Source organism: Ranitomeya imitator, chromosome 1 (assembly GCF_032444005.1).
Source record: "Ranitomeya imitator isolate aRanImi1 chromosome 1, aRanImi1.pri, whole genome shotgun sequence".
NCBI classification, from domain to species: Eukaryota; Metazoa; Chordata; class Amphibia; order Anura; family Dendrobatidae; genus Ranitomeya; species Ranitomeya imitator.
This window is the reverse complement of record NC_091282.1, coordinates 247,254,312-247,489,311: the sequence shown is the minus strand read 5'-3', so window position 1 is coordinate 247,489,311 and position 235,000 is coordinate 247,254,312. Positions and strand designations below refer to the sequence as shown.

The window sequence follows — 235,000 nt, the reverse complement described above, 5'->3', positions numbered from 1 at the left end:
AGGTCTGTGAGAGCCAGAAATCTTGATTGTTTGTTTCTGACCAAATACTTATTTTCCACCATAATATGCAAAAAAAATGATAAAAAAACAGACAATGTGATTTTCTGGATTTTTTTTTCTCAGTTTGTCTCCCATAGTTGAGGTCTACCTATGATGTAAATTACAGACGCCTCTCATCTTTTTAAGTGGTGGAACTTGCACTATTGCTGACTGACTAAATACTTTTTTGCCCCACTGTATATATATATATATATATATATATATATATATATATATATATATATATATATATATATATATATATATATATATTTTTCATTTGGGATGTATATAGGTTTTCATATGTATGATGATTTATTTATTTATTATTACTATTTATTTTATGGTATTATCCTCGTACATGGTAATATCACGTGATCCTGTGGTTAAGTGGTTTATGTACATGAGATTACGCTATTATGTATTTAATAAAGTTTTCTTTGCCTTTTAGACTTGATCCAGTGGTCCATCACCTTTTCGGTGCTTTAATCATCCATCTCAGGTTTGTGGTGCTTCTCCCATTTTCTTTTCTCCTATTCCCTTTGGCTAGATTCCTGTGGACTCTAACTATAACTATTTCATTCCTTGGTATTAGTTCTGGTACTTTGGGGTCCTCCCCGCTGGCTACTTCCCTGCCCCATTTCCGGGTGTTTTCCTCTCAGTGCGCATGCGGTTTCTTTCTTTTTTTATACTGCGCATGCGGCCTATTTCATTTATGTCGGGTTACCCATTAGCCGATCATCCTGCCCCACTTCCGTCAGCCGATTCCCATTGCGCATGCGCACGCCGTTGTTTTCAGAGCGTACGGCCGTATCAGGGGACTTTCCCGTTCCGGTTCCTAGGGTCAGTTCCCCTATAAAATAGCGCTCTTCCGCCTCCTGTTACACCCGATCCTTACAGCGGCGGTGTCCGCATTCTCCAGCTATTCCTGTCAGGTAATTTGCCAGTGTACCCTGCCACTTTTTTTCTTTTTGTCCATGGGTTATATGGTTCCGATACTCATTGTCCATTTGGATTTATCTTATCTGTATCTTATTTAGCTCCTTCATTACCAAAATACAAGTATTTATTTTTCCTACAGGCTATTACTGCAGTTACTATTGGTGATGGATTGGTTTTTTCTGCCTATGTCTTTGGACCTGGAACTGGGTGTTCTTTTTGTGTCTACTGCAAGATGTTATTGCACTGTGATTTTGTGCTTTTCCTTTTTTTCCCCTCTCTCTTTCTCCCTTGTTGTTCCATTCCCCCTTCCCCCCCTTCCTTTTCTTCCCCTTCACTTTTTTCTTTTTCCCCCCTTTTATTCTTCCCCTTCCTTTCCCTTTTCTTTCAGGACACGTTTCTACTGGATGTTCTATATATGAGATTGTTGTATTATATATTCTCTTCTGTTTTGTTTGTAACCAGTTTTATAGAGATATGTTTATTTACTGATTCATGTAATATTTTTTAGATAAGTGCCTTGATAAAGGCCTATGGCCGAAACGTTGGCATCGGCATCTTGTATGACTGGTTATCTTGAATAAATCAATCAAGTTTGATTTACATTTTTCTCTATGGTCTCAGATTAATCTATTTACTATTCTGCTATTTCTGGCTGACCCGGGTACGTCCTTGGAGGGAGCCATTGGGATAATTGAGCGTTTCGGATCGGTGTCGGGACTTAGGATAAACTGGAGTAAGTCTGTCTTGTTTAAGGTGGATGATGATGGTGGGGAGCCACTGGAGGATGGGCGACTGGAGGTGACTAGCCAATTTAAGTACCTTGGAATATGGGTATCTATGCCTGTTACTGACTATATACATAGAAATCTGACTCCAATCTTAGGTGTTCTTAAAGCGAAAGCGGATGCTTAGTTTAAACTGCATTTATCTGTGGTAGGTAGGGTGAATCTTATTAAAATGATTTTGATGCCAAAAATACTGTATATTCTTCATAATGCGCCAGTTTGGATACCACGCGGGAGATTTAGACAGATTAACGCTCTGTTCAGGAATTTGATATGGGGGAAACAGCATCCGCGTATCAAACTGGAGACACTTCAGCGACCCAAGGAAGATGGGGGATTGGCATTGCCTAACCCTGAAATATATTTTCTTGCAGCCCAGAGTCAGCATTTAAAAGGCTGGGCGCATGAAGGGTCATCTGGGGCGGTACAGCAGCTGATGGAAGTGGTGACAAAAAGAAGGCCAGTGGTACAATGTTTGGAGGATGGATCCCTGGGGGCTCTGGGGAAATTATACCCGACTGTGTTGTTGATACGCAGGCTGTGGGGTAGGCTGAGACATATACGGGGGGGTCACGGATTTGACTAGATTCTCACCGCTATGGCATAACAGCAACTTACAGGAGTTTGAGGCACTGGGGGTACTGACAGAATGGCAAGTCAAAGGGATTCAATACGTGTATCAAATAATTGAGCGAGGTGAATTGAAATCATTTTCCCAATTACAGGCGGAATTTGGTCTTGGGACTGTGGGGGAATTTCAGTATTTGCGGATGAGGCATGCTTTTGGAGCTCAGAGTAGAAACGGAGGTATTGGAATTCAGAGGGATATAGTACTGGAGTATGTGTGTAATGAAGGGACTACTGGGGGAGTCATATCTACTTTGTATAAAGATCTGTTGCACACTTTCCTATTGGGGTTTCCAATAATGGCGAGAGCTAAGTGGGAGAGGGATCTGGGTCCAATGGAGAATGAGACTTGGGAGTCGGTGCTAGAATGGGTCCCACGATTGTCACTGAGCGAACCGTATAGACTGTCACAGCTCTATGTGATACACAGGGTTTATAAGTCACCGATGGTGCTATATAAGGCAGGATTGCATGATGATTCTGAATGCCCGAGGTGTAAAACTGCAGATGCTGATATACTCCATATGATGTGGACGTGTCCGAGACTGGCTGCTTTTTGGGTGGTAGTTTTGAGTCGTATGGAAGGTGCGTATGGATGTAAGGTGCCAAGGGACCCTATAGTGTGCTTGTTGGGATGTGTGGATGAGATTGGAGTGGATAACAACTTAAAGATAGCTATAGCCAGATTGTTATACATGGCTAGGAAGGTAATAGCTCGAAATTGGATTAGGGAAGAACCGCCGTCAAGAGGAGAGTTCCTCCAGTATGTGAAGCAGGGCCTGACACTGGAAAAGGGGTTTTATAAAAAAAGAGGGAAAATCGAAATGTTCAATAAAATGTGGTCTCCGTGGATTGCTATGGGATAGGGGTATTATAGAGGGAGAGTTAATTAAGGTTCCTAATTAATGGTAATGTTAAATGTGGCTTATATTATTGGCCGAGGGATTAGATAGTATATTGGTCTAATGACGGAAGTGCTAACCAAGGTGAGCTGCTTTGTTGGGTGGGGTTGGGGGGTGGTGGGATTGAAGGGGAATGTTTGAAGGGGGGGAAAAAAGCTTTGTATTGAAAATAAGAATGTAACATGTCATTTATCTTGTTATTCTTAATAAAAATGTATTTGAACCAAAGGATATCGTTGCAACGTCACGCTTTGTGACGTAGCAACGATCCCGCTAACGATATCTTTATGTGTGACAGCGACCAACGATCAGGCCCCTGCTGGGAGATCGTTGGTCGTGGGGAATGATCAGGACCTCTTTTTGGTCGCTGGTCACCCCGCTGTCATCGCTAGATCGGCGTGTGTGACGCCGATCTAGCGATGTGTTCACCTGTAACCAGGGTAAACATCGGGTTACTAAGCGCAGGGCCTCGCTTAGTAACCCGATATTTACCCTGGTTACCATTGTAAAAGTAAGAAAAAAAAAAACCCACTACATACTCACATTCTGATGTCTGTCACGTCCCCCGGCGTCCACAGGGTTAAAACTGCTTTCGGCAGGAGCGCTGCTAATGCACGCGCTGCTGCCGAGAGCTTCCTGCACTGACTGTCAGCGCCGGCAGTAACGTCACCGCTGTGCTCTGCATTACGGCCGGCACTGACAGTCAGTGGAGGGAAGCGCTCGGCCGGAGCGCGTGCATTAGCAGCGCTCCTGCCGAAAGCAGTTAAAACCCTGTGGATGCCGGGGGACGTGACAGACATCAGAATGTGAGTATGTACTGTTTTTTGTTGTTTTTTTTTTACTTTTACAATGGTAACCAGGGTAAATATCAGGTTACTAAGCGCGGCCCTGCACTTAGTAACCCGATGTTTACCCTGGTTACCCGGGGACTTCGGCATCGTTGAAGACAGTTTCAACGATGCCGAAGTCTTTCCCCAGATCGTTGGTCGCTGGAGAGAGCTGTCTGTGTGACAGCTCCCCAGCGACCACACAACGACTTACCAACAATCACGGCCAGGTCGTATCGCTGGTCGTGATCGTTGGTAAATTGTTTAGTGTAACGGTACCCTAAACCTGGAATATTGACTTGTAAGCTGATATTTGATATAACATATTGTGCGCTTATCCTGGATGATTAGTGAGGTCTACTGTTATGCTAATTATACATAGTGTAGCCCAGATAGTTTGCATAGATTTTCCTCCTGTTTTAAAAATCAACAAACAGATTACGTAATCAAATAAGGCAACTTGGTCGTCACCATTCCTCCCCTTATCTGTGAGGGTGGACTGAATGACACGGCAAATTTAAAAATTGGTTACATGCCTCTGTATAAAGAGACAGACAGCCAGAGACAGGACAGCAGCCAATATCATGGCACCATCACGAGAGACACGGATCTATCATTCTACAGGAAACAACCTACGGGTTTTCGGCTCCAGTTGGAAGAATTCAGATCTGTTCTATTGAACATCGCTGAACCATGGATACGTTTGGAGAAAGCCAGGATTGGGACCCGCTGGTCGCCTGAGGTCCATACAGATGGTCGGATAAGCCATGTTGTGACTCTCGTGTCAACTGGCCTTGGACCTTGTAAGGACTCCGTGGACAGTCATCTTCCTACGCTTGTCGTTACCTCCTCTCTGTACGTGTGTACCACAGGTGGGGTAGCCGACCCTGGGAGCTCTGACGTAACATCTGCTATTATCCGGGTGGGTCAACTGAAGGGTGACACACTAATGTACACCATCTTGGGGAATTTTGCTGGTACTGTTCTATGTGTTATCTGTCTGTTTTGTGGTTCAATAAAGCATTGCTACACTGTTTTACCCTCACTCTGTGTTGTCTGAGTAGCATTATGCCCACGTAATGGGAGAGAGGGCGTTAGGAGGGACGATCCCTGGTCCATGCGGTTCCAGCTAGCGGACCTGGGTGCACGCCGACCTCTTGTGTCGCCACAACATCTAATTGACGGAAAGTTAACACCTTCGACAAGCAGGTTTTGGATCTAGGTGTGGCTCTACTCATTAGATTCACTTCTCTATTATCTCCAAGTCTTTAGTCAAAGACATTGCTAAGACCCCACTTATCTCAAACCATAAACTCCATTTTGGAAGCAAGGAGATGCGCGTACAAAAATAAAGGATAAATATAACTCCTGTCCTCACAGGGCTCACACTCATCTGCATTTAGAATGGACAATTTCAATCCAATATAATATACACACACAAATAAAATCGGATTGCACTCTGACTAGTGTTAGTGATTCTGTGTTCAGCTGTGATTTGTTGTTTTTTTTAGCTTGGATTGTATAAAAAAATATTGCAGCATGCTGCGATTGGCCGCGTATATTGGATGAGATTCGCCAATGCAAGTCAATGGGTGCGAGAGAAAAAAAAAAAGTTTCACAGCACATGACCGTGCTATTTTTACACTCCCATCTCAAAAAACCCGACATTTCATCACCCGAGTACTGTAAATTCACGGAGTGAACTGTCAGGATAGAACTGAGAAAGAAAAAAAATAAATAAATATAGTGTGGGGTTCCACTTCATTTTCTTAACCAGCTGAGGAAAAGCAACAGCTGTGGGCTGATGTTTTTAGTCTGGGAAAGGGGTAATAAATATGGAGCTTCCCAGGCTATTAACATCAGCTCATATCAGTCTGCATAGCCTTAACTGGTTATTGACAAGGGGGACCCCCCAAAATAACATGGGGTTCACCTATTGTCAATAATCAGCAAAGGCTAGATAGACTGCTGCAGGCTGATATTAAATAGCCTGACTATTTAACTATGGGGTTAGTAATGGGGGTGTCTTATAGCTGCCTCTTCACTAATAATCCTTGTGATTGATGCGGATATTAATAGCCTGGGAAACTCCATGTTCATTACCCCCTTCACAGACTGTAAACATGAGCCCCCAGATGTTGGCTTTCCCTCAGCTAGCTAACAAAATTAAGGGGGGGGAAGACCACGTCATTTTTTTATTTCATTTATTAGCTAAATACATGTGCTGTAAGCTACACACATAATGCACTAATTACATATCTTACTAACATTTCTATCTGTATCTGTATAAAAGATTGGTTTATTAGTTCCAAAACTAGCTTGAAATAACAGAAAACTAATGTATGTAAAAGCCGATGTTAAAACTGGATTGCATAGGTGAGAAATTAATTAATAAATAGTACTTGCATGACACTTGTCCTACTTTTCTGGATCAACATCAGACTGATTTTATTTACACTGATGAGTGTGAGCCCTTACATTCAAAATTTGCTGTGGATTTCACCCTTATTACATTGAAGGATTTAAATATGCGGTATAACTATCAAGCTGAATATGTCGAAATCCTGCATGCCGTGAAAGCCTCATCCACATGTATGGAATAGCACTATAATTTTAATTTGCTAGGGATTTGCAATTGTGAATCAAAGTAAAAAAAAAAAAAAAGGACCAATTTACCAATTCACAAATCGCCTTTGTCAGCTTCTTGAATTTCTTGCTTCTCAGTTTACTTGTTGAGTCTTCAATCATGGAATACATGTCTGGGTCTAAAAATCTTTTAGAGGGGAAACATAATTTACATGTGCAAAATTAACAGATTGCATAGTAAGAAGTAGGACAATTTGAACGGTAGTCTGTCAGACCAAACTTACAGTATAAACTAAGCATATGGCCTTCTAGAGGGTACAGCTCTCTGGCTTGGCTGAGCTTTCTCTACAGACATTGTTCGCTCCAGGAAAGCCAGTGCTGTCAATCACCAGTGATTGAGTGGGGGCATATAAAATTAGTGGATGGAACAGCACGATGAGTTTCTTGGTCACACACAAGTGCACCGAGTACCATAATTAATACGTTTAATTGAACTTTATTTCCTGCAGAACGGAGGCAGTAAGCAAAACAGTAGACGGTATGACTTTTAAGGCCTACATCCCATTTGGGACTGTGTGTTTAGTTTTTACTGTCAGTTTGGGTTGACAAACTCACTTTTAATCTTACTTTTCGATTTCCTTTTTGGCTTTCTTGCTCAATAAATCCATCTTGGTCATGATATTGCATTGTGGTATCTCCAAGGAGACCATTGCGCTGAGGGCAGCCATGACACCGGATATAAACTGATTAAAAAAAAAAAAAATAATAATAGATAACAGCTTTTAAAATGTCCTTCCAATTCTGTTCTGCTTCGGCTGCCGTCATATGACAACCAGGCACTATAGTGCATCTATCTTAATTAATAAAATATGTTCCTCAGCAGCTATACCACCCACAATGCACTAGCATCTTTCCATGCCTAATGTTAGATTTGGAAATGGAGGGACTAGTTAAGAAAAATTTTACTACATTTATGTAATAAGGATGCAAAAGATGAAGACGAGCAAAATTTTAGTGGGCAAAAATATTACAGTGGGTACGGAAAGTGTTCTGACCCCTTTAAATTTTTCACTCTGTTTCATTGCAGCCATTTGGTAAATTCAAAAGAGTTAGTTTTCTCATTAATGTACACCCAATCTTGACTGAAAAAAAACAGAAATGTAGAAATTTTTGCAAATTTAATAAAAAAGAAAAACTGATGGACTTGATTTGGAAAGGCACACACCTGTCTATACAAGACCTCACAGTGCATGTCAGACCAAATGAGAATCATGAGGTCAAAGGAACTGGCCAAAGAGTCCAGACAATTGTGGCAAGGCACAGATCTGGCCAAAGTTACAACAGACATTCTGCAGTACTCAAGATTCCTGAGAACACAGTGGCCTCCATAATCCTTAAATAGAAGAAGTTTGGGACAACCAGAAGTCTTTCTAGATCTGGCCGTCCAGCCAAACTGAGCAACCGTGGGAGAAGAGCCTTGGTGAGAGAGGTAAAGAAGAACTCCAAGATCACTGTAGCTGAGCTCCAGAGACACAGTATGGAGATCGGAGAAAGATCCACAAAGTCATCTATCACTGCAGCCCTCACCAGTCGAGCCTTTATGGCAGAGTGGCCCGACGGAAGCCTCTCCTCATTGCAAGATATATGAACGGCCCGCATAGAGTTTGCCAACAAACACATGAAGGACTCCCAGACTATGAGAAATAAGATTCTCTGGTCTGATGAGACGAAGAAAGACATTTTTGTTGATAATTCAATGTGGTATGTGTGGAGAAAACCAAGCACTACTGATCACCTGCCCAATACAATCCCAACAGTGAAACATGGTGGTGGCAGCATCATGCTATGAGGGTGTTTTTCAGCTGCAGGGACAGGATGACTGGATGCCATTGAAGGAAACATGAATGTGGTCAAATACAGAGATATCCTGGATGAAAACCTCTTCCAGAGTGCTCTGGACCTCAGACTTGGCCGAAGGTTCACCTTCCAACAATACAATGACCCTAAGCACACTGCTAAAATAACAAAGGAGTGGCTTCAGAACAACTCTGTGACCATTCTTGACTGGCCCAGCCAGAGCCCTGAACTAAACCCAATTGAGCATCTATGGAGAGACCTGAAAATGGCTGTCCACCAACGTCCACCATCCAACCTGACGGAACTGGAGAGGATCTGCAAGGAAGAATGGCAGAGAATCCCCAAATCCAGGTGTGAAAAACTTGTTGCATCATTCCCAAGAAGACTCATGGCTGTACTAGCTCAAAAGGTGCTTCTACTCAATACGGAGCAAAGGGTCTGAATACTTATGACCATGTGATTTTAGTTTTTCTTTAATAAATTTGCAAAAATTACTACATTTCTGTTTTTTTCAGTCAAGATGGGGTGCAGAGTGTACATTAAGAAGAAAAAAAAATAACTTTTCTTGAATTTACCAAATGGCTGCAATGAAACAAAGAGTGAAAAATTTAAAGAGGTCTGAATACTTTCAGTACCCACTGTAAGACACATGGAGAATGTCAGTCAAGACTTTGAAAATCAACCAGTGGAAAACAAAAAGAATATTTAAAAGGAGGACTAAAAAACAAACTCCCGTATATACTTGAGCATAAGCTGAGATTTTCAGCCCATTTTTAGGGGCTGAAAGTCCCCCTCTCGGCTTATACTTGAGTCATACGCAGGGGTCGGCAGGGGAGGGGGAGCGGGGGCTGTCTAATAATACTCACCTACTCCTGGCGTGGTCCACGCTTCTTCCAGCGCTGCAGATACTTCCTGTACTGAGCGGTCACATGGTACCGCTCATTACAGTAATGAATATGCGGCTCCACCTCCCATAGGGGTTGAGCCGCTTATTCATTAATGTAATGAGTGGTAACTGTGACCAATTAGTACAGGAAAAATATGCAGCGCCGGGAGAAGCAGGGACTGCACCACGCCAGGAGCAGGTAAGTAAACGGGGAGGGGGAGCGCAGCACTGCGCAATATTTACCTCTCCTCGTTCCGTTGCGGCTCCTTCATAAGCGTCCTCTGGCTGTGACGCTCAGGTCAGAGGGCGCGGTGACGTTGTCAGTGCGTGCCCTCTGCTGAACGTCAGTGCTAGACGGAGCCACACCCCAACGAGGAGCAGGTAAAAGTGCCGTGGTCCTGAGCGACGGAAAGGTGAGTATATGATTTTTTTTTTTTTTTTTTTTATCGCAGCCACAGCATATGGGGCAAGTGACTGTATGGAGCATCTTATGGGGCCATAACGATTGTGCAGCACTATAAGGGGCAGTGACTGTATGGAACATCTTATGGGGCCCTTATTACCCTTTATGCAGGATTATATACGGCATATTTTAATATGGAGCATTTAATGAGGCCCATCAAACTTTATGGAGCATTGTATGAGGCTCCTGAGTCAATATGGATATTCAAAAACACTTAACCTACTGATGTCTCAATTAATTTTACTTTTATTGGTATCTATTTTTACTTTTGACATTTACCGGTAGCTGCTGCATTTTCCACCCTAGGCTTATACTCAAGTCATTAAGTTTTCCCAGTTTTTTGTGGCAAAATTAGGGGGGGAAGGGGTCGGCTTAAACTCGAGTATAAACGGTAAAAAACAAAACAAAAAAAGAACAAATATAACACTGATTAACAACATCTCAGCTCAAAATAATGAATGAGAATAACCACGTCCACAGATCAAAACTATGGGCAAAGATATACAATTGGAACACAAAAAAAAAATAAAATAAATAATATATATCTCTTATATAATTGTCTACGGGTCACTTCTGTCTGTCTGTCTGTCCTTCCTTCTGTCACGGTTATTCATTCGCTGATTGGATCAGCGACGGGCACAGTCCGGAAGAAAATGGCCGCTCCTTACTCCCCGCAGTCAGTGCCTGTCGCCCGCATACTCCCCTCCGGTCACCGCTAACACAGGGTTAATGCCGGCAGTAACAAACCGCGTTATGCCGCGGGCAACTCACTCCGTTACCGCCGCTATTAACCCTGCGTCCCCCCAACTTTTTACTATTGATGCTGCCTATGCGGCATAAATAGTAAAAAATCTAATGTTAAAAATAATTAAAAAAAAAAACCTGCTATACTCACCCTCCTTTGCAGCTCGCGCCTTGTCGCCATCTTCCGTTGCAGGTTCCGGTGGCAGAAGGACCTGCCATGATGTCACGGTCATGTGACCGCGACGCCATCACAGGCCCTGCGCGCCAAGGACCTACCATGACGTCACGGTCATGTGACCGTGACGTCATCACAGGCCCTGCGCGCCTGCGCTACAAAGACCTGCCATGACGTCACGGTCATGTGACCGCGACGTCATCATAGGTCCTGCGCTAATACCAACCCTGGGACCGGAACCTGCTGTGGACTACAAGGGCTCCCTCGGAAAGGTGAGTATATGTTTATTTTTTAATTTTTTCACCTGTGACAAACCTGGCTGTGCAATATACTACGTGGGCTGTGCAATATACTACGTGGACATGCATATTCTAGAATACCCGATGCGTAGGAAAAGAAAAATTGACAAGAGATTTCAACGCAAGATTGTGCGGATGTTGGATAAAGAACCTCGACTAACATCCAAACAAGTTAAAGCTGCCCTGCAGTCCAAGGGTGCAACAGTGTCAACCCGTACTATCCGTCGGCGGCTGAATGAAAAGGGACCATATGGTAGGAGACCCAGGAAGACCCCAATTCTTTCCCCAAGACATAAAAAAAAGTCAGGCTGGAGTTTGCCAAAACTTACCTGAAAAAGCCCAAAACGTTTTGGAAGAATGTTCTCTGGTCAGATGAGACAAAAGTAGAGCTTTTTGGGCAAAGGCATCAACATAGAGTTTACGGGGAAAAAAAGAGGCATTCAAAGAAAAGAACACGGTCCCTACAGTCAAACATGGCGGAGGTTCCCTGATGTTTTGGGGTTGCTTTGCTGCCTCTGGCACTGGACTGCTTGACCGTGTGCATGGCATTATGAAGTCTGAAGACTACCAACAAATTTTGCAGCATAATGTAGGGCCCAGTGTAAGAAAGCTGGGTCTCCCTCAGAGATCATGGGTCTTCCAGCACGACAATGACCCAAAACACACTTCAAAAAGAACTAGAAAACGGTTTGAGAGCAAGCACTGGGGACTTCTAAGGTGGCCAGCAATGAGCCTAGACCTGAATCCCATAGAACACCTGTGGAGAGATCTAAAAAATGGCAGTTTGGAGAAGGCACCCTTCAAATAAGTTTGCCAAAGAAGAATGGTCTAAAATTCCAGCAGAGCATTGTAAGAAACTCAGTGATGGTTACCGGAAGCGGTTGGTCGCAGTTATTTTGGCTAAAGGTTGTGCAACCAAGTATTAGGCTGAGGGTGCCAATACTTTTGTCTGGCCCATTTTTGGAGTTTTGTGTGAAATGATCAATGTTTTGCTTCATTCTCTTTTGTGCTTTTTCATTTAAGACAAATTAAATGAAGATAATACCAAATAATGTGTTTGCAGTCATTTTCAGGAAGAAAATGAGTATTATCTGACAGAATTGCAGGGGTGTCAATACTTTTGGCCATGACTATATATGTGTGTGCATGTATGTGTGTATGTATGTGCGCATATGCAAAAATATTTATCTATATATATATATAATTGTCTAAGGGTTTTTCCGTCTGTCTGTCTGTCTTTCTGTCTGTCTGTCCTGGAAATCCCACGTCTCTGATTGGTCGAGGCCGCCAGGCCTCGACCAATCAGCAACGGGCACAGCGACGATGATGTCATAAAGGACGTAGACATCTCACGTTTCTGATTCAGCGACGGGCACAGTATCGACGTAGATGTCATAATGGTTGCCATGGCGACGATGATGTCATAAAGGTTGCCTCGACCAATCAGCGACGGGCACAGTGTGCCGCGAATTCTGGAATCATCATTGTCCATATACTACGGGGACATGCATATTCTAGAATACCTGATGCGTTAGAATCGGGCCGCCATCTAGTCTATATATATAATTGTCTAAGGGTTTTTCCGTCTGTCTGTCCTGGAAATCCCACGTCTCTGATTGGTCGAGGCCGCCAGGCCTCGACCAATCAGAGACCGGCACAGCATCGACGTAGAAATCCCGCGTCTCTGATTGGTCGAGGCCTCGACCAATCAGCAACGGGCACAGTATCGACGTAGATGTCATAATGGTTGCCATGGCGACGATAATGTCATAAAGGTTGCCTCGACCAATCAGCAACGGGCACAGTCTGCCGCGAATTCTGGAATCATCAGTGTCCATATGCTACGGGGACATGCATATTCTAGAATACCCGATGCGTTAGAATCGGGCCACAATCTAGTCTATATATATATATAATTGTCTAAGGGTTTTTCCGTCTGTCTGTCTGTCTGTCTTTCCTGGAAATCCCGCGTCTCTGATTGGTCGAAGCCGCCAGGCCTCGACCAATCAGCGACGGGCACAGTATCAACGTAGAAATCCCGCGTCTGATTGGTCGAGGCCGCCAAGCCTCGACCAATCAGCAACGGACACAGCGACGATGATGTCATAAAGGACGTAGAAATCCCATGTTTCTGATTCAGCGACGGGCACAGTATCGACGTAGATGTCATAATGGTTGCCATGGCGACGATGATGTCATAAAGGTTGCCACGACCAATCAGCGACGGGCACAATCTGCCGCGAATTCTGGAATCATCATTGTCCATATACTACGGGCACATGCATATTCTAGAATACCCGATGCGTTAGAATCGGGCCACAATCTAAAAATATATATATATATATATATATATATATACACACACACACACACATATATACGGTATATACACATACATACAATATATATATAGCTATATATTACGTGGGCTGTGTTACATACTGCGTGGGCTCTGTTATATACTACATCTCTGTGCTATATACCAGGGGTCCCCAACTCCAGTCCTCAAGGCCCACCAACATGTCATGTTTTCAGGATTTCCTTAGTCTTGCCCAGGTAATAATTGCATCACCTGTGCAATGCAAAGGAAATCCTGAAAACATGACCTGTTGGTGGGCCTTGAGGACTGGAGTTGGGGACCCCTGCTATATACTATGTAGCTGGGCAATATACTATGTGGCTGTGTCGGTTCTGTTATATACTACGTCGACTGTGCAATATACTAAGTGGCTCTGTTATATACTACGTGGCAGTGCAATATACTACGATATACGACGTGGCTATGTTATCTACTACGTGGCTGACCAATATACTACGTGCCTGTACAATACACTACGTAGCTGTGCAATACACTACGTGCCCATGTTATACACTACGTCGGTTGTGCTATATACTACGTCACTGTGCAATATAGTACGTAGCCTGTGGTATATACTACCTACATATTCTAGAATACCTGATACGTTAGAATCGGGCCACCATCTAGTGTGTATGTATATCTAATATATAAAGCTGTGTGTATGTCCGGGATTGGCATCTGCACCGTCACAATTACAGCCACAGAATTTTGCACAGTCACACGTCTGGACCCCGAGAGCGTCATAGGCTATGTTGTGAGGCGAAATTTTAACCCTGCACGTTCCAATTCACCAAACAATTTTGCCCCTATCTACATGATGGGGAAAACGTTAAATAAAAAAGTGTTGGAGGAAAATTGACAGCTGCCAGATGTGAACAAGGGGGCCTTAAAGAGTGGGAGCGATGGCGCCAAAGAGTATATACCGTACAGTTGCTAAGGTGGGGCCCCGACATAGGATACTCACCACACATGGGGATATGTACACACACACACAAAATGCGCCACACACTACCACGTGCTTGAACACATACCACCCCCAGCACACATTTCACCACACATACACCAACCTCGCCACATAAAAGTCGAAACACAAAAGTCGCCGCTCAAAACTCGCCATGCGCAAAACTCGCCACATGCAAAACTAGGCTCACGTAAAACTAGCCACACGTGCAAAACTCACCTCATGGAAAACTAGCCACACGCAAAACTTGCACACGCGGAAAAATTGCCACATGCACAAAAGTTCCAACACATGCAAAAGTTGCCTCACACAAAACTTGCAAATACTCAAAACGCACCACACACACACACACAACTCGCCACGCGCAAAACTTGCTGCACACAACTTGCCACACTAACCTGTCACATGCAACTCGACATACACAAAGCTGCTACACGCATGTCGCCACACTAAAATCATCTCACAAAAGTCGCTACATGCATGTAGCCACATGCAACTGAACACACACAACTTGACACATGAAACTCGCCCTAAAACACACCAAGTCTGGTATTGTCCATCAAAAATAAAAATCTGATTAAAAGCAGACAAACTACAAGAGTAACAAATGTACCATATAGGAAATACGGCAGCTGTCAGTCACATGACCTGTCTATTATGTGTATGTGTGAGCCAATATATACGGCCAGGGGGGAGGGCTTCCTGTTGGCTGGAGATTTATCAGGCTGCCAATTTAGCTTACAAATATGGAGGTTAAAATACTGACCACACAACGTGTGAACGAGGTCTAATACAGGGGGAGATGACACGGGTACATACTATATACAGGGGGAGATGACACGGGTACATACTATATACAGGAGGAGATGACACGGGTACATACTATATACAGGGGGAGATGACACGGGTACATACTATATACAGGGGGAGATGACACGGGTACATACTATATACAGGGGGAGATGACACGGGTACATACTATATACAGGAGATGACAGGTACATACTATACACTGTTCCAAATTATTATGCAAATTGGATTTAAGTGTCAAAGATTTAATTGTTTTGTTTTTTAAATAAATTCATGGATGGTATTGTGTCTCAGGGCTCAATGGATCACTGAAATCAATCTTAAACACATGTGATAATTAGTTTTCCAGGTGATTCTAATTAAAGGAAAACTACTTAAAAAATGATGTTCCACATTATTAAGCAGGCCACAGGTTTCAAGTAATATGGGAACTAAAAAGGATCTCTCTGCTGCTGAAAAGCATTAAACAGTGCAATGCCTTGGACAAGGTATGAAAACATTAGATATTCCACGAAAACGTAAGAGTGGTCATCATACTGTGAAGAGATTTGTGACTGAAACAGAGCACAGACAGAGTTCATGCAAATAAAGGCATAATGAGGAAGGTTTCTGCCAGACAAATTCATGGGATTAAGAGAGCAGCTGCCAAAACACCAATACAAAGCAGCAAACAGTTATTTGAAGCTGCTGGTGCCTCTGGAGTCCCTCGAACCTCAAGGTGTAGGATCCTTCAAAGGCTTGCTGTGGTGCATAAACCTAATATTCAGCCACCCTTAAACAGTGTTCACAAGCAGAAAAGGTTAAAGTGGGTCCAGACATACATGAACACTAATTTCCAAATAATCTTGTTTACTGATGAGTGTCAAGCAACCCATGTCCCAACAAGGCTGTGACGTCAGCAAGGTGGTGGAGGAGTCACATTTTGGGCAAGAATCACAGGGAAACAGCTGGTAGGATACACATATACACACACACATACATATATACATACATTTTCTGTTTCCCCGAAAATAAGACACCGTCTTATATTGATTTTTGCTCCGAAAGTTGCACTGTGTCTTATTTTCTCAAGAAAAAGAATTGACAAATTCTTTTGGAACAAAAAAAAATTAGCATTTATTAACATACCAGCGTATGTTGAAAAGTAGTCATCACAAAACAGTAGAATCAAATAAACTGTGAATCGTATCAAGAATTTCTTGTTACTACCGTATAATTACGGTATTTCCAAGTACAACATGTAAAACAACGAACAATGGTTCATTTACTGATCTCAATATTTAATAACACAAAACAAGACTTATTCAATGACAACCATGTCATCATCTTCTGGAACATCATCATAACAATCCAAACTCTGAAGTTCCTGTGGAATTTCTTGTGACTCCACTTCTTTCAGAATCACTGGCCCATATCATGTGTAGCAATAGCACTGTCCTTAAATGAGCCCTGGGCCAATCAGAGCGCAGGAGCCCTGGGCCAATCACAGCCCATGAACAATCAGAGGCTATGGATGATGTCAGCTGGCCCATGTCTCCTGCGCTGTGATTGGTGCAGGGCTCATGAGCAGAGATCGGCACACAGCTCCGAGGCTGTGATTAACTCCTGCGAACAGCTGCAGTGGCGGGCACCGGACAGCGGCAGCGAGACACAACTGAATGCCCCATGCACAGAACAAGGTATGCCTTATTTTCAGGGGGGGGTGATTATACTAGCAGGCACAGTGCTCCCCCTAGCATGCCTTACTTTCGGGGGGGGCACCCTATTTTCAGAGAAACAGGGTATATATATGTATGTATGTATGTATGTATGTATGTATGTATGTATGTATGTATGCATGCATGCATGTATGCATGTATGTATATATACACACACACACACACACACACACACACACACACACACACACATATATATATATATATACATATACACACACACACACACACACACACACACACACACACGTATACATACATATATATATATGTACACACTTTCACAAATATTTGAATGGATCCGTTCTATGTCCATTTTGCAAGCCGACGAAAAAAAATCTTGCTGTACGGATGCCATACGGAGGTTTACGTTCGCAACATACACAGCCACACCCTGCCTACGGATAGCTGTTTTGGGATCATTTCTGTGTATTACGCCTGTAAAATACAGACTATTTCCCTACGCCGACCTAATAATATATTGCAATAAAAATTTTTTAAAAAACCTATGAAGAATGGGTGTAAATATGAGGTTCCAAACCCTAATTATAAGTTACCGTATATACTCGAGTATAAGCCGACCCCCCTAATTTTGCCACAAAAAGAGGGATTTTTTGTACTTACCGTAAAATCTCTTTCTTGGATCCTTCATTGGGGAACACAGGACCACCGTGGGCGGCGGCGGCTGCTGCTGCTGCGCTGACACTATGCAAAAAGGAGAAAAAAAAAACAAAAAACACCTGGTTCCTCCCTTGCAATATACACCCACCGACAGGCACAAAGCACCTCAGTTGGTGTAAAAAGCAGTAGAAGAAGTACCAACTCAACTGGGTCACCTAGACCCCAAAACGGTACCAGAACATTAGGGAGGGTGCTGTGTCCCCCAATGAAGGCTCCAAGAAAGATTTTACGATAAGTACCAAAAATCCCTCTTTATCGCTTCATTGGGGGACACAGGAATACCGTGGGATGTCCAAAAGCAGTCCCAGAAAGTGGTGGGTAGAAAGAATACAAGGAATGGTTCAGGTCGACTGCCGCCTGCAGTACCTTTCTACCAAGACCTTCATCGGACGAGACTTGGGTATGAACCCTATTGAACCTCGTAAAAGTGTGCAAGGACGACCAGGTTGCAGCCTTGCAAACTTGCAAGGCAGAAGCCTGGTGGCGAACAGCCCAAGAAGCTCCGACAGCTCTGGTGGAGTGGGCTCGCACCCCCAAAGGAGGACGTGCCTCCTGAACACGGTACGATTCTGATATTGCAGAACGAATCCAACGCAAGATAGTGGATTTAGATGCTTGAAGGCCCTTCCGACGACCCTCGGAGACAACAAGGAGAGAATCGGATTGACGGAAGGGAGCGGTTCTAGAAAGATAGACCCGAATAGCCCTGACCATGTAGAGTTTGTGAAGGGACTTCTCCAAGGGAGGAGCCGGAGAAGGGCAAAATGATGGAAGGACTATGTCCTCATTGATGTGGAAAGCCGAGACCACCTTGGGAAGGAATTCGTGAACCGGTCTAAGAACGACCTTATCCTGATGAAGAATAAGGAAGGGGGAGCAGCAAGAAAGAGATGCCAACTCAGAAACCCTCCTGATGGATGTGATGGCGATGAGGAAAGCCACCTTCCAAGAGAGAAGGGAAAAAGGCACGTCCTGGAGAGGCTCAAAAGGAGCAGCCTGAAGAGCACCGAGGACCAGGTTGAGGTCCCAAGGTTCTAAAGGAGAACGGAAAGGGGGGAGCGATATGCGCAACTCCCTGTAGAAAAGTCCTAACCTGGTGAATGGAGGACAGGTCACTCTGGAAAAGGATCAATAGAGCAGAAACTTGTCCCTTGAGGGTGCTGAGAGATCAGCCTGCATCGAGACCAGACTGGAGGAAACCAAGAAAATCTGGAAGAGAAAAGGACATTGGAAAAACCTCATTTGTTTCACACCACCGGAAAAAAGCCTTCCAGTACCTATGGTAAATGCAAGAAGACGCCGGATTTCTGGCTCTGATCATGGTCTGTATGACCTGGGGAGAGAGACCAGAGTCCTTCAAGACTGCGGCCTCAACCGCCATGCCATTAAACTCAGCGACTGAGAACTCTGGTGGTAGAGAAGTCCCTGCGAGAGGAGGTCTGGCCGACCGGGGAGTCTCCAGGGAGTGTCCGCGAGCATGTTTACGAGCTCGGCGTACCACGGACACCTTGGCCAGTCCGGCGCTATCAGTATGACCGGAATCCCTTCTAACTTGATCTTTACCAGCCTTGGAATCAAGGGGAGAGGAGGGAAAAGGTAGGGAAACTGGAACTGGGCCCATGGAATTACCAGAGCGTCGTGGCCCACGGCAAGAGGGTCCCGGGATCTGGCGACAAACTGAGGGACTTTCTGATTCATCCGGGACGCCATAAGGTCGATGTCGGGGGTTCCCCAGCGAAGGCAAATTTGGTCGAAGACTGCGGGGTGGAGAGACCACTCGTCCGCTGCTAGACCCTGGCGACTGAGGAAGTCGGTTGCCCAGTTTTCGACCCCCGGAATATGAACGACTGATATGGCCGGAACGTGGCGTTCCGCCCACCGAAGGATCTTTGCCGCCTCTGCTATAACTTGGCCGCTGCATGTGCTGCCCTGGTGGTTTAAGTATGCCACGGCCGTGGCATTGTCCGACTGGATGCGGACGGGGAGACCCGTCAGAAGAGACTGCCAGTGGGAGTAGCGCAAGGAAGATTGCCCTGATCTCCAGGAGGTTGATGGGAAGGAGAGCTTCCTGGGTGGTCCAACGGCCCTGAGCCGTGTGATGTCGGAAGACTGCTCCCCACCTGAGTAGGCTGGCATCGGTGGTGATAACCTGCCACTGAAGGGGAAGGAATGATCTTCCTCTCAGGAGAGAGGTGGACAGCGTCCACCAGGTTAGGGACTGACGAACCTGGAGAGGAAGGTGGACGGGATGGCCCACGGAACCCAAAGACCTGTTACAGGTGGATAGGAGGAATAGCTGTAGAGGGTGGGTGTGGAACTGGGCGAAGGGTACGGCCTCCATGGATGCCACCATCTTCCCCAGGACTCTCTGCAGAACCAAAACGACCGGGGAGCTGGGGGTTTGAGAAGACGGACCGCTTTGAGGAGAACTGAGAACTTGTCCTTCGGGAGAAAGACCCAAGCCAAGTTCGTGTCGAACACCATGCCCAGGAAGGACAGTCGTTGGGACGGAATCAGGGAGGACTTGGCCCGGTTGATAATCCAGCCGAGACGGGTCAGGGTGTCCAGGGAGACCTGGAGACTGAGCACAGTCTGGGCGAGACTGTCCCTTGATCAACAGATCGTCCAGGTAAGGGATAATGAGAATCCCCCTGGAACGAAGGAGGGCCATGACCGCCGCCATGATTTTTGTGAAGACCCTGGGGGTCGGCGCTAAATCGAAGGGAAGGGCCGTGAATTGGTAGTGATTGTCTTCGATCACAAACCGGAGAAATCTCTGATGCCGTACACAGATGGGGACATGAAGGTACGCATCTTGAATGTCGACCGAACAGAGGAACTCCCCGGGTTCCATGGAAGCGATCACTGACCGTAGGGGTTCCATCCTGAAGAGGCGAGGTTGGACGTGGCGGTTCAGAAGCTTCAAATCCAGGATAGGGCGGAGAGACCCATTCTTCTTTGGGACTACAAAAAGATTCGAGCAGAACCCGGAAAAAAAGCCACAGCTTGAAGCAAAACGGGTAAATGAGATGGTTGCTTTGGCGGTCGAGAGAGGAAGAAGCGATTTTCCGGGAGGGTGGAAAATTCGATTTTGTAAATGATCTCTCTGACCCAGACGTCGATGATCAATGACAGCCAGGTGTCCTTGAAGAGAAGAAGCCTGCCTCCCACCCTGGAAAGACTCCCAGGTGGGGGCGACCTGTCACTTAGAACGGTATCTGTTAGAACGAGATCCGGAAGCCCTGGGAGGCTGAGCCCTGGACCTCCATGTGGGAGCTGGCTTGTAAGAGGGTTTTCTGCGTTCACCCGAGGTAGCGGGTGCTCTTGTTGAGATGAGGAGTCTGAGGCCGCAAACGGCCGAAAGGGACGAAATGTCCGAGGACCCTTTGTGAAACAAAGAAACGTCTTGGCTTGGACTGGGGGGAGAGACGTACTCTTGCCCCCAGTCGCGTCTGAGATAATTTGATCCAGACAAGTGCCAAAAAGCCTGGAACCTTGAAATGCTAAGTTGGTGAGAGACTTTTTGGACGTAGCATCTGCATTCCAAGCCTTCAGCCAAAGAATGCGACGGATAGCGACAATGTTGCTGCTTGCCCTGGCCGAACAGGCTGCTGCGTCTAGAGAGGCAGTGAGAAAGTATTGTCCTGCGTGGTTAATCTGGTCTGCGAGGTCAGCCAGCTCGGTAGGGGAGGGTGAAGCCAAGATGCCCCAACGAAGGATCTTGGCCCAGGCAGAGATGGCCTTAGCCACCCAGGTGGAAGCGAAGCTGGGACAGAGGGAGGCACCAGTTGCTCCAAAGGCTGACTTGGCCAGCGCCTCAATTTGTCTGTCCGATGCGTCCTTAAGCGACGCACCATCCGGTAAGGAAAGAACAGTCTTAGAAGAGAGACGAGAGATCGGCAGCTCCACCTTGGGAGACTCAGCCCACTTAGAAAGTAGATCGGCGCTAAAGGGATAGAGAACGTCTAGATGTTTTCTACCCGAGAAACGCTTTTCAGGATGTTCCCAGTCTTTAGACAGGGTAGACTCAAACTCATCATGGTTAGGAAAAAAGCAAGGAGGATGCTTCACTCGCTTAAAAGAGACGGAGGAATCCTGGGGGGGAAGCCTCGTCTTGTTTTAGTTTCAGGGTTTGCGAGATAGCCGAAATAAGACTATCTACTATAGCCTGCGTGCTAGAAGCCTGGTCTGAATCTGAGTCAGAACCGGCCTGGGAATCCAGATCAGAGCCAAGGTCCTCCTCCGAAGAGGGGAATTGGGAGGAGGAGAGCAGCTTGAGCGCTGCGGAGGGGCCCGGAGAACCAGACGAGGAGCCAGAGTCCTCTTTCTATAACGGCTAGCTGGCTTGTCTCCTTGTGGTTCAGGGTCAGGTGCGGCCGGCTCGCCATGAGAGATGGCCGGTGCACTGGTGGCTGTAGGTAGCTGTGGAAGACGTTCAAGCGCCTGGACCGAGACTGAGACACCTTAGTCAAATCAGAGACCGACTGCGAGATAGCAACGGCCCACTCGGGGGGAGGGGGAGCGCCCCCATCCCGAGAGTCAGAAGCTTCCTGCGGGGCAGACATGGCAGGAGGACTGCAGGACTGGCAGAGAGGCGGCGATTGGCCTACTGACCACTTTATCTTGCAACGAGCGCAAGCGTAATGAGTTATGGTAGGTTTGGGAGGGAAGGCTCCAGAAGAGTTGGACATAAGGAGATTCTGCAGCGCTATCCTACAGAATAGACCTAGATGACCTACAGAGGTATGGATAATACCGAGAGAGGGGCCGATATGGAAAGACTACCGCACCGCAGAGCAGAGTTGTCTGTGTCCCCCAATGCACAATGCCTCGTATGCACGGAGCTGCAAGACAGGAAGTCCCAGCGGTGAAGAAAGGGCGGAGCTGTGCTGTAGAATGAGCAAAGGCTCCTGATAGGGTCGCACAGAGAGAAGGGGGGGCGTTCCCGTTTGTAAGAGCGATCATTAGTGGAGGAAAATAAAGAGCGCCGGAAAAGAGCCTCTGGGAAGGGGCGTGGCCTACCGGGCCGTGGTCTACTGGGAGGGGCGTGGCCAGCTGTAGCGGTAAAGACGAAAGTAAAAAGGCCGGGAGTAGTTCTGCAGCTCTGGTACAGGGTAAAAGCGCTGGATCTTTTACCTTCTCATGTCCAGTTCCACAGGGGAATAGAGGATCGTCCAGGGGCCCGTAAAGTGAAGGGTCGCTGGATATGAAATCCTTCATCCAGAAGACGGTCTCAACCCCTAAGACAAGGGGGAAGGTCACCGCTGGTGACCAGTCTTCCTCTCAGCCCTCTCCGAGGAGAGGGGTGAGGGGGACTGTTTTGGCTAGGACCGCCACCGTATAGACCCTGGAGCACCTGGGAGGGCGACAGGGGATACTGTCCTGCCGGCAGACAGAGTTGCGATGTGGGCGACACCACACTGCTCGCTCAGTCGCCCTCCTTGGGAGGCAGGGTGAGATATTACACCCTGATTCCCTAAATGCTGTATCTGAAAGAGAAAACAAAATCGTTAATAAAAATAATAAAACCTGTAAGGCAAACCGGGTTAGCAGCGGATCTGAAGATCCAGGTCCGCCTCCTACAGACACTAAGCACAAACTGAGGTGCTTGGTGCCTGTCGGTGGGTGTATACTGCCAGGAAGGAGCCAGGTGTTTTCTTCCTTTTTGCATAGCGTCAGCCTCCTAGCAGCAGCAGCATACACCCACGGTTGTCCTGTGTCCCCCAATGAAGCGATAAAGAAAACAGGGAAAACTTAATGACTCGAGTATAAGCCTAGGGTGGAAAATGCAGCAGCTACTGGTAAATTTCAAAAATAAAAATAGATACCAATAAAAGTAAAATTAATTGAGACATCAGTAGGTTAAGTGTTTTTGAATATCAATATTGAATCATAAAATATAATGCTCCATACAGTTTATGATGGGCTCCTGTTATGATCTGGTGGTTTAGGAGCAACATGGGACGAGCTCTAAAGGAAGTGGTATCTGTACTGACCGCAGTCCCTAAGCTTAACACAACACTAGAAGTAGCCGTGGGATGCTCCTGACACTCCCTAGGCACCTCGTCACAGCCTGAGAACTAACTACCCCTAAAGATAGAAACAGGAAAACTATCTTGCCTCAGAGAAAATCCCCAAAGGATAGATAGCCCCCCACAAGTAATGACTGAGTGGAGAGGGAAAAGACATACACAGAATGAAACCAGGATGAGCACAGGAGGCCAGTCTAGCTTGATAGAAAGGACAGGATGGAATACTGTGTGGTCAGTATAAAACACTACAAAAATCCACACAGTTTACAAAAATCTCCACACCTGACTAAAGGTGTGGAGGGTAAATCTGCTTCCCAGAGCTTCCAGCTACACAGAATTAATTCATACTGACAAGCTGGACAAACATAGAAAGCACAGAACGGATAAGTCCACAACCTGTGGACAGAAAAAAGCAAGCAAGGACTTAGCTTTGCTGAACTGGTCAGGATAACAGGGAAATCCAAAGAGATGTGAATCCAACCAGGAACTATTGACAAGTGGTACAAGCTGAAGGAAAGAGCCAGGTTAAATAGCCGAGCAGAATAGACAATCAGTGGAAGCAGCTGCTGACTGCTAAATCCAAGGAGCAGCCATTCCACTTAAAACCACCGGAGGGAGCCCAAGAGCGGAATTCACAACAGGCTCCATAAGATGCTCCATATTAAAATATGCCCCATATAATGCTGCACAAATGCTGACTATGGCCCCATAAGATGCTCCATACAGATATTTGCCCCCATATAATGCTGCACATGGCCCCATACAGATATTTGCCCCCATATAATGCTGCACATGGCCACATAAGATGCTCCATACAGATATTTGCCCTGTCTAATGCTCCACAAATGTTGATTATGACCCCATAAGATGCTCCATACAGATATTTGCCCCCATATAATGCTGCACATGGCCACATAAGATGCTCCATACAGATATTTGCCCCATATGCTGTTGCTGCGATTAAAAAAAATAAAAAAAAAATTACATACTCAACTCTCCAGCCCCCAACACTTTCTATGGTCACCTGCTCCCCGTTCCACCGCTGACCGCCGCTGTGTCTTCCCCATCCTCTGCACCGACGTTCAGGAAGAGGGCGGCGCGCACTAATCGTGTCACCGCGCCCTCTGACCTGAGCATCACTGCGGAAGACACAGCGGCGCCGACGGTGGAACAAGGAGCAGGTGAATATCGCACACTGCCCCCGTCATACTCACCTGTTCCTGGCGCCGTCGCTGCAGGTCTGTTCCCCGGCGACGCATTTTCTTCCTGTAGTGAGCGGTCACCGTTACCGCTCATTACAGTAATGAATATGCGGCCCCACCCCTATGGGAGGTGGAGCCGCATATTCATTACTGTAATGAGCGGTACCATGTGACCGCTCACTACAGGAAGAAGCTGCAGCGCCGGGGAAGCAGGGACCTGCAGGGACCGTGCCAGGAGCAGGTGAGTATAATTAGACAGCCCCCGCCGACCCCTGGGTATGACTCTAGTATAAGCCGAGAGGGGGACTTTCAGCCCAAAAAAGTGGGCTGAAAATCTCGGCTTATACTCGAGTATATACGGTATTAGGCTTTGAAACATTTATTATGCACCCACTGTACAAATATTTTTTCAATTGTATTACATTATGTGTATTTTTTTATTTTTGCGTGTGTTCAACTACATCTCTGCACCCATTATATTCATTTGAGGACGGTTTATTCTTGCTCAATCTTGGGCGGATATATATTATACAAATCTTTGGTGTTTTTAATCGTCGTTTTATATTTTTTCTCTTTTTTTACATGATATATAGTGTCTTTTTTTGGAAATGAGGTCCTCTTTTTGCATATATTTTTTGTTTTCCATCACAGATGTCACCTCCAGGGTATGTTTTCCGATGGCTCATATTACTGCTTGGCTGTAAGACTTACCTTGAAAGATTCCACCATGAATTGAGAATCAACCAAGAAAACACCACAGACTCTGAACTCCCACTGCTGAAGCTGATCCACCAGGTACTTCATAACTGGCAGATGAGTGTACAGTTCAATTTGACCTAGATAAAATAATACAAGCTCAGTTATGCTGGAATTATCCACATGAACTCACCTTTATAAAGGCACTAAAAGTTTGCTAAACTCTTGGGAAAACCACAATTTTTTTGTTTTACTCGCTTATATAGCGCAATCTTATTCCGCAGTGCTATACAAACATTATCTTTACAATCCCCATTGAGGCTCCCCAAAAAAATTTCATATCAGTATGTCTTTGGAGTGTGGGAGGAAACCGGAGAACCCGTAGGAAACCCACCCAAACATGGGGAGAACATATTAACTCCTTGCAGATGTTGTCCTTGGTGGGATTTGAACCCTGGGCCACAGCACTGCAAGACTACAGTGCTAACCACTGAACCAGGGTGTAGTCATTTTGTAAAACCATGTTAAGAAAAAAAAAAGAAAGACAGAACACACAACATGTCAACCCACTTCAATACTATTCACAATTACAATGTGTGACCAGAAGTCTACAGAAGTAGATTATCTTTAGAACATCCCCACTATAAAAGGCCAGAGACAGATGAGTATGAAAAATTTACCAAGTTTCATCCAGGAAAATTAGAATTTTCATCTATATGGACATCTGTATGTGATCCATTTTCATATATTTAAAAATGTACATAATTTAAAAAAGTTTGAGGTTAATCATGGAAATATATCCATAAAAATCTAATGTCACACGGATGTTCTATGTGGAGATATTTAACAAGCATTGCAGTTAATCCATTTGTCTAGATGCTGCAGTAGCAAAATGTTGCCCTGAAGATACAAAGAATATCCAAGTACCTGGGCAGTCGAACAATATGTAATCATCTTCAGTATGGCCCAAGCAGCTCTCCAGCCAGTCAAAGTTATTAGCAAAATACTCCATACAGTACACTAGTCCTCCATTAGGACCAAATCGAAGGGCTCCATCTTCCATTACATCGTCTACTTCAATCAGCTCTCGGATATCTGAGATGAAATAAAAGAAAACGTCTACAACATGAAAAATTGTTCACAGTATCTTGCCATATGCAATGAGGAAGATTTCTCTTAATCGGATGCTAAGGATAGTCAAAGAAAGAGCTTAATGCTGAAACCTGTACCTTTAAAGATGCTGGGTCTAAGACCCTTGTTGAACCCTTCCTGAAGGAAGTTTAAGATACTAGGAATGTAAGGAGAGCCTGTCACAACGTCGGACTTGTCACCCTCCAGACAGAATCGTTTCCAAATTTTTAGGTAAATTGCTGATGTTACAGGTTTTCTACTAGCCTGGATAGTGGCTATGACCTGATCTGATAAGCCTTTAGCCTTCAAGATGTCCCTTTCAGGATCCAAGCTGAAATACGGGGCTTTCCTGGATTCGGATGGTAAATCGGACCCTGGTGAATGACATCCTCCTGAAGAGGCAGCTCGATTAGGTTCTCGATTGCTAAGGCCCCTAGTAGAGGGAACCAGCTTCTTCTTGGCCAGTACGGAACGATCAAAATGACCTTTGCTTGGTCCTCCTTGATCTTCCGTAGAACAGCTGTAATCAGCGCCGGGGGTGGAAATGCATATGAGAGAGGTTCCATCCACCTTTGGCTCAAGGCATCTATCCCATCTGGAAGATCCAAGGGGTTCAGAAAACGGTAATTAGTGCTTACCGATAATTGTATTTCCAGGAATCCACCTGACAGCACCATTGGAGGACGTCTTTCTTACCCTCAGTGGGACAGGAACCACAAGCAGTTAAAAGGACCCTCCCCACTCCACCCACCAGTGATTTTCTAGGTACCACATCTGGATGGATGCAAAAAGTTTATTTACAATTACACACCAATGTTACATCACATTAGTAAGTAGTATAAGCTTGCAGTGGGAGGGGACTAGTAGTGCTGTCGTCAAAGTTTTGAAGATATGGATTCTGGATAGAAAGAGCCTGTATCTCCCCCAGCCTTTTAGCCGATGTTATGGCAATTAGGAAAGCAGTCTTAAAAGGAGAGATTGGCTATGTCCATATCTTCCGACAGTAAGTAAGGGGTTTTACACAAAGTGTTAAGGACCAGGTTTAGGTCCCAAGGAGGAGTTGATTTCCTCACAAGTGGCCTCATTCTCTGCGTGGCCCTGGAAAATCTCGCTATCCAGGGATGGGAGGCTAGTGATGTATTAAAAAAGACACCAAGTGCTGCAATCTGTACTTTTAGAGTACTAGGCCGAAGGCCCTTGTCAAATCCGAGTTGCAGGAAATCGAGGATGCTGGGAATATCCGGTTTCGAAGTATCCACAGCACCTTCTCCCAGTAAAGAACAGTACCGCTTCCAGATCTTGCTGTAAATCGCCGAAGTCACCGACTTTCTGCTTGCCTGGAGTGTGGTAATGACATCCTCTGACAGGCCTCTGGATCTTAAGGTTTGCCGTTCAAGATCCAAGCAGATAGGTGAAGAGAATCTGGATTCTTGTGGAACACCGGACCTTGAAGTAGAAGGTCCTGCCTGTTCGGTAGTAAGACTGGTTCCTCTGTTGACATCCTGGATAGCAGAGAAAACCAGCTTCTTTTCGGCCAAAAAGGAACCACCAGGATTACGGTTGCTTTCTCGTCTCGTATCTTCCTGAGTGTCTTCGGTATTAGAGGAAGAGGTGGAAATGCGTACAGGAGACCTTCTCCCCAATACTGAGACAAGGCATCTACTCCTGTGGCTCCATCTAGAGGATTCAGAGAGAAAAATGCTCTGATCTTTGTGTTCGACCTGTTGGCAAAGAGGTCCACCTGAGGTGTTCCCCATTTCTGGCATAGACTGCTGACTGCTGAATATTTCCGGGTTCAGTTCCCATTCTCCGGGATGTACCGACTTTCGGCTCAAGAAATCTGCTACCTGATTCTTGGCACCTTCCAGGTGAACTGCCGAGATGGTTTTGACAGATCTTTCTGCCCACCTGAAAATCTGGTCTGCTAAGTGTTGCAGTGGTGGATGTCTCGGACCTCCCTGGTGTCTCAGAAATGCCACTGCTGTGACATTGTCAGACAGTATTCTCACGTGTCTGCCTCAGACCAGTGACTGGGCCCGGCGCAACACTTTCCAGATCGCATATAGCTCCCTGAAATTTGACGATTTTGCGGCAATCTGAGGAGTCCATTCTCCCTGGTAGTATGTTCTTCCCTTGGCTTCTTCCGTGAAGTCTGCGGTTCTGACTGAGTTGCCTGGGAAAGATTCAAGCTTGAGATAGAAGCCTGAACCTCCTGTCGAATCATGGTCCTCATACTGGATAGTAGCATCGTCTGCTCATCACCCACAATCTTGGATGTGCACGATTTGCACAATGGTTTCCGCCAATTTTCTGGAAACTTAGTGGCACACATCGGACATTTATTTTTCCCCAATTTTTTCCTTTCGGCTGTGGGGATGGGAGGGTCAGCCTAGGATAAATAGAGATATGTGTGGGGTATGTAAGTAGGGAAGCAGGGGGAGGGGTGAGCTTTGTGGTATGGCTTTAACATAGCCCACTCACGTGCCCCTGAAGCTGGTCAGTCCCCCCTCAGGTCTGACAGTCTCCTCCATAGCAGATAACAATCTGGACGTATAGCCGAGTGCTCCTTTTGTCAGGATGGCCGGCGGCATACAGACCCCCCTAGTGAGATTATATAGGTTTTACCTGGTTGATCCTGCCCTCCTTACCGCCGCTGCGGTGACCACGCTGTGCCCCTCACAGAGGCCGGTGCTGCTGCCGGCGCCATCCTCCACGCTGGTCGCGACCGGAAGTGACGCGGCCGTCTCGACCGGAAGTGACGCAGCAGCTGGACCCGGAAGTTGCGGTCGCATGCTGGAGCCGGCCGCTGCTGGAAGCGGCCGCCGCACTCACCCCCCGGCAGACAGGCACCCGGACCGAGAGCCCCCACGAGGAGGAAGCGGACCCGACCTCCAGGAGCAGCGCTACACTGGGGAGGCGGAGGGACCCCCCATAGCAGGTATCAGCCGCAGATATCTTGCGGCGGGGAAGGGAAAGGCTGAGCCCCCCGATCCCCACAGCACTGTCGGAGGACATGCTTGCCGTTCCTATCCGCAGTGGGACAGGAAAAACACTGGTGGGTGGAGTGGGGAGGGTCCTTTTAACTGCTTGTGGTTCCTGTCCCACTGAGGGTAAGAAGGACGTCCTCCAATGGTGCTCTCAGGTGGTGGACTGGAAAGAAGAATTTTGAGACCTTCAAGTTTCTTCTGTTTGCAAATAAGTGAATATTGTTTCTGCTAGGTCCTGCAGTGGTCAATGTCTCGGGCCTCCCTGATGTTTCAAGAATGAGACAGTTGTCAGAATATATTCTGACATGACAATTTGAGAGCGTGAGCCGATTTCGTCTTAAGGCCTCCCAAATGGCATATAGTTCTCTGAAGTTTGAGGATCTGTCTCTGATGTTTACTGGCCACCTGCCCTGGAGGATTCTGCCTTGTAGAGGAGCTCCCCAGCCCCATGCGCTGGCGTCCGTAGCGACCACTACGTAGGGGTAGGTGGACCATAATACACCCAACTTTAGGTTCTCTGTCTGTGTCCACCAGTGGAGAGACCTCCATACTGGTCCTGATAGCCTCAAGGGATCGTCTAGTGAAGATTGGCGGCGATCCCAAATGGACAGAATCTGTCTCTGCAGCGGTCTTGAGTGTGACTGTGCCCATCTGACACATGACAAAATTGTAACATGCATTTTACATACAGGGAAAAACTATGGTATATTGCACAAAATATGTATAAGAAACCGATAAACCACCCCATGTATGTATGCCAAGGACCATTTAGGGACAGCTGCAAAACGACAGATATCCTAATCACCACAAGAAGCAGATAGATCCCATAAAATATCACCTTTATTTATAATAGGCTAAAATCAGTACATGGAAACAGGTACAAAGGAACAGGGGTATGGACGGTGAAGCACTAAATGGCAGTACACTATAAAGCAAAGGGCCCAAGGCACCACCCACAGCCGAAGCATACCATAATAGAATACATCAGGATATCAATCCATAAATATGGGCAAATAGATATACATAACAAACACTGGTACTATGACCCGATATTCAGCAGATAAACAGATGTAAGTTATGGAAGAAAAACATTAGACTTGAACAAAGAAGATCCAGGAAAACATACTCAGAAGGGAGGTAAGAACATTTCTAAAACAATCCACAGCGAGGAGATTGGAACAAAACAAAATCCTCTAAACTGCATGCTTGCAAACGCCAGAAGCCTGACAAACAAGATGGAAGAACTAGAAGCAGAAATATCTACAGGTAACTTTGACATAGTGGGAATAACCGAGACATGGTTAGATGAAAGCTATGACTGGGCAGTTAACTTACAGGGTTACAGTCTGTTTAGAAAGGATCGTAAAAATCGGAGAGGAGGAGGGGTTTGTCTCTATGTAAAGTCTTGTCTAAAGTCCACTTTAAGGGAGGATATTAGCGAAGGGAATGAGGATGTCGAGTCCATATGGGTCGAAATTCATGGAGGGAAAAATGGTAACAAAATTCTCATTGGGGTCTGTTACAAACCCCCAAATATAACAGAAACCATGGAAAGTCTACTTCTAAAGCAGATAGATGAAGCTGCAACCCATAATGAGGTCCTGGTTATGGGGGACTTTAACTACCCGGATATTAACTGGGAAACAGAAACCTGTGAAACCCATAAAGGCAACAGGTTTCTGCTAATAACCAAGAAAAATTATCTTTCACAATTGGTGCAGAATCCAACCAGAGGAGCAGCACTTTTAGACCTAATACTATCTAATAGACCTGACAGAATAACAAATCTGCAGGTGGTCGGGCATCTAGGAAATAGCGACCACAATATTGTACAGTTTCACCTGTCTTTCACTAGGGGGACTTGTCAGGGAGTCACAAAAACACTGAACTTTAGGAAGGCAAAGTTTGACCAGCTTAGAGATGCCCTTAATCTGGTAGACTGGGACAATATCCTCAGAACTAATAATACAGATAATAAATGGGAAATGTTTAAGAACATCCTAAATAGGCAGTGTAAGCGGTTTATACCTTGTGGGAATAAAAGGACTAGAAATAGGAAAAACCCAATGTGGCTAAACAAAGAAGTAAGACAGGCAATTAACAGTAAAAAGAAAGCATTTGCACTACTAAAGCAGGATGGCACCATTGAAGCTCTAAAAAACTATAGGGAGAAAAATACTTTATCTAAAAAACTAATTAAAGCTGCCAAAAAGGAAACAGAGAAGCACATTGCTAAGGAGAGTAAAACTAATCCCAAACTGTTCTTCAACTATATCAATAGTAAAAGAATAAAAACTGAAAATGTAGGCCCCTTAAAAAATAGTGAGGAAAGAATGGTTGTAGATGACGAGGAAAAAGCTAACATATTAAACACCTTCTTCTCCACCTTATTCACGGTGGAAAATGAAATGCTAGGTGAAATCCCAAGAAACAATGAAAACCCTATATTAAGGGTCACCAATCTAACCCAAGAAGAGGTGCGAAACCGGCTAAATAAGATTAAAATAGATAAATCTCCGGGTCCGGATGGCATACACCCACGAGTACTAAGAGAACTAAGTAATGTAATAGATAAACCATTATTTCTTATTTTTAGGGACTCTATAGCGACAGGGTCTGTTCCGCAGGATTGGCGCATAGCAAATGTGGTGCCAATATTCAAAAAGGGCTCTAAAAGTGAACCTGGAAATTATAGGCCAGTAAGTCTAACCTCTATTGTTGGTAAAATATTTGAAGGGTTTCTGAGGGATGTTATTCTGGATTATCTCAATGAGAATAACTGTTTAACTCCATATCAGCATGGGTTTATGAGAAATCGCTCCTGTCAAACCAATCTAATCAGTTTTTATGAAGAGGTAAGCTATAGGCTGGACCACGGTGAGTCATTGGACGTGGTATATCTCCATTTTTCCAAAGCGTTTGATACCGTGCCGCACAAGAGGTTGGTACACAAAATGAGAATGCTTGGTCTGGGGGAAATTGTGTGTAAATGGGTTAGTAACTGGCTTAGTGATAGAAAGCAGAGGGTGGTTATAAATGGTATAGTCTCTAACTGGGTCGCTGTGACCAGTGGGGTACCGCAGGGGTCAGTATTGGGACCTGTTCTCTTCAACATATTCATTAATGATCTGGTAGAAGGTTTACACAGTAAAATATCGATATTTGCAGATGATACAAAACTATGTAAAGCAGTTAATACAAGAGAAGATAGTATTCTGCTACAGATGGATCTGGATAAGTTGGAAACTTGGGCTGAAAGGTGGCAGATGAGGTTTAACAATGATAAATGTAAGGTTATACACATGGGAAGAAGGAATCAATGTCACCATTACACACTGAATGGGAAACCACTGGGTAAATCTAACAGGGAGAAGGACTTGGGGATCCTAGTTAATGATAAACTTACCTGGAGCAGCCAGTGCCAGGCAGCAGCTGCCAAGGCAAACAGGATCATGGGGTGCATTAAAAGAGGTCTGGATACACATGATGAGAGCATTATACTGCCTCTGTACAAATCCCTAGTTAGACCGCACATGGAGTACTGTGTCCAGTTTTGGGCACCGGTGCTCAGGAAGGATATAATGGAACTAGAGAGAGTACAAAGGAGGGCAACAAAATTAATAAAGGGGATGGGAGAACTACAATACCCAGATAGATTAGCGAAATTAGGATTATTTAGTCTAGAAAAAAGACGACTGAGGGGCGATCTAATAACCATGTATAAGTATATAAGGGGACAATACAAATATCTCGCTGAGGATCTGTTTATACCAAGGAAGGTGACGGGCACAAGGGGGCATTCTTTGCGTCTGGAGGAGAGAAGGTTTTTCCACCAACATAGAAGAGGATTCTTTACTGTTAGGGCAGTGAGAATCTGGAATTGCTTGCCTGAGGAGGTGGTGATGGCGAACTCAGTCGAGGGGTTCAAGAGAGGCCTGGATGTCTTCCTGGAGCAGAACAATATTGTATCATACAATTAGGTTCTGTAGAAGGACGTAGATCTGGGGATTTATTATGATGGAATATAGGCTGAACTGGATGGACAAATGTCTTTTTTCGGCCTAACTATGTTACTATGTTACTAAGTAACATACAATACCTGGTATGTTCAGCGATGGGGGACCCAGAGCCCACCCCAACGCTCGTTTCGGAGCGACCGAACAGCTCCTTCCTCAGGGCGCGTCGAGGAAGGAGCTGTTCGGTCGCTCCGAAACGCGCTGTGTCCCCCAATGAAGGCTCCAAGAAAGATTTTACGGTAAGAACCAAAAATCCCTCTCTCGCCTCATTGGGGGACACAGGTAACCATGGGACGTCCAAAAGCAGTCCCTAGGGCGGGATATTCTGCAGAAAAAGAGGAGTTAGGACGGCTGGTCAGAAACAGACGCCTGCAGTATCCTCCTACCCAGGCTCGCATCCGCAGAAGCCTGAGCATGCACCTTGTAGAAATTGACAAAGGTGTCAATGGATGACCACGTTGCGGCCTTGCAAACCTGCGAGGCTGAAGCTTGGTGACGAACTGCCCAGGAAGCTCCCACAGCCCGGGTAGAGTAAGCCCTCACTCCCGATGGAGGCCGTTACTCTTGAACGCGGTTAGTCTTGAACGCGGTATGCCTCCAGAACCGCCGAACGGATCCAACGAGCAATTGTGGACTTGGAGGCGGGGAGCCCCTTTCGCCGCCCTTCCGAGACGATGAACAGAGAATCGGCCTGACGAAAAGAGGCAGTTCTGGCGAGAAATTCGGATAGCCCTGACCACATCCAACTTGTGAAGAGATTTCTCCAAGGGATGAACCGGAGAAGGGCACAAGGAAGGGAGGACAATGTCCTCATTGATGTGAAAAGCCGAAACCACCTTTGGTAGAAAGGAAGGAACCGGACAAAGAACCACTTTGTCCTGATGCAGGACTAGAAAGGGAGAACGACAGGATAAGGCCGCCAGCTCCGACACTCTTCTAATGGAGGTGATGGCGACCAAAAAGGCCACCTTCCAGGATAGAAACGAGAAGGAAATGTCCTAAATCGGTTCAAAGGGCGCACGCTGGAGGGCGTCCAAAACGAGGTTGAGGTCCCAAGGCTCGACAGGAGGACGATAAGGGGGAGCTATATGAGCGACCCGCTGGATGAAGGTCCGCACCTGAGGCAGGGAGGCCAGGTCTCTTTGAAAAAGAACGGACAGAGCGGAAATCTGACCCTTCAAGGGCTTCAGGAAAATGGCCGCCGCGATCTCCATCTGCGCACGCGCGGCATCCCGCGGCCATTTTCCTGAAGCCCCGGACAGCAGAGGACTCCATATGCGCACGCACGGCCTCAGGAAGATGGCCGCCCCCACCAATCACCAGGGAAATAGCGCCGATCGCGCGTTTTTTCTTCACCTGCGCAGTGGATTCAGAAGTTGGGCATGCGCAAACCACTACGCCACCAACGTAAATGTATGCAAGATCTGGGGGAAGAAACAGCGATGTCACCATGCCCATCTGACCAGACCAGCCTGATTGAAAGGCGAAAACGGCGACTTTGGTAAGTTATTTCGGCAGCATAGGTGGGGAATTGGGGTACACAAAATACACTATAGTAACGCACAGCTCAGGCCCTATTTAACAGTATTTTTATCTCATACTGAAAAAACGGGGTGACAGGTTCCCTTTAAATAAGGGGGGAAAGAATGCCGGCGTTATGTGAAGCCTTTCCCCGCGGTTTAGCGCGTCCCAGCGCCTGAAAATGCCACCCTCTCTCCTATCACAGGGGAAGCCTGGTAAGCTATATGGAGTTCGCTGCCAGGCAGGGTGAGGGAAGGAAGGGGGGCGGGGGGCTTTGTTGATTGAAGATTCCTTACCTGGAGATGAGGAACCATCAGGATCCCTTGTAGACTAGAGGGTCCTAGAAGAAGTCCTCCTTCCCGCGCCACGAACTCCGGCGCAGAAGACGGCGTCGACCCCTAACCAGGGGGAGAGGGTTACTGGAAGTGACCGCCGTCTTCCTCTCAGCCCACTCCGAGGAGAGGGATGAGGAGGGAAACGGGCAGGACCGGCCAACGAGGAAGAAGGTCACCCTGAACACCCGAAGGGTGACAGGGGACAAGGTCCTGCCCAGCGGGTCCGAGAGGGTGCAATGTGGGTGATACCACACTGCTCTCTCGGCCGCTCAAAGTGGGGAAAACAGGGTGAGAAAACTGCACCCTGTTACCCTGAAGAAAAGTATCTGAAAAAGAAAGGGGAAAAGGTCAATAAACAAAACAAATCCCTGTAAAAGAAGTGCGGATCTGGTGTTAGATCCAGGTCTGCCTCCTACAGACAACACTAAGCAAAAACTGAGTTGCCTGGTGCCTGTCGGAAGGTGTATACTGCCGGGGAGGAGTTACTTCTTCTTTATTTGCATAGTGTCAGCCTCCTAGTGACAGCAGCATACACCCATGGTTACCTGTGTCCCCCAATGAGGCGAGAAAGAAAGGTACTGTCTAGCCCGGTCCTGGTTTTCTGCTTGGAGCTCCCCCTCTTCTTCTGAAAGAGAGTCCCTTAGATTGGAACCTTCATCAGAAGTATACTCCGGCTCCCTTTGGTCTCTCTCCCGCCCGGCTCGCTTGCGGCCTCAGATGGGGCTGGACGGACGTGGCTGTGAGAGGCTGGACAGAGGCGTGAACCTCCTCCCGAATTAGGGATCTCATCTCTGAAAGCAGCGATGACTGCTCATCTTTCATGACCCTTGATGTACAAGGTGCACAGAGAGTCTTGCCATGGGAGTCTGGAAGTTTTACGTGGCATACAGGACATCTGTTAGACTTCACCAAGACCTTTCCGGGTTTTTTTTAGCTGTGGCTGGGGGAGGAGCGGGGGTTCCCTTATCCTAAACGACATAAGATAGGGAGTAATAGGCTAGAAGGCGTGCTGGGATCTTTATCTGAGGTGAGGGTGGACTGCGCCAGGCGCACTTACCCCTCCGTCCTCGATCATGTCTCCTTCCATAGATGCGATCCGAAGCTGGAGCCAGAAGCACCCCGGCACGACGCTGGACGCCATCGTAAGAAGTGACCACGCTGCTATGCGTTCCACCTCTGGAGCGCTCGCTCTACCCCGCTTTCAACACGTCACCGGAAGTGACGTCACCGGCACTGACGATACCGGAAGTGACGCGGCTCCACCGAAACTCCGGAAGCCACCCGCTCGGAAGCTCTGCGTGTCACGCTGGATGTAACGTCACAAGGACTACCCCCCCGCTGACTGCGAAACGCTCTTCACGCCAGGATCTCCATCCTTGTAGCACCGCGTCCTGAGCAGAGAGCCTCCCAGCGGGAGGAACGGCTCTATCCCAGAGCTTCATCCTGCTCCAGGCCTTTGGGGTAGAGGGACTCCCCCTCGGAAGCTTCGACCCTGAGCCTCTTGACAGGGCGAAGGATATTGGCAAGCCGCACGATCCCCCTGAGCTCGGTAAGCTTGTGCAGCTCCTCTCGTGTGTCCCTCCATGCAGGGACAGGAAAAACACAGGAATTGGGGGTGAAACCGGACCTTTAAACTCTCGTATGTTTCCTGTCCTGGCAAAGAGGAGGACGTCCTCCAGGGTGCTGTCAGGAGGGACGTCCTGGAAAGTTGATTTTTTTTTTACTGAACAAGGCATCATCCAGGAGGCATACAGGTATGACTAATGTCAGCTGTATACAACCTGTATGCCCATACTAACTCAAAAAGGGGGGAAAAAAATCAGCTGTGATCCCCTGCTGTCCTGTCTGTATCCTCCCTTTTCCTTCCTCTCCAGACCAGGAGCTGTGGTATGATCAGACCATGTTCCTACACTGTGAGACACAGACTTTACACAGTACACAGCAGGGGCACATTTAGAAGATTATCTCAGCACAGGAACATTTTATTTAACATATCCAGTTGTGGAACTTATTTTTATACCTCATCTCTTGGTTAAGGTGTACTTTGTTTGTGAAAAAAACCCTTTAATATAGGTATTTTTGGGACATCGCTTACCTGCCATGACTGGGTAGTCAAAGTATTCAGCTGCAGGATCCAAATTTACAACCTGAACCGACCTGTTCAGAGCCTCGCAGTGCTGGACCATGGTAGAACAGTAGGTGCTCTGCCGAAAAGACAAACACGTCACAAGGAAAGGTGATTAGTGTAAAGGGGGCTGATGGTTCAAATCTACATTTCTGCAGCTTATAGCCATCTAACTGTAGAACTATAATTCCCAGCATGCCGTGACATAATATACTGGGGCACATTTATAAATTGAATACAATCCATGGTTATACCAGTTAGGACAATCCTCTGAACAGAGTGGGCTGTATGTGCTGCACTTTGCCTGCACTGACACATTGTAGCAAACCTAGCAGATAGGAGATTTGTGCTGATGATACTAGGCCAGATGATGGTTGCTCATCATGGATACATTGGAGCAAACTCCCAGCTGAGGAAACTATTATGTCAGTTTCAGCCTCTCAATAGAAACAAGAAGGTTTCCTCTCACAAAGAGCCCGGATATAACACAGGGAAACTAGAAAAGCGAAGCTGTAATGTGCGGCGAGTATAACTGTCCTCCATTCCCATCAGTCTGTGCGCAGTGTACGGTCACTGTCGGTAGCACACGGGTAGCAGCCCTCACCTTCCCGCTGCCCGCCGGCCCCATCACGAGCTGCGCATAGCGAGGCATGGTCTCCGCACTTGACGCCGGGCCAGCATGAAGAGGAGCGTGGTTTTACTTCCGGGACAGTACGGAGGCCGCAACTGCTCAATCCGAGAATGCAGAACGGATAATAGCAGTACTCGGCTAGCAACTCGGCTAAAAGTTTGCGCATGCGCTGCAGTTATTGACTGCTCTGAGCTCTCTCTCCCAGAACATCCAAGGAAGGACAGATGTGAATCCCACAGTGCGCGTGTCACCATGGAGACCGGGTATATTCCTAGAAGGCTGGTACCTGGGAGAGGCAGCTAGAGAAGATGGAGGGACACGCAGTCTGCAACGCTAAGGAGAAGGAGATGCCACCAGATGTTAAGCAGGACCAAAAGAAGGTCACTGTAAGGTCAGTGTGTATGTATGATACTGAGAGCTATACTCTAGTGGTACATTCTATATTATACTGCATATTATGTACTATAGATTATTATTATACTAAATAAACTATATATTATACGGCTAGATTCTAAACTAGTATATACTATATATTATATTGCAATACTGTAAGCTTTATGATATATTATATTTCTATCATGTATGTTAGTATATAATATACTAGATGGTGGCCCGAGTCTAACGCATCGGCTATCTACTATATAATTGTCTAAGGGTCACTTCCGTCTGTCTGTCCTTCTGTCACGGTTATTCATTCGCTGATTGGTCTCGCCAGCTGCCTGTCATGGCTGCCGCGACCAATCAGCAACAGGCACAGTCCGGAAGAAAATGGCCGCTCCTTACTCCCCGCAGTCAGTGCCTGTCGCCCGCATACTCCCCTCCGGTTAATGCCGGCGGTAACGGACCGCGTTATGTTGCGGGTAACGCACTCCGTTACTGCCGCTATTAACCCTGTGTGTCCCCAACTTTTTACTATTGACGCTGCCTATGCGGCATCAATAGTAAAAAATGTAATGTTAAAAATAATTTAAAAAAAATAAACCTGCTATACTCACCCTCCGTAGTCCGCTGAGCCGCTCCCACCGGCCGCCATCTTCCGCTGCAGTTTCCAGTGGCAAATGGCAGAAGGACCTGCCATGACGTCACAGTCATGTGACCGCGACGTCATCACAGGCCCTGTGCTCTGATACCAACCCTGGGACCGCAAGCTGCCGTGGACTACAAGGGGCGGAAAGGTGAGTATATATTTATTTTTTATTTTTTCACCTGTGACAAACCTGGCTGGGCAATATACTACGTGACTGGGCAATATACTACTTGGCTCTGTGCTGTATATTACCTCGCTGTGCAATATACTACGTGGCTCTGTGCTGTATACTACGTCACTCGGCAATATACTATGTCACTGGGCAATATACTACGTTACTGGCCAATATACTACATGGCTCTGTGCTGTATACTACGTCGCTGTGCGATATACTACGTCACTGGGCAATATACTACGTGACTGGGCAATATACTACGTGACTAGGCAATATACTACGTGACTGGGCAATATACTACGTCACTGGGCAATATACGTAACTGGCCAATATACTACGTGGCTGCACAATATACTACGTCACTAGGCAATATACTACGTAACTGGGCAATATACTACGTGGCTGGGCAATATACTACGTGACTGGGCAATATACTACGTGACTGGGCAATATACTACGTCACTGGGCAATATACGTAACTGGCCAATATACTACGTGGCTGCGCAATATACTACGTCACTAGGCAATATACTACGTAACTGGGCAATATACTACGTGGCTGGGCAATACACTACGTGACTGGGCAATATACTACGTAACTGGGCAATATACTACGTGGCTGCGCAATATACTATGTCACTGGGCAATATACTACGTGTCTGGGCAATATACTATGTGGCTGGACAATATACTATGTGACTGGGCAATGTACTACGTGGCTGGGCAATATACTACGTGGCTGGGCAATATACTACGTGGTTGGGCAATATACTACGTGGGCTGTGCAATATACTACGTGGACATGCATATTCTAGAATACCCGACGCGTTAGAATCGGGCCACCATCTAGTTCTAGAATATGTATGTAGTTTATTTTTGAAGATTTCAGAATAATGCAATGAATACACAGGAGCCGGCCGGGCGCGACCAATTAGCGAAGCGTGGTTCAAATTCCGCGCCAATTCGCGGCCAGACTGCGCCTGTAGCTGATTGTTCACGGCCGGGCGTGACCAATCAGTGAAGCCAGGGCCGGCTCCAGGTTTTTGAGGGCCCCGGGCGAAAGAGTCTCAGTGGGCCCCCCTCTTTAACACATACCACGAGTCATGATGCACAGATATAGCAGAGAAATATACCACAGCTCACGTATCATATAACACAGCCCACGTAGCATATAGCACAGCCCACGTAGCATATAGCACAGCCACGTAGCAATATCACAGGCCACGTAGTATAGAGCACAGGCCACATAGTATATAACACAGCCCACGTAGCATATAGCACAGCCCACGTAGCATATAGCACAGCCACGTAGTATATAGCACAGCCCACCTAGTATATAGCACAGCCCACGTAGTATATAGCACAGGCCACGCAGTATATAGCACAGCCCACGCAGTGTATAACACAGCCCACGTAGTATATAACACAGCCACGTAATATATAGCACAGCCACGTAGTATATTGCGCAGCCATGTATATTGCCCAGCTACGTAGTATATAGCACAGCCCATGTAGTATATAACACAGCCACGTAGTATATAGCACAGCTCACGTAATATATAGCACAGCCCACCTAGTATATAGCACAGCCCACGTAGTATATAGCACAGGCCACGCAGTATATAGCACAGCCCACGCAGTGTATAACACAGCCCACATAGTATATAGCACAGCCCACGCAGTGTACAACACAGCCCACGTAGTATATAGCACAGCCCACGTAGTATATAACAGCCCATGCAGTTTATAACACAGCCGACGCAGTATATAGCACAGCCCACGTAGTATATAACACACAGCCCACGTAGTATATAACACAGCCACGTAATATATAGCACAGCCACGTAGTATATTGCGCAGCCATGTATATTGCCCAGCTACGTAGTATATAGCACAGCCCATGTAGTATATAACACAGCCACGTAGTATATAGCACAGCTCACGTAATATATAGCACAGCTCACGCAGTATATAACAGCCACGTAATATATTGCACAGCCCACGTAGTATATAGCACAGAGACGTAGTATATAACACAGCTCACGCAGTATATAACACAGCCCACGTATTATATAGCACAGCGATGTAGTATATAGCACAGCCCACGTAGTATATAGCACAGAGACGCAGTATATAACACAGCCCACGTAGTATATAACACACCCCACGTAGTATATAGCAATGTGGGCACCATATCCCTGTTAAAAAAAAAGAATTAAAATAAAAAATAGTTATATACTCAACTTCCGACGACCCCCGGATCCAGGCGAGGCGTTTACCGATGCTCCTCGCGACGCTCTGGTCCCAAGAATGCATTGCGGTCTCGCGAGATGATGACGTAGTGGTATCGCGAGACCGCTACGTCATCATCTCGCGAGACCGCAATGCATGTCCCGGAGCGTCGCGAGGAGTGGGAAAGGCGTCGGAAGGTGAGTATATAATGTTTTTTTATTTTTTTAATTATTTTTAACATTAGATCTTTTTACTATTGATGCTGCATAGGCAGCATCAATAGTAAAAAGTTGGTCACACAGGGTTAATAGCAGCATTAACGGACTGCGTTACACCGCGGCATAACGCGGTGTAACGCAGCCATTAATCCTGTGTGAGCGCTGACTGGAGGGGAGTATGGAGGGGGCACTGACGGAGAGTAGGAAGGGGTGAATTCGCGGCCGGACTGTGCCCGCAGGCCGCGACCAATCAGCGACGCGGGATTTCCGTGACAGACAGACAGACAAAAAGACGGATGTGCCCCTTAGACGATTATACTGTACTAGCTATTGAACCCGTTCTACGCCCGGGTGGCGAGCATTTATATTGGTATATGGTCTCCATCCTGTCATGTGCTGCTCCATCCTGCGCCCCCATCCTGTCATGTGCTGCTCCCATCCTGCGTCCCCATCCTGTCATGGGCTGCTCCCATCCTGCGCCCCCATCCTGTCATGTGCTGCTCCCATCCTGCGTCCCCATCCTGTCATGTGCTGCTCCCATCCTGCGCCCCCATCCTGTCATGGGCTGCTCCCATCCTGCGTCCCCATCCTGTCATGCGCTGCTCCCATCCTGCGTCCCCATCCTGTCATGCGCTGCTCCCATCCTGCGTCCCCATCCTGTCATGCGCTGCTCCCATCCTGCGTCCCCATCCTGTCATGCGCTGTTCCCATCCTGCGTCCCCATCCTGTCATGCGCTGCTCCCATCCTGCATCCCCATCCTGTCATGAGCTGCTCCCATCCTGCGTCCCCATCCTGTCATGCGCTGCTCCCATCCTGCGTCCCCATCCTGTCATGTGCTTCTCCCATCCTGCACCCCCATTCTGACATGAGCTGCTCCCATCCTGCCACACTGAGTTCTGCTACATCTGCCACACTCTGCTCTACTACATCTGCCACACTCTGCTCTGCTACATCTGCCACACTCTACTCTGCTCCGCTCGGCCCCACTGCCTCTGACCCGCTCGGCCCCACTGCCTCTGACCCGCTCGGCCCCGCTGCCTCTGACCCGCTCGGCCCCGCTGCCTCTGACCCGCTCGGCCCCGCTGCCTCTGACCCGCTCGGCCCCGCTGCCTCTGACCCGCTCGGCGCCGAGTGCTGGGGGGCCTGAGCAGGCGGGGACACCGGCGCGCTGTGGGGGTCAGATGCCGGTATCGCCGCCAGCTCAGGTCCCCCAGCACTTACTATATTCACCTGGCCCCGTTCCACCGCTGCGCGCCGCCATCTTTCCGGTCCTCTGGCTGTGACTGGTCAGTCAGAGAGCGGCGCCGGCGCGCATTAAGCGCGTCATCGCGCCCTCTGAACTGAAGGTCACAGGCCGAGGACCGGGATGATGGCGGCGCGCAGCGGTGGAACAGAGGACAGGTGAATATAGCTCATACTTACCCTCCTGGCGGTCCCTGCTTCTCTGTTGGAGATCGCGGTGTGCGTTCAGTGTTTACGCATACCGCGATCTCCTGGGAGCGTCACTCTGTGAGGCCCAGACTGCGCCGGCGCTTGCGCTTGCGCAGTCTATAAAGGCTTCGGACAGAGTGACGCTCCCAGCGTTATATTATAGATATATAGATATGATACACAATGTTATATTGTTATGCTGTATATAATTATATATCACTAGATGGCAGCCTGATTCTAAAGAATCGGGAGTCTAGAATCCATATATACTTTATTTATTCAAATGTAAGAATAATACAATTAATAAATAATAGTAAGAAAGAACAAAAATAATAGGCAGTATATGGAGAAAACACCAAACAAAAGTTCAAAATTGTTGTGAAAATGTCACTGAACCACTTCACAACTAAATATATATAGTTTTGGTAAATGGTATTATCATTTTTTTGACGAAATTCGGCAGGAGCTTGAAGAGCAACGTCACTGGGCCCGCCTCCACGCAGTAGAAACTTGCTGTGAGGTAAAAATTCAAAAATCACACCAAAATGGCGGGCGGAGTGTGTCACAGTACGGCACGTTTCTGATTGGTCGCTCGCAGCAGGCGGCAACCAATCAGACACTGGACACTGTTGACGTCACTTATCTCCGGACATTAGCTCCGGACATTAGCTCCGGACATTATCTCCGCACATTAGCTCCGGACATTAGCTCCGGACAAAGCCACGGAAGTTGGCACAAATTGCAGGAAGTAGTATTCTAGGCAATTAATCTCCGGACATTAGCTCCGGACACTAGCTCCGGACATTAGCTCCGGACAAAGCCACGGAAGTTGGCACAAATTGCAGGAAGTAGTATTCTAGGCAATTATATATTAGACTAGATGGCAGCCCGATTCTAAAGAATCGGGAGTCTAGAATCCATATATACTTTATTTATTCAAATGTAAGAATAATACAATTAATAAATAATAGTAAGAAAGAACAAAAATAATAGGCAGTATATGGAGAAAACACCAAACAAAAGTTCAAAATTGGTGTGAAAATGTCACTGAACCACTTCACAACTAAATATATATAGTTTTGGTAAATGGTATTATCATTTTTTTGACGAAATTCGGCAGGAGCTTGAAGAGCAACGTCACTGGGCCCGCCTCCACGCAGTAGAAACTTGCTGTGAGGTAAAAATTCAAAAATCACACCAAAATGGCGGGCGGAGTGTGTCACAGTACGGCACGTTTCTGATTGGTCGCTCGCAGCAGGCTGCAACCAATCAGACACTGGACACTGACGTCACTTATCTCCGGACATTATAAAGGCACAGATGATTGGCCTCGGGGAGACCAAAACATCCAACACCGCGGAGACACCATCACGTGTTTCTCAACGCAGTGATTCCAGAACACTGCCCCCATCCCTTATGGGAAATATGCAGATGCATGTAAAGAAGCTGCGGAGACACCATCACGTGTTTCTCGACGCAAGCAGTGAATAGCCAGGCCTTTCCCCGGGAAGGAACAACCACGGGAAGGGCAGCATCCTATGAAGGAAAGCCACCTATGCCAAGCATGGTATCCATCCACAGACAGCTGTTTCGGGGTTTTTGCCCCTCATCAGTGTGGAGTAGGAATCTGGCTATTAGGAGCAGTGCCTAGTAAAAAGGCTATAAAGGCACAGATGATTGGCCTCGGGGAGACCAAAACATCCAACACCGCGGAGACTTATCTTCGGACATTAGCTCCGGACATTAGCTCCGGACATTAGCTCCGGACATTAGCTCCGGACAAAGCCACGGAAGTTGGCACAAATTGCAGGAAGTAGTATTCTAGGCAATTATATATTAGATTCTGTTGTTATACTGTATATTATATGCTATATATTATTAATCTGTATGTTATACTATATATATTGCTATAATGTATGTTGATATATAATATGATATACAATATATTATATACTGTATATTATTTATTCTGTTATACTGTATATTATATATTGTGCATTCAATTGTTATACTGTTTATTACGTTATATACTATATATTGTTATAATGTATATTATTTACTATATATTATTGATATATATATATAGATATTATATTGTTTTAATGTATATTCTTATGTATTATATTATATCCTTTACACACAGCTACATCTTTTTTTTTCAGGACCATGGATTTTAGTCACAAGGATATTGAAGAAGGTGAGTGTGAGATCAGATTTCTGTCCTATTAATTACTTGTCCCAGATACAAGCCACTTTGGCAGTTACTTATTGGTGAAAGCTGTGACCAAGCCAGGCATCTTTTGCCTAACTGGTCCTTCTTGTAATACATGGATGGGTCAAGTACACAAAAGCTGAGGTCACTGATAAATGGAAATGGCAGCAACATTAGTGGTTGACAACCAGAGGTAGTGCGGGATGGGACTGTGTGCAACAATTACGACAAAATTCATATGCAAATATACTGCATTGGGAACGTATGTATGCACCTGCAGTCCATAGCGCCTCTTCACTTCTCCTTTCCTAGAGGTGCGCACTCTGCTGATTGAATGACAGTGTAGGCAGTCTCAGCTGTAAGACATCACCTCTCGCTTTGGACCAAATTGGCTGGGACATGCGCAGTACGAGATCAGGATTTGAGCATAGTAACATATTTTACATGCATCAGCCAAAAGAAAAGCTCTGCGTGGGTGAGATATTTCAGCCAGAGACAGAGGTGACGTAATATAGCAGAGACTATGGCCCAATTCATTACTGCACTTGTTGAGGTTTCAGCATATTTGTACCTTTTTTGTTTGCACAATATTCATCTTTTCATTTTTTACTTTTATGTAACCTTTTTTAAATGTGTTCGCCTATTTATTTTTTTTTTGTAATTTGCTACTTTGCATGAAGTTTAAGGTTTCCAGAATTTTTCTACAAATTATTTGCGACTTTTTGAAAAGTTGCAAAATTATTTTGCCAGTATCCTCCTGTCCCCATCCCAGAGGTATTTTATTTACACTTGAAAGTCCTGTGCAATTTTTGCTCCATTTTGCAAAATGTATAACTTTTTGCCCTAATAAAAAGCTGCAAAACACGGTAAAAACAAAGATAAAGAATGTTACACATTCTGAGCTAAATTCTGTAACTGCATGCGCCATTTTAACATAGTAACATAGTAACATAGTTAGTAAGGCCGAAAAAAGACATTTGTCCATCCAGTTCAGCCTATATTCCATCATAATAAATCCCCAGATCTACGTCCTTCTACAGAACCTAATAATTGTATGATACAATATTGTTCTGCTCCAGGAAGACATCCAGGCCTCTCTTGAACCCCTCGACTGAGTTCGCCATCACCACCTCCTCAGGCAAGCAATTCCAGATTCTCACTGCCCTAACAGTAAAGAATCCTCTTCTATGTTGGTGGAAAAACCTTCTCTCCTCCAGACGCAAAGAATGCCCCCTTGTGCCCGTCACCTTCCTTGGTATAAACAAATCCTCAGCGAGATATTTGTATTGTCCCCTTATATACTTATACATGGTTATTAGATCGCCCCTCAGTCGTCTTTTTTCTAGAGTAAATAATCCTAATTTCGCTAATCTATCTAGGTATTGTAGTTCTCCCATCCCCTTTATTAATTTTGTTGCCCTCCTTTGTACTCTCTCTAGTTCCATTATATCCTTCCTGAGCACCGGTGCCCAAAACTGGACACAGTACTCCATGTGCGGTCTAACTAGGGATTTGTACAGAGGTAGTATAATGCTCTCATCATGTGTATCCAGACCTCTTTTAATGCACCCCATGATCCTGTTTGCCTTGGCAGCTGCTGCCTGGCACTGGCTGCTCCAGTTAAGTTTATCATTAACTAGGATCCCCAAGTCCTTCTCCCTGTCAGATTTACCCAGTGGTTTCCCGTTCAGTGTGTAATGGTGATATTGATTCCTTCTTCCCATGTGTATAACCTTACATTTATCATTGTTAAACCTCATCTGCCACCTTTCAGCCCAAGTTTCCAACCTATCCAGATCCATCTGTAGCAGAATACTATCTTCTCTTGTATTAACTGCTTTACATAGTTTTGTATCATCTGCAAATATCGATATTTTACTGTGTAAACCTTCTACCAGATCATTAATGAATATGTTGAAGAGAACAGGTCCCAATACTGACCCCTGCGGTACCCCACTGGTCACAGCGACCCAGTTAGAGATTATACCATTTATAACCACCCTCTGCTTTCTATCACTAAGCCAGTTACTAACCCATTTACACACATTATCCCCCAGACCAAGCATTCTCATTTTGTGTACCAACCTCTTGTGCAGCACGGTATCAAACGCTTTGGAAAAATCGAGATATACCACGTCCAATGACTCACCGTTGTCCAGCCTATAGCTTACCTCTTCATAAAAACTGATTAGATTGGTTTGACAGGAACCCATGCTGATATGGAGTTAAACAGTTATTCTCATTGAGATAATCCAGAATAACATCCCTCAGAAACCCTTCAAATATTTTACCAACAATAGAGGTTAGACTTACTGGCCTATAATTTAGAGCCCTTTTTGAATATTGGCACCACATTTGCTATGCGCCAGTCCTGCAGAACAGACCCGTCGCTATAGAGTCCCTAAAAATAAGAAATAATGGTTTATCTATTACATTACTTAGTTCTCTTAGTACTTGTGGGTGTATGCCATCCGGACCCGGAGATTTATCTATTTTGATCTTATTTATCCGGTTTCGCACCTCTTCTTGGGTTAGATTGGTGACCCTTAATATAGGGTTTTCATTGTTTCTTGGGATTTCACCTAGCATTTCATTTTCCGCCGTGAATACCGTGGAGAGGAAGGTGTTTAATATGTTAGCTTTTTCCTCGTCATCTACAACCATTCTTTCCTCACTATTTTTTAAGGGGCCTACATTTTCAGTTTTTATTCTTTTACTATCGATATACCGTATTTTTCGGACTATAAGACGCACCGGACTATAAGGCGCACCCAGGTTTTAGAGGTGGAAAATAGGGAAAAAAATATTTGAAGCAACAAAATGTGGTAAAATATTTAATAACATACTATTATATATAATAACACCACATATAATAGTATGTTATTATGTTGGAAGCTGCGGGACCAGTGTGGTGTCTGTACAGTACTATATGAAGATGCTGGAGGGTGAGTATAAGAATGGGGGCACAGGGCTTATATTTAAAGCACCACTCCAGCACTGCAAAATAACACTGGAGTGCTGCTTTAAAATCCAATGGGAGAACTATAACTCCCAGCATGTCCTGCAGATCCTATGACATGCTGGGAGTTATAGTTCACTAAAGAAGTGGCAGAGTGCTTTATTGTGTTTTGGAAAGACTAACCTCTTAATTGGCAGCCAGCCACACTGTGGTGAGGTGAAAGCATCCCATGACTGCACACAGAGCCCTCCCTCTTGTTGCCTTTCCACAGCACAGGTAATGGAAGCCAGCAGATTCTAGTGTTGGAGTCTGAAGGACCTGTGATGTCAAGAAGAGGGAGGGCTCTGTGCTGCCATGTGATGCTCCAGCCCGCCCACTTCTGACATCATCACAGGTCCTCCTTGTGCACACTGCACAGCACTCAGCTCCAGCCCAGGAAGGTACAGGGATCTCCTCTCCCCCGGACCCTGCTGCTGCTGCCTCCTGCCCCGGACACACAGATCTCCCCAGCTGCTGCAGGAATCAGCGCTGGGGAAGCCATGTGTGTCCCTGCTTAAGTGCAGTATTCATTTGTTGCTCACTGCTCAGCTGATAGGTGGGCGGGGAGTAGCTAATGAATATTCACTGCACTTAATCATCGGGACCACAAGGTTTCCCCAGCACTGATTCCGGCAGTGGGGACATCCTGAAGTGGGATAACAGTGCGATCCCACTCACTGCTGCCTCCCTCCCCACATGCTACATCCCTACCATAAGACGCACCCACACTTTCCTCCCAAATTTGGAGGAAAAAAAGTGCGTCTTATGGTCAGAAAAATACGGTAGTTGAAGAACAGTTTGGGATTAGTTTTACTCTACTTAGCAATGTGCTTCTCTGTTTCCTTTTTGGCAGTTTTAATTAGTTTTTTAGATAAAGTATTTTTCTCCCTATAGTTTTTTAGAGCTTCAATGGTGCCATCCTGCTTTAGCAGCGCAAATGCTTTCTTTTTACTGTTAATTGCCTGTCTTACTTCTTTGTTTAGCCACATTGGGTTTTTCCTATTTCTAGTCCTTTTATTCCCACAAGGTATAAACCGCTTACAGTGCCTATTTAGGATGCTCTTAAACATTTTCCATTTAATATCTGTATTCTTATTTCTGAGGATATTGTCCCAGTCTACCAGATTAAGGGACTAAGCTGGTCAAAATTTGCCTTCCTAAAGTTCAGTGTTTTTGTGACTCCCTGACAAGTCCCCCTAGTGAAAGACAGGTGAAACTGTACAATATTGTGGTCGCTATTTCCTAGATGCCCGACCACCTGCAGATTTGTTATTCTGTCAGGTCTATTAGATAGTATTAGGTCTAAAAGTGCTGCTCCTCTGGTTGGATTCTGCACCAATTGTGAAAGATAATTTTTCTTGGTTATTAGCAGAAACCTGTTGCCTTTATGGGTTTCACAGGTTTCTGTTTCCCAGTTAATATCCGGGTAGTTAAAGTCCCCCATAACCAGGACCTCATTATGGGTTGCAGCTTCATCTATCTGCTTTAGAAGTAGACTTTCCATGGTTTCTGTTATATTTGGGGGTTTGTAACAGACCCCAATGAGAATTTTGTTACCATTTTTCCCTCCATGAATTTCGACCCATATGGACTCGACATCCTCATTCCCTTCGCTAATATCCTCCCTTAAAGTGGACTTTAGACAAGACTTTACATAGAGACAAACCCCTCCTCCTCTCCGATTTTTACGATTTTTTCTAAACAGACTGTAACCCTGTAAGTTAACTGCCCAGTCATAGCTTTCATCTAACCATGTCTCGGTTATTCCCACTATGTCAAAGTTACCTGTAGATATTTCTGCTTCTAGTTCTTCCATCTTGTTTGTCAGGCTTCTGGCGTTTGCGAGCATGCAGTTTAGAGGATTTTGTTTTGTTCCAATTTCCTCGCTGTGGATTGTTTTAGAAATGTTCTTACCTCCCTTCTGAGTATGTTTTCCTGGGTCTTCTTTGTTCGAGTCTAATGTTTTTCTTCCCGTCCCCTCTGCTTCTAGTTTAACGCCCTCCTGATGAGTGTAGCAAGTCTTCTGGTGAATGTGTGTTTCCCAGGTTTGTTGAGGTGTAGTCCGTCTCTGGCGAGGAGTCCATCGTACAAGTAATTCACAAGTCCATCGTACAAGTAATTCACATTTTGAAGAATTGGGTGTAAAAATGGCAACGAATATCACAAAACAAAAAAGAAAATTGACGAATCAGGAAACTAATGAATTAAACCCTATGTCTCCACTGTCAAGTAGCAAAGGACGACATTGGGTGGGAAGAAGTGAAAGGAGCTATGGACTGCAAGTGCATCATTACACCCCAAGTGCGCTTGAAGTCTAATTTGCATATGGCTGAAAAGACAAATTTTGCTGCTGTGGAGCAACAGATTTTAAACAAACCAACCACGTATCCATGCAACCAGAGTCACTTCTTAAAAGCGAACCTGTCAGCAGTTTTGGCCGCTATAAAATGCGGTTATTGCCTTTCAGGGCTTATCTACAGCATTATATAATGCTGTAGATAAGCCCCCGATGCGACCTGAAAGATAAGAAAAATAAGTTATATTATACTCACCCGGAGGTCGGTCTGGTCCAATGGGAGTCGCAGGTCCGTGTCCGGCGCCTCCCATCTTCTTATGATGCCGTCCTCCTGCTTGCTTCATCGCTCCCCGGCATCGTGCTCCTGCTCAGGTGTATAGAATGCTGTAGATAATCCCTGAAAGGCAGTGGCCGTATCTTATATCGGCCAAAACTGTTGACAGGTTCCCTTTAATTAATTTACTTGCCCTAAAGAGGTTTTATAGTATTTTAAAAGAAATTGTCCATGAGGAAGAAATAATATAATGCAAAGAATTAAGTTATACTTGCCCACTTGCTCTGGCTGCCACTCTTATGGTCCCTTGCCTGCTTAGTTCCTGCAGTGATGACATGCTATACATGTGCAAATGACTGCTGCAGCAATTAAGACTTTAGGACTGACCTCAATCATCTGTATGTTTGTAAATATTGTAGTGTTACTATCTTGCCTTATCTAGATCTCCACCAATACAATGGAGAACTAATGGAATTTTACAGTCTTTTTTAAAGGTTACACTAAACGACTTACCAACGATCACGACCAGCGATACGACCTGGCCGTGATCGTTGGTAAGTCGTTGTGTGGTCGCTGGGGAGCTGTCACACAGACAGCTCTCTCCAGCGACCAACGATCAGGGGAACGACTTCGGCATCGTTGAAACTGTCTTCAACAATGCCGAAGTCCCCCTGCAGCACCCGGGTAACCATGGTAAACATCGGGTTACTAAGTGCAGGGCCGCGCTTAGTAACCCGATATTTACCCTGGTTACCATTGTAAAAGTTAAAAAAAAAACAAAACACTACATTCTCACATTCTGATGTCTGTCACGTCCCCCGCCGTCAGCTTCCCTGCACTGACTGTCAGCGCCGGCCGTAAAGCAGAGCACAGCGGTGACGTCACTGCTGTGCTCTGCTTTACGGCTGGCGCTGACACAGTCAGTGCAGGGAAGCTGACGGCGGGGGACGTGACAGACATCGGAATGTCAGTGTGTACTGTTTTTTTTTTTTAACTTTTACAATGGTAACCAGGGTAAATATCAGGTTACTAAGCGCGGCCCTGCACTTAGTAACCCGATATTTACCCTGGTTACAAGTGAACACATCGCTGGATTGGCGTCACACACGCCGATCCAGCGATGACAGCGGGTGATCAGCGACCAAAAAAAGGTCCTGATCATTCCCCAACGATCTCTCAGCAGGGGCCTGATCGTTGGTCGCTGTCACACACAACGAGATTGCTACAAAAAGCGTGACGTTGCAACGATATCGTTAACGAAATCGTTATGTGTGAAGGTACCTTAAGGAACAGGAAGGGATGCTTATATAATAAACAAAGAAAGCATACTTGTCCCTGGAATCTGTCCTCCACGCCAGCACTGCTGCTTCCATCATTGCTCCTGGACCAGTAAAGATGACATCATAACCACCTGTCCACTGACTGGCTGCAGGGTCAGGTGAATGGTAGTCGCAACGTCATCTCTTCTGGTCTGGCAGAGACAGCTGTAGGGAATGGCAGATTTCTGGGGTAAGCATGCCTTTTTTATCTTCCCTTCATGGCTTACATAAATAAAAAAACACAGGAAACTCCCTTTTATGATAATAACAGGACAGTGTTCTTACTGCCCCAGTCTATATGGCAAAGCTGACATGAAAGCTACTCGAAATTGTCAACTTTTTCTGACTAGATTTTTTATGTTTCAGATTAATAAAAAATCATGTTAATAATAAAAGCCTTCATGATAATACCTTTATTTTAAGATAGAACAAATAAACGTCAGGGGATTCCTCTCGTTGCAGTGGGGCAGCTGGACTAAAGGTACCGTCACACTAGACGATATCGCTAGCGATCCGTGACGTTGCAGCGTCCTCGCTAGCGATATCGTCCAGTGTGACAGGCAGCAGCGATCAGGCCCCTGCTGTGCTGTCGCTGGTCGGGGAAGAAAGTCCAGAACTTTATTTCGTCGCTGGACTCCCCGCAGACATCGCTGAATCGGTGTGTGTGACACCGATTCAGCGATGTCTTCACTGGTAACCAGGGTAAACATCGGGTAACTAAGCGCAGGGCCGCGCTTAGTAACCCGATGTTTACCCTGGTTACCAGCGTAAAAAAACAAACAGTACATACTTACATTCAGCTGTCTGTCCCTTGCCGTCTGGTTCCTGCACTGACTGCTGGCCGTAAAGTGAAAGCAGAGCACAGCCACAGCGGTGAGTCACCGCTGTGTGACTCACCGCTGTGCTGTGCTTTCACTTTCACTTTCCGGCCAGCAGTCAGTGCAGGAACCAGACGGCAAGGGACAGACAGCTGAATGTAAGTATGTAGTGTTTGTTTTTTTACGCTGGTAACCAGGGTAAATATCGGGTTACTAAGCGCGGCCCTGCGCTTAGTTACCCGATGTTTACCCTGGTTACCGGGGACCTCGGGATCGTTGGTCGCTGTCTGTGTGACAGCTCTCCAGCGACCAAACAGCGACGCTGCAGCGATCCGGATCGTTGTCGGTATCGCTGCAGCGTCGCTAAGTGTGACGGTACCTTAACTCTTGACATTTGCAGTGAGGGTATTAGATTGGTTTTAAACAGCTTCAATCAATTTTCCTCTAGGACATCCAAAGTGAATCCCCTTCTTATGGCAATGAATATGCAAATAGGTGTTTCTGTGTACTCTGTGCAGGATCACTGCATGGAAGATTGTAGAGGAACAATTGTTTCCATTTTGTTTTAAAGGAACTCATGCTAATAGGAATTCAAAGGCACCACAGAAAGGATGCAAACTGCAGAGTGTTCCTTTAAGACAGCAGGTTAAAACTGTCAAAATTCCAAGGACTATGAAGAATGAAGCATATCTGAAGGTAGAGTCTTTTTTACTTACGGCTCTTTAGTGTACAAATAGCAGAAACCATAACATAAAATGTAGGGGTTATTTAATGTGGATTTTTTGTGGGATGGGGGTGGGAGGATTTGGGGATGGAAGGGGTCTTAGGGTCAAAGTTTTATTAGGCTGAAATATGAGATGTATAAAATCCTGTAGGTCCGTTTTGTACTTTCACATTCCTCTGGTTTCATATTGAGGCTTCTTGCATAAGATTTAGACACAATATGCCCTACAATTGCTTCTACAGAAGTATGCCTTGGCTGAGTGGTCTTGTGTTTTCAACGGGGAGAGTGGAGAACAGCGCTATCAGACTCCACTAGCTGTGGCTAATCTCCCCAGAAAACAAAGGATTAGCAGTTGAAATTCCGACTGATCTATAATTTTTCTGGGAAAGTCAGAAGACCCCCATATGCAGTAGATGGTTGGCCCATCCCACCAAAACCAGTGGGGCTTCTGGAGTGAGGCACTCAAATGGCAGCGTTGGGTTGTAGATAATATTCTAGATAAATAACAACTCTATGAAGTTAACTATTAATCTGTGCACATTTTGTTTTTTCATGTATATTTTATATTTTAGCATGCAGACCTTACTTTGGGCCAAAAACGATATTTATGCAGCATTGCCAAAATCTACAGCACCGGCAACATGAGAGCTCTGACTGAAAAACATCTGCGTTCACAGATACGATGTGGTACGACATGTTAAAACACAAAGAAATGTTTTTATCCAATCATACTTAACATATACAGTTAATATGGAATGTAAGGAAATTTCTATAAATTATTTACTTCTACTGTTATCAACAGCTTAGCTTCCTTTTTTAACTATATGTGTAATTACTATTTTACTGTTTGTTAGGTACTCCCCGCATGTGTTTGGGTTGTCTTACAGCCGCGAATCATGCAGCCATGGGGACTCGAACGTATTATTTGAGCACGCCCAAGATACTCGGATAACACCTTATCCGAGCACGTTCGCTCACCACTACTCCTTACACAAATCTTAGACGAGTAGACTAATTTCAGAAACCCAGTGTAGTTTCGACATTCTGCAGCTCAGAGTTGTTCATTGTGGGTAGGCAGACGGAGTTTGGTCTGATGATATATTCCTATAGCAATATTTCATATTCATGCTCGGATTCTTGAAATTTTTTAAGGTTTCCTATCAAGTTGAATGTACTATGTTGTTACTTCTGTATCCTGTCCATGATGATGAATGAAAATGTTTTACTTATATTTTATTTTTTTATATCTTCAGTTATATTTTTGTCAAAATGGAAAATTTTTCAATACAAAGAAAATAGAATTATAATTGCAGTATATTTCTGTGTTTAGTATCCAAAGCGGTTTTTGGGCTACATTCCTACAATGAGCTTTTGTTGAGTTTTTTTTACACTTTGTATATCTGAAAAATGCAAGTAACCTATTTTACTTAACTAGATGGTGGCCCGATTCTAACGCATCGGGTATTTTAGAATATGTATGTAGTTTATTTATGAAGATTTCAGAATAATGCAATGAATACACAGGATTCGGCCGGCCGGGCGCTACCAATTAGCGAAGCGAGATTCAAATCCCGTGGTAATTCGTGGCCGGACTGAGCCTGTTGCTGATTGTTTGCGGCCGGCCGCAAACAATCAGTGAAGCCAGGGCCAGCTGCAGGTTTTGTTTTTCTATTAAATTCGTTTATTAATTCAGAATAAATCAAACAATACACACATTTGCATTTGTTACAATCAATTATAACATAAAATACAAATAATTGCAATGCAACGTCATGTCCAAGTAATGCAAAAATAGCAAATTGTGTATGTCAACTCACCAGTGCTTTTAAACTACCTATTATATAACAGTAACTACTCTAACTACCAATAACAATACGTCGCCCAAGAAAATTCTATGTAATTCTCGCCCTGTGAGCGATGCCCCGGAGACCATAAATCCAGCTGCTTACAGAAGTGTTAAATTAATGTGGATAATAGAGTGTGATGTGAGGAATTCCACCTACACCAAATCTTCTCAAATTTACCCGGACATCCTCTGTTTTGGTACAGTGTTCTTTCATATGGAATAATCGAGTTTACTAATTTCACCCAGGCTCTGAGAGACGGGTGAGAACCCCCCATCCACCGTAACGCTAACACTTTCCGTGCCATAAAAAGTGTCTCTCGTAAAAATATCCCAGTATAATGATCCCAAGTTTCTACATCCCACACTCCAAATAAGCAAGTCAATGGCTCAAGCGGGACAGGAATCGACAATAAGGATGTAAGTAATGTCGTCACCTCTTTCCAATAATGAAAAACCACAGGGCACTTCCAAATCATGTGGATAAAATCTGCATCACGAGCATGACACCTTAGGCAATCTGACGAGTGGAGGCGACCCATTTTAAAGAGTCGCGTCGGTGTCAAATAAGACTGGTATATAATATATAATTGGGTCATCCTATTGTTAATCGAAGGAGAAACTTTAGTTGGAGATTCCAGAATATCATCCCATTCCTCTCCCAACACATCAGGAAGGAGAGCCTCCCACTTCCCTCTGATAGAATTGATGGCAGACCCAGTTCCCTGGGACAACAAATATGTACAGTTAGGGCCAGAAATATTTGGACAGTGACACAATTTTCGCGAGTTGGGCTCTGCATGCCACCACATTGGATTTGAAATGAAACCTCTACAACAGAATTCAAGTGCAGATTGTAACGTTTAATTTGAAGGGTTGAACAAAAATATCTGATAGAAAATGTAGGAATTGTACACATTTCTTTACAAACACTCCACATTTTAGGAGGTCAAAAGTAATTGGACAAATAAACATAACCCAAACAAAATATTTTTATTTTCAATATTTTGTTGCAAATCCTTTGGAGGCAATCACTGTCTTAAGTCTGGAACCCATGGACATCACCAAACGCTGGGTTTCCTCCTTCTTAATGCTTTGCCAGGCCTTTAGAGCCGCAGCCTTCAGGTCTTGCTTGTTTGTGGGTCTTTCCGTCTTAAGTCTGGATTTGAGCAAGTGAAATGCATGCTCAATTGGGTTTAGATCTGGAGATTGACTTGGCCATTGCAGAATGTGCCACTTTTTGGCACTCATGAACTCCTGGGTAGCTTTGGCTGTATGCTTGGGGTCATTGTCCATCTGTACTATGAAGCGCCGTCCAATCAACTTTGCAGCATTTGGCTGAATCTGGGCTGAAAGTATATCCTGGTACACTTCAGAATTCATCCAGCTACTCTTGTCTGCTCTTATGTCATCAATAAACACAAGTGACCCAGTGCCATTGAAAGCCATGCATGCCCATGCCATCACGTTGCCTCCACCATGTTTTACAGAGGATGTGGTGTGCCTTGGATCATGTGCCGTTCCCTTTCTTCTCCAAACTTTTTTCTTCCCATCATTCTGGTACAGGTTGATCTTTGTCTCATCTGTCCATAGAATACTTTTCCAGAACTGAGCTGGCTTCTTGAGGTGTTTTTCTGCAAATTTAACTCTGGCCTGTCTATTTTTGGTATTGATGAATGGTTTGCATCTAGATGTGAACCCTTTGTATTTACTGTCATGGAGTCTTCTCTTTACTGTTGACTTAGAGACAGATACACCTACTTCACTGAGAGTGTTCTGGACTTCAGTTGATGTTGTGAACGGGTTCTTCTTCACCAAATTAAGTATGCGGCGATCATCCACCACTGTTGTCATCCGTGGACGCCCAGGCCTTTTTGAGTTCCCAAGCTCACCAGTCAATTCCTTTTTTCTCAGAATGTACCCAACTGTTGATTTTGCTACTCCAAGCATGTCTGCTATCTCTCTGATGGATTTTTTCTTTTTTTTCAGCCTCAGGATGTTCTGCTTCACCTCAATTGAGAGTTCCTTTGACCGCATGTTGTCTGCTCACAGCAACAGCTTCCAAATGCAAAACCACACACCTGGAATCCACCCCTGACCTTTTAACTACTTCATTGATTACAGGTTAACGAGGGAGACGCCTTCAGAGTTAATTGCAGCCCTTAGAGTCCATTGTCCAATTACTTTTGGTCCCTTGAAAAAGAGGACACTATGCATTACAGAGCTATGATTCCTAAACCCTTTCTCCGATTTGGATGTGGAAACTATCATATTGCAGCTGGGAGTGTGCACTTTCAGCCCATATTATATATATAATTGTATTTCTGAACATGTTTTTGTAAACAGCTAAAATAACAAAACTCGTGTCACTGTCCAAATATTTCTGGCCCTAACTGTATATAGAGTGGATATAAGTCCCTGAGGTCCCTGTGATTTGAGAATGCCTATCAAAGGCAAAGATGAAATAGCCCGACTTGTACCCGCATTCCGCATGTGTAGGCAGTACGGTGGCGCAGTGGTTAGCACAGCAGCCTTGCAGCGCTGGAGTCATGGGTTCTAATCCCACCCAGGACAACATCTGCAAAGAGTTTGTATGTTCTCTCCGTGTTTGCGTGGGTTTCCTCCGGGTACTCCGGTTTCCTCCCACATTCCAAAGACATACTGATAGGGAATTTAGATTGTGAGCCCGATTGGGGACAGCGATGATAATGTGTTCAAACTGTAAAGCGCTGCGGAATATGTTAGCGCTATATAAAAATAAAAATAAAATAAAATAATGTGTGATTGAAAAGCCGACCTTAATTGTAAATAACGGAAAAATTGAGATCTCGGGATATTATAAGTATTCTGTAATTGTTCAAAGGATACAAAAAAAACCTGGTCGTATATGTTACCTATCAAGAGAACACCACATGAAACCCAAAAATCGGTAGACGGATGGTTCAGCAATTGCGGAAGATAACCATTATTCCACAATGGCATCTCAGCTACTATATCTACAAATCCGATGGCATTTTTAATTTGCCTCCATATTAATCTTGCCAACCGGAGTAAAGGTAGCAAACGAGGGCCACCAACCTTCTCCATCTCCAGAAATCCCAGTGGACAATCAATCCCGGCCGAGTGAAGCAGATGACTCTCAGAGTTAGGTAGAGAACTATCGGGCATCCATTTATTTATCGCCCTGGCCTGTCCCGCAAGATAGTACAAATAGAAATCTGGCAGAGCCGTCCCATATAAAGGACGTGATTAGGGAATTCAAATTTGCAAAGTAAGACTTAGGTATTGGCATAGCGCTGTGTTGAAAACAGTAGCTAAGCATGGGAAGCAATATCATTTTTAGTAAATTAATACGGCCAGCAACCGAAAGTGGGAGCCTCAGCTGCAAGTTTTTGAGGGCCCCGGGCGAAAGAGTCTCACAGCTCACGTAGCATATAACACAGCCCATGTAGTATATAGCACAGCCACGTAGTATATAGCACAGCCACGTAGTATATAGCACAGGCACGTAATATATGTCACATCCACGTAGTGTATAGCACAGCCACATAGTATATAGCAGCCACGTAGTATATAGCCGCCACTTAGTATATAACACAGCCACGTAGTATATAGCACAGGCACATAGTATATAGCACAGCCCACGCAGTATATAGCACAGCCTATGCAGTATATAACAGCCACGTAGTATATAGCACAGCTACATATATAACACAGCCACGTAGTATATAGCACAGCCATGTAGTATATTGCAGAGCCACGTAGTATATAGCACAGCTACATATATAGCACAGCCCACATAGTATATAGCACAGCCCATGCAGTATATAACACAGCCCATGTAGTATAGAGCACAGCCCATGTAGTATATAGCACAGCCCACGCAGTATATAGCACAGCCACGTAGTGTATAGCACAGCCACGTAGTATATTGCACAGCCACATAGTATATAGCACAGGCACATAGTATATAGCACAGCCCACGCAGTATATAACAGCCACGTAGTATATAGCACAGCCCATACAGTATAACACAGCCCACGCAGTATATAACAGCCACGTAGTATATAGCACAGCCACGTAGTATATAGCACAGCTACGTATATAACACAGCCACGTAGTATATAGCACAGCCATGTAGTATATAGCACAGCTACGTATATAACACAGCCCATGTAGTATATAGCACAGCCACGTTGTATATAGCACAGCCACGTAGTATATAGCACAGGCACGTAGTATATAACACATCCACGTAGTGTATAGCACAGCCATGTAGTATATAGCAGCCATGTAGTATATAGCACAGCCACGTAGTATATAGCACAGCCTATGCAGTATATAACAGCCAAGTAGTATATAGCACAGCCAAGTAGTATATAGCACAGCCACATAGTATATAGCACAGCCACGTAGTATATAGCACAGCTACGTATATAACACAGCCACGTAGTATATAGCACAGCCATGTATATTGCAGAGCCACGTAGTATATAGCACAGCTACGTATATAACACAGCCACATAGTATATAGCACAGCCCACGTAGTATATAGCACAGCCCACGTAGTATATAGCACAGCCCACGTAGTATATAGCACAGCCCATGCAGTATATAACACAGCCCACGCAGTATATAACACAGCCACGTAGCGTGTAGCACAGCCACGTAGTATATAGCACAGCCACGTAGTATATAGCACAGCCCATGCAGTATATAGCACAGCCCACGCAGTATATAACAGCCACGTAGTATATAGCACAGCCACGTAGTATATAGCACAGCTACATATATAACAGCCACGTAGTATATAGCACAGCCATGTAGTATATTGCAGAGCCACGTAGTATATAGCACAGCTACGTATATAACACTGCCACGCAGTATATAGCACAGCCATGTAGTATATTGCAGAGCCACCTAGTATATAGCACAGCCCATGTAGTATATAACACAGCCCACGTAGTATATAGTACAGCCCACGTAGTATAGAGCACAGTCCATGTAGTATATAACACAACCCACGTAGTATATAACACAGCCACATAGTATATAGTACAGCCACGTAGTATATAGCACAGCCCACGTAGTGTAGAGCACAGCAACGTAGTATACAACACAGCCCACGCAGTATATAACACAGCCCTACGTAGTATATAACACAGCTCACATAGTATATAACACAGCTCACATAGTATATAACACAACCCATGTAGTATATAGCAATGTGGGCACATATCGCTGTTAAAAAAAGAATTAAAATAAAAAATAGTTATATACTCACCTTCCGGCAGCCCCCGGATCAAGCCAAGGCCTTTAGCGATGTGCCTCGGGACACTCCATTCCCAGTAATGCCTTGCGGCAATAAACCGTGATGATGTAGCGGTCTCCAGAGACCGTTACGTCATCACAGGTTGTTGCCGCAATGCATTCTTGGGACCGGAGCGTCGCGAGGAGCGGAAAAGGCTGCCGCAGACGTCGGAAGGTGAGAATATAATGATTTTTTATTTATTATTTTTAACATAATAAGTTTTTACTATTGATGCTGCATAGTCAGCATCAATAGTAAAAAGTTGGTCACACTTACAGGGTTAATGGCAGCGTTAACGGACTGCGTTACACCGCGTTATGCTGCGGTGTAATGCAGTCCATTTAATGGACTGCTAAAACGCTATGTGGGTGCTGCCTGGAGGGGAGTATGGAGGGGGCACTGACTGGAAAGGAGTAGAGAGGGGCTAATTCGCGGCCGGACTGTGCCTGTCGCTGATTGGTCGCTCCCAGACAGCCGCGACCAATCAGCGACGCGGGATTTCCGTAACAGACAAACAGACGGAAGTGGACCTTAGACAAATAGCTAGATGGATGTAGAAATGGTGAAGAAAATCTGTAACATCAAAAACTCACCAAAAGCTCATTGTGGGAATGTAGCCTAAAGGGGCACTTTCACACATTCAGTATTTGGTCAGTATTTTACATCAGTATTTGTCAGCCAAAACCAGGAATGAGTGAAAAATGCAGAAGTGGTGACGTGTTTCTATTATACTTATACTCTCATTGTTCCACACGAGATTTGGGGTTACAAATACTAATGTAAAATACTGACCAAATACTGAACGTGCGAACTTAGCCTTAAAGTTGCTGCATACTACTGATCAAATAAACGTGAAGGAGGCATAGCGTACAGGCTATATTTAATTAGGAAGATTTCAGTTTGAAAATCTAGTTCAATTGTTTTAGCACAAATCTAATTTGTATAATGGCAAAGCTAAAGAAACCACAGAATTAGGCTGAAAACACATTAAATTAGGAATCAATAGTGGTGCTTATTAATCAAGCTAAGTGTGCCAGAATTTTGTCTTAATTTAAGTAAAAAAAATGTTTTTTTTACTCGATTGTGTCTATTTTTTACATCCTTGTATAAAAGACCAGTTCTCTGTCGCTTCATTGGGGGACACAGGAGGGTGTATGCTGCTGCCACTAGGAGGCTGATACCTGGCAAATAAAAGTTAGTTCCTCTTCAACAGAGTACACCCACCGTCTGGCATGAAGCTAATCAGTTTTAGCTTAGTGTTAATAGGAAGCAGACAACGGTTTGCTCTTAGAGCCTTTTCTACCTGAGGGCTTTGATGTGTTTTATTAAGCGTATCCTTTTTATTTTAGATTAAGCTTGTGACTACGGCCAACAGAGTTTAACTGCTCACCCTGTCTTTCCACTTTAGAGACCAAGAGAATAGTGTGTTCTGATCTACATCGTACCCTCTTGTGTCTATGAGACAGGATCCTACCCCCCTAACACATCAAGCGTGTCTCGGGGCAGCCAGGAGGATGGTCCTTGCCACATATCCCCAGCCCGATTGTCCACCATAGTGTGATGGTGCCAGGGAAAAGACAGACCAGTTCCCAGTGACTCCCCTACCCGGGGCTCCTGAAGACTATCTTCCATTCTGTGAAGAAGTCGGGTTTGCATCTGGACCAGGTACTCCCTTCTTCTCTAGGTCATCGCCAGGAGGGGGTTTCCTTGACATAATTAGTCACTGGGGCACATTATTATCTATTATGCAGGGTTCCTGGAACCTGACCGTCTAGTGATCCCTACCTCTCTCCCTAGTGCGGGGCTCACCGTCATTTTAGCCGATGCAGGGGTTTTCCCCACGGCTCCCTCGGATCACTTTGCTAGCCAGGTTGTCAAATTCAGGCCTCGGCTTCCCCGAGGCCTACTGCATTCTAGCCACTCCCACCGTTCTCTTTCAGCCAAGCTTCATTGCACTTCTTTCTCTTTGGCTCCCCCTGGCAGACATTCTGCTTGCTTGTTCATCGCTGGTGCAGTGCTTGGCATGTATTCCTTGCGCACACTCCCGGACTCTATCCTCTCCTTTCCTCTTTGACACCATTGCCCTGCTCAACGCTGACCTCAACATTTCCTCTTCTCTGCTGGCAGCTTCCTCACAGACTGCTTCTTCAGGACCAAGTAGGCGCTGTTCTTGTTGCACACAGGCTCACCATCACTCCTCAGCAGTCCTTCCCTGGTACTTTCCTCTCTGCCTAATACTAGGGAGACTCGCCTCCGCCCATCACCCTATTGTTCTTCACTTTTCCTGCTTCTCCTGCAAAAAAAAAATTGTCCTCAGGTCAACATATGGCCCTCTGTCTGACTGCAGTCCTTCCAGGATGCCCACCTCTCAGGAGCCTACCGCTGTCCGGGACGAGAGCTCACACCTTCCCCGAGTGGGCTGACAGTCTATCACAATCTGTTGCTGACCTAACCAAGGCTTCCTAAACCCTAGTTAGTCATTGAGCGTCTGCCTATCCCGTTAGCCACCCCCTGGTGCTCCGAATGTCCCCCGGGATAGATCAGATTCACCCTCCTATTTGCTCCATCATGGTAGATCGCGCTTGAGATCCAAGAAGCAGGCGCATTTCACCATCTCCGGGTCTCCCTCGCCCTCCACATGCTCCAGGATGGCCTCCGTCTCGCACTCCTTTTCTCCTGAGCCCTTTGACATCCCTTGGGTCCGCGTTTATTCTGAGTCGGACTCGGACCTCGATTCTGACCAAGCTTCCAAGATTCGAGACATGATGGATAGTCTGATATTAGCCATCAATCAGACTTTCAATGTCAAGGAACAGGACTCCCCTACCATGGAGCCTACAGTATCCTTGAAGGTCAAATGCCCTCCCCGGGCGTTTTCCAACCATAATGAGTTTGACAAGGTATTCTCCAAGGAGTGGAATCATCTGAAAACAATTTTAAAAAAGGAGACATATGGATATTTTGTATCCTCCCGACCTGCTCAAATCTTGCGCTGGGTCACCTGTTGTGGATCTTCCAGTATCCCGGCTGTTCTCCAACACAATTCTCCCTCTTTCTAATGGTGCCTCCCTCAAGGTCCCCACAGACAGATGTATTGAATCTCTGACGAAGTCTGCAATTGAAGCTGGGGGCACAACCCCGTGCCCTGCCTTTGACTCCACCTGGGCGGAGCTCCTTAGTCAGGGCATCCTCTAGGGTGTCTCACCCAATGAACTAGCTGATCTCACAGATCAAATTGCTTATGCGGGAAAATACCTTCTCTCCACGTCTCTAGACGCTGCTGGTGGCTCAGCGTTGGCTTCCAACAACATCGTGGCCATACGATTCCTATGGCTCAAAACTTGGAATGCAGACTCGATTTCTAAGGAATCTCTCACCAGCCTCCCTTTCGAGGACTAGAGATGGGCATACCCGAACAGTAAAGTTCGGCATCCGTACCAAACACCTACTGTTCGGGCACGAACACTGACTACAGACTTCACCAGGAAGTCCATGTTACTGCTTCTGATCGGTGGTAAAATCATTACTGCTGGTCAGACAGCCGCGGTTCCCATGCTGTCAAATGACAGTGTCACCCCGCAGCTATGATCGGAGGTAAAAAGTTTACCTCCGGTCACTGGTGTTGACTGATTGGACTACTGCTCCCATCAGCCTACACCTGCTGCCGCTAATAACAGTGAGAGCAGGCATCGGCTGATGGGAGTATTCATCAGCTGGCGCTTGCGCTCTAAATAAATAATTTTAAAAAAAAGCAGCGTGGGTTCCCCTGTATTTTTGATAACAGGCAGGCAAAACTGAAATCTGGTGGCTGCAACCCACAGCTGTCAGCATTAGCAAGGCTGGTTATCAAGAATAGAGGGGTTCCCATGCTGTTTTTTTAAATTATTTAAATAAATAATTTAAAAAAACGGTGTGGGGTTCCCCCCATTTTTGACAACCAGCCTTGCTAAAGCAGACCTCATCAGGAATCCTCACTTCCCATCAACATGTTGAAACTCACGGCCATCTATCTTATACTACTGAACTGGCAGGACCACCTAGCAAGTCGCCCACTCTGCTTCCAGTCCAATAGTCCCACAGCCGTTTCATACATCAACCACCAAGGAGAACCTGAAGATCAGTCATGGCAGAAGTCTCTCAAATTCTGCCATGGGCAACACAGAGAGAGCCAGCAATATCTGAAGTGCACATTCCCTGGGGGGGTACATAACTGGGTCACTGACTTCCTAAGTCCGAAGGGCCTCTCCGCGGGAGAATGGTCCCTGAACTCATTGGTTTTCAGGCAGATCTGTCAAAGATGGGGTACACTCGACTTGATGGCATTCAGAATGAGCATCAAAGTTCCGTGTTTCATGTCCAGGTCTCGCGACCCCCTCGCTTCGATGCTGTGATTCTCCCATGGTCTCAGTTCAACTATCCATCTTTTTGCATTCCTACCGCTGATTCCCAGACTCATTAAGAAAATCAAGGCAGAAGGAGTACCAGTCATACTCGTGGCTCCTGGCTGTACCAGAAGAGCTTGGTACACAGAAGTGGTCAACCTCTTTGCAGACGCCCTTGAAAGCTCATGGATTATCTAGACCTTTTTTTCCAGGGTCCTTTATTCAACCGGAATTCAGTCTCTCTATTTCACGGCATGGCTGTTGAAGCTGCAGACTTAAAGGATGTAGGCTTCTCTGACCAGGTTATCCAGACCATGATTAAGGCGAGGAAGACCTCTTCTCCCATATCATCGCACATGAAAAGCTTTTATTCACTGGTGCGATGCCAACTAGACAACTCCCATATTCTTCTCTCTTCCTTCCCTCCTGGCTTTCCTAGTCTGGTCTATCTCTCGGCATCCTTAAGGGTCAGGTTTCAGCCCTTTCAATACTGTTTCAGATGTATCTGGCTTCTCACTTCCAGGTCAGTACTTGACTGCAGGGAGTTGGCATTCAGTTCCTCCTTATCATCCTCCTGGGGATCCTTGGGACCTCAATCCGGTCCTGAATGTCCTTCAGGGTTCCCCATTTGAGCCCATTCAGGAAGTTTTTCTCTTCTTGCTTTCCTGGAAGGTTTCCTTCCTTGTTGCGATCATCTCCATCAGGCACGTCTCAGAACTGGCGGACCTATCCTGCCATTCTCCCTTCCTTGTCCTCCATCAGCACAAAGCTGTGTTGTGGAAGTTGTTTTTTTTTTAGCTTCTACTGCCTTCTCACTAACTGATCAGCTTCATGACAGTTGGTGGGTGTACCACCTAGCATACACCCATGGTCTCCTGTGTCCCCCCAAAGAAGGCTCCGAGAAAGAGATTTTATGGTAAGTATCTAAAATCCTTTTTTCCTCCCATATGGCATCTATATTGCCTCCGCGTTGTATTTTTTTCTCATCTGTTCTTAAAACCTAAAATAGTTAGACTGTCTACACTTTTTTTTCTATCCATTTACGTTTAGCAGTAAATCGGTGAAAACCAGATTTAACACTGAAATACAAAGAATGTCTTCAATGTTTTATTCGTTTATATGGTTTTCCATTGACTTTAATACCCAAGTCTGATTCACCAAGCAGATGAGAATATGGCATGCTCAGAGTCTCACAGGCCAGAGACACAGACCCGTTTTTAAAACTGATGTGCATAATGATCAATGAAACTGAGGGTCAATATGCTGTCCAGAAAAAAAAAATGGACAGCAAACGGATATATGAATATACAGTTAAGGCCAGAAATATTTGGACAGTGACACAATTTTCGCGAGTTGGGCTCTGCATGCCACCACATTGGATTTGAAATGAAACCTCTACAACAGAATTCAAGTGCAGATTGTAACGTTTAATTTGAAGGGTTGAACAAAAATATCTGATAGAAAATGTAGGAATTGTACACATTTCTTTACAAACACTCCACATTTTAGGAGGTCAAAAGTAATTGGACAAATAAACATAACCCAAACAAAATATTTTTATTTTCAATATTTTGTTGCAAATCCTTTGGAGGCAATCACTGCCTTAAGTCTGGAACCCATGGACATCACCAAACGCTGGGTTTCCTCCTTAATGCTTTGCCAGGCCTTTACAGCCGCAGCCTTCAGGTCTTGCTTGTTTGTGGGTCTTTCCGTCTTAAGTCTGGATTTGAGCAAGTGAAATGCATGCTCAATTGGGTTTAGATCTGGAGATTGACTTGGCCATTGCAGAATGTTCCACTTTTTGGCACTCATGAACTCCTGGGTAGCTTTGGCTGTATGCTTGGGGTCATTGTCCATCTGTACTATGAAGCGCCGTCCAATCAACTTTGCAGCATTTGGCTGAATCTGGGCTGAAAGAATATCCCGGTACACTTCAGAATTCATCCGGCTACTCTTGTCTGCTCTTATGTCATCAATAAACACAAGTGACCCAGTGCCATTGAAAGCCATGCATGCCCATGCCATCACGTTGCCTCCACCATGTTTTACAGAGGATGTGGTGTGCCTTGGATCATGTGCCGTTCCCTTTCTTCTCCAAACTTTTTTCTTCCCATCATTCTGGTACAGGTTGATCTTTGTCTCATCTGTCCATAGAATACTTTTCCAGAACTGAGCTGGCTTCTTGAGGTGTTTTTCTGCAAATTTAACTCTGGCCTGTCTATTTTTGGTATTGATGAATGGTTTGCATCTAGATGTGAACCCTTTGTATTTACTGTCATGGAGTCTTCTCTTTACTGTTGACTTAGAGACAGATACACCTACTTCACTGAGAGTGTTCTGGACTTCAGTTGATGTTGTGAACGGGTTCTTCTTCACCAAATTAAGTATGCGGCGATCATCCACCACTGCTGTCATCCGTGGATGCCCAGGCCTTTTTGAGTTCCCAAGCTCACCAGTCAATTCCTTTTTTCTCAGAATGTACCCAACTGTTGATTTTGCTACTCCAAGCATGTCTGCTATCTGTCTGATGGATTTTTTCTTTTTTTTCAGCCTCAGGATGTTCTGCTTCACCTCAATTGAGAGTTCCTTTGACCGCATGTTGTCTGCTCACAGCAACAGCTTCCAAATGCAAAACCACACACCTGGAATCCACCGCTGACCTTTTAACTACTTCATTGATTACAGGTTAATGAGGGAGATGCCTTCAGAGTTAATTGCAGCCCTTAGAGTCCATTGTCCAATTACTTTTGGTCCCTTGAAAAAGAGGACGCTATGCATTACAGAGCTATGATTCCTAAACCCTTTCTCCGATTTGGATGTGGAAACTATCATATTGCAGCTGGGAGTGTGCACTTTCAGCCCATATTACATATATAATTTTATTTCTGAACATGTTTTTGTAAACAGCTAAAATAACAAAACTTGTGTCACTGTCCAAATATTTCTGGCCCTAACTGTAGCTGTAAGATACACAAAAAAATGGTTTCATGATTTTAGGCTGGTTTGATGTGTTTCATGAATGCAAGTTTTTCTGCCATTATTGTGGAGAATATCACAGCTTCCAAGATCTCATTCACACGTCATTATTTTTGCATCAGTACATCAGTATTTGTATGCCAGGAGTGGAATTTACAGGAAAAAAGTATCCTTCAAAGATTGACACTTGTTCTGTGTTTTGAGGTGTGAATGAGGCCTAACAGCAACTTAGGGACTAAGATTTACAGTTGTAATACTGTTGTACAAAAGAGTTGATTTAAGCTTAGCGGGAGAAATTACTTTAGGCCGGTTTCACACGTCAGTGGCTCCGGTACGTGAGGTGACAGTTTCCTCACGTACTGGAGACACTGACTTACGTAGACACATTGAAATCAATGTGTCTCTGCACATGTCTGCGTGTTTTCACGGACCGTGTGTAGGTGTGCAAAGCACGGAGACATGTCAGTGTTCGTGGGAGCGCACGGATTACACAGACCCATTAAAGTCAATGGGTCCGTGTAAAACACGTACCGCACACGGACGTTGTCCGTGTGCAGTCCGTTTGCCGTGCAGGAGACAGCGCTACAGTAAGCGGTGTCCCCCCACATGGTGCTGAAGCCGCGATTCATATCTTCTCTGCACCCATAGGGGTGGAGCCGCATATTCATTTCTGTAATGGGCGGCCCCACGTGACCGCATACAGGAGAAGCTTCGGCCAGAACAGGACACTGCGAGGGATTCGGGTGAGTATTTTAATAACAGCGGGCGCACAGGGGGTGGGGACAGGGATCTTTATTTTAAACACGAGAAACAAAAAAAAAAAAGGATTTTTCATATCTTCTCTACAGCAAATGCTGCTGCAGAGAAGATATGAATCGCGGCTTCGGCACCAGATGCAGGGGACAGCGCTTATCTCTAGCGCTGTCTCCTGCACGGTGCGTGTGGTACCCAGTCGGCACACATGTGCCGCACGTGTGCCACACTGATGTGCCACAGAAACGCACGGGCACACGGACACGGATAATTCCGGTACCGATTTTTCCGGTACCGGAATTATCTGGACTTGTGGGACTGCCCTTAAAGAGTAAAAGAAATTGTAAGAACCGCATTAATCGCTGTTAGTGTTTTCAGCTGTTCAACTAACTCCTTAAATGCTGCAGTCAATATAGTGTTTGACAGATGGAGATCTCTCCCCCTGCCACATCATTTGTTTCTTGCACTTGATTGTAGGGAGTGGATGTTTGCTACCTAATAATGGCCTCTGAATCTGGTACAGATCAAAACCTAATAGATCGTGCAAAGTGCACAATCTATTAGGCAGCCTGTCAGACGTCAGTTTTTCTCATAGCTATAATGACTTATGGGGTAGTTCACACTTCCGATTTTTTGTTTGGACCAAGTGGTCCAGACAAAAGCACGAAGTCTTGTCTGATATTGATCCGAGTGTCAGATCAAACTCTCCAATGCAAGTGTATGGATCCGTGAAAAAAAATCAAACAGCAATTGGATGCCATGAGTGTGCTGTCCGTTTTTCATGGACTGTTTGACAGGAGAATCTTGACAAACCTCCACCAGTTTATTTTTCCCAACTGAGAAAAAAATGCTGAAGCACTGATCAAAATCACTGATAAAACAGATTTTTTTTCACATGGCATAAAAGGACTGCGTTTTATCAGCGAGTTTCATAATTTTTCTTGCATGAATGAAAAAAGGGAAAAACAAATCTCCACTGGGTAAATGGAGAATCCTGATGGCACCGCACATTTTCAGGATTCTGAAGTCTGCAGTCACTTAGAGTGACTGCATACTTTCATCACAAGCCTGGACAACTCTTTTAATGTAAATTATAAACATTACAAGGTAATATCTCCGCAACAGAGATGATAAAGAATAAAAACTATGTTTTATTCAGGTCTGCAGCCACTATTCTATGATGTGGCCACTTTAATATGCTGAAACTGGTGAAAGGTCTTTAAGGCCAAATGATATGTTATTTAAGAGGTTTTATACATAACATTGATTACTTATCTAAAGTAAAAAATTATAAATCCACGACCACCAGGGCCCCCTCCATCACAAGATCAGGGTTGGTCCCAAAGGCGCTTGAGAAACGGTAGCGATCATATGTGACCATAGCTTCAATCACTATCAAAAGGACGGATGATGAGAGACGAGTAATATTAGGGTATGTGCACACGTTGCGGATTTGGCTGCGGATCCCCAGCAGTTTTCCATGCAGTGTACAGTATCATGAAAACCTATGGAAAACAAAAACCACTGTGCACATGCTGCGTAAAATTCCGCGCAGAAACGCAGTGGTTTATTTTCCGCAGCATGTCAATTCTTTGTGCGGAAACACAGCGTTTCTGCACCCATTGACTATACATTGAGTAAGGCAAATCCGCACATAAAAAAAAAACGCAAAACAATCCGCAACCAATTTGGCCTGTGTTTTCTGCCAAGAGATGCGGATTCTGTGCGGGAAAAAATCCGCAAATCTGCAACATGTGCACATACCCTTAGCCATCTTCAGTAACCACTGAGTTTGAATGGAGCCGTGGACACAAATGCACACTACTACTGCATCCCAACAACAGGGGACCTTGGGAACCCCTTTTTTTTATTATATGTGAAGGTTCTTGCAGTCAGGTCCTCAGTGAACATAGGTGATACATGCTTATAGGAACATCTTTAAGCTTGGGAAACAATGAAAATGTGATTTGTATATTGTGGCCATACAGACCGAACCAGTATCGCACCATATGGTAGGAGTGGATTCATTGGTTTGTTGCTTTACACTGTCTTGGAACTGTATGTTATACTGTACATAGGATCAAAGAAAGCTCGACTGCATCTTCCCGCTTCCGGAAAAAGCAAGAAGGAAATAATGGGACATTGTAAAAGGTACAGTTTTATTAACTCCTGCCTTACTATTCTTTTTAAAATTGTATTTAGAAAGAAAGTGCTACTATGATGTAGCACAGTTTGATGAAGGAATTCTTCCATAGCGCGTTGCTTCTATTGGATAATACTGTCACCATACAGTGCCAATCAGAGGTACCAACAGCAGCACATGCAGCTCCTACGTCTCTGTAGTACTGATGTATAGGAATCCTGTCTGCCTCCATGCAGCTTATGAGCACAGGACCTTCATATTACCATACACATTTTGATGGGAGTCACTGACTGATGTTTTTATTGCCATTTAGAGTACATACAGCAGCTACAACTACTGAAGCGTCAAGGACCATAGAGGACGTGCGTGACCAAATCACCGCTCTCTCCATCGAGACCAACTGACAGCTGAGAACACTGCAAAAGCAATAAGGGATTTTTTAAATCTTACTCTTGTTAATTGTATAAACATCACAATCCTACCATCTATCACCAAGATAATGTATGTAATGTTCCAAAAAATAAAGGGAACACTAAAATATCACATCCTAGATGTCAGTGAATGAAATATTCCAGTTGCAAATCTTTATTCATTACATAGTGGAATGCATTGAGAATAATAAAACATAAATGATCAATGTAAATAAAAAAATTAATATCCCATGTAGGTGTGGATTTGGAATGATGCTCAAAATCAAAGTGGAAAATCAAATTACAGGCTGATCCAACTTCAGTGGAAATGCCTTAAGACAAGAAATGATGCTTATTAGTATGTATGCCGTCCACATGCCTGAATGACCTCCCTAGAACGACTGGGCATGGTCCTGATGAGGCGGCAGATGTTCTCCTGATGGATCACCTTCCAGACCTGGATTAAAGCATCAGTCAACTTCTGACTGGTGAATGGAACGAGACATGTCCCAGATGTGCTCGATTGGATTCAGGCAGGCCAGTCCATAGCACCAAAGCCTTCATCATGCAGGAACTGCTGACACACTTCAGCCACATGAGTTCTAGCATTGTCATGCATCAGAAGGAAGGCACTACCCTTGACGAAGGCACGCGGCCGAAACGCGTGTAGGGGAAGTGGCACCACCATGTGGGTTTAGGTAAGGCAAATTTTCACTATAATTTAAGGTTTTTCCAATCCTTTTTCTGGCAGCATTGGCGTCTTTTTGCACTATCTAATCCTGAAACCTTCATCCTCATGTCATATGACTGTAATTATGTATTGCCATTGATATGAATCATCAATTGTTTCAGGTTGCATTTATTTGTCTATGTCACAGACACTTAGTATAATATCGCCATTCCTTGCCATTTAGTTGTACTTGTACCTGCCTTGCTTGTTTTCCCAAGGTGGTGCCACTGAGATCTATTTTGGCTTTCAGGCACTCATGGCTCCTTTTTAAATAATTTTTGTTTTCCTTTGTTGCGATTATTAATAAATTTTCTACTTTGTTCGATATACATTTTTTGTCTATATGTTCCTATTTAAACTAATGTAGAACTTTATAAGTTTTGTCCAGTAGTTTAGATGCAATTATTCGGGTATTCTCTTTCTTTCTTTGGAAAAGATCTCTTACTATCTCTTTTTGCATCTAGTAAGGATACTTTTTTGATACTATCAGAAGGAAGGCAGTAGAATGTTCTTCACAGCGTCTCCAGACTCTATCACATGTGCTCAGGGCGCCAATGTCGAATCTGTCAATCTTGGTGTTCTCTGGCAAATGCAAATCACCCCGATTGGTGTCTCCTTGTGTACTGGCCTGTCTTCTGGTTTCTACTCCATGCTCGGCACACTGTGCTGACAGACACAGCTACCCTTCTTGCCATAGCTTGCACTGATGTGCCATGCTGGATAATCTGCACTACCTGAGAAACCTCTGTGGGTTGTAGAGAACGTCTCATGCTACTCTACAGTACCTCTATGGGTAAGAACAAAGACAAAATGCAAAGGTGAACACAACAACAGCCAAAAAGGATGAGAACAGAGAAATGGTCCGTGGTCACCCCCTGCAGAAGTACCACTCATTTATAGGGGTTGTCTTGCTAATTGCCTATCATTTCTACCTGTTGTCTGTTCCATTTGCACAAAAATAAGAGAAATTGATTCACTATCAGTGTTGCTTCATAACTGGACAGGTTGATTTCACAGAAATGTGATTGACTTGGAGTTACATTGTGTTGTTTAAGTATTCCCTTTATTTTTTTTTGAGCAGTGTGCATGTATTTTACCACACAAAACACCACCTTACCATTCCCTGTATACTGTATTATTTAATAAAAACCTAGACATGAGAATAGAACATTTCTGAGTGACTGTCAGTTACTCGCTTATGACCAACAGGATCATACTGTCAATGCCTTTGGGCATTTTTTTTTTTTTTGCTTAAAAAAGGAACTTGTCACCTTGGAAAGTGGTTTACCTGTGGCTATGGGGTTGTTTTGCAGATAAATGGCACTGCAAAGCTTCATGACTGCCCTACTGAATGTACGGCTATTGGGAAAAAAAAAGCATATTTCCTCTTGGGAACTGCCGGCTTTCAGTCAGCGGGGCGGTGCAGCAGCTGTAAACAATCCCCACCACTTTAACAGCTTGCTGTGTACAGTTGTGCTGCAGAGCGAGCTGCCAGAGTATTGGGGCATGCTTACAGTAGCCGCTCACAGTATAGTGTGCAGTGCTGTAACTAATCGCTCCCTGCACCGGCCACTGACTGAAAGCTGGCAGATAAGAGGAAATAAGTTACCGTCATTTTTCTCTATCGCTTCATTGGGGGACACAGGAAACTATGGGTGTAGGCTGCTGCCACTAGGAGTCTGACACTATGCAAATAAAGTTAGCTCCTCCGCAGTGTACACCCCACCAACAGGAAGTAGGATATTCAGTTTAGCTTAGTGTCAGTAGGAGGTGGACACGGGTCTTTCATTAGACCCATATCTACCTCAGTGTGCGTCGTTCCTTTTCAGGTACCACACAGAGGGATAGCGTGAACGGTTACAACTGTACTCCCACAAAGAGACTATGAGTACGGCGTGTACTGCCACCCCGTATCCTCATACGTCTAGTTGGCAGGAAGCCAGCCCCTAACACAGAAGCGTGTTGAGGTGATCCGAGTGTCAGTCCTGCCCCCGTCTCCCACCCACTCGCCCACCAGAGCCTGTCGGTTTGAGGAGACGCGGATGTCCCACAACGCTGGATTATCGGACAGCCGACCTTTCTTGGATGGGGAGGTATGTTCTCTCTCTCCCCCCAGGTGTGGCAAAGAAGGAAAGAAGATCAAAGAAGAAAGAAGACCAAATTTTTCCTTTATTTTAATAGTGACCACACCGCTCCCCCCATGCTCCGGCGATCATCAGTAGTAATCTAGGTCCTGGCTTCTCCCGGGCCTAGCTGCAGAGTTGGGCATTAGGGACCTTTCCCCACTTAAATTTTGGGGGTATTCGTGGCTCCAGGTCTTCTTTTGCAGCGTTTTTATATCCTCCGCACTGCTCCCCCATGTTCCGGCGGTCACCAGCGGTAATCTAGGTCCTGGCTTCACTCGGGCCTAGCTGCAGCGCTGGCTCCGCTCCTTCTGCTCTTCAGGCAGGCTTTTTTCCCCGTCCGTTGCTCAGTTCCTCCTGGCCTCTGTAGCTTGGCACACCCCGGCCTGTTATAGCCTCGCCCCCCTCGGCTTCATCTCTCTGCCTTGGAGCCGGCGCCATCTTTAGCCTCCTGAACTCTGTGCTTGGCTCTGCCCCTTTTCTAGGCCTGTCAATCTCCTTGTACAGAGTGGGGGCTTTTCAGCGTGCGTCCCTGTAACGCACGCTTTTGCCCTCCGGAGCCAGGGCGTCCTCTCACGGCCACCATTTTCTGCCTCTTGGGAACAAATAGTGCCTTTCCTGTGGGACCTTCCTTTTCCAGCTGTCCTACAGCCTGGACAGCTACTGTGAGTAGCTGCGCTGCAGAATTACCTCTGTATCTTTTCTTCAACCTTCTGGCACCTGCTAGTGTACAAGCCTGGCACAGCGAAATAAAGCTGAGAGACAGCACTATCTGCAGGCTCAAGGGTGAGAGTAGCCATCAACCCAACGGTGCTGGCGTAATATCTGCTCTAAAGAATGCAGTAACTGGGGTAATAAATGCTCTTCAGCAGTGCAGTGACGGGTGAATAAATGCTCTAGAGCAGTGCAGTCACTGGTGCATTAAGTGCTCTTCAGCCGTGCAGTCATTGGGGTATTATGTGCTCTTCAGCCGTGCACTCACTGGTGCATTAAGTGCTCATCAGCAGTGCAGTCACTGGTGTATTATGTGCTCTTCAGCCGTGCAGTGACGGGTGTAATAAATGATCTAGCACAGTGCGGTCACTGGTGCATTTAGTGCTCTTGAGCCGTGCAGTCAGGCGCACTGTGTATGGCGGTGCACCCGACGCTGCCATCATCTGCATCACTGCCCACTCTGCGTGCTCCACAGGGAGATGGGCATTATAAAGCATGCTGTACGCTGTTTGCTCTGAAGAATGTTTGACTTGCATGTTTTCCACTACATCACACTGCTGTTGTGTTTTTCCCCTTATACATTTCTGTGCCTTGGTTTCAGCAGAGCAAGGTTCAGCCATTACTCTAAACACAATGATACTAGAGCTCTGGCATATAGCAGAGAGGGGAGCTGCTCCTTCTCCTTCACTACTGTAGTGTTGGGACCAACCTCCAGCTGGGTAAAGTCTGTATTCTCCAGCATGGCCTGCTGTGGCTCAGTAGACAAAGAAGCCAAACACAAATCGCAGGCCCAAGGGTCTGAACCCAAGTGCACAACAGAGAGTAGAGTTTAGTCTCCTTCTGATTCCTCAGGAGAGAAGACAGGCTTCGTGGTGCGGCTTACTACACATGAGATTGTTATTCTGCCTAATGCCATCAGGTACCCATACCTAGACAGCAACACAGATTCTGCTCTCTCTGATACCCTTCTCCAGGGTTCTCCATGCTGATTCAGTCGCAGGATACTGAGAGCCAATCGTAGCAGCACTCTATCCGCCATCCAGGTTCCACAAGCACAGCCTTCCAGGTACAGTACGGTAGTTTGAAACGGTCGTATTTTCACCAAATCAGACGTGTCTTGAATTGACTGCTGCAGTGGTACTGGCGTTCTGTACTGTATTCAGGTAAGTCAGAAGCACTCTCCTCCTTCATGATCGATTGCAGCTGTACTCTATCCGCTATCCAGGTTTTAGATGCGTCCTCTTCCAGACTCATTTAGTCAATGCCTACGCGCCTATCCAGTGGTTTAGACGTGCCCGAGGTTGATTGCTGCATTGGTCCTGTTCTTCTGCTCCAGAGTCAGGTGAGTCAGAAACATCCTCTATCACGTACCTCAGGGTCTTTTGCAGCATCTGCCTAGGCTCCCCTCTAGTCACCGCTCAGAGAGAGGTGCCCGGTGTTCACTTCTGGTTGGCTGCCGCAGTGGTTACAGTCCACTTTCAGGCGAGTCAGAAGTGCACCTTCTGCCACGTGTTTCATGGCCAATAACATCTGTTGTCTATTAACAGCTAAAAAGAAATTCTACCACGTACTGCAGGATGGATCTCAGTACCACAGGGTGGATCTCAGCGACAGCATAAGTGGCCAGTCCACTTTCAGGTAGGAAAATAGGATGGTCGCAGTTTTTTCTTCAGCCATGCACTGGGCCTTAGTTACGTGTTGCTCCCTAGGGGCTTTTCCACACAGTCTGGTTATTCAGGCCTACCACTAACTATCCAGTAGGTCAGTTTACAGTGCTGTCCTCAGGCTATCTGCATTATCCAGTGCGTTACTCCTATCATAAATGATTTACAGGTTATGTGTTCTGGCTGTCTCTTACGGAGTCAGAGCCCATATAATATCTTGACTCTCATGATTGTTCACTGCACTATCTTAGGGATGTTTGAGCTACCGCAATACCAGAGCTCCCTATTCATTTGTCAGTACTTACCTCTTCTTTATTACAGACACTGGATAAAGCCTCGAGCAGCTCTGGGATTTTATTGCCGACTGTGGCAGGAATGAATTCTCCCTCCTTGGACAGGAATTGGATCTTACTCTGCGCAAGCATCGTTCAGTGTAGAAGGCTGCTCCATGCCTGGATCCAATGAAGAGTTTTGTGATACAAATCCTGCTGAAGGAACGTGTTAGCTTTTTCACTGTTATCCTTGTTTGTGTGGTGTCTTATACTTAAGTAGATCCACACACTACAGTCCTCTCCCCGTTCCAGAGGGTCCGGGATGGATAGGGTCTCCCATGTCGTCATAAGGAAGCATCTTCCATTCATCAGTCAAGTTTTCTTCGGGGGCCTATGTACTCCTTCCTAGGGCCAACTTTCCATGGAGTTGACATACTCCAGGTTTTCCATGGACTCTCCTCCTTCGACTGCTCATATTCTATTGTGCCTCCCAATGCCCATGTAGACAACTTTTTTCCATAGTCCCTTATAACCATCTTCATCCCTGTACGCTTTAGTTTATCTTCCTGACTGATCTGAGTCTGCAGAGTCGTCTGGTAGTCTACGTTCTATCTGCTTAGACGGGCGAGAGGTTGTCTCTTCAAACGGTTCTCCTTTTCTAAGCCGTTTTGTTGATGTAACAGGGCCTACATCGCTGGGTTGAGATCCAGGGTTCCACCCTAGGTCCCCTTCAGTACGTCTTCAGCGTTTTCCTTTCTAGCAGGTTCACAGTACCCTACTCTCAAGTGTTTCCTTGTCAATTCAATTTAATGGTCTTACCTTGTCATTTTCTCGGAATCCTTAGTCCAGCCGTTTCCAAAGAGGGAAGCTTCTCGGTTTCCTATATTCCCTCTCTCCTGAGCTCACTGCGAACTGGACCACTTCTCAGTCTATGGACCCTCCGGTTTCCAAATTTTCCACCAATACAGTCCTCCTCTCCCAGAGAGAGCATCCCTCAAGGATACCAACGGCGGACTAATAGTTCTTGGCAAGGTCAACCTTGAAGTGTCCACCGTTACATTGTGCCCTGCCTTTGTCTCCACCTGGGCAGCAAAGTTTATAGACGCATGCGCTAAGCGGCTCCCACTGGGCTTTCTTTCTGGAGTCCGATTGGAGGAAATGGCTGTCCTCGCGGACCAATTTACTCTTGCAGGGAAGTACATGGTACCCGCCTCCCCGGATGCCGCTGCAGGTGCTACTTGGATATCCAGCAATATTGTGGCCATCCGAAGGTCCATTTCACTTAAGGTGTGGCAGTCGACCTTATCCTCATAGAAGTTCCTCACCAACCTGCCTTTCCAGGGTTCCCGTCGGTTTGGCTCCAAGTTGAACCAAATTATTAAGGAGGTCTCCGGAGGGACAAGTTCTCTTCTTCCTCAGACTAAGCCTCGTTGTCGTCCTGGTGTTTTTTTCCTCAGCATGACTCGTCGGGATATAACGGAGGAGTCCATCCTGGTCTTTCAGGATGAAATCTCTTCGTTCAGTAATTGCTTCCTGGGAACCACATGTGTTTTCCTTTGTCCTATGGAAGCCTTTATCCAGGGTCTCATTTCTTCAGGACATCGGAGATTCCTGCTTTTTTGTGAGGGGCGGGTTCATTTTGCACATTCTGTGGATCACAGGTTCAGTGCTCTTACCTTGCCGACGTTCTCCATGGCTTTGTCCATCATTCTTGATCCCCTTCCTGTCGTCCGGCTCAGACTCATCCTTCGTAGCATTCTCTTATCAGGCTACCTGGCCCGGGCAACGTGCGTCTACCCAGCTAAGGCCGCCGCTCCTCCTTTTCAGTATACGGGCTCGGCGGAGAGAGACCCTCCGGCCTCCAGGTCAAAAAATGCTTGCTAAATCCGGTCAGCAATTTTTAGGTTTACCAGGTTAGAGCAGAGCTCCTTCTTCCAGGTTTAAGGCGCACTCTACCCGAGCAGTGGGCGCCTCCTGGCATTACACATAGGACCTCCTCCCTGCACTTCTACAGAGCGATGATCGGTCCTCCACTTGTTCGCCAAAAGAAAAAGAAAAAATTTCAGAGTCCATGCCTGGCTTCGGCGTATGCCAGCTTAGGTGGAAAGACCTTGCAGGCGACGGTGGTGATTTTCTCCGATCTGATTGGAGTTGACTGCTGTTCCCTCCCCAGGGACTGCTTTGGGAAGTCCCATGGTTTCCTGTGTACCCCAATAAAGCGATAGAGAAAACAGGATTTTTGGTTGCTTACTGTAAAATCTGTTTCTCGGAGCCTCCATTGGGGGACACAGCACCCTCCCATGTTGAACAGCTCTGTTTATTGTGTTATATTGTTTTCTTTCTCTTTTACATATCGCTTCTCCTACTGCTTTCTCACTCACTTAATATCCTACTTCCTGTCGGTGGGGTGTACACTGTGGAGGAGCTAACTTTTTTATTTGCATAGTGTCAGCCTCCTAGTAGCAGCAGCATACACCCATGGTTTCCTGTGTCCCCCAATGAAGGCTCCGAGAAACAGATTTTACAGTAAGCAACCAAAAATCCTGTTTTTTTTGGGCTGCATTGTAACACTGTATACCTGCAATAAATAGCATTTTCCGAGATGAAAGTTGCCCTTTAAATGCAGGCAGATTTTTGGCTAAAATCATTGACGGATTCAGTGTTAGGATGTAGAACCCAAAACGGTAAGACACTTTAATGAAACCACGCTGCCAAGAACGCGAGCATTTAAAAAAAAAAAAAAGCCTCCTGAGGTGTCCATATCCTTTTAACATGTTGCTAAATTTGCAATATGCTACTGATGAAATTCTTTCATATTTCAATAAACATGGTTGTCCAGAGCCTTTGTTGATATATGGAAGAATTTCATCAGTAGCATATTGCAAATTTATCAACATGTTAAAAGGATATGGACACCATATTCTAATTTTGTGAGAAGCACCTGTATTTGCATTGAGCGAGGCTGTGCCCAACTTGTCGGCACGTCACCACATGTATGCAAAAACAGGTATCAGGCAGTAAAGTCTCTGTTTAAAGGGGTTGTCCAACCTTAGGCTACAAGTCTGCACTGTGAGGATTCTCCAGTGTTGGGAGCATGACCACAAGTATTTGCATACATGCGGTCACGTGCCGACAAGTTGGGCACAGTCTCGCTCAATGCAAATACAGGTGCTTCTCACAAAATTATAATATCATCTATCATCAAAAAGTTATTTTATTTCAGTTCTTCGATACAAAAAGTGAATCTCATATTATATAGTCATTACAGAGTGATCTATTTCAAGTGTTTTTCTGTTAATGATGATGAAACTATGAGTTTCACTTTTTGTATTGCAGAACTGAAATAAATTAACTTTTTGATGATATTCTGATTTTGTGAGAAGCATCTGTATATTGAGTGAGGACAGACACACAAGTTGGAATGTGGCCAGAAATATGCAAAGCAAATACTTGCGATCACATGACCATCCACTCCTGGAGAATCCTCACAGCGTGCAGTGCACGCGAGTGACTACAGACTTGTAGCCCAAGGTTCACAAGTCGGCCAGACCTGCTTTTATTCTCTATATGGGAACCTCTTCTATTGGCATGCTTTATCTAGCAGGTCAAAAACATCACTCTTTATTCTTTCAGTATCCTTGACAAACTACTTGGTCATAAGACCTGCCATGGCAAAGGATCTCTGTAGCACTTAAAAAAAAAAAAAAAAAAAGTGGGCTCTGCCCATCCTTTAGGACAACTGGAAGACTATCTGACGTGGAATTCTGGGGTTTCAAGGCAGTCATGAAAGCAACACACAAGACAAAAAGGACATGAAAGTCAGATCATATAGGAAATGAAAATTTGTATTGTTTCTTTTGTATCATCAGTGAATGTCAACATTCCATGTTATATGTACAAGGCTCTCTCTTTATACAGGGTATTAATTCAATGTGGCACACTTGTTTATAACACATGTACACTAAGAAATCATCACTAGTTAGTTTACATCAAACATTAAAGCAGCAGAAAGTGAAAAATCACTTTACATTGCAAACAGGGGTACAAAGCTTACATAAACTGCCTAGAGATGTTCACCGATTAAATAATGCATGGATATGAAGGTTGAAGGCCATGGAAAGTTCAAAGGGTTCATCTTAGGACTTCTTGTACTCAATTCTTTCTACTTTGACATCATCTCCTATCAGTTGGTAGACATAGGTGACAACGGTTGAAGCTTGGATATCCATGAGAACAAAAGAAGGAATGATGTTGCTGAAAATAAAGAAGCAATTTCATAAGTATCCCTTACATGCCTTTAGAATGTAACCGTTTCTCCAGAATGACATATGTAAAGCCAAGGTTAAACCTATGCTTAGATTTTACTGGTAAGAGACAACTTATATGAGGACCATAATAAAATGTTTTTTTGTTTTCTAAAAAGGACATGGCGGCAAACTTTCAACAGAGGATGGCTGTCAATCAGGAGCTCTCCTCAATCATTGTTAGAGCTCATACAAATATATAACACATATAGCTGTAGTTAACTGTGCATCATTGTCAGAGGCAAGTTACCTGCAGAGCCAAGCAAAAAAAAAAAAAAAATAATGTTATATCTATCTATACATGCACAAACACACAATATTGTGGGACCGATTCATCAAAACCAGTATTATTCATGTCGGAAATGATGAGGAGATGTGCTACAGTACACTTGTAGGAGAGTCAGACGAAAAGTGTAGTGAACACCACCACTCGTCATTAATTTGATGAGAAGCGGTCACCTCTTCCAACGCCCACTTTGTCAGAACTGGGGGGGGGGGGGGGGGGGGAAATGGTGTGAGAAAGCCAAAAGTTGCAAAGATGTACCAAAGACTTGAGTTGCGCCAAAATTATGCAGCTTTTAAATGCCAGAATACTGATGGAAAAGCTTGGATTCATTGGGCCGTATATACCTCCAGATTTCCTTAAAGGGAACCTATTATGTTCAGAAAATGCTATTTACTTTCAGGTATAAAAAGGGGAAGAAAAAAAAAAAAAAAAAAAGTCAGGTAAAGCCGGCTTACTGAAACAGCAAGTTACATACACAGGGAAGGTGCTGTAAATTACAGCACTGAGCGGGGACTGTAACTGCCCCCTGCACTACCCTTGTGACTGGAAGAGAGTAGTTGCAGGGAAAATAAAGTCATTTTCTCCCTGTAGCCCCTGCTCTGGTAAGCCAGCCTAACAGGATTTAAATGCTTTTTAAAAGCTGAATGCCCCCACCACTGCAGGTAAATTTCTGAAAGTAATAGGTTCCCTGTAACTAAATTTGGAGATAAGGCCTGATTCAAAACTTTTATTAAGGACAATATTCCGGTATAAAAAGCTTTGAAACGTTGAATAAATTTGGCGCAACTAAGAGGCTATGCTAAAATTTTAAGACTTTAGGCGATTGTTAAACACCCATCTTTGATCCGATATGTGCCCACCTTTCCATTAAAATTCTGAATTATTTGAAATACTAGTTTACCAGGAAACAAATTATCGTACTTACTTTTCTAAAGCATTGTAGGCTCCTGTAGCAGACCCAGGATTAATATAAAACTTGTTTTCATGCTCAAACGCTTCAAATTTTTGTGTATGTCCCGAAATCATAATATCTACATCCAGTTGCCTCTGCAACAGAGCCAGGCTGGCCATATCACCCCAGGGAATCACTTGGTGACCATGGATTAACCCGATCTTAAACTGGCCAACAGTCACAACCTTTTGTTCTGGATAGTTTAAATTCTATAGAAGAAAAAGACATCACATTAAAGGATGAGCAAAAGTAACCAACCCTTTAGGGTTAAAATAGCCTGACATCTCAGATTGTAAACCTGATTGGGGTCAGAGCACAAATCAGCAGAAGGAAGGGAATGCTGGTCCATGCAAACATTATGTGCCGGTATCTTCAAACACATCCAAACATTTTGTTAACAGAGGTGAACGTTCATTTGAAACTACACTACTCTAAAGTGTATCGCCATTCTGAAGGCTGAAAAAAAAAAAAAAAATTTTAAGCGTGAGACTGTTTGTAACTATCCGTGTGGACTTCTGTTGGCTGTCCGTGTGTACTATACCGGAATACAAATAGGTGTTAAAGATATAGATCGATAACCCCGATATACAAGTATTGCCTTGTGTGGAGCTTACTGTACACTTATTAAAGGGAACCTGTCACCTGAATCTGGCGGGACTTGTTTTCGGTCATATGGGCGGAGTTTTCGGGTGTTTGATTCACCCTTTCCTTACCCGCTGGCTGCATGCTGGCCGCAATATTGGATTGAAGTTCATTCTCTGTCCTCCGTAGTACACGCCTGCGCAAGGCAATCTTGCTTTGCACACGCGCAGTATGCTTTGCCCAACTGCAGGCAAAGCCGAAAAGCATTAGTGTGCATGCGCTGGCGCACTAGGTCCCGGAACACAGCTAAATACTTCCGGAACATAGTGCGCCGGAAGGCTCCCAGGCTCAAGTTCATATGAGGACAACCAGCAGAGGTCGCATCACCGCGAATGAACTACGGGTCATTGACCTACATTACCTTCATTCCCCGGGGTTTTACAGGCATGAGCACAGCTGCATTATAGCAGAGCTCCTGCCTGTAAAATATTTTAACCCCTTCAGATGCATTTACATCGTGGGACGTTACAGATCATCGGAAGGTATGTATATTGTTGGTTTATTTTTTTTTCCTTTGTTACAGAGCGAGGGTCTTCAGGTGGATTGAGAGAACAATAAAATATTCAAACTGTGTGTTCATTTCATTAAAATAATTTTTAATAATGTGTTGTTTTTTTAACCATTTCATGCTATTGGATTAATAATGGATAGGTGTCAGAATTGACGCTTCTCCATTATTAATCTGGCTTAATGTCACCTAACAATAGCAAGGTGACATTAACCCTTCATTACCCCATATCCCACCGCTACACAGGAATTGGAAGAGAGTGGCCAAGTGCCAGAATAGGCGCATCTTCCAGATGTGCCTTTTCTGGGGTGGCTGGGGGCAGATGTTTTCAGCCGGGGGGGGGGGGGGGGGGGGCCAAAAACCGTGGACCCTCTCCAGGCTATTAATATCTGCCCTCAGTCACTGGCTTTACTACTCTGGCGGAGAAAATTGCGCGGGAGCCCACGCCAATTTTTTCCGCCATTTAACCCTTAAATTAAATAGCTAGAGCGCCCAAATTTTGCACATACACACTACTAACATTATGGAAACAGGAACACATGGGCTACTTGCACAGTGAACAAGTCTGTATGATCATGTTCACACACCACCAAGAAACCTGAAGACACAAAAGAGAATAGTAAAACCAAAAACACTCAGTTTGAAAAAATGTTGCAGTATTCCGCAAGTGCTAGTAAAAGATGTAAAAAACAGGGTATTTGGTTGATACGTTTTTTGCAAAAAATGTATACTAAGCTGCTCTACCAATCTTCACGGTATACCCTTATCAGAGCAGTCCTAACTAATGTATGCAATCCCTATCTGATGTATTTAAAAACCTGATCATCTGTATATAACCTGTGTGAACAGGGTTCAGAGAGGAAAAAATCCATGTGTGCATACAGGGTAGAACAGCTTTTGTGCAGATAGCCCAAGAGGAGTGGTGGAACTCCCCAGTCTTGTAGACACAAGAGAACAATTATGGAAACAGGAACACATGGGCTACTTGCACAGTGAACAAGTCTGTATGATCATGTTCACACACCACCAAGAAACCTGAAGACACAAAAGAGAATAGTAAAACCAAAAACACTCAGTTTGAAAAAATGTTGCAGTATTCCGCAAGTGCTAGTAAAAGATGTAAAAAACAAGGTATTTGGTTGATACGTTTTTTGCAAAAAATGTATACTAAGCTGCTCTACCAATCTTCACGGTATACCCTTATCAGAGCAGTCCTAACTAATGTATGCAATCCCTATCTGATGTATTTAAAAACCTGATCATCTGTATATAACCTGTGTGAACAGGGTTCAGAGAGGAAAAAATCCATGTGTGCATACAGGGTAGAACAGCTTTTGTGCAGATAGCCCAAGAGTAGTGGTGGAACTCCCCAGTCTTGTAGACAGTAGACAGTCTACAAGACTGGGGAGTTCCACCACTCCTCTTGGGCTATCTGCACAAAAGCTGTTCTACCCTGTATGCACACATGGATTTTTTCCTCTCTGAACCCTGTTCACACAGGTTATATACAGATGATCAGGTTTTTAAATACATCAGATAGGGATTGCATACATTAGTTAGGACTGCTCTGATAAGGGTATACCGTGAAGATTGGTAGAGCAGCTTAGTATACATTTTTTGCAAAAAACGTATCAACCAAATACCCTGTTTTTTACATCTTTTACTAGCACTTGCGGAATACTGCAACATTTTTTCAAACTGAGTGTTTTTGGTTTTACTATTCTCTTTTGTGTCTTCAGGTTTCTTGGTGGTGTGTGAACATGATCATACAGACTTGTTCACTGTGCAAGTAGCCCATGTGTTCCTGTTTCCATAATTGTTCTCTTGTGTCTACAAGACTGGGGAGTTCCACCACTCCTCTTGGGCTATCTGCACAAAAGCTGTTCTACCCTGTATGCACACATGGATTTTTTCCTCTCTGAACCCTGTTCACACAGGTTATATACAGATGATCAGGTTTTTAAATACATCAGATAGGGATTGCATACATTAGTTAGGACTGCTCTGATAAGGGTATACCGTGAAGATTGGTAGAGCAGCTTAGTATACATTTTTTGCAAAAAACGTATCAACCAAATACCCTGTTTTTTACATCTTTTACTAGCACTTGCGGAATACTGCAACATTTTTTCAAACTGAGTGTTTTTGGTTTTACTATTCTCTTTTGTGTCTTCACACTACTAACATTAGTAGTGTGGAATATGCAAAAAACATGGGGATATGAGATGGTTTACTGTATGTAAACCATGTCTCATATCATGTCGGGTTTAGGAAGGAGATAGCAAAAGCCGGCAATTGAATTACCGGCTTTCTGCTATATCGCGCTGAAGTATATATATATATATATATATATATATATATATATATATATATATATATATATATATATATATATATATATATATATATATATATATGATTTTTTGAGAACATGGATCCATTGTATGTCCGTATGTCAGTTTTGCAAGCCTGCGAGAAAATCTCGCAGTACGGATGCCATACGGATTACATACGGAGGATGCCATGCGCAAAATACGCTGATACACCCTGCCAACGGAGGAGATACGGACCACTATTTTGGGGACTTTTCTGTGTATTACAGCCGTAAATTACGGACCGTATTTTTATACGCCGAGTGTGACGCCGGCCTAATGCAGAGTCTCCACTTCTGGGGCTGCTGCCGGCTGGTATTTCTAGGCTGTAAAGGGCCCAATAACCAAGGACACTGCTTTACCTCTGCAGGTTACTAAAAATAAGAGTGGATTCCACTTCATTTTTCTTCATTAATTTATCAGGTTAATACATGTACAGTAAACCACACACATGGCACTAATTATACATATCACAGATATCTATAATCTATATCTTTGCACATCTTTAACACCTAAAGATCTGTAGTTTCTATTTCAGATTCATTCCATGTCAAGTGAACCAATGATTTTTACCACTATATTTTTAATTCTTTTGAGATTTTGTTATTTGGTAATTGTGTGTCAGAGAATGCAAAATGTGAAGAAAAAAATAAATTCTAGATTTTTTTAAATTTTTTTATTGATTTTCAAAGTTCGGAAAAAGTGCGAATTTCGGTGTTGCCTGCCTTTATATTTCTCCCCATAACTCAGGCTAGAAAAAAGATAGAGAAACAAAATAAACACTATTCTACTCAGAACTGTACAGGCTTTCACCAGATATGTCACAAGAGTATTTTTGATAATATTTTACCTATGCATATGCAAAACTTTAAAACGCATTTCAGAAAAAAACGTTTAATTTAAAAATTTCAAAAACTGCACATGTGCCTGCTATGCTCCTAGCCACATCTGTACCAAAATACAAGCTGGGATCATGATGGGATCATATTTTAAAAAATAAAACTATTACAGTGTCAATTCGAAAATCTCGCATTCAGATCTGTTCAGCCTGTTGTCTAACAGTGTGGGGTCTATATTTACCAAATAATCCATGATTTTTAGATATTACTGTATTATTTTATTATGTTACATCTTAGAAGCAGGAGAGGACAGAGGAGAAAGCTTTGTTAGGGCTGAGAATGACTAGTGGTAGACAGTAAAAATGCAGAGCAGATGACAAGTCGGCAGCTCGGGCCTTCAGAGGCCGTATTCACACCAAATCTTACCACCCAGGCAACTCCTCAAATGGAGGGAGAAAAATATTCTTAACATCCAGCTCATGTATTGTACAAACCAGGACTACGAAGAGGAGGAGAGTTTGTGAAAACCTCGGTTACAGGAAGCAGAAAGGGGACTCAGCAATATCACACTGTCATCCCATGTAGTGAAACAGAAATAAAAACAAGGGTTTCTTCATTCAGCAAAGAGAGTGACGTCCATGACGTGGTAGAAGGCGGCACAAGATCGGCAATGGATGACAGAACTGGTGATGTGACCTGTGAATATGATCGGCGCTGGTGGCGGCTACTGGACTCTCCAAAGATTGTGAAAATGAAGAAGTAGAAAGGACATTTCTGCAGCTTTGGCCCAGCGCCGTCCTTTGTGTATCCAAGAAAACCAGACATTGTAAAAGTGAACAAAAATCAGATATTGACTCAGGTGGAGCCGAGCACCATGACCGGCCGCACATACTCTGACACAAAAGGAAATGGCCATTGCTAGTAAGCGCTTATGGACAAGATGACATTTCACCCACTAGAAGGGACACATTGATGATAAAAGACCAGTGTAAAAACCTACCATTAATTGTTTGATTAGTTCATATTTTATAGAACGAGGATTTAACTACTGTACTATTCCTCTTAAACACTTCATAAATGATATGTTTAGTGATATAATAGAAAAAAAATTGTTACATGTATAAATGGGTGGTATAAATATTGGTTCTTTTAATCTTGTTTTTAACATATAATTAGGATGAGATTGTATTTGGAAAATCACCCTTGAGGATATGATCACCTTTTTTCTTTTGGCTTGTTCAATGAATTCAGGTTAAAAATGCTGAGCAAGTTGTGTTATGATGATTAAGATGTATTTATTGTGGCACTTCGGGATTTGTTTTTTGTGTTTCTTTATTGTTGCATATAAATGTTGAATTCAATAAGTTGTAATTTGAAAAGAAAAAGGGAAGAAACTCACACAAACAAAATCAGATGATGCAAGGCTTAAAAAAAAAAAAAAAAAAAAAAATACAAATTTGACAAGGTCCCAAGTTGAATCCCTGAACAAATATAAACAAGAACACAAGTAACACACATGCATGTTTTCACAATTTTAAAACATACGTTTTTTTCACAATTGCGCATCAAAATGTTGAATTTGATTTCACCAAAACAAAATATCAAGAACAGTCTTGTGACATATCAAATGAAAGCCGGTACCGTTCTGAGAAAAATGATGCCTCTCCCACCTCTATCTTAATTCTAGCCCGAGATATGATAAAAAATGTAAAGCCATACCAGGCCAAAATCTGCACTTTCAAAACTTTAAAAATCTGTAAAAAATTAACTGATGAAGAAAAAAATTCTAAGCTTTTAACTTGTAATTAACTAAAGTTGTACTTCATAAAAACAAAAAATAAAGAAAATCTAAAGACGTCAGGTAAAAAAAATATTCATATTTGGATCATTTGATATGGAATGACCCTCCAGTACGTGGCACACGGATGATACACTACGTCAACCGTTTGCGCTACATATCGTCATCCGTGCTGATTGGAAAGAAAACAAACATGTCTACGTGTGGGTCACATGAACATGCGGACTGTGCGAAAACACGGACAGGGGTGCAGCCCCAAAGATTATAATGGGTATGCAAGTTTGTGTGTCTTCGGTAACTGTGAGAACAGATGCCACATATCCTGGATGTGAGAAGGGGGCCTTATAGATACAGGTCTGATTTGTTTCAGGCACAACACCACACTTGTCCACAGGTTGTGTCTGGTATTGCTGCTCAGCTTCATAGAACTGATGGGTCTAAATTACAATAATGTAATCATTAAACATTAAAATTAATAATACATGGAACAAGCGAAAAGAGGATGACACTTCCATCCGGTAATATTAAAATATCAGTTTTCCTTTAAATGGATATACTGTCACTATGTACTGTATGGTAGATTCATGCACAGAAAGCGAAAGCTTGACTTCAGATGCGGTCTCTAACTTTGCAGCCAATTTGCCCAATGTTTTGTACGATAGCGGAAAAATGGCCTTGGCAAGAATTTTTTTGCCCACCCTCTAGAATTTTTTTTTTTGGGGGGGGTGGGGGGAGAGTACATACCAAACACCCAAGGTTTTCCAATATCCTTTACGTGTCTAAACCATAAAAGAGGCGTCACCATCATTAGTAGAGAAGTTAAAGTGTGTAGACGTGCGGTGCACGTACATTTATTTCAAACGGTAATTCACAAAAAATAAACAAGAGAAAATAAATGAGAACCTCATCAAAGTCTCCTCTGACGATGTGGACGTCCCCAGCCAGTGTCTTGAGGTAGTCATAGCTCTCCTTGGTGCAGAGATTCCCGGTGCACAGAATATGTTGTATCTTACCAGGGACGAGCAGTTTCTTGAATTTTGCTGGCAAGCTGTTACAGCGATGTGGGATGTGCAGATCTCCTAACACCAAGACCAACTACAGAGTTGTTGGGGTAGAACAAGAGTTTAGCTAGGAATCAGATCATCATTTCGAGCAGCAATCAAAATGTTAATTTAGTATGCACACAAAACTGGGATTCTAATAATAAACTAGATGACATGCAACAGATATAGGATCATCTCACATACAGGAGGATGAAATAGATGACTTGTGTATATTGTCACCACTTGCATGGAATCCGGTAAGGCAAGGCTGTGGAGTCGGAGTCGGGAGCCCATTTTGGTGGAGTCGGAGTCATGGAAATTGAGGAGTCGGAGGTTTGGCTTACCGACTCCACAGCACTGCAGTAAGGTTGTGTTCTCTGCTTCGGCCGCATGGTCATGCCCATGTGTAGGTGCGAATAAGCTCACGAGAATGGAGGTAACACCTTAGTATTCTACAGACGTATGTGCTAGTGTGTATCCGCAGGGCGAAGGGGGATTGACAGTCAGGGGGTGGCTACAGGAAGAATAAGACTTGTTTTTTTCCCTGTAGCCACTGTAATCCAGCTAAACTGGATTTAAATGCTATTTACCTGTAGAGAACCCCTGTACAGATTTAATATCATTTCTGGACGTGAAAAGTTTCCCTTAGAAAATAAATCACAAGGGGACTATCACAATAACAATAGTAAACATCGGTGAGCAAACCTTGATTAATGCTGGGTGGATTGAAGAGGGTTCTACAAAGATATGATATGACTTTCAGAAACACAAGTGCCCGTAATGCTAAGAGTATCTTCACACATGACAGATTTCCATTGCAGAAATTGCTGCAACTGAAATCCTAATTTTTAAATGGGATTGTTATAAATATATAAAAAAAATAAAGCATGTGGGAGAAGCAATGCCATTCATAACAGATTTTTAGTTGCTTGCTGAAATGTCTGCAATGTCAAGGTAGATCAAAATTTGCCATCAGGAATACATTCACTGTATACTTATGGCTTAAGGTTTTTTTCTTAAAGGGAACCTGTCACCCCGTTTTTTCAGATTGAGATAAAAATACTGTTAAATAGGGCCTGCGCTGTGCGTTACAATAGTGTACCCTGATTCCCCACCTATGCTGCGAAATACATTACCAAGTCGCCGTTTTCGCCTGTCAATCAGGCTGGTCAGGTCGGGTGGGCGTGGTCACAGCGCTGTTTCTTCCTCAGCTTTACGTTGGTGGCGTAGTGGTGTGCGCATGTTGAAGTGACTAATCCACTGTGGGCACGTGAAGAAGCAGCGCGCGATCACCCCTTGTCATCGGTGGGGGCGGCCATCTGCGCACGCGCGGCCCCAGGAAGATGGCCGCCCCCACCGATGACAGGGGGTGATAGCGCAGATCGCGCGCTGCTTCTTCACGTGCCCACAGTGGATTAGTCACTTCAACATGCGCACACCACTACGCCACCATCGTAAAGCTGAGGAAGAAACAGCGCTGTGACCACGCCCACCCGACCAGCCTGATTGACTGGCGAAAACGGCGACTTTGGTAATGTATTTCGCAGCATAGGTGGGGAATCAGGGTACACTACATACACTATTGTAATGCACAGCACAGGCCCTATAACAGTATTTTTATCTCAATCTGAAAAAACGGGGTGACAGGTTCCCTTTAAAGTGGAAAAATCCCATATGAATTCCAAGAGAAATCTATATCAGAAATCGGTATTTTTTTTTTTTTTTTTTTGCAAGATTTTCAGTTCTAAGGTTGTTAACACTGAGAATAAACTGCAATTTTTGGAGGAATTTTGCAATTTTGATGAGGATTTGGAGACTTTCTGCTCCAAAAACTCAGTGTTCACATACTCTAATGCTATGCTAAGTTCACATGCAACGGTTTTGTTGCCGGTTTTTTTTTTTCTACAGAAAAGATGTAATGTATTTTACAATGCTAGCAATAGCTGTGAGATTTTAGAAATCTCATGCATTTTTTTTTTGCCGATTGAATTTGAGCACCCAGTGTTTTTTTTTTTTTAATCTGGAGCACGTCAATTCTTTCAGAGTTTTTTCACCCAGAAAAAGCGATAAGAAGGCAAAAATGCTGCAAAAAAATTAAATATAAAACCACAGCAAACAAGTTTTGGTGAACAAAACTTTATCAGGTGCTGTAGACAAATCACAAGTAATCCGCAGCAACAAAAAAAAAAAAAAAGCAGCAAAATCGCAGCTGCTAAACCGCCAAGAGTTCAGGTTTTTGCTTCTGAAAGAAATGCTCCAAAAAAAATGCGGTGTGTGAACAAAGGTTGTTTTTGAAGCGTTCTTTTTTCCCATTGTGTTTTTTTTTTTTGTTTTTTTTTTTTTGCAGCCTTTTGATTTTTTTTTGCCAAGTTCGGTGGTCATGGAAGTGTCAAGTCAGACTCATTTCCTTTTCTTCCTCAGTGTAATTTTCAAAATCTTATTAGTACAAAAAAAAAAATTGCTATATGAAGAGTAATGTGGGTATCAATAGGAAGCGTGTTCAAGTGTATTTTAAGTGTTTTGTGTGGCTATTAAACCATGACCTAAAGATGGTGAGCAGTAATGCAGAGTTAGGCCACTTTCAGTATTGGCAAATATTTTACCTCAGTATTTGTAAGCCAAAAATCAGGAGAGAAACAGAGGGAAAGTAGAATAGAAACATCACCATTTCTGCATTTTTGACCCACTCCTGGTTTTGGGTTACAAATACTGAGGTAAAATACTGACCGAATACTGAACGTGTGACTGTGGCCTGACATAGACATCACTATTCCATCAACAATGCGTGTGTTCTCGGTGATAGTTAACCCTAGCACGTATATGGAGGCAAGATCACGTACTACAGAAAGCAATATCACAATACAGCATATCACCTTTACTGCACACAACAAGCACAAGACACAGCAATCAAGGCCTAAGCCAAACAAGACACGAGACATGTGTTCACATCTGTGACAGATCTTGGGAGTTATTAAAACGGATTGATAAAAGGAAAAGATGTACAAGCGACCTGTTGTCCCACAAATATTACTATGAAAAAAAAGGGGAAAACAAAACAATCTGAGACCCCATTCACACTGACTGTTACATCGGAATTTTGTGAAGTGCATTCCCTGTGGTAACTGGCATTGAGGGCAGTTTCCTTAAAGGAGTCATTTATTATTATGTAAATAAAGCTTAAAGGGGTTGTCCTATAATCACAGCTTATTGCTCATGCACACCGTCCCTTTTGTGAAAGCCTATGAGACTGACATACAGCCGCGCACCACACTCAGTGTCACTGAGCAACCCATTGGAATAAATGGTTTCTCCACCGATTTCAATGGATACACTGGCCGTGCCAGAGACGAGGTTACTTGTTTAGCAGCTCTCCATTTTGGCTTACAGTGTGGAACAGAGTCTTTTTTAGGGTTTAGAAGTTATAAAAAAAAAAAAAAAACACACAGGCAAAAAAAACCCTAGAGTGTGACCGACATCCCCTCCCCCAACCTCTGAAGTTTAAGTTGTGACAGAAAATTAATTCTATGGCTATGTGCACACGTTCAGGATTTCTTGCAGAAATTTCCTGAGCAAAACCGGACATTTTCTGCAAGAAATCCGCGTGCGTTTATGCGTTTTTGGTTCTTTTTTCCGGGGCTTTCCAATGCATTAAGTGGCGGAAAAAACGCGAAAAATCCGCAAAAATAATGAACATGCTGCATTTTTTACCGCGATGCGTTTCTTTCGCAGAAAAAAACGCATCATGTGCACAAAAATTGCAGAATGCATTTTAAATGATGGGATGCATAATGTATATGTTTTTTTATGCGTTTTTATGGCGAAAAAAAAACGCAAAAAAACGCAACGTGTGCACACAGCCTACAAGTGGTGAAGATTTCACAATAAAAAGCTCGGACTGAGGGAAAAGTTCTGGGACAACGGTGCGTTGTGTAATATTAAACCATCAAACTGCAGAGACACAGAAACCCAAATCATTGCGCCCTCACCAGTGTTAGTACACGATTAGAGGAAACTTACTCTGTGCCCGGGCTTATGGAGGAGTTGATTGCAGACAAGGGAGTATGAAAGGGTGAAACATGAGCGATGTTAAATAAAAGAAAGCAAAAGACATGGGTGACAAATTAGGAAAATGAATGTAAAAATAATAATCGACTTGGGATGTTAGGAAAGAAATATTTATAAATAAAGAAGAAGAAGCAATGTTTTACATAAGGGTGATTGACTTTAACAAATGTAAAAAATAAATAAAAATAATGAATATACTCAGTTGCCTTTTAATTAAAGAAACAGCATCTTGGTTGTGTCCTTCACTCCAGAACTAAATATTTTCTATTTTAACCACATAGGGTAAATGCTGAATTTTTCATTGCAGCGTTTAAAACAGTATAAGCAAAGAAAGCCGGATTACGTACCGGTAATGCTCTTTTAGTGAGTCCACGACAGCACCCCACATGAGAGAGAGGGATCCGCCCATAGGAACAGGAAACCTACAGAATAAAAGGAGGCGGTCCCCTCTCCTCCTCAGTTTAGTTACAGAGTATAAAAAGGGGAACCGCAAAAGTGTTAGTATTCATTCTTATTCAGTCACATAAATTTCTTAACTCTATACAACCATTATTTGTGACCTTAAAGGAAAGAGCTGTGCATAATTTAGGGAGGGTAATACATGGGTGCTGTCGTGGACTCACTAAAAGAGCATTACCGGTACGTAATCCGGCTTTTTACCCTTCGCCACGACAGCACCCCACATGAGAGATTTTCAGAGAGTCATTATTTGGGTGGGATTACTGTATTAAGAACAGCTCTACCAAAGGTCAGATCAGAAGACGTGGACAGATCAAGTCTATAATGGTTGTAGAAGGTAGAAGGTGTAGACCAAGTTGCAGCCTTACATATTAAATGGATCGGTACATCTGCTTGTTCCGCCCAGGAGGAAGCCATGGCTCGTGTTGAGTGCGCTTTTATACCCACTGGAGGAATCTCGCCTTTTGACGTATAGGCCAAGCAGATAGCCTCTCTGATCCACCGAGATATGGTAGCTCTCGTGACCCCATGTCCTTTCTTGTGGCCCTGAAAGGAGATAAACAGAGCCCTACTCTCCCTCCATGTCTGACACCTTTCTATATAAGTCAGGATGGCTCTTCTGACATCTAAGGTGTGGAACTTATGATGTTCTGGAGTTACAGGTGAATCAAAAAAGGAAGGGAGAAATATTTCTTGTGACCTGTGGTAGGTGGACGCTACCTTAGGGAGGTATGAGGGGTCTGGTTTCAGGACTATCCGATCATGAAATATCAGTAAGAAAGGTGGGTCTACTGATAGGGCCTGGATGTCACTAACCCGTCTAGCTGAGGTTAGGGCTACTAGTAAGGCTACTTTATATGTTAGGATTTTTAAAGGTATTGAATCTAATGGTTCAAATGGAGAGCTTGTTAAGGCCTCTAATACTAGATTTAAATCCCACGGAGGTAGACGGGGAATATGGACCGGTTTACTACGTTCACAAGATTTTATGAATCTGGAGATCCACCTATTAGCTGCTATATTGCATCCATATAGGGCTCCTAATGCCGAGACCTGAACTCTTAAGGTATTTACAGATAGTCCTAACTCTCGGCCTTTTTGCAAGAACTCTAGGATAGGTGTGAGTGGAACTTGCTTAGTGAACGGTACCGTGTAGAAGTCTAAAAATTTATTCCATACCCTACTATATATTAGGGTGGTAGATCTTTTCCTGCTCAATAAGAGGGTGTTTACTAGTTCTGTTGAGAACCCTCTGGAACTTAATAGTTGCCTCTCAAATTCCACGCCGTCAAGTGAAGACCTTTCACTTGCGGGTGGAAAAAGGGGCCTTGGTACAGCAGCTCCTTGTCTGATGGGAGGATCCAAGGATCGCATAGGCACATGGTCTGGAGACAAGAGAACCATGGTCTTTTCGGCCAGAATGGTGCAATGAGGATTACTCTTGCCTGTTCCCTCCTGATCTTTCTGATCACTAGAGGAATCAGAGACATTGGAGGAAAGGCATATGCCAGTCTGAACCGCCAAGGATGGTGGAGAGAGTCCAACATATCTGGGTGATCCCTGGTGTTCAGGGAAGCGAACCTTTGTACTTGCCGGTTGTCTCTTGTGGCAAATAGGTCGATTTGTGGTATCCCCCATGCTTCTGTTATCCTTCTGAATATGGATTTGTTTAAGGTCCATTCTCCTTGACGCAACTCGTTTCTGCTGAGGTAGTCTGCCCTGATGTTCTCTACACCTTTGATGTGCAGGGCTGTTAAGGATGTTAGATGAGCCTCTGCCAGCTGAAAGATGTTTGCAGCTATGGTCATCAGACTTCCTGACTTTGTACCACCCTGACGGTTCAAGTATGCCACTGCGGTGGAATTGTCTGAGTAAATTCTTACATTTGTTCCATGAATCTGCGGAAGAAAATGATATAAGGCACATTCTATTGCTTTTAACTCCTTCCAGTTGGAGGAACATATTAATTCTGTCTGATCCCAAGTATTTTGGGCCAGATTGTCTTCCATATGTGCTCCCCACCCAATAGGGCTGGCGTCGGTGGTAATTATTTTAGACGGGTCTATTATCCATGGCACACCTCGTGATAGGTGGTCCATGTCTAGCCACCAGGATAGCGATTCTAAGACATTACTGGAAAGAGTTATTCTACTTTCTAGATAACCGTCTTTCCCCTGAGCCGACAATACTTCGTACTGCAATTGACGGGTATGGAATTGTGCCCAAGGTACAGCAGGGATACATGATGATAATGACCCCAGTAAGGACCTGGCCTTCCTTAGTGTCATGTAGGGTTTGCGTATTGCGTCTGATACCTTTGATTGTATAGTCAACCTCTTTGACTGAGGAAGAAAGCATTTCTGACTTACGGAGTCTAGCTGGATTCCTAGAAATGTCTGAACGGTTTCTGGATTCAGCCGAGATTTTTCGAAGTTGACGATCCAACCTAACTCCTGTAGGGACGAGATCGTATTAGATAAACGAGTTTTACATTGAAGTGCAGAGCTTCCTACCACTAGAAAGTCATCTAGGTAGGGTATTATCAAGGTATCTCGTTGGCGTAGATGAGCCATCACTTCTAGTATCACCTTAGTGAAGACGCGGGGAGCCATAGAAAGCCCAAATGGCATTGCAACATATTGAAAGTGACGAACCTTTCCCTCCAGGGTGACTGCTACCCTTAGGTACTGCTGATGTTCGGCATGTATGGGAAGATGGTAATAGGCGTCCTTTAAGTCTATTCCGGCCATGACACACCTAGGGAATAAGAGTTTTATGGTAGAACTAATGGATTCCATTTTGAAGGTATGATTACGCAGGAAAGAATTTAATTTTTTAAGATTTATGATGGTTCTAAATGAACCATCTGGTTTATTAATCAGGAATAAAGGGGAGTAGAACCCTTTCCCTTTTTGATCCTGGGGAACTTCAATCAGGACTTTCTTAGATAGAAGAGATAGGATCTCTATTTCTAGAGCCCTCTGTTGGTCCTGACCTTTTGGAGATGTTATTATGAAGGAATCCCAAGGGATTCGATCAAATTCTAATTTAAGGCCGTATTGCACAATGTCCAGAATCCACTGGCTGGATGTTATCTGTTCCCATTGGGGAAGAAAAAATTTTAATCTGCCGCCTACTTCCTGGTTAGCGGTATTTACGTCTCGGATTATGGGACCCGCTAAAAAAGGCACCTTTTTGCTTTGGGTCCTTCGACTCCCATCGCTCTCTTTGTTCAAGCGGCTTGTTCCTAGTAAAGGGGCGTCTCCTGAAGGCTCTCCTGTAGGATGGAAGATACTGGTTAGGGAAGCCTTTCTTCCTTTCACCTGCTTTATTCAGGAGTTCATCCAGCGTCTTCCCAAAAAGGAACTCACCCTGACAGGGAATCGCACAAAGTTTTGCTTTAGCTTGTGCGTCCCCCTTCCAATTCTTTAGCCAGAGTGCACGCCGGGCTGTGTTGACTAGGCCGGCTGACCTGGCTGCAAGACGTAGCGAGTCCACTGAGGCATCAGCTAGGAATGCTACTGCTTCTTTAATTTGAGGCAATTTCAGCAGGATAGATTCCCTCGAAGTTTTGCCTCTAATCTGTTCCTCCAATTGCTCTGTCCATACTAGTAGAGATCTTGCAGTACAGGTACTAGATATGGCGGGCCTGAACGCCCCCGTATTGACTTCCCATGACCTCTTTAGTAAAGCTTCTGCTTTACGGTCCAGCGGGTCTGTCAGGACCCCTGAATCCTCCACTGGTAGGACCGACTGTTTGGTTGTGGAGGCTACCGCAGCATCAACTTTTGGCACCTTTGACCAGGTGTTTAGGTCTTCATCGCTGAAGGGATAGCGCCTTTTAGAGGATGATGGTAAAAACCCTCTATTCTGCTTGTCCCACTCCTTTTTGACAATATCTTTGATGGTTTGTATGACGGGGAAGGACCTACGTTTCTTCTGTCCTAACCCCGCAAACATTATGTCGTGTGCTGATTTCTTTTCTTTCCCATCTGGGCACCCCATCGTGCTCCTGACAGATTTTATTAAATTGTCCACATTACTGTTGGGAAGACAAAGTCCCCCTTCAGTCTCGGATGAGCTCGGCTGAGATCCCTCTTCGTCTGAAGAAATACATACACCCTCTGACTCCGAACTAACCGGAGACCGGGACCTGCTAGGCTGACGGGTACTGGCGCTACTTGTCTGCGCCAAACCCTGCATCTCTTCTCGGATAATAGCTCTGACATCTGAGGGAGTCATGATATTTTCCTGCCGTAGAGTTTGCATGATACACTCTGCACACAGTTTTTTGGCATAATCATCTGGGAGGGGCTGCGTACATAAAGCACACTCTTTATGCTTAGATTTGTGTGTCCTTTTCTTAGTCTAGAGGAAGGATACAGGAGGAACATATATCAGCATATAGGAAGAGACTCTTTCAAAAACTCACCCAGTGAAGCTGACAGGTACCGGTTCTGGAGGCGGAATTCGTTTGGTGGTAGAACTCTTCTCTGGAGGTCGGCCACCACTCTTTGTGCTGCTCCTCGTGCTTCTCTCCCTGCTGGGAGAGCGCTGTTGCACTGCGGGCAGGTGCGCTTCGTCGGCCGGTGAAGCCATTTCACACACACCGGCCCGACGCTAGCGCTGCATTTTTAAACTTGCCGCCCATTCTCCTGCCTCCCCGGACCAACCCGGAAGTGCTCCCGCGACTTCCGGGTTAGACGCGCCGCTCTCACTCACCATGCGGCCGCCAGAGGCTATTAAGCCGGCCGCTGCAGCGCGCGCGTCCTCACAGTGCCGGCCGGACCTACGGTGACCGGACCCGGACCGTGGATGTTTGGCCAGACGAGGGGGGAGGCTGCAAGCAGGGGCTCCCCCGCCGCTGCTTCTGGTACCGCAGCCCCTGCCGTTCCCACAGAAACCGGCGCAGGCGGGTGCATGGCCCAGGGATCCTCTTCATCTGTAGGTAAGCCGGGTCCCTGTAGGAACAGGAAACCTAAACTGAGGAGGAGAGGGGACCGCCTCCTTTTATTCTGTAGGTTTCCTGTTCCTATGGGCGGATCCCTCTCTCTCATGTGGGGTGCTGTCGTGGCGAAGGGTAAAAGATGTGATTTCATGACTACTGATGTCTTATGTGTGTCTAAACCAAAGGTCCCCTTAAGGCCTGTCCCACACGTCCAGATAATTCCGGTACCGGAAAAATCGGTACCGGAATTATCCGTGTCCGTGTGCTTACGTAGCACATCAGTGTGGCACACGTGCGGCAGCCGTGTGCCGACTGAGGACCACACGGACCGTGCAGGAGACAGCGCTACAGCTAAGCGCTGTTCCCTGCGTGCGGCGCTGAAGCCGGTTTTCATCCCTTCTTCCCAGCAGCGTTCGCTGGAAAGGAGGAATGAAAAATCATTTTTTATTTTTAAAATAAAGTTGACGGTAATCTGCCCCCTCCCACCCCCTGTGCGCCGGCCCGCTGGCATTAAAATACTTACCCAGCTCCCTCCGCGCTTCCATCCTCTCCGCTTATTACAGTAATGAATATGCGGCTCCACCCCTATGGGAGGTGGAGCCGCATATTCATCACTGTAATGTGCGGCACCACGTGACCGCTCATACAGGACAAGCAGCGACGCTGAGAGGATGGAAGCGCCGAGGAAGCTGGGTAAGTATTTTAATGCCAGCGGACGGGCGCACAGGGGGTGGGAGGGGGCAGATTACCGGCAACTTTATTTAAAAAAAAAAAAAAAATGATTTTTCATTCCTTCTTTCCAGCAAACGCTGCTTGAGAGAAGAAATGAATGGGGCTTCAGCACCACAAGCTGGGGGGACAGCGCTTACAGTAGCGCTGTCTCCTGCACGGCACACGGACAGCATCCGTGTGCGGTACGTGTTTTACACGGACCCATTGACTTTAATGGGTCCGTGTGATCCGTGCGCTCCCTCGAACACTGACATGTCTCAGTGTTTTCCAAACGGACACACGGTCCGTGAAAACACGCTGACATCTGCAGAGACACATTGATTTTAATGTGTCTACGTGAGTCAGGGTCTCCGGTACACGAGGAAACTGTCACCTCACGTACCAGAGCCACTGACATGTGTAACCGGCCTAATCGGCGCAATGATGTGGGTGAAGAAAGCTATGTGCATGCCGTGCAAATCATGTTATCTCACCCCAAGGAGCATGATAACATGCAGAGAGGGCGGACTAGTATGGGGAAACAAACGCTCGATGGACTAGTCAAAAGGCTAATTTGCATATGACAAACGGATTTTAGAATATTTTTGTAAAATTAGAATATTTTTTTTAAAACATTGATTTGGGTGTCAAACACTAGACAGGGCTGGTTAGGCAGGGAGTTAAGCAGGAAACATACAAATCCTGTTGGGTTGGAGGGACCTTTAAGTCTATACCAAATTATTCATTTGTGCCTTGCTCTTTTAAAACTTTCACCTTTTTTATATTTACTTTATGTGTTTGCCTGTTTGTTTCTTATGTTCATCATTGTGGGTTGTGGTTAATAGATATATCTGGCTAATTCACCAAATGTTACTTTTTTTATGCTAAATTTTTGCAGACATGTACTCCAGTCCATCTCTGAAGTGATTTTATGTACCTTATATCTGAATTTTTGGTGCAAATTTTGCAACACTGTTGCAGAATATGTGCTAAAACGTTGCAAAAATAATAAAAGATTAAAGATTTTAAAAAAAAACTATTTTTATCTTTCACAAAATCCATTATCAACATGCACCATTTTGAGGAATTTAGAGCCAAGAATGTCAAGGAATGAACAAGACTAAAAAAAAAAGTGACTTAAAAAAAAAATAAAATAAATGTAGATGAAAAATTTGGCCCCTTGACTTTTTTCATAGGTTTCTCTAGATAGGAGCTGCCGAACACCAGAAAAATGCACGTTTTGAAAGTCGCTATGGAGCCCCTGCCTAAGTGGTGCATCGGATAACGGCGGCTATTTGTCTGTTCCTAGCGTACATAGAGTCTGTGAATGAACACGTGAAGCGAGTCGTACAGGGAAGATCTGCTCCAGCATTTAAGCGACTTCACTGATGTGTTGCAGTTATGCTTCTAGAGGATTTCCTTTAAATACACAGTACATCAATTCTATGCAGATTTTCACTTTGCACTGCATTGGCTAAAATCGGCAATTTGCTGCAGATTTGTAACAAAATGTGCCAAATAAGCCGCACGGTCATATGCACACATACCCTAAAAGGGGTTTTCTGGGTTCAGAAAAGCTGATCCCCAGCAGCAAATTCCTTTTAAAACAACAAAAACATTATTTTCTCACCCTCCCCAGGTCCAGCACTGAATCTCCAGCACTGCTCCCGATGTCTGTTGCACTGATGTCACATCGATAGCGTTGCGACTCAGGCAGAGCTGATGAGCTCAGTGATTGTCTGCAGCGCTGTCGCCGTGTCATCAGGGCCGCAAACAATAACAGATACCGAGAGTAGCGCTCGACAATCAGCGCTGGACCTGGGCAGGGTGAGTAAAAGAATAAAAACGGTATTTGGGGACAGGGGTTACTCTGAAAACCCCTTGAATTTTCATAGGTTTCGGCAGCCAGATGTGTGGTGGTCTGCTGATCCCAAAACTTTATTCAGTTGAAATCAGATTGCAAGAGATGACGATCAATGACAGCTGGGTGTGATCAGTTATCACATGACCTGCAGTCCCAGCCAAGGGCCCTCCAAAGACCACCAAGTGCTGCAGGTGGCATATGTTGTGTGATGCCCATTATGTCTACAGGATAAAAGTCGCACAGCCTGGTCTATTAGGTGTGTGTACAGATAACTGCTGCCCGCGATCATATGACAGCACCAACACCCATCTGCAGTCACGGAGCACCACAGGCCCCGAGCCGACCTGCGCCCATAGTACGAGGCTCGCTGCACAGCTCCGCCCTGTAACCCGCAGGCGAGAAGCCGCCAAGGAAAGTAGGACGTGTACACCGCAAGACACCCAGCCCTGCCTCGCCGGTAACAAGGAGCTTACCATCCTGCGAACCGGGGCCGACAGCCAGAATGGAAGTAGCGAGAAAGCGTCTCGGCCAATAGGAGAGCAACAACCAGTGCCAATCACAAGATGGCGTCAACAGCCAATCAAGGAGGGAGCATGTGACCAGTTATCTACGGCACACGGGAAGTACCAAAACTAAGAGAATGCATTGCAGAAATAAACGAAGCCCCGCACTGTTTATGTCATGTGACACATTCCCGCCTTTTTTTTTTTTTTAATAAGTAAAGGTTACAGAGCGAGAAGGAAGCTAATAGACCAGGGCAGGAGTCATTGTAGTGAGTTGGTCACCTCAGCGATTGCCACTAAACATGAAGTGTGTCATTCCAGGAGGACACTTGAAAGGTATCGAGGATTATGGCTACTAGTCCTGCCGCCATCTCACCTTGCCCCAGCTGGTCACAATTAGTCCAATGGCTCAATAATATCCCATCTCTTTGTCTCTACAATGTGTGCGGTTTGAGCTGATGTTCGCTTCTTCCATATCCCACCGTCTAGGACGGTCATATGTGAGGGAACAGCAGCCTTAGTCTAGGGTTAGGCTGCAATACCTTCCACAACCTGTGGGCAGAAGTGGCGCTGTTTTTCTACCGCTCTATAAACCATTCAGATGGCCATACCCTAGAGCCGGATTCTGCCAGGATGAAATAATAAATGGCTGACAGTAAGACCCCCTGTGCTGCTAGAAATCGGGATGTCTCCTGTCAGATCATTTCCAATTATGGAAGTGACTTCACAAGATGGCGTCTGACAACAGTTTGGGCGACTGGATAACTGTTCGTAGTTGCTTTCAGTATTCCTCGTCACAAATGGTGTGGACACTGCAGAAAATGACCTGAGACATTTCTGGCATAGCCCACGGTACACCACACGTTCGATAGAAGCGGATCCCACTTCTAGCACTAATCTGCGAAACATGGGGCACCGATGGGCGCACTATTCCTTCCATCTTGTTCTCTGATATGCATAAATAAGGCTTCATTCAGACCTTCGTGATGTTTCTCTTATGCAGAAAAAACTCCGAGTTTGATCAGTGTCACTTGTTACCATTAGTGTGAGATAAATTGTAATTGTACCTTTACGGTACAATGTTAGATACAGACAGCTTGCTGATGGCCCCATGTGCTGAATGACATTTTCATACACTTGTTTGGGTAATTTTGACTTGGATTAAAAATGTCGCTGTGACATGATTCTGTGATTTAAAAAAAAAAAAAAAAAAAACACTTTTTATAGACACGCAAATTTATTAAAGGTTTCCTCACACTGGCGAGTAGCATCCGATGATTGTCTCTTCTGAAAGCATCGTAGGCTATATGTAAATGACCCTCAGCTGAAACTCTGCTGCGAGTGTGATCCGACTGTCATTTTACTGTGATCCAATTCTTTCACCTGTGAGAATCAGGTCGCAGGTGTGGAGAAGATGGAGAACCTAAAGGGAACCTGTCAGCCCCAAAATCGATGGTGAGGTAAGCCCACCGTCATCAGGGGCTTATTTACAGCATTCTGTAATGCTGTAGATAAGCCCCCGATGTATCCGAAAAGATGGAAAAAAAGAGGTTAGATTATACTCACCCAGGGGCGGTCCTGCTGCGGTCTGGTCAAATGGGTGTCTCGGGTCCATCTTCATTCCATGACGTCCTCTTCTGGTCTTCACGCCTCGGCTCCGGCACAGTCGTACTTTGTCCTCCCTGTTGAGGGCAGAGCAAAGTACTGCAGTGCACAGGCGCCGGGCCTCTCTGACCTTTCTGGCGCCTGCGCACTGCAGTACTTTGCTCTGCCCTCAACAGCGCAGACAAAGTCCGCCTGCGCCGGAGCCGCAGTGTGAATACAAGAAGAGGACGTCATGGAATGAAGATAGGAGGCCCCGGAGCGGACCTGAGTCACCCATTTGACCAGACCGCAGCGGGACCGCCCCTGGGTGAGTATAATCTAAAGCAGGGGTATCAAACTGCATTTCTCGAGGGCCACAAACCATGCGTGTTTTCAAGATTTCCTTAGCTTTGCACAAGGTGCTGTAATCATTATTGTGTAGGTGATTAAATTATCACCTGTGCAGTACACAGAAATCCTGAAAACATGACCTGTTTGCAGCCCTCGAGGAATGCAGTTTGACACCCCTGATCTAACGTCTTTTTCTCCTCTTTCAGGTTACATCAGGGGCTTATCTACAGCATTACAGAATGCTGTAGATAAGCCTCTGATGACGGTGAGCTTACCTCACCATCGATTTTGGGGGTGACAGGTTCCCTTTAATTTCTCCATCTCATTCATTCTGAGAGTCGGCGTGTATCGGATTGCACTCAGATGACATCCAAGTGCAGACTGATGTTTTGTGCACACCCTCAGACTTGTATGGGTGCGTACTGTCCGATATAAGCTACCAATCGCAGCATGCAGCAATTTTATTTTTGTCATGCTGACTCGGCATGACAAAATAAACGCTCGTCGGCAATGCTCCATAGTATAACATTGAAGCGAGTACTATCTGATGAAACTTCAGATAGCAGTCATCCGAGTTATACAGTTATACGCTGACTACTCGCCAGTGTGAATGAGCCCTTAAAGGGCACCTGTTACCTGAATTTGGCGGGACCAGTTTTGGGTCATATGGGCGGAGTTTTCGGGTGTTTGATTCACCCTTTCCTTACAATCTGGCTGCATGCTGGCCGCAATATTGGATTGAAGTTCATTCTCTGTCCTCCGTAGTACATGCCTGCGCAAGGCAAGATTGTCTTGTGCAAGCGTGTACTACGGAGGACAGAAAATGAACTTCAATCCAATATTTCGGCCAGCATGCAGCCAGTGGGTAAGGAAAGGGTGAATCAAACACCCGAAAACTCCGCCCTTATGACCCAAAACTGGTCCCGCCAAATTCAGGTGACAGGTGCCCTTTAACCCCTTCAAGACCTTGCCCTTTTCCATTTCTGCGTTCTCGTTTTTTGCTCCCCTCCTTCCCAGAGCCATAACTTTTTTATTTTTCTGTCAATATGGCCATGTGAGATCTTGTTTTGTGCGGGACAAGTTGTATTTTTGAACGACATCATTGGTTTTAGCATGTTGTATACTAGAAAACGGGAAAAAAATTCCAAGTGCAGTGAAATTGCAAAAAAAAGTGCAATCCCACACTTGTTTTCTGTTTGGCTTTTTTGTTAAGTTTTCTAAATGCTAAAACTGACCTGCCATTGTGATTCTCAAGGTCATTACGAGTTCATACACCTAACATGTCTAGGTTTTGTTTTATTTGAGTGGTAATAAAAAATGCCAAACTTTGCTGAAAAAAAAAAAAGCGCCATTTTCCGATACCTGTAGCGTCTCCATTTTTTGTGATCTGGGGTTGGGTGAGGGCTTATTTTTTGCATGCCAAGCTGATGTTTTTAGTGATACCATTTTGGTGCAGATACATTCTTTTGATCGCCCGTTATTGCATTTAAATGCAATGTCGCGGCAACCAAAAAAACGTATTTCTGGCGTTTTGAATTTTTTTCTCACTACACCGTTTAGCGATCAGGTTAATGCTCTTTTTTATTGATAGATCGAGCGATTCTGAACACGGAGATACCAAATATGTGTAGGTTTGATTTTTTTTTTTTTTTTAATTGTTTTATTTTGAATGGGGTGAAAGGGGGGTGATTTAAACTTTTCTATTTTTTTATTTTCTTGATATTTATTTAAACTTTTTTTTTTTTTTTTTTTTACTTTTGCATGCTTCAATAGCCTCCATGGGAAGCTAGAAGCTGGCATAGCCTGATCGCCTCTGCTACATAGGAGCGATCATCAGATCGCTGCTATGTAGCTGAATTCCAGGCTTGCTATGAGCGCCGACAACAGGGTGGCGCTCACAGCAAGCCGGCATCAGTAACCATAGAGGTCTCAAGGAGACCTCTGGTTACTATGCCGACACATCGCTGACCCCCGATCATATGACGGGGGTTGGCGATGCGAGCATTTCCAGCAGCGCAGCCGGAAGCTCCGGTTAAATGCCGTTGTCAGCGTTTGACAGCGGTATTTAACTAGTTAATAGCGGCGGGTGAATGGCGATTTCACCCGCCGCTATTGCGGGCACATGTCAGCTGTTCAAAACAGCTGACATGTCCCGGCTTTGATGTGGGCTCACCGCCGGAGCCCACATCAAAGCAGGGGATCCGACCTGCGCAGTAATAGTACGGCGGAGCTCGGTAAGGGATTAAAGAAGTTGTTCACTACGTGACAACTCCTTGTCATACTCCACGATTGGCCCCGATAAAATAAAAAAGCCTATACTCCCCTCCAGTGCTGGCGCTATTCCAGCTGTGTAGGCACTCGCTCTCCCCGGGGCTCCAGTGCGGTGATGTGACACATGAGCCCAGCGCCCAATCACCGCTGGCGTCACTGTCTCCACCTTCAGACAGATTGAACATGAAGAGGAAGTTCGGGTTGCAGCTGTAGCAATATGTTATATGTTCATGTGGCCTCTAGGGGTCTCACTACTTTTATGTGTGTTCTATATTCTTTGTTTGGAACTTGTTGGATGTTGTTGTACTCGGAATTCATGTAATGGAGGTTGAGACATGATGTGAATAAAGAGCCTGGAGATACTCACAGAGTGTGATTTATGACAGGATTCATCAAACAGAACATGGTGGCAGCCGGGCACAGAACCTGCAAATTCTTAGAGCTTATATGAGGCTGGAACTGCACAGATCACTGCAACTGTAAGTACAGATTCCCTGACAGTACAGAAAAATGGAGACTGGTCTGAAGCCCCCTCAGAGACTGGATGTCACTTCATGTAATCTGTCCCAGACTTGGAGACATTGGAAGGAAGAGTTTAGGCTACGTTCACATTAGCGTTGCGCGCCGGTGCGTCGGCGACGCAACGCTCGACGCACAAAAAACGCACACAAAAACGCTGCGTTTTGCGACGCGTGCGTCGTTTTTTGATGAAAATCGGACGCACGAAAAATGCAACTTGTTGCATTTTCTTGCGTCCGACGCTAGCGTCGGAAACGACGCACGTGTCGAAAAACGCAACCAAAAAAACGCACGCGTCACCTATGTTAAACATAGGGGCGCGTCGCCACTGCGTCGCCGACGCAACAGCGACACACATTAGCGGAACGCTAATGTGAACGTAGCCTTACACTGTATGTGGATCTGACTGTGGGCCCCACTGATGACAAACGGAAAGTAAAGCTGTTTTATTACCTAATTGGGGAAAATGGCAGAGAATTACCCCACACCTTGCTCCCAGACACAGACAACCTCCTCCTAGCAGACATTGTGCAGGCATTTGATAAACACTGTGACCCAAAGAAGAATGAGACAGTGGAAAGATATAAGTTTTTCACAAGACATCAGGAGGATGGTGAAAATGTGGACAGATATCTGACAGAGCTGAGGAGACTTGCAGAAACATGTGGCTTTGGAGAGATCAGGGACAGTCTAATCAAGGACAGAATGGTGTGTGGCATAAAGGACAGTCATCTCAAAGAAAGATTACTGAGAGAGGAAGGCATGACTTTAGAGAAATGTATGCAAATCTGCAGGGCTGCTGAGCTCACAAAGCACAGCCTGAAGATGATGGCAGGCACCAGTGAGAATGATGATGACAAGGTACATGCAGTATCTATGAAAGGAAAGACAGGACCAGACTACCCTATAAACACTGTCCACTGCAAGTATTGTGGGAAAAGACATGAGAGAGACAAAACCAAGTGTCCAGCATATGGGGAAACCTGCAGGTCATGTGGCAAGAAGAATCATTCCTCTGCTGTCTGCAGGCAAGGAAGAGGCAAACAGTACAGACAGCTCCACACTGTGACACCAGACACTGACAGTGCAGAGGACATTACATGGCTACAAATGCAGTCTACAACAGAGAAAGTCAATGTAGTCGAGCAGTCAGTAGTGAAGGATGCCAAGCAGCTTTATGCAACATTCTTGTTGGATGAGAAGCCCATTAGATTTCAGCTGGATTGTGGAGCAAGCTGCAATGTAATTTCATTTGATCTGCTAAACAAACAGGTTTCTATTGAGCCAACTGACAAGGTACTGGTGATGTACAACAAAAGTGTTCTGAAACCAATGGGGACATGTAAGCTAAAAATACGAAACCCATGTAACAGAAAGAGTTATAGAGTTGAATTTACCGTGTTACGGGGTGGTAACCATGTACCATTACTGGGAGTAAAAGCAGTTCAGGCAATGGACTTAATAAAAGTACAGTCTCAGAACATTATGTCTGTTGAAGTTGCCCAGGATATACAAAATCCAAAACTAAATGCAGAGCACAACTTGGACATGCAGAGTATGCTGATGTATTTGAAGGTGATGGATGTTTTGAAGGTAAATATAGGCTAGAAATTGACAACACAGTGCAGCCCACCAGATTACCTACAAGAAGAGTGCCTGTAGCGTCAATGCAACCGCTGAAAGTAGAACTGCAAGATCTACAGAGAAGAGGCATGATAGCACCAGTCCATAAGAGCACAGATTGGATCAGCAGTTTGGTCATAGTGCAGAAACCATCGGGCAAGTTAAGAATATGTATTGATCCTAAGCCACTCAACAAGGCGCTGAAACGAAATCATTACCCAATGCCAACATTAGATGATGTTCTACCAGATTTATCAAAGGCTAAAATATTTTCTGTATGTGATGTAAAAAATGGATTCTGGCATGTGGCCCTGACTGAAGATTCAAGTTTATTGACAACATTTTCTTCACCATTTGGACGCTTTAAATGGCTGAAAATGCCCATGGGACTAAAACCTGCTCCAGAGATATTCCAGCAGAAATTGATGCAGGCTTTGGAAGGACTTACTGGAGTGAAGACAATAGCGGATGATATCCTAGTAGTGGGAGAAGGTGAAAATATGGAATCGGCAATCAAGGATCACGATCAGAAGATGATACAATTTTTGTACAGATGCAGAGAAAAAAACATAAAGCTGAATTTGGACAAATTCAAATTGAAAATGACAGAAGTGGCCTATATTGGTCATCGACTGACTTCAACTGGGGTCAAAGTGGATCCTGAAAAGGTGAGAGCAATACAAGATTTGCCCACCCCTACTGATGTTTCTAGAGTACAACGATTTTTGGGCATGGTGAATTATCTCTCAAAATTTTGCAGACATCTGTCAGACATGTGTGAGCCACGGAGACAGCTAACCCACAAAGATGTGCGCTGGGAATGGACAGAAAGCCAGGAGACTGCTTTCCGAGCAGTAAAGAATGCCATTGCAGATACAGCAACCCTAAAGTATTTCGATCCAGATCGAGAACTGGTGGTACAATGTGATGCTTCGGAAAAAGGCCTTGGAGCCACATTAATGCAGAACAAACAGCCAATTACATTTGCAAGCAGAGCCCTTACAACAACAGAGCAGGGATATGCACAGATTGAGAAGGAACTACTGGCTGTGGTATTTGGGATGGAGAAGTTTCACCAGTACACCTACGGTCGACGGGTAACAGTGCAGTCGGATCACAAACCATTGGAGAGCATTACAAAGAAACCATTACTAAATGCCCCAAAGAGACTACAGCGCATGCTGTTGCAACTTCAGAAATATGATGTTGACATCGGGTACTGTCCAGGAAGAGACTTACTGATTGCAGATACGCTAAGCAGAGCTTACCTTCCTATCACAAATGATGAGGAGGAAGACATTGAAACCATCAATATGTGTAACTACCTTGCAGTGTCAAAAGAAAAGGTCAAGCAAATCCAGACTTGTACAGAGAAGGATAAAAGTCTCCAGAGTTTAAAGACTGTCATCTTGCAGGGCTGGCCAAAATACAAACAGCATGCTCGGAGGGAAGTCTCACCATTCTTCCACATAAGAGATGAATTGTCAGTGCAGCAAGGAATCATCTTTAAAGGAGACAGGGCAGTTATACCTGAAGTTCTCAGAAGAGGCATATTGAAGACATTGCACTCTTCTCACTTAGGCATGGAAGGATGCCTACGTCGTGCACGAGAATCAGTTTATTGGCCAGGAATGAATGACCACATAAAAAATTACATAGCACAATGTGAAATATGTGCATCCTGCAATGATAAGCAACCAAAGGAGACATTGCAACCTCATGAAATTCCACATAGGCCTTGGTCAAAAATAGGAACAGACTTGTTCACATGGAATGACAAAGAATACCTGATTACAGTGGACTATTTCTCTAACTTCTGGGAGGTTGATTTGGTGCAGGACACAAGGGCGAGAACAGTGATTAAAAAACTCAAGGCCCATTTTGCCAGGTATGGCATTCCAGATATCGTTTTCTCTAACAATGCGGCACAGTTTACGTTGGAAGAATTCAAAACTTTCAGTAAGAAATGGGAATTTGAACACCAGACGTCTTCTCCAAGATATCCTCAGAGTAATGGGAAAGCAGAGTCAGCAGTAAAAACGGCCAAAAGACTCATGCAGAAAGCAAACCAGGCGGGTGCTGATGTATATCTGTCTATACTGGATCATAGAAACACACCCACCCAAGGCCTAGACAGCAGTCCGGCACAGAGGCTCATGAGTAGGCGTACAAAGACACTAGTACCAACTGCGTGTCCTCTGTTAGAGCCAAAGCTGCTGGGAAACATCGAAGCTAAATTACAGAAGAATCAAGCTAGGCAAGCTTTCTATTACAATAAATCTGCAAAGGATCTGCCGGAGCTCCAGAGAAATGACAACATTCGGCTGCAGCCAAGCACCACATTTGACAAACACTGGCAAAGGTTGTCCAGAAACTGGGACCGCGGTCTTACGAAATTCTAACAGACGACGGAAGAAGACTAAGGAGGAATCGAAGATATTTGAGGAAAACGCAAGAAAGAGATGATTCATGGCCTTTTGAACAGTATCCAGACACCCAAGACAACGAGGCAGCAAGTACAAGTCAGGCACCAACAGTGACAGCTGACCATCAGGGTGAGGACTCTGGCCAGAGACAGACAATATCAGAAGAACTACCAGATGTACCAGATGTAGAAAGTGACACATCTTATATTACCAGAGCTGGCAGAATTAGCAAAAAGCCGGCGCACCTCAAAGATTATATCTAACTGGACGTACTAGGTTAATTTCTAACTTTGTCATAGTATACATTAGTTTAGTATCTTTTATTGTTCCTCTAGTTAAAAGAGAAAGGATGTAGCAATATGTTATATGTTCATGTGGCCTCTAGGGGTCTCACTACTTTTATGTGTGTTCTATATTCTTTGTTTGGAACTTGTTGGATGTTGTTGTACTCGGAATTCATGTAATGGAGGTTGAGACATGATGTGAATAAAGAGCCTGGAGATACTCACAGAGTGTGATTTATGACAGGATTCATCAAACAGAACAGCAGCTGATCCCCGACTTTCTCTTCATTTTCAATTTGTCCGAAGGCAGAGACAGTGATACTGTGTGAATGGCGCCGGCACGGGAGGCGAGTATAACTTTTTTATTTTATCGAGACCAAGCGTGGGGAGTGAGAAGGCGTTGTCCTAGTTGTGGATAATCCCTAAGGTTCAACTTTTTTTTTTTTTTTTGCAACATTCCAACACTATGTTATTGAGTTTCAACCACAATAAAGTAGTTCACATTTGTGCCTATAGAAGATGTGGTGTTGCTGTGTAACCACAATCATCCCATGTCACCATGACAGAAGCCCCCTTCTACAAAAAAAAAGGTAAGTATGTGATATACATTTTGATGTGGTCCCTTTTTGTACCAGGGCTGTGGAGTAGGTAAGCCAAACCTCCGACTCCTCAGTTTCCATGACTCCGACTCCACCAAAATGGGCTCCGACTTCTTGACTCCGACTCCACAGCCCTGCTTTGTACACCCTGTTCTGTATAGCTAGAGAAAATACCTTACATCTGCAACCTTTACAGAAAGTAATACAGGAAAAAGTGAAATATAAATGTTGCTCACCACAGAATCTCTGTTTAACCCCTTAGTGACAGAGCCAATTTGGTACTTAATGACCGAGCCAATTTTTACAATTCTGACCACTGTCACTTTATGAGGTTATAACTCTGGAACGCTTCAACGGATCCCGCTGATTCTGAGATTGTTTTTTCGTGACATATTGTACTTCATGTTAGTGGTAACATTTCTTCGATATTACTTGCGATTATTTATGAAAAAAACGGAAATATGGCGAAAATTTTTAAAATTTTGCAATTTTCAAACTTTGTATTTTTATGCCCTTAAATCAGAGAGATATGTCACAAAAAATAGTTAATAAATAACATTTCCCACATGGCTACTTTACATCAGCACAATTTTGGAAACAAAATTTAGTTGACCAGCTCATTTTTACAACACCTTTTTTTTTTAGGGACCACATCACATTTGAAGTCATTTTGAGGGGTCTATATGATAGAAAATAACGAAGTGTGACCATTCTAAAAAATACACCCCTCAAGGTTCTCAAAACCACATTCAAGAAGTTTATTAACCCTTTAGGTGCTTCACAGGAACTGAAACAATGTGGAAGGAAAAAATGAACATTTAACTTTCTTTTGCAAACATTTTAATTCAGAACCATTTTTTTTATTTTCACAAGTGTAAAAACAGAAATGTAACCATAAATTTTGTTATGCAATTTCTCCTGAATACGCCAATACTCCATATTTGGGGGTAAACCACTGTTTGGGCGCACCGCAGAACTTGGAAGTGAAGGAGCGCCATTTGACTTTTTCAATGCAGAATTAGCTGGAATTGAGATTCGACGCCATGTCGCGTTTGGAGAGCCCCTGATGTGCCTAAACAGTGGAAACCCCCCACAAGTGAGACCATTTTGGAAACTAGACCCCTTAAGGAACTTATCTAGATGTGTGGTGAGCACTTTGAACCCCCATGTGCTTCACAGAAGTTTATAACGTTGAGCCGTGAAAATAAAAAATCGCATTTTTTCTACAAAAAGGATCTTTTTGCCCCCAAATTTTTATTTTCACAAGGGTAACAGGAGAAATTAGACCACAAAAGTTGTAGTGCAATTTCTCCTGAGTACGTCGATACCCAATATGTGGGGGTAAACCACTGTTTGGGCGCACCGCAGAGCTTGGAAGAGAAGGAGTGCCGTTTTACTTTTTCAATGTAGAATTGTCTGGAATTGAGATTGGACGCCATGTCGCGTTTGGAGAGCCCCTGATGTGCCTAAACAGTGGAAACCCCCCCACAAGTGACCCCATTTTGGAAACTAGACCCCCCATGGAACTTATCTAGATGTGTGGTGAGAACTTTGAATGCCCAAGTACTTCACAGAAGTTTAGAATGCAGTCGTGAAAATAAAAAATATTTTTTTTTCCACAAAAAAGATATTGTAGCCCCCACGTTTTTATTTTCACAAGGGTAACAGGAGAAATTGGACCGCAATAGTTGTTGTCCAATTTATCCCGAGTACACTGATGTGCCATATGTGGGGGTAAACCACTGTTTGGGCGCACGGCAGAGCTCGGAAGGGAAGGAGCGCTGTTTTGGAATGCAGACTTTGATAGAATGGTCTGTGGGCGTTATGTTGCGATTGCAGAGCCCCTGATGTACCTAAACAGTAGTAACCCCCACAAGTGACCCCATTTTGGAAACTAGACCCCCCAAGGAACTTATCTAGATGTGTGGTGAGAACTTTGAATGCCCAAGTGCTTCACAGAAGTTTAGAATGCAGAGTCGTGAAAATAAAAAAATATTTTTTTTTCCACAAAAAAGATTTTGTAGCCCCCAAGTTTTTATTTTCACAAGGGTAACAGGAGAAATTGGACCCCAGAAGTTGTTGTCCAATTTATCCCGAGTATGCTGATGCCCCATATGTGGGGGTACACCACTGTTTGGGCGCACGGCAGAGCTCAGAAGGGAGGGAGCACCATTTGACTTTTTGAGCGCAAAATTGGCTGTCGTGTTTGGAGACCCCCTGATGCAACTAAACAGTGGAAACCCCCCAATTCTAGCTCCAACCCTAACCCCAACACACCCCTAACCCTAATCCCAACCCGATCCATAATCCTAATCACTAACCCTAACGATAATCACAACCCTTACCCCAAAACAACCCTAATGTCAACCCTAACCATAACCCTAATCAAAACCCTAAATCCAACACACCCCTAATCCTAATCTCAACCCTAACCTCAAACCTAACCCTAATCCCAATACATCCCTAATCACAACCCTAACTTTAACCCTAATCCCAAACCTAATCCCAAGCGTAACCCTAATGCCAACCCTCACCCTAATACCAACCCTAATCCTAACCCTAATCCCAACTCTAGCCCTAACTTTAACCCTAACCCTAGCCCTAAGGCTACTTTCACACTTGCGTCGTTTGGCATCCGTCGCAATCCGTCGTTTTGGACAAGAAACGGATCCTGCAAGTGTGCCCGCAGGATGCGTTTTTTGCCCATAGACTTGTATTGCCGATGGATCGTGACGGATGGCCACACGTCGCGTCCGTCGTGCCCTGGATCAGTTGTGTTTTGGCGGACCGTCAGCACAAAAAAAGTTCAATGTAATGTTTTTCTGTACGTCGCATCCGCCATTTCTGACCGCGCATGCGTGGCCGTAACTCCGCCCCCTCCTCCCCAGGACATAGATTGGGCAGCGGATGCGTTGAAAAACTACATCCGCTGCCCACGTTGTGCACAATTTTCACAACGTGCGTCGGTATGTCGGGCCGACGCATTGCGACGGCCCCCTACCGACGTAAGTGTGAAAGAACCCTAACCCTGAATTTAGCCCCAACCCTAACCCTAAATTTAGCCCCAACCCTAGCCCTAACCCTAACTCTACCCCTAGCCCTAACCCTAGCCCTAGTCCTAACCCTAGCCCTAATTTTAGCCCCAACTGCTCTTCTCCTGTCGGCCGGCAGATGGCGGGCGCACTGCGCATGCGCCCGCCATTTTCTTTTCCCCGGCAGCCAGGAGGAGCAGCAGGAGGATCCAGGGACACCGGTTAGTATAATAGGGTCCCCGAATCCCCCAATTTCTCTGTCCTCTGATGTGCGATCACATCAGAGGACAGAGAATTACACTTTGATTTTTTTTTTTTTTTTTTGCGGTCGCCGGTAAACTGTTAATTACCGGCGATCGCAAAACAGGGGTCGGTAAAACCGACCCCGATCATGTTCTTTGGGGTCTCGGCTACCCCCGGCAGCCGAGACCCCAAAGATTCCCCCGGTTCCGGCCGGCGGGCGCACTGCGCATGCGCCTGCCATTTTGAAGATGGCGGTGCCCACCGGGAGCCACGAGGAGCACCGGGGTAGATAGGTGAGTATCGGGGGGCTATCTGGGACCCCTTTTCTCTGTCCTCTGATGTGCGATCACATCGGAGGACAGAGAAATTAAAAAGAAATCGCGTTTTGTTTTTTTTTGCGATCGCCGGTAAACGGTTAATTACCGACGATCGCAAATGCGGGGTCGGTAAAAAAAAACCCCGAATCATGTTCTCTGGGGTCTCGGCTACCCCTGGCAGCCGAGACCCCAGAGAAAATCCGACTCTGGGGGGCGCTATTTACTTTTTCCACAGCGCCGTTAATTAACGGCGCTGTGGTTTAAGTACCCTTAGCGGCCGCCGTTAAAAGGCGTGTCGGCGGTCGCTAAGGGGTTAATCTCCGCCCTCAGGTACATGTTTAATTGTCAAAACTATAGCTCCATTATTGGAGTGCCCCATGAACACAGTGCTTCTACCAATCTTGTGTCTCACAAAACTATATAGGAAGTATCAGCTGGGCAGCCAAAAAGTAGTCACGTGCATGTAATTGTTCTGTCAGTGTTAAAGGAAACCTGTCAGCAAAATAAATGCTAATTATGTGCAGACATAGCTGTTTGGGGGGGGGGGGGGATACCATGACAGAGAGAGGTCAGAATATTGCATCATCTGGCTACACATGCACCTGCATTGGATGATCTGCTTTGCCTTCCAAATAGCTATGAAGATTTCCCTTGTTCTGGTTTTGCAAAGGTTAAGTGGTGTAGATTTCTCTTGCTCTGTTGTTGCAAGGGTTAAACAGTTGTTTGTCTCCTAGAGGTCTTGGTCCTGAGTTCTCAACTGTTCTGACTTTTCCACTCCCCTCTGGTATAAATGCTTACCTCTTAGGCTATGTGCACACGTTGCGTATTCTCTGCGGATCTGCAGCATTTTTTGCGGTGCAGAAACGCTGCAGATCCGCAATTGATTTACAGTACAATGTAAATCAATGAGAAGAAGTAGCATGTCACTTCTTTTTTGTGAATCTGCAGCGTTTTTGTACCCATTCCATTATAGAAAACCGCAGGGGTAAAAAACGCCGCAAATCTGCAAGAAAACCGCAGGAAAAACGCCCAAAAAACGCTGCGGAACCGCACAAAAAACTCGACAAATCCGCAGGTGCGTTTTCTGTCAGGAGAGGCAGAATCCGCACCAGAAATTCCTAAGCCTAATCCGCAACATGTGCACATAGCCTTAGGCTGCCGTCACACTAGCAGTATTTAGTCAGTATTTTACATCAGTATTTGTAAGCGAAAACCAGGAGTGGAACAAATAGAGGAAAAGTATAATAGAAACATATGCACCACTTCTGCATTTATCTCCCACTCCTGGTTTTGGCTTACAAATACTGATGTAAAATACTGACCAAATACTGCTAGTGTGACGGCAGCCTTAGTAGTTGCCAGTGATGGCTTGCTATACCTTGGAGTTGATGTCAGAGCTGCCAGACCAACGCTGGTCTTGATGAATCGGGACTACAGTTTCCTGGCTGCTAGTATGACTATTCTTGCTTGATTGACATCCTTCTGGACACAGCTAGTGATGGCATAAAATGTGCAGTTGGAAATCAAAGAAGTTGGTCAATGTGCTAAGAACCCTGACATTGTGACTCGTCACCACCCCAGCACTGTCCAGTTGTCTTTTTAAAAAATAAATAAAGTATTTTTATTTAAAATTTTCAACAGTTTTTAAACCAGCATAATGCATAATCAAAAACCATGTTGAATAAAGAAGATGCATAGAGGGGAACGAGAAGGGAAGGGGGGAGAGAGGAGGAAAGATGAGCACAAAACAATCGGCACCTACTGGTAAGACATAGAGTGAAAGCATTTCTCTTTGGATGTCATTTCAATCTATACATTTCTACTGCACCTAAAGTACATATGGGTCCAATACCTGGGAGTCCTCGTTATTAAATCAAGCCTAATCTATGTCTCATTAATTCCCCTAGACGTTAGCCCTGACTTGTGCCCGGTTGACTCTTGAGTGGCACACTCTGTAATGACTAGATGCCAGTAGTTTAGACGCCCAGATTCTAGTAATGGGCCTTTAGGATGATATAATGATATGCCTTACGAGTTCTCTGCCAGCTTTACCTAATTAAATTCACAATGCTTACTTGTAAAACATTAAAAAAATATATAACTGTGATGTTTTCTGCATGTTTTGTTTGGTTACTGCAATAACATCAAGCTGTGCTCTTGTCTTTTTTGTTAGTGTTTGGAAAAGCGCTTCACTCTCTTTCACGAATTGGCGATGAGCTGTGGTTTGACCCATTAGAAAAAGGTGTAAGTTATATTTATTCCGCATGAATTTTTCTTTTTGTTTGAAAGATAACTATTATTTCCAAAATTCCTGGTCGATCATAGAGACCCATCAGAAGCTTTTAGTAAATTGTCCTAAGATAATCAGAGCTAAAAGGGGCATAACGCTCTGATGTCTTCCTCTGCCTCTTTAATCCAACGATCAGTAGAGTAATAATAACCTGATAAGTTAATGTAATAGGTCTAAAAAATAAAATGCAAACAGAAAAAAAGCTTCAACATTAACCCTCTGGCCGAGTCATTAACGGTAACCTCACACAAGACCTTTCGTTAAGTGTGGCCTTGCTATGATATAAAAATGTAAAAGGGTTGACTCATGCAGATATGTCATCAAGGAAAGTCTCCATAAGAATTTCTGTCTATGAGCCAGAATGGAGAGGCTTTCTGTATAGGCAGCGCTGGACCTGCGATGCCCATCGGACCCGAACCGGGACCACCCCTGGGTGAGTATAATGTAACTTGTTTTTCTTATCTTTCAGGTTACATCAGGGGGCTTATCTACAGCATTACAAAATGCTGTAGATAAGCCCCTGATGGCGGTGGCCACAGTTTATAGGGCCAAAATGAGGTGACAGATTCCCTTTAAATCTGGATTAAATGGGTTGTCTGGTCTCAGAAGAAAAGTCTGCAGTCATTATATGTGACTGCAGACTGCTGAATCATGACAGTGTGAGGTGCATCGCTAGATTTGGCAGTCTGCAGTCACACAGAGTGACAGCAGACTTTTCTTCCTGGGCCAGACAACTCCTTTAACCGCTTAACAACCAGTGGTATTTCAGTTTTTGGAATTTCCATTTTTTGTTCCCCTTCTTCCCAAAACCATAACTTTTTTTATTTTTCCGTAAATATGGCCATGTGAGGGCTTGTGTTTTGTGAGACAATTTGTACTTTTGAACGACACCATTGGTTTTAACATATAGTGTACTGAAAAAAATTCCAAGTTCGGAGAAATTGCAAAAAAAAAGTGCAATTCCACAGTTGGTTGTTTTTTTTTTACCATGTTCACTAAATGCTAAAACTGACCTGTCATTTTGATTCTCCAAGTTATTACGAGTTCATAGACACCAAACATGTCTAGGTTCTTTTTTATTTAACTGGTGAAACAAAATCCAAAATTTGTAAAAAAAAAAAAAAAAATGGCGCCATTTCCTGAGACCTGCAGCATCTCCATTTTTCATGATGTGGGGCTGAGGGACCGCTTATTTTTGCTCGCCAAGCTGACATTTTTATTTATACCATTTTGTAGATCTATCTTTTGATCGGCCGTTTTTGCATTTTATTGCAATGTAGTGGCTACCAAAAAACGTAATTTTGTAGTTTTGAATTCTTTTCTTGTTATGCTTTTTAGTGATCAGGTTAATTCTATTTTATATTGATAGATCGGGCAATTCTGAACATGGCAATACCAAATATTTGTATATTTTATTTTTTGTTATTTTATTTAGAAGGGGGGATGAACTTTTATATATTTTATTTTTTTATATTTTGAAAACATTTTTTTTTACTTTTTGCATGCTTCAATAGTCTTCATGGAAGACCAGAAGCTGCAGTACTTTGATTGCCTCTGCTACACACAGGCGATGATCAGATCGCCTGTGTGTAGCCGAAATGCTCACTTGCTATGAGCGCCGTCCACGGGGCGGCCCTCATAGCAATCTGGAAATTACAACCATAAAGGTCTTCTGCAGATTTCTGGATGTCATGCTGACCAATCGGTGGCCTGCGATCATGTGACGGGGTCACTGATGGGCGGGATTAGCGACTTGCTTTCTGTAAGTGCGAGTTAAATGCCACTGCAGGCACATGTCAGCTTTATAGATCAGCTGTCATGTGACCAGAAAGGTGCGGACTCAGTGCCAGAGCCAGCACCAAACAGGGGGAGTCTGACATGGGCGTACTATTACACCACATGTCGGAAAGTGGTTAAAATTTCTTTGGATTGTTATGCATCTACAATTCAGTCTTTTGTTCAGAGCAATGACAAAATGCAAAAGTGACCAAAACAACAGCCAAAACGGATGAAAACAAAGAAATGGTCTGTGGTCACCCCTTGCAGAACGGCTCCTTTAGGCTCTGTGCCCACGTTGCGGATTCGTGTGCACATTTTTTGCACCGTTTTTGCAAAATCCGCAGGCAAAACGCACTGCGTTTTACCTGTGGATTTACTGCGGATTTCCCCCCGTATTTTGTGTGGATTTCACCTGCGGTTTTACACCTGCAGATTCCTATTGAGGAGCAGGTGTAAAACGCTGCGGAATCTGCACAAAGAATTGACATGCTGCGGAAAATACAACGCAGTGTTTCCGCGTGGTATTTTCCACACCATGGGCACTACGGATTTGGTTTTCCATAGGTTTACATGGTACTCTAAACCGCATGGAAAACAGCTGCGAATCCGCAGCGGCCAATCCACTGCGGATCCGCAGCCAAATCCGCAACGTGTGCACATACCCTTATAGGTAGTGTGGTGCAGTGACCCATGTTTACTGCCAGGGGGCGCTGTGTGTGCTTAAGGATGCGCTTGGAGGCATAATTATGATGGTGAATTAGGGACTGTCATTGTTGTAAATGGCCAGTATGTGTCGCAGAGGTGCTGTGCGCTGTAAACCCAAATGATATAGTTATGCCGGGACTTATAGTTCCACAAGTGTTTGTTGTGTTTACTTATAATCGAGGGCTTATAGGGCTAGTTTGAAGAGCTGGGCGGGTCGAACTAGCCAGACACCACACACATCCCACCTATGGGAGTGGTTACAGCTACATAATGTGACCAGGGTTTGGTCACATGGTTGAGAGTGTATGGACCTGGAAGGTTCAGAGTGCTGGAATAGCCTGTGTGTTGGAATGTCCTGGGATGGACTGGATTCCTGAAAGCACCTGCTGAGAGTGTGAGTCCTGGAATGGTAAGTGTATTGGATTGTCCTGGAGTGGACTGGAGTCCTGGAAGCACCTGGTGAGACCATGGACTGAAGGCTTGTGTGTTGGAAGTGCCTGTGACTGGACTTCCTGAAAAGCGCACAAAGAGGCTGTAGCTGCAGAGTCTGGGATGGCTACTGTGTTGGGGAAGCTACAGTTCCTACTGTGGGTCTGGACTGTCTGAGGTGCCCTGGTCACAAGGACGGTGACCCCAGTGAGGCAGCTTTCCCCTGGGAACCAGCACTGACAGGAGTCAGTGTGTGGAGCCGCAGCTCCCTGTAAGGTAACTCCAGATAACAGGGGGTTACGGGCAGAGACGTATCTGTCGTTGGAACAGACTGTCGGTGGTTAATGTGTTCCGTTGATGTATATAGTGAACTGTAATTAACTGTTTGTGATGCGGTTTATGACATTTAATAAACCGGAATAGACTGCTTATGTGGAGAAACAGTGCCTGAGTGCTTTAATTCCATGCCAAGCGAGTGTCCCCCCAACCCACTCAGGTAGCGCAATCACCACAGTAGTTTTCTTGCTAATTGCCTTTCATTTCTACCTGTTGTCTGTTCCATTTGCACAACAGCAGGAGAAATTGATTCACAATCAGTGTTGCTTCAAAACTGGACAGGCTGATTTCACAGACGTGTGATTGACTTGGAGTTAAATTGTGTTGTTCAGTGTTCCCTTTATTTTTTTCGGCAGTATATACACTGCTCAAATAAATAAAGGGAACACTAAAATCCCACATCCTAGATATCACTGAATGAAAAATTCCAGTTGTAAATCTTTATTCATTACATAGTGGAATGTGTTGAGAACAATAAAACCTAAAAATGATCAACGTAAATCACAACTAATATCGCACGGAAGTCTGGAGTTGGAATGATGGAAAATGAAGTTACAGGTTGATCCAACTTCAGTGGAAATGCCTCAAGACAAGGAAATTATGCTCAGTAGTGTGTGTGGCCTCCACGTGCCTGTATGCCCTCCCTACAATGCCTGTGCATGCTCCTGATGAGGCGGCGGATGGTCTCCTGAGGGATCTCCTCCCAGACCTGGAGTAAAGCATCCGCCAACTCCTGGACAGTCTGTGGTCTGTTGGTGGATGGTGCGAGACATGATGTCCCAGATGTGTTCAATCGTATTCAGGTCTGGAGAATGGGCGGGCCAGTCCATAGCTTCAATGCCTTCATCATGCAGGAACTGCTGACACACTCCAGCCACATGAGGTCTGGCATTGTCCTGCATTAGGAGGAACCCAGGGCCAACCGCACCAGCATATGGTCTCACAAGGGGTCTGAGGATCTCACCTCGGTACCTAATGGCAGTCAGGCTACATCTGGCGAACCCATGGAGGGCTGTGCGGCCCTCCAAAGAAATGTCACCCCACACCACTACTGACCCACTGCCAAACCGGTCATGCTGAAGGATGTTGCAGGCAGCAGATTGCGCCCCATGGTGTCTCCAGACTCTGTCACGTCTGTCACACGTGCTCAGTGTGAACCTGCATCTGTGAAGAGCACAGGGCACCAGTAGCGAATTGGCCAATCCTGGTGTTCTGTGGCAAGTGCCAATCGTCCTGTACGGTGTTGGGCTGTGAGCACAATCCCCATCTGTGGACGTCGGGCACTCAGACCATCCTCCTAGAGTTGGTTTCTAACCGTTTGTGCAGACACATGCACATTTGTAACCTGCTGGAGGTCATTTTGCAGGGCTCTGGCAGTGCTCCTCCTTTTTCTCCTTGCACAAAGGCTGAGGTAGCGGTCCTGCTGCTGGGTTGTTGCCCTCTTACGGCCCCCTCCACATCTCCTGGTGTACTGGCCTGTCTCCTGGTAGCGCCTCCAGCCTCTGGACACTACGCTGACAGACATAGCAAACCTTCTTGCCACAGCTCGCATTGATGTGCCATCCTGGATGAGCTGCACTACCTGAGCAACTTGTGTGGCTTGTAGAGTCCTTCTCATGCTACCACGAGTGTAAAAGCACAACCAACAGTCAAAAGTGACCAAAACATCAGCCAGAAAGCATTGGTACTGAGATGTGGTCTGTGGTCCCCACCTGCAGAACCACTCCTTTATTAAGTGTGTCTTGATAATTGCCAATAATTTCCATCTGTTGTCTATTCCATTTGCACAACAGCATGTGAAATTGATTGTCAAACAGTGTCGCTTCCTAAGTGGACAGTTTGATTTCACAGAAGTTTGACTTCCTTGAAGTTATATTCTGCTGTTTAAGTGTTCCCTTTATTTTTTTGAGCAGTGTATTTTGTGTTTTTACCTTGGGTTTTTAACCTAACATTTTCCTCTCTGGGCCCGACTGTATAATATCTATTGCTAGGACTGCTGCTTGTTATTATTATTATTATTATACGTTTTTTCTCAGCTTGCCTTACGAACAGTGGGTACTTCTAGATCAGCGTATGCCTGCATCTTCTTTTCATCCTTCTTCTTCCATAGCTATCATAAAGCTTTTATTTATGAGCAAGGCCATGGTAATGTTCCTTTGCAACTGAAATGCAAATTCTCAATAAAGGTATGTATTTTTTTTTTTTTCTAAGTATGGAAAAGTGTATTGTGTTAAAAAATTACCAGGCAAAAAAGACCTCTATTATGTGGAATATGTCTTGAATACTGAATACTCATTTGTATGCTTAGTGTAGATTTACCATGTGTATATGTTTTCTTTGCCAAATCTGTTGTACATTTTGTACTTACCATATGTATGGTATATTCTTGCGCCTAACTGGCAATATTTTTAGTGGAAAGTGATTTAACATTTACAGTACAGGTACTATAAAGTATAGTGAATATGTGTACGTGTCAGGATTTTCTCTGAATGGTCATACACTTTGTGCATTGCACTTTCTTATTTATTGCACTCTTTTATTACAGTCAGTTCTTCCTGTGTTTAGATGTTTAAGCACATTGGACAGGAATGTGGAAAAATGCCTTATATACTTGCATTTTGGCTCATGCCACATGGTTTTTCAGTTGTTCTACAAGAATGGTAAGTAAATGGTAATTAAATCATAGTTGTATGTTACATCTCTGGTGCCTCTACTACTCTTACAACATTTTTCATGCTGACTGTATATAGTGAGATACACTCCTTACACCAAGAAGGAAAAGCCGTAGAACCAAATTTTCAAAACATTTCAATTCACTCAGTATTAAGTATGAGCAACATGTGCAGAGATACAAACATTTTCACTCCTTGGCTGCTATCAGATTATTATTGGTTGTCTGAACAGCAGAGTTCTGAATTCACTTTGGTGCACAAATCATCAAGATGCAGTGCTGGCAGCTCCCTTTGCAATTGCAGATTAATAACATCCCAGATGTGCTTGATGGGAGGAGAGTCCGGAGATACTGGAAGTCATGGAAATGTGTGCAGGCCACGCAGATTCCTCACGGTAGCATGAGCAACATGAGGCCTGGCATTGTCATGCTGAAAAATTCTCCTTGAACACTTAGGAGAAATGGTGTACCACTTGTTACACGATTGATCCATTCTGCACCACAAGTGAAATTTGATGTCACATACCAAGTCAACAATATCAAACAGTGTCTACATAGACCATCAGAAGACGTTTGCATGACATTGGGCTATGAGACAGACATTCAGCTATAGATGTTCCATTGATCTAATGCCATCGCACTCAAAGGCTATCATTGTACAAACCAAGATGGCAATCGGGCTGAAATGGAGATCTATCCTCTTCAGTAATGAGTCCCGCTTTTGTTTTGGATGCAGTGATTGGGGACCACAACAACCCCATGAAGAGGTCTTAAAAATGGAACATCATACGTGCCATAGTCCCGGGAGTATGGTGTCAGGTGGCCTAATGTATGGTTGCCGGACCTCCATAGTCTTCATTCTAGGTAAACTAACCGCTCAGCATTACAATGTTTTAATGGTGGTGGAACCAGTGGTATCGCCATTTCTCCAAAGTGTTTCAATGTGCTACCATGGCTTGCAACATCTCTAGGCCTGTTTCCCATGAAGTACATCTGAAACATCATGCTGAACCCTAGTGCTGAGCCGTTTGTCAGTCAGTGCCGAGGGCATGGTTACAGCTAGCTTTCTCTATGCACTGAACAGTAACTGAAATTGTTCTGGCCACACCCCTATGACTGAAAGCCTGAGGCTGCTGGAGTGAATAAAGTTAACTTCCTCCCAGCAATGGAGCTCTCAGTGCTGTGGCCAGTGCATGATGTCAGAATGCTATATCCTGCAGATTAACAGCATTTTTTAAATAACAGGTTCCCTTTAATGTATCTAATATGATGATTTTAGGTTGAGGTTAACTCTACATGCAAATTTCACTTCAGAAAAATGACAGTAGCAGAAGGAAATTGACCAGAACTGTCACTCAGACACGTACAGTTAGGGCCAGAAATATTTGGACAGTGACACAAGTTTTGTTATTTTAGCTGTTTACAAAAACATGTTCAGAAATACAATTATATATATAATATGGGCTGAAAGTGCACACTCCCAGCTGCAATATGATAGTTTTCACATCCAAATCGGAGAAAGGGTTTAGGAATCATAGCTCTGTAATGCATAGCGTCCTCTTTTTCAAGGGACCAAAAGTAATTGGACAATGGACTCTAAGGGCTGCAATTAACTCTGAAGGCGTCTCCCTCGTTAACCTGTAATCAATGAAGTAGTTAAAAGGTCAGGGGTGGATTCCAGGTGTGTGGTTTTGCATTTGGAAGCTGTTGCTGTGAGCAGACAACATGCGGTCAAAGGAACTCTCAATTGAGGTGAAGCAGAACATCCTGAGGCTGAAAAAAAAAGAAAAAATCCATCAGAGAGATAGCAGACATGCTTGGAGTAGCAAAATCAACAGTTGGGTACATTCTGAGAAAAAAGGAATTGACTGGTGAGCTTGGGAACTCAAAAAGGCCTGGGCGTCCACGGATGACAACAGTGGTGGATGATCGCCGCATACTTAATTTGGTGAAGAAGAACCCGTTCACAACATCAACTGAAGTCCAGAACACTCTCAGTGAAGTAGGTGTATCTGTCTCTAAGTCAACAGTAAAGAGAAGACTCCATGACAGTAAATACAAAGGGTTCACATCTAGATGCAAACCATTCATCAATACCAAAAATAGACAGGCCAGAGTTAAATTTGCAGAAAAACACCTCAAGAAGCCAGCTCAGTTCTGGAAAAGTATTCTATGGACAGATGAGACAAAGATCAACCTGTACCAGAATGATGGGAAGAAAAAAGTTTGGAGAAGAAAGGGAACGGCACATGATCCAAGGCACACCACATCCTCTGTAAAACATGGTGGAGGCAACGTGATGGCATGGGCATGCATGGCTTTCAATGGCACTGGGTCACTTGTGTTTATTGATGACATAAGAGCAGACAAGAGTAGCCGGATGAATTCTGAAGTGTACCGGGATATACTTTCAGCCCAGATTCAGCCAAATGCTGCAAAGTTGATTGGACGGCGCTTCATAGTACAGATGGAGAATGACCCCAAGCATACAGCCAAAGCTACCCAGGAGTTCATGAGTGCCAAAAAGTGAAACATTCTGCAATGGCCAAGTCAATCTCCAGATCTAAACCCAATTGAGCATGCATTTCACTTGCTCAAATCCAGACTTAAGATGGAAAGACCCACAAACAAGCAAGACCTGAAGGCTGCGGCTGTAAAGGCCTGGCAAAGCATTAAGAAGGAGGAAACCCAGCGTTTGGTGATGTCCATGGGTTCCAGACTTAAGGCAGTGATTGCCTCCAAAGGATTTGCAACAAAATATTGAAAATAAAAATATTTTGTTTGGGTTATGTTTATTTGTCCAATTACTTTTGACCTCTTAAAATGTGGAGTGTTTGTAAAGAAATGTGTACAATTCCTACATTTTCTATCAGATATTTTTGTTCAACCCTTCAAATTAAACGTTACAATCTGCACTTGAATTCTGTTGTAGAGGTTTCATTTCAAATCCAATGTGGTGGCATGCAGAGCCCAACTCGCGAAAATTGTGTCACTGTCCAAATATTTCTGGCCCTAACTGTACCCTTCCCCCAGGAAGTAAGGAGACTGCAGAGCTGTGGTCTGCTCAAGAGACAACATGAGTATATTCTCTTGACATAGGAAATATTTTGGTCTTCTAAATTTTATTCCCTCATGATGTGAAAAATAAATGCCATATGGATGACATACAAATGGCAATACAGATAAAATCTACCTTTACAGTTAACAGTAGAATACAGTACACTGCATTATATAATATATTATTTTTTCAAGGTCTTACTAAAACTTACAACTTGACCTATGAGGACTGTGAACCAATACAAGCCATTTATTCCAAATCTTTATGTCCAAATGTACTAAAGATCCAATCCAGGTATGCTTACCTCACAAATATGCATACTCATTTTTTACTAAGTGTATTTATATCTTAAGTTTATATTTTAATATAATAATTATATAATTTGCTTTTAAAGCACTATTCCAGTGTTCTTTTTATATCAGTGCTGAATTGGTACAACTACCATATTTTTTGGACTATAAGATGCACTTTTCCCCAAAAAAATTTGGGGAGGAAAATGGGGGGGTGCATCTTATAGTCTAAATGCAGGCTTACTTGGGGTTTGCAGCTGTGGTGGATCAGGGTCCCTTCAACAGGGAGTCGTCGCCGGCAAAAGTGTGGTGATGCTGTGGGCCAGTTTCAGTCGTGAGCAGAGCAGAGTACATCATTGGTTTCCCGGCGGCCATTTTCCTGAAGTCGTGGGCCATCAGAGGCGACACGCGCACATATACACGTCGCCTCCAGTGGCCATTTTCCTGAGGCTGTGGGTTTCAGGGAAATGGCTGCCTCCGATGGAGTGTGCACAGATTGAGATATTTGCAACACACTGCTCTGCCTCACCCCTGACACCGTCCCTGCAACATCGCACCACTGGGATTCCCCTCCTCCCAGCCAGGGCCTGCAGCGTTGCCCTGAGGAAGGGACCATGCCTGCTGTGACACCCTCTCCAGCACCGCTGGCCCCCAGGTAAGATAAGTTAAATTCTATTTTCCACTGCCAAAATTTGGGGTGCGTTTTATGGTCCGGTGCATCTTATAATCAGAAAAATATGGTAATATAAGTTACCTAACCCTAGTCTTATGCTTACCAGCTGCCATCTTCAGCTGTTGCCAGCGCTGCTCTTGTCCTGATCCACCATCTCAATTTGTGACTGACTGGAAGTCAGAGATAACTGTAGCAAGTTCTCAGTTTAAAGGTACCTTCACACTGAGCGACTTAACAACGATATCGCTAGCAATCCGTGACATTGCAGCGTCCTGGATAGCGATATCGTTGTGTTTGACACGCAGCAGCGATCTGGATCCTGCTGTGACATCGTTGGTCAGAGCAGAAAGGCCAGAACTTTATTTCGTCACTGGATCTCCCGCAGACATTGCTGAATCGGCGTGTGTGACGCCGATTCAGCGATGTCTTCACTGGTAACCAGGGTAAACATCGGGTTACTAAGCGCAGGGCCGCGCTTAGTAACCCGATGTTTACCCTGGTTACCAGTGTAAATGTAAAAAAAACAAACACTACATACTTACATTCCGGTGTCTGTTGCGTCCCCCGGCGTTCTGCTTCCCTGCACTGACTGAGCGCCGGCTGGCCGTAAAGCACAGCGGTGACATCACCGCTCTGCTTTACGGCTGGCGCTTACACAGTGCAGGGAAGCAGAACGCCGGGGGACAGACACCGGAATGTAAGTATGTAGTGTTTTTATTTTTTTTACATTTACACTGGTAACCAGGGTAAACATCGCGTTACTAAGCGCGGCCCTGCGCTTAGTAACCCGATGTTTACCCTGGTTACCCGGGGACTTCGGTATCGTTGGTCGCTGGAGAGCTGTCTGTGTGACAGCTCTCCAGCGACCACACATCGACACTGCAGCGATCGGCATCGTTGTCTGAGAGCCTTGCTCTGGCCTCATTCTGGCTCTCATAGAATCATAGAATGTTAGAGTTTTATGGGACCTCTAAGGTCATCGTGTCCAATCCTCTGCTCAATGCAGGATTCACTAAACCATCTTAGACAGATGTCTGTACAGCCTCTATTTGAAGACTTATTGAAGGAGAACTCACCACTTCTCTTGACAGCCTGTTCCCCACTCATTGATCCACCCTCACTTGTCAAAAAGTTTTTTCTAATATCTAATCTGTATCTTCTCCCTTTCAGTTTTATGCCATTGCTTCTCATGTTTCCATGTGCAAATGAGAATAATGATGATCCCTCTATACTGTGACTTCCCTTCAGATATTTGTAGATAGCTATTAAGTCTCCTCTAAGCCTTCTTTTTTTAAGCTAAACATTCCCAGATCCTTTAATCGTTCCTCGTATGACATACTTTGCAGTCTGCTTACCATCCCAGTAGCTCTTCGCTGAACTTGCTCCAGTTTTTCAATGTCTTTTTGAAAATGTGATGTCCAGAAATGGACACAGTTTTCCAGATGAGGCCTGACCAAGGAGGACTAGAGGGGGATATTTCTTCACTTAATACATCCTAGAACTGTTTGCCTTTTTTTTCTGCTGCATCACAACATTGACTCATGTGTAGTCTGTGATCAATTAGTATACCCAAGTTTTTTTCACATGTGTTGTTGCTTAGTTCTATTCCTCCCATTCTATAGATGTAATTTTCATTTTTCTTGCCCAGATGTAGAATCTTGCATTTCTCCCTGTTAAATACCATTCTATTAGTCGCTGTCCATTGTTAAAACTTATCTAGGTCCTTCTGAATCCTTTCCCTGTCTTCTCTAGTGTTAGTTATCCCTCCTAGCTTTGCATTGTCTGCAAATTTGATTAGTTTACCTTCAGTTCCTTATCGAGATGATTTATAAAAATGTTGAACAACACTGGGGCCAGGACAGAGCCTTGTGGTACACCACTTGAAAAAATCTTCGAATTGGATGTGCAACCATTTATTACCACTCTTTGAGTACGATCACTGAGCCACTGATATATCCACCTAACCGTAGTCTTGTTACTCCCATACTTGGTCATTTTTTCAATAAGAAAAGTATGAGATACTTTATCAAATGCTTTGCTGAACTAGAGATATACTTTATCTACCGCATTTCCCTGATCCACCCAGTTAGTGATTCCATCATAGAAGGTAATTAGATTCGTCTGTAATGACTTGTTTGCTACAAACCCATGCTGGCTCTGGTTAATTACTGTATTCTTATCCAAGTACTTACAAACATGCTGTTTAATTATTTGTTCAGAGATATTTCCTGGTATAGAGTAAAGGTACCTTCACACATAACGATATTGTTAACGATATCGTTGCTATTTGTGACGTAGCAACGATATCGTTAATGAAATCGTTATGTGTGACAGCGACCAACGATCAGGCCCCTGCTGGGAGATCGTTGGTCGCTGAATAAAGTCCAGAACTTTATTTCGTCGCTGGACTCCCTGGAGACATCGCTGGATCGGCGTGTGTGACACCGATCCAGCGATGTCTTCACTGGTAACCAGGGTAAACATCGGGTAACTAAGCGCAGGGCCGTGCTTAGTAACCCGATGTTTACCCTGGTTACCATGCTAAAAGTAAAAAAAACCAAACACTACATACTTACCTACAGCCGTCTGTCCTCCAGCGCTGTGCTCTGCTCTCCTCCTGTACTGTCTGTGAGCCGGAAAGCAGAGCGGTGACGTCACCGCTCTGCTTTCCGGCTCACAGCCAGTACAGGAGGAGTGCAGAGAAGCAGAGCACAGCGCTGGAGGACAGACGGCTGTAGGTAAGTATGTAGTGTTTGGTTTTTTTTACTTTTAGCATGGTAACCAGGGTAAACATCGGGTTACTAAGCGCGGCCCTGCGCTTAGTTACCCGATGTTTACCCTGGTTACCGGCATCGTTGGTCGCTGGAGAGCGGTCTGTGTGACAGCTCTCCAGCGACCAAACAGCGACGCTGCAGCGATCCGGATCGTTGTCGGTATCGCTGCAGCGTCGCTTAATGTGAAGGGGCCTTAAGGCTCACTAGCCTGTAATTTCCTAGCTCTGTCTCCTTTCCTTTTTTGAAAATAGGGACAATATTTGCCTTTCTCCAGTCTTCTGAGACTTTGACTGGATTCCAGAATTTTTCAAAGATTCTTACTACTGGTTCTGCAATTATCTCTGCTAACTCTTTCAGTACCATAGGATCCAAAAAGTATTGTTTCTCCTTGCGGAGATCGACATGCTGAGCATGCTGAGATGAGGAGACTTAAAGCTGCAATGCTCCTCTGGGTAATATGTTAATTATGCAAATTGTCTCTTCAGAGAGGAAGAGAGCTAGAACTCTAGTACTATCTATTGGAAGGTATGAATCCTATAAGGCAATGTTGACCCTTTAATGAGCCTTGCTACATGACTTAGGATGTAATTCATCAGGACCAGGAGATTTAAATTCATTTAAATTAGCTAAATGTTATCTCACCATCTCTCTGTTTATGGATAGAGTCGATTCTTTTCCTTCGATGGCACCGTGAAGATCAGTTGATGTTACATTTGCTTTCTTAAATGGGTTAATCTGCTCTGTTGAGAGCCCTTGGAGCTAAGGCTCTCAGCTGTGAACTATTAGCTCTTTCCAGCCCCTATATAATCTGGGTTCTGACTAACACACATCGTCAGAGCTAGCTTATGCTGCATGGCTTGCAGGGTAGTTGGTGATTATTTGAGAAGGTGTTTGGTGGATTTATCTGTGACTGTTGCTTGGTTTTGTGTGTGATAATTCCCTTACTTTTCCTACTTTGGTTTTACCCTGTCCTCCACTTCCCGCTGCATACCTCTGTTATATGTGAGTGTATATTTGTATGTTTGGTGTATTCTGTTACCCATGTTCTTATTACCTTGTTGGTGTGATGGGTGTAATACGGTGCACCACTACTCTTCCCTTCTCTTGGTGAGGAAGGGGTACAGACTGAGGGCGGATTCAGGAGCTAAAACAAGTTACGTGACCCTGGCATCTTCACCTTCAAAAGTAACCCAGGGTACAAGGTGAGCTTGGATGCCACCTAGTATTAGGGACAGGGAAGGAACCCCTGGGCTCGGGTCACCCGACAACAGAGTCATGACATCAACCTTAAAGTTTGAGGTCTCTCTGGTCTTCCTCCTCTTGTAATCCAAAATTCGAGGCTAGCATGATCGTTGCCTCCTAAATTCCCTGTCACCTTTTCTTCCTGAACCATTTACTCCCTGTTGGTAAGAATTAGTCCAAGATTGCAGATCCTCTTGTTCTCTCTTCTACCTTTTGAAAGATTAAAGTTGTCAGCAAGAGAAGATAAGAACTTTTGGACCCAGTACTTTTGCCTGAGAGAGATTCTCAACAAATATCTGGATAGTTAAATCTCCCATGATCACTGCAATGGGTACGGAAAGTATTGATACTCCTTTACATTTTTCACTCTTTGTTTCATTGCAGCCATTTGGTAAATTTAAAAAAGTTCATTTATTTTCTCATTAATGTTCACTCTGCACCCCATCTTGACTGAAAAAAAAAAACAGAAATGTAGACATTTTTGCAAATTTATTAAAAAACTAAAACCGAAATATCACATGGTCATAAGTATTCAAACCCTTTGCACAGTATTGAGTAGGAGCACCCTTTTGAGCTAGTACAGCCATGAGTCTTCTTGGGAATGATGCAACAAGTTTTTCACACATGGTTTGGGGATCCTCTGCCATTCTTACTTGCAGATCCTCTCCAGTTCCGCCAGGTTGGATGGTGAACGTTGGTGGACAGCCATTTTCAGGTCTTTCCAGACATGCTCAATAGGGTTTAGGTCATGGCTCTGGCTGGGCCAATCAAGAGTCACAGAGTTGTTGTGAAGCAACTCCTTTGTTATTTTAGCTGTGTGCTTAGGGTCATTGTCTTGTTGGAAGGTGAACCTATTGCAAAGTCTGAGGTCCAGAGCACTCTGGAAGAGGTTTTCATCCATGATATCTTTGTACTTGGCCACATTCATATTTCCTTCAATGACAACCAGTTGTCCTGCCCCTGCAGCTGAAAAACACCGCCATAGCATGATGCTGCCACCACCATTTTTCATTGTTGGGATTGTATTGGGTAGGTGATGATCAGTGCCTGGTTTTCTCCACACATAGTGCTTAGAATTATCACCAAAAAGGTCTATCTTCATCTCATCAGACCAGAGAATCTTATTTCTCATAGTCTGGGAGTTTCAAAAATCTGGGAAATGTGAAACCGCACATAGGAGCACAGAAAGAGAAGACGGGAGTTTCCTTCTTAATCAAAATCACATGATTCAAGACATTGGATCATTTAAACATTTGGATTGAAAGATGCCAAACCAGTAAAGTCTCCATTGGAAACCAACTATCTGAAGGTAATAAATAGTGAACAGAATCTGTTACCGAATAATGAACAATACAGAAAGGCAATGGGAAAATTATTATATCTTGCGACTGTTACAAAGCCACACATTGCAACAGCAGGAATTTTGAGCAGGAAGGTGTCAAAGCCAAACAAAATGGATTGGAATGCAGTGAAGAGAGTAATCTGTTATTTGAAAGGGACTAGCAGTGTTAAACTGAAACTACCTGCAAGTGAGAAATGCATTTTAACCAGATACGTTGATGTAGACTGGGCTGGAGATCCAATAAAATCTACCAGTGGCTATCTTTTCTTGCTCTCAGGCGGACCAATTAGTTGGACTAGCACTGTCGTTGACAGAAGCAGAATATGTCGCCACAGCTCAGTGGCGCATCTGGGGGGGGCAGCCGGGGCATGTGCCCCGAGCGCAGCCGACAGGGGGTGCCAGCAGGCCGCCTGATGCGTTGGTCCAAGGAGGAGGCTCCCCGTCGGCGGAATTCTGCCGCCCCCACATTGAGATTCTTCCGTTCTCTGAGCCGACTGTCAAATTGACAGCCGGCTCAGAGAAAGTGCTGCGCGTCGGTTCCCAAGGATGTACTAGCGTCTTCAGACGCTAGTACCCTTGATCTATGCCCTGACCGCCGCCGGCACTTCCGCATCAGTGAAGCGCCAGCAGCGTGATTAGGTCACATGATCACGCTGCTGACATCACTCGCAGGCTCTTCACAGGCAGCCTTGCGGTTTGTGGTAAGTGCTCCAGCTCCAGACGGCTGGATAATGGAGGCTGGAGCTGAAGACACCGAACTGCCAGAAGGAGAGATGCGGGCTGTGCTGTATACTACTGTGTGGGCGGTGCTGTATACTACTATGCGGGCTGTGCTGTATACTACTATGCGGGTTGTGCTGTATACTACTATGCGGGCTGTGCTTTATACTACTATGTGGGCTGTGCTGTATACTACTATGCGAGCTGTGCTATATACTACTATTCAGGCTGTGCTATATGCTACTATGCGGGTTGTGCTGTATACTACTATATGGTGCTATATACTACTATGTGGGCTGTGCTGTATACTGCTACGTGGGCTGTGCTGTATACTGCTACGTGGGCTGTGCTGTATACTGCTACGCGGGCTGTGCTGTATACTGCTACATGGGCTGTGCTGTATACTGCTACGTGGGCTGTGCTGTATACTACTGTGTTCCTCAGATTTCTCCACCACATGCAACTGCACCCGGGAAGGGAGGGGATGGGGGCAGAAATCAGGACATTATGGGGGCAGAAGAAATCTGGGCACATTATGGGGGGCAGAAATCTGAGGACATTATAGGGGGCAGAAATCTGAGGGCGGGCGCCAAACTGATCCTTTGCCCTGGGTGCAGGAAGAGCTAGATACACCTGCCACAGCTCATGCCAGTCAAGACGTTCTATGGTTAAGACAGCTGCTAGCAAACTTAGGACAACAACAATTGGGACCAACAAAGATGTGTGAGGACAATCAAGGATGTCTTGTTCTTGCTCAGATGGAAAGAGTTAATCCAAGAACTAAACACACTGATGTAAACTTCACTTTTCGAGAGAGCTCCAGGAACATGGAATCCTAAATTTAGAGTACTGCCCAACTGAAGATATGACAGCAGATATTTTCACAAAGGTATTGAATGCTGAAAGACATCAGAGACTGATGAAGAAATTAGGCATAACTGAATAAGTCCTTACTGTTGAGAAAGGGTGTTGGTAGATATGCAGCAGATACAGACTTATTTGTGTGCAGGAGGAGTTTCCACTTTTCTGACAGTAGATGGCGATGTTGTTACTGTTATCTGCTTAGTTGAATGTAATGCATATACTTGTTGTACTTTGGTTTCATTTTCTCTCTGGTAAAAGGTCCTTTAGACTTCCTGTTATGCTGTATTAAGAAGCTGATGCATGTACCTCATGTTCTGTGTAGATAAAAGTTGAATTACCCCATATAATCTACTCTCACAAGTTTATTCTGCGCCCAAACTATGCAACACGTCCTACTGATCAGACTATGGGTCTGGTTAAAGCGAGAATCCACCAAACTGACTCCAGCTCCATTATACACAAGAACCGGAATAGTCTCAGTTTTTCCACCAACCGCTATTTCAGCCGAAATTGTAAACTGAGATGAAAAAGTGCAGGAAATGTTCACACCCTGGTCGTCTCTCTCCAAACAACCAGGGGAACACAACTTTTGTGATAGCGTACCACTTTTGGCACAAGATGGACAGACTTTAATATAATGATCAGTAAGACCACAGTAAAAACATGCTGTCCCACGTTGAACCGCAGGCCACATAGTTTGAGAGGAGACTCCCCCCAACTGCGTGGGTTCATCTGTCAGCACAAGTGTGTCCTCCTCCCTAGGAAGAACAGCAGGGGACAGAGTCAGTGTATATCTCTCCCTGACGTGTCTATCCACCCGGATAGCAAGGGCCATGGCAGCGTCCAGCGACCTAGGAGTAGCATATTTCACCAGAGAATCCTGAAGCCTAGCTGACAGACCGTGACAAAAATTACTCCTAAGGGCGGGGTCAATCTACTGAGTGTCAGTGGCCCATCTCCGGAACTTCGAGCAGTACTCTTCAGACAGGCTGGCACCTCAGTTCGATTTTACGGAGTTTAGATTCAGCCAGGGAGATGCCATCAGGATCCCCGTACACCGGTGCCAAAGCTGCAAAAAAAAAAGGGTCCACCGACCGCAAAGATGGTGAGTCGGTCAGCAGGGAGAAGGCCCAAGGACTGAGGCTCACCCTTCAGAGGAGAGACTACAATCCGCACTCGTTCCTCATTCCCTGAGGAATGTGGGCAGAGCCTGAAATACAATTTACAGGCTTCCTTGAAAGCCATAAATTCATCTCTCCCTCCAGAAAACCTGTCAGGGAGAAATAATTTGGGATCCAGCTGAGCCTAGGCCACTACTCCGTAACCTTATCCATGAGGATCTGGATCAGGAGTGAAAAAGTCTCCGCTTGAGCCATAGGGTCTCAAGAAAAATTGTGCGGTCGCTAATAATGTCTCTCTTGGACACGGGTAAGTCCAGTGAAAGACACAGCATACAGCTACAACAGGATGGAAATGGGGAAATAAAGGCCCTAAATGTAGTGAGCAAGGGATGTGACACCTCCTGACACCAAGCTGTGCTTGTTCCTATGCTCCCCTAACTCCGTATGCGGGTCATACCCCTTGCTGCCGTCACATGTCTAGTCCCTGACTGTCACCTCAATGTACCATGGCTAGTGCACTGGCCGACAAGGACCCTAGCCTCACCACTGCAGATGGTAAAAACACAGGAGAAGAGACAAACACGGGATAGACAAAGAAAAAGGGACAAATTACTCAGCTTCAGGCTCTGCTTCCAAGCTCCACAGCACAAACAGAAGAGACGAACGTAATGGCTTAGGTTACGTTCACATTTGCGTTGTGCGCCGCTGCGTCGGCGACGCAACACACAACGCAAATAAAAACGCACCAAAACGCATGCAAAAACGCTGCATTTTGCGACGCATGCATAGTTTTTTGCCGAAATTTGGACGCAAGAAAAATGCATGCGTCGCACAACGCAGAACACAAAAACGCATGCGTCCCCCATGTTAAATATAGGGGCGCATGACGCATGCGTCGCCGCTGCGTCGCCCGACGCAAACACGCAAAACGCTAATGTGAATGTAGCCTTAGATGAATGCACAATCCATATTTGACTACTTGACGTAAACAGCATACATGTCCTTGACAAAGAATGGCAGACCATTTGGCAATAGAGGGAACCGAAAAAAAAAATCTGAACATGGATAGCCAACAAGGAAAGGTCATGTGACACATATAGATGATATTAAATGCCTTTATTATAAAGTGAATGGCAAAAAATAGGCACTGTGTGCAAGAGTGAAATAGTGAAAGATAAAAATGACAATAAAAGAAAAAACATATACAACATTCAATGATTATGGACAACTGGGGACCACAGAAAAAGGAAGATGTTATTGACCAGTTTGAAAAAAGTGCTATATTGGGGTATGGGAAAATTTCGTAATAACGATAATATGATAAAAAATGTGAAGGTAAATCACAACAATACCAGAATTACAAATAATCATGGAAAAAATATCCAAAAGGGGACGTAGATTAGATGAGATACATTAAGAATTTTTTTTATATATATAAATATATATACCTTGACCCGCTCCCATCCCACCTCATCCCTAACCTCGCCACAGTCTTCATCCCAACCTTAACACACCTCTTCAACCTCTCACTTACAAATGGTGTCTTACCCTCATCCTTCAAGCATGACTCGATCACATACATCCTCAAAAAGCCCTCCCTCGACCCATCCTCTGTGTTTAGCTATCGCCCAATATCTCCTCTCATGCCTCAAAAATACTGGAACAGCATGTCCATCTTGAACTGTCCTCCTACCTCTCCTGCTCCCTCTTTGACCGGTTACAATCTGGTTTCCGACTGCATCACTCAACTGAAACTGCCTTAACTAAAGTCATCAAGTGACACTACTCTGTCCTGCTTCTCCTGGACCTGTCTTCTGCCTTCGACACTGTCGACCATTCCCTCCTGCTACAGATTCTCTCATCTCTTGGCATCACAGACTTGGTCAGGGATTCGTGACGCCACCTGTGGTGTTCGGTCAGGGTGACCGACGCTGCTGTGGGGTCCGCTGGGGTGATGGAATGGCAGCTGGATGGTATAACTTCCCACAGGTGAAGTATGTCCCCAGGGCTTCCCAGTAAGATGCATGGTGATGGTGTTAGGTGCAGGCAATAACGAGGACACAAGGTTGCAGTCTCTTTACTGAAGACTTCAGGATCCTCAATCCAGAGCACATTTAACAGGGCTATCAGAGACAGGCCGGCCTGATGGGCACTTCCAGAGTTTCCCTCGCAGATGGAAATCGTTGCCCACCACTAGCGCCTGTGTGTTGTAGTCCTACCCTGCTGAGCATTCGGAATAGTCCTCACAACTGCTGTTCTCGTTCGTCGTTCTCTACAGCTCTCTCTCTCTCTTTAGTACCAGATGTTGCTAGTTTCTCGTCCCCCAGTATGTTTTGGCTAGGATGCACCCGTATGACGGGAGGGCCCGGAGGTCTTCCGGGACCCTAGAGACGCCCCTCTCCCACTGTTGCCCCTTATGTCTTCTTAGGAAATTTAAGGTAGACAGCCAACCTATAATTAACTGTCCTGCGGAGTTTGAAGTAAGGCCTAAAGTCAGTTACTCCCGCGGTGTTCCGGCCACCGTCTACGCGCCTCAGTAGGATGTTGCCTCGGTCTCACACCACCACTCCCACTGGTACTCCTTTTTGCTTGATCTCGTTTACACTGTTCCACAATATCCTTCCCTTCTTGTCTCTTTCTTAGGATACCGCCGCAAGGAGGTGCAGGCGCGGCTCCGTTACGTTCTGCTCTGTTCGCTAGGCACCTGCCAGGTTCCCACGCCTGACAGGGACCCCCTGTGTCTTTTCCCTGCAACCCCCTCTGCCACGGGATGTTGCCTGAATCCAACCCAGTCAGCTTCTGACTAACTTCCTCCCCAACCCCTAGTTTTACCAGTGTGAGGAGTGGCCCAATAAATAAAGCCTTTTGCTCCCCCTAGTGGCCGGAGTGTGAAGTGTAAAGTGTTCTGGTGATACCTGGTCAGGAGAACTCCTTCAGTGCCATCAGACGTACCATCACTCCCCTTAGTGGCAGAGCATCATACTGCAACAACCAGATCTCTGGGGCGCTGCATTATACATTTTTATGGCACAATTTATTCCATGGCGCTTTACATGTGAAAAGGGGGGCAAATATAGAAAAGTACAATAAACATGAGAAAAAACAAGGCACCAACAGGTACAGAAGGTGAGAGTACCCTGCCCACGAGGGCTCACAGTCTACAGAGGATGCGTGAGGATACACTAGGAGAGGGTGGAGCTGGTTGTGCGGCGGTTCAGTGGATTGAGGATCGCTGTAGGCTTGTCGGAAGAGGTGGGTCTTCAGGTTCTTTTTGATGTGTTGGAGTAGAGAGTTCCAGAGTATGGGGGAAGCATGGGAGAAGTCTTGTATGCGGTTGTGGGAAGAAAAGACGAGGGGAGCAGAGAAGGAGATCTTGAGAGGATCTAAGGTTGCGTGTAGGTAAGTACCAGGAGACCATGTCACAGATGTATGAAGGAGACAGGTTGTGGATAGCTTTGTATGTCATAGTAAGGGTTTTGAACTGGAGTCTCTGAACAGTAGGAAGCCAGTGAAGGGCTTGGCATAGGGGAGAGGCTGGGGAATATCGGGGAAACAGGTAGATTAGTCGGGCAGCAAAGTGTAGGATGGATTGGAGTGGTGCCAGAGTGCTAGAGGGGAGGCCATAGAGTAGGAAGTTGCAGTGTCTCCCTCTTCCACACCACCTCCTCACCTCGCCCCCTGTCTGTCGGTGTTCCCCAAGGCTCAGTCCTAGGGCCCCTGCTCTTCTCCATCTACACCTTCGGCCTGGGACAGCTCATCGAATCCCACGGTTTGCAGTATCATCTCTATGCCGATAACACGCAGATCTACCTATCTGGACCCAACCTCACCTCCTTACTGACCAAAATCCCACAATGTCTGTCTGCTATTTCAGCTTTCTTTTCTGTTCGCTTTCTAAAACTGAACATGGATAAAACAGAATTCATCATCTTTCCCCCATCTCACTCTACCCCTCCACAAAACCTATCCATCAATGTTAATGGCTGATAACTTTCCCCAGTCTCACATGCTCGGTGCCTCGGGGTGATCCTCGACTCTGCCCTCTCTTTCAAGCCACATATCCAAGCCCTTGCCTCCTGCCGACTCAAACTCAAAAATATTTCCCGGATCTGTGCATTCTTTGACCATGAAACCATAAAAATGCTGGTGCACGCCCTTATCATCTCCCGCCTCAACTACTGCAACCTCCTAATCCACCTGTCTCTCCTCTATTCCCCAGCCTCTCCTCTCTGCCAAGCCCTTCACTGGCTTCCTATTGTCCAGAGGCTCCAGTTCAAAACCCTAACTATGACATACAAAGCCATCCACAACCTGTCTCCTCCATACATCTGTGACATGGTCTCCCGGTACTTACCCACACGCAATCTTCGATCGTCTCAAGATCTCCTTCTCCACTCCCCTCTTATCTCTTCTTCCCACAACCACATACAAGACTTCTCCCATGCTTCCACCATACTCTGGAACTCTCTACCCCAACACATCAGGCTCTCGCCTACCACGGAAACCTTCAAAGAGAACCTGAAGACCCACCTCTTCCGACAAGCCTACAACCTGCAGTGATCCTTAGTCTGCTGAACCGCCGCAAGACTAGCTTTACCCTCTCCTAGTGTATCCTCACCCATCCCCTGTAGACTGTGCGCCCTTGCGGGCAGAGTCCCCTCTCCTTCTGTACTTGTGTGTGCCTTGCTTTGCTCATGTTTATTGTACTTGTTTATATTTGCCCCTTTCACGTGTAAAGCGCCATGGAATAAATGGCGCTATAAAAATGTATAATAATAATATAATAATAATATACCTGACAAAGTACCCAACACAGTTTGCCCAAATGCAAGGCCATATATATTCAAAACCTATATGTAGAACTCCTGCCCTCAAATATGTCAAAATGTCAATGGCTATAGTAGAGCACAATATAATATAATTGGACAATCCCCTATTTGGATATGAAAATCCTCATATAGAAATTGTATAATAACTACATAGTACACATGGCAGTATAGATATAGAATAGGGCAGTAAACAACCAATAATCATTACCTGGTGGTGGTCTAGTGGAGGTCACTGGTTCAAGGTGCGGTGCACACCCTGACGCACGTTTCGGAACTTAGTCCTTTTTCAGTCCAATGCTAGAATAAGAAGATTTTATTGGTTCTAGTAAAGTCACTGATAATTTATCACATTATAGCTATAGTTTGCTAACTGATAACAGAATCTGGTTGCTAGAAGACATATGACCATTATGTTCCTATATATTAATTATTTTTGTTGTATACTATAAATGTAAATTTAGTTGTATTTCCGATACAAATTAATCCATTGTTCGTTTACAGGGCATTATCTGATATTCTAATTCACTTTCCATCATGTCAGGAGGAAATCACGCTCTCTTCTACTCCTAATAAAATTATATTGAAAAGTTATTGTGAGGACAATTCTGGTAAGATGAGATCAGATGCATGCATAAAAATCATTGTTATCAAAGACTTATAACCCCAATGTAAACATGAGATGTACTGCCGATAACTTGATCCGATTATACTAGCAACAAACACTGTTTCATGAGCCCTCATGCCACCCACAGCAAGGCGCGGGAGCGCCGCTGTATACAGCCATCCAGGACACTGCAGGCCCACCATGCAAGCTGAAGCCATCCCACCGGGCATATATCACTCAGCAGGGAGTTCTATACCCTCACTCCACGCCGCAATTAGGCCCACCACGCAAGCGGAGGCTATTCCTCCAAACTACTATTACGCATTGAGGATTTCCATACCCCTACCTCATACTTTATTAAGCTATTATACATTGAGGGAACTTTCCTACAGCCTAACTTCTGCCACCTTTATACATTTAATCAGGAATCAAGTAACCCCATGAGTAAGACCAAGGAGGGTCAAAACGTCGGGTTTCTATCTGCACGCAATTTCTTTTGGTGGCATCCTTGATTGTTAACATAATAAACTTATGAGATATTCTTTGCATCACATCAACTCTGAGTGTGCGGTAATTTTCTGACATATGACTGTTTGGACCTCATGGTCTGTTTTACCAGCACCTCCTCGTCCTTGACCTGAGTGCACACCATTATCCCTTTATTCATGAGTCCGTATAAACAGGGCTGCAAAGGAACACCAATAGACTTATAAATAGGGGTTGGTGATCATTTAATGAACTGGATTTTATGAATGGACCATAACTCTCCACCAAATAGAAGAAAACTGGCCTTGATACATGATATCACATGATCTCTTTTGGAGGAAAAGAACAGTGTATGGGCTTAGGCTACTTTCACACATCAGGTTTTCAGTGTCAGGCTAAATACGACTAATTTTCAATAAAACGGATCAGGCAAATGTTGCCGCCGGATCAGGTTTTTTTCCCATAGACTTGTATTAGTGCCGGATTGCACCGGATGACATTGCGTTTCGTCCGGTTTTCGCCGCTTCCGGTTTCTTGAAAAAACGTCCATTGCAAAGTTTTTTGTCTCCGGCGAAAAAGCCTGAAGCGCCTTCAGTTTTTCACAATCTGCGCCGGATCCAGTTTTTCCAACATTCGCCGGATTTAGCATGACACTGAAAACCTGATGTGTGAAGTAGCCTTAGAAGGGACAATCTGTGTCTTTTCAGGATTTCCTTGTATACAGATCACTGCAGCAGCTGATAGGTGTCATTAGTGACCAATCATCTTTTATCTGTATATAGGTCAAATCTGAAATTAAAAAAAGTACACACCTTTCCAACTTTCTTCTTCATAGACAGACAAAATACAGCCCAAGGGCAAACAAAATGTCAGTTTATTGCAGTCCAATTCTGATGTAACACTGAGAATAATTATTACAGACCCTTGCTTGCCAAACTGGTAGATAATAGAACAAATATTACATTAGTGAGCCCTCCTCATTATAAAGAAAAATACTTATATTGTCTAATTGTGGTCAATGCAAAAAAGGACTGCATTAAATTAAAGGGAATCTGTCACCCCATTTTTCACTTATAAGCTAAGGCCACCGGCATCAGGGGCTTCATTACAGCATTCTATAATGCTGTAGATAAGCCCCCGATGTAACCTGAAAGATAAGAGAAACAAGTTAGATTATATTTCAAAAACCTGACCAGCACATCCAAACATAGACTAAGTGTGAACAGGTGCTGAACCCAGAGTCGCCAACTCGTATATAGTTAAGTAAATAAGGCAGCACACTGCAGCGCTAAAACATGCAAACTTGAAAACACGAAATTTGAACTGCATTACTGCACTAGAAATATGAAAAATGAGAGCTTTTAGCACATAAAAATGGCCAATTTTATGTGTACCTGGTAGCCCCTTTACGGCATCTCTCTTAGACCAGGTCCTACGCTTGCCTTACCTCGCTGAGAATAAATGTCTCCATCTGAATGGGTACATGTGAAACCTCTTCTTAGACTAAAATTCTCTCTCTCTGTGGAGGGGTATTGGACCTGCTGTAATTAAAACACCTGAAGCTAGGAGGCGGAGTGCACGATCAGAAGGCTAAAGAATACATTTCAAAAACCTGACCAGCACATCCAAACATAGACTAAGTGTGAACAGGTGCTGAACCCAGAGTCGCCAACTCGTATATAGTTAAAGGGAAGGTGCCATCAAAAAAATTTTTTTTTCAGAAATTGTAAAAATGTAAAGAATTAATGATTACATTTTCTTAAAAAATATTATAATTTGTTTATAATTTAGTAAAATGTGAAAAATAATTTGAAAAGTTTTGGAATTTCCACTTTTCAACACTAGGGGGAGCAGCTGCTGAAATTTCAGATAAACCTAGTGTACAAATAAACCTACAAAGAGGGCAAACAATATAAATGCTCCACCATCATATAATATGAATAACCAAAGAAAAATGGACACAAGAGCTCAAAATAACAAATATAACAACTTTATTAGAGACCAATTATAAACAACAATAAATAAACATTAAAAACCATACATATAAGATGCAAAAGCTAAAAGCAGAGACGAGCCTAGTGCCACGCACAAAAACACAAGTATAAGTACAAATATGATGCCAAACACATCAGATGGTAGCTGTAAACTCATAGGGCCATATATCGATTAAATATATTTTCTATTTTATTATATTATAAATAGTAAATTTAATATGGTCACAATATTATAATATATGGCCTCCTCCTCCACGCATGATTACAGCAGGGCGGTAAGGTATTTACTTTCCTATGGCTTAGTCTTTCCTCCCCTTTTTTTGTTTGGGATTTCCCGGGTTCACATGCATTGCATGGTTTAGTGAGCCATTAGGAGGTATTGGACAGCTTTGTCATATTAGTATTTTTTGTAACAGCCGATATTTACCAGGTGGGGTTGACTTGTGTGCACTATGCCCTTAATGTGACACCCTTATAGCTGGCCATACATTCATGTTACGTCTCTGCCGCCTGCCCAGTACTTTGGAACTTTATTTTGTATGTAGCTGCCACTGTGTTTTTTTGAATCTAGAACTATAGCCTATATTGTGACCATATTAAATTTACTATTTATAATATAATAAAATAGAAAATATATTTAATCGATATATGGCCCTATGAGTTTACAGCTACCATCTGATGTGTTTGGCATCATATTTGTACTTATACTTGTGTTTTTGTGCGTGGCACTAGGCTCGTCTCTGCTTTTAGCTTTTGCATCTTATATGTATGGTTTTTAATGTTTATTTATTTATTGTTGTTTATAATTGGTCTCTAATAAAGTTGTTATATTTGTTATTTTGAGCTCTTGTGTCCATTTTTCTTTGGTTATTCATTTACTAGTGTACAAATAGCTCACATTACTGCACTGCAGTAATTATGGGCGGAGTCTGCTGACGTGTGTGATGTCTCCTCTCCTTCTGGGTGTTTGCTAAGGATGATGAGGATGATATTCAGTAACTCAGTGAGCAGCCATTTTGTTGGTGACTGCAGAGTATGGCTGCCGTCACACTATCAGTATGTGGTCAGTATTTTACCTCAGTATTTGTAAGCCAAAACCAGGAGTGGAACAATTAGAGGAAAAGTATAATAGAAACATGTCACCACTTCTGCATTTATCACCGACTCCTGGTTTTGGCTTACAAATACTGAGGTAAAATACTGACCAAATACTGATAGTGGACGGCAACCTTAGGCTACTTTCACACTAGCGTTGTTGGCTGTACGTTGCAATGAGTCATTCAGGAGAAAAAACGCATCCTGCAAAGTTGTCTGCAGGATGCGTTTTTTCCCCATAGACTAACATTACCGACGCATTGCGACGTATTGCCACACGTCGTAACTGTCGTGTGACGGTTGCGTCATGTTTTGGTGGACCGCCGCCACAAAAAAAGTTACATGTAACGTTTGTGCGTCGAGTCCACCATTTTCGACCGCACATGCACGGCAGAAACTCTGCCCCATCCTCCCCAGACCTTATAATGGGGCAGCGGAAGCGTCGTAAGACTGCTTCTGCTGCCCACGTCGGACATTTCTTTCACAGCATGCGTCGGTACGACGCACTGCGACGGGCCCGTACCGATGCTAGTGTGAAAGCAGCCTTATACTGACAAGTCTACGGTCACCGAGGATGGCAGGCAGCAAGGATTCTGGGAGATATGTGGTGGAGGGAGCAGGGTGACAGCAGCACAGAGTATTTCAGGAGAGCAGTGTGCTGGTCTATGGGGGCCCCCTGTTCGGTGTGGAGCAGCCAGGGATTGTACATAGAGCGCTGTCTTTTATACTCATGGATGGACCATCTGCTTGTTTGCTCCACAGAAATCCAGGAAACATTTCTGCGGATTGATGGCCTGTTCTGATCCAGACTTTGCATGCAGACCCCATTCCCCTCCTCAGATCCTGTCTTCCCCATCCTGTCCTGGCAATATGTGAAAGCGAGGCGACAGGCGCAGTCGGGGTGACGCTGGGAAGGAAATGTAGCCATATAGTAACGATAAAAATGAGACCCCTCTCTTCAGCTGCCTCACCAGCCCTGACTGCACCTAACTGGAGGTCATGCTGTCCCCTCTATTACCCCAGACCCGCGTGCAGGTGCTCAGCCAGAACCACCATAGAATGGGTCCGCTTTCTGAAGATAATACTGCCATAGTGTTCTCACATAATACCGCCATATAGATCACACACAATACTATCAAATAGATCACACAATACTGTCATACAGTTCTCACATAATACCACCATATAGATCACACATAATACCGCCAGTGTTCTCACATACCGCCATATAGATCACACATAATACCGCCAGTGTCCTCACATACCACCATATAGATCACACATAATACCGCCAGTGTTCTCACATACCGCCATATAGATCACACATAATACTGCCATAGTGTTCTCACATAATACCGCCATATAGATCACACATAATACCGCCAGTGTTCTCACATACCACCATATAGATCACACATAATACTGCCAGTGTTCTCACATAATACCGCCATATAGATCACACATAATACTGCCATAGTGTTCACATAATGCCGCCATGCGAGTGCTGTCCGATTTTTACGCACCCGTGTCCTTAGAAAAGCCGGCAATTCAGCGCAGAGTACAGTAAAATCACACTGACAGGTTAGATGAGAGTAGATATATACACATAGAATAGGTATATATACATATATATATATGTCAGGGAGACACCTATATATATATATTTATATTTAATGCAGCGCGAGATAGCTTTAAAGCTGGTAATTCAATTACCGGCTTTTGCTTTCTCCTTCACAAACCCGACATGATATGAGACCTGGTTTACATACAGTAAACCATCTCATATCACCATTTTTTTTGCATATTCCACACTACTAATGTTAGTAGTGTGTATATGCAAAATTTGGGCGTTCTAGCTATTATATTTAAGGGTTAAATGGCGGAAAAAATTGGCGTGGGCTCCCGCACAATTTTCTCCGCCAGAGTAGTAAAGCCAGTGACTGAGGGCAGATATTAATAGCCTGGAGAGGGTCCATGGTTATTGGCCCCCCCCCTGGCTAAAAACACGTGCCCCCAGCCACCCCAGAAAAGGCATATCTGGAAGATGCGCCTATTCTGGCACTTGGCCACTCTCTTCCCATTCCCGTGTAGCGGTGGGATATGGGGTAATGAAGGGTTAATGCCACCTTGCAATTGTAAGGTGACATTAAGCCTAATTAATAATGGAGAGGCGTCAATTATGACACCTATCCATTATTAATCCAATTGAAAGAAAGGGTTAAAAAAAAGCTCCCAGGCTTTCTAGGAAAGTTCCCACGATCTATGAACAGCCAGCAGAGGGCGCCTCACCGCAAATGAAGCTAAATATAGCTCATTGATCTATATTTAGACTCATTCCCCGGGGTTTTGCAGCGAGGAGTAGCATTGCATTAGCAAAGCTCCTGGCTGCAAAATGTTTTAACCCCTTCAGAAGGATTTACATCGTTGGACTTTACAGATCTGTGGAAGGTAAGTATATTGTTGGTTTATTATTTTTTTTTTGTCACAGAACGAGGGTCTTCACTGAGTGGATTGGGCGTTAAATAAAAAATTACAACAACCTTTGTTTTTATTTCATTAAAATAATTTTTAATAATGTGTGTGTGTTTTTTTAACCCTTTCTTTCAATTGGATTAATAATGGATAGGTGTCATAATTGACGCCTCTCCATTATTAATTAGGCTTAATGTCACCTTACAATTGCAAGGTGGCATTAACCCTTCATTACCCCATATCCCACCGCTACACGGGAATGGGAAGAGAGTGGCCAAGTGCCAGAATAGGCGCATCTTCCAGATGTGCCTTTTCTGGGGTGGCTGGGGGCAGGTGTTTTTAGCCAGGGGGGGGCCAATAACCATGGACCCTCTCCAGGCTATTAATATCTGCCCTCAGTCACTGGCTTTACTACTCTGGCGGAGAAAATTGTGCGGGAGCCCACGCCAATTTTTTCCGCCATTTAACCCTTAAATATAATAGCTAGAACGCCCAAATTTTGCATATACACACTACTAACAGTAGTAGTGTGGAATATGCAAAAAAAAAATGGTGATATGAGATGGTTTACAGTATGTAAACCAGGTCTCATATCATGTCGGGTTTGTGAAGGAGAAAGCAAAAGCCGGTAATTGAATTACCAGCTTTAAAGCTATCTAGCGCTGCATTAAATATAAATATATATATATAGGTGTCTCCCTGACATATATATATGTATATATACCTATTCTATGTGTATATATCTACTCTCATCTAACCTGTCAGTGTGATTTTACTGTACTCTGCGCTGAATTACCGGCTTTTCAAAGGAGACCCGTGCGTAAAAATCGGACAGCAATACGGATGTCATACGGATGTTGCGATAAAAAAATCGCATGGCACTCGCAGACGTTACATCAGTTTTTTCGGTCCGTAAATCGGACCGTTTTTTTCTCACACAAGTGGAAAGGGGCCCTAATCCTGAGAATTCTGCCAGAAATCCGCGTGCTTTTTTCGCGCGGATTTCTCGCGGAATTTGCGCGTTTTTTGCATGGATTTTTTGCGTTTTTTATTTTCCGGAATGTCCTTTTTGATAGGAAATCCGCAAAAAGATAGAGCATGTCCGGATTTTTTGCGGTATTTGTTTTTTTTTTTTTGCGGAAAAAAACGCTAACATCTGCACAAAAAATGCGGAATGCATTCTAAATGATAGGATGCATAATGTTAGCGGTTTTTAGCGGATTTATAGCACGTAGCCTTAGATACACAGGTCAGCACAGGATAGGATTAGATACACGGTTCACCAGACAGTATCACACAGGAGAGGATTAGATACACGGCTCAGCAGTCAGTATTCCACAGGAGGATTAGATACACAGGTCAGCACAGGATAGGATTAGATACACGGCTCAGCAGTCAGTATTCCACAGGATTAGATACACAGGTCAGCACAGGATAGGATTAGATACACGGCTCACCAGACAGTATCACACAGGAGAGGATTAGATACACGGCTCACCAGACAGTATCACACAGGAGAGGATTAGATATACGGCTCAGCAGTCAGTATTCCACAGGATTAGATACACAGGTCAGCACAGGATAGGATTAGATACACTGCTCAGCAGACACTATCACACAGGAGAGGATTAGATACATGGCTCAGCACAGTATAGTGATAGATGCAGGGTCTGATGTCCTGTGAGGAGCTGCAGTGAGAGGTCGAGCAGCACAGAGAGTCTCCCCCATCCTCCCTGTGTTACCTCTCTGCAGCTCCTGAAAGAGGACATCAGACTGCAGCATTCCTTAACCCTCTCTAGTGATTCTAGAGATTACAGCCACACACCAGGCAGCAGAGGACAGGGAATGGCCGCTGACAGTGTGAGGGGAGACAGATGTAGCTGCCCCTCCAACAGCGCAGCTCTCAGTCACAGTGGAGCTCACAGGTACACTCCACTGTAGGCTGAAGCAAGATGGCGCCGATCTCCTGCCTCTGCTGTGGAGACAGCCCAGGGGGCGTGGCCACATCAGAGCAGAGAGCAGCTGAGCTTATAATGGTAGTAGCTATGGGATCGCCTGCCGACTGCAGCTGTCTATGTCTAGGGCAGCCGTATGTGAAGACTGTAAGTGTCGTGCAGCTACACTTACAGTCCTACAAATGAAAATGGCGGCGCCCAGTGGCAGAATAAAAAAAAAAACAATAAATACTATGCACTTGAAAATAACTTATAAAAATAAGGAATTAGAGAGGTTTTTTTTTTTTTTTACAATATTAAAACGCGGCACCTTCCCTTTAAGTAAATAAGGCAGCACACTGCAGCGCTAAAACATGCAAACTTGAAAACACGTAATTTGAACTGCATTACTGCACTAGAAATATGAAAAATTAGAGCTCTTAGCGCATAAAATGGCCAATTTTATGTGTACCTGGTAGCCCCTTTACGGCATCTCTCTTATACCAGGTCCTACGCTTGCCTTACCTCGCTGAGAATAAACGTCTCCATCTGAATGGGTACATGTGAAACCTCTTCTTAGACTAAAATTCTCTCTCTCTGTGGAGGGGTATTGGACCTGCTGTAATTAAAACACCTGAAGCTAGGAGGCGGAGTGCACGATCAGAAGGCTAAAGAATACATTTCAAAAACCTGACCAGCACATCCAAACATAGACTAAGTGTGAACAGGTGCTGAACCCAGAGTCGCCAACTCGTATATAGTTAAGTAAATAAGGCAGCACACTGCAGCGCTAAAACATGCAAACTTGAAAACACAAAATTTGAACTGCATTACTGCACTAGAAATATGAAAAATGAGAGCTTTTAGCGTATGTGTACCTGGTAGCCCCTTTACGGCATCTCTCTTATACCAGGTCCTACGCTTAGATTATACTCACCCAGGGGCGGTCCCGATGCAGTCCGGTCCGATGGGTGTCGTGGTCCAGGTCCGGCGCCTCCCATCTTCATATGATGACGTCTTCTTCTTTGCTTCCTGTGCAGGCGTACTTTGTCTGCCCTGTTGAGGGCAGAGCAAAGTACTGCAGTGCGCAGGTGCTGGGCCTCTCTGACCTTTCCCGGCACCTGAGCACTGCAGTACTTTGCTCTGCCCTTAAAGGGGCAGACAAAGTGCGCAGGAGCTGCAACAGGAAGCAAAGAAGAGGACGACATCATATGAAGATGGGAAACCCGGACCGCGACGCCCACCGGACCGCATTGGGACCGCCCCTGGGTGATTATCTAACTTGTTTTTCTTATCTTTCAGGTTACATCGGGGGGCTAATCTGCAGCATTACAGAATGCTGTAGATAAGCTCCTGAAGGCGGTGGACTTAGCTTATAGGCGAAAAATAGGGTGACAGATTCCCTTTTAATGTAAAACAAGTTTTTACTTTTTTCCACTGTATGTGAACAGTGAGGTAATTTGTATGGTAGGTGGCGCTCTTGCTCCAGTAAACACTACAACTTACTGAGAATTTAAAAAAAAAAGTGCCATGAAATTGATAATTAAAGAGAATCTGTCTTGTCCAATTACGCTATTAATCTACAGATATGGGGTTAACCTGCAGGTTAATAATGTTATGAAGGTGCCTGCTTTGCTGAAATTGTTGCACCTGGGAGAAAATTAACTTTTTCTGCTGGGAGCCACCAGTCACACAGATGTGCTTTCAGTCACACAGATGTACCGACGCAGCTAATTACCACTCTGTCATGTGCAGTGTAGTGCACAAGCAATGCTAGTCAATGGGAAATTGACAATTGGTGTGCACATGCTGCGGGAATTTGCACCGTTTTATTTTCCACAGCATGTCAATTCTTTTTGCGGATCTGCAGCGTTTCTGTACCCATTGACTACCATTGAGTCAAGCAAATCCGCAGCAAAACAGCAGGTTTAAAAAGATCTGCAGTTTTGCTGTGGAGTTGTGTGCGAGACACGCTGCAGATCGGGAGGAGGAAGAGAGTGTGGGCGGAGACTGTGTGTGTGGTGAAGATGTGCATGTCTGTGTGCGGGTGTTTGTGTGTGTCTATGGGGGTCTGCGGGGCTGTGCATGTGTGTCTGTGTGTGTGGGTCTGTGTGTAGGCAGTCATTGTCCGATGGGACTACTAGTCCTATCTGGCTATGCCGGCCACAGTGACAGCTAGCCGATGATCGGACAGCAGTAGTCCCATCATCCGGCTACTGTGTACAAAAAAAAAACACATGCAGAATATACAGTACATGCTCACCAATCACCTAGTCTCCAACTCCCTCGATCACCTGTAACAAAAATAAAAATAGTAAACCAACAGTATGCTCTCTGTTTTGATGTAATCCATTTAATAATGAGTGTCCCACGATGATCTCCCGTGGAGAGCTGTTACATCGGCAGATGTGACCACTCTCCAGGGGCTCTGGTGATACAATGACAGGAGATAATCCTCCGCACTGTATCCCTCCGCCGCCGTGAGTTCAGCAGAGTTCATACTGTCACTTGCGGCACCGCTGTGTGGGAAAATTCTCACGCAGCAGTGCCATAAAGTGGGAACATGAACTCATTGAACCCTCAGTGATAACACTGCAGGAGCCATTGTCTCCTGTCAGTGTGTCACTGGAGGCCCTGTAGAGCGGTCACATCTCCTGATGTGACAGCTCTATAGGGAAGATCGTCGTGGGACACTCATTATTAAATGGACTGTGTCGGACCAGGGAGTATTTGTGTTGGTTTATTTATTTATTTGTTTTGCAGGAGATCGAGGGTGTCGCAGGAATTAGGCGTAACAAAGATAGCAAACTGTGTAGTGTTTTTTCATTAAAATGCTTTATTCTGGCTGTGTGTTTATTTAAGCCTTTCACATCTATAGGATTAGTAATGGATAGGTGTCTTAGTGACACCTCTCCATTACTAAGCCAGCTTGATGTCACCTTACAATGCAAAGCTGACATCAACCCCACAAATATTACCCCATATGCCACCACTACAGGGCAGTGGAAGAGAGAGGCTAAGTGCCAGAATTGGCACCGTTTCTGAAGTGGCTGTGAGCTGGTGTTTGTAGCCAGGGGGAAGAGCAATATCCATGGCCCCTTCCTAGGCTATGAATATCAGCTCACAGTTGTCTGCATAGCCTTTTCTGGCTATTAATTATAGGGAGACCCCACGTAGTTTTTTTTGGGGGGTCCCCCTATTTTAATAGCGAGTAAAGGCTAAATATACAGCTGCAGGCTGATATTCATAGCCTGGGAAGATCCATGGGTATTAACCCCTTCCCAGGCTATGAACATCGGCCCCCAATCATTGGCTTTCCCTCTCTGGCGCAGAAAATTGCACGGAAACAAACTCCATTTTTTTTTTTCAATTAAACAGATAACGTGTTTAATGCCGGGGTCACACTTGCGAGAAACTCGCACCTCAATATCCAGCACTGATGCTGGCACTTGGGACCAGAGTGTGTGACTGCATGGATTTCTATGCATCTGAACGCTCCTGTCCCAAGTGCCGGTGGCAGTACCAGATATTGAGGTGCGAGACTCGTGTGAGTTTCTCGCAAGTGTGACCCCAGCCTAACGCAGATTTTGTTTGTGTCTTTATTTAACCCCTTCAAGACCTTGCCCTTTTTCAGTTTTTGCGTTTCTGTTTTTTGTACCCCATCTCCCCAGAGCCATAACGTTTTTATTTTTCTGTCAATATGGCCATGTGGGGGCTTATTTTTTTGTGGGACAAGTTGTACTTTTGAATGATACCATTGGTATTGCCATGTCGTATATTCAAAACTGGGAAAAAAATTCCAAGTGCGATGAAATTGCAAAAAAAGTGCAATCTCACACTTGTTTTTTGTTTGGATTTTTTTGCTAGGTTCACTAAATGCTAAAACTAACCTGTCCTTTTGATTTGATTCTCCAGGTCATTGCGAGTTGATAGACACCAAACATGTCTAGGTCCTTTTTTATCTATGTGGTAAAAAAAGAATTCCAAACTTTCCTATAAAAAATAAAAAATAAAAATTGCGCAATTTTCCGATACCCGTAGCGTCTCCATTTTTGTGATGTGGAATCAGGTGAGGGCTTATTTTTTGCATGCCGAGCTGACATTTTTAATGATACTAATTTGGTACAGATACGTTCTTTTGATCGCCCGTTATTACGTTTTAATGCAATGTCATGGCGACCAAAAAAACGGAATTCTGACGTTGGGTTTTTTATTTCTCGCTATGCCGTTTAGCGATCAGGTTAATCCTTCTTTTTTTGATAGATCGGGCGATTCTGAACGCGGCGATGCCAAATATGTGTAGGTTTGATTTTATTGTTTTATTTTGAGTGGGGCGAAAGGGGGGTGATTTAAACTTTTATATTTTTTATTTTTTTTCATATTTTTTTTTAAACTTTTTTTTTAACTTTTGCCATGTTTCAATAGCTTCCATGGGAGGCTAGAAGCTGGCACAACTCGATCGGCTCTGCTACATAGGAGCGATCGTCAGATCGACCCTATGTAGTAGATTTTCTGCATTGCTATGAGCACTGACCACAGGGTGGCGCTCATAGCAATCCAGCATCAACAACCATAGAGGTCTCAAGGAGACCTCAGGTTGTCATTGCCGACGCATCGCTGACCCCCGATCATGTGACGGGGTCGGCGATGCGATCATTTCCGGCCCGATGGCGGCAGCGGTAGTTAAATGCCGCTGTCAGCGTTTGACGGCGGCATTTAACAAGTTAATAGTGGTGGGTGAATCGCGATTTCACCCGCCACTATTGAAGGCACATGTCAGCTGTTGAAAACAGCAGACATGTCCCGGTTTTGATGCGGGCTCACCTTCCGGAGCCTGCATCAAAGCAGAGGATCCGACCTCCGCAGTACTAGTACGGCGGAGGTCGTGAAGGGGTTACCTCTCTATGTACCATTTTATTATGTTTATTACTAAACATTGGGCTTGGTATCAGTCTATCTATAGATATACCTATCTATCTGTACATCTATCTGTGTGTGTGTGTGTGTGTGTGTGTATATATAAACATTATTCTATGGAGTATGTAAATGAAGAGGTTGGACAAGAAATTACATCACAATTCTTTTTTTTTGTTAAATAATAGATCTTTTAGCATACAAAACCGCATGAAAATCCGCATCAAATCCTCACGGATTTTTACCTGCGTTTTCTGCCAAGAGATACAGAATCTGCACAGAAAATTCCACAGGCAAATCTGCAACATGTGCACATACCCTAATTGCTTCAGTAAGCCTGCGACTCCCAGGAGGAATAAAGTTAATTTTCTCCAGGGTGCTGCACTTTTGTTACTATGGCCTGTTACTTTCATAATTCTATTAAACTGCAGATTATACCTACTGCACAATGTATCTGCTGTTTTAGACCTTGCCCATACAAGTGTATTGGGCAAGTGCAATGTGAGAAAACATCACATTGCACTCTGACCAATGGTAGTAAATAACTCAATGCTCATCTGCAAATTTGTCCTCCGCTCTAATCCAACTGAGAAAAAAATAGCAGTACGCTGTGAGTTGATGTGATCAGACGGCACTCAAACCATGCGTGTGTGTCCGATGTTTACACACACATCTCAAATGAAACCTGACATTTTATCAGCTGGATCGCCCCCCATCCCCTCCCCCCCTTTGGGGTAGTGGGGTACTCGGAGCCGGGCCCTTCGGTTCTCAAGGGGGATGTCACGGTGGCTGACCCGGTCCGTGGCCCTAGGGGACGTCCGTTAATAAATGGGGGAAAGGTCTTTAAAGGGGAAATGTTCGTGACGCCACCTGTGGTATTCGGTCAGGGTGACCGATGCTGCTTAGGGGTCCGCTGGGGTGATGTGATGGCAGCTAGTTGGTATACCTTGCCACAGGTGAAGTATGTCCCCAGGGCTTCCCAGAGTGTAGCTGGTGGATGGTGTGAGGCGCAGTGAAGAACGAGGACACAAGGTTGCAGTCTCTTTACCTTTACTGAAGGCTTCAGCATCCACAGTCCAGAGCACCGGATCGCAGGGCTGGCAGAGTCCGGCCGGTCTGAAGGCAAATCCAGAGTCCCCCTATCCAGGTGGAAATCAGTAGCCATCCTCTAGCGCCTGAGTGTTGTAGTACGTCCCTGCTGAGCTTCTCGGTGAGGTCCTCACAACTATTGTAGATGTTAAGTCTCTTTCCCTCTGTCCCCCTGATGGATAGGATAGGACAAACCTGTATGACTGATGGCCTGAGGCTTTTTTACAGGGACACTATCGCCCCAGCCCCCACAAGTTGCCACCGTGCCTCCTGGGTATAAGGTCGGATAGGTAATGTGGAATTATCTGTCATGCTGTCCTACCAGTCTCTGAAGTAAAGCGTAGAGATCCTTACTCCCTCGGTATTCTGACTACCGGATTCTGCGCCTCAGAAGGAAGCAGCCTGCTCTTGGCTGGTCTCCCTCTGATATTCCTCTCCTGTGCTCTGATTTCCTGCACACTCTCTGAAATATGTTCTGCTTTCTATGTCTCTTCCCAGGAGCTGTAGCACTTCATGCCACAGAGTTCCTCTTCCTGTGTCTTCCTGACAGGAACTGAACTCTGAACCCCCTTTCCCTCCAGATCAGGATGTTTTATAGGGAAGTTCACCTAAAAAAGGCTTAGAGCTCCCCCTTCTGGTCTGGAGTGTGAACATGTTGCATGCATAGTATTTACCTGGTAAGGAAATTTCCTTTATTGCCTTCAGACGTAACATCACTCCCCCTGGTGGAAGAATGACATTACTGCAACGACCAGGACCCTGGGGCGCTGCATCAGCCAAGTACAGTAAATTCACAGCCTCAACCTCTAGAATAGGTACTGTAAATAGAATAGATAGCTAGATACAATAGATAGTTTATTATACATAGGGGACTTGTTGCATCTAATGCCCTTTAGTGTCTTTCATGTGGTACTAAAATGATAAATAAGCCTAAAAAAATACCCATCAAATAAATAATTTAAAAAAATGACTTGAAGTCCCCCATATTTTTGATTACCAGCCAAGGTTAAGCAGACAGCTACGGGCTTATATTATCAGGCTGGGAAGGTCCATGGTTATTTTGCCCTTCCCAGCCTAAAAATGCTCTACAAAATACACACATTAGATGTGCCAATTCTGTAGCTTTGCCCTGGTGCGGTGGCATTCGGGGTAATGGTTTATGGGGTTGATGTCAACTGTGTAATGTCTGCTGGCATCAACCCCTGGGGTTAGTAATGGAAGGATGTCTATCAGACAGCACCATTACTAATCCCCTAAGTAGAAATGGAAAAAAAAACGCACGCACAAATATTTTACTTTAAAGGAACACCTCAGATTCTAGCCCAATTAATTTAAAAAAAAAACCAACACATGAAGATCCAAAGTAGTCCAGAAATGGGAACCTGAATGACATAAAAATAGAGAATTAAATAAACAAACACAAGAAGCACTCCCTCACTCGCCAATTTATTATTCAAAAATAATCCCTACAGCTCTGACGTAATCCATATTTATCCCACAACGTATACCGATTCTGTACAACAACCTATGGAGCGTCATTCTTGAGAATGACACTTCATATGTCACCCTCAGTCATGTCTCACGAGCAATGACGTCAGTAACTCAGTAGCATCATGGCTCGTGAGACATGACCTAGAGTGACCTATGGTTGCAGTACGGAATCACACCTGCAGGCTCCCATGAGACCTGGCTGCTCTTAACAACAGTGACGTCAGTACCTACACTGCTCATCAGACTCACATAGAGAGCAGCCTGGCTCGGCAACTCTGATGAGTGGTATACTGTTGTGAGTTCTGTTTTTGGGCTCCCTCTGGTGGTTACTGATGGTACTGGGTGATTTGTGTTCTGCTGTCTCTGGTGTCCACCTGTTCTATTAGGGTTTGGGAGTTTCCTATTTAACCGGGCTTTCTTGTCATTTCCCCGCCGGCTATCAAGGTTATCAGAGTGTTTTGTTACCTCAGCTTCTGGCTTCAGTAATCTTCAGGACAAGCTAAGTTTTTGATTTTCTTGTTCCACGTTTTGCTTTATTTTTGTCTTGTCCAGCTTGCATATAATTGTTTCTTTGCTGCTGGTTGCTCTAGCGGGCTGTAATTGCTCCTCATGTTCCATGAGTTGGAACATGAGTTCAAGTAATTACAGGATGGTTTTTTGAAGGGTTTTTTGCTGACCGCGCAGTTTACTTTTGTATCCTCTGCTATCTAGTTTTAGCGGGCCTCATTTTGCTGAATCTGTTTTCATACTGTGTATGTGCCTTCCTCTCATTTCACCGTCATTATATGTGGGGGGCTGCTATTTCTGTGGGGTATTTCTCTGGAGGCAAGAGAGGTCTGTGTTTCTTCTAATAGGGGAAGTTAGATCTTCGGCTGGTGCGAGACGTCTAGGATCAACGTAGGCACGTTCCCCGGCTATTGTTATTTGTGTGTTCAGGTTTAGGGTCGCGGTCAGCTCAGGTTCCATCACCCTAGAGCTCGTTGGTGCTTGTCCTTTTGTGATTCCCTGCCATTGGAATCATGACAGTATAGCCGGCCCAAGATGTTTGGGCTGAAGTAGAAGGAAAAGTAGTCTGAGGAAGTTTTTTTTTTTTTCTCCCCTGAGCTTGCTGCCTAGCCCTAATTGCAGCCTGGCTAATTTTTTTTTTTTTTCTTTTTTCCTCCTCTTAATCCTTGAATGGCTCTGACCTTAGCTGTTTATCATGGACGTCCAGAGTTTAGCTTCCAGCTTGAATAATCTTGCTGCTAAGGTTCAAAATATACAAGATTTTGTTGTACATGCTCCTATGTCTGAACCTAGAATTCCTATTCCAGAGTTCTTTGCTGGAGATAAATCTAGTTTTCTGAATTTTAGGAACAATTGCAAGCTGTTCCTTTCTTTGAAATCTCGCTCTTCTGGAGACCCTGCTCAGCAGGTTAAGATTATTATATCTTTCCTGCGGGGTGACCCTCAAAATTGGGCATTTGCATTGGCACCAGGGGATCCTGCGTTGCTTAATGTGGATGCGTTTTTTCTGGCATTGGGTTTGCTCTATGAGGAACCTAACCAAGAGATTCAGGCTGAAAAAGCTTTATTAGCTCTCTCTCAGGGGCAAGATGAAGCAGAAATATATTGTCAAAAATTTCGGAAATGGTCAGTGCTTACTCAGTGGAATGAGTGCCCCCTGGCTGCAAAGTTCAGAGATGGCCTTTCTGAGGCCATTAAAGATGTTATGGTGGGGTTCCCTGCGCCTACGGGTCTGAATGAGTCTATGACTATGGCTATTCAGATTGATCGGCGTTTACGGGAGCGCAAACCTGTGCACCATTTGGCGGTGTCTTCTGAACAGGCACTTGAGACAATGCAATGTGATAGAGTTCAGTCTAGAAGTGAACGGCAAAACTATAGGCGGAAAAATGGGTTGTGCTTTTATTGTGGTGATTCAGCTCATGTTATATCAGCATGCTCTAAACGCACAAAAAAGGTTGATAAGTCTGTTGCCATTAGTACGTTACAGTCTAAGTTCATTCTGTCTGTGACTCTGATTTGTTCATTATCATCCATTTCCGTCGATACCTATGTGGATTCAGGCGCTGCCCTGAGTCTTATGGATTGGTCATTTGCCAATCGCTGTGGGTTTAGTCTGGAGCCTCTGGAAGTCCCTATTCCTTTGAAGGGAATTGACTCTACACCTTTGGCTATGAATAAACCTCAGTACTGGACACAAGTGACCATGCGTATGACTCCCGTTCATCAGGAGGTGATTCGCTTCCTGGTATTGTATAATTTACATGATGTTCTAGTACTGCCATGGTTACAAACTCATAATCCAGTCCTTGACTGGAAAACAATGTCTGTGTTAAGCTGGGGATGTCAGGGGGTTCATGATGATGCACCTCCGATTTCTATCGCTTCATCTACTCCTTCTGAGGTTCCTGTATTTTTGTCGGATTATCGGGATGTTTTTGAGGAGCCTAAGCTCAGTTCGCTTCCTCCTCACAGGGATTGCGATTGTGCTATAGATTTAATTCCTGGTAGTAAATTTCCTAAAGGTCGTTTGTTCAATCTGTCAGTGCCAGAGCATACTGCTATGCGGGATTATGTTAAGGAGTCCTTGGAAAAGGGACATATCCGTCCATCTTCGTCCCCTTTGGGAGCAGGTTTTTTTTTCGTGGCCAAGAAAGATGGGTCCTTGAGACCTTGTATAGATTATCGTCTTTTGAATAAGATTACCGTAAAATATCAGTATCCTTTGCCTTTGTTGACTGATTTGTTTGCTCGCATTAAGGGGGCTAAATGGTTCACTAAGATTGATCTCCGGGGTGCGTATAATCTTATACGAATAAAGCAAGGTGATGAGTGGAAAACCGCATTTAATACGCCTGAGGGCCATTTTGAGTATTTGGTAATGCCTTTCGGACTTTCTAATGCTCCTTCAGTCTTCCAGTCCTTTATGCACGATATTTTCCGTGAATATCTGGATAAATTTATGATTGTGTATTTGGATGATATTTTGGTTTTTTCTGATGACTGGGAGTCTCATGTTCAGCAGGTCAGGAAGGTGTTTCAGGTCCTGCGGGCTAATTCCTTGTTTGTAAAGGGCTCAAAGTGTCTCTTTGGAGTCCAGAAGATTTCTTTCTTGGGGTATATTTTTTCCCCTTCTACTATTGAGATGGATCCCGTCAAGGTTCGGGCTATTTGTGACTGGACGCAGCCTGCATCTCTTAAGAGTTTGCAGAAGTTCTTGGGCTTTGCTAATTTCTATCGTCGTTTTATAACTAATTTTTCTAGTGTTGTTAAGCCTTTGACGGATTTGACTAAGAAGGGTGCTGATGTTGCTGATTGGTCTCCTGCGGCTGTGGAGGCCTTTCAGGAACTTAAACGCCGGTTTTCTTCTGCTCCTGTGTTGCGTCAGCCTGATGTTTCGCTTCCTTTCCAAGTTGAGGTTGATGCTTCTGAGATTGGAGCGGGGGCGGTTTTGTCACAGAGAAGCTCCGATTGCTCGGTGATGAAGCCATGTGCGTTCTTTTCTAGAAAATTTTCGCCCGCTGAGCGGAATTATGATGTGGGTAATCGGGAACTTTTGGCCATGAAGTGGGCATTTGAGGAGTGGCGTCATTGGCTGGAGGGTGCTAGACATCGTGTGGTGGTCTTGACTGATCACAAAAATCTGATTTACCTTGAGTCTGCCAGGCGTCTGAATCCTAGACAGGCTCGTTGGTCACTGTTTTTATCTCGTTTCAATTTTGTGGTTTCATACCTGCCAGGTTCAAAGAATGTGAAGGCGGATGCTCTTTCTAGGAGTTTTGTGCCTGACTCCCCTGGAAATTCTGAGCCCACTGGTATCCTTAGGGATGGGGTGATTTTGTCGGCCGTCTTCCCAGACTTGCGACGTGCTTTGCAGGAGTTTCAGGCGGGTAAACCTGATCGTTGTCCGCCTGAGAGACTGTTTGTTCCGGATAGTTGGACCAGTAGAGTCATCTCCGAGGTCCATTCTTCTGCGTTGGCAGGTCATCCTGGAATATTTGGTACTAGAGACTTGGTGGCCAGGTCTTTTTGGTGGCCTTCCTTGTCGAGGGATGTGCGTTCTTTTGTGCAGTCTTGTGAGGTTTGTGCTCGGGCTAAGCCTTGCTGTTCTCGAGCCAGTGGATTGTTGTCACCTTTGCCTATCCCGAAGAGGCCTTGGACGCACATTTCCATGGACTTTATTTCGGATCTCCCTGTCTCTCAAAAAATGTCCGTCATCTGGGTTGTGTGTGACCGCTTTTCTAAAATGGTTCATCTTGTACCCTTGCCTAAGTTGCCTTCCTCCTCTGAGTTGGTCCCTCTGTTTTTCCAGAACGTGGTTCGTTTGCATGGGTTTCCGGAGAACATCGTTTCTGACAGGGGATCCCAGTTTGTGTCTAGATTTTGGCGGACGTTCTAAGCTAAGATGGGCATTGATTTGTCCTTTTCGTCTGCATTCCACCCTCAGACGAATGGCCAGACGGAGCGAACTAATCAGACCTTGGAAACTTATTTGAGGTGTTTTGTTTCTGCTGATCAGGATGACTGGGTTACCTTTTTGCCGCTGGCCGAGTTTGCCCTTAATAATCGGGCTAGTTCTGCTACCTTGGTTTCTCCTTTCTTTTGTAATTCGGGGTTTCATCCTCGTTTTTCCTCTGGTCAGGTGGAGCCTTCTGATTGTCCTGGAGTGGACATGGTGGTGGATAGGTTGCATCAGATTTGGAGTCATGTGGTGGACAATTTGAAGTTGTCCCAGGAGAAGGCTCAGCAGTTTGCTAATCGCCGTCGCCGCGTGGGTCCTCGACTTCGTGTTGGGGACTTGATGTGGTTGTCTTCTCGTTTTGTTCCTATGAAGGTCTCTTCTCCTAAGTTCAAGCCTCGGTTCATCGGTCCTTATAGGATCTTGGAAATTCTTAACCCTATGTCGTTTCGTTTGGATCTCCCGGCATCGTTTGCTATTCATAATGTGTTCCATCGGTCGTTGTTGCGGAGGTATGAGGTACCTGTTGTTCCTTCGCCTGAGCCTCCTGCTCCGGTGCTGGTGGAGGGAGAATTGGAGTATGTTGTGGAGAAGATCTTGGATTCTCGTGTTTCCAGACGGAAACTCCAATATTTGGTCAAGTGGAAGGGTTATGGTCAGGAGGATAATTCTTGGGTGGTTGCCTCTGATGTTCATGCTGATGATTTGGTCCGCGCTTTTCATAGGGCTCATCCTGGTCGCCCTGGTGGTTCTCGTGAGGGTTCGGTGACCCCTCCTCAAGGGTACAGGTTTAGGGTCGCGGTCAGCTCAGGTTCCATCACCCTAGAGCTCGTTGGTGCTTGTCCTTTTGTGATTCCCTGCCATTGGAATCATGACAGTATACTTACTGAAGTTACTGTTGTTCAGAGCTGCCCGATCTTGCGGGCTTGCAGCTCGGATTCTTTACTGCAACCATAGGTCATTCCCAGTCATGTCTCAAAAGCGATGACGCTACTGAGTTACTGACGTCAGCGCTTGTGAGACATGACCGGAAGTGACCAAAGAAGTGTCGTTATCAAGAGCGACACTCCATAGATTGCAATACAGAATTGGTGGATGTCGTGGGAATGCGATGGATTATGTTAGACTGCGGAGATTATTTTTGAATATTAAATTATTTAATTCTCCTTATGTCTTTCGGTTCCCATTGGAGGACTACTTCTGATTCCCAGGAGTAAGGCTACTTTCACACTAGCGTTTTTGTGGAAATGTCAAAATGCGTCGTTTTGTGCAAAAAAACGGATGCGTCAAAAATAGTGAAAAACGGATGCAACGCATACACTATTTCGACGGATCCGTCGCGAATCCGACAAACGGTTCCGTCGAAATGCTGTATGCGTTGCATCCGTTTTTACCATCCGTTGCATCCGTTTTTATGATGGATCCGTTTTTTTAAAATGGGAGTCTCCCAAATGTGATTGGCTACTGGAAAATAAGGAAAACTATATATTGACTGTATTGACAGCCCATCTTTGAGGGTTTTAGTTTAGTGGCAAGGATGGATGGTGTACTTGGGAGGATTGCGAGTTTGGTAACTGATGTTATTTTCGAGACAAATCGCCTGGATATTATAGTGCGGGAGAAGGAGGAACAAGCGAGACAGAGGATTCTTCTTCAGCAACGCCAACGGAGAAGACTATGGATACATCCGATTAATGAACTTCGGATGACCCGGGGCGTTCAGTCAACCCTCTATCTGGAGTTGCGGCAGAACCCAGACAAATTCTACAACTACATTCGGATGAGGAAGGAGCATTTCGACTATTTGCTGGAATTACTTGGGGATGCCATCATGAAGCAGGACACAAGGATGAGGCTTGCCATCACACCGGCAGAGCGGCTCATGGTGACACTGCGGTAAGACTCTTTTTTTTTATGTTCTTGCTCATATGTAATGTAACATGCTGCAGAAAATACTGCGCAGAAACATTGCGTAGCATTTTCTGCAGCATGTTTTTTTTTTTTTTTTATTGTTTCTGGCCATTACACTGCCGCTTTTTTTTAAATGTTCTTGCTCATATGTAATGTAACATGCTGCAGAAAATACTGCGCAGAAACATTGCGTAGCATTTTCTGCAGCATGTTTTTTTTTTTTTTTATTGTTTCTGGCCATACAACGGTTTTCTGTTCAATGCATTTTGTATTGTGCGTCCCGGCAGAACAACACTTTCAACAGTGCCATTTATTATTGAAACTTAACCTGAAAAAATTAAAAAAAAAGTTGGTCTGTGCAATTCAATTTTAATGTTTTTTTTTTTTCACAGCTTCCTTGACGTCACTCCATTACCAATTCCGGCTTGGGATTTCTACTATTTCCGGAATTGTCAAAGAGACCTGTCGGGCGATCTGGGACACTTTGCAGCCGGAGTATATCCCCCAACCAACACAGAGCATCTGGGTGACAAGCGCCGACCTGTTTGAGAAAATTTGCCATTTCCCAAATTGTGTTGGTGCTGTTGATGGGAAAGATATACAGATTGCAAAACCGGCAGGATCTGGATCACAGTACTACAATTATAAGAAGTACTTCTCTATCGTCCTAATGGCTATTGCAGACGCCAACTGCAGATTGCTGGATGTCGACATAGGAGCCTATGGCCGGTCCAACGACTCCCAAGTGTTCAAAAACTCTCCAATGGGACGTTGCTTGTATGGAGATGCATACGATTTCCTGCCAGACAGACCACTCCCAGGAACAACAGAACCACCCATGCCATACCTGTGTGTTGGTGATGAGGCTTTCCAATTATCGCCACACCTCCTTAAACCATATGGTAGCAGAGACTTAACCAGAACAAAAGGGTATTTAATTACCGCCTTACTCGAGCCAGACGTGTGGTCGAGTGTGCCTTTGGATTATTGACTGCAAAGTGGAGAGTTCTGCTCACTGCCATCAAACTGCACACCCAAACCGTTGACGAGGTGGTGAAGGCCTGTGTGGTGCTCCATAACTTTATACTTTCAAAGGAACTAGTGTTGGTTGATGATGATGAAGAATTGGAGACAACCTTGTGGGATTACCGCAGCAGCTCCGTTCGCTCTGCTGGTTCTATTACAAGAATGAGAGACCAGTTTGCGGAATATTTCGTGTCGCCTGTTGGTCAGGTTCCATGGCAAGACCAAATTGTGTGACTTCTTTTGTTAATGTTTCATGGATGTTTCTGTAACAATTGTGTTGACATACCACCAAAGAAAACCAGTTTCTACAAAGTGTGGTTTTCTTGGTAATAAAACCAATATGTTTATACCGTGAGTTGTTTTTTTTTACCTTAGCTTATCGTAGCTTTACCTAAATGAATGCACAGACACAGCGTTGAGAAATCAAAATACAATTTATTTGTTGTTTTGTTTGTTTTCATAAGTGATTAAATTCACTTTTTTTTTATAGAAATAAACTTTGGTTTACAAAACTTTTATTAAACCTAACAAAAAAAAACCTAACAAAAAAAATAAATAAATAAAGCCCGAAAAACACACAAAAAAAAATTAAAAGTCTTGATAGTGGGGGGTGGAGATAGTAGCGAAGGTAGTAGTGGGGGTGTCAGAAGTTTGGACCACGTCGATAGGTGAGGAAATCCTGCTTGTTTGGGGTGCAGTGGAAGTGGGGGGGAAAGTAGTAAACTGACCAGACGGGGATGGTGTTGTTGGTATACTGACTGGGGAATAAAAGCTGGGCAAGGAAGAAAACAGTGGGGAATTCATTTGGTTTGTGGAACGTGATTGATATTGGGACTGGGGTGGATATTGTGACTGGGGTGGATATGGAGAATGGGGAGACTGGGGTTGATATTGCGAATGGGGTGGATAGGTTTGGTAATGGGGGAACTGGGGTGGAAATCGGGCCTGTGATGGAGCGTGGTGTGGAGATGGGGGTAGGGGGTGGCAATGTACTAGTGGCTGTGTGGGGAGGTGCGTGTGCAGTTTGTGGTTCATTAAGGGCCTTAAGAAGAGCATTGTGGCAGCTATTCATTACCTTCATCTGCTGATCAAAAGTTAGCTTCTCAAAAATAGATTGGCCGGAGATTGACTTACATCTAAATGCAGCCTATCCAAGCGACTGCTGGTTTCATGGTGGGTTTCACTGATGCGTGATTGCACCATGTTGAAACCAGCAGTCACTTGCTCTCCCAAAAGTTTGAAAGAACTTTGGAAGGATGCATTTAGATGTAAGAACTCAGGAGCATAGCTCCTTTCCAGACCCCTCTGTCGCTGCAGCCACGAACCTAATGGTGGTCTAGAGGTGGCAGGATCAGAGGGGTGGGGTAAAGGGAATGCTAACTGTTGAGCATCAGATGCAAGTAAGGAATGCTGCAACGATGCTCCATTGTTTGTGGTGGTGTAAGTGGATGGGACAGAGGGGTCAGAGGTGTGGGGCCTACCGACGTGGCCCTCGGTGGCGGAGTCAGAGATCGCTCCAGAGGGTGCAGAGGACAATGCAGGTGCCCGATGGCTGCTGAAGGTGCTGTGAAAGAAAAAACAAAAACAATTAATATATTGATAGGAAAAAGCCCTGGCTGAAACCAAACAAAGTTAGACAGGTGAACATGGTTATTTAATGGGCTGTTGAATACTTACACTCGTTCCAGCATGGTTTGCCTGAGGAAGAACAGGGCAGGGCCATATTTGTATCGAGACCTTTTCTTCCCTTTTGAGCCACTCGGGGCCTGCATATCCTCATTAAACTCCCTCTTGTAGCGATCTCTGAGTGACCGCCACCGCTTCCTAACCCTTTCACCTGTGAAGACAAGAATGAATAAAAAAAAATAATTTGTTAATTACAATACATTACATTCAGCTCAAAACATCACTGACAAGTGAATACTTACATTCTTTGCTCTGCTGCCTTGGAGAAAGGTCCTCCCACCTTGGAAACAGGTTCTGACACACTTCGTCCCAGAGCCGACGGGTGACATGGGTATCAGCATGCCTGCGGTCAGCCATGTTCCACAGCGGCTCCCGCTCGCGGACCTCCTCAATGAGGCTATCCACATTTATCCCCTCCTCCTCATCTGTTTCGGGAGCACGACGTGAAGACTGGGCGATTACGTCGACTCTGGGAGCGGCTGGGAGGACCTTCACGCTGTTCTGGTTCAGCAGCAGCAGACTAAAAAAAAAGGGAAAATAATATTTAATGTAGGCACATATTTATGTGTACAGTGATGTCTGAAGATCATTTTTGTGTTGGGTGCACTGTGATGTGTGAAGCAACTTTCACCACTACTTACACTCTGTTCCTCCGCTATCTGCATCTCTCCACCCGTCTCGTCCCCTTCTGACAGCTCCTCTGCCGCTTCAGTTTCCTGTTTAAACATAATGCATGTAGTGCTGTAACAGAAAATTAAAGTGTAAAAATACATTTTTGAATTTTTGGTAACTTACCGATACATGCTGTTGCTCTGGTGGGGAGCTGTCAGTAGAGGACATTGTGGCTGTGGTCCCTGGGCCTGTGCTTCTCTTGGCTCTGTAAGTAGAAATACACTTGTAATCTGCTATACACATTGATTTGGCAGATTTAGGGTCTTTAATACTTAAAGGAACAAGATGTGGGCGTGTGGGTGGTCCCGTATGGCCGAGGTGGCTGTGGTCCCTGGTCCCTGGGCCTGTGCTTCTCTTGGCTCTGTAAGTAGAAATACACTTGTAATCTGCTATACACATTGATTTGGCAGATTTAGGGTCTTTAATACCTAAAGGAACAAGATGTGGGCGTGTGGGTGGTCCCGTCAGGATGATTTGGGGTACCTGGTGGATCTGTAGGTATAAAGGAATTTTTAGTTAGATCCACCACACGAACTAGGTAATGTGAACGATAACCACCCTGATCAAATTTTGTGAGCTTTGTTCATACATGCCAACACCCAAAACAAATACCACATGCACCTAAACATTTACACCCACCACTAATAAAATATAAAAATTTAATTGAAATGTCACCACACCATATTAGAAAGGTATTATCCACAGATTTGATTTTTCAATGATACCTTTAAAAATTCCCCCTAACCAAAAAAAAAAACCTTTTCTAAAATATTTTTTTTTTAAAACAGCAACCAACTCTGTATTGTTTGGGTGGTCATTTGTACATACACCATTTTTAAATTTACCTTTACCTGAAATGATACAGCGGAAATTTTTTTAAAAACACATTTTATTAATTTTTTTTTTTTTTTTTTAAACCACAATTAGGAGCTCAAATGCTCTTTATTTTAAATACAAGTACATCAACAGTGAATGGTTTCAACAATAAAAAATCAATTTTAAACTTAAAAAAACACACACACAACACATGCTCACATGCAGCACAGACCACTACTATGCAACAAAACCCAACAATGTAAAAATGAAAAATAAAAAAATTCACACAATGAAAACACATGCTGCACAGACCACTAAAATACATCTGATTGACAATAAAAAAACTATTTTAAACTTTAAAAAAAACACAAACACACGCCACACATGGGAAACACATGCAGCAGCACAGAGCACTTTTAAATGCATCAGATTTAACATTTAAAAAACCAGCAATTGTAAATTTAAAAAAAATAAATAAATATACGCTCACACAATGAAATCACATGCTGCACGGACGCATGCACAAGCATTCAAACACACGCACACACACATGCATAACAGCACACAGGTTGCACATACACAAACGCACATTCATGCAAACACACAGGCACATAGGCAGACCCAAACTGAATACACACAGAGACACGCACACATACAAAAGGCACATCACACTGTTTGGGATGCTGGCAGCCCTACGGCTGGAGATGGATCTCTTCGCTGGCAGGCCTCAGGGTGGATCTGGACGCTGGCAAGACGCTGGCTGGTACAGGACGATGGCAGGCCTCTGGCTGTATTTTGGTTTTTAGCTCTTGCTGAAGTCAGTACATCATATGCACACGCACACATGGACATGCAGACACATGCACACAGACTCACACAAAAAGGGCAATACTCATACTGGCTCTATGGTGGCTGTAGACTCACTAGCAGGCCGGGGTCTCGCTGTCAGCCCAGGGTCTCGCTGTCAGGCTGGCTGGGTCTTGCAGGCAGGCTGGGTCTTGCTGGGCAGGCTGGAGTCTTCCTGGAGGCTTCTTCTATGTAGGCTTCTTGCTGGCATATGTGGGGTTGAAGGCCCAGGCCTGGTTTATATAGATTTGGGGGTCGTCTGGTGATTAGCTAAAAAATCCTGGTTCTGAGCATGCTCAGTGCAAAAAAACGTATTGCAGCGCTGCATTGCGTTGTACGACGTGTCTCGACGGATCCGTCGCTAATAGGCTTCCATTGTAGCCAACGACGCATGCCGCAGGATGCGTCGCGACACATTTTTTATGCAGAGCCAAAAAACGTTACAATCTACGTTTTTCCAGACGACGTGTCGCCAAATTTCGACGCATCCGTCGTACGACGTATACCGACGTATGGCAATCCGTCGCAATGCGTCGCCAATACAAGTCTATGGGCAAAAAACGCATCCGTTGGGAGATTTTGCAGGATGCGTTTTTTGCACAAAACAACGGATTTCGACGTCTGGAGAAAAACGCTAGTGTGAAAGTAGCCTAAGGATCTTCATGTGGTGTTTTTTTTTTTTTTTTTAGTAAATTGGTGAAACAGATCTAGAGTCGAGGTGTATGTTTTTTTTATTTGAGCTTACTGGGTTAGTAATGGGCATGTCTGATAGATGCCTCTCCATTACTAACTCCAGGGATTGATGCCAAAGGACATAACACCACTGAAATGAACCCCATAAACCATTGCTACGATTGCCACCACATTAGGGCAATCGGGAAGAGCCAAGCATAGCGCCAGAATTGGCACATCGAATATGATGCACCAATTCTGGGGCAGCTGCAGGCTTGTATTTTTCGGCTGGTGAGGGCCACATAACTATGGACCTTCCCAGCCTGATAATAAGCTGTAAGCTGTGTTGTTTACATTGGCTGGTTATCAAAAATTATTTTAGAGGTCAAATAAGCCTAAAAAACCCTTTGGTGCCACATGAAAGGCGCTTGAGGGTGCTAGTTTATTATATGTAGGGGGCTTATGACTTTAAATATCTTCAAGACATCTGTCCTGCTTAGTCTATATATCTATTCTATCTGTCTAAATTTGTATGTAAGATTGCTTGTAAAAGATGATGTTAAAAATGCATTTGAGAAAAATAGCATTGTACTCGCATGACACTAGTCCTACTTTTCTTCATAAACATCGGAGCGATTTTCTTATAACATTGTGTGACTCCAGCCTTATTGTGTTATCGGACATGACAGGGTCCCTTTAACCTGTTCACAACATATGACGTTTATATACGTCATTTATCATGTCCCTGACTTTGTTGGAGGCTCACAATTTTTCCCATGTACATGAAAGCTGATTTGCCCCATTGAAAATAAAACAATAAAAAAATATATCTGATCTATCAAAATATAAAATAAATTAATTTGATCTGTAAACAGCATTATAAGAATAAAATTGAAACACCAAAATTATGGGGGTTTTTGGCCTCCGCAATATCGCAATAAGTGGTGATAAAAACATTGTATCTACACCAACATGGTATCAATAAAAACATGGGCTCAGAGTGCAAAAAAATGGGCAATCACCCAGCCCCAGGTTATGAAAAATCGACATGCTCGGAAAATGGTCAAAAATGGAAAAAAAACAATTTCCTGCAAATTTCAGTATTTTTTTCACCTCTTAAATAAAAAATAAACTATGCATGTTTGGTGTCTTCAAACTTGTACTGGCTGGGAGAATCATATTGCCAGGTCAGCTTTACCCTATAGTGAACATGGTAAATAAAAACCCCCAAAAGAGTTGCAGAATTGCACTTTTTTTTTTTTTTGCAATTTCATAGCACTTGGAATTTTTTTTCCCATTTTCCAGTATGCTATATGGTAAAATTATTGTTGCCATTCAAAAGTACAACTTGTCCTGCAAAAAAGCAGGCCCTATTATGGCTGTATAGACAGAAATATAAAAAAGTTAGTGCTGGAAGAAGGGGAGGAGAAAGCAAAAAAAGGAAAAACATACCAATGTTTTATTAACCCCTTACCGACATGGGGCATAATAGTACGCCAATGTCGGACTCACTCCCTTTGATGTGGGCTCTAGTGTTGAGCCACCCCCCTAGTGTTCGAGTTCGGTTCGTCGAATTGGGGCGTGTTCAACGAATGTTCGTCGAACGTTCGACGAACACCGTCGAACCCCATTGAAACCAATGGCAGGCAAACACAAACACATACAAACACATAGAAAACACCTTAAAAGGTGTCCAAAAGCTGACAAACTGCTCAGAAGACACAACAAACACATGGAAAAGTCACAAGTACATATAATCATGCGAAAAGAAAAGAGGTGGAGGAGTAAAAGGAGGAGGAGACACAGATATAGGCATGTCATGTCCTTCTAAAATCAAGAAAGGCTGGAGTAAAAATCTAAAATCAGCCTACCAACACCCAGACGTCGTGACAAAATTTTTTTAAAAACAAATATCTTTAGGTAGAATGGCGGGTCCATTCAGAACACTTTCCTTAGAAGACGTAGTGGTATCCCCATTGGGAGTCATGCCAAAAAAGGAACCCAATGCATTCAGACTAATCCACCATTTGTCATATCCAAGGGCAGGTCAGTAAACGACAACATCGACGCGGAACCAAGTACAGTACTATATACTGTACCTCCTTTGACGAGGCAATCAGGTGGGTCAAGAAGTTGGGAAGGGGCACCCTAATGGCCAAAACAAAAATTGAGGGGGCCTTCCGGTTACTACCTTTGTCTCCGAATAGTGTCCGCCTATTGGGCTGCTTCTGTGAAGGAGCATACTACATAGATTGCTGTTTGCCCATGGGGTGCTCCACATCCTGCTCACTATTTGAGGCGTTTAGTTGCTTCCTCGAATTGGTCATCATGGAAGTTTCTAAGAGGGCACATATTATCCATTACCTCGATGACTTCTTATGCCTGGGCCCAAAAGATTTGCCACAGTGTGAATACACGCGGTAGTCCACCTGTGAGAAGGAGAGAGCTGGAGGGAGAGCGGACACCCCAGAGCCGAGGGGTTAGATTGAGAATGGAAGAAGGCGGTGTACCTTGCCTCATGGGTGGGGTACTCTGCTGAGTAGCAGAAACTGCTACTAGGCCCAAAGTATTGCCTGGGCTAGATGCAGTTAAAAACTAGTACTTAGATAAACAGGCGGTGTAGCTTGCTTCATGGGTGGGGTACTCTGCTGAGTAGCACAAAATGCAACTAGGCCCAAAAGGATTTCCTGGGCTAGATGCAGTTAAAAATTAGTAATTAGATAAGCAGGTGGTGTAGCTTGCTTCATGGGTGGACTACTCTGCTGACTAGCAGACACTGAAGCTTTGGAGCAGACCTCTGAATCCCAGGCCATAGTATGAGTAAACAGATCTGCAGACTCAACCATCTGTGTTACCCCACGCCATATTGTATGTAGTTTCTAAAGGTTAAAAGGGGGGGGCAACACCACCCACCTGGAATTGACGATGCCAACGTCATGTAAAACACAGCAAGGGGACTCCAAAAAGAGTCTCCATTTTTTCCAAAAATTGGGCCACAGACACCAAAGTGGCAACAATTTTGCCAGAGTTTCTTAAAATGGTTGTTGAGGTGATTTTCAAAAATCATCAAGCTTTTAGTCTCCCCAGGATGACACAGGGGTAGAAAAGTCTTGCGGATTCAGGATTTTTTCATTTTGATGAACGTTAGTCTGTCTGCATTGTCACTGGACAGCCGCGTGCGCTTATCTGTCAACACACCACAAGCAGCGCTGAACACACGTTCAGAGAGAACGCTGGCTGCAGGGCACGACAAGATCTCCAAGGTGTGAGTGGCGAGCTCAGGTCATTTTTCCAGATTGGAAGCCCAAAATGAGCAAGAGTCCAATTCCACAGTCATGGCATCGATGTTAACTTGGAGATACTCCTGTACCATCCTCTCTAGGCATTGGCTATGCGTCAGACTTCTTGTCTCCTGTGGCCTTGCAAAGGACGGCCTAAAAAATTCTTGAAACGATTGGAAAAAATTGCTGTTACCACCAGATATGATGTTACTGTTACGGTTTGAGTGATTTCTCGACAGTCCCACGGTTGGCAAGTTAGAACTCAGAGATTCAGTACGTGCACCACTGGTGTTTTGTGGAAAAGCAGACGTAAGATTCTGTAACAGTCTCTGCTGATACTCCTGCATGCGTGAATCCCTTTCTATGGCAGGAATTATTTAGCCAAATTTACTTTTGTACCGGGGATCTAAGAGTGTGGCAACCCAGTAGTCGGCATTACTTCGGATTCTGACAATGTTGCAGGTAGTGCAGCAAGAAAGCACTCATGTGTCTTGCGCATCCAGGAGGACCAAGTCCTTGTTGTCTTGGTGGCGGCGAGGTGAGAATCATGCTTCCTTCCTCTGCCCTCTCCCCCCAACCTCGCACAACTGAAATTTGATCAAGGTTTCCCTCATCTGATGAGTCTTCCATGCCCAGTGCCAGTTCGTCCTCCACTTCTTCCTCGGCTCCTGCACCTTCCTCAACAGTTTGGCTGCTATCATGCGCTCTCGGTAATCCCTCTCCCCCACCCTCCAATGCCAGCTGCCTTGGTGCTGCCGACCGTCTGGACCTTGGAGATATTATCCCTTCCGCATACGACTCCTCCTGTTCCTCCTCCTCTTATCCCACCACCTGACTCCGAATACTGTTTAAGGTGTGCTCCAGCATGTAAATGACCGGAATAGTCATGCTGATAATGGCATTGTCCGCACTAAACATCTTCGTTGCTATTTCAAAACTGTGCAGAAGGGTGCATAGGTCACTGATCTGAGACCACTCCTGCAGCGTGATTTGCCCCACTTCTGGATCTCGTTGGCGCAGGCTATACGTCATAACGTATTGCACCAGGGCTCGTCGGTGCTGCCACAGTCACTGCAACATGTGCAGAGTTGAAGTCCACCGTGTGGGCACATCGCATTTCAGCCGGTGAACTGGCAGGCCCAACGACTTCTGTAGAGATGTAAGTCGTTGAGCTGCAGGATGCGAATGTCGGAAGTGAGCACACAGCGACCGCGCCCTCTGCAGAAGCCCATCTAGTCCCGGATAGTGGAATAAAATTTTTTGGACAAGCAGGTTCAAAACGTGAGCCATACAAGGCACGTGTGTGACATTGCCACGGCGAAGGGCCGCACCCAGGTTTGCAGCATTGTCGCACACAGCCTTCCCTAGCTGCAGGTTCAGTGGAGACAACCATTGATGGAACTCGGTCTCCAGAGCTGGCCACAACTCCTCAGCTGTGTGACTCACATTTCCCAGACATTTCAAATGTAAACACCGCCTGATGCCATTGAGCCCTGGTGACAGCATAATAAGGAGGTGTGCAGGATTCTTTCTGCGCAGTTAGAACGCGGGTGGCATTACCAGACAGGCTTTGGGTACAGGTGGAGAACCGAGAGGAGGTTGAGGAGGCAGAAGCAGTGGAGGAACTTAGAGATACAGAGGATGGACGTGCAACTCGTGGGGACGGCAAGACTTGGACAGCAGCCCCTTCTCCTGATGTCACCATAGTTACCCAGTGCCCAGTCACCGACATGTAACGCCCCTGTCCATGTCTACTCGTCCAAGTGTCTGTGGTGAAATGCACTCTGTCACACACAGAGTTTCTCAAGGAAGCGGTGATGTTAGGGACGTGGTGCAAGTTATGTCTCTCAGCGGTGGGAAGGATAAGCTTAATTAAAATGATTCTTATGCCCCAATTATTGTATATATTGCATAATTCCCCCGTTTGGTTGCCCCGAAAGTGGTTTCATACCATTAACTCTATATTTCGAGACCTTGTTTGGGGGAAGAAACAGCCAAGAATTAGGCTGGAATTGCTTCAGAGGCCTAAAGATGGGGGGATTGGCCCTTCCAAATCCCTGGATCTACTTTTTGGCAGCACAGGGTCAGCAGATGAGAGGTTGGAGAGAGGTGAATGGACTGGGTTCGGTTCAGCGGATTTTCGTTTGGTTGGTGGGAAGGGACCCATTGGTTCAGGGATTGGAGGCAGGGGGATTTGGGAAGTTTGGAACGGCCTATCCTACTTTGATACTGGTTCAAAAAGTATGGGAGGCAATTAGAAAGACAAGAGAAGTGGGACTTTTAACAAATCTCTCCCCAATATGGCATAATGACGTACTACCTGAATTTATTAAAATGGGGGAATTCAAAAATTGGACATCATTGGGTATTCAATATGTGACTCAGATTCAGGATGCACAAGAACTGTTATCCTTTGAGGCACTGCAGGAGAGTTACGGGTTGCAAGAGACCTGTAGGTTTCAATATGGACAGTTGAGACATGCCTATCTTGCGCAGAGTAAAACGAGGGATATGGGAATTTATAGAGACATTCTGGTGGACTATGTCAGTGCGACGGGAGGAACGAAAGGGATTTGTTATATACCTTTCTTAATAGATTCCCTATTAAGGCAAAAGAGAAATGGGAGGAACAGTTGGGAAGGATAGAGGAGGATAAATGGGAGGATATCATGGAATATATTCCCCAATTATCATTAAGTGAGCCGGGTAGACTTTTGCAAATATATGTGCTTCACAGAGTATATAGAACTCCATATAGGCTATATAAGGCAGGGCTGAGACAGACTTCTGTTGTGAATTCTGTTGTTAAGCTCCCTCCTGTGGTCATGAATGGTACTTCGGCTGGTTCTGTCCATGGGCTTCCTCTGGTGGTTGTGAGTGGGGCTGCGGCTTCTGAGGTTCCTTCCACAGGTGACGAGGTTAATTCGTTAGCTGGCTGCTCTATTTAACTCCACCTAGATCATTGCTCCATGCCACCTGTCAATGTTCCAGTATTGGTCTAGTTCGCTCCTGGATCGTTCTTGTGACCTGTCTTCCCAGCAGAAGCTAAGTTCCTGCTTGTTTTTCTCTGTTTGCTATTTTTTCTGTCCAGCTTGCTATTTTGATTTTTGTGTTGCTTGCTGGAAGCTCTGGGACGCAGAGGGAGCACCTCAGCACCGTGAGTCGGTGCGGAGGGTCTTTTTGCGCCCTCTGCGTGGTCTTTTTGTAGTTTTTTGTGCTGACCGCAAAGTTACCTTTCCTATCCTCTGTCTGTTCAGTAAGTTGGGCCTCACTTTGCTAAATCTATTTCATCTCTGTGTTTGTAATTTTCATCTTAACTCACAGTCATTATATGTGGGGGCTGCCTGTTCCTTTGGGGAATTTCTCTGAGGCAAGGTAGGCTTTATTTTTCTATCTTTAGGGCTAGCTAGTTCCTTAGGCTGTGACAAGTTGCATAGGGAGCGTTAGGAGCAATCCATGGCTATTTCTAGTGTGTGTGATAGGATTAGGGATTACGGTCAGCAGAGTTCCCAGGTCTCAGAGCTTGTCCTGTATTATTAGTAACTATCAGGTCATTCCGTGTGCTCTTAACCACTAGGTCCATTATTGTCCTCACCACCAGGTCATAACAGTACAGGTGGCCAAAAGTATTAATGCATCTCAATAGAGGGATAAGAGAAGTTCTGAGACCATTTTTTTTTCTTTGCAGTGTGTTTTGTCTCTCTTTTCCCCTTTACCTCTGGGTGGTTCAGGATACAGGTGTAGATATGGACATTCAAGGTCTGTCCTCTTGTATGGATAATCTCACTGCAAGGGTACAAAACATTCAAGATTTTGTGGTTCAGAATCTGATGTTAGAGCCTAGGATTCCAATTCCTGATTTGTTTTTTGGGGATAGATCTAAGTTTCTGAATTTCAATAATAATTGTAAATTGTTTCTTGCTTTGAAACCTCGCTCCTCAGGTGACCCTGTTCAACAAGTGAAAATCATTATTTCTCTGTTACGTGGCAACCCTCAAGATTGGGCATTTTCCCTTGCGCCAGGAGATCCGGCATTGCGTGATGTTGATACGTTTTTATGATGAACCAAATTCAGTGGATCAGGCAGAGAAAATCTTGCTGGCTCTGTGTCAGGATGAGGTAGAGATATATTGTCAGAAGTTTAGGAAGTGGTCTGTACTCACTCAGTGGAATTAATGTGCGCTGGCAGCAATTTTTAGAAAGGGTCTCTCTGAAGCCCTTAAGGATGTCATGGTGGGATTTCCCATGCCTGCTGGTCTGAATGAGTCTATGTCTTTGGCCATTCAGATCGATCGACGTTTGCGTGAGCGTAAAGTTGTGCACCATTTGGCGGTATTATCTGAGCATAGACCTGAGCCTATGCAATGTGATAGGACTTTGACCAGAGCTGAACGGCAAGAACACAGACGTCGGAATGGGCTGTGTTTTTACTGTGGTGATTCCACTCATGCTATCTCCGATTGTCCTAAGCGCACTAAGCGTTTCGCTAGGTCTGCCACCATTGGTACGGTACAGTCGAAATTTCTTTTGTCCGTTACTCTGATTTGCTCTTTGTCATCCTATTCTGTTATGGCATTTGTGGATTCAGGCGCTGCCCTGAATTTGATGGACTTGGAGTTTGCTAGGCGCTGTGGTTTTTTCTTGGAGCCCTTGCAGTATCCTATTCCATTGAGAGGAATTGATGCTACGCCTTTGGCCAAGAATAAGCCCCAGTACTGGACCCAATTGACCATGTGCATGGCTCCTGCACATCAGGAGGATATTCGCTTTTTGGTGTTGCATAATCTGCATGATGTGGTCGTTTTGGGGTTGCCATGGCTACAGGTCCATAATCCAGTATTGGATTGGAAATCTATGTCTGTGTCCAGCTGGGGTTGTCAGGGGGTACATGGTGATGTTCCATTTTTGTCTATTTCGTCATCCACCCCTTCTGAAGTCCCGGAGTTTTTGTCGGATTACCGGGATGTATTTGATGAGCCCAAATCCAGTGCCCTACCTCCTCATAGGGATTGCGATTGTGCTATCAATTTGATTCCTGGTAGTAAAATTCCTAAGGGCCGACTGTTCAATTTATCTGTGCCAGAACACGCCGCTATGCGGAGTTATATAAAGGAATCCTTGGAGAAGGGTCATATTCGCCCGTCGTCGTCACCATTGGGAGCAGGGTTCTTTTTTGTGGCCAAGAAGGATGGTTCTTTGAGACCTTGTATTGATTACCGCCTTCTTAATAAGATCACAGTCAAATTTCAGTACCCTTTGCCGCTGCTGTCTGATTTATTTGCTCGGATTAAGGGGGCTAGTTGGTTCACCAAGATAGATCTTCGTGGTGCGTATAATTTTGTGCGTATTAAACAGGGCAATGAATGGAAAACAGCATTTAATACGCCCGAGGGCCATTTTGAGTACCTGGTTATGCCATTCGGGCTTTCCAATGCTCCATCAGTATTTCAGTCCTTTATGCATGACATCTTCCGACAGTACCTGGATAAATTCATGATTGTATATTTGGATGATATTTTGGTCTTCTCGGATGATTGGGAGTCTCACGTGAAGCAGGTCAGAATGGTGTTCCAGGTCCTTCGTGCTAATTCTTTGTTTGTTAAGGGGTCTAAGTGTCTCTTTGGAGTTCAGAAGGTTTCATTTTTGGGTTTCATTTTTTCCCCTTCTACTATCGAGATGGACCCTGTTAAAGTCCAGGCCATTTATGATTGGACTCAGCCGACATCTGTGAAGAGTCTGCAAAAGTTCCTGATTTTTATCGTCGCTTCATCAGTAATTTTTCTAGTGTTGCTAAACCGTTGACTGATTTGACCAAGAAGGGTGCTGATGTGGTCAATTGGTCTTCTGCGGCTGTGGAAGCTTTTCAGGAGTTGAAGCGTCGTTTTTCTTCTGCCCCTGTGTTGTGCCAGCCAGATGTTTCGCTCCCGTTTCAGGTCGAGGTTGATGCTTCTGAGATTGGAGCAGGAGCTGTTTTGTCGCAAAGAAGTTCTGATGGCTCGGTGATGAAACCATGTGCCTTCTTTTCTAGGAAGTTTTCGCCTGCTGAGCGCAATTATGATGTTGGCAATCGAGAGTTGTTGGCCATGAAGTGGGCATTCGAGGAGTGGCGTCATTGGCTTGAAGGAGCCAAGCATCGCGTGGTGGTCTTGACGGATCACAAGAATTTGACTTATCTCGAGTCTGCCAAACGGTTGAATCCTAGACAGGCTCGTTGGTCGCTATTTTTCTCCCGTTTTGATTTTGTGGTTTCGTACCTTCCGGGCTCTAAGAATGTGAAGGCTGATGCCCTGTCAAGGAGTTTTGTGCCCGACTCTCCGGGTATTCCTGAGCCGGCGGGTATTCTCAAAGAGGGGGTAATTTTGTCTGCCATCTCCCCTGATTTGCGGCGGGTGCTGCAAAAATTTCAGGCTGATAGACCTGACCGTTGCCCAGCGGAGAAACTGTTTGTCCCTGATAAATGGACTAGTAGAGTTATCTCTGAGGTTCATTGTTCGGTGTTGGCTGGTCATCCTGGAATCTTTGGTACCAGAGATTTGGTGGCTAGATCCTTTTGGTGGCCGTCTTTGTCGCGGGATGTGCGTTCTTTTGTGCAGTCCTGTGGGACTTGTGCTCGGGCTAAGCCCTGCTGTTCTCGTGCCAGTGGGTTGCTTTTGCCCTTGCCGGTCCCGAAGAGGCCATGGACGCATATTTCTATGGATTTTATTTCGGATCTCCCTGTCTCTCAAAAGATATCGGTCATTTGGGTGGTTTGTGATCGCTTCTCTAAGATGGTCCATTTGGTACCCTTGTCTAAATTGCCTTCCTCCTCTGATTTGGTGCCGTTGTTTTTCCAGCATGTAGTTCGTTTACATGGCATTCCGGAGAACATCGTTTCGGACAAAGGTTCCCAGTTTGTTTCGAGGTTTTGGCGATCCTTTTGTGCTAGGATGGGCATTGATTTGTCTTTTTCCTCGGCTTTCCATCCTCAGACAAATGGCCAAACCGAACGTACTAATCAGACTTTGGAAACATATCTGAGATGCTTTGTTTCTGCTGATCAGGATGATTGGGTGTCCTTTTTGCCTTTGGCTGAGTTCGCCCTTAATAATCGGGCCAGCTCGGCTACTTTGGTTTCGCCGTTTTTCTGCAATTCTGGTTTCCATCCTCGTTTCTCTTCAGGGCAGGTTGAGTCTTTGGACTGTCCTGGTGTAGATACTGTGGTGGATAGGTTGCAGCAGATTTGGACTCATGTGGTGGACAATTTGACATTGTCCCAGGAGAAGGCTCAACGTTTCGCTAACCGACGGCGCTGTGTGGGTCCCCGACTTCGTGTTGGGGATTTGGTTTGGTTGTCGCCTCGTTATGTTCCTATGAAGGTTTCCTCTCCTAAGTTTAAGCCTCGTTTCATTGGTCCGTATAAGATTTCTGAGGTTCTCAATCCTGTGTCATTTCGTTTGACCCTTCCAGCTTCTTTTGCCATCCATAATGTATTCCATAGGTCGTTGTTGCGGAGATACGTGGCGCCTGTGGTTCCATCCGTTGATCCTCCTGCCCCGGTGTTGGTTGAGGGGGAGTTGGAGTATGTGGTGGAGAAGATTTTGGATTCTCGTATTTCGAGACGGAAACTCCAGTACCTGGTCAAGTGGAAGGGTTATGGTCAGGAAGATAATTCCTGGGTCTTTGCCTCTGATGTTCATGCTGCCGATCTGGTTCGTGCCTTTCATTTGGCTCGTCCTGGTCGGCCTGGGGGCTCTGGTGAGGGTTCGGTGACCCCTCCTCAAGGTGGGGTACTGTTGTGAATTCTACTGTTAAGCTCCCTCCTGTGGTCATGAATGGTACTTCGGCTGGTTCTGTCCATGGGCTTCCTCTGGTGGTTGTGAGTGGGGCTGCGGCTTCTGAGGTTCCTTCCACAGGTGACGAGGTTAATTCGTTGGCTGGCTGCTCTATTTAACTCCACCTAGATCATTGCTCCATGCCACCTGTCAATGTTCCAGTATTGGTCTAGTTCGCTCCTGGATCGTTCTTGTGACCTGTCTTCCCAGCAGAAGCTAAGTTCCTGCTTGTTTTTCTCTGTTTGCTATTTTTTCTGTCCAGCTTGCTATTTTGATTTTTGTCTTGCTTGCTGGAAGCTCTGGGACGCAGAGGGAGCGCCTCAGCACCGTGAGTCGGTGCGGAGGGTCTTTTTGCGCCCTCTGCGTGGTCTTTTTTTGTTTTTTTGTGCTGACCGCAAAGTTACCTTTCCTATCCTCTGTCTGTTCAGTAAGTCGGGCCTTACTTTGCTAAATCTATTTCATCTCTGTGTTTGTAATTTTCATCTTAACTCACAGTCATTATATGTGGGGTCTGCCTGTTCCTTTGGGGAATTTCTCTGAGGCAAGGTAGGCTTTATTTTTCTATCTTTAGGGCTAGCTAGTTCCTTAGGCTGTGACGAGTTGCATAGGGAGCGTTAGGAGCAGTCAACGGCTATTTCTAGTCGTGTGTGATAGAATTAGGGATTACGGTCAGCAGAGTTCCCACGTCTCAGAGCTTGTCCTGTATTATTAGTAACTATCAGGTCATTCCGTGTGCTCTTAACCACCAGGTCCATTATTGTCCTCATCTCCAGGTCATAACAGTCTTCCGAGTGTCCTAGGTGCCAGTCCGAGTGGGCAGGGATTCTACACATGTTATGGCAATGTACGAGATTGAATTCATATTGGTTGGAGGTGGGAGAAGCAATTGGGAAATCGTATGGCTGTACAGTCGCAAGCGATCCTGTGATATATATTTTGGGATATGTGGAAGAGATCCGAGTTCCAAATCATCATAAAGTGGCCATAGCTAGATTATTGTATGTTGCGCGAAAGCTACAGTTAGGGCCAGAAATATTTGGACAGTGACACAAGTTTTGTTATTTTAGCTGTTTACAAAAACATGTTCAGAAATACAATTATATATATAATATGGGCTGAAAGTGCACACTCCCAGCTGCAATATGATAGTTTCCACATCCAAATCGGAGAAAGGGTTTAGGAATCATAGCTCTGTAATGCATAGCATCCTCTTTTTCAAGGGACCAAAAGTAATTGGACAATGGACTCTAAGGGCTGCAATTAACTCTGAAGGCGTCTCCCTCGTTAACCTGTAATCAATGAAGTAGTTAAAAGGTCAGGGGTGGATTCCAGGCGTGTGGTTTTGCATTTGGAAGCTGTTGCTGTGAGCAGACAACATGCGGTCAAAGGAACTCTCAATTGAGGTGAAGCAGAACATCCTGAGGCTGAAAAAAAAGAAAAAATCCATCAGAGAGATAGCAGACATGCTTGGAGTAGCAAAATCAACAGTTGGGTACATTCTGAGAAAAAAGGAATTGACTGGTGAGCTTGGGAACTCAAAAAGGCCTGGGCGTCCACGGATGACAACAGTGGTGGATGATCGCCGCATACTTAATTTGGTGAAGAAGAACCCGTTCACAACATCAACTGAAGTCCAGAACACTCTCAGTGAAGTAGGTGTATCTGTCTCTAAGTCAACAGTAAAGAGAAGACTCCATGACAGTAAATACAAAGGGTTCACATCTAGATGCAAACCATTCATCAATACCAAAAATAGACATGCCAGAGTTAAATTTGCAGAAAAACACCTCAAGAAGCCAGCTCAGTTCTGGAAAAGTATTCTATGGACAGATGAGACAAAGATCAACCTGTACCAGAATGATGGGAAGAAAAAAGTTTGGAGAAGAAAGGGAACGGCACATGATCCAAGGCACACCACATCCTCTGTAAAACATGGTGGAGGCAACGTGATGGCATGGGCATGCATGGCTTTCAATGGCACTGGGTCACTTGTGTTTATTGATGACATAAGAGCAGACAAGAGTAGCCGGATGAATTCTGAAGTGTACCGGGATATACTTTCAGCCCAGATTCAGCCAAATGCTGCAAAGTTGATTGGACGGCGCTTCATAGTACAGATGGACAATGACCCCAAGCATACAGCCAAAGCTACCCAGGAGTTCATGAGTGCCAAAAAGTGGAACATTCTGCAATGGCCAAGTCAATCTCCAGATCTAAACCCAATTGAGCATGCATTTCACTTGCTCAAATCCAGACTTAAGACGGAAAGACCCACAAACAAGCAAGACCTGAAGGCTGCGGCTGTAAAGGCCTGGCAAAGCATTAAGAAGGAGGAAACCCAGCGTTTGGTGATGTCCATGGGTTCCAGACTTAAGGCAGTGATTGCCTCCAAAGGATTTGCAACAAAATATTGAAAATAAAAATATTTTGTTTGGGTTATGTTTATTTGTCCAATTACTTTTGACCTCCTAAAATGTGGAGTGTTTGTAAAGAAATGTGTACAATTCCTACATTTTCTATCAGATATTTTTGTTCAACCCTTCAAATTAAACGTTACAATCTGCACTTGAATTCTGTTGTAGAGGTTTCATTTCAAATCCAATGTGGTGGCATGCAGAGCCCAACTCGCGAAAATTGTGTCACTGTCCAAATATTTCTGGCCCTAACTGTAATTGCCAGGCACTGGTTGAGCGAGGTACCTGTTGTGAATTCTGTGGCTGAATTCACTCCTGTGGTCACAAGTGGTACTGCAGCTTCTGAGCTTCCTTCCTCAGGTGTTCTGGTGAGCTCATTAGCTGCTTCGTTACTTAACTCCACCTGATGCTGCTATCCTTGCTCCTAGTCAATGTTCCAGTTTTGGATCTGAGCTTCTCCTGATTGTTCCTGTGACCTGCTGCTCTGTATAGCTAAGTGCTTTTTTGCTATTTTGTTGCCTTTTTTCTGTCCAGCTTGTCTTTTGTTTTGCTGGAAGCTCTGAGACGCAAAGGGTGTACCGCCGTGCCGTTAGTCCGGCACGGTGGGTCTTTTTTGCCCCTTTGCGTGGGTTTTGCTTTAGTGTTTTTTGTAGACTGCAAAGTTCGCTTTACTGTCCTCGCTCTGTCTAAGAATATCGGGCCCCACTTTGCTGAATCTATTTCATCCCTACGTTTTGTCTTTTCATCTTACTCACAGTCATTATATGTGGGGGGCTGCCTTTTCCTTTGGGGTATTTCTCTGGGGGCAAGTCAGGCCTATTTTTCTATCTTCAGGCTAGCTAGTTTCTTAGGCTGTGCCGAGTTGCATAGGTAGTGGTTAGGCGCAATCCACAGCCACTTTTAGTTGTGTTTAGGATAGGATCAGGTGTGCAGTCTACAGAGTTTCCACGTCTCAGAGCTCGTTCTTTTGTTTTTGGGTATTTGTCAGATCACTGTGTGCGCTCTGATCGCTAGGCACACTGTGTCTCTGGATTGCCTTCATTACACCTTTCATTAGCAGACATAACAGGTACCGCCGACTCTGCAGGAATTTTATAGACAGTCTGATATGGTTATTAACATGGAAAAGGGTATTTATGAAAAAAGGGAAAGTATGAAAACTTTTGAAACACTTTGGAAACATTGGATAGAGAGGAACTGATTCCAGTGGGATGTTGTTTTATTATGTAAGCAATGTATGCTATTGTCCTATTCTTGTTTATAAAGGCTTTAAGAGCGGAAAGAGGGAGGGTGGGGAACTGGGGGCTTGTTTCAAAATGTTTATAAACATGTTTATTTTCCTTTGCTGACACAATTGTGTGTAGTTGTCAATTTGAATATTGTTAATAAAAATTATCTGATTAAAAAAAAAAAAGCGGTGATGTTGTGTGCGACATGCTGGTGTAGCGCAGGCACAGCTTTCTTTGAGAAGTAGTGGCGACTGGGCATCTGGTACTGGGGCACTGCGACGGACATAAGGTCTCGAAAATCCTCTGTGTCCACCAGGCTCAAAGGCAGCATTTCTGTAGCCAACAGCTTGCAGATGGTGAAATTCAACCTCTTAGCTTTGTCATGGCTAGGAGGAAATGGTCTTTTACTTGTCCACATCTGAGGGACCGAGGGCTGGCTGCCGTGCTTAGACGGGGTTGAGTAGGGTGTCCCCGGCAAACTGCTGGTCTGTGAAGAAGGTGCAGGCAGAGATGTTATGTTGCCTTGATCAAAATGTGGTCTCGATGTCGGAGAGCGCTCAACACCAGCAGGTGTTTTCACTTGCAAATTTACTGATGACCTGCCAATCACACTGGCTGTTGCGGGTAAAGAGGTGGAAGGTCTGTGTCCAAAACCATGCGTCACTGCTGTCCCCACAGTCACAGAGGATGAAGAGGCCGCGGATGCACTTGATGGGGCAGATTGTGGTTGGCCCGGTCCGCTAGGCCGCACTGTAGCACAGTGAGCTTGCCACTGCAACTTATGCCTCATATCCATGTGACGGTTCAAGCATGAAGTACTCAAACTATTCATTTTTTGGCCTCTACTGAGATTTTGGTGACAAATCTTACAGACAACATGAGTTGGGTCATCCTTTCCAATCTCAAAAAATGCACAGGCTATGCAAGGCTTAGAGCCCATGCAACCTGAAGAGCCACCACGACTTGTGCTCAGAGGCACAGTTGTGGTTGAGGATGCAGTTGTTGACGTGCTTCCAGTACTCTGTCTCTATCCAGGAAGGCGCAACCTAACCTCGTCATGGTTGTCATGGAAACCGAGCAGAGCTAAGTGGCCAAACTGTGGTACTAGGCCCAAAACGATTTACTGGGTTAGATGCAGTAAAAATTTAGATACACAGGCGGTGTAGTTAGCTTCACAGACTGGCTACTCCGCTAACGTGCAGACACTGCTGCTAGGCCCAAAACAATTTACTGGGTTAGATGCAGTAAAAATGTAGATACACACACACACACAGGTGGTGTAGATTCACAGATGGGCTAGTCCGCTGACGTGCAGAGACTGGTCCTAGGCCCAAAACGATTTACTGGGTTAGATGCAGTAAAAATTTAGATACACAGGCGGTGTAGCTTCACAGGCGGGCTACTCTGCTGACGTCCAGACACTGCTACTAAGCCCAAAACGATTTACTGGGTTAGATGCTGTAAAAATTTAGATACACAGGCGGTGTAGTTAGCTTTACAGGCGGGCTACTCCGCTGAAATGCAGACCCTGCTACTAAGCACAAAATGATTTACTGGGTAAGATGCAGTAAAAATTTAGATACACAGGCGGTGTAGCTTTACAGGCGGGCTACTCTGCTGATGTGCAGACACTGCTACTAAGCCCAAAACGATTCACTGGGTTAGATGCAGTAAAAATTTAAATACACAGGCGGTGTAGTTAGCTTCACAGGCGGGCTACTCCGCTGACGTGCAGACAGTGCTCCTAGGCCCAAAACGATTTACTGGGTTAGATACAGTAAAAATTTAGATACACAGGGGGTGTAGCTTCACAGGTGGGCTACTCTGCTGACGTGCAGGCACTGCTACTAAGCACAAAACAATTTACTGGGTTAGATGCAGTAAAAATTTAGATACACAGGCGGTGTGGCTAGCTTCACAGGCGGGCTACTCAAATAACTATCAAACAATGCTACTAGCCCAAAAGGATTGGCTGAGCTAGATTACACCAAATGCTGTGACAAACACTTGCACAGCACTGGCACAGACCTGCCTGGCAAAAAGTGCTGTGAACTGCTGTAACCTACCCTGAAAAGGGCTGATATTACAACTAGTCCCGACTCCCTAAACCTATCTCTCTCTGTCTAACAGAAAATTTGCTTGCAAAAACCACTCTTAGACTGTATGCACCCACAGCAGCAGCCGTGATGTCTAACACTAAGCTGCAGCAGTGAGGAAATGGTGGCGACGGGGCAAATGGCTGGTTTTTATAGGGCAAGGACATGTGACATACACAGCCAATGACACATGCCCTTGCTTGTGTGCATCACATGCACATTGCTATGTGTGTGTATGCACTGCTGATAGGCTGAGAGACTGCACCGCCCCACTATAAATGCGGGAAAGAAAACAAAAATGGAGATCGGCATTATTTCAGTACAGATCTATCCCCCCCTCCCGCCCACTATACACTGAAACAGTCTATTAACAATGATAAACAGTTTAAATGTGAAAATCAAGTTAGGCTTTTGGCGAATTTTAAGCGAACAGTTCGACTCGAACACCGCTCATCTCTAGTGGGCTCAGGTGGTGAACCCACATCTTTCCAGGGACATGTCATCTGTTTTGAACAGCGATCCACCCGTGGCTATTAATCAGTTAAATGTCGCTGTCAAACTCTGACAGCGGCATTTAAATCGCGCCGGAAATAGGCACACCAGTGACCCACGTCACGGGATCGCTGGTCACCGGTGTGTTGGCATGGCAACCTGACGTCGCCTGGAGACCTCTATGGTTATCAGTGCTGGCTTTAAAATGCAATAACGGGCAATCAAAAGATTGTATCTGCACTAAAATGGTATCATTTAAAATGTCAGCTCGGCACGCAAAAATTAAGCCCTCACCCAACCCCAGATCATGAAAAATGGAGACACTACAAGTATTGGAAAATGCCACTTTTTTTTTTTTTTTACAAAGTTTGGAATTTTTTTTCACCACTTGGATGAAAAAGAACCTAGACATGTTTGGTGTCTATAAACTCACAATGACCTGGAGAATCATAATGGTAGGTCAGTTTTAGCATTTAGTGAACCTAGTAAAAAAAAAAGTGTGGGATTGCACTTTTTTGGTATTTCATCGCACTTGGAAATTTTTTCCCGTTTTCTGGTACACGACATGGTAAAACCAATGGTGTCGTTCAAAAATACAATTCGTCCTGCAAGAAATCAAGCCCTTACATGGCCATATTGACGGAAAAATAAAAAAGTTATGGCTCTGGGAAGAAGCGGAGCAAAAAACGAAAATGCAAAACCGAAAAAAAACTCCAGGGGTTAATGTTGACCAGGACTTGTATACTGATGACCTATAATTAGAGTAGGTCATGAGTGTCATATTGAAGGGTGTCCAACACCTGGCACTGCCACTGTACAGTTGTTTGAATCTCTGACTGTGGCTAGATGTACACAGCGTACAGTGCTAGGACCTCATGGCTCCGTGCATTGTGTAGTGGCCGTTCTCTGGTACTGCAGCTCAGAGCTGTTATGGCCCGTATACACTGTGCACATTCTCCAGCAGTGTTTGCTGCAACCAGCTGATTGATGGGGTGATGGATACATCATCAATATAAAAGTCCAAGACAACCTCTTTATTGCCAGATACAAATGAAAGGAATCAAGCATGTGCTGCAGAGCTGTATGAAATGTTCTCATACATTTCTGAAATTGACCACTATCCTCTTAGTAATCAAAGTATTTAGTTTGTTTTTGTGTCCATTCTTTCTAGAATTATCATGGTGCATTATATGAAGATTAGAAGCACAATACTTTGTCTCTTAAATCTATGTTCACACCTGCATTCAGGAACTACTTTTGTTTGTTTAGTTTTAGGAACATAGAGACAGAATTCATATCCAATATGTATCTGTCACATAACTGATACAAACAGATGCAAAAAAAAAGACCCTTTGATTATTGTGGGGGTCTGTCTGGGTTCTTTCATGTGTCCCTTTTCATTTAAAGAAAAAAAAAACTTTTTGCCGTTCTAAATACTGACAGATAAAAAAAACCATAGACGGATCCCATTATAATCAATCAAGCATCTCTGTTTGCAACACTTATGGAACAGATGCAATTTTATCTTGAATTTCGGACGTTCTTAAAAACAGAACAGACAAGCGAAATTTCAGAATGCAGGGATGAACATGGTCTTACCACTTCATTCACCCTGGTCCACCTTATTGGAACTGTCATTCTTAAATGTATTCAATTAGTAAAACATTTATTATGCTGATAGAATCTCACATAATTCTGGAATCTACTTAGATATGGTATACCGGTTGATGCTAGGAAGAGCTATGGCCATTGCAGGTGCCCAGAATAGTAAGTTGCACTGGCTTTTCTTCAGCGCACAAGCAATTTATAGAAAAGTCTGTCACATTGCACAGCATCAACAGACTCCTACTTGTTCCCACTGTGAATGCATTGACAGCAGGGTGATGGAAGATGTCTCATAGACAGGCACAGAGGAAAGAACGCTCATAAATCTACCTTGGAAAAGGCAACATAAAAAGCAAGTTGTAAAGATAAATGTTGCGGAGAGGTTTGTGTTATAGGGTGAATGTTTAAATGAGTTGTTTCTAAAAGACAACATATTTCCATGTGTCCTATCGGGTCATATGGGCATAATATAGAATGGTTCCCCGCTAGAAAATTCCATTTTTGTACCAGAGCGGAGAGGTCGTAACAAAAGCCTATTTTGCTCTATTAGACTTGGTCCATCCATTTGTTACATGACCAGTTACTCTTTTTAGTAGCCATCATCAAATACTACATTTCTCCTGTAATTGGCTAATAGCATTTTCCCTGAACCATAACAGCATAAAGGAATACTATAAAGGAATATATATTTTAGGTATTTCTCTGAAAAATCTCAAAGGGTGAGTTCACAAGTGACTTAATATTAATGTTAGACTGTCTTAATTCTCCAGAGCTAAATCAATATATATTTTTGTTTTATGCAGGACTATCAAAGTTAATGCATACTGAAATTCACCTCGGCTCTGATGAATTTAATGACTTTCAAATTAACATTGACTCGTCTGATGTAACATTTTGTTTAAAGGAAGTCAGGGTAAGACATGAAATGAAATAAAATTACTAATACACTGCTGAAAACATTCTATGGGTATTTTCACCAGAGAAAATAAGGATCACACAAGTTAAACCCTATGGACCATAACCTGCCCTCTACACTATAACTCACTGTAAGAGGTCAGTCTATTCTTAGTGCTTGATCCAGCTAGTAAAACATATCATTATCCTTGTTCTATACAATTAAATAACATACCGCTATTATACCTAGGACAAATCATGTTGATCCAGAGGTGTGTTAACTGGATGATACCACTTCCACCACCATGGCGACAAATCACATCCTACCTCGTATGCGCCTATTTTCTTATCACTTTTCAGTATTCAATAGTGTAAGTCAATAGACCTAGTCACGTGACCAATTACTTACCTTATAACGACACAATGACATCAGCGCTCCACCTACCCAATACTGAATCAATCACTACCCCGGATAATGGGCCAAAAATGATTGGCTATCAAACCAATACCCATAGTAATAGGAGTATGGATATGGAATGACCGGAAATACAGCACCTATCAAAAAAATATAGGTGCAACATGACAAAAATATGCTATTTAGCGCCTTAAGAACCGAGCCACATTGTACATTAATCACCGAGCCTCATTTTTAAAAACTGACGTGTCACTTTATGAGATAATAACTCTTCAACATATCCCAGTGATCCTGAGACTGTTTTTTCGTGACATGTGGTACTTCATGCTAGTGGTTAATTTTGGTCAATATAATTTGCGTTTATAGTCATAAAAGTAGGTAGAGTTATACCACACTAAATAATTAATAAATAAATAATATTTTCCCTATGTCTACTTTACGTTAGCATCATTTTTTAAACCATTCATGACCTTGGGATTTTCCGTTTTTCCGTGTTCGTTTTTCGCCCCCCTCTTTCCCAGAGCCATAACTTTATTTTTCCGTCAATATGGCCATGTGAGAGCTTATTTTTTGCGTGACGAGTTTTACTTTTGAATGACATCATTGGTTTTACCATGTCGTGTACTAGAAAACGGGAAAAAAATTCCAAGTGCGGTGAAATTGCGGTGAAATTGCAAAAAAAAGTGCAATCCCACACTTTTTTGTTTGTTTGGCTATTTTGCTAGGTTCACTAAATGTTAAAACTGACCTGCCATATTGATTCTCCAGGTCATTATGAGCTCATAGACACCAAATATGTCTAGGTTCCTTTTTACCTAAGTGGTGAAAAAAAATTCCAAACTTTGCTAAAAAAAAAAAAATTGCGCCATTTTCCGATACCCGTAGCACCTCTATTTTTCGTGATCTCGGGTCGGGTGAGGGCTTATTTTTTGCGCGCCAAGCTGACGTTTTTAATAATATCATTTTTGGTGCAGATACATTCTTTTGATCGCCTGTTATTGCATTTTAATTCAATCTCGCAGCGACCAAAAAAACGTAATTCGGGCGTTTCGAATTTTTTTCTCGCTACACTGTTTAGCGATCAGGTTCATCCTTTTTTTATTGATAGATCAGGCAATTCTGAACGCGGCGATACCAAATATGTGTATATTTGATTTTTTTTATTGTTTTATTTTGAATGGGGCAAAAGGGGGGTGATTTAAACTTTTATATTTTTTTATTTTTTTAATATTTTTTTAAAACATTTTTTTTTTTTTTACTTTTGCCATGCTTCAATAGCCTCCATGGGAGCTAGAAGCTGGCACAACTGGATCGGCTCAGCTACATAGGAGCGATCATTAGATCGCTCCTATGTACAGTAGCTGAATTACAGGCTTGCTATGAGCGCCGACTACACGGTGGCACTCACAGCAAGCCGGCATCAACAAACATAGAGGTCTCAAGGAGACCTCAGGTACTCATGCCGACTCATCGCTGACCCCCGATCATGTGATGGGGGTCGGTTATGCGTTCATTTAAATGCTGCTGTTAATAGTTAATTTTCCACCTGTCGCTATTGCGGGCACATGTCAGCTGTTCAAAACAGCTGACATGTCCCGGCTTTGATGCTAGCTAACATCAAAGCACGGGATCTGACCTCAGACATACTATCCCGTCCCAGGTCAGAAAGGGGTTAAACATAATTTTTTTCCTTAGGAAGTTAGAAGGGTTAAAAGTTTATCAGCAATTTTCCATTTTTCCAACAAAATGTACAAATCTTATTTTTTTAGGAACCACAGCACATCTGAAGTGAATTTGAGGGGTTATATGACAGAAAATACCCAAAAGTGACAACAGTTTAAAAACTGCACCCTTCACGATGCTCAAAACCAAATTCAAGAAATATATTAACGTTTCAGTGCATCACAAAAAAACATTTAAATTGTACTTTTTCCCAAAGATTGTTGCTTAGCCCCAAATTTTTCATTTTCACAAAGGAAACAGGAGTCAGTGGACAATACAATTTGTTGTCCAATTTCTCTTGAGTACGCCGATACACCGTACGTGGTGGAAAACTAGTATTTGGGCGGAGGGCAGGGCTTGGAAGGAAAGGAGCACTGTTTCACTTTTAGAGCGTAAAATTATCTGGAATAGATAACGGACGCCATGTCCCGTTTGCAGAGACCTTGATGTGCATATACAGTGGAACCAAGTGACCACATTTTGGAAACTACATCTCTTGAAGAATTCCTCAAAGGGTGTATTAAGCATTTTAAACCCGCAGGCATTTCACAGAATTGTATGAAACACTGGGCTATGAAAATAAAAAGTTACATTTTTTTAACTAAAATGTTGTTTTAGCCCCAAGTTTTGGACCAAACTTTTTTTTACACAATGTCTCCTTAGTGTGGCACTGTTCCATATGTGGTCAAAAACTACTTTTTAGATACAGTGCAAAACTTAGAAGGGAAGGAGCGCCATACCGGAGTGCATATTTGCCTGGAATGGTTTGCGGATGCCATGTCATATAGGCAGAGCCTCTGAGGAATCAAGACAGCAGCACCCCCCATAAGTGACCCCATTTTACAAACTACACCACTTAGTTAAATCATCTAGGGTGCAGTGATCATATTGACACCACATGTGTTTCACAAAATGTTATACCATTGAGCGGTAAAGAAAAAGAAATACATTTTTACCACTGTAATGTTGTTTTGGCCCCATATTTTACATTTTCACAAGGGGAAATAGGTATAAATTACCACACAATTAGTTACACAATTTCTTGTGAACATGGCAATTCCCCTTATGTGACTGTTTGGCCACACGAAGAGACTTGGTAGGGAAGGAGCACTATTTGACTCTCGAAGAACAAATTTTCATAGAAAAATTTGCAGACTCCATATACAGAGCACGTAAGTGCCAGAAGAGCTGAGGTTTCCTCCCTTAGTTGACCTCAATTTGGAAATTTGTGATTATTTTGACTCCATAGGTGTTTTTCAGAAACAAGTTGCAGTGGATGTTGCTTAGTGAAAATACAAAAATGCCAGTGTTGTGCCTGTGCATTGTAGTGCCTGTACACTGTGCCCAGCTCATGCTTCTGATGACACACACCCGTAAATTAGTGGGCTCTCATCGCTACAGTAATATCAAATATATATGGACGCTAACTGCGGTATAAGCACACTGGGGCTCAGGAGAAGGACAGGCATTTGGATTTGGGAGTGCAGATTTTGCTAGTTTTCATTTGGTGGGATCCATGTCACTTTTCCAGAGCCTTTGTGCTACCAGTAATGTGGAAGCCCCCTATATTTCTGTTAACAGATGACGAATCTGAGTTGGGACCTTTTTTAATGGGTTGAGCAGAAGCTTTTATTGGTGGCATTTTGGGGTACAGAACATTTTGGATCAGTTCACATTTATCCTGCACTCTACACTGAGCACTTATATCAGGGTTTCCATCTAAATCTACAAATTACATGATTTGGTTGAAACCCCGAGGGATCCATTCACTTATGAGGCTGAGATACTTTGGACTCTGTTCGGCATATCCGGCTTTTAGGAGGTGCATAAAACTGGATCCGACTGCGCTTTTATGCATGTCTAAAAAGACGAGCATGTCAGGATCATAGGTCATACAGCATCCACTGTGCCTCCATCTGCCTCATTATAGGGAATCTTCCACCAGGGGTGCTGTTTGAATTATGTATTTCAGAGATTTACACGAAAACCCCAGTGTAAGCGCTCAGCATAGAGCGCAGGACAAATATGAACGAGACTTACTGTGATCTTTGTGAGGCAGAATAAACAAATCAGCAGGTGAAGAATTAGTTTTATTTATTTTTATACCGTTCCTTGTGCGGCATAAGCGAATATACGACTTTATAGGTATTTATGTTTGGCTAGCAACTAGCCAACTCAGCAAGTTAATTATTTGACTTGTGTTTCCAATCCGATTCTTCACGGATTATGTAGTCTCTCCCACATAGTGTAGACCAAACTTACATTAGATTAAATATATGCCAAGTCTGTATGCATGTATAATATCTCTTACTATATAACTGTTATCCTGTATGTGAGTATTTTACCCCTCACGATGTTATTACAGTTGCAATAAATCTAAACAGGTAAAAGTTCCATCTTTGTTTTGGGATATTGAATGTTATTCAATGGGGCAGTGCTGAAGCCTGATTTTTTTTTTCACTGTCAGAATCAGTCAGTGAAAAAAAAATTGTAGTTTGCTGCGATTTCACATTGAAGTCGAATGAAACTCATCTATTGAAGTCTGTGGGTGCGTGGAAAACATCGTACTGCATTTAAATGAAATTTGAGTGCAGTCCAATTTCTGGGGATTCACAAAATCGAGAAGATGAAGAAATGTTGTCCTTTTTCGAGAGAATGGGATCACACCATGCTGACACTCGGATCAAACTCTGATACGAGCACCGTGAGCCATATGACCAGTGAGACAGATGTCCTAGTGGTAAAAGATAAGTAGAAACAATGTAAGTTATATGTAATTATTTTATATTGTGAAGACTAAAGCATTAATCTAATTGCCTTGTGACACTCATTTCTTACGCAGCACTCTCTGTTTATAGGGCTTCTTGTCATTTGCAGAGGCGACCAGTGCTGTCATTACAATTCATTTCCACAAACCAGGAGAGTAGGTTTTATCCAATAAATTTCTTTATAAACATTATTTTAAATGTTAACTGCAGATGGTAATTTCAGCTTTTCTAATAATCTTGTAAACAAACTGTTTGTGTCAAGACCAATAATTACTTAACTATGTCATTTTAGACCAATCATTTTCAGTATAGATGACATGGTATTTGAAGCAAACTTTGTTTTGGCAACATTAGAAGAAATGGACAATGTATCTTCTGAAGGATCAGTTATTGAGTAAGTCAGTCAGTCTTTTTTTACAAACATATTCCACATAGATTGAAATCCTTTTTTTCTTGCCATGGATATGATCCTTCCTTTTCTGGACATTTTTTTAATTGTGTTTATCAATCCATTTGTATTGGTTTTATCAAACTTATATCAAATCAGGGAGGTTTGAGGAATGATGCAGTTATGGTGATGGGCGTAGGAATTCAAAGAGGGGGTGTGGAAAGTGAAAATTGTTTCAACTAAACTTTTTTTATACACTCATAAAACATAGAAATTATGTAACCTACATATCTAAGGTACCATACATGTATCTTTTTGATTTTTAAGTTTGACTTGATTTTTTTTTTTCATATCTCAACAAATAATTATTCTACGATTAAGCCTGGGAGGAATTTTAGAAAGGCTCAGTCTCTAATAAGAAAATTATTTTTAAAAAAATATTGCACATTGAAATATTGTCTATTATTCCTGAAAGAGGTGGAGTTGATATCTTTTTTTCATTTGGACGCTATAAGTAATTATGTCACTAATTAAATCTGGCATATAATAGGTCTCGTTTTTTAGGGACTTCATCCAATCCCCCCAAAAATAGAAAAGCCATATGGGGTTATAATAATAGATTGGCATTGGCATTGCTATTGCTACGCGGAGTGTAGTTGATTTGTTGTTGTTTTTTTAGACCTTTTGTTTTTCCCAATTAATGATATTTGTTTGTTTTAGGTTTGTTTTCAATTCCAGATAATTGTTAAATATAGTTTAAAGTGTGTCCAATTTCTATACATTGTTGTATTTCAGATTATCAAGAAGTTGTATGACTTCTTTTGGGAATGCTAAAGGTTTTTTTATATTTTTTGGTAATATGGTGGTGGTCTCCAACACAGAGGACAACTCCAAATCGTGGTAAAATTATTTTTAAGATATTGGAAGATCATGAAGCATCCACTTTTTTTGTAAGAGGTACATGGTTGGATGACTTTTGAATTCTTTAATCAAAAAACTCTAAACAAGTACCTTACATTTTTAATTTACAATTAAGGAGTTCATGTATTCATTATTTTTTTGTAGTATATATTGGGGGGTTCACAAAATTGGTTTGATGAATCGGGGCCAAAGGTTATGTCTGATCCTCCAAAATTAAACTGTGTTGGGACCGCTACCTGATGTGTATTGCCATACCAAGATGGCCTCCTCAGGAGACTATAATGGGATTCCACTGTTTCAAAAAGTTAATTTGTGAAATTTCTTCCTTCCTTAACCCCTTTACCCCCAAGGGTGGTTTGCACGTCAATGACCAGGCCAATTTTTACAATTCTGACCACTGTCCCTTTATGAGGTTATAACTCCGAAACGCTTCAACGGATCCTGGTGATTCTGACATTGTTTTCTCGTGACATATTGTACTTCATGATAGTGGTAAAATTTCTTTGATAGTACCTGCGTTTATTTGTGAAAAAAACGGAAATTTGGCTAAAATTTTGAAAATTTTGCAATTTTCAAACTTTGAATTTTTATGCAATCAAATCACAGAGATATGTCACACAAAATACTTAATAAGTAACATTTCCCACATGTCTCCTTTACATCAGCATAATTTTGGAACCAAATTTTTTTTTTGTTAGGGAGTTATAAGGGTTAAAAGTTGACCAGCAATTTCTCATTTTTACAACACCATTTTTTTTTTTAGGGACCACGTCTCATTTGAAGTCATTTTGAGGGGTCTATATGATAGAAAATTCCCAAGTGTGACACCATTCTAAAAACTGCACCCCTCAAGGTGCTCAAACCCACATTCAAGAAGTTTATTAACCCTTCAGGTGTTTAATAGGAATTTTTGGAATGTTTAAATAAAAATGAACATTTAACTTTTTTACACAAAAAATTTACTTCAGCTCCAATTTGTTTTATTTTACCAAGGGTAACAGGAGAAAATGGACCCCAAAAGTTGTTGTCCAATTTGTCCTGAGTACGCTGATACCCCATATGTGGCAGTAAACCACTGTTTGGGCACATGGGAGAGCTCGGAAGGGAAGGAGCGCCGTTTGACTTTTCAATGCAAAATTGACAGGAATTGAGATGGGACGCCATGTTGCGTTTGGAGAGCCCCTGATGTGCCTAAACATTGAAACCCCCCACAAGTGACACCATTTTGGAAAGTAGACCCCCTAAGGAACTTATCTGGATGTGTGGTGAGCACTTTGACCCACCAAGTGCTTCACAGAAGTTTATAATGCAGAACCGTAAAAATAAAAAATCATATTTTTTCACCAAAATTATATTTTTGCCCCCAATTTTTTATTTTTCCAAGGGTAAGAGAAGAAATTGGACCTCAAAAGTTGTTGTCCAATTTGTCCTGAGTACGCTGATACCCCATATGTGGCAGTAAACCACTGTTTGGGCGCATGGGAGAGCTCGGAAGGGAAGGAGCGCCGTTTGACTTTTCAATGCAAAATTGACAGGAATTGAGATGGGACGCCATGTTGCGTTTGGAGAGCCACTGATGTGCCTAAACATTGAAACCCAATACAAGTGACACCATTTTGGAAAGTAGACCCCCTAAGGAACTTATCTGGATGTGTGGTGAGCACTTTGACCCACCAAGGGCTTCACAGAAGTTTATAATGCAGAGCCATAAAAATAAAACAAAATTTTTTTCCCACAAAAATTATTTTTTAGCCCCCAGTTTTGTATTTTCCCTAGGGTAACAGGAGAAATTGGACCCCAAAAGTTGTTGTCCAATTTGTCCTGAGTACGCTGATACCCCATATGTGGGGGGGGACCACCGTTTGGGCGCATGGGAGGGCTCGGAAGGGAAGGAGCGCCATTTGGAATGCAGACTTAGATGGAATGGTCTGCAGGCGTCACATTGCGTTTGCAGAGCCCCTAATGTACCTAAACAGTAGAAACCCCCCACAAGTGACACCATTTTGGAAAGTAGACCCCCTAAGGAACTCATCTTGATGTGTTGTGAGAGCTTTGAACCCCCAAGTATTTCACTACAGTTTATAACGCAGAGCCGTGCAAATAAAAAATATTATTTTTTCCACAAAAATTATATTTTAGCCCCCAGTTTTGTATTTTTCCAAGGTTAGCAGGAGAAATTGGACCCTAAATGTTGTTGTCCAATTTGTCCTGAGTACGCTGATACCCGATATGTGGGGGGGAACCACCGTTTGGGCGCATGGGAGGGCTCGGAAGGGAAGGAGCATCATTTGGAATGCAGACTTAGATGGATTGGTCTGCAGGCGTCACATTGCGTTTGCAGAGCCCCTAAAGTACCTAAACAGTAGAAACCCCCCACAAGTGACCCCATATTGGAAACTAGACCCCTCAATGAACTTATCTAGATGTGTTGTGAGAACTTTGAACCCCCAAGTGTTTCACTACAGTTTATAACGCAGAGCCGTGAAAATAAAAAATCTTTTTGTTTTCCCACAAAAATTATTTTTTAGCCCCCAGTTTTGTATTTTCCCAAGGGTAACAGGAGAAATTGGTCCACAAAAGTTGTTGTCCAATTTGTCCTGAGTACGCTGATACCCCATATGTGAGGGTAAACCCCTGTTTGGGCACACAGGAGAGCTCGGAAGGGAAGGAGCACTGTTTTACTTTTTCAACGCAGAATTGGCTGGAATTGAGATCGGACGCCATGTCGTGTTTGGAGAGACCCTGATGTGCCGAAACAGTGGAAACCCCCCAATTATAACTGAAACCCTAATCTAAACACACCCCTAACCCTAATTCCAACGGTAACCCTAACCACACCTCTAACCCTGACACACCCCTAACCCTAATCCCAACCCTATTCCCAACTGTAAATGTAATCTAAACCCTAACCCTAACTGTAGCCCCAACCCTAACTGTAGCCCCAACCCTAACCCTAGCCCTAACCCTAGCCCTAACCCTAGCCCTAATCCTAGCCCTAACCCTAGCCCTAACCCTAGCCCTAACCCTAACCCTAACCCTAACCCTAACCCTAGCCCTAACCCTAGCCCTAATGGGAAAATGGAAATAAATACATTTTTTTTATTTTTCCCTAACTAAGGGGGTGATGAAGGGGGGTTTGATTTACTTTTATAGCGAGTTTTTTAGCGGATTTTTATGATTGGCAGCCGTCACACACTGAAAGACCCTTTTTATTGCAAAAAATATTTTTTGCAATACCACATTTTGAGAGCTATAATTTTTCCATATTTTGGTCCATAGAGTCATGTGAGGTCTTGTTTTTTGTGGGACGAGTTGACGTTTTTATTGAAAACATTTTCGGGCACGGGACATTTTTTGATCGCTTTTTATTCCGATTTTTGTGAGGAAGAATGACCAAAAACCAGCTATTCATGAATTTCTATTGGGGGAGGCGTTTATACCGTTCCGCGTTTGGTAAAATTGATAAATCAGTTTTATTCTTCGGGTCAGTACGATTACAGCGATACCTCATTTATATCATTTTTTTATGGTTTGGCGCTTTTATACGATAAAAACTATTTTACAGAAAAAATAATTATTTTTGCATCGCTTTATTCTCAGGACTATAACTTTTTTATTTTTTTGCTGATGATGCTGTATGGCAGCTCGTTTTTTGCGGGACAATATGACGCTTTCAGCGGTACCATGGTTATTTATATCTGTCCTTTTGATCGCGTGTTATTCCACTTTTTGTTCAGCAGTATGATAATAAAGCGTTGTTTTTTGCCTCGTTTTTTTTTTTTTTTTCTTACGGTGTTTACTGAAGGGGTTAACTAGTGGGACAGTTTTATAGGTCGGGTCGTTACGGACGCGGCGATACTAAATATGTGTACTTTTATTGTTTTGTTTTTTTTATTTAGATGAAGAAATGTATTTATGGGAATAATATATTTTTTTTTTTTAATTATTTTGGAATATTTTTTTTTATTTTTTTTTCCACATTTGGAAATTTTTTTTTTTACTTTTTTACTTTGTCCCAGGGGGGGACATCACAGATCAGTGATCTGACAGTTTGCACAGCACTCTGTCAGATCACTGATCTGACATGCAGCGCTGCAGCCTTCACAGTGCCTGCTCTGAGCAGGCTCTGTGAAGCCACCTCCCTCCGTACAGGACCCGGATCCGCGGCCATCTTGGATCCGGGGCTGGAGGAAGCAGGGAGGGAGGTGAGACCCTCGCAGCAACGCGATCACATCGCGTTGCTCCGGGGGTCTCAGGGAAGCCCGCAGGGAGCCCCCTCCCTGCGCGGTGCTTCCCTGCACCGCCGGCACATCGCGATCATCTTTGATCGCGGTGTGCCAGGGGTTAATGTGCCGGGGGCGGTCCGTGACCGCTCCTGGCACATAGTGCCGGATGTCAGCTGCGATAAGCAGCTGACACCCGGCCGCGATCGGCCGCGCTCCCCCCGTGAGCGCGGCCGATCGGCTATGACGTACTATCCCGTCCAGGGTCAGATAAGCCCAGGGCACCTCGACGGGATAGTACGTTTAAGGTCACAGAGGGGTTAATATTGCACATGTGATAGTATAGAAAATTAGTAGTGTTTAGGAACCAAATAAATGTATCCCCTGCATTATGCCAACTTTAAAGGTTGGTGGAGAAGGGATAATGCTATGGGGTTGTTTTCAAGAGTTGGCTTAGACCCTTATTATTTACAGTGAAGGGAAATGTTAATTATTCTAAGACATTTTAGACAATTGTTTTGGTCCATCTTTGAGGTGACATTTTGGGAAGGCACTTTTTTTGCTCCAATATGACTGTGCTCTAGTGTACAAAGCAAGGGCTATACAGTGCTATGACTGCTTGCTAAATCACATTCAGACAGGTAATGCAGAAACCAGGGAGACAAATATCTGAACCTGACAGATCCCTGTTCAGACTAGGAAAAAGCACTCCTCTGACTCTGGTCTGTCTCTTCCTGACCACGGTGGTTGGCACCCTAAAATAACGCAATGGCGCCCTCACTCGACGAAAGCTTATCCTGAATGTCCTTAGCAGCTCCTAGTATTGCTAGAATAACAATTCCCTAAGGAGTAAAGGAATTACACATGAAGCAACTGCAACCAACATAAGGTACAGCAAAGATAATGAATCCAACAAAGACTATCACCAGCAGGAAACACCAGCAGAGGAAGGTGATAGAACAGATAAACACAGTAAATTAAAAACACATGTTACCAAAAAAAACGAAAGAAACAAAGATAACAGAACTAAAACACCTAAAAGTGTAAATGCTATGGTACAGCAGAAAGAGACACCGATCACATGATCAAGGGTTTGATTCCAGACACATGACATAAAGACATGGTTGGGTTAATTTGGTGTGGAAAGACTTGACTGAGCCTTTATTTCATTATCAAACACTTTTGGGATGAAGTAGAACATAGATCGCAGCCTGGCCCTCTCGTCCAACATCAGTGTTTGAACTCACAAATACAGGTCCTTCTCAAAAAATTAGCATATAGTGTTAAATTTCATTATTTACCATAATGTAATGATTACAATTAAACTTTCATATATTATAGATTCATTATCCACCAACTGAAATTTGTCAGGTCTTTTATTGTTTTAATACTGATGATTTTGGCATACAACTCCTGATAACCCAAAAAACCTGTCTCAATAAATTAGCATATCAAGAAAAGGTTCTCTAAACGACCTATTACCCTAATCTTCTGAATCAACTAATTAACTCTAAACACATGCAAAAGATACCTGAGGCTTTTATAAACTCCCTGCCTGGTTCATTACTCAAAACCCCCATCATGGGTAAAGGCCCCTTCACACTTAGCGACGCTGCAGCGATACAGACAACGATCCGGATCGCTGCAGCGTCGCTGTTTGGTCGCTGGAGAGCTGTCACACAGACCGCTCTCCAGCGACCAACGATGCCGGTAACCAGGGTAAACATCGGGTAACTAAGCGCAGGGCCGCGCTTAGTAACCCGATGTTTACCCTGGTTACCATGCTAAAAGTAAAAAAAAAAAAAAACACTAGATACTTACCTACCGCTGTCTGTCCTCCAGCGCTGCGCTCTGCTTCTCTGCTCTCCTCCTGTACTGGCTGGGAGCCGGAAAGCAGAGCGGTGACGTCACCGCTCTGCTTTCCGGCTCACAGCCAGTACAGGAGGAGTGCAGAGCACAGCGCTGGAGGACAGACAGCGGTAGGTAAGTATCTAGTGTTTGTTTTTTTTTTCTTTTAGCATGGTAACCAGGGTAAACATCGGGTTACTAAGCGCGGCCCTGCGCTTAGTTACCCGATGTTTACCCTGGTTACCAGTGAAGACATCGCTGGATCGGTGTCACACACGCCGATCCAGCGATGTCAGCAGGAGTCCAGCGACGAAATAAAGTTCTGGACTTTATTCAGCGACCAACGATCTCCCAGCAGGGGCCTGATCGTTGGTCGCTGTCACACATAACGATTTCATTAACGATATCGTTGCTACGTCACAAAAAGCAACGATATCGTTAACAATATCGTTATGTGTGAAGGTACCTTAAGACTAGCGACCTGAAAGATGTCAAGAAGGCCATCATTGACACCCTCAAGCAAGAGGGTAAGACCCAGAAAGAAATTTCTCAACAAATAGGCTGTTCCCAGAGTGCTGTATCAAGGCACCTCAATGGTAAGTCTGTTGGAAGGAAACAATGTGGCAGAAAACGCTGTACAACGAGAAGAGGAGACCGGACCCTGAGGAAGATTGTGGAGAAGGACCGATTCCAGACCTTGGGGAACCTGAGGAAGCAGTGGACTGAGTCTGGTGTGGAAACATCCAGAGCCACCGTGCACAGGCGTGTGCAGGAAATGGGCTACAGGTGCCGCATTCCCCAGGTAAAGCCACTTTTGAGCTACAGAGAAGCAGCACTGGACTGTTGCTAAGTGGTCCCAAGTACTTTTTTCTGATGAAAGCAAATTTTGCATGTCATTCGGAAATCAAGGTGCCAGAGTCTGGAGGAAGACTGGGGAGAAGGAAATGCCAAAATGCCTGAAGTCCAGTGTCAAGTACCCACAGTCAGTGATGGTGTGGGGTGCCATGTCAGCTGCTGGTGTTGGTCCACTGTGTTTCATCAAGGGCAGGGTCAATGCAGCTAGCTATCAGGAGATTTTGGAGCACTTCATGCTTCCATCGGCTGAAATGCTTTATGGAGATGAAGATTTCATTTTTCAGCACGACCTGGCACCTGCTCACAGTGCCAAAACCACTGGTAAATGGTTTACTGACCATGGTATTACTGTGCTCAATTGGCCTGCCAACTCTCCTGACCTGAACCCCATAGAGAATCTGTGGGATATTGTGAAGAGAAAGTTGAGAGACGCAAGACCCAACACTCTGGATGAGCTTAAGGCTGCTATTGAAGCATCCTGGGCCTCCATAACATCTCAGCAGTGTCACAGGCTGATTGCCTCCATGCCACGCCGCATTGAAGCAGTCATTTCTGCCAAAGGATTCCCGACCAAGTATTGAGTGCATAACTGAACATTATTATTTGTTGGTTTTTTTGTTTGTTATTAAAAAACACTTTTATTTGATTGGATGGGTGAAATATGCTAATTTATTGAGACAGGTTTTTTGGGTTATCAGGAGTTGTATGCCAAAATCATCAGTATTAAAACAATAAAAGACCTGACAAATTTCAGTTGGTGGATAATGAATCTATAATATATGAAAGTTTAATTGTAATCATTACATTATGGGAAATAATGAAATTTAACACTATATGCTAATTTTTTGAGAAGGACCTGTACACTTCTGGATGAATGGGTGTCACAGGTTTACCGAGACAGAGAGGAGCCAGAAGACCACAGCATCTGTTTTCTCCTACTCCTGCACTGATTAGAAGCACGTCAGCTTCATATTAAATGGTGCAGGGGTTAATCTGCTTAGTTTCCTTCATTAAGGCTCAGCTGTTCACTGTTAGCCACTTCCATCTCTTATATAATCTTGGCAAGCACCCATTGCCAGAGCTTGCTTTTGCTCCATGGTTGGAGGTTGGTGGTTGTTATTTGGGAAGGCATTTAATAGATTTATCTGTGACTGTTCCTAGGTTTTGGGTGTGTGCTAATTTGCTATCCTTCTCCTACTTTAGGTTTACCCCATCCTCGACTCACTGCTGCATTCCTCTGTTGTTTGTGAGAGTACATTTGTTTGATTAGTATTTTCCTTTATCCCTATTTGTATTACCTTGTTAGTCTGGTTGGTGTATTATGGTACACTGCTACTCCCCTCTTCCTGGTATGGTACAGACTGAGGGCGGATTCAGGAGCTAAGGCAAGGTACATGGCCCTAGCGTCTTCACCATCACAAGTAATCCGGGGTACAGGGTGATCTAGGGCGCCCCTAGCATTAGAGACAGGTAAGGAACCCTTGCTCCCAGGACACTCAACAACAAAGCTGTGACATTAGCTCTGGCTGAAACCATTTTTTGATTCATTATGGGTCACTGGTCTGACAGGGCAACTGTAGCAACTCAGTCTGGAGGTGACAGATCTATACACTGTAGTTTTACAGCACTCTAACACATCAGGTTTGGGAACTGTGACTCCCAGGCAAACCTTAGTGGAGACCAAGATCGCCTTGCCTGACAAATTCTCTTGGGGGTGTGACAAGTTTATTGCTTTCAGGGAGCACGGTGGCTCAGTAGTTAGCACTGCAGCCCTGTAGCGCTGGAGTCCTGAGTTCAAATCCCACGGACAACATCTGTAAGGAGTTTGTATGTTCTTCCCATGTTTGCGTGGGTTTCCTCTGGGTTCCCCGGTTTCCTCCCACATTCCAAAGACATACTGATAGGGAATTTAGATTGTGAGCCCCTTCAAGGACAGCGATGATAATGTGTGCAAAAAACTGTAAAGCGCTGCGGAATATGATAGCGATGTTGGGGTACCTTAGGGCGCAGTCCTTGGCCCCTTCTCTTCTCCCTATGCACGGCCCCAATTGGACAAACCATAAGCAGATTTGGCTTTCAGTACCATCTTTATGCTGATGACACACAACTAAACACATCATCCCCTGACCTTACCCCACGCTGTACTAAAGAACGCCAGTGACTATGTGTCCCCAGTCTCCAACATCATGTCCGCTCTCTATCTGAAACTCAACCTCTCCAAAACAACTTCTTCTGCTCCCGCACCGCTGTGCTCTGCTTTACGGCCGGCCGGCGCTGACACAGTGCAGGGAAGCTGACGCCGGGGGACAATGGTAACCAGGGTAAATATCGGGTTACTAAGCGCGGCCCTGCGCTTAGTAACCCGATATTTACCCTGGTTACCCGGGAAATTCGGCATCGTTGAAGACAGTTTCAACGATGCCGAAGTTGTTCCCCGGATCGTTGGTCGCTGGAGAGAGCTGTCTGTGTGACAGCTCCCCAGCGACCACGCAACGACTTACCAACGATCACGGCCAGGTCGTATCGCTGGTCGTGATCGTTGGTAAGTCGTTTAGTGTAACGGTACCTTTAGTCATTGCCCATTGTTCAAGCTTATCTAGGTACTTCTGAATCCTTTCTCTGTTTTCTCTAGTGTTAGTAATTCCTCCTAGCTTTGCATCGTCTGCAAATTTGATTAGTCTACCTTCAGTTCCCTAAGGGTACCGTCACACAGTGGCACTTTTGTCGCTACGACGGTACGATCCGTGACGTTCCAGCGATATCCATACGATATCGCTGTGTCTGACACGCAGCAGCGATCAGGGACCCTGCTGAGAATCGTACGTCGTAGCAGATCGTTTGGAACTTTCTTTCGTCGCTGGATCTCCCGCTGTCATCGCGATGCGTTCGCTTGTAACCAGGGTAAACATCGGGTTACTAAGCGCAGGGCCGCGCTTAGTAACCCGATGTTTATCCTTGTTGCCATCGTAAATGTAAAATAAAACAAACAGTACATACTTACATTCCGGTGTCCGTCAGGTCCCTTGCCGTCTACTTCCCGCACTGACTGACTGCCGGAAGTAAAGTGAAAGCAGAGCACAGCGCGCTGTGCTGTGCTTTCACTTTACGGCCGACAGTCAGTCAGTGCGGGAAGCAGACGGCAAGGGACAGACAGCGGAATGTAAGTATGTAGTGTTTGGGGTTTTTTTACGCTGGTAACCAGGGTAAACATCGGGTTACTAAGCGCTGTCCTGCGCTTAGTAACCCGATGTTTACCCTGGTTACCCGGGGACCTCAGCATCGTTGGTCGCTGGAGAGCTGTCTGTGTGACAGCTCTCCAGCGACCACACAACGACTTACCAACGATCACGGCCAGGTCGTATCGCTGGTCGTGATCGTTGGTAAATCGTATAGTGTAACGGTACCCTTATCGAGATCAATTATAAAAATGTTGAACGACACTGGGGCCAGGACAGAGCCTTGTGGTACCCCACTTGAAACAATCTTGCAATTGGATATGCAACTATTTATTACTACTCTTTGAGTAAGATCACTGAGCCAGTTATGAATACACCTAACCATAGCCTTGTCAATCCCATATTTGGTATTTTTTTTAAATAAGGATAGAATGAAATACTTTATCAAATGCTTTGCTGAAGTCGAGATATACTATATCTATCGCATGGCATGACTTGTTTGCTACAAACTCATGCTGGCTCTGGTTAATTACTGTATTCTTCTCCAAGTACTTACATACATGGTAAAGCTTGAAAAAATTCACCTCCAGCTCCTGGGATAAAATTTCCAAATTTCTTTATTCGAAAACACATTAAAATTCCATTAAGGACTCCGGGACAGAAAAACATCAGACAGATGAAAGAGCGACGCGTTTCGATCAACACAGTGATCTTTGTCAAAGCTCTAACATTATTAGCCACAAACGGTATATAAACCCTATGCCACCAATCAAAATCAAAAAGCAAATCACATGACATATGTTAATTGTAGCTGAAAGGTCCTAAAACAGTATGAACAATACATATAAACATCAAAACAACATATAATATATAAAAACTGTCAGGAAATAGTTCTGAATAAATATCCCCAATTTACAAAACTACAAAATCAACAAAATTAGTAGTGGAACATTACCACATTACGTTCGTTACAAACAGGGAGTCCGGTGCCGGGATAATAAATCCACAAGGCTTCACATATAAGAAGCCAGCGCTGTAAATCACCTCCCCGCGGCATAGAATAAACCTTTTAAATACTACACACACAAAGTGTGGCTGTATTCCTAGCATGGCTATCTACAAGATGTCTAACCATATATGAGATATTTTTACTCACCCCTAGATAATTCAGAAAAATCTCACAAATATTCAGAAATTCAACATTTCAACTCTATGGTAATGCATCCTATATAATATACAAAACTGCAAAAATACAAAATCAACAAAATTAGTAGTGGAACATTATCTCATTACGTTTGTTAAAACCATCAGGGAGTCTGGTGCCGAGGTAATAAATCCAAAAGGCTTCACGTGTAAGAAGCCAGCGCTGTAAATCACCTCCACATGGCATGGAATAAACCCTTTCAATACCATACGCACAAAATGTGGCTGTATTCCTAGCATGGCTATCTACAAAATGTCTAGCTATATATGAGATATTTCTATCTCCACTAGATAATTCAGAAATATCCCGCAAATGTTCAGAAATTCGACGTTTCAGCTTTCTAGTAGTGCACCCTATATAAGATTTACAACAAGTGGTACAATCAATTTTGTATACCACGTTAGTGGAATTACAGTTAATAAAACTTTTTATATGAAACTGTTTTGTGTTGTCATGATTATTAAACATTTTAACTCCAATAGTATGTCCACACGTAGTACATCCTAATCTACCACATTTGTAAAAGCCGGTACAACTAAGCCATGTTTTGTTCCTACTGGCAGACGAAAAAAAGCTAGGAGAAATAATATTACCAATAGTGGGCGCTCTTCTAGCCAATATATTGCAACCAGACTTTAAAATCTTATTCAAAGCAGGATCTTCTCCCAAGATTGGTAAATATCTATTAATAATTTGTTTAATTTCACAAAATTGAGGACTAAATTGAAAACTAAAAAAAGGTTTTTGTTGAAAAACTTTTGCATTATTCCTTCTAACTTTACTGCTGGATGAGCCAATTAAGTCAGAACGATTCCGATGTGAAACAATATTAAGCGCCCTGTTCAGACTCCAATCAGGATAATTGCGTTTTTTTAATTTGCGTGCACAACAAGCAAATTCCTCCTCCAATTCATTTCCATCACTGCAATTGCGCTTTGTATGGATAAATTCACCCACTGGAATAGATCTAATAGTGTGCTTGGGGTGACTGCTGGATGCATGCAAAATTGTATTTCCAGCAAACGGTTTAACAAACATTTTAGTCGAGATAATTTCACCAGGGATCCCACATAACTCCAAATCCAAAAAAGAAATCGAACATGAATTCGTGACAAATGTAAACTTGAGATGAAAATCATTCGAATTGATATTCTGTAACTCACAAAGTCTGGTATGGTAGATACACTGCCACTCCAAATGATGAGCGTATCGTCAATGTATCTACCATACCAGACAATCTGCGACAAGAATGCATTAGACTCCGCATATAAATAACTGTATTCCCAAAACGACATGACAAGATTTGCCAAAAATGGTGAAAATTTGGCACCAATGGCCACACCAGCTCGTTGCAAAAAAAAACTTCCATCAAAAGAAAAATAATTGTGGACCAGTAAAAAAGAAGTAACCTGCAAAATATATTCTCTCAGATCACAAGAATAATCACTAAATTTGTTTAAATGGAACTCCAGCGCCCGTAGAGCTTACATACTTGCTGTTTAATAATTTGTTCAAGGATCTTTCCTGGTATAGAAGTAAAGGTACCTTCACACACAGCGACGCTGCAGCGATACCGACAACGATCCAGATCGCTGCAGCGTCGCTGGAGAGCTGTCACACAGACCGCTCTCCAGCGACCAACAATGCCGGTAACCAGGGTAAACATCGGGTTACTAAGCGCAGGGCCGCGCTTAGTAACCCGATGTTTACCCTGGTTACCATCCTAAAAGTAAAAAAAACAAACGCTTCATACTTACCTTCCGCTGTCTGTCGCCGGCGCTGTGCTTCTCTGTACTGGCTGTGAGCACAGCGGCCGGAAAGCAGAGCGGTGACGTCACCGCTGTGCTTTCCGGCTGCCCGGCGCTCACAGCCAGAGCAGAGAGGCACAGCGCCGAGGACAGACAGCGGTAGGTAAGTATGAAGTGTTTGTTTTTTTAACTTTTATGATGGTAACCAGGGTAAACATCGGGTTACTAAGCGCGGCCCTGCGCTTAGTAACCCGATGTTTACCCTGGTTACCAGCGAAGACATAGCTGAATCGGCGTCACACACGCCGATTCAGCGCTGTCTGCAGGGAGTCCAGCGACAAAATAAAGTGCTGGACTTTCTGCAGCGACCAACGACATCACAGCAGGATCCTGATCGCTGCTGCGTGTCACACTGAACGATATCGCTAGCCAGGACGCTGCAACGTCACGGATCGCTAGCGATATCGTTTAGTGTGACGGTACCTTAAGTCTCACTGGCCTGTAATTTCCTGGCTCCATCTTCTTTTCTTTTTTTGGAGATAGGGACAACATTTGTCCTTCTCCAATCTTCTGGGACTTATCATGTTCTCCAGGATTTTTTAAAGATTGTGGCTAGTGGTTCTGCAGTTTACTCTGTTAACTCTTTCACTACCCTAGGATATAATTCATCTGGACCAGGAGATTTAAATTAATGAAATTAGCTGAGTGTTCCCTCACTATGTCTCTGTTTATAGATAGTGTGGATTCTTTTATACCTTCGATGGCACAGTGAAGATTATTTGATGTTACATTTGTGTTCTTAGAGAACACAGATGCGAAATAGCAATTTAAAAGTTTGGCCTTCGCAGTATCATTTTTGACCACTTCACCCCTTTCATCCTGTAAAAACCTATAACATCTTTGACTTCTCTTTTGCTTTTGACATACACCCAAAATCCTTTTTTACTACTTCTGGTCCCCCTTGCACGCCTAACTTCATTACTGGTTTTAGCTCTTTTAACGATTGCCCTGCATTCCCTGCAAGCAGCATTATTTTCTTCTTTAGATATGTCTCCCTCCTTTCATTTAATATACATTTATTTTTTTCCTTTTTAACAAATGATTAAGTTCTGTGTTCATCCATCCTGTCTCTTTAAATGCTTCCAATACTTATTGGGATTGTTACTGATTGTGCAGTGAGAATTTAATTTAGCAAATTCTCCCTTCCTTCAAATTTCTGTACAATCGCCATAAAGATTACAGGAAAAGCAGGGGGGCTTGCAGTTTTGCCCTTCCTTGAGGTGGGATATCAGGGTGGGTTCAAGAAAAAAACTCCCAACAATGGTTCTTATGATTAAAACTTGAGAAAAAACTAAACAAGTGTTAAACATTGGTGAATATACCCCAGTCACGCCTATTTGTCAAAATCCCAAACTACCGGAGTTGTTTAGATTGGAAGCATTTAGTCCCTAGATAAAGGCGAGTGCTAAGTTTCCAACTCAAGTTTGGGCCAATGGGATTTTTGATAGCGTTCATCAACTTAGAGATAAGTTTCATCTTCGTAGTAAATGCTTTTTTCAGTTTCTCCAGTTGCGTCATGCTTGGTTTGCACAGGAGGCTATCTCTCCTCTCAGAATTCATAATCACTTGGTATTCTCTGTGGTCTCTAATCAGAGTACAGTAGCAGGGACCATCTGTAGACTATATAAAATACTCCTTCCTAAAGTCATATCCAAATATCCGCTAAAAATGAAAGAGAAGTGGGAACAGGATATAGGGATAATTGATGCTGATCAGTGCAGTGATCGGTCCAGCAATTGTCCACTAATGAGGCCCACAGTTGTATTTACTGCATCAGGTTTATGGAACCCCCAAATTTCTGCATAAAATAGGAGTGAGACAGGATGACTTGTGCTCAAGATGTGGGTTAGGTCCATCGGATTTTATGCACCTGTTCCGGGCATGTGGTGAAATTTGGAACTTGTGAATGTTCAGAATGTGTTTTAAATTTAAGATTCCTAAACAACCTGTAGTATGCATTCTGGGTTCTGTTGATGTAACGGAGGATGAGAATGTAAGAATTGCACTTAAGAGGATTCTGTATCTAATTAGGAAGATTATTACATCCCACTGGGTGAATAATACACCACCAAGATTCAGAGGATTTATGAAGAAAATGTTTTTGCTTATACGTCTGGAGGAAAACAGAAAACAGAGGACTATGCATAAATACTACAAAATATTGGAAGTTTGGAGAAATTACCACGGAATGTTTATATTATCCTTATTGGGCTGAATTGTATGTGTACTCCAATGTTTGATCCGTCTCTTACTGCGGCATTCAGTTGTACGAAAGTGCACAAATAAGTGTTGCACAATCAGTTACATGTCTGATTGTCAAGGGTGCAAACTTATGTTGTGTTGGTACAATTTTTTACTTTTTCGCTTCATTATTTTCTGCTTCTGTTGATTGTATTGATGGTCTGTATTATGGATAGTGGGTTTGTATACCGTTCAGGGATGAGAAAGGGGTGTGGTGGGGGTTACGTTTGTCCGTATTGTATTGTTAAAGGCAAAATCTTAAAGTTATCTGATTAACCCCTTAACAACCAAGGGTATTTCAGCTTTTGTGTTTTCGTTATTTGCTCCCCTTCTTCCCAGAGCCATACTTTTTTTTATTTTTCGGTCAATATGGTCATGTGAGGGCTTATTGTCTGCGGGACAAGTTGTACTTTTGTACGACACCATTGGCTTAACATATCATGTACTGGAAAACGGGAAAACAAATTCCAAGTGTGGTGAAATTGCAAAAAAGTGTAATTCCACTTTTATTTTTTTTTGCACTGTGTTCACTAAATTCTAAAACTGACCTGCCATTATGATTCCCAGGTCATTACGAGTTCATGGACACCAAACATGTCTAGGTTATTTTTTATCTAAATGGTGAAAAAAATTCCAACGTTCATTAAAAAAAATATATATTGCGCCGTTTTCTGATAGCCGTAGCGTCTCCATTTTTTGCGATCTTGGTCTGGCTGAGGGCTTATTTTTTGCATGCTGAGCTGACGTTTTTAATGATACTATTTTTGTGCAGATACAATCTTTTGATAACCCGTTATTCCATTTTAATTCAATGTTGTGGTGACCAAAAAACCTGATTATGGCGTTTTGACTTTTTTTCTTGTTATGCCATTTTAGCGATCGGGTGAATTCTTTTTTATACTGATAGATCGGGCAATTCTGCATACGGCAATACCAAATATGTGTATATTTGATTTTTTTTTTTTTTAATTGTTGGAGTGAAAGGGGGTGATTTGAAATTTTATATATATATATTTACTAGCTGAAGAGCCCGGCGTTGCCTGGGCATAGTAAATATCTGTGGTTAGTTATAGCACCTCACTTCTCTTATTTTCCCATCACGCCTCTCATTTTCCCAATCACATCTTTCATTTTCCCCCTCACATCTCTCATTTTCTCCCTCACATCTCTCATTTTCTCCCTCACTCCTCTCATTCCCCCCTAACACTTGTCATTTCAACCTCACATCTATCATTTTCTGATCACTCCACTATTTTTCCTCACTTCTCTCATTTTGCACTCACACCTTTTAATTTTCACCTCACACCTCTCATTTTCACCTCATCACCTCAGTATATACATGTTTGTCATCTCCCTTATGTATAGTATACATCTGTATGTCATCTCCTGTATATAATATACCTGTATGTCATCTCCCCTGTATATAGTATATACCTGCTGTGTGTCATCTCCCCTATATATAGTATATACCTGAATGTCATCTCCTTCTATATATAGTATATACCTGTATGTCATCTCCTCCTGTATATAGTATATACCTGTGTGTCATCTCCCCTGTATATAGTATATACCTGAATGTCATCTCCTTCTATATATAGTATATACCTGTATGTCATCTCCTCCTGTATATAGTATATACCTGTGTGTCATCTCCCCTGTATATAGTATATATCTGAGTGTCATCTCCTCCTGCATATAGTATATACCTGCATGTCATCTTCTATATATAGCATATACCTGTATGTCATCTCCTCCTGTATATAGTATATACCTGTGTGTCATCTCCCCTGTATACAGTATATATCTGAGTGTCATCTCCTCCTGCATATAGTATATACCTGCATGTCATCTTCTATATATAGCATATACCTGTATGTCATCTCCTCCTGTATATAGTATATATCTGTATGTCATCTCCTCCTGTATATATATGTACCTATATGTCATCTCCTCCTCTATATAGTATATACCTGTGTGTCATCTCTCCTGTATATAGTATATATCTGTGTGTCATCTCCCCTGTATATAGTATATACCTGTGTGTCATCTCCTCCTGTATTAGACCTCGTTCACACGTTATTTGCTCAGTATTTTTACCTCAGTATTTGTAAGCTAAATTGGCAGCCTGATAAATCCCCAGCCAACAGGAAGCCCTCCCCCTGGCAGTATATATTAGCTCACACATACACATAATAGACAGGTCATGTGACTGACAGCTGCCGTATTTCCTATATGGTGCAATTGTTGTAGTTTGTCTGCTTATTAATCAGATTTTTATTTTTGAAGGATAATACCAGACTTGTGTGTGTTTTAGGGCGAGTTTCGTTTGTCAAGTTGTGTGTGTTGAGTTGCGTGTGGTGACATGCATGTAGCGACTTTTGTGAGATGAGTTTTGTGTAGCAACATGCGTGTAGCAACTTTTTGTGTGTCGAGTTACATGTGACAGGTTAGTGTAGCAAGTTGTGTGCAGCAAGTTTTGCGCATGGCGAGTTTTGCGCGTTGCGAGTATTATGTGTGGTGCCTTTTGAGTATGTGCAAGTTTTGTGTGAGGCAACTTTTGCATGTGTTGCAACTTTTGTGCATGTGGCAATTTTTCCGCGTGTGCAAGTTTTGCGTGTGGCGAGTTTTTCATGAGGAGAATTTTGCACTTGTGGCGAGTTTTGCAAGAGCCTAGTTTTTGCATGTGGCGAGTTCTGCGCGTGGCGAGTTTTGAGTGGCGACTTTTGTGTTTTGACTTTTATGTGGCAAGGTTGGTGTATGTGTGGTGAAATGTGTGCTGAGGGTAATATGTGTTCAAGCACGTGGTAGTGTGTGGCGCATTTTGTGTGTGTTCATATCCCCGTGTGTGGTGATTATCCCATGTCGAGGCCCCACCTTAGCAACTGTACGGTATATACTCTTTGGCACCATCGCTCTCATTCTTTAAGTCCCCCTTGTTCACATCTGGCAGCTGTCAATTTGCCTCCAACACTTTTCCTTTCATTTTTTTCCCCATTATGTAGATAGGGGCAAAATTGTTTGGTGAATTGGAACGCGCGGGGTTAAAATTTCGCCTCACAATATAGCCTATGACGCTCTCGGGGTCCAGACGTGTGACTGTGCAAAATTTTGTGGCTGTAGCTGCGACGCTTCCAACACTTTTCCTTTCACTTTTTCCCCATTATGTAGATAGGGGCAAAATTGTTTGGTGAATTGGAACGCGCGGGATTCACCTCACAACGTAGCCTATGACGCTCTCAGGGTCCAGACGTGTGACTGTGCAAAAAATTTTTTCTGTAGCTGCGACGCCTCCAACACTTTTCCTTTCATTTTTTTCCCCATTATGTAGATAGGGGCAAAATTGTTTGGTGAATTGGAACGCCTGGGGTTAAAATTTCGCCTCACAATATAGCCTATGACGCTCTCGGGGTCCAGACGTGTGACTGTGCAAAATTTTGTGGCTGTAGCTGCGACGGTGCAGATGCCAATCCCAGACATACACACATACACACACACACACACACACATTCAGCTTTATATAGTAGATATTCTTAATTTTTTTTTACTTTTTGCATGCTTCAATAGTCTCTATGGGAGACTAGAAGCTGCAGTACTTCTATCGCCTCTGCTACACACAGGCGACGATCATATCGCCTGTGTGTATCAGAAATGCTCACTTGCTATGATCGCTGACCACTGGGCAGCGCTCATAGCAGTCTGGTAATGACAACCATAGAGGTCTGCTGGAGACCTGTAGTTGTCATGCCGACCGATCGGTGACCCGTGATCATATGATGAAGTCACCGATGGGCGGGATAAAGGACGTGCTTCCGATAAGCGCGAATTAAATGCCGCTGTCAGAAATTGACAGCGGCATTTAACTAGTTAACAGCCACTGTTATATCGCGATTTCACCCGCGGCTGTTGCGGAAACATGTCAGTTGTATGGATCAGCCCTTACCAAACCCTTACCAAACAGGGGGAGTCCAATGTGTCCATATTATTACACCCAACATTGGAAAGGGGTTAAAAAATGTCATAATGTCAGCGAGCAGCCTATTAGTGTAGCATTGCCTCATTTATATTTTTATACAACTATCCCCTACTGTTATATTGATGGCCAATCCTTAGAATAAGTAATCAATATCAGATCGATGGGGGTATAACACCTTCCAAGATCAACTGTTCCTGCTGCCAGTGGCAACCGGATGTGATCAGTTAAGGAGCAGAACAGCACAGCTCCTTCAACTGTATATTAGCCACAGTGGGGTACTGTAGATCCACTTTTATTCAGCCAAATGGGGACGGATGTGCAGTAAATGGCTGCATCCATCGGGTTGCCTGTGAATAACTAACATAGAGCTATGTGCAAGTCCTGAAAGGACTAATCAACAGCTAAATATACGATAGGCTCAAACATAGGAATCATACAAAAAAGATTTGAATAGATTGAAAACCGTCTCCCTAAATACCACGCCTTCATTTTATTCTAAATAGATATTATTTAGTATTTCAGATTAATTCCTGCTTACTAATATTTGTAATTAATATTGTGTAATAAAAACCTCCAATTCATAATACAAAAAAAAACAGGAAATAGAAAAAAAACACAGTATGCAGCTAAAAAAAAAAATGTTGTAAGCTTTTTGTTTAAATTGATATTATGCCAAACGTTGCAAGTAGTAGGAAAAGTCCTTCCATTCTACTCTGGCACTAACAGATCTAAAGGTACTTGAAAACCTAAAGTAAAACAAGTTACTATTAATTGTGCATTGTGATATATTTTTCTAATAGGTCTACTCCTGTTGTGCACAAAGAAGCCAGTGCATTGACTAAAAGAAGCAAAGAAAATCATATAGCTAACAATGGCCCCCCGCATATAACCAGTCCAGTGTTAATCACTGCCGAAAAACCAAACCAGCATACCACAGAAGAGCCACTTCCTACTACAGTTTATAACGAGGTAATCTGAAGGAGGCTTAATGATAACTACAGATGGAACAAACTTTAACTTGATTTTACTTACCTTGATGAAGCATTCTTATCTTGCACTGAACAAAGTACAAGCCACTGAAAATGTTTGCTACATCATGGTATCTAAATGCTTTAGAGAGCATGTGCCATCATGACAAAAGTGGCCACTCGTATTTTATTCCTGCTGCTCCCCTAAATATTCTCCTTTTTTTCAAACCGCCATGCAATTACAGAGATATGGGTCTTTTCATTTAATGATAATTCTTATGGTCTGTCCGTGTGTCTTTAGGTTACTCTGCATAATTACCATGTGAACAACACCCACTTAGTAAAGACCCTTCACAGGGTAATTATGCTGGCTAGCAGTATGTATAACCTACCCGGCTCAGAAACTGGTGAATCCTTGCAGTACACAGTACGTGTGCTGGGGGAGTCATAAGTCTGCAGTCACACAGAGTGCCTGCAGACTTATCGAATTGGACAAACCAACCCCTTTAATAAAGACCATAAAGATTAGCACTAAATAAAAGGCCCGTGTCTCTGGAATTGTATGGCGGATTTAAAACAAAAAACAAACAAACATATTATTATATGATAAACTCAGTAAGAGATTTGAAAATGAAAACATCAGACGTTTTCTATGTTTCGTTTTAATATGGGAATAGTTGTATTTTAATTTTAGTAGTATAACGGAAAGTTTTCAAGTTTAGAAAACCAGTTTTCATTTACCTTATTAGGGAGTTCTTAGTAAAGGACTGTCACCTGCTCATCTCATAGATCAGAGAACGGCTCGCACATTCCAAACATCCCTGTTTTACCTTGTTGGCTGCCATTGACGAGGAGACTAGGATGACTAATACAAGAGAAAGGTCCCTGCAGACTCCTCGTCGATGCGGCTGTCTATTCTTATGTGTGTGTATAGGGAGAGACCTGTAAGTCTAGCTCAGAGTGAGCGGAGAGAAGCCGGTGGGGACTTGCAGTTTGGACAAGTCCTTCCTAGCCATAGTTACTACTATATTTTTCTCTGAAATGCTACAGACTTTCAGAGTTAAACATTGATGTTTCAAATGCAGGAGCCAGTCTTTGACTCATGCCACTTTTGGTTTCCTTTAAAGGGAACCTGTCACCCCCAAAATCGAAGGTGAGCTAAGCCCACCAGCATCAGGAGCTTATCTACAGCATTCTGGAGGTTAGATTATGCTCACCTGGGCGGGCAGTCCGGTCCGGGGCCTCCCATCTTCTTATGATGACTTCCTCTTCTTGTCTTCACGCTGCGGCTCCAGCGCAGGCATACTTTGTCTGCCCTCTTGAGGGCAGAGCAAAGTACTGCAGTGCGCAGGTGCTGAGCATCTCTGACCTTTCCCGGCACCTGCGCACTGCAGTACTTTGCTCTGCCCTCAACAGGGCAGACAAAGTACGCCTGCACCGGAGCCGCAGCGTGAAGACAAGAAGAGGACGTCATCGTAAGAAGATGGGAGGCGCTGGACCGGACCGCGACACCCATCGGACCGGACCGCAGCGGGACCGCCCCTGGGTGAGTATAATCTAACCTCTTTTTCTCATCTTTCAGGATACATCGGGGGCTTATCTACAGCATTACAGAATGCTGTAGATAAGCCCCTGATGCTGGTGGGCTTAGTTCACCTTCGATTTTGGGGGTGACAGGTTCCCTTTAAGTAAAATAAATGATTAAATGTTATGAAAAATATGTAAAAAAAGGAAAACCAATCACATGAAAAATGCAGGACAAGGCAAGTTTAAAGGCTATATTTAGCTTATGCACATTACAAAATTCTGCACGGCGTAACCAATATCTGCAACAGTCCATTTTACAGACGGGTGCGCACGTAGGCAGACAGTCGCTAGTCGTATTTTTGTATTATTATTATAAGTGGATAGGTAGACTGTTCCTGGTTGAATGGTCACCAAACCTTACCCAGATATACTTTTTCTTTTTGGAGAATTATCATAAATTAGATATATTCAAGAAAACAGAGAACTAAAGAAGGTACAAAAATACAAAGGCAGATAGGTGATTCCAACCACTAAAAAGAAATGACAAGATAAATTTAGTGGTGGTGCTCCAGGGACACTGAATACTTTATTGCTGCTAGGTGTTCCCACAGATTACAACTGATTATTGTCAAGCGACCTTTTGAGCAAGTGTGGATTGTGCAAAAAGGAGTACCCTTTTTATTGGTCTGTGAGTTTTCTGGATCATCTTCTCACCTTATAAAATAAATAAAAATATCTCTGAACATATTGACACCCACAATTTTTCAGTGTCCAATTTGTATGGTCATGTTATACAGCTAAAAACGGTATGCTGCCAAGGAAGGAAAGTTAATGAGTTAGTAGTACTGGAAAATAATTTCTTAGAGTACAATACAGTAATGGCCGAAAGTGTTGAAGTTCTTCCAGAAAATGAAGAATTTCTCTCAGAAAATTATTGTAATAACACGTTTTGTTACACATGTTTATTTCTTTTGTGTGTATTGGAGCAACATAAAAAGCAGAAAAAAAGGCAAATTGGACAAAATTTCACACAAAACCCCAAAAAGGGGCTGGACAAAATTGTTTACACCCTCAACTTAACATTTGGTTGCACACCCTTTGGAATAAATAACTGCAATCAGGTGCTTCCTATAACCAACAACGAGCTTCTTACACCTCTCAACTGGAATGTTGGACCACCCTTCTGTTGCAAACTGCTCTAGGTCTCATATTTGAAGGGTTCCTTCAACCATCAGCAATTTTAAGATCACTCCACAGATGTTCAATGGGATTTAGATCTGGACCCATAGCTGGCCACTTCAGCACTCTCCAACACTTTGTCTCCATCCATTTCTGGCTGCTTGAAGTATGTTTGGAGTAATTGTCCTGCTGGCAGACCAATGATCTAGGACGCAAACCCAGCTTTTTGACACTGGGCATTATTGAGACACAAAATCCTTTTGTAATCTTCAGATTTCATGATGCGCAACACACAGTAAAAGCACCTAGAGCCAGAGGCAGTAAAACAACCCCAAAACATATTTGAACCCCCACCATCATTTGACTGTAGGTACAGTGTTCTTTTCTTTGTAGGCCTCATTATCCGTTCACAAGACACTTTCTCAGAAGGATTTTAGCTTGCTCACGTACATTTTGACAAACTGCAGTCTAACTTTTTTATATCTCTGTGTCAGCATTGGGATCCTCCAGGATCACCTGCCATGGTGTTTCATTGCAATCAAATGTTGACAATTCACACAGACACTTAAGCACCGTGAACCTGCAGGACAGCTTGAATTTCTTCGGAACTTGATTGGGGCTGCTTATCCATCATCCGGACTATCCTGCATTGCAACCTTTTATCAATTTTTCTATGCCGTCCAAAGCTAGGGTTATATGTCTGCCCCTGCCATGAAGGGGCAGACATATAGCCAAGGCAGATTCACCAGGGCCTTGAGGTGGAAAAGGGTCCTTGCAGGGTGGTAATACTGAGGAAAATCCGGCCTGTTGTTCACAGCTTGAGGCTTCGGGGAACCATGGCTTCACTGCCTACGAGAAAAAATGGTAGTGGAACTGCAGGAATAAGTCATCTGAAGCATCGATGCCTCTGTGGAATGGACTGAGAGTGAGTGTTTTTTTTCTTCAGTGCACTGGGGAGAGGACAATAATGGAATGTGTGGGAGAGGGCAATGATGGGATGTGCAGGGGAGAGGACAATGATGGGACTTGAACTCTATAGCGCCACCTGTTGCAAGCAGCGATCCTACCAGTCTCTATTCTGTATGACTTGGAGTGATTATGTTGTTTGTAAAATCCCCTAATTTGCATTGTCACGTTTGTGGGATATGTGGGTGTGATGCCAGATTTGTTTTTATCGGACGGCACATGGACTCGCAGAGTTTTATAAATACTTTCACACATCTATGAAAATCACAGCTCTGAGAATGAGATCCGTAAGGGTCCGAAAATGTTTGTTCTGATCCGATTTTGAGGATCAGAATAGTACATTCTCAGTGGTTTGTAAAATCGGGCAGCACACTGAAACTGCACACGGATACAGGAATGTAGCCTTATGTTTAGCACAGTCCCTTAGTATATAGTGTACTCACATAGTGTGTATAGCACTATCCTTAGTTATGTAGTTTCCTCTTTTATTATGTACAACTCTGTCCCTTATTACGTACCATCCTCTAATTAAAAATAGGGTGGTCCCTTATTGTAAAATGTCCTTTCTTGTTATGTATAGTTCTGTCCCTTATATAGTGTATTTTTGTTATTCATAGTGCTCTCTCTTTTTTACATAATCCTCTCGTTAGATATAAAATGACTGCTGATGGAGCAGCTGGTGACCAGACGACCAGTCCATCAGCTCCTCCATTAGAAAAGACGCTTTCCCATGCTCCATCAGCTTCATTGCATTATACGTGTAAAGAAGCTGCGGAGACACCATCACGTGTTTCTCGACGCAAGCAGTGAATAGCCAGGCCTTTCCCCGGGAAGGAACAACCACGGGAAGGGCAGCATCCTATGAAGGAAAGCCACCTATGCCAAGCATGGTATCCATCCACAGACAGCTGTTTCGGGGTTTTTGCCCCTCATCAGTGTGGAGTAGGAATCTAGCTATTAGGAGCAGTGCCTAGTAAAAAGGCTATAAAGGCACAGATGATTGGCCTCGGGGAGACCAAAACATCCAACACCGCGGAGACACCATCACGTGTTTCTCAACGCAGTGATTCCAGAACACTGCCCCCATCCCTTATGGGAAATATGCAGATGCATGTAAAGAAGCTGCGGAGACACCATCACGTGTTTCTCGACGCAAGCAGTGAATAGCCAGGCCTTTCCCCGGGAAGGAACAACCACGGGAAGGGCAGCATCCTATGAAGGAAAGCCACCTATGCCAAGCATGGTATCCATCCACAGACAGCTGTTTCGGGGCTTTTGCCCCTCATCAGTGTGGAGTAGGAATCTGGCTATTAGGAGCAGTGCCTAGTAAAAAGGCTATAAAGGCACAGATGATTGGCCTCGGGGAGACCAAAACATCCAACACCGCGGAGACACCATCACGTGTTTCTCAACGCAGTGATTCCAGAACACTGCCCCCATCCCTTATGGGAAATATGCAGATGCATGTAAAGAAGCTGCGGAGACACCATCACGTGTTTCTCGACGCAAGCAGTGAATAGCCAGGCCTTTCCCCGGGAAGGAACAACCACGGGAAGGGCAGCATCCTATGAAGGAAAGCCACCTATGCCAAGCATGGTATCCATCCACAGACAGCTGTTTCGGGGTTTTTGCCCCTCATCAGTGTGGAGTAGGAATCTGGCTATTAGGAGCAGTGCCTAGTAAAAAGGCTATAAAGGCACAGATGATTGGCCTCGGGGAGACCAAAACATCCAACACCGCGGAGACACCATCACGTGTTTCTCAACGCAGTGATTCCAGAACACTGCACCCATCCCTTATGGGAAATATGCAGATGCATGTAAAGAAGCTGCGGAGACACCATCACGTGTATTCATAGTGCTCTCTCTTTTTTACATAATCCTCTCGTTAGATATAAAATGACTGCTGATGGAGCAGCTGGTGACCAGACGACCAGTCCATCAGCTCCTCCATTAGAAAAGACGCTTTCCCATGCTCCATCAGCTTCATTGCATTATACGTGTAAAGAAGCTGCGGAGACACCATCACGTGTTTCTCGACGCAAGCAGTGAATAGCCAGGCCTTTCCCCGGGAAGGAACTAGGAGAAAAGACACCTAGAAATAATATACGTTGATTTACTGCAGCTAACCACATTTTTTAAAAAATATAACAGGAGGTTCTTAGTTAACATTTTGATCAGAATGTATGAACCCACTGCGACATGACAGCATACCTCTCAGGAGGTCCCTAACATCTCAGGAATAGCGCTGTGAAGTGACCACCCCCACTTTGGCACTGCGCCAGTAGGAGCAACCTAGGTGACCCACAACACCCATGCTGCCAGGCAAAGCCCCAAGGGTCCTGATTCACACCATTCCAGAGATCCAACACCAAGTAACCTGATCTATAAAACTCATCTTCCTACTATACAATTATTATCAACCATAAGCCACTGTGTAAGGATGAGCAAAGGTGACAAGATAAAGTAAAATGGGTATATTTGCATTTTAAAAATATACAACTATATACATTTACTGAGATAAAATGCATAACTTTTTATTTTTTGTGCCTCCAAATGTAAATGATATAAAGTTGATATTTGGAGAACATACGGTATAGATGGTGCACATTTGTTAAACAGGTGATGTCATACTGAATGCCAAACTAACTAAACTTCATATGCATTTTTTTTTTAGTTTTGTTCTCTGTTTTTTGGAGCAATTTCATCAAAACAGCAAGAAAAGCCTCATCGGGCATTGTATACCTTGGTGACAGCAAGTGAAGATGAAGCGGAAGATGAAGAATCCTGCAGAGAACTCTCACAGACTTTCTAACCTCTGCTGGTGAAGGATCTCTGCAACCAGATACTTCCTTTCCTCTGTATATGGCAGCACCTATAGGTTTACAGTTAGGGTTTGTGCACACAAAGTCTTCAGATGCCAGCATACCTGCTGAGATTTTTAAGCACAAGACGTTTCAGCAAAACACCAGCAGTGTTTGAAACTATTGAGCGGCCTCTAAACTGAAGCCGCCTGAAGAATGATCAGGTGACTTCTATTAGCTGCTACATGGCTTCCGAGGCCTGAAGTGGTTAAAAGAAGCCTAAAAAGATAGAACATATGCACAGCAAGTCATTTTCGCATTGCAGTACATATGTTAATTATTTTTAGTATTTTTGTAAAAGATTTTTCAGGTGGATTTCAAGCAGGATCCTCATGACAAAGATGTGGACACATATTCCTTGGTTGTAGTTGTAGATGGCCTAGCTCAGGGGGTGTATATAAGCCTGCCAGATAGTAAATGTTTTAATAACTTGCTCTTATTGGAAAAGGATCTTGTACATGCACATATTGCATCAGATCCCATTTTATGTTGTTATATTTTGGGGAGGGGGGAGTTTTAGCAATACACTTGAATATGATGTTTTAGAAGCAAATAGCTTGTGCATATTGCATGTGTGTGGTATTGTCACTGCAACTGGTTGCTGCTGCATTTGTGCACATTGCCTCACTTCTGTATATGGCTGCCTAATATACAATTTCTCACTATTGGGCTCGAAAAATATTTAGAATTGAGAGTCCTCAGTGGTTGATACCTTTTAATGGCTAACTGAAAAGATGGTAATAAATTGCAAGCTTTCGAGACTACACAGGTCTCTTCATCAGGCAAAGACTAAAACAAATTCTGAAGAATCACATATTTATGCACAACATAGTATAGGGGAAAAAAAAAAAGGGTCACACATAACGTATTAAAAAAAAAAATCGCTCTGTTTTTCACAGCCGAGAATCGCACAAATATTCTTGAACAGTGATCCGTATGTCATCTGTGTGCAATGCGAGGATGCTATTTTCTCGTATCTAAGCATCCGTGTGACATCTGTATGGCAACAGTATGGCGAGATCTTCTCGCCAGCTTGCAAAAAGGACATATAATGGATCCATGACCTCAAACATTCGTGAAAACATATATACATATACACACACCAAAAGTTTGGACACACCTCATTTAAAGATTTTTCTCTATTTTCATGACTATGAAAATTTTGTACATTTGCACAGATGGCATCAGAACTATGAATTAACACATGTGGAATTATATACTTAACAAAAAAGTGTGAAACAACTGAGATTATGTCATATTCTAGGTTCTTCAAAGTAGCCACCTTTTGCTTTGATGACAGCTTTGCACACTCTTGGCATTCTCTTGATGAGCTTCAAGAGGCAGTCACCGGGAATGATTTTCACTTCACAGGTGTGCCCTGTCAGGTTTAATAAGTGGGATTTCTTGCCTTATAAATGGGGTTGGGACCATCAGTTGTGTTGTGCAGAAGTCTGGTGGATACACAGCTGATAGTCCTACTGAATAGACTGTTAGAATTTGTATTATGGCAAGAAAAAAGCAGCTAAGTAAAGAAAAATGAGTGGCCATCATTACTTTAAGAAATGAAGGTCAGTCAGTCCGAAAAATTGGGAAAACATTAAAAGTGTCCCCAAGTGCAGTTGCAAAAACCATCAAGCGCTACAAAGAAACTGGCTCACATGAGGACCGCCCCAGGAAAAGAAGACCAAGAAAGACCAGAAATCGCAGGTTAACAGCAGCTCAGATTAGAGACCAGGTCAATGCCACACAGAGTTCTAGCGGCAGACACATCTCTACAACAACTGTTAAGAGGAAACTTTGTGCAGCAGGCCTTCATGGTAAAATAGCTGCTAGGAAACCACTGCTAAGGACAGGCAACAAGCGGAAGAGACTAGTTTGGGCTAAAGAACACAAGGAATGGACAATAGACCAGTGTAAATCTGTGCTTTGGTCTGATGAGTCCAAATTTGAGATCTTTGGTTCCAACAACCGTGTCTTTGTGCGATGCAGAAAAGGTGAACGGATGGACTCTACATGCCTGGTTCCCACCGTGAAGCATGGAGGAGGAGTTGTGATGGTGCTTTGCTGGTGATACTGTTGGGGATTTATTCAAAATTGAAGGCATACTGAACCAGCATGGCTACCACAGAATCTTGCAGCGGCATGCTATGCCATCTGGTTTGCATTTAGTTGGACCATCATTTATTTTTCAACAGGACAATGACCCCAAACACACCTCCAGGCTGTGTAAGGGCTATTTGACCAAGGAGAGTGGTGGGGTGCTACTCCAGATGACCTGGCCTCCACAGTCACCAGACCTGAACCCAATCGAGATGGTTTGGAGTGAGCTGGACCGCAGTCAAGGCAAAAGGGCCAACAAGTGCTAAGCATCTGTGGGAACTCTTTCAAGATTGTTGGAAGACCATTCCCGGTAACTACCTCTTGAAGCTCATCAAGACAATGCCAAGAGTATGCAAAGCAGTCATCAAAGCAAAAGGTGGCTACTTTGCAAAACCTAGAATATAAGACAATTTCAGTTGCTTCCCACTTTTTTGTTATGTACCGTATATACTCGAGTATAAGCTGACCCGAGTATAAGCCGACTGCCCTAATTTTGCAACAAAAAACTGGGAAAACTAATTGACTCGAGTATAAGCCTAGGGTGGAAAATGCAGCAGCTACGGGTAAATGTTAAAAATAAAAATAGATACCAATAAAAGTAAAATTAATTGAGGCATCAGTAGATTAAGTGTTTTTGAAAATCCATATTGAATCAAGAGCCCCATATAATGCTCCATACAGTTCATTATGGCCCCATAAGATGCTCCATATACAAATATGCCCCATATAATGCTCCATGCAGTTCTTTATGGCCCCATAAGATGCTCCATACAAAATATGCCCCATATAGTGCTCCATGCAGTTCTTTATGGCCCCATAAGGTGCCCCATATAATGCTACATTCAGTTCTTTATGGCCCCATATAATGCTCCATGCAGTTCTTTATGGCCCCATAGATGCCCCATATAATGCTCCATGCAGTTCTTTATGGCCCCATAGATGCCCCATAGACGCTCCATGCAGTTCTTGCCATACATTGTGCCACATGTAATGCTGCTGCTGCTGCACTAAAAAAAATGACATACTCGCCTCTCGTCGCTGCTCCTCAACGTCCCGTCTCTCCGCACTGACTGTTCAGGCAGATGGCGGCGCACACACTAATACGTCATCGTGCCCTCTGACCTGAACAGTCACAGCAAGAGGACGGGAAGACGGAGCGGCGCCGGCGGGTGGAATGCGGACAGGTGAACATAACATACTTACCTGCTCCCGGCGCTCCTGACGCGGTCCCTGCATGTCCCACGTCTCCGGGAGCGGCAGCTTCTTCCTGTAGTGAGTGGTCACATGGTACCGCTCATTACAGTAATGAATATGCGGCTCCACCCCTATGGGAGTGGAATCCATATTCATAACTTTAATGAGCGGTACCAGTGACAGGAAGAAGCTGCAGGCGCCCGAAGACCGTGGTACATGCAGGGACCGCGTCAGGAGCACCGGGAGCAGGTGAGTATTTGACCGTTGTCGCTCCCCCTCACCCGCCGACCCCCCACCTTCCATGACTCCAGTATAAGCCGAGAGGGGCACTTTCAGCCCATTTTTTGGGGCTGAAAATCTTGGCTTATACTCGAGTATATACGGTATATAATTTCACATGTGTTAATTCATAGTTTTGATGCCTTCAGTGTGAATGTACAGAAAAATCTTTAAATGAGGTGTGTCCAAACTTTTGGTCTGTACTGTATCTATACCATGTGTAGACATTTATTCTATCTATTCTATTTTTCTATTCTAACCTGTCAGTGTGATTTTACATTACACCGCACTGAATTGCCGGCTTTTCTAAAGGACATCGGTGCATATTTCTTGCAAGTCACACTGATGGTCCGTGTGGTGTGCGAGTTTTGGCAGATATACAGCGTGCTGCGATTTCACTCACAGGTATAATACGGCAGAGAAAAAAAAACGGATGATGGGAGCTGCCCCATAGATAAACATTGGTCCGAGTGCTATGCGATTTTTTTCTCGCATAGCACTCGTCCGTATTACTCTCTAGTGGGACTCCGGCCTTACGCCACTTTCACACATTCGGCATTTTAAATCAGCATTTGCAAGGCAAAACCAGGAGTTGATGAAAAATACAGAAGTGGTGATGGGTTGCTATACTTTTCCTCTGATTGTCCCACTCCTGATTTTAACTTACAAATACTGATGTAAAATACTGACCATGTGAACGTGGCCCTTGGGTACATTCACACATCCATATCATACAGTTGATGATAAAATCTCAATTCCTGGCCCAACTGTTGGTCTTCTGAGCCAAAATAAAAGCCTCAAATTCCAAGCAGGTTGCTACGTCAGGCAGGGCCGTATTTGCCACTAGGCACGAGAGGGCACGTGCCTAGGGCGGCGACATTGCCGGGGGCGGCACCTGAGCAAGGTGTTTTTTTGTTGTTGTTTTTTATAATAACTCCCGGGTCAAAAACGCGACCGACGGCCCCGCCCCCCAGCCTCCGAGTCCCCCCACCTCCAAGTCTCCGAGTCCCCCCGCCTCCGAGTCCCACCCACCCTCCTTGAAGACGATACTCACCTGCTCCAGCGATGCCTGGTCTCAGCGTCTGTAGCGCGTCCTGAGTGAGCGGTCATGTGGTACCGCTAATTAAGGTCATGAATATGCGCATATTCATGACCTTAATTAGCGGTACCACATGACCGCTCACTCAGGAAGAAGACGCTGCGGCGGGACAGAGCCAGAGCCGGAGGGATGTCGGCGCGGCGTGTGGGACAGGCAGCTGACAGATGAGTATGAGGGACGGGGGGCGGGGGGGAGGATGGTAAGCCACCCGCGCCATGCAAGATGGCCCGGGAGAAGCAGCGGGGGGGGGGGGGGGTGGAGAGATGAGCCATGCAAAGGGAGGGGGGGGAATTATGAGCCATCAGCCATGCAGAGGGAGGGGGGGGGGGAATTATGAGCCCTCAGCCATGCATAGGGAGGGAGGGAGGGGGGGGGGAATTATGAGCCATCAGCCATGCATAGGGAGGGAGGGGGGGAATTATGAACCATCAGCCATGCATAGGGAGGGAGAGGGGGGAATTATGAGCCATCAGCCATGCATAGGGAGGGAGGGGGGGGAATTATGAGCCATCAGCCATGCATAGGGAGGGAGGGGGGGGGGAATTATGAGCCATCAGCCATGCATACAGGGGGGGGATTATGAGCCATCAGCCATGCATACAGGGGGGGGATTATGAGCCATCAGCCATGCATACAGGGAGGGGAATTATGAGCCATCAGCCATGCATACAGGGGGGGGGGAATTATGAGCCATCAGCCATGCATACGGGGGGGGGGATTATGAGCCATCAGCCATGCATACGGGGGGGAATTATGAGCCATCAGCCATGCATACAGGAGGAGGGGGGGGGATATGAGCCATGGCCATTATACAATATGGAGCATCATGTGGAGCCATTATAAAGTATGGAGCATCATGTATGGCCATTATACAGTATGGAGCATCATGTGCGGTCATTATACAGTATGGAGCATCACGTGTGGCCATTATACAGTATGGAGCATCATGTGCGGTCATTATACAATATGGAGCATCATGTGGGGCCATTATAATGTATGGAGCATCATGTGAGGTCATTATACAGTATGGAGCATCATTTGGGGCCATTATAAAGTATGGAGCATCATGTGAGGTCATTATACAGTATGGAGCATCATGTGGGGCCATTATAAAGTATGGAGCATCATGTATGGCCATTATACAGTATTGAGCAACATGTGAGGTCATTATACAGTATGGAGCATCATGTGCGGTCATTATACAGTATTGAGCATCATGTGCGGTCATTATACAGTATGGAGCATCATGTGTGGCCATTATACAGTATGGAGCATCATGTGCGGCCATTATACAGTACGGAGCATCATGTGCGGCCATTATACAGTATGGAGCATCATGTGCGGCCATTATACAGTACGGAGCATCATGTGCGGTCATTATACAGTATGGAGCATCATGTGTGGCCATTATACAGTATGGAGCATCATGTGAGGCCATTATACAGTATGGAGCATCACGTGTGGCCATTATACAGTATGGAGCATCATGTGCGGTCATTATACAATATGGAGCATCATGTGGGGGTAGCTCACAACGGACCAGGAAGAGATTCACCACACCAACTATGGGTAAATAAATCCTTGTAACTTACTTTAATGTGCATTGTTATGAATCTATGTCTGACCGGCGTGCCGTTCTGACTGTTGCCATATACTATTGTCAATTTATACATGAACTATAATGGACAGTCTTTATGCTGCGGCTTGCTAGCTGAGTTATATTTACTAGTGGAGCACATTGGTTGTACGCTGTATACCTGATGGTGATCCGATCCAGGATCTGTTGTGTTTATGTACTCACGGATTTATCACCGGTAATTGCATATGTGGTATGAATTTTAAGTACATTTTTCAATAAATAGTATTTTTATTGGTTACATAATTTTTTGGCAGTTTATTTGACTCTTGGTTCTCCTTTGTAATTCGATTATGATTTTGAGTCGCCATTTTCTATGTGGATAGTATATACAATTTTTGGCTGATGTTCTGTTTATAAGTATGGAGCATCATGTGGGGCCATTATAAAGTATGGAGCATCATGTATGGCCATTATACAGTATTGAGCAACATGTGAGGTCATTATACAGTATGGAGCATCATGTGCGGTCATTATACAGTATTGAGCATCATGTGCGGTCATTATACAGTATGGAGCATCATGTGCGGCCATTATACAGTATGGAGCATCATGTGCGGCCATTATACAGTATGGAGCATCATGTGCGGCCATTATACAGTATGGAGCATCATGTGCGGCCATTATACAGTATGGAGCATCATGTGCGGTCATTATTCAGTATTGAGCATCATGTGCGGTCATTATACAGTATTGAGCATCATGTGACGTCATTATACAGTATTGAGCATCATGTGTGGTCATTATACAGTATGGAGCATCATGTGCGGCCATTATACAGTATGGAGCATCATGTGCGGCCATTATACAGTATGGAGCATCATGTGCGGCCATTATACAGTATGGAGCATCATGTGTGGCCATTATACAGTATGGAGCATCATGTGCGGTCATTATACAGTATTGAGCATCATGTGCGGTCATTATACAGTATTGAGCATCATGTGACGTCATTATACAGTATTGAGCATCATGTGTGGTCATTATTCAGTATGGAGCATCATGTGCGGCCATTATACAGTATGGAGCATCATGTGCGGCCATTATACAGTATGGAGCATCATGTGCGGCCATTATACAGTATGGAGCATCATGTGTGGCCATTATACAGTATGGAGCATCATGTGCGGTCATTATACAGTATTGAGCATCATGTGAGGTCATTATACAGTATTGAGCATCATGTGAGGTCATTATACAGTATTGAGCATCATGTGCGGCCATTATACAGTATTGAGCATCATGTGGGGCCATTATACAGTATGGAGCATCATGTGTGGCCATTATACAGTATGGAGCATCATGTGCGGCCATTATACAGTATGGAGCATCATGTGCGGTCATTATACAGTATTGAGCATCATGTGAGGTCATTATACAGTATTGAGCATCATGTGAGGTCATTATACAGTATTGAGCATCATGTGAGGTCATTATACAGTATTGAGCATCATGTGAGGTCATTATACAGTATTGAGCATCATGTGCGGCCATTATACAGTATTGAGCATCATGTGGGGCCATTATACAGTATGGAGCATCATGTGTGGCCATTATACAGTATGGAGCATCATGTGCGGCCATTATACAGTATGGAGCATCATGTGCGGCCATTATACAGTATGGAGCATCATGTGCGGTCATTATACAGTATTGAGCATCATGTGAGGTCATTATACAGTATTGAGCATCATGTGAGGTCATTATACAGTATTGAGCATCATGTGAGGTCATTATACAGTATTGAGCATCATGTGAGGTCATTATACAGTATTGAGCATCATGTGAGGTCATTATACAGTATTGAGCATCATGTGAGGTCATTATACAGTATTGAGCATCATGTGAGGTCATTATACAGTATTGAGCATCATGTGCGGCCATTATACAGTATGGAGCATCATGTGCGGCCATTATACAGTATGGAGCATCATGTGCGGTCATTATACAGTATTGAGCATCATGTGCGGTCATTATACAGTATTGAGCATCATGTGAGGTCATTATACAGTAATGAGCATCATGTGCGGCCATTATACAGTATGGAGCATCATGTGCGGCCATTATACAGTATTGAGCATCATGTGCGGTCATTATACAGTATTGAGCATCATGTGGGGCCATTATACAGTATGTGGAGCACTGTGTGGCCATTATACAGTATGGAGCATTGCGTGGCCATATTTTTTTGGTTTTAATTATTGTATATGAAACAGTGTGATCAGCAGTGCTAAATGGCTGTGGTTGGGACATGGATATGGGTGTGATTAGTTGTGAAATGGGTGTGGTCAGAGGCGTGGCCTAAAATTTACCGCGGCGCACATAGTGCGCCGTAACCTTTACACCTTTTTCCCTTCTTCAAAAATTGGGAGGTATGGTACCGCATTTCCCAGATCACAGCAAGTACCGCAAATCCCATAGGGAATGAATGAAACCAAACCCAGTGTTGCCGTAAGTGATCCGTTACGTGGCAGATGCAGAAAAACTGCCCAATCTGCTGCAAAAGGCGACTTTCACAACAGCGATTCTTGCCAAAGTCACTGCCGATAGTGTCATACTCACCAATGGGGGAGGCAGCACTAAAAGTGCCTAGGGCAGCAGAAACTCTAAATACGGCCCTGACGTCAGGTCAGGAGACATACAGTCAGGCCAGGTATTGTGGTCTGAGCACAGGCTGCATAGTGTAGATATGTGACTGCATCTTGATCCAAACCAAGAGGTACACTTTTTATTTGCCTGCAAGATCACCACAAATTTGCATTAGAATCCACGTGTTACATGCAGGGTTTGCCATGGATTTTATGGAAATGCTGCAGGATTCACCCTGTGCATTGCATGAGTGAAGGCAACGTATTCCATAAAAAGAATTGGCAAGCAGAAGACTTGAAAATCTTCATTGCATGTTAATTCACATGTAGAAAATATCTGCAACATGTAGAGTTTTTTCAAATCCCATCCATATTGCTATTACTGCATTATGCTGCAGACAAATCCATAGGAAATATGCAAAGTCTACACATTTTGTTTGGTGCTGGTAACATTCAGGTCATGGTGATAACACTTGTGTGGACACCAAAAGGTAATGTGATGTTGCCCGAAAAGCTTTTATCCTGTCATGTGACAAGGCTCCTTTAAGGGTCGACATTGACTTTTAGGATTGCTACTTCCTCTAAGTGGCACTAGAGGTTTAATAGTCTTCCTCTCTGAAGAAACAAGACATTGACAAGAGAAAAGACATTGCACCACTTTGCTCAGATGTATACTGCACCATGTCCAAACAGAAGTACAGTTTAAATGTTACCCTAGCCCGTTCTGCAATCCTGATCCATAGTAGCAATGCAGTGCTGGACATTTATTATTTATGCCTGATGTTCAGTTCTTCCCTGATGTCTCAGTGCTTCAATTCAATAAATAATATAGTATGGAGGGTTAGTATAGATCATTTTCCATGCAGCAAATTATCAGGTATCCCTGACAATTTATAGATATGTTCATATTTGCATAGGCAATAGTATGGCACATCTGTGTCTCTATTCCCCAAATTACCTCTGCATTTTTACCAGTCCTGCAGGTAGTTTGTGGGTGACTTAGCAGATGGAGGAAGCGGTTACTCTTCCCCAGCAGTGCCGTTTTCTCTTGTGGAGAATACAAACTTTGCAGAGGCGGATTTTCAGGCCAGCGAATGCTCCCTGGGAAAAGGGTTTGCCAACTCCTACTCATCCACATAGAAAGCATGTGCTGTAATGCCTCCTATATTACATAGCTACCAAATAAGTAAGCGTTCAAGCAGATGTCTGTGGATCTCGGTCCAGTTTCAGACCACAATGCATGGACTGGCCGTGTCTCTCCCAACCCAGATGTGACAGCCTCCTATATTTCTACTCGGGGGGTCAAGAGACCCATGAGTGGTCCTTGCCCACTGAACATCTGCATGATCTCTTACTGTCTGACTTCATATGGTAAGGCTTATTAACCCTTGTCAGGCTGCATAATTTTACAACCTTAACAGGCTGCATAGGTACAATTGTACCTTCACATATACCTCCACTGTGGGAAGACTTTACTTGGTTTCAGAAACTAAAGTTCATTCAGCTACAAATGTTATGCTGATATCTATTGTTCAGTGTTGTTACTGGTCACTTATGTTGCTGTCAATTAAGTTAATTCAAACTGGGAGTGGCTTCTACTTGTCTTCCTGCCTCCCTCCTCTCATTAGCCATTTTGCTGTTCATCTCATTGCTGTGAGCACACATTTCTAGGCTTGTGAAGTCTTCAATTTCTTGGAAACGAAGGTAGGAAAGTCTCACAGCATCTAACAGCCAGTTATACCTTTATTCTCATTATGTGGGGACAGAACAGTCAAATTGTCTTTCAGCCTGGACTTGGCTTACATATATTTTGTATGAAACTTATCACTATAGGTGTAATTTTTATACGAAAAATGGATAATAATTAGTATCTACATATTGTTTTACGATGTTTTATTTATATTCAGCACAAAATACGAAGCCAAAATTCATCTAGCAAGTCATCATGAGTGATAGTAATGCTGGATCTAGTTTCCGCCATAATCCAAGAAAACGTGTTTGCAGGTTAGTATAATTTTGTGAAAAGCCAATAATGTAGTATTTCGGAAAATTATTTATTTTACATTTTTTCATATTTACAGATTTACGTCTGACGAAATAATGCGAATGCTAGAAGAATCTGATTCTGAGCATGAGGATGAACCATATGTTCCATCTGATGATGAAAACTATGTACCACAAGTGGATGTTACTGAAGAAGATTCAGACATTGAACAAGAAATGGTCATAGAGCATGAAAATGAATACGAATCAGACGAAAGTGTTGAGGATGATTCTGTGCCTCAAAGTGCAGGCGACATTTGGACTGCTAAGGATGAAACTCAATGGTGCAGTAATCCACTGCCAAATGCACAAACAAAATCTCGTAATGTCCTACGACAAAGAGGTGGCCCTGCAGCAATCAGCAACCTATATACAGCAAAAGAGCTATTCAAGTCCATCATGACTCCCGAGATGTGTGACATCATATTATGGGAAACGAATCGAAAGGCCAAGAGAGTTTGTGATGCTTACAACAACGAACTGGTACAACGTTTTCCTGATTCTTCCAAACGGCCACCACAAAAAACATTCAAGCAATTTACTGAAACTGAACTTCATGCATTTTTGGGCATACTGATTGCTGCTGGTGTGCACAGAGCCAACAAAGAGAATCTGGAGGAAATGTGGAATGTTGCTGCTCTGCCTCTTATACGTGCAGCCATGTCTCGTGACCGCTTCAAGATGATACTCAGATTTATCAGGTTTGACAACGAAAATACACGTGCAGAACGTGTGCAAACAGATAAAGCTGCACCAATACGGGACATCTGGACAATGCTGAACAGTAATCTGGAGAGAGCCTACAAGCCATATCATTGTATCACCGTCGACGAGCAATTATTTCCATTTAGAGGTCATACTAAATTTACCCAGTATATACCTTCAAAACCAGCTAAATATGGCATAAAGATTTTCTGGGCTTGTGACTCATCAAATGCCTACCCTTTACAAGGTCAGCTCTACACTGGGAAACCAACTGATGGTCCTCGACAAGTAAACATTGGAGAACGAACAGTATTGGACCTAGTGAGCTCGTATAAAGGCTCTGGAAGAAATGTCACCACCGATAACTTCTTTACAACCATGGAACTAGCTAAGGTATTGAACTCCTGGAACATGACACTAGTTGGTACAGTGAGAAAAAACAAAAGGTTCCTACCTAACAACATGCAGCCTGCCAAAGAAAGGCCTGTATACTCGACAAATTTTGCCTACAATCATGATGCAACAGTCTGTTCATATGTACCAAAGAAGAACAAATCAGTCGTGCTTCTATCATCTATGCACATGACGGGAGAAGTTGAAGAGACACTAGCAGCCAAGCCAGAGATAATAAAATACTACAACATAACAAAAGGTGGCGTTGATGTTATGGATAAAATGTTGGGAGAGTACACTGTGAAACGACGAACATCACGTTGGACTTTGGCATTTTTCTACAATATGATTGATGTCAGTGGGTTAGCATCCTACATCATCTACAGAGAACACAATCCAAGCTTCAGGGCAAAGGATCAACGAAGAAAGTTCCTGAAAGATCTCGCAAATCAGCTGTGTATGATTGCAATTGAAGATCGTAGTACAAACAAAATGATAATGAGAAACCATTTTCTTCGAGGTGCAGTAGAAATGGTGCTTGGACGATGCATTGTGGTAGCATCGCAGCCAGCAGCTGGCCCCAAAATACCTCATGGTAGTCGTGGACCCTCCCCTGTTGTTGGTAGTTGCTATGTCTGCAGAGACCTGAGGCGAAAACAACGCAAGACTAGAAAGTCTTGTGTGGTTTGTGTGAAACCCATTTGCGATGAACACTCTGTAGCAAAGCCAACATGCATTACTTGCAAAGAAAATCAATAAAAAAAAGTTTCTTACATTTTCTTTTATAATGTAAATGAACAGTTTTTTACTTGTTTATAATAGTTAAATAGCATTATCATTAAAAAAAAATTTATGCTTTTTCCCTTGCATTATC

General features: G+C 44.0%; 4 protein-coding genes across 6 annotated transcripts in view; 2 read left to right on the top strand and 2 right to left on the bottom strand.

Annotated features, from left to right (window-relative positions):
- GPN3 (GPN-loop GTPase 3) overlaps positions 1 to 38,445 on the bottom strand; it is a 76,934-nt gene extending 38,489 nt beyond the window's left edge. For both annotated transcript variants that reach the window (XM_069755188.1, XM_069755191.1), the window contains exons 1-6: positions 38,311 to 38,445; positions 37,677 to 37,785; positions 26,519 to 26,686; positions 25,607 to 25,731; positions 7,336 to 7,451; positions 6,799 to 6,895 (exon numbers count right to left, since the gene is read on the bottom strand). In XM_069755188.1, coding sequence (XP_069611289.1) covers positions 6,799 to 6,895; positions 7,336 to 7,451; positions 25,607 to 25,731; positions 26,519 to 26,686; positions 37,677 to 37,785; positions 38,311 to 38,358 — 663 coding nt within the window. In that variant the 5' untranslated portion in view covers positions 38,359 to 38,445. The remainder of the gene's footprint in view (positions 1 to 6,798; positions 6,896 to 7,335; positions 7,452 to 25,606; positions 25,732 to 26,518; positions 26,687 to 37,676; positions 37,786 to 38,310) is intronic.
- FAM216A (family with sequence similarity 216 member A) lies at positions 38,439 to 72,013 on the top strand. 2 transcript variants are annotated; one of them, XM_069755198.1, is made up of 6 exons: positions 38,439 to 38,728; positions 45,584 to 45,618; positions 53,910 to 54,034; positions 54,635 to 54,749; positions 71,406 to 71,478; positions 71,784 to 72,013. In XM_069755198.1, the coding sequence occupies exons 1-6, from the start codon at positions 38,646 to 38,648 to the stop codon at positions 71,872 to 71,874; spliced, it is 522 nt and encodes a 173-aa protein (XP_069611299.1). In that variant the 5' UTR covers positions 38,439 to 38,645; the 3' UTR covers positions 71,875 to 72,013. The 2 variants fall into 2 exon arrangements, with proteins under 2 accessions (XP_069611299.1, XP_069611307.1); XM_069755206.1 differs by lacking the exons at positions 71,406 to 71,478; positions 71,784 to 72,013 and adding an exon at positions 57,895 to 58,692 and having other exon boundaries at positions 38,509 to 38,728.
- A 9,197-nt stretch (positions 72,014 to 81,210) lies between these two features.
- VPS29 (VPS29 retromer complex component) lies at positions 81,211 to 102,762 on the bottom strand. The gene is made up of 4 exons (XM_069755176.1): positions 102,648 to 102,762; positions 89,988 to 90,179; positions 82,899 to 83,134; positions 81,211 to 81,637 (listed from the first exon to the last, which is right to left on the bottom strand). The coding sequence occupies exons 1-4, from the start codon at positions 102,648 to 102,650 to the stop codon at positions 81,520 to 81,522; spliced, it is 549 nt and encodes a 182-aa protein (XP_069611277.1). The 5' UTR covers positions 102,651 to 102,762; the 3' UTR covers positions 81,211 to 81,519.
- Positions 102,763 to 112,294: 9,532 nt separating this feature from the next.
- RAD9B (RAD9 checkpoint clamp component B) lies at positions 112,295 to 222,949 on the top strand. Its single transcript, XM_069747266.1, has 11 exons — positions 112,295 to 112,325; positions 118,100 to 118,170; positions 123,502 to 123,651; positions 124,011 to 124,125; positions 127,389 to 127,488; positions 141,551 to 141,657; positions 188,954 to 189,063; positions 194,040 to 194,104; positions 194,242 to 194,343; positions 215,387 to 215,555; positions 221,903 to 222,949. The coding sequence occupies exons 1-11, from the start codon at positions 112,295 to 112,297 to the stop codon at positions 222,038 to 222,040; spliced, it is 1,158 nt and encodes a 385-aa protein (XP_069603367.1). The 3' UTR covers positions 222,041 to 222,949.
- Positions 222,950 to 235,000: the final 12,051 nt, after the last annotated feature.

Coding starts and splice junctions, on each gene's coding strand:
- FAM216A (XM_069755198.1), top strand. CDS start 38,646: ATGGAGGGACACGCAGTCTGCAACGCTAAGGAGAAGGAGATGCCACCA. Junction 38,729..45,583: donor CAAAAGAAGGTCACTGTAAG/GTCAGTGTGTAT, acceptor TTTTTTTTTCAG/GACCATGGATTTTAGTCACA. Junction 45,619..53,909: donor TCACAAGGATATTGAAGAAG/GTGAGTGTGAGA, acceptor TTTGTTTTAAAG/GAACTCATGCTAATAGGAAT.
- VPS29 (XM_069755176.1), bottom strand. Junction 83,135..89,987: donor TCAGAGGAGACTTTGATGAG/GTTCTCATTTAT, acceptor TTTCTTCTATAG/AATTTAAACTATCCAGAACA. Junction 81,638..82,898: donor GCCTACAATGCTTTAGAAAA/GTAAGTACGATA, acceptor CTTTATTTTCAG/CAACATCATTCCTTCTTTTG.
- RAD9B (XM_069747266.1), top strand. CDS start 112,295: ATGACAGAAGCCCCCTTCTACAAAAAAAAAG. Junction 118,171..123,501: donor TTGACCCATTAGAAAAAGGT/GTAAGTTATATT, acceptor GTTTTTTCTCAG/CTTGCCTTACGAACAGTGGG. Junction 189,064..194,039: donor TTTGTTTAAAGGAAGTCAGG/GTAAGACATGAA, acceptor CTCTGTTTATAG/GGCTTCTTGTCATTTGCAGA.